We start from the raw sequence: 288,358 nt of genomic DNA on the forward strand, positions 1-288,358 counted from the left end.
AACTCGTTACAGCAGCTCTGGCGGCCCTGCCATTTTTTTTTTGGAGGGATTTAGTAACACAAAGTGTCACTGAGCAGAAAGGATCATTCTGGATTTTTTTCCCCAGCTTCCAAACATAAAAAATGTGAATGGATGGTCACGATGAATAATTTTGCCATAACTGGAGGTCACTGCAAATGTCTCTTTAATGGATCTGCTGCACTGAAGGTGTGGCCATGTTGCCGTTCACCCTGGTCACACATCCTCTCGCTGCTACCTTTGGGAAGAAGGGGTAGGAGCCTGAGGACCAGAACGTCTGGTCAGCGGCGTATTTACGCAAAATAGCGCAAACGGTGGGGCAGCCGATACATCGAAATAAATGGCGGCAAAGCCGTCTTGCCTCGGTGGCTGCCATGTTGTATTTGTCATTGTATGATGCTAGGACGAGGATGACTGTGCCGAGCGTGGAATAAACAGATGTGTGTTCCTTGTATGTCTGGGATAGCAGCTACGGCGGCGCTTGGGTGAGGGGAAGGAAGGCCTTCCTTCAAGTGGCGCCCCGGGCACGTGCCATGCCTGCCATACCCTAGATATGCCCTGTGTCTTGTTCAAAGAACAGAATTTTATTCCAAGACTAAAGGGCTCTTGAACCTCCTCATTAACCAATCCACAAGTTACTTCCAGCACCAGATAAAGCCTCATTTGCACGATTATGGTGCTCACTTTATCCTTGCATTATAATAACTATGAATATTTATTATCTATCTATCTTTTTTTGCTTATTATCTTCCTTAATTTATTGTGCTTTTCCTCATGAAATACCTGTTCAGCTGCAGCAAGTTTTAATGCATGTGTAGATTGTGGTCATTTATGCGACGATAAGCTCATTATCATTATTACCATTGTCGTTCCAGGCGTGGTCGTACGATGGACATTCCAGGCGTGGTCGTACGATGGACATTCCAGGCGTGGTCGTACGATGGACATTCCAGGCGTGGTCGTCTGGCTTGCAGTCTCCTCCACACCAAGAAGAATACCTCCATAAAGGGTGGCCCAGTCAGCGTCGTGGTTAGCGCAGCAGTAGTGCCCCATGTTTGAACACGGCGCCGTGGGTAAGGATCTTGTACGTTCTCCCTGTGTCTGTGTGGGTTTCCTCAGGTGCTCTGGTTTCCTCCCACATTCTAAAGTTGGACAGGGCTCACGTGGGTGTATTTGCAGGCTCATGGGCCAGAAGGGCCTGTTACCACACTGAATTCCTTGATTAAAAAGAAAATGTAGAAGGGAAAATTTTTACTGCATTTTAGTAATATCATGGTTGATCTGGTTGTAACCTCTTCTGCACACTTCCACTTACTTGCAGTAATCTTTCACCCCGTGGCTTGTAAAGAGTCGATCTAACCCTATCTTAAAAATATTCCAAAGCATTGTTTCCACTGCTCTTTTGAGGTGTTTGGATATCTCAGGTCTGCAGCATACATGCAGGGCAAACAGAACTTCATGTTAGTCTGTGCACTGCACTGATTCGACCCAAGTGTAGCCTAGGCCCCAGTTGACTCTTTCATTCTGGCACAGTTGAACATGTCATTAACAATGGGAAGACTAGTGCTATTTAAAGCATCATAAAGCTACTTTGGTAGATTAAGTGAGCGGGGAGAAAAAATATGATAATGTGTTAGAAAATTTGATTTTCTTTTCTATATTGACCATAAAAATAAATAGGGAGTTTGTAACCTAAATAGTGAGAAATTCTAATTTGCAAAAGATTAGTATGCAGGTAACTGGAAGTAGTTAGGACAGATAACATTATGTTATTGTTTATTGTTAGGCAAATTAAATAAAACAGCTAGGAGGTAATGCTTCAGTTAAATGGGACAATGGTGAGCCAACATTTAGAGCACTGTGTCTCATTTATGGACAGACTCATTGATTGCAATTGAGAGGGAGGTTCAGTAGATTAATATCTGTACTGGGGGGTGGGGGTGGGGGGGGGTGTTATCTTTTGAAGAAAAGATGGGTTGAATCCACTGGTGCTTAGATCCGGAAGGGTTTTCACTGGACTAGTGAGGAAAAGGATGATTTTGTTTATTGGAGGATCTAGAACAGCCTGGCCTCTGTTAAAAAAATACAGGATTGCACATTTGAGGCCAGGATGCAGATTTTTTTTTCTCTCTGTCAGGAAATATTGAAACTTTGAAATTTTTTTCTTCAGAGAAGGGGAAGCATAGCTTTGAATATTTTTAAGTCCAGGGCAAATAGATTTCTGATAAACAAGGTGGTGAAAGATGGGGTGGGTGGGGGGTGGGGGGTGGAATGTAGAGAGGAATTGAGAGTTATTTATTATCAGAACATTATTAAATGCAAGTGAAGGCCTGAGGAACTGAATAGATTCCTTCTGCTCTCGATTCATTTCTTTGTACAGCACACCTCCTTGGCACAGCGGTATTAGATGTAGTATATAATGCAATTTTCTGCAAAAAACTGACCAAATTATTCTATTTCTCAAAATTTTTGGTAGCCAGTTGTAAATTCTCTGAGGGTGATTTTCCATGACTCAAACTCTACCGTAATGTGAGAATACAGTGTATGTTGATCTCTGTTTCTTTTGGAGGGTGGGGAACGAGAGGTGCGGTCACAACTCAACATAATTTGTTCCATCTTTTCAATCAGGTCCAACACACCACCTTACTCCACTCTCAACCACCAGCCTCTCGCTGTGGTCCCAGCTACCTGCTCTCCACACCTGACTCTCGCTCACCATCGTCCCTCGGCTCACCGTGAACCTCCACCCGAAGACCAGGCCTCTCTCCTCAGTATCCAACTGTTTCCATCTCCAACCTTGGACTACAAGTGGCAGAATGTACCAAAGAATAGACCATTCCAGGTCTAAAGCCCGGTTAGCAGCTCCCAAAATCTTGACTGAGATTCCTTTTGATGATTGCCCAGCCACACCATAGCTGTTCATTGCATCTGCACAAATGCAATCATTATCCATCTTGTTCTCCACTGCCCATCCTGCTCAGTATTTTCCAGTACTTGCTGTCTTTTTGATCAAGCTTCTAAATCCACAACATGTGCACTTGACCAACACGGATAACACATGTATCAGTTCTTTTACATGCAAGGCAGCTGGGGAAATATAAATAGTTAGTTTTCAATCTGTATCAAATGGACTCTGAAAAGTGAAAATCACTCACTTAGTTGGACTCCAATTGACTTGACAAGTTGCAGTAGAAATGAAGCGCTCTGAGATTAATTTTGCTGGACACCTGGACCCAAATATCATTCTAAACAGAACATGTGTGGCTTCGAGCTATTAGCAAACTATACAATACACGTCCAAAATGCAGCCTTATTTCCGTTCCCCTGCATTCCAACCAGATTCAAAATCCCAGGTTTTACATAAAAATCCCCTGAAAGAGGTGGTTTGATTTTGTTCGGGTCGTGGGGGAGAGCTCCTCCAGACAGAAGCAGCTAGAATGGCCCATCTGGCTTAGTTCAACATGAAAGATTAAATTAATATACAATATGAAGGCTTTCCATTCAATTGCAAATGCCCAAAGAACTTAAGACTCCTTGGCCAAGGCTGTCAGTTATGATGAAGAGGTAATTATGAAGGTCCCTCATGGAAACAGATCCTGGGCCAAGTGACTGGCACATTCACCAACCACAACCAATTTACAAAGGAAGTATTATGCCAGGGGAGCAAAAGTGAGAAAATGGTTTTCTCTGCTAATCTGCAAAATCCTTTCTCTCCCCATAAGGCTCTTATTCAGCTGTGCATATCTTTATATCTGAAAACCTTTCAGCAGGAGTCAAGATCCAAAATATAATTTTGTCAACTGTTTACCAGCTTGAGAGAGAAAGGCAATGAACAATAAAATTATTGCTTGAAGAGTAAAATCAAAATCCAAATCTACCACGCGTGATACAAATTTATTCCAGAGAGCCTATGTGATTGGGGCTTCCCGCACAGATAACGAGGAATGTTTTCTTTGGAATTTTATTAAGATTGTCCTGTCTGACTGCATTGTTGTGAGGTATGGTAGCAGTAAAGCAGCAGAGCAGAAGTCAATATGGAAGACCATCTGAACAGCCGAGAAGATCGCCCTTTCCACACTACTGAGATAGGGTTCAGAGAATTATTGAGGAGCCTTTCCATCCAGCGCGCGGTATCTTTGACTCACTACCATCAAGAAGAGGCACAGGAGCATCAAAATCAGGACTGCCAGGCTGGGAAATTGCTTCTTCCCGCAGGTTGTGAGATTGATGAAGGTTTCCTGTAACCCAAAATATTTATCTACATTTATTTGAAATTATGTATACAGTAAAAACACAAAATTCTGGAGAAGCTCAGCAGGTCAAACGGTGACCTTTACGTAGCAAAGGTAAAAAACTACATAACCAACACTTCGGGCTTGAGCCCTTCATCAAGGTATGATACCTTGCTACACCTTGTTGAACACCTTGTTGAACTTCTCCAGCATTTTGTGTTTTTACTTCAGCCACGGTGTCTACAGATTTTCGTGATTTACTTCCTTCATGTGGTTATTATTAGGGCGGCATGGTTAGCGCAAGGCTGTTACAGCGCCAGCCTTCAGGACCGGGGTCCGAATCCTGTGCTGTCTGTAAGGAGTTTGTACGTTCTCCCCGTGTCTGCGTGGGTTTACTTCGTGGGCTCCAGCTTCCTCCCACTGTTCCAAACCTACCGGGGCTTGTAGGTTAATTGGGTGGCACGGGCTCATAAGCCTAAAGGCGCTGTTACTGTGATGTATGTATGTTTAAATGTCTAAATATATGTGCTGTGTATGTATGTGCACTGTGGCCTAGAAAAATGCTGTATCATCAGGTTGTATATGCACAGTCAGATGATATTCACCTTGAACTTGAATGGACAGCTGAGTGGTAAAGTGGGCAAAGGCCAGCTCCAAACTGACGGTGTTCCTTCAAAGCTGGCTGGCCACTATTATCTTTAGCAACTGCCAGCCTTTGAAGACCATTTAACGCTTCTGGTTTGCACTGTTGATGAATTTTTCTAATCAGCCCTTTTACATAATGTGAATTAAAGACCGATTAATGCAGAAATCCCGCTACTGTGGACGAGGAAGATGGGACCCAGGTTAAAGGTTTTTACCTTTTCCCCTCTTTCCCCCCCCCCCCCCCACCCCCACTACCCCTTCCTGCTCATTCCAGTCAGATCAAAGTCTTGCTTCAGCTCTAATTAACAAAACTAATGCAGATCACAGATCTGCTGGATCTGAACAGAACCTTTGAGGGTGCAGGCGGAAGATTTTGAAGATTTAAATAATTAATTTGACACTTTGGGCTTCGTCTGCTCAGAAGCAGGGAGGGGGACCTAACCTCAGTTTTTCGAACGGCAACCTGTCCAGGTTTAATATGATTTGCAGCAATGAGAGCGGGTGATGGAGGGAGACTTTTGAGAATTGCAGCATGTAGTGGAAAGGCAGTTTGCTGATTTTGTCCCTGCTTTTGTCATGGTAAGCGGACCCTTTCATCTAGATTCATTTCTTGCCACCAAGGCACCAGTTGGAGAGAGGGGAGGTGGAGAAAAATCTGCTTTGGGGAGTTGGAGGTTGGTCATTTAATGTTTTTTTAATCCTCTTAATCCACGTGACAATGGGGATTTATAAGCAAATAAAAGGGAAGAGAGACAAAAAAAAAATCCCTATTCCATATATCCTCACGATACCACAACAGGGCCTGTCGGATTTATGGAAACCATGACCCAGACATATATTTGTGATTATCCTGTGTTTCTGTGTTGTTTTTTTGGTCTTGTTTTTGTCCTACATCACATTTTTAAACAATTACATGCAATTTGTTGGCGCCAATTATTTCCAACCTAAATCTGTAAACAATTTGGCCTTTTTCTCCCCCTCCTCGGCCTACGTATGTAAATCTTCCTTCTGTTCAGCAGAGAACTATTGTCGCCCCAAGCTGTTTGCCACCATTAAATTGTTTTCTTGCTTCTAATCCCCTATTCAATCTGGCACTCTTTATACAAATTAATTCTACATTGTTAACATAATCACACCTAAGCCGCTCGATGCAGTTCATTATTAGTCCATAAAGGCTGTATTTTTGAATAATAATCATCAAGCAAAACAACGTTTCATGCACATCTTTTCAGTCCTATGTGGAGCAATCACAGATACTCAAGCTCTGATAACATTATACAGTAAAATCCCAGGTATTGGGAACTCAAGAAACCAGCAGCCTCAAGCAACCGGCAAAAAGTATTGAGGAAAATAAATAAATAAGGATAAAATAACAGGTAAAAAATAAGTAAGTTTAAAATTGTGAAAGTGAATGTTCTCTGAGTAACACATAAACCTTTGGTGAAAATGGGAGCAAATATTCAGCCAGTGGAGTACCTTGGCCGTGCTTTGCTCAAAGCAGCTGTTTGATTAAAGTTGTGTGAAACAGCTTTGGCGTCGCCAAGGATTGATGCTGCTTGCCTTTGGGGTGACTCTCGAAAAGTGTTTCCTTATTCCAGTTCAGTAAGAGTCAAAGACTTTATCTGTAAACTCGGGGAAGGTGGGGTTAATTATCCATAAAATGTTATTGTTCATCTTTCAGTGACTCCGTGGAGGGAGAGAAAACTGCAGATGCAGTGACGGTTAAATGTCTTTAAAGAATGTGACAGAAAATAAAATAAAATGCTTTAATGTTTATATATTCATGCAAATGAAGCTTGTTCAGTGTAAATACAGTATAGTATTTTTGTTTTTTAAACTGTTTATTCTTAATACAGGTGTATTAGTTAGGTGTTGTTAAAGTCATTCTCAAGCAACCGAAAAATACACTTATCCGGGTTCTACCAACCCCCAGAGGTGCTGGTTAGCAGGGGGTTTTACTGTATATCTTTCTCCGTCTCTTGTTTGGAATTAGGTCTGTGGAAGGAACCAAAGGGAAGCCAGCTGAAATAGACAGCAGATCCACAAGATCGGGAAGTAAGCATGGTTTTGTCAGAACTGGAATGTGTTTAAAAGGCAACCTCTGTTTTAGGGCCAGATGCAACAAATAAAGTTTGTTTGAAGGGATAGAGAAGATTCCTAAGAGCCAATTTTTATTAGTGACAGGGGGGGAGGTGGGGGGAGGGTGGAAAGGAAGGTATTAGGGTAGAGAAGGGGAAACGGGTTGTCAATGGTGAGTGAGAACTGGTCTTGTTGGCTTAAGTCTGAAGCTAAAGACATCGTAACTGGGATTGAAAGGAGATTACGGTGAGAAATAGTTTAAATTATGGGAATGGTTTGGACTAACGATCCAGGGACATGGTTTTAAATTGCACTGTTTTATCTGGGGGATTAAATTCATTTATTGAATAAAGATGGAATCCGATTGGGTATCAGTAACAGCAACAATGACAGAATTGGATTGTTGCCAAAACTACAATCACTTCAACTAATGTCTTTTGCATAAGGGAATGCATCACCCTAACAGTCGGGTCTGTATGCAACTCCACAACGTGAGGAATACCACTTCCTATTCCGCCTGGACAGCCTTAAACCTAATGGCATGAACACTGAGTTTTCTAATTTTAGGTAACCCCAACCCCCATGTGATTCCCCTGTTTCCATTCTCTTCTTTACCAACTTCTGCAGTGAAACGTGAAAGTCTGCTGACGTGGTGATTGTGGTAAAAACACAGAGATGCTGGAGGAACTCGGCCTGTCTCGCAGAGTCCATAGGAGGTAAGGATATATTTCAGATATATTAAAAATATATTTCTTTGTCTTCTGGGAAACTTTACATGTGTTGGTAGATCACTAAGTTCCAAATTAAATGCACAGAAATTACCTGATGTGTGGCCCGGAAATGTATAGCAGTAACATGGAAATCTGACTCCCAACCTCTCATTAATAGGTGGCCTTCAGAAATGAACAGCTGCATTCCACTTGAAAAGGTCACACACACAGTCTTAGGAAGGGATATAACACCTTCCTAAAAATCTGGCAGCCTTAATTAAACCATGTAGGCGCCATCATAGGGTTACGCTCGCTACTGACTAGACAGCAGATGTCTGTAAAGGTTTTAACATTGTGTTACCATCATGACTGTGTTTTTACTGTATTCACTGACGATGGGATATTTCTGTTTCTTTTTCTTTGTTTTTTACCTTTTTAATTGAATTTATACAGAGAGGAGGGGCTGGAGAGATGGGTTTTCTTTACATTTTGTATGGTTGTTAATTGTTAAATTTATTTAAAATGCTAAAAAAAATTACAAAATAAATATATTCCAGGCCTGAAGCTTCCCCAAGGTATGTGTAAAAAAGGGAGACAGGCATCTGATCTCAAAGGCTGAGGACAAAAGTAAAGAAAGTGATGGAGCAGAGTGCAGGACAACAGACAATAGGTGTCTCCTTCCCCTCCCATTCTTCCCTTTTACACCCCTGTGGTGGTACACCACTGGCCTACTGCAGGGGGCAATCTCTGTACCTGCAGAAGAGCATGGAGATAAAACAACACCTGGCCAGCTGTCGATCAGCCGACCTGAATGGATCAAGCCCCACCCAGTCGGGTGTCAATCATCCTCTGGGATACAAGCTTGAGCCGGCCCTTTCGAAGACACTCTCAGAGCTCACAGCTCCCGCCGGCCTCCCTTGCCCTGACAGCTCCCACCAGCTCCCCGCCGCCCTGTCGGCTACCCCCGGCTCCCGCTGCCCCACTGGTTCCCGTTGCCTGATGGCTCCCGCCTACCACCTCTGCCTTGAAGGGCTCATAGAGGGAGAGGGGTGAGTGGGAAGATGGGTCACGGGCTGACGGCGTCATCAGCCCGCCCCTAACCAGCCACTTGTAGCGGTTGTACATTGAGGTCAGATGGCGGAGCGCAGCACTCCACTGATTATCCTTCTCTGAGAAGGATTGGAATCAGTGCCTCGGAGCCGGCCACAGCACATTCAGAAACATACGTCTTTAGGCATAATGGCGAAGGACCTCCACCTTTACTGACAGGTGTTTTCCCTGCTTGAAAGTGCCTACTATTACAGCACCAGGAACTTGTTCAAATTGACGCTGTCTACAAGGAGTTTATGCATTTTGCCTGTGTCTGTGTGGACTTCCTCCAGGTGAAACAAAAAATGTACAAATTTAGTTCGTTAGTTGGGTGTAATTAGCTAGCACAGATTTCAATGGGCAGAAATGGCTTCTACCGTATTGTGCATAATTTAAAAAATTTAAACAGTTTGGAGCTTTTGACTTTTTCAATGAGAAGCTGAGTAGATGAGTAGTGTTAGCTCTAGTATGTCCCACTTTGTTGCTCATTGACTTATAATTGTTCAATTACTTAACACCTTCAACATGTTAAAAAAACCAAAATAAGAATATCATCAGTTTCAGATAACAAAGAAGAAAGTGAGTCAACGTTTAATTTAGACAAATGTGAGGTTTGCACTTTCAGAGGTCAAATGTATGGGAATGCACAGAGTTAATGGCAGGACTTTTAACAACATTGACGTCCAGTGGGATCTGGAGGTTCAAGTTCATTGCTACTCAAAAGTGGCTGTACAAGTAGAAAGGGTGGTTAAAAAAAAGCATATTGCCTTCTTCAATCAGGGAGTGTAAATGTCAGGAGGTCATGTTGCAGGTGTATCAAGCTTTGGTTTGGCCAGATTTGGAGTATTGTTTACAGATAGAGTCGTTGCATTACAGGATGGATGTGGAGGCTTTGGAGTAGACGCAAAAGAGGCTCTTGAGGATGTTGTCTGGATTCATGAGTATGAGCTGTCAGGAGAGATATGACCGAACTTCGACTGTTTTCTCTGGTGTGTCAGAGGCTGAGGGGGTAACCTGACAAAAGTTTATAAAATACCCACGATAAATGTCCACATACGTTCTGTGAGATTGAGCATTAAGCAATGTGGATGTTGTGCGCACACCATCTGACAGTATTTACTTAGCAAAACGATACAGGATACTGAACTTAACGATAAATTGTTTAATTTTGTTTTCACTTTTTAAAACATTTATGTAAACACTTCATTAGCCTATAATCACACACAGTTTAAGAAAGAGGATCAGGATCATCCACAATCACTGTTCTCAACTTCCTCATGGTTTTCCACTGGAAGAGTTTCAGGTTGGAAAACCTCCATTGATGAACTGTCATGTCTGAAGGACCGGACCTGGCTGAGGCCTTTCTTGGGAGGTGTTGTCTTCTTCAGGAACGTGTCCAGTCTTGCTTGCCTAGTTTGCTTTTTTTTTTCTTCATAAGTTTCTTTATATGCATGAGCCTTCCTCTCTATCAGTGAAAAATGTTCAGTGTTTGGGTCCATCTCTTCAGCAAGTTGTAAAGGTCTGCAAAGAATTTGGCTAACCCCTTGACAGTGAACCTCTTCTACCCTTGTTCTTCTTCTCCTTCTGCAGTTTACCCTTTCCCTTGCCTTTTCTTCAGTTCCGGTTACGTCCACTACGTCCCGTATTCGCGTTCTCCAATTGGGAATTCTGACTGAACTCCATTATCGGACCACGGTCAACGGACATATAGGCAGTAGGACTTTGCCTGATCGGACGTTAAGTGGAGCACACCTGCAATGAGAGGGACTGACAGGGTTAGACAGACAATTTTTTTTTCCTGGGTAAAAATATTAAATCCAAGAGGTCACGCATTGAAGGCAGGTGGTGGTGGGCAGAAGTTTGAAGGAAATATGCAGGACAAGTTTTTTATACAGTGAATGGTAGGTACCTGGAACAAGTTGCCAGGTGTAGTGATGGAAGCAAACACAATAGTAGCATTTAAGAAGCTAGTAGATACAAATACTTGGAAAAATGAGACTGATTTAAACATTCAACAGTGGCATATGTAAATGAGGTCTTGTATTCCGTAATAATTATCCCTTTTTTTGTCAAGGTGTGGAGCCTGTATGTAAAATATATGGGTTTAAATTTGTAGTGATTTTTTTCAGCTCCTGCCATTGGGGTTGCACCAATCATGGCAACACTGGATGAGGGTGGGGGAAATATTATGTATAATTGTATTTTACTTTTGATTGTATGCTTTATTTGATAAATAAAATTTTATTTAAAAAAAAAGAACTACTAAATAGACATATAAATTGCAAGGAACAGGAAGATATCATCTGCAAGCAGCAGAATTTAGGCCATGGTGTTTGTGGCAGACATTGTGGTCAGGAGAGGACCACTAAAGCTTGATCAGAGCTCACGTTCAAAGAGTAGGTCTCCTGCAAAATACCCATTCTTTAGCTTCATGCATCATAGAATATAGAACATTAAAACATAGCAGAGGCCCTTTGGCCCACAATGTTGTGCCAACCTATACATACCAACCCAAAAAAAGTGAAACCCTCCCTACCTCAGACTCTAATTTTCTTTCATCCATGTACCTGTCTAAGAGGACAGGCACTTGGTTGAAAAAATAGAACAAAGACGTGAAATGCACTGATATTTTGTACAATTGTAATATTTTGCAGTTACACTTGTAGTGATGTTGTGGCTGTTAGTTGAAAGTTCAGAAAATGCCCCCATAGATACTGGCTCAAATCTCACGATAGCTGCTGAGGAATTTACGTACAAGTAATTAAATAAATCTGGGATTTACAAAACCCAGCGTTACTAATCGTGATTATGAAACCACAGGAGGTGGCTTGGTTCATTGAACTTCTTTCAGGAAGGAAATCTGCTGGTTTGACTAATAGTAACAACAGACCCACCAATATGATTGACATTTCACTCTCTTCTGAAGTGGTTAAGGAAACCTTTTCATTCGAGAAATGGTCTTATTTCTTTCAAAAATATTTTTTATTGGTTTTAATAAAGAACTTGTAGAAATAAAAAAGGTACAATTCAATACAATAGGATGGACAGTGACATAAATTAAGTTAGCTACTGTGGTGGTGCACATAATTGATGGACAGGCGAACCGGGTCCGTGTGTCATGCGCGCATTAGCGGGGCAGCCGCATCAGGCATGGCGCCGCGCATTCATCTCATCCGGCGGTGGCGTCATACGAACTCAGCTATCGGCGTAGGGGTAGGACTTCCAGTGGCTTTAAAGCACAGCACTGCTGGTCTCTTTTGTTCTCTCCGCTACATTGGTGACCCCCAATGGGTCCAGACATCTTTGAGCCCCTCAGCGTGGATTCTGCAGCAGTTAGCACCGTGGCACTAAAGCTACCTACTTTCTGGACACTCCGCCTCCACACCTGGTTCGGACAGGCCGAGGCACAGTTCCAGATAAAGCAAATCACCTAAAACTCCACCAATTTCTATCATGTCATCAGCTCTTTGGATCAGGAGACTATGGCCAGAGTAGACGACCTCATACAGAACCCACCAGAGGAAAGTAAATACAATGGGCTGAAGTCACTGTTCATCAGCATACATGGGCTCTCCAGATACAAGGGCTCTCCAGGCTCATGCACCTTGACAGCCTGAGAGACAGCCCTCATGGATGAAATGCTCGTGTTGGCAGAAGGCCACAAACCATGCCTTATGGTCGAGCAGGCGACCAGCTGCCCAATGACATCTAGCTGCTGCTGGCCAATGCGGATTTTGACCCCAGAAAGGTCACTGACAAAGCAGACACACTTTGAAAGACCAAGCGAGAAACCGAGGCCACCGTCAGCCGGTTGACCCACTCACAAATGGAGCCGCAAAGCAAACCCCCCTGCCTCATGACAACAACATCCCCACAGACCACGTGAGGAAGCGGACACAAAATGGTGTTTCTACCACCAGAGGTGGGGGGCAGATGCCCGTAAATGTTGGCAGCCTTGCGCGTTTCCAGGAAACGCCCAGGCCAGCTGCCGCTGTTGGCTTCAGCGGCTGGCCATATAGACAGTCTCCTCCACGTTACGGACAAGTCCGCGAGCCATAGGTTTCTGGTTGACACAGACGTGGAAATCAGTTACATAAATCAGTCAGAAATCCACTGACAGTGCTCGAGATTTGCACAAGACCCCCACAGCCACACCCTGCGAGCAGCCAACAATACCACTATAAAGGCTTTCAACAAACGGTGAGTGGCAGACTGGCTAGGAGATGATACTTTCTGCTGGGATTTCACACTCACATCAGTAAAACATACCGGTCCTGAGTGCAGATATCCTGAGGCACACAGCCTGCTAGTCGACCTAAAGGCCAAATGACTGGTGCACGCACAAACTTTCCAGACCTTCCCACTCGAGGAAACAGTAACGCAATCCCCAGAACTTTCCTCGGTATCGAACCACACCAATAAGTACAGCTGCATTTTGGCCCCCAACAATCCTCAAGCCTCATTTCACATCTGCCATGCTGAAGCATGGCATTCAACACCACATCACCACCCAGGGACCGCCCATTCATGCACGCGCCCTCCAGACAAGCTGAAACTTGTGTAGGAAGAGTTCAAACGTATGGAGGGACTGGGCATCGTTCACAGGTCCGACAGCCCATGACCTCCCCATTACATATGGTCCCTAAGGCGACCAGCGGCTGGTGTCCATGCAAGGACAACAGACGCCTCAACAACGCTACCATCCCAGACTGCTACCCGATCCCTCACATTCAGGACTTCACAGCCAATTTGCATGGCACACAAATTTTTCTAAAGGTTGACCTAGTCTGCGGGTATCACCGATCCCCGTGCATTCCGATGACATCAAGAAGATGGCCATTATTACGCCTTTTGGCCTCTTCATTCCTGCACATGCCCTTTGGCCTCAAGGACATGGCACAGACATGCAGACTTAGCAGGGATTTGGATTTTGTCTTTATTTACCAATGATATCCTCATTGCCAGCAAAGACCAGGAGCAGCACGAATCCTACCTGCACCAGCTGTATTCCTGCCTCAGCGCTTTAGGCCTCACCATCAATCCGGTCAAGTGCCAGTTTGGACTCGAGTTCATCAATTTCCTGGGCCATAGGATTGCACCAGGGATGGTGCAACAGACCCACCAGCCAAAGTGGAAGCCATACACCATTTTCCCCAGGCTGATCACAGTGAAAGACTTGCAGGAATTCATGGGCAATTTTTACAACCGCTTCATTCCTGCCGCTGCTGAGATCATGTGACTACTCTTCGCCATGACGAAAAAAGACCTAGTGTGGGACAACGAAGCCTCAGAAGTGTTCCAACAAACAAAAGATGCCTGGCCAATGCCACATTACCCATCCACCTGAGGACAGACGTCCCTACTGCCATCACCGTCAACGCATCTGCCACCAAAATAGGCAGGGTTCTCGAACAGCTTGTGCATGGTGACTGGAAACCTCTAGCTTTCTTCAGCTGCCACTTGAGGCCACCAGAACTCAAATCAATGTTTTTGATAGGGAGCTGCTGGCACTTTACCTTGCAGTGCGCTACTTCAGATACTTCCTCGAGAGGAGGCCATTCACAGTACTCACTGACCACAAACCCTTAACGTTCACCGTTTCAGAGCCCTGGTCAGCCTGGCAGTAGTGCCACATGACTTACATCTCTGAATTCACCATGGACATCCGACACCTGTCCGTCAGAGAAAACATTGTGGTGGATGCCCTATCCAGGCCCACAGTTCAAATGTTAGCACCAGGTCGAGACTATACAGAACTCACACAAGCACAGGAAATAGATGCTGAGGCTCGTGCTCTGCACACCGCCATCACTGGCTTCCAGCTACGGGATGTCCAACTGGTGCAAAATGGAACAACACTACTCTGTGACGTGTCCATGGGCAATCCCCGCCCAGTCATTCCCGCTCCATGGAGGCGTAGGACTTTTGATTCAATTCATGGCCTATAATACCCCTCTATCAAGACAATGGTACGCCTGGTCACTGCTCATTTCGTCTGGCACGGCTTGTGCAAGCAGGTCAGCAAGTGGGCACAAACATGCGCGCACTGCCAGATCGCCAAGATCCACAGGACATTAAGGCGCCCATTCAGCAGTTCGAGTCACTGAGCCATAGGTTCGAACATATACATGTTGACATCGTGGGGCTCCTACCAGTCTCCAGGGGCTACCACTACCTCCTCACTGTTGTCAATTGCTTCACAAGATGGTGGAAGGCAGTCTCCATCAGCGAGACCACACAGACACCTGCACCAGAGCTCTGCTGTCCACATGAATATCCTGCTTCGGAATTCCCACACATTTGACTATGGACCAAGGTGCACAGTTCATTTCAGCCCTATGGACAGAGTTGGCCCGCCTGCTCAGCACTAAACTACCCCATATGACGGCCTACCACCCCCAATCCAATGGCCTGGTCAAACGTTTTCACAGACACTTAAAATCGGCCCTTATGACCCGGTTGACTGGCCCCAACTGGGTGGCTGAGCTATCTTGGCTCCTCCTCGGCATCTGCACAGCCCCAAAGGAGGACCTTCAGGTGCCATCAGCCAAGAAGGTGTACAGTTCTGCCCTCACACTCCCAGGTGAATTCCTACCAGCGACAGGCGACCAGGAGCCAGAGGCCACCACGGTTTACGACCAGCTCCGCAACAGTTTAGGCAAGCTTGCACCACCCCCACCTTCCTACCATGGTCAGAGTCCCTCCTCCATACCCAAAGACTTAAAACACTCTGACTTTGTGTTCGTCTGCAGTGGTGCTCACGTCCCACCCCCACAGCATTCTTATGAGGGGCCTTACAAGGTAATCCACAGTGACAGCTCGACATTGGACATCAGAGGTAGGGAAGAATTGACAGTTTGAAACTGGCCCACCTAGACTTAAGCCAACCGGTTTCATCCCCACCGGCCAAATGCAGGGGCAGGACCACCCACCTCCCCCCACAAAAAAAAATTAAGGGCCTTTCAAAGTACAGACACTGTCGCCGGTTCTGTGGGTGGGGGGCGGGGTGGGGTTGGGGTGAGGTGGTGCACATGATTGATGGACAGGCGAACCGGGTCCATGTTTCATCCACGCGTCAGCGGAGCAGCCACATCAAGTATGGCGGTGCGCGTTCATCTCCTCTGGTGGAGGCTCCGGACTGCGCGGTGGAATCACATGGGTGTAGTTTCTGGAGTAGCGGCAGGACTACCAGTGACCTTCAAGGGCAGCGCTCGAGAGTAACATAAACTTTCGAGAGAAGTCGAGCCCACCAACTGCTGGTCTCTTTTGTTCCCTCTGCTAGTGATCTCCTACAATATTCTGTATATAAAGTTGTAAATCATACCTATAATTCTTATTATAAATAGTATATATGCTTTTTAATTTAAAAAAAAACAAAAAAGAGAATTTTTGTGTGCCATTTCAGAAATGGCACTTTGGACAGAGCCATCTTCGATTGTTGTGATTGCGTTGTTTGAGATGGTACTGAACCCCCAAGGCTCCCGGATGAGTTTGAACAATTAAGAGCAGCAGGAATTGTGTGAATGTTGGTAAAGTTTAATGAAACGTAAAGAAAAGATTAATGAAACTTAAAAACAATACTTACTTTGGTTACCTCAGTTAGTTGCTATGAGTTACAGCCCTTTACAGCATTTATTTGATTTCTCTCTAGGGTTCAATTCTTAGATGAACCTCTAATTGTGTAGCAATTATTCCAACATTACAGCAAGCAGATATTTTTTTATTGCAATTTATTCTGAGAAATGCTTACAGATCGAGGAAATATTTGGTAATCTATTCTGTGTAATAAGCAATTGAAACAATTAGAACAATGCAATATTTATGATTTAACACATTCCCCTCAAAATTTAGCAAGCGTTGTGTTAACATATTTAAATTTAATCTGATTAATGTATGGTTTAGGCTGGGAGTCAGAAGAATTTAACACATTTGTTATAAAGAACAACTTAAAGAAAGGAAAATGATCTAGAATTGCTCCAATATGAATATTCCCACGGAGGACAATGTGAATTTGAAGCACATCCAATATAAGAAGCACATCAATTGCTTGTTCAACTCATGCCAGGAAGTGCCCATGGTAAATATATTTTCAATTAAGTAGTGCTGAAATAAACAGAGTTGCCGATTTAGGTTCGAGGCTTATGATCGTTTATTCTCTAATGGTACAGTGAATAACTACTTCTTTCTGAATCCGCACCATTTCCAATCCGGCTGTTCTTTAATTTAAACAGAAGTGACGTAAATCTGATGTTACAGACAGCGGTTAATCAGTCAGTCAGTCAATGCTTATTCAGCTCGCGAGAAGGCAGACTGATAGGTTTTGTTAGCTGTGGAAATATTGAACATGCTTACCAAACCGCAGCAATCTGTGCAACATGCTACCTCAAACTGCTGACAGTCTGAAGCAACCAAAACTTTCATTCCAGTAATGCCTTTAATAAGGCAAAATGTTCCGAGCAGTTTCGCCGGAGTGTTTTTAAGCAGCGTTTGATGCTAGGCTATACAAGGAGATATTAAGGCAGATAGTGAAAGCTTGGTCAAAAGCAATGATGTTACAGAATACTTTAAGGAGGAAAAAGGAGTAGAGGATGAAAAGATTTCAGAGCTTAGGGCTTTGGCGGTGAAAATTCCAAATAATTAATTTAACCACTGATGACCATTAAATCTTAATGGATGTACATAGGACCTAATATCAAACCTAGGACTCAGTACAGGCCCTTCAGCCCATGATATTATGCTGACCCATATAAATCTACAGCACATCAATCTAGCCCTTTGCATCCTGACAGCCCACACCCTTAATTTTTCTTACATCCCTGGGCTGAGTATTTTAAACATTCCTACTGTACCAGCCTCTGCCACCACCCTCAGAAATGCACTCAAGGCACCCACTTCTCTCTGTGTAAATAAAAACCTACCTCTGATGTCTCCCTAAACCTTCCTCTCCTCATCTTAAACAGATGGTATTTGGCCTTTGCTGCCCTGGGAAAAAGATGGTGGCTGTCCACTCTCACTATGCTTCTTTGCATCTAATATAGAAGGTGACTTCATACTCTCATTCTTCATCACTCCAAAGACAAAAGCCGAAGGTCTGTGGTGAGCTGTTAGCCAGAATCAGACATACACAAGGTAAAGACTGTACAACAGGCTTTAATCCACAAAGACTTCCACAGAGCCAGGCTGGCTGTGGCTGCAGCAACTCTGAGTGAGGCCTCGGGAGGCCGGCGCAGGCTTATATCCCGGGGAGGGTGATTGACACCCAACCGGGTGGAGCTTGATTCCTTCAGGCCGACTGATTGGCAGACGGCCAGGTGTTGTCCTGTCCACTTACACTCCTGCAGGTACAGGTGTTGCCCCCTGCAGTAGGCCGGTGGTGACCCACCACATGGTCAACTTTTCCTCATGAGACACTTTCTCCAGTCTAGGCAGAACCACTTGCAATCTGCAGATGGGAATCCATTCTACTTGCAGTATGCCTGGGCCCGAGCAAGTTGCCATCTCTCTCTTTTTTTAAATTTTTTTTATTTTTCACACCATAAATCACATTAACCATGGTACACACTTTTTCCTTTTCACACATCTCTTGACATTGAATCAATCTGCTTCTAGAATTGCTCCTTTTTAATCAAATCCAGTAACTGGTGCTTGACCTGAATTCTAAAGTTGGGTGATTTATGGTGAAAACAAATTGATTGGCCTTAATGGACGTTACCACCGAATGTTCCTGCCTCACATGAGGTGGAAGCAATAGGCAACACACAATAAAAAGAGAAAAGAACGCAAGCTGCTGAAGGAACTCAGCGGGTCGAGCTGTATCCGTGGGAGAAAAAAAGTGGAAACCTTCATCAAGTCTTGATGCTGCCCTGACCGTGCTGATTTCCTCTAGAAGGTTTTGCTTGAGATTCCAGGAAAGATTTAATTCGGTGAGAGGTTGGTGGGGAATATTTGTTTTTGGCTTTGTTAACGGAGACAGAGGGAAAAGGGAAGAAGGAGCTCGAGCGGAGGAGACCTAGGGAAAGATGGGGGCGAGGAGGCTAACAGGAGAGATTTGATTCGGGGAGGGTGTGGTGAGATGTAATTACACCACTAGGTCACCAGGGGTCATCCCGGTGACCTTGTATATAAAGCAGTCCAGGGCTACAGTCTAGACTTCCAGGTTCATCTTGCAGAGAGACAAGACCCCTTAGTGTACCTATTAGTTTATTAAAGCTGTCTTATACTCACACTGCTGTTGTGATTATTGTCAGTACAATTTAATAAACTAATATGATAGCTATTAGGATGGAGGCTGCTTCTGCTCCAACGTGCATTCCCGACCACCTGGAGACTCTTCCTGAGGAATGGAATCCGGGGATGACTAGCATGTATGTGCTTCTGAGGACAGAGCCGGTGAGGAACCACTGTACTGGAATCGTGGTGGAATGCAGGGAAGACCACAGAAGTACGATAGGGCAGGTAAGAAACGGCCAAGAGCCCTGCCTGCCCATGGGTTCGCCTGTACAGGTGCTGCCGACCCTCAACCCCGGACCGATCAGAAAAGGGCCACCACAAGTGTGGGTGGAAGGATCTCCACAAGTCCTGCTCCCGATTGCCACGTATGTGCAGAATTCCAAACCACTCCAGAGCCAGCAGCAGTTTCCCCAGTACCACGGACACCTGACGCTACTGCTGGGATCCCCCCTAAACACGCTGCAAATGTCCCAAAGCCAGAAACTCAGCCAACAGCCCCAAGCATCCAGGTTACACCTCCAGTAGACACAAGCACCACAGAGGCTCTACCAGCAGCTCCCAGTACCCCAGAGTCCATCCTTGCTACACCTAAGGGACCAGAGACTGCGGCTTAGCCATGTGCTGCGACCAGACGGGCTGGAGCTCAAGCCCAGAAATCCTGGAGCCAGCATGCACTTCGGCCGCTGGTAGAGATGAGTTCTGAATTACGTGGAGGGTGCTGAGGCATCGGATAAAGAGCTATTAATGTTGCTGTTAGCCCAGCTGGGAGACCACCCTTACTCCCTTATACAGGATGCCAGGTCCTACCAAGAGGCAATGAGCACTTTACAGAGGCATTACAGTGAGGGGCAAAGTGAACTCCACTCCCGGTACAGACTCATGACCAGGTCACAAAAAGTAGGGGAGTCTGCCAGAGACTTTATACTCTCTCTGAAAGACCTGGCGAGAGGCTGCAACTTTAAAGCAGTATCAGCTCAGGAGTATGCGGAGGACCTTATTAGGGACACAATTGTTGCGGGTATACGGTCCACTGAGATGAGACATCGATTGCTGGAGAAAGGAATGGTGGGGCTAGATGAGGCAGAGACGATTACAGAATCTTTAGAAAGCACCAGGAAAGAATTGGAGGAGTACTCACAGGACCCTGGGGCTGGGACAAACGTCATACTGCTGGACTCTCGAGCACCACGAAAAGAAAAATATGGTGCCTCACAGGAATTCACAGCAGCAGCGGTACACCTTGAGGGTCCCATTGGTTTTTCTGTGGACAAAGAAAGCTCCTCAGAGCCCTCTGCCCTGCCAGAGAAAATGTCTGTTCCAACTGTGGAAAACGTGGGCATTATGCAAAAGTCTGCAGAAGCCAAGGCCCATTCTCATGCTAATGAGAGGAGGAAAAGCTCTTCTTTCTCCACAGACAAACAGGAGAAGAAGAATGCCATGTGCAGCCGGCCATCTTGGACAAATGCTACAAAGCAGAGGACACAGTCTTCAGGAGATGAATATGACACCAAGTACTATCGGATGGAAGGACACAAAGGACATGCCAGACTTGCTTCCCTACACATGAATCAGGCGAGTCCACACAATTTATCTGATGCCACTGTGTGCATCAAAATTAATGATGTGAAGGTAATTGCTTAATAGAAGCACTGAAAGTTTTATTGACCAGGGGTTAGTCAACTGCCTTGCCCTCCCCACATGGCCGAGTGAGCATGAGATCCTGTCAGCAGCCAGCAGCCTTGTGGCTGAGGCAACCAGTTTTGCAGGGTTACTCGAGAAATCCAGGGCACAAGATACGGAGGGTTCAAAGTACTAGTACTCCCTCACCTCTGTGCCCCAGTACTATTGGGGTTAGATTTTCAGTGCCGGTTAGAAAGCATTACAATAGTGCACAACGGGCCTCACCCCCCACTACGCCTTACGAAGAAACAACACTGCAGCTGTCTGTCCTGAACATAGAAACCCCTCCGCTGTTCACACACCTGACCCCAGAATGCCCACCAATAGCCACAAAGAGCAGGAGGTACAGCCCGAGGGACAGAGCCTTCATTAGGACAGAGGTCCACAGGCTACTACAGAAGGTCATCACAGAGCAGAGCACCAGCCCCTGGAAAGCCCAGGTGGTTTTAGTAAAATCAGGAGAAAAACTGCATGGTAGTGGATTACAGCCAGTCAATCAACAAATTTACACAACTAGATGCCTACCCCCTGCCACGCATAGCAGACATAGTCAACAACATTGCACAGTATAAGGTGTTCTCCACCATAGACCTGAAGGCAGCATGCCACCAACTGCCCATTAGAAACAGCAATTGCATTTACATGGCATTTGAGGCAGACGGCAGGCTGTATCAATTTCTGTGACTTCCTTTCGGTGTCACCAATGGAGGGTCCCTGTTTCTGAGAGAAATGAACCGAATAGTAGATGAGTTCCAACTGAAAGCAGTGTTTCCCTACTTAGACAACGTGACAATCTGTGGCCACACTCAGAAGGATCATGACAACAAATTTAAAAAGCTTCTTCCAGGCAGCCGAGGAAAGGAACCTAACATACAACAGGGACAAATGCGTCTTTAACGCCCGTAAGTTGCCAATCCTGGTCTACATATTGCAGAATGGGGAAATCAGCCGAGACCCAGCCTGTATGCGCCCTCTCCTAGATCTCCCAGAGCCACACATGCTCAAAGCACTAAAAAGGTGTTTGGGGCTGTTCGCTTACTACGCCCAATGGGTCCCCAACTATGCCAAGAGGGCCCACCCACTTATAAAAGCCTCAGTTTTCCCACTGTGTCCAGCAACCACCAGAGCATTCAGGGACATTAGGGACCATATCGCTAAAGCTACCATGCGGTCCATAGATGAGTCAATCCCGTTTCAAGTAGAAATGGATGCATCCGATGTGGGTCTGACAGCCACCCTAAACCAAGATGGACGACCAGTGGCCTTTTTCTCGTGAACCCTACAGGGGTCAGAGGTAAGACACTTAGCAGTAGAGAAGGAGACCCTAGCCATTGTGGAAGCAGTAAGGCACTGGTGACGTTATCTGGCGTGCAAACACTTCACCCTTGTCACGGACCAACGTTCTGTGGCTTCTATGTTCGATAACCAGAGCAGGGGGAGAATTAAGAATGACAAAATCTTGCGCTGGCAGATAGAATTGTCTACATTTAACTACAACATTCTATACTGCCCCGGGAGACTCAACGAGCCCCCGGACGCGCTGTCCAGAGGCACTTGTGTCATCCTTGACCACAAGTCCCAGTTGCAGAACTTGTACAATGAACTGGGCCACCCGGGGGTCACTAGACTGTTTCACTTCATTAAAACAATTTTTTAAGGGGGGTGAATATGGTGATATGTAATTACAACACTAGGTTACCTGGGGTCATTCCATTGACCTTGTATATAAAGAAGACCAAAGCTACAGTCTAGCCTTCCAGGTTTGTCTTGAAGAGAGATAAGACCTCTTAGTGTACATATTAGTTTATTAAAGCAGTCTTATACTCTCACTGCTGGTGTGGTTATTGTCAGTACAGAGGGGTGGGTGGGAATATTTGTTTTTGGCTCTGTGAACAGAGGCAGAGGGAAAAGGGAAGAAGGAGCTCGAGCGGAGGAGACCTAGGGAAAGATGGGGGCGAGGAGGCTAACAGAAAACAGAGAAGTTGATGTCAATGCCATCTGGCTGAATGGTCCCCAAATGGAACATGAAGCATCGTTCACCTAATTTGTGGGTGGCCCCAGTCTGGCAGTACACGAGACCATGGACAGACATGTCTGGGCTGGAATCAAAATGGATCAACAACGCTGCAGTGGACAGAGCCAAGGTGTTCAACGAAGCAACGTCTCAGTCTGCTTCCAGCCTCTCTGATGTAAAGGAGACCACAACGGAAGCACCGGATGCAGCAGGTAACCCCTGCAGATTCAGAAGTGTTTAGTGTAAGAGGTAAAATGCTAATTGGAGATATGCAGATCAGTTTGCGTAACGGTTAGCGCAACTCCTTTACAACATCAGCAATCGGATTTGGGGTTTGGACCTGCTGTGTGCAAGGAGTTGGTACATTCTCCCCATGTCTGCAAGGGTTTTCTCTGAGTGTGTTCCGGTTTCCTCCCACTGTTCGAAACTTACCAGGAGAGTAAGTTAATTGGGTGTAAATTGGGCGGCACGGCCTTGTGAACCGAAATGGCCTGTTACCATGCTGTATGCTTAAATTTAATAAACTTTTACATGCAGAAGGATCCTTGAAACTGGAGTGCCTTGCCTGAGGAGGGTAGTGAAGCCAGAGAATCTCACAACACCCAAGAGGTTATGCAGATGAGAACTTGAATTCATACAAGTCCTGGGAAATGGGATTGAAATAAAAGGAACCTGAGAAAGGGCAACAAGAATAGGCCATATCACCCATTGAGCCTTCAGTTAGATCATGGCTAGTCTGGCCTTAAACTCAGCTCCATTTGCCTTCCAGTTCCTCATAATCCTTAATTATCCTGCAATTCAAATACCTATCTGTGTCTTACATTTAAAGAGGTAGCATTGCGGCAGGGAATTCCACTGATTCACTCCTCTCTGGGAGAGGCAGTTCATCCTTATCTCTGTCTTAAATCTATTCCCCTGAATCGAGTTCAACTCTCCCCAGCAAGTGGAAATGACCTGGTTATATCTAATCTATTCCTTTCATAATTTTTGGTTTCAAAAATATACCACCTTCTTAGCTCCAGTGAGTATACTAAATCTCTCCTCATTTGATAGAGGTATTTAAAATAAGGGAATAGATAGAGTAGATATGAATAGGCTTTTTCCCCTGAGGGTAAGGGAGATGGGAACAAGGGGTCATAAGTTAAGGGTTAGGGGGCAAAACTTTAGAAGTAATATAAGAGCACCAGAGAGCGGTGGCTGAATGGAATGATCTACCGGAAGGAGAAGTTTGCAGCAGGGTCGATTCTGTCATTTTTAGAGGAGGCTGGATGAGTACATGGATTATGGGCAGGGGAGTGGGTAGGTGGAACTAGTGGAGTTCACTTAAATTGATGCGGACTAGATGGGCCAATATGTCCTGTTAAAGTATTGTAAATTGTTATATGGTTATAACCTAACCCCCTCATTTCTGTTATAAACCTGATGAACCTCCTCTATCTACATTGCTGGTTTTGCTATTGTTTCTTTATGGTCAGCATAGATAAGGTGGACTGAAGGCCCTGTTTATTTGGCATTTGACTCTTCCCAGTTGTTTGATCTGAAACTTTAACTCTATTTCTTTTGGTATGGATGGCATCTGGCCTGCTGAGAGCTTCTGATTTAAATTTACACATACAGCACAGAAACAGGCTCTTTCTGCCTACAAGCCTGTGCTGTGCACTCACCTAACCAACAACCCTGTACATTTTTGAAGGGTAGAAGGAAATTAGAGCATACGGGGGAAATCCACGCAGACACTGGGAGAATGTACTGGTATGAGCCCAGAGGACCCATAAACCCAGCACCAATAGATATTCACCAAGACAAATGGTTTTACTTAAACAAAAGTTGCTTTTAATTACCTTTAAAAATGAAAATAGAATCAAACTTTAACTTACCACTATTAACTTACTTAACCTAACTTAACCCCCTTCTAATTCAAATAGCACATGTATGTAATGTGTGTGTAAATTCAGAAAAGTTATTTGGTTCACAGTCCAATCTCACTTCTAATTTCTCCAAGTTCACTGGTTGCAGGCAATTCTTATACTGTGCACAGGATTCAACATTTATAAAGTTCAGCAGGCTTTGGTGCTTGAAAGGTAAATAGTTACTGCTCAGGAAGGTTCTTGTCAGTTTTCAGAGAGAGATTTGTTGTTTCTTTTTAATCAGCCACTTCACTGTTTGCCGAAGAAACTTGCCCTATCAGGGATCTCCAGAAAATAACCTCTTTCTTTCAGGTCACCATAGAGTTCCTTTTCGTTTCCCTTATTCCAAGTGAAACATTAGATAGCCAGTCCTCTCTTCTTGCATGAACCACAGCAGATTTGACCAAGCTGTGTTCCAAAATATGGCATTCTACAAGCTTGTGAGCTTGTCCTGTTCCAGTCCCAGCTGCTGTCTGCTGGCTGTAATACTGTACAAGTGATCTCTCTCTCTGTGAGAGAAAGCCTGTTTGACGCTCTCTGCTCGCAAAACCACATGACCCTCTTAGAACAGCAAGTTCTCTTCCAGACAGCAGCAGCTCCAATATGCTCTTTCATCTGTTGCCTTTTGTAAGCAACAATCCATTAGTGAAGTCTCTTGAGCACTCTCCAAAGGTCTTGCAAAAGCTGTGAGGCCCCGATATGTTTAGCGTGGGCAGAGTTCCAGTATTTCAAATAAGATTTGTTTTAAAGTGTTTGTATGTGACCTACTCTAACAAATCTTTCCCAATTTATCTCCCAAAACCATATCTATATACGCTGTCACAGTACAAACTCCTTACAGTCACTGCAAGATTTGAACGCTGGTCACTGGCGCTGTAACAGTGTCGCGTTAACTGCTACGCTAATTGTGCCATCTCTTTTAATTCAGACTTTTCGCCTATGTCTTTTAAAAATTTTTGTTCACTCTAACGATGCACCGGTTCACTCGTTCATCTCCATCAACGTTCCCCTTCTCATGGCACTTTCTCAAGTCACTGCAGAAAGAGGAAAGCATCCTCCCTTCTTGTAATTCGAAAACCCAAACATTCCTTCCAGGTGAAGCAGTGTACTTTATCCAAATCAGTCCACTGTGTTTGTTGCTCACTGTTCAGTCTGGAGGAATAATAGATTGGACCATAATATGGAAGAATACTTCCTTTCAGTTTACAAAGGTGACCTAAGCTTCCAGCAGCCTATATCTATTTGACACCAAAATCCCATTCTGTCTTTGGCCTCCTGCACAGTTCCAGTGAAACTCAACTGATGTTTGTGGACGGATTCCTCATCTTCTGATTGGCATATTACGGCCTTTAGCACTCAATGCTGAGTTCAGTGATTTCAGATAATTAGCTATTCCAGCTTCTGCAACTGGTGTTACCTTCTCTCTTCACTTAGCAAGTAACTGCAGTTACTGCAGAAGTAAATTCACATCTGGAATTTCAGATTTATTTATCACCTCCGACTTACACTTCCTCGACATACACCATGGACAGAGGGCAAGCAGCTTCCTTGTGAAAAACAAGTCACTGGAATATGTCCGTGTGTGTGTGTTTGTTTGCACATGAGTGTGCATGCCTATGTATGTGGGTGGATGTGTGAGGCTGTTTGTGTGTGCATGTCACACAATCCACTTGTATATGTGTGGTGCGCTGTTAGCCAGAATCAGACATGCACAAGGTAAAGACTGCACAACAGGCTTTAATCCACAAAGACTTCCACAGAGCCAGGCTGGCTGTAGCTGCAGTAACTCTGAGTGAGCTTCGGGAGGCCGGCGCAGGCTTATATCCCAGAGGATGATTGACACCCGACTGGGTGGGGCTTCATCCCTTCAGGCTGACTGATTGACAGCTGGCCAGGAGCTGTCCTGTCTCCTTACACTCCTGCAGGTACAGGTGTTTCCCCCTGCAGTAGGCTGGTGGTGTACCACCACAGTATGTGTGTGGAGAGAATGTACAGAGAGTGTGTGTGTGTTACATTAATGTTAACGTATGTGTGTGTGGCAATGTTAATGTAAGTGTGTGTGTCGATGTTAATGTAGGCGTGTATGTGTGTGTGCACGTGTGCATGTTTTTGTGTGAGTAGGTAGATGTTAATGTATGTGTGTGTAGAGATGTTAATGTTTGTGTCTGTGTGTGATGTTAATGTATGTGTATGGGAATGTTAATGTACATGTGTGTGTCTGTGCCTATGCCTGCATGTGCATGTCTGTGTTTTTGTGTGTATGTGTGCAGGTCTGTGTTTGTATGTAAGTGGATGCATCTGAGTGTGGATCTGGATGTGCATGCATGGATCATCTGCTAAAGCACTCAATTAAAGAAGAAATGTATGAAATAATTATTAATTATATATCTCCCAATTTGTTAAAAGTGGTGTTTAAACAATGAGAAATGCTAACATTACTGGAAAGTAAATGGTTTGGGAGGGTTACTGGGCCCAGCATGGTAGAGAAGTCTTTAATTACCATGTACCTCTGATGTTGAAGTACCCTTAAGTTAATGACTTTATCATTAATGATATTTATTCATCACGCTTGGCAATTCATTCAAGTAGCACCATTAGGGCATTGAGTAAAATATCCAGTCCTTTACAGGAAATGGATAAAGAAGGGAAACATGAAGCATGTTAAAGAAGGAATAAGGTGTTAGGGAAATACTTTCTATCCCGGTAATTCCTCGCTGAACATTCAATAATATTTTCTTGAAATTTCTGATTTAATTATTGAGGCTTGATCCCGTCAGGCCGACTGATTGACAGCTGGCCAGGTGTTGTCCTGTCTCCTTACACTCCTGCAGGTACAGGTGTTGCCCCCTGCAGTGGGCTGGTGGTGTACTACCACAGTATGTGTGTGGAGAGAATGTGTGTGTGTGTGTGTGTGTGTGTGTGTGTGTGTGTGTGTGTGTGTGTGTGTGTGTGTGTGTGTGTGTGTGTGTGTGTGTGTGTGTGTGTGTGTGTGTTACATTAATGTTAATGTATGTGTGTGTGGGAATGTTAATCTAAGTGTGTGTGTCGATGTTAATGTAGGTGTGTATGTGTGTGTGCACGTGTGCATGTGTTTGTGTGAGTAGGTAGATGTTAATGTATGTGTGTGTAGAGAAGTTATTAATTGAATTCTGGATTCATGCCTTTTCTGCTTCATGCTGGTTACCTGTCAATATTGGTCTCTCTTCTACAATAAAGTCTGTTTTCAACCATATGGGATCCTGTCATCTCACCTCTTCATGAGCTTTGGGTGTTCTTCTGGTGTCACAGACAGTGAAGAGCTATGTGGCAATGAAGATCTGGGAGCCGATTAACATCAAATGATGTTTAAAATTAATAATTGAATGGTAGACAATTGAGGAGTGCAGAGCAACAAAGGGATTTAGGAGTTATGATAAATAGTACCCTCAAAGTTAATAGTCAGGTAGATAGGGTGGTGAAGAAGGCATTTGGAATGTTGGCCTTCATAAATCGGGGTATTGAATTCAAGAGTTGGGATGTTATGATGAAATTGTACAAAGCATTGGTGAGGCCAAATTTGGAGTATTGTGTACAGTTTTGGTCACCGAATTATAGGAAGGATATAAACAAAATAGAGAGAGTGCAGAGAAGGTTCACGAGAATGTTGACAGGATGTCAGGGTTTGAGTTACAGAGAAAGGTTGAGCAGCCTGCAGCTTTTTTCTTTGGAGCGTAGAAGATTGAGGGGGGATTTGATGGAGGTGTTCAAGATTTTAAAAGGGACAGGGAGAGTCAATGTGGATAGGCTTTTTCAATTAAGAGTGGGGGATATTCAAACCAGAGGCCATGGTTTGAGATTGCAGGGGTAAAATTATAAGGGGAACATGAAGGGAAATTTCTTCACGCAAAGGGTGGTTGGGATATGGAATAAGCTTCCGGCAGACATGGTTAAAGCAAGGACGTTATTTACATTTAAGGAAAGACTAGATAATTACATGGAGGGGAGAGGATTGGAGGGGTATGGACCAGATGCTGGTCAGCGGGACAGGAGGGTGGGGATTTGTTCCGGCATGGACTAGTAGGGCCAAACTGGCCTGTTCTGTGCTGTATATGGTTATATGGTTTAAGTCTAAGCTTAGCATTTTACCACTTCTGAACACCATTACTATCACCTACGGCTCCTAGAACGCTTCCACCAGTGTTGTCTCCGCTCCATCCTCAACATCCATTGGAGCGCTTTCATCCCTAACGTCGAATTACTCGAGATGGCAGAGGTCGACAGCATCGAGTCCACGCTGCTGAAGATCCAGCTGCGCTGGGTGGGTCACGTCTCCAGAATGGAGGACCATTGCCTTCCCAAGATCGTGTTATATGGCGAGCTCTGCACTGGCCACCGTGACAGAGGTGCACCAAAGAAAAGGTACAAGGACTGCCTAAAGAAATCTCTTGGTGCCTGCCACATTGACCACCGCCAGTGGGCTGATATCGCCTCAAACCGTGCATCTTGGCGCCTCACAGTTTGTGGGCAGCAACCTCCTTTGAAGAAGACCACAGAGCCCACCTCACTGACAAAAGGCAAAGGAGGAAAAACCCAACACCCAACCCCAACCAACCAATTTTCCCCTGCAGCCGCTGCAACTGTGTCTGCCTGTCCCGCATCGGACTTGTCAGTCACAAACGAGCCTGCAGCTGACGTGGACTTTTACCCCCTCCATAAATCTTCGTCCACGAAGCCAAGCCAAAGAGAAGAAACTATCTGAATGACGGGGTTTTCCATGTACCCACCTCTGAATTGGGAATGAAACAGGAAAGTCTGCAAACGGTGTCGTTGTAGTTTTAGGTCTGCTTTGTTCATGAATGAGTGAGCAGGCAGCTGAGAAAACTGGTGGTGGCAGGAAGGAAGAAGGGCCAAGGGGCGAAGCACAGGCAGGAACACAGTTGGGAAGCCAGCCAATTAACCTGTCTAAGTGTGTGAAAACCTATTTAAGCCAGGAATATATGCCCTGAAGCACATTGGCACATTGATCTATGGGTTATCTGTGAGATAACTGGTCATTGTTGGAGAGTGGATTCTTCATCCCCAATCACTTGATAAGGCTTCCCCCAACATGCACTGCAGTTACTTGCTAAGGTGAATCTGATAGCATCTCCCACCTTTGTGATGTTGAGGAGAGACCCCAGCATAATGAGGAAATGCCTCTTCCTGCACGTTGTTCTGACTTGGGAATGTATTGCCCTTCCCTCATCATGCTGGGACTCTCTCATGAAGCTCCCACCTTCTGCAGTTTGTGAAGATGGCTCACCACTAACATCTCAGAGCACACAAGGGCACAGGAAAATAGGAGCAGGAGTTGAGGTAAAGGTAAAAAAGTAAAAGTTCCATTATTGTCACGTAATACTACATTTAGAATGTAACATACATGAAATTCTTTAACTTTTGTCTACCAGAAGGCACACAGCTGCCACTTTGTCCAGCGGCACTCACAGAAACCTACAGCACCTGGTGTCCCCAGGCGGTCTCCCCTCCAAGTCCTGTGCCTGCTTAGTTTCTGAGATCAGACAATCTCAGGCATATTCAGGCTATTAGGTGCTGTTGAGAGTCTTCAAGCCAGTCCGACCATTCAATGTGATCATGGCCCCTCCACCCAGAACTCATTCCCACTGCCTGATCAGCATTTATTCCCGATCTTTCCAAACAATTTAATCAGTTTGACTGAACCAGCATCCAGGGCAGAGAATTCCATTTAAAAATAGTGAAGGGCAATAAATCTCACCTGGATAAATAATTGAAGGGAAAGAATCCATGGGTTTTACGCAGCACCAATGAGGGTTTGCTGACTTCTGTCTGAATTGGGATACTTGCAGCTTGGATGGAAACTGAGAACAGCTGAGATGTTAATGTGCCAGCTGCCCTTGTCTTTTCAAAGGGCTGCCAAAGAATCCTTGGCAAGTCACTGCAGCATATTTTGTAAACACCACATCCTAAAGCTACAAAACAGTGTGACAGCGGAACGGCCATGCTCTCCAATGTCATCACTTCACCCCGGAGAAGAGAACCCCTTCTTCCCTACAGCTGCCCGATTTCCCGATTCGCCCAAGGCTCCAGAGGAACCTGAGCTATAAAGTGTGTGCTTGTGAGGGAGCAGATTCATGCAGCACAGAACAGACCCCGACTCATCCAAGCTAATGAAGTTGGCATTCGGGCCTCGACCAATTGTCCGCATTTGGACAACATCTGTCAAAGTGTATCTTACGTGTCACAATTGTTCCCAGTTCCAGTTTATTAGCATCTGATTGCACAAGTACAACCCAACAAAATGGTGTTCTCCGGTCCTTGGTGCAAAATGTGCAGACACACAACCAGACGTAACACAGATACAGGCAAACAATGCATATGGAGGACAAATTATAAATATATATATATATATATATATATATAAATAAAATAAATAAATATCGTTTAGCAAAGATTAGAGTCTACCAAGGTTAGAGTGAGCAGTTTCTTTGGTCATTCAGCATTCTCACTGCCCGTGGGAAGAAACTGTTCCTCAGCCTGGTGGTGCTGGCTCTGATCCTCCTGTATCTCTCTGTTGTAAGATGTTGTGTGCAGGGTGGAAGGGAACCTAATTGATTTTGCGCGTCCTCTTTAGACAACAATCCTGGTAAATCTTATTGATGGGGGTGTGGGGTGGGGGGGGGGGGGGGAAGCAGGATGGTTAGAATAGCAGTTAGCGCAATGCAGTTACAGCAACAATTCAAAACCTGCGTGGTCAGTAAGGAGTTTGTACAATTTTCCTGTGACTGAGTGGGTTTTCCCCGGGAGCCCTGGTTTCCTCCCACCCTGAAAAATGTACCAGGGGTTGTAGGTCATTTGGGTCCACTACCAAGTTATTGATATGTAGAGGAGGGTGGTCATTCCTGGTCCTCCTGAAGCTCATGGATTATCTCCATTGTCTTGTCACGTCGAACAATTTGGGTTGTTATTCTTGTACCATATCAAAAGATTTTCCACCACTTCTCTGTAGTGTGACTCAGCTTCTATAGTTTCCTGCGGAAGCTTGTTCCAGATACAGACTACCCACTGAGTGAAAATGTTGGTCCTCAGGTCCCTCCTAACTCCCCTTCAATCTATGATCCTGGAATCATCTAACCTCTGAGCATTCACTTTATCCATGGCCCTCATAATTTTATTCACCTCTGAAAGATCACCCCTTGGCCTCTTCCACTATAAAGAGCCAGCCCATCCAAGTCTCCAGTTTCAGAAACGTCCTGATAAACATCTGCTGCACCCCTTCCAACTTATTGATATCCTTCTTCCAACTGGATGGCCAGATCTGCATGCAGACCTCAGGTTTTGTCTCCCCAACACCAACGACTGTATCAGGAAGCCTCAACTTTTGTACTCAGTGCACCTTCCCATGAAAGAAACCAAATGTCAATCTGGGCTGTACCCCTAGTTCCTTCTCTTCTTCACCCCTCTCCAGGGCACTGCCATTCACCACGTAAGAATCTGCCATGGTTTGACTTACCCAAGTGCAACACCTCACACTTGTCAGAGGTAAGTTCCATTTTCCACATCTCGGTTCACCTTCCCAATGGATTGCTGCAGTTCCCACCTGCTTCAAAAGGCCATCGATCATCCCAGTAGCCAAGAAGAACAGAGTGGGATGGCTCAAAATGACTATTTCCCAGTAGCACTCACTGTGACGAAATGCTTTGAGAGGTGGGTCATGGCCAGAATTAACTCGTACCAAAGTAAAGATCTGAACCCACTGCATTTCACCTTCCATCACAGTTACTCCACAGCAAATGTAATCCCTCCTGCTCTCCCCTCCTAAACAACAGCAGCACAGACATTAGACTGCTTTTCATCAGCTCAGGTTTCAACATCATCATACCGTCAGTACTGGAGAGTAGCTCCAAATCCGGTGTCTTGGCAACTGGATCATTGATATCTTGATCAGAAGACCATAATCAGTGTGAATTGGTAACAATAATTTTTCTTCACTGATAATCAACACAGGTACACCTGAAGGATGCGTGCTTAGTCCGCTGCTCTACCCTCTCCATGCCCATGACATTGTGTCTAGGCACAATTCAAACGCCATCTACAAATTGGCCAATGACACCGCAGTCGTCAGCTGAATCACAAATGGTAATGAGGAAGTGCCCAGAATGAGAAAGATCAGCTCATCAAGTGATGTCACAACAACAACCTTGCACTCAACATCAGCAAAACTAAGGCACTGATTGTGACCTTCAGGAAGTGGAAAGCAGGAGAACACAATCTGGGGACATTAGCAGTGGAGAAGGTAAAGAACTTCAAATTCCTGGGTGTCAACATCTCTGAAGATCTGTTCTGGGGCCATCATGTCAAATGCAATCATGAAGAAGGCTCGCCAGCGGCTGTACTTTGTTAGGAATTTGGGGAGATTTGGTATGTCACCAAAGACTCTTGCAAATTCCTACAGGTGTACCGTGGACAGCGTTTTGACTGGTTGCATCAGTCTTTGGTATGGAGGTGCCAAAGCGACAGGGAGTTCTGAACTTGGGCATCAGTCTTCACTCCATTAAGGGATTTTGCAAGACTGTTTCAAGAACTGCTGAAGGAAGCCATCTGTTTTTAAACCTAAACCATTAAGCCTCTTGAACAGGAGAAATGTAACTGACTGATATACTTAAGCCTTTGAAACAGAAGTGGGGTAACCTTTCGGAGTCATGACATCTACAAGCCAGAGGTATGAAGAATGCATGATTTCCAAGAAACTGTTTGTAACAGCTATTAAAGATTCCAGTAAATGGTCACATCATTTCAAAGAAATTAAGATTGATATCATTGGTGATGTAATTTCATATGTGTCAAAGGGTGTCAAAGGGGCATCTTGAAGTCCAGAAGAAGCAGAAACAAGAAGAAACCAGGAAGAAAAGAAGATTGTATTCTCTGGAGCAGGAGGAGGTGCTGTTCCAAGTGGCTTTAAAGTAAACCAGACCACTTTTGACTGTTTCTGTTATTAAAAGGCAGCGTCATTGTGGACCAGAGCTCCAGAACTCTTAAGAAGCTAAGAGGGAGTTGAAGAAAAACTAACATGAGAGTTTAAGAAGAAATCTCTTCCTGGGGAAATAATTCAACAAGATTGAGTTTGAATAGTCTAAGGACTAAGTCAGTGTGAACAAACACTTCATTATTGCTTATAGCAGCAATTTAAGAGGACACGATTTTTCGTAATCTCTTCGGAACTACAATTTAATAGATCTCCAAGTTCAACAAGACTTTAAAATACTGGGCCTTAAAAATAACTTTTCAGACTCAAGTTTAAACTGAAATAGTTTGGACTTTAATACACACACACACACATTTATACAATTACATTCATGCATAGTGGGGTTTAAACTTAGAGTTAAGTACATTTAGAGTTAAATGAGAATTTTTATACATAAGAACATCAGAAATAGGAGCAGGAGTTGGCCATCTGCCCCATCGACCCTGCTCCACCATTCAATAAGATCATGGCTGATCTGATCAATGACTCAACTCCGCCTACCTGTCTTTTCCCCACATCCTTTCATTCCTTTTTTTATGTAAAAATCTAGCTAACTGAACCTTAAATATGTTTAATAAAATAGCCTCAACTGCTTCCCTGGGTAGAGAATTCTACAAGTTTTCCTCATCTTCATCTTAAATCTACTTCCCTGAATCTTAAGGCCATGCCCCCAAGTTCTGGTCTCACCTACCAGTGAAAACAATTTTCCTTCCTCTGTCTTATCTATCTCTTTCATAGTTTTATGTTTCTATAAGATCTCCTCTCATTCTTCTGAATTCGAGTGAGTATAATCCCAGTCTCCCTTCCCCTTTCATCTCTGGGATCAACCTGGTGAACCTCCCCAGGACAGTCTCCAAGGCCAGTATAATCCTTCCTCAACTATGGAGACCAGAACTGCACATAGTACTCCAGGTGCAGCCACCCAGAACCTTGTACAGTTGCAACATAACCTCCCTGCTCTTGAATTCAATTCCTCTCGTGATGAAGGCCAACATTCCTTTAGCTTTCTTAATAACATGTTTGTACCTGCAACCCAACTTTTTGCGATTCATGCACAAGCACTCCCAAGTCCTTCTACACTACAACATGCTGCAGTTATTCACCATTTAAATAATAAACTGCTCTTCTATTTTTCTTACCAAAGTGGATGACCTTGCATTTACTAACATTTGCCAAACCTTTGCCCACCCACCTAACTTAACTATATTCTTCTGCAGCCTCTCCACATTCTCTGTGCAATTTGCTTTTCCTCTCAATTTAGTATCATTTGCAATAGTTTAATTAAAACTATTATTTTGAATTTACCACTGTCTGACAGATCTTCCATTGCTGTTCATGTGTTAGTACTAACTGGGGGGTGGGGGGTTGGTTAGTTCATAACACTACATTGTCATATAAATTGTTACTACAGATAACAAAGAATAATGGACCTGCACCAACCACTGTAGCATGATATTGAACACAGGTCTGAAATCAGAAGAGAAATCCTCCACCACTGCCCTCAAACTCCTTCCCCCAAGCCAGTTTGGAATTCAATTGGCCAGTTTACTTTGAATCCCACAAGATCCAACCTTCAAGACTCGCCTGGTTTGACAAAGTCTTGCTGGTCTATACATATGTTCAGCGTCCACTGCCCAGTCCTCATTAATCCTCTAGATTACCTTTCAAAAATCTCTATCAGATTTGTGAGACATGATCCCTCCTGCACAAAGTCAAACCAACTTCTTTTAACCAGTCTATGCAAAATGACTGTTGAACCTCTCAGAATGATCTCCAGCAATTGGACGGCATGTTTACTGTAGCAGTTAGCACAATGCTGTACAGTTCCAGCTACCAGGGTTCGAATTTGGCGCTGTTAGTAAGGAGTTTGTACATTCTCCCTGCATCTGTGTGGACTACCTCCAGGTGCTCTGGTTTCCTCCAACCCTTAAAAACATACGGGGGTTGGAATTCAATTGAGTGTAATTGGGTGGCACAGACTCAGAGGCCGGAAGGGCCTGTTACTGTGCTTTAGGTCGAAAAAAAAATTCTATGATTGCTGATGTCAAACTCACTGGCCAACAGTTGCCTGGCTTTCTCTTGCTGCCCATTTTCAAATAATGGTACATCAGCCATCCTCCAGTCTTCTGGCACTCAACTGAGGAGATGTTCTTACCAATAAAGAACACTGCACATTTGTCCGTGGATGTACTTCGCTTTGTCTGCTGCAAAAGTAAGGACGTCCCAGTGGTCAACCACTTCAATTCCTTACTCCATTGCCACACAGATGTGTCTGTCCATGGCCTCATCTACTGCCAAGTTGAGGAAACCCATAAGTCAGAGGGCCAGCACCTCATATTCCATCTCGGCAGTCTCTAACTGGACACCGTCAATGTCAACTTCGATTTCAATTAACCAGCTCCCCATCTCTCTCTTTCCCTCCTTCCTCTGCCTTCCAACTCCCCAACCTCCTCTCCTATCAGCTACTTCTCCTATCTCTGCCCTCCCCCATCACTTTTCAGTTCCTTTCTCTTCTTTCCCCATAACCTGTATCCACCAGCCACCTGCTAGCTCATGCTCAACCCCTTGCCCACATCCCCCTTGTTTATTCAGGCATCTGTCTGATTTTCAGTAGTTCTGATGAAGGGCTCAGGCCTAAAATGTTGACTGCCTTTTGCTGTTCATGATGGTTATTGACCCGCTACGTTTTCCTAGCACTTTTGTGCACTGTCTTTGCTGAGAATACACTTCAGATTTATTGACAGAGTACATCGATGACATCACATACAGTCCTGAGATTCTTTTTCCTGTGGGCAAGGCAGAATTACCACTTATTGGTAGCACAAAAAAAACTGTACACAATGTGCACATATCAAGAAATAAAGAAATGTAAGCAAACTGACTGTGCAATACAGAGAGGCCACACAATCAATAAAGTGCGAAAGCAAGAGTCCTTAAACAAATCCGTTTGAATTTATCGTTGAAGAGTCTGATGGTGGAGGGGTAGCTGGTGAACCTGGTGGTGCAACTCTTGTGGTACCTTTACCTCTTTCCTGATGGCAGTAGCGAGAATAGTGTGTGTGCTGGGTGGCGTGCATCCTTGAAGAATACTGCTGTTCTCTGATAGCAGCATTCCCTGTAGATGTTCTTGAAGGTAGGGTGGGTTTTGCCTGTGATGTCCTGGGCTGTGTCCATTAACAGGTGTTTACACTCAGGGGTATTGGTGTCCCCATTCCAATGTGATGCAGCCAGTCAGCACAATTTCCACCACACATCTGTAGAAATTTGGCAGGGTTTCTGAGGTCATGTCAAACCTCCACAAACTGCTGAGGAAGTAGAAGCGCAGACGTGCTTTTTTTTATGATGTCTTTGGTGCCTTGGGTCCAGGAAAGATCCTCTGAGATAGTGTCTCCCAGGATTTGCTCACCCTCTCCATCTCTGCTCCCCCATTAGCCTCTGGATCGTACATTTCTGGTATTCCCTTCCTGAAGTCAACAATCAGCTCCTTGGTTTTGGTGACATTGAGTGCAAAGTTGTGGTTAGTGCCCCATTCACCCAAGTTTTAAATCGCCTCTTTTTACACAACCCACTACCATAGTATCGTCAGCGAATTTGTAGATGGTGTTGCTTTCAAACCAAACCACATAATCGTAGGTTTATAGCAAGTAGAGCAGGGGCTAAGAACGTAGTGCTATGGTGCTCTGGTACCAATGACAATTGTGGAGGAGATGTTCTTACCAATAAAGAACGCTGCACAATTGTGTATTAAACCACAATCTCAGTGTCTGCAGGCTTTCTTGTTTAACTCCCTCAATGATGTAATCACTGCCTGAAAATCTGACATTCACCCCCTCACTGTGTGGGCACTCCCCACCCACCCGTACTCTGACTTCCATCCACATCCCAACACTGTTCAGCTGGGTTAATTGTCTGTTGCTTTCTTTTCTTTGGCTTGGCTTCGCGGACGAAGATTTATGGAGGGGTAAATGTCCACGTCACCTGCAGGCTCGTTTGTGGCTGACCAGTCCGATGCAGGACAGGCAGACACAGTTTAAGCGGTTGCAAGGGAAAATTGGTTGGTTGGGGTTGGGTGTTGGGTTTTTCCTCCTTTGTCTTTTGTCGGTGAGGTGGGCTCTGCGGTCTTCTTCAAAGGAGGGTGCTGCCCGCCGAACTGTGAGGCGCCAAGATGCACGGTTTGAGGCGATATCAGCCCACTGGTGGTGGTCAATGTGGCAGGCACCAAGAGATTTCTTTAGGCAGTCCTTGTACCTCTTCGTTAGTGCACCTCTGTCTCAGTGGCCAGTGGAGAACTTGCCATATAGCACGATCTTGGGAAGGCGATGGTCCTCCATTCTGGAGACGCGACCTACCCAGCGCAGTTGGATCTTCAGCAGCGTGGATTCGATTATGTCGGCCTCTGCCATCTCGAATACTTCGATGTTGGAGATGAAGTTGCTCCAATGAATGTTGAGGATGGAGCGGAGATAACGCTGGTGAAAGCGTTCTAGGAGCCGTAGGTGATGCCGGTAGAGGACTCATGATTCGGAGCCGAACAGGAGTGTGGGCATGACAACGGCTCTGTATACGCTAATCTTTGTGAGGTTTTTCAGTTGGTTGTTTTTCCAGACTCTTTTATGTAGTCTTCCAAAGGCGCTATTAGCCTTGGCGAGTCTGTTGTCTATCTCGTTGTCGATCCTTGCATCTGATGAAATGGTGCAGCCGAGATAGGTAAACTGGTTGACCGTTTTGAGTTCTGTGTGCCCGATGGAGATGTGGGGGGGGCTGGTAGTCATGATGGGGAGCTGGCTCATGGAGGACCTCAGTTTTCTTCAGGCTGACTTCCAGGCCAAACATTTTGGCAGTTTCCGCAAAACAGGACGTCAAGCGCTGAAGATCTGGCTCTGAATGTCCTGTTGCATGTTACTCTCCTTAATACACATCATGTAACTTAATCCTTAAGATTAATTAACAGCAAAAAAAATCGCAGGCGACTTGATGGTCTTGTGTGAGAGAGTATGGGTAAATAATTAGAAGAGGTATGTGATGAATGGCACTGCCTCTCTGGGAGCCAGCATCGATCCAGAGGGCTGTATGGTCCCCTCCTATGTCAGCATTGAATTCAGATGAAATTTAAAATGTATATGTCGGAAAGTGAACATCAGTGATACTGTTCAATGAAACAATAAATTCTGCGTGAAATTTGCCATGTTTAGATTTTATGTAAATTTCCATCAGCTACTGAATATTTAATTTCAATTGTGTTTGATCTGCTTGGGGTTTCAACTGAGTGTTGTCTTCAAATATATAATTTATCTGATAAATTTCAGGAATTGCAATGCACAGTTTTGGAATAATGAATTTCGTATCTTTTGTTGAGAATTTTTTAAAAATCCTTGCAGTTACTGGAACAGAACGTGACCCACGTACAGGAGTTCAACATCAACACTGCAATCATGTCCGCCACTGAGTTGGTTACCAAACAATGCAATGCTCAGCTCGACAATAAATGGAATTGAATTTTTTATTGTCATGCAAATCAAGATGCATTGAAAAATATTTTTTTGTGTGCTACCTAGGCAAATTGCTCCATACACTTGAGTACAGTAGGTAGCGCACAATAAAGCAAGAGTGCAGAGTATAGTTTTATAGAGAAAGCTTCAGTTAAAACAGCGCAAGAACAGCATCATTTTACTCATCAGAGGTCCTTTCAATTAATGACGGTGGGGAAGAAACTGTCCCTGTATTTGGTGGTAGGTGTTTTCAAACTCATGTCTGGAACTATGGAGTCATAGAACATTACAGCACCGAAACAGGCACGTTGACCCATCTAGTCTATGCCAAACTGTTATTCTGTTTTGTGCCATTGACCTGCAACCAGACTATACCCCTCCCATCCATGTATCCGTCCAAATTTTCCTTAAATGTTAAAAGTGAGCTGGATTCACCACTTCACCAATCTTGAATCATTTCAGCTGGCAGCTCCTTCCACACTCCCACCATTCCCTACGTGAAGAAGTTCTCCCAAGTGATCCCCTTAAACATTTCTCCTTTCACTCTTCGGCCATGTCTTCCAATTCTTGCCTTATCTAACCTCCATGGGGGGACAAAAGAAGCTGCTTGCATTTACTCCGAATTTTATATACCTCTGTCAAATCTTCACTCATTCTCCGATGATCCAAGGAATAATCCCCTGTAATTCAGTTCCTCAGGTTCTGGCAACTTCCTTCAGTGTTTGCTGATCATGTGGGATCTGGGGATGTGGGACCATTGGAGGATGTCACAGATTGTGGAAGCAGGCCCTTTGGTCCAACCTGCCCACGGCAACCAAAATGTCCCACCCTCTGTCGCCTCACCTGCCTGCACTTGCCTGGTATATTCCTCTGAACCCATCCTGTCTATTAAATGTACTCCTTCATTCAGTTAGATTATGGCTGAGGTATACCTTAACTCTCTTGAATCAATATGTCTCCCTCTGACAATTTATCTGACAGTTAAAAAAATATTAATTGATCTAGTTATGGATATGAGTGAATAAAGCCAGTTGAAATCTATATGCAATTGGAGTAATGGACAGGTACTCCCCAACTTGCGATCTATGCAACTTATGTCCATCCACACATACAACCGAATTTAAAAAAATGAGACCAGAGTGGATCCTAAGTGTGACCTAATACAAGCTGATCTAGACTCTCCATGTAGAGAACAAAAATCCTTGGCATCAACCCGACTAATCCCTCTCAATACTCAGTACTGTAATGTTCAAGTAGTTTGACAGCATCATTTTTATTCCTGTATTAAGGAACTAAAGTGAGACCATACTTAGAATATTATGGTCAGTTCTGGGCACCTCATTACAGGAAGGATGTGGAAGCTACGGAGAGGAAATGTTGCCTGGATTGGAAAATGTGTCTTATGAAGCAAAACTTTTCTCTTTGGAGTGAAGAAGAATGGGTCGTGACTTAAAAGAGGTCTGCAAAGATTATAAGAGGTAAATATAAGGTAGACAGCCAACATCTTTTTCCCCATGGTGGGAGTAGCAAACATTAGAGGACATCTGTACAAAGTGAAGGGAGGAAGTTTAGGGGCGATATCAGAGGTAATTTATTTTATATACAGAGTTGTGGGTGCCTGAAATGCATTGTCAGAGGTGGTGCTGGAACAATAAGGACATTTAAGAGACTCTTAGACAGGCACATGGATGAAAGAAAAATAGAGGTTTATGTGGCAGGGAGGAACAGCATTGTGGACCAAAAAGCCTGTACTGTACTGTAATGTTCGATGTTCTATAATTGTTCATTTAAATGATATGGGATTTGTAACATGTTGCGGGGAAATGTGATGTTACCCACATTGGAATAAAGACTGGAAAAGTTTCAATGGAGTGAAACTACAGAACACTGTAGAATGGAGAAATCCAGCAGTTCTGGTGAAGTTAGCAGGCAGATCCCCCAGCAAGAAATCAGGAACTGTCAATCGAAAATCTGGCCTTTATTGACAGAAGGATGGAGCGGGGGAAGTCTTGCAATGGTGAGTCCATTCCTAGGCATTCCATGGACATTTTGTTTTCTTACTTAAGAAGGAAACTCCTTGGATTGAGAAGGTTCACAAGTTTGATTCATGCAAAGAATCAATGTTAAACTATGATCGTTGGAGGTTTCAAGAATGTGAGGTCATCATATAATGTGTGAAATGGGAATGAGGGGCAGGGTGATGCCAACTCATCAAGCATCCTCAATCAGGGTGCAGTGCTGCTGGAGCTCACCGGAGTGCTGTTTCGGACCCTCTGTTAAAAAAAAGGCAAAATAAACAAGTGGGGAATTTAACAGCGGCCGCATATTAAAGACAGGGATTTTACGGAAGCGGGTGTTGGGGTGGGGGATGAGCCAGCTCTGGTTCAATTACCATTGGGAGAGGGGGAATCGATTAGGTGTTTCACTTGTTTGGCTTTGCCCAGATCGCTCAATCTTGGTGCAAATATGTTTCAAACAGCAGAATTCTAGCAGTAAGGTGAGAGACCTCCTTTAATGCAAGGCAGTATTTAATGATGTGTGGTCTCAAGGTAGCTTGTTGAATTGAACACAATGGGCATCAAAGGAGTTTCAGGACAAGTGTTCTCCAGGGAAGTATTCCTGGCCCAAATCCATTGAGCTGTTTCCTCAATAATACCCTTCAGTCAAAATGCGGAGATGGTATGGTTGCCGATGGTTGAGTAACGTTCAACTTTATTTACGTCTCCTCATCAGAGCTGGAGAATAAAAATGAAATACCATTGCAGTTGTGAATGCGAAATTGAATTATATTCATGGATTGTGGGTCTGTTACATGGGTGGAATATTGTTGACGAGCATAGGGGACGAGGACCATGACAAATTTAGAGACTACAGCCACTAATTTGTTCATGTAAAAATCTAACAATGTTCCTATTTGCCTCAAGGTCCTGTAGATGTGCATTGAAAGAGTTGATTTCAATGTGACAGTAGCAACACAGTGTTTGATGTATAATAGAAGATGGTGCAAAGGTAACAAAGAGCTGCTCATTCAAACGACTTGGAAACAAAAGGGTTGGGGTCATGATGAGGGGGTGATGAAGCATTGTTTCCCTGCTTCCTGTCAACCTGCCCCTCCCCTTACATGCGCACACCTCACAGCTGATGAACGAGGAGGTGAAGTGAGTTATGCCTGGTGTCATTCAGGGTGCTGTGTGACATGGGCATGTCACCATGGAAACTGGTGGGAGTGGGGGGTGATCACCAGGGCTAGTGATGGTATTTGCCTTGAGCTAGCTGAGAGACAAGTAGTTTCCAAACAGGAAGTGAAAAACTTTCTTATTGCTTAGCTTGAATACCATCCTTCCTTGATGGCGGTATCACGCTGTAATGTCAGTGACTTGGCTGGGGGGGGGGGGCATGGACCTGTGCGCGGTGGTGCGGGAACCCGGATTCGGGCATGTGTGTGCCAGTCAATGCCGAAGCTGGGCTGGGCTGCTGATGGGGTCAGGCAGTCGTGCACTCGGTAACAGGGCACTTCTCGGGCCACGGCTCCATTGATAAGGATGGACAGCCCACAGCTTCTCACTTCTTCTCTTCTCTCCTCTAACTCTTGCTCATTGCCTTCACCACGTTCACAAGCATAGTGGCATTTTATTCCAAAGTGAAAGATGCACTCTCTCCATGGGGAAAGGCTTCTCCATTTTGTTTACAGTTCCAAAGTTGACCGTTGGTGCCAATTGTAATTGTTGGAAACTAATGTACTTCTATTAAACCTTCATAAACTTCATTAAAGTCTCAAAATATTAGGTTATGTGTATCATTTTCATATTTAATTGCAAACAAATATACAAATAAAATTAGACCAATGAATCTATCTGTGATCAACCAGCCTTCAAGAACCAATGGCCACCCCACCATTGTCAACTATTTATATGGTTGTTGCGCTTGGAACACTGATCGTCTTCTTCCACCATGGAGCATAGCTCTTGGCAACATGGCATCCTTCTTAATATGGTCGTAGAAATATTGTAGTATATATTTCAGAAAATAACGGTCATTAATCTGTAGCCACAATATTGCATGTTAATGACAAGTTGCCTCCTTACACCAAAATTAATGAATGAATGGAATAATTTCAGTAAACACCAAAAGAAAATGACTTTAAACAGAGAAAGAATTGTAGATATTCATTCAGAAAATCAATAAAGAGAATTTTGTTGGGTAAAGCTATGAAACGCCAAAGGTGAGACTTGATAAGTTGTAGTGGTATTGTGGGTTATGATATAAAATCAAAAAAATTTGAAGATTCAACAAGGGTGAAGGATCATCTCAGAACACTTTCTTATTACACAATTAGATAAAAAAATAGTTCCCTCATTGGTTCCTCAACCTACCTGTTTTCAGAAACTCCATACGCTTGTCCTGCACACCTTCTTTAGTTTGCCTCTCCAAATGTAGGTGAAAGTGCCTCCTGATTATTATGTAATTATGGCTACAGTAATTTTAGCACTTAACAGATAATGTGCATAAATTGACTCAGGAGGTTACTTTGCTTTCACCACAGATGATTGTTTTCTTGAAACATTTGTATGGCATATAAAACAGAACCTGTACCATGAGCGACCAAAATCAGTTAGGGGAGAATAATCTGACATGTGCAGCCTTTTGCCAAATCATTATCCATTTTGGCCTTGCACTTTTCTATAATTCTGAGATATTCTGTTATTGGCCAGCATATCAAATGGGAAAATTTCTCTTCTCATCAATGAATCCGCAAGCCTGAGCATTCAGACTGCCCGAATACATTATTTGAAATGTGAAAGAGATAAGGAAGGTGATTCCCATTTTATGTTTGTAGATCTAATTGAGCTGCCTGATACAGAAAGCTGCAACTATTGCTAAGCATCTCAAAAACCACGGGCTTGATAACTCTTACTTGAAAGAGAACCTTGTAGCACTTACTATTGATGGGACAAGCATAATTCTTGCTGTCAAATCTTTCTCTTTAAAATATTTTTCTTGAGTTTAACGTAATCCTATATACATGTTCTACTAATATTACAAAGGAATATCATAACATATATACATATATCTATATATATATATAGATATATATATATCATCCTTGACATTCATTGGAGTGACTTCATCACCAACATTGAAGTACTCGAGCTGGCAGAGTCTGCAAGCATCGAATCCACGCTGCTGAAGACCCAACTGCGCTGGGTGGGTCATGTCTCCAGAATGGAGGACCATCGCCTTCCCAAGATTATGTTCTATGGCGAGCTCTCTACTGGCCACCAAGACAGAGGTGCACCAAAGAAGAGGTACAAGGACTGCCTAAAGAAATCTCTTGGTGCCTGCCACATTGACCACCGCCAGTGGGCTGATATCGCCTATAAACCGTGCATTTTGGCGCCTCACAGTTCGGCGGGCAGAAACCTCCTTTGAAGAAGAACGCAGAGCCCACCTCACTGACAAAAGACAAAGGAGGAAAAATCCAACACCCAACCCCAACCCACCAATTTTCCCTTGCAACCACTGCAACCGTGCCTGCCTGTCCCGCATCGGACTTGTCAGTCACCAACGAGCCTGTAGCAGACGTGGACATACCCCTCCATAAATCTTTGTCTGCGAAGCCAAGCCAAAGAAAGAAATTAACATAAATCCATTTTACAACAAATTTCATCCACAATTGTTAATTTGACATTATTTGTTAAAACAATTATGAATATAAACTATTTGACTTACATTATACCAACACTTGTCATACCTTGGTATAATATTGAAGTAATTATTATTATCTAGGACAATCCTATGTGTCACATTTGGTGTTGCTATAATTCCCAAGGAACATTACCATGATATGATAATTTGGCACTGTCTTAATCACCGATTAGAACTTGATACGGTGAGAGAAGTTATTGGACTTGATTATTTTCAATTGCTTATGGACAAATTGTACCCTGTTTACAGTAGATCACCTCTAAACCCAAAGGAACTGTCTGAATGTACCTCTCAACGAGAGCAACAAATTTGCTAGCTCGTTTTGAACAGTGCGGCAAAATTATGAAGTACTGGTGTTTTCATTTTGAAGAAGCAATGAAGGATAAAACGAGATCTGAGAGTGGCAGAAAAACCTTTGAAGGTCAGTTGAAAAGACTCTCTTCAGAACAGTTTCTATTGGACTCAGCTCTAATGCATGAACTTGGTTTACTGTCAGCGTGTTTACAGAAATGCACTACTATGATTTTTAATTCGACAAAATGATCCAAAGGAGCATAAGATCCATTGCATAGACTGAAAGATCAACCCGGGACCAAAACACCAGAAGCTCAAGAGGAAATTGAAAAGAGGATTGTTGGAGAAATTACCTTAACAAGCAACAACAAATTTGTATCCATTAATTATCTGCAGTTTCTTACTGGTCTTATAAACTATTTGCAGCACCGTTTGTTCACGACAACATTCTTGAAAGGTTCTCAAACTTCTGAACCTCAAAGTATGTAAAAATCCCTGCTAAATGAATTGTGTGTCCTTGATAAAGGCTACTGGCCTGATGAAATACTGCCTAATTATGGAGAAGCTGCAATATCATGTCTCCTTCTTTTGCAATATCATCTTTCTTCTTCCTCTGTCATAAATGCCTTCAGAGATTATGTGGAGGATCGTGGACACCACATCCCCCAAGATTTATGACCATTACTGAACTGTTCACAAGTTATTTCTGTTCGTTCTGCTGAGTGTGAGAGTGGATTCAGTCACATGAACTTGATAATAAGAACAACACACTCAAGAATTCTCATAAATCATTTATCAGCACGTGTTTGTTAAACTACACGGACTTTCTCTAGTTCAGTGGAATCCTGAGCCGTATGCCACATCGTGGCTGTGCTACCACAGATCAGCAGATAACACCAGGACAAGAGTTGCTTCGGACCCATGAATACATACTACATCTGACCCTTTGTCAAAATTATTGTGAAACTTCTCATTGGTGGCATTTGGTAAGTAGGTAATTAGTTTTAAATTGGTAAAATACATGATTGGCGTCTTTTTCTTTATTTCTTGATAATTATATTTTTTGATAATTCGTGAATGCAACCATTTAATACTTTGTCATATTATTAAATTAGGTATTATATGTTTTATTGTACAGTTATACATGAAATGTAGTGATAGGCTATAATCTTGTTAATGTCTAAACTATTGTTTCATCTTGTATTCATATGAGTGAGTTCCTAGACAACACATGGATGAAGGAAAAGGTCCTTTACTTTAAAGTTGATGTAAGCAGCACATGAGGCAGGCCATGAGGCTGCAAGTCACCATTACAGATCTGCCTACACTGTGTGTCAGCCCCCTGCTGGCAGCCAAGTCTAATCAAATAGTAAGGCATTGCTATGGCATCTCAACCACGATCACCATCATTACAGCTATTGCTGTATTTCTGTGGAGCTCTTGGTTTAATGCTTGACATTATAAAAAAGCCTTATTCAAATGTATATGTTGCACCCAATTTGTGTATCTGCTCATTTCATGCACTGGGCAACTTCTTTGCCCATTCATGTAATAAGCAGGTTCACAAATTGGATGTGACTTATATAGAGAGAGGATATTGGAAATGGCCAGCATTTTGTCAGATTCAGCACCTACAAAATAGCACTGCACCCCACTCATCACACTCTGGGGGTGTGCTATGCACATTTCACAAGTAGGTGCCAATTGAAATGATGTCATGAAATGAATGGATTGGAGCCAGGTTGTCAGTGTTGGATATTTTTGCAAAGATTTTGACCTCTCTGCAAAGTGCTCACTCAAAGGTAATTGAGAGGTTTGTTTACCTAAAACAACAGATGGGAGCAGAAGACTAACTCCTATTGCTTGCTGGAGAAAGGAGGGGGTTTTGCAAGTGAGAGAGAGAAGGACATGTGCTGGCAGTTTGAATCTCAGATGGAGACAGAGACCCAGCTGAAACAAGCAGGAGAAGCTTGTTGGAACTGAAACAGAAGCTCCAGTGTTGAATGGCTGGAAGTGCTATCTGTCTGATGTTTCTCTTGGAACAAGGGGAACTGAAAGGAACTCTGTGATAGCCTGAAAGAAAGAGGTTACCATCTGGAGAACCCTGATGGGGCAAGTTTCATCAGCGAGACATTGAGGTGACTAATGGTGGTACCTCAGTTGGGGAAATCCTGGAACAACAAATCTCTCTGCAAACCTACAAGAACCTTCCTGAGCGGTAAACATTTACCTTTCGAGCACCAAAGCCTGGTGAACTTTATAAATTTTCTGCACAGTATAAGAATTGCCTGCAACCAGAAAACTTGGAAGAATGAGAAGTGAGATTGAACAAATAACTTTTCTTAAATTTACATACACGTGCACTTAGAATTAGAAGTGGGTTAAGTTGGGTTAGTTAAGTTAATATTAATAAGTTAAAGTTTGATTTTGTGTTTAAAGATATTTAAAAACTACATTTGTTTAAGTAACCATTTGTCGTGGTGAATATCTGTTGCTGCTGGGTTTTGAGGTCCTTTGCGCTCGTAACACATTCCTTGAGGAAGGTCTCAGGCCTGAAATGTTGGTACAGGTACACAATCCTTTATCTGGACATCTAAAATCTGGAAAGTGGGGAGAGAGGTGGCAGCGCAAGTCGGGCTGTCGAAGGGGGGAGAAGGCTAGGAGACCAGTAGCACAAGTTGGGCAGGCAAGAGACCGGCAGTGCAAGTCAGGCAGATGAGAGACTGGCAGCATGAGTCAGGCGGCTGGGAGACCGGTAGAGTGAGTCGGGCAGCTGGGAGACCAGCAGCATGAGTAGAGCGGGTAAGAGACTGGCAGTGTGAGTCGGGCAGGCGAGAGACTGGCAGCGCAAGTTAGGCAGATGAGGGGGGAGACCGGCAGCACGAGTTGGGCGGCTGAGAGACCAGCAGTGCGAGTCAGGCAGGCGAGGGGGAAGACCAGCAGCGCGAGTTAGGCGGCTGAGAGACCAGCAGCGTGAGTCAGGTGAGTGAGTGGCGGGGGGGGGGGGGTGGGAAGAGAGACTGGCAGCGCAAGTTGGGCGGGTCAGGGGGGTGGGGGGAGACAGCAGGGCAACTGGAAGGGGGTGGGGGTGGATATGGCAGCACAATTTGGGTGGGCTTAAATATGGCTTTCTGAAATCCGGAAAAAATCCAAAATCTGGAACACACTGTCCCCCAAGGGTTCCGGATAAAGGATTGTGTACCTGTGATGTATCTTTATCTCCTATGGATGCTGTGATACCGACCAAGTTCCTCCAGTATTTTTGTGTTTTGACAGATTTTCATCCCATCTGTCTTGCTTAAATTCAGATCTCTATCCCAATGGTCTTGCGTCCACTTCCCCAAGCAGTCTTTGTTGGAGAGCATTCTAAAACGTGCATGGCAGTGGCAAGATGAACACCTTAAACAATCCAGACGCAGGTTCTCCATATAATCTGAATGATTGTAAAGGATTGTGAAAAATAGCTAATTGGTCTAATCCAATGAATGTGGAAGTGGGCCATGCAACCAGATAATTAGGGAAAAATATTCAAAATTTATGCGATAGACTGCCAGTCTTACACAAATCCCAGAGCAATAGATGAGGGTGGTTTCACTAAAAGAATCAAATAATTTGGAGAAAGATAGTGGGACATTTGCAATGTTTAATTCTATGTTTAACTAGGTTGCAGCCAATTAGATTGCGTGAAAACCTTAATTAAATAATATTAAATTATTCATCTAAATTCCATAATTCTGAGTTTGGTCTGAAGTTATATGGAAAGGAGGAGATTACAGTTTTGGCTCCTCCAGGCCAGATTTATGAAATTGCTTCACTCCACCTCTTAACATTGCCTCACGATGAAGTGGGGACTCACCTCCAGTCTATCACCAAGTAAGCAGTGCACTCGCTTTACATGCTGTTTATTTGGTGCAATGACAAGTTGAGAACAACTGTTGAAACATTTTTTTTAATTACTTCTCATTTTCAAATTTATGATCATCTGACTGTACATGAGGCTTCACTGGTCAGGCTGGTATCCCCATCCAGTCTCAGTGGACACATTACTCACTAATGCCAGACATTCCTACTGCTCTTGGATTTACAAGGGTGTTTCTGGGAATGAAAGGCTTATTGCATGAAGAATATTTAATGGCTTTTGGCCTGTACTCATAAGAGAATGAGGGGGGTATCTCATTGAAACATTTTGAATGTTGAAAGGCATGGACAGAGAAAAGTTATTTTCCATGGTGGGAGAGGCTAGGACAAGAGAGCACAGCTGCAGGTTTGAAGGGTGTCTGCTTAGAACAGAGAACTGGAGGAATTTCTTCAGCCAGTGGGTAGTAAATTTGTGGCCACAGGCAGGCGGGGAGACCAAGTAATTGGGTGTATTTAAGGCAGAGATTGATCAATTCTTGATTAGCCAGAGCGTCAAAGGTTGTGTGTGGGAAGAAGGTTGGATAGTGGGGCTGAGTAGGAAAATGGGTCAGCTCATTTTACTTAATGGCAGGGAAGACTCAATGGATTGAATAACCTAGTATTTGTGTATTATGGTTTTATGGATTGACTGTGTGTGGAGTGCATGGACTGCACCAAGAGTGGATTCACCAACCAGACCTCCTTACTTATCTCAGGTTGGCTGTGTAAGGAGTATCTCTGGAATGGACCCACCAATATAGACATGCCCATATATATGAAGTACCTTTGGAATGGACTCACTAATGCAAGACCTCCCTTTTTATAACAGATTGTCATTTTACAGAAGTGATTCTTCTGTTGGATACCACTTGTGGAGGTGCTCCCATTGTACTGTTGGGTAGTGAACTCCAGGACTTTAAGCCATTGTCAATGCATGAACAACAATGGTTCAGTAGATCAAGATGGGTGAGCTGCTTGGAGGGGAACTTGAAAGCATTGCCATGTACTTACTGTCTCTGTCTATCTAGTTAGTGAACATTGCATATTTGAAGGATGTTCTCAGAGGAACCTCGATACATTAGTAGAGTGTGTCAACAGTATAGTCCCAGTGTTGCAGTTTCGAATCCAATGCTGTCTGGAAGGAGCTTATATGTTCTCCACGTGTTTGTGTGGGTTTCCACCGGGTGCTTCTGTTTCCTCCCACCCTTCAAAACATGCTGGGGCTAATTGGGTGGCGTGGGCCTGTTACTGTGCTGTACATCCGAGTTTAAGTACAATTACCTTAATTTAAAATTTAAATGTAACAGCTACACAATCTCGAATGAGAGAGAGGCCTTTATAACACTTCAGAAGTTTGCACATAATCCAAATTTTTTTGATTAAAATTGTCAGAAAGCAAGTCCAACAAATCACTTGTAAATTGAAAAATGAAAAACTGCAGACGCTGGGAATGAGGTAAGAAAACAGAAAATTCTGGGATAATCAACAAATCAAGTTGAAGATAGAAATTAAATGTGGGGTTAATAATGATTCACAAGAGTTGGAAAGGTGAGAAAACAAATGTGTTTTTAAGTGCAGAGATGGGAATGAGGTGTGGCAAGAACAGATGGAGTTCGTGACTAACGTTGACGAGGTAACTGTGCTAATGAAGGGTATACAGGAGCAAATTTCTCCATAGCATTATTTCTCCACATAACTTCCACAAATAGCACAACATGATAACTAAATAATGTATATTTATTATGTTGTTTCGGTGATGGATATTATGCAAATAATATCCACAGCAAACTGTGGATAGGTCCTCAACTCTCCAGAATAAGGCCCTGAGAACTTGTGCATTCACTTCCAAAGGCAGGCAGACCTCAGGTGGCACCCAAAGGTAAAGGTTCCATTACTGTCACATAATACTACATTTAGAATGTAACATACATGAATTTTTCAAAAATCTTTTGTCTACTGTAAGGCAGACAGATAGTTGCCACTTTGCCCAGCGCCCCTCACAGAAGCTTACAGCACCTGGTGTTCCTCGGCAATTTCCCCACCCCAAGTACCTGGCAGGCCTGAGCCTGCTTAGCTTCTGAGATAAGACTAAAGCAACAGTCCCTTCGAACCATCCACCCATAATTTTTGCTGAGATTTTTATGTGACCCTCTGACCCACTCGACACAAAAATGAGGCACAGTTGAGATGTTCTCCATAGGTTTACTTTATTCATAATATATAAAAGTCAATACACATCTTTTCTGGCATATTTTTTATATCTTTTTATTTTTAATTTCATTATGTTCATAATATTTAAAGTCAATGCACATTTTTTGGCATATTGAAGCAATCTAATTCATAATAACTAACAGTGTATATTTATTCTTTTATATTTATTACAGGTATCTCCTTTCTGGTCTCATAACACATTGTGGTAATTTAATTGAAATTATTGCTATTGGTGTATCTTACAGATACAGCAGTATCAAAATCAGGACTGTCAGGTTGGGAAAAACCTTCCTGCAGGATGTGACAATGGTGAACAGTATCCTGCAACTGATTAAATCATCAATATATATTAATTTTCAATTATAACATTATTATGTGCTGTGTATCATGTACACACTGTAGCTCAGAGAAACACTGCTTTGACTGGATGCATATCTATGGTTGGATGATAATGAATCTCTGGCTGGGTACCAGGTATTGGAACAGATGTGAGATGGGGCTGAGGGCTTCCTGATCGTGTCAGCAGCTTGGATCTGGAGCTCGGGTTGCCGATGACTTGGACCGAAGGCCCGTGCGGCTGAGGAGGTCACGGGAGTGCTGGAGGCGAACCCATGGACACTCAGTGACTCTGGGGAGGACTCTCTTTTGCTGTCTTTCTCTAACTGTAAGGAGCACCGGGTAATCTCTGCTGATGGTGAATCTTTGTCTGCTTTACGGCAGACTAAAGGAAATTATGCGCACTATTACTTTTTCTTGTTTTTATTGCATGACGATAAAAGAATCTTGAATCTTTAATTTGGAAAACTTCAGCCCTACTAGTCCATGCCAGAACAAATTCCCACCCTCTTAGTCCCATTGACCAGCATCTGGTCCATACCCCTCCAATCCTCTCCCCTCCAAGTAATTATCCAGTCTTTCCTTAAATGTAAATAACGTTCCTGCTTCAACCACCTCCGCGCGAAGCTTATTCCACATCCTCAACCACCCTTTGAGTGAAGAAATTTCCCCTCACGTTCCCCTTATAATTTTCCCCCTTCAATCTCAAACCATGGCCTCTGGTTTGAAAATCCCCCACTTTTAATTGAAAAAGCCTATCCAGGTTGACTCTCTCTGTCTCTTTTAAAATCTTGAACCTCCATCAAATCCCCCCTCAATCTTCTACGCTCCAGAGAAAAAAGCCCCAGGATTCTCAACCTTTCTCTGTAACTCAAACCCTGACATCCTGTCAACATACTCGTGAACCTTCTCTGCACTCTCTCTATTTTGTTTATATCCTTCCTATAATTCGGTGACCAAAACTGTACACAATACTCCAAATTTGGCCTCACCAATGCTTTGTACAATTTCATCATAACATCCCAACTCTTGAATTCAATACTCCGATTTATGAAGGCCAACATTCCAAATGCCTTCTTCACCACTCTATCTACCTGAGTATCAACTTTGAGGGTACTGTTTAACATAACTCCTAAATCTCTTTGTTGCTCTGCACTCCTCATTTGACCTATTTAGATTTGCCTTTCCAAAATGCAACACTTCACACTTATCCATATTAAATTGCATCAGCCATTTCTCAGCCCACTCCTCTAGCTTTCCTAGATCTCTTTTTAAGCTACGGTAATCTTCCTCAATGTCCACAATACCACCAATCTTTGTATCATCTGCAAACTTACTTATCCAATTCACCACCCCTTCTTCCAGATCATTTATATATATATATGTATGTATATATATATATATATATATATATATATATCAAACAATAGTGAACCCAGGACCGATCCCGGAGAAACTCCACTAGCCACTGGCCTCCAATTTGACAAACTTTTCTACCACTACTCTCTGACACCTCCCATCCAACCATTGCTGAATCCATTTCATTACCTCCTTATTTATACCTAATGCCTCCACCTTTTTTCCTAAACTCTTGTGGAGAACTTTGTCAAAAGCTTTACTAAGTCTAAATAGACAACATCCACAGCCTTCCCTTAATCAATCTTTTTTGTAACCCCCCTTGAAAAACTCTATAAGGTTTGTTAAGCATGATCTACCCCTGACAAAACCATGCTGACTACTACCTATCAATCCCTGTTCCAAATATTTGTAAATGCCATCCCTCAGAATACTTTCCATCAACTTACCCACCACAGACATCAGACTCACAGGTCTATAATTTCCAGGCTTACATTTGGACCCTTTTTTAAACAGTGGAACAACATGAGCAACCCTCCAGTCCTCTGGCACTACCCCCGTGACCAGTGACATCCTAAATATCTCTGTTAATGGCCCCACTATCTGTACACTAGTCTCCCTGAGTGTCCTTGGGATTACTTTGTCCGGACCCGGAGATTTGTCCACCTTTATCTTTTTTAACACTGCCATCACTACCTCCTCGGTTATCCTTATATGATTCATGACCTCCCCACTATTTTTCTTTACTTCAACTGGTACAATATGTTTTTCCCTAGTGAATACAGAGGAAAAGCAATCATTTAAAATTTCCCCCATCTCCTCTGACTTCTCACACAGCCTACCCTCCCCATCTACAAGGGGTCCAATTCTATCCCTCACTAATCTTTTACTTTTAATGTACTTATAGAAACCCTTTGGATTTATTCTTACTCTGCCTGCCAAAGCCTCTTTGTGCCTCTTTTTGGCCTTTCTAATTTCTTTCTTAAGATTTTTTCTACACTCCTTGCAGTCCTCTTTCAACTTCTCAGCACCCTGCTGTTTATACCTCTTGTACACCTCCCTCTTTCTCCTAACCAAATTTCTAATATTCCTCAAAAGCCAAAGCTCCCTATGACTTCCAGCCTTTCCTTTGATCCTCACTGGGATCTTTGCACTTATGTATGTGACAATAATCTCTCATATACTTTATGTTCATTGTTCCATTAATACAATATACTTTCTTGCAAAGCATCAACATCCTTCATGTTTCAAATTTAACCAATGGATCCATGAACTGTTTGAAAATTCATTTGGTAAGACTGGTCATCGTTGATCCATAGCTCTAGGAAGAATTTCTTTGCCGAGCTGAAGAACAACCAGGTTTGGGATCTGGAGCTCCGGTTGCCGATGGTTTGAACTGAACTGGAGTTTTGTGCGGCTGCGGAGGTTGTGGGGGTGCTGGAGGCACTCAGTGACCCCGAGGGGTCTTTTATTTGCTTTTCTTTCTCTGACTGCAAGGAGTGCCAGGCAATGCTAGTGAGCAATCATTGTCTGCCTATGGCAGACTGAAGGCAATCCCATGTAATATTACATTTCTGTCTTATTATGTGACAATAAACAGTACCTGATCTGATAAATGAAACAGGGGGCTGAGTTTTCACCCGGCTGGAGGAGATAGTTAGGGTGGACGAGAAATGGCTATGAATGAGCAACGAAGGGAGTCATGGCCATTACGGATAAACCTGACAGTTTTCGACATGACAACAGTGGTTTTAAATGGAAAAAAAAGCCAGTTCTTGACAATTTGGGATGTCCTGAAAGCATCGTGAAAGGTGTCAGATTTGGTGCTACTAATGAGCTCCCATCTAAATCAGTTACTCTACCCAATCACACAAGAAGCACCAAGAATAAAACTGCATGAAATAACTGCAATAAAACAGTGAGCAATCCACCAAAAATAAATTCTGCGTAAAAATAGTACATTCCCATTTATCGTGTTACAGGCAATAAAATCTAAAGACACCTACTGACCGCAGTGTCATTAAGAGTTGGCACGGTGAAGGCAAACAGAGGAACGACCACAACAAAAACCTTGTGGTGCTTTCTGATAAATTGTTTGTCGGGTTTCATCGATAAGGTTCGTATGATTTCATGTCAGTAAGTTGAGAAAGCATCTTGATGTTCTTCTTTTTCCCCTAATTTCTGCTAAATTATATCCTGTGGCAGCGCCCTCTCTCATGGTGAACCGGCCCTGCGTGTAATGCCATGTAGCGGGGCAGCCATGGAAAGATGGCTCTGTCAGGGTTTTCTCCCTGCCTCAAGTCTCCTGCCCAACGCGTGCCTGGGGCAGTGATTATGATGTCACAATGCACGAGGTGACTGAGCTCGTGCCGCCCTTAAAAGGGGGGCCGCACTGAATTTGAATAAAAAAGTCATTAGCGACTTACAATGTGGAGGCTGAGTCTTTACTGGCTGTGTCCACCACTACATTGGTGACCCCGTTGAGCCCAGGCGCCTCTCTGGTCTCAAGAACATGGATCCGGCAGAGATCAATGCTGTTGCCATCAAACTGTCCCCCTTCTGGACCCATCACCTGTGTACGTTGTTCGGGCAGGCAGAGGTGCAGTTTCAACTGAGGAACATTTCTGCAGACATCACGATGTTCTACCACGTTGTGAGCGTGCTGGATGAAGAAACAGCAGCCAGGGTGGACGATCTAATACACAACCCACTGGCTGAGGGTAAGTATCCTGCCCTCAAGAACCTGCTCCTTGGCACTTTCGGGCTCTCCCCTCAGCAGCGTACCTCCAGGCTCCTGCACCTCGACGGGCTTGGGGACCGCACACCATCAGCCCTAATGGACAAGATTCTAGCACTGGCGAAGGATCACAAACCTTCTTTCCTATTCCATCAGATCTTCCTCAAGCAGATGCCTGGGGACATCCAACTGCTCCTGGCAGATGAGGAATTCATGGATCCATGCCGAGTCACAGCCAAAGCGGACCCCCTCTGGTGAACCAAGAAGGAGAATGAGCAACCTGGGCATCCCCTCTCCACATGGTCCCCAAATCCTCTGGGGGCTGGAGACCCTGTGGTGATTACCAGCGTTTGAATGATGTGACCATACCAGACAGGTTCCTGGTTCCCCACATTCAGGACTTCTCGGCCAATCTCCATGGCGCGCAAGTCTTCTCCGAGGTTGATATGGTGCAGGGGTAAGATTAGATCCCAATCCTCCCCGAGAACATCAGCAAGACGGCGATCATCACTCCCTTTGGCCTCTTTGAATTCCTGCGTATGCATTTTGGCCTCAAGAACACAGCCTAGACAATGGGTAGGGACTTGGACTTTGTGTTTGTTTATCTACCTGGACGATATCCTTATCGCCAGCCGCAACCACGAAGAGCATGAGGCCCACCTCGTTTCGTTTTCCCTACTGGCAGAGTTTGGCCTCATGGTCAACTTGGCCAAGTGCCAGTTCGGCAAGCAGACGCTGCAGTTCCTGGGGCACACCATCTTGGCAGCAGGTGCTGTCCCGGCACCAGAGAAGGTCGCAGCTGTCCAGCGGGTCCCCAAGCCAACCACCCTGAAGGGCCTTCAGGATTTCATGGGGATGGACAGAGACCGCTTTTGCCGCAGCAAAGGAGGCCCTCACCAACGCAAATCTATTGGTGGACCCATGCCCGGAGGCACACTCGGCACTCCCAGTGGATGCCTCAGCCATGGCGGTAGGTGGTGTACTCGAGCAGTGGCTCAATGGATGGTGGTGCCCGCTGGCCTTCTTTAGCAAACAACTGCACCCGCTGGAGCTCAAGTACAGCGCTTTCAACTGAGAGCACCTGGTGCTGTCCCTGTCCATCCGTCACTTTCGATACTTTCTGGAGGGCAGGCCCTTCACGATGTTCACGGACCACAAGCCCCTCACACAGGCACTCATGATGGCCAAAGACCTGTGATCGGCTCACCAGCAATACCACCTCTCCTACGTGTTGGACTTCACCTCCGACATCCGGCACAGGGCAGGCAAAGTCAACGTTGTTGTGGGTGCGTTCTCTCATCCAGTGATCAACACTCTCACCCCCGGCCTTGACTACACAGAGTGGTACAGGACCAGAAGCTGGACACAGAGATGCAGGCTCTCCGGACTGCCATCTCTGGCCTCAAGCTCCAGGACATTCAGTTGCCCAACAGCCTGGGCACGCTGCTCTGCGACATCTCTACCGGCTCGCCACACCCGGTAGTCCCACCGCAGTGGAGGATGAGGGTTTTCAGCTTAGTCCACAACCTAGCCCACCCCTCGGTGAAGACTTTGGTGCGAATGGTGGCAGAGTGATTTGTGTGGCACGGGCTTAAAATGGAGGTAGCTGAGATGGTGAGGAACTGTACCAGGTGCCAGGCCTCCAAGGTCCACCAGCATACGCAGGCCCCAATCCAGCAATTCGACCCAGCGGTGCAGAGATTTCAGCACATCTACGTTGACGTCATAGGCTCCCTGCTGGTGTCCAGAGAAGCACACTACCTTCTCACAGTAGTCAATTGTACCACGAGATGGCTGGAGGAAGTTCCCATCAAAGAGGCTTTTGCAGAGTCCCAGCACACATCACCAGTGACTGGTATGCTCAGTTCACCTCTGTGCTCTGGGCTCAGCTGGCAAACTTCCTGAGGGGTTAAACTCCACCACACCACAGCCTACCACCCGCAAGCAAATGTTTTGGTGGAGAGGTCTCATCGTCATATGAAATCCGCACTCATGGCTTGCCTCATCAGCCCAGGCTGGGCAGACGAACTGCCCTGCGTCCTCCTCGGCATCAGAACAGCATCCAATTAGGACATACAGGTGACTTCTGTGGAACTGGCCTACTGCACGCCGCTCTTGCTTTCCGATGAGTTCTTTGGCCCATAGCCCAATGTCACATCCAAGCACGCAAAACTTTTGGCAGATCTCCGCAAGAAACTATCCTCACTAGTCCCCCCACCTCCATCACATCATGGTGTTTAGCTGTCACATTGTCCCAAAGAGCTGGACTTGGAGGAATTCGTATTTGTTCAGCGCGGCCCACATATTGCACCTTTACAATGCCCGTGCTAAGGTCCATACAAGGTCCTCAAGCAAAGCGACATGACTTTCACTTTGGACATAGGGGGTTAAGACAAACTTTTCACTGTGGACTGTTTGAAGGCGGCGCACTTAGACCTATCACAGCCGGTGCAGATGGCCATGCCCAAACGTCGGGGCCACCCGTCCAAGCGGCGGGACGAATAGCCGGTTCTGGGTTGGGGGGTTGTGTGGCAGCGGACTCTCTCGTGGCAAACCGGCCCTGCACGTGGTGGGGCAGGCATGGAAAGATGGCGCTGTCAGAGTTTCTCCCCGCCTCAAGTCTCCTGCCCAGCGCGCGCCTGGGGCAGCGATTATGATGTAACAATGCACGAGGTGACTGAGCTCGTGCTGCCCTTAAAAGGGCGCGCGCTGAATTTGAATAAAAACAATCGTTAATGAATTTCAGTATGGTGGCTGAGTCTTTCTTGGCTGTGTCCAGCTCTACAACACATTATTTTTCATTAATTCCAGCATTTGCATAATCTCTTCAGTTACCACAGTTCTGTAAAGTAGTAAATTTGAAACAGAGGTCCATGGCCACAGTCATTTATAATGCATGTATCTTTTTCTTTCTCCTTTCTTCAGTCATTTTTACTTCAAGTAGACTTGGATTTACTGGAAACTAAATAACAACTGCTCTTGCCTAGAACTTGTTTGGTCATTTCACTAAGGTATTTTAGTATTGACTGATTGATTTCCCCTTGTACTAAACCAGGTCCTTGGTGCTTACAGATTTTCCCCACTCAACAGGTTCGGCGTTAGAACAAGTCTTAGCGAGGGGTATTAGGGAAACTGCGACTAAAACCCTGCTCAGTGGGGGAAGGGGGATGGTCGGAGACAACTATTCTAGCCCCATGAAGACCAGATTACCTTTCCAAAATGCATACATCCCCTTGTTCCTTCATTCGATCTTCTCCAGAACCCCTCACACAGGGAGGTAATGTCAATGTCCAACCTTTCGCCTTCTTAGCTAAAACAGCACTGACTGCGCTACCCACTGTTGGGGACATCCATGACGGATCTTACATTGATACACTGCCGTGGGGAGGGGTGGGGGGGAGGCAGGACTCAATTGTTCGGACAAAACCAATGGGAAAAGTTGTGAGTATCACAATGAGAGACCACCTGTCCTGTCTGCACCATCCCTGCTGCATCAACAACCTGGGCTCTGCGAGTATCACACCACTGAAAAGGTCTATGGTGTCAGCACCACCACTGTCTCTCCAATGACCCTGGCTCTTTCCCACCGGATTGCTCATTTGAAGCCCAATGGTTGGACCACAGCCGCGCGCTCAGTTGTAGATTAGTCTACTCACGGGAGCAGTTGTTGGCACTCAGTGTTTGAATTTAAACAGTTGACTCTCTCATTGGGGGATTGGGGTGATGTTTCTCATGGTCAGTGAGGTGATCAGGGAAGATGGTACCAATGCTAGTGCTGCGGATCTCCCCACCCCCCCTTGGCGCTGACCCAACTCTGCAGTTTGGGAGATGTTCCAGGCCAGTGGCACACTCTAAATATCAGACTGAGCTTGTTCCTACACTTTACTTCAGTTTTTTTCTCCTCTGCTTCTCCTCTGTCTTCAGAATGACAACGGACTGGGGCAAGAGGTAATGTGCCATTTGTCCTCTTAATTGTAATAAACTGGGCTTGGGTTTAGGAATATTTGGGAGATAAATTGGTAAAATTAGAGTAGATTACCTACATACACACACTTTAAAACATATCTTATTCGAAATATAGAAGAATTCATATTCAGTGACCTTTCAGAAACTATGTAGAATGCTATGCACAATTCACAAGTGGGTGCTAACTGAAATGATGTCATGAAATAAATAGGCCATTGTCTTGGAAGAACAACCAGAGTCAGGTCGTCTGTGTTGGACATTTTTGCAAGACTTTTGACCTCGCTGCAAAGTGCTCACTCAAAGGTCATTGAGAGGTTTGTTTACCTAAAACAACAGATGGGAGCAGAAGACTGACTCCTATTGCTTGCTGGAGAAAGAGGGGTTTTTGCATGTGAGAGAGAGAAGGACATGTGGCTGGCAGTTTGAATCTCAGATGGAGACAGAGACCCAGCTGAAACAAGCAGGAGAAGCTTGTTGGAACTGAAACAGAAGCTCCAAAGTGATAGGCTGGAAGTGCTATCTGTCTGATGTTTCTCTTGGAATAAGTGGAACAGAAAGGAACGTCTGTGATAGCCTGAAAGAAAGAGGTTATCATCTGGAGAACCGTTATGGGGCAAGTTTCATCAGTGAGACATTGAGGTGACTAATGGTGGTACCTCAGTTGTGGAAATCCTGGAACAACAAATCTCTCTCTGCAAACCTCCAAAGAACCTTCCTGAGCAGTAAACATTTATCTTTCAAGCACCAAAGTCTAGTGAACTTTATAAATGTTAAATTCTGTGCACAGTGTCAGAATTACCTGCAACCAGTGAACTTGGAAGAATGAGAAGTGAGATTGAACTGTGAACCAAAGAATTTTTCTTAAATTTACAAATATGTTACATACACATACACTTAGAATTAGAAGGGGGTTAAGTTGGGTTAGTTAAGTTATTAGAGATAAGCTAAAGTTTGATTCTGTTTTCATGTTTAAAGATAATTAAAAAACAACTTTTGTTTAAGTAACCATTTGTCATGGTGAAGGTCTAATTGCTGCTGGGGTTTTGGGTCCTTTGGGCTCGTAACAATGGTTACCAGCAGTTCAGGCCCTCAAGCACAATTATTTTCATTTTTGGTAAATTTGCGTTTGGATTGAATAGGATTGTTTATTGTCATACATTATACGTCTAATGCTCATTCCAAATACCTATCCCCCTCGGAGTGAAAAATTCACCCTCGTTCCTTTTCAAACCTTTCCCCTCTCACCATCAACTTATAGAGGGCAGTTTTATTGACTGGAGTCCTATGGGTCCACTATGTGTGTCACACATATTAAAGACTTGGCTGACAATGCAGTCAAGATGGTTAGCAAATTTGCTGATGTCAACAGAATTAGTGCTATAGTGGAAGTGTGTAATAATTTTAAGTTCCCTATCATAGAGAAAAAAAATACTTTGGGTATTTATTTTGCTCATGTTGCTTGTGAATTTATACACTTCTAGAAGGCCACCCCTCAGCCTCCCCTGCCCCATGGAGAAAAGTCCCAGGGTTGTCCCATCATTCAGTATCCTGCTAGAAACAGGCAACCTTCCACTCTCCCACTAATACTGTTGACATCAGCAAATGTGCTAATCACTTTAATTACATTGTCAACCAAGTTGTTAATATACATGACAAACAATAATGGAACCCTCAGACCTCCAGACAATAAAGCTGCCTTCTAAAACTACCACCTAATTTCTTCCAGCAAGCCAATTTTGAATCCAATTGACCAGCTACCCTGGATTCCATGTGAACTAATCTTTGAGACCAGTCTACCATGTGGGACTGTGTCAGTGCTCTTGCTAAGATCCACAAAGATAATGTCCACCATCCTGCCCGCATCAGTCCTCTTAGTCGTCTTTTTGAAAACTGCATTAAATTTGCGAGGAATGATTTCCTATGCACAGAACCATCCCGACTTCCCTAATCGGTCCTCGTCTATCCAAATGCAGGTAGATCCTCAGAGCATCCTTCAGTCACTCACTCATCGCAAATGTTAGGCTCGCTGACTTATAGTTTCCTGGCTTATGCTTGCAGCCTTTCTCAAATGAAAGTACAGCATTAGCCACCCTCCAGTCTTCCAGTACAATGGTCAACAATGTTGCAGATATTTCTAGGTTAGTGCACCTTCATCAGCACTGAAGAAGTAAGAAAACAAAACTGTTTTAAATTGCGCAAAGGGGAGGGATTGTCTGTGACTGGTTGGAAACTAAGGTTGTCCAGGTGATGCAGGAGAAGTCCAAAAATCCAGACTGCTTGGAAATTGGGTCAGTCTGGATTTTCCAGATTCTTGGGCAGGTCAATTTTGATAATTTGTTCATTAGCAAATACAGCTTCATTTATGGAAACAAGCAGTTTTAAAGAAAAATAAATTCTACCATCATGGCCGCTTGTGCATCTGCAAGCACACAAAAGCCCGCTAAATTTTAAATGTTTGAGTGTTTTTGAAAAATCCATATTTTCGGGTGTCCAGATTTCTGGCATCCAGCTTTTTTGACTTCTACTGAATCTTCTTTGGCTTGGTTTCGCGGACGAAGATTTATGGAGGGGGTAAAAGTCCACGTCAGCTGCAGGCTCGTTTGTGGCTGACAAGTCCGATGCGGGACAGGCAGACACGGTTGCAGCGGCTGCAGGGGAAAATTGGTTGGTTGGGGTTGGGTGTTGGGTTTTTCCTCCTTTGCCTTTTGTCAGTGAGGTGGGCTCTGCGGTCTTCTTCAAAGGAGGTTGCTGCCCGCCGAACTGTGAGGTGCCAAGATGCACGGTTTGAGGCGATATCAGCCCACTGGCGGTGGTCAATGTGGCAGGCACCAAGAGATTTCTTTAGGCAGTCCTTGTACCTTTTCTTTGGTGCACCTCTGTCACGGTGGCCAGTGGAGAGCTTGCCATATAACACGATCTTGGGAAGGCGATGGTCCTCCATTCTGGAGACGTGACCCATCCAGCGCAGCTGGATCTTCAGCAGCGTGGACGCGATGCTGTCGACCTCTGCCATCTCGAGTACTTCGACGTTAGGGATGAAAGCGCTCCAATGGATGTTGAGGATGGAGCGGAGACAACGCTGGTGGAAGCATTCTAAGAGCCGTAGGTGATGCCGGTAGAGGACCCATGATTCGGAGCCGAACAGGAGTGTGGGTATGACAACGGCTCTGTATACGCTTATCTTTGTGAGGTTTTTCAGTTGGTTGTTTTTCCAGACTCTTTTGTGTAGTCTTCCAAAGGCGCTATTTGCCTTGGCGAGTCTGTTGTCTATCTCATTGTCGATCCTTGCATCTGATGAAATGGTGCAGCCGAGATAGGTAAACTGGTTGACCGTTTTGAGTTTTGTGTGCCCGATGGAGATGTGGGGGGGCTGGTAGTCATGGTGGGGAGCTGGCTGATGGAGGACCTCAACATGATTATCCAACTGCACGAAAACCAACAAGGTCGGGTCAGATACAGCAATGAGCTCTCTGAACCCTTCTCCATTAACAATGGCGTGAAGCAAGGCTGTGTTCTCGCACCAACCCTCTTTTCAATCTTCTTCAGCATGATGCTGAACCAAGCCATGAAAGACCCCAACAATGAAGACGCTGTTTACATCCGGTACCGCACGGATGGCAGTCTCTTCAATCTGAGGCGCCTGCAAGATCACACCAAGACACAAGAGAAACTTGTCCGTGAACTACTCTTTGCAGATGATGCCGCTTTAGTTGCCCATTCAGAGCCAGCTCTTCAGCGCTTGACGTCCTGCTTTGTGGAAACTGCCAAAATGTTTGGCCTGGAAGTCAGCCTGAAGAAAACTTCTACTGTACAATACTCTCAAATGCATTTAGTTCATAGGTGAATGAGGATGTGGAGAGATAATAAAAGAAAATCAAAGACATGCAGGAACTATGAGAGCAGAAGGCAAGGGTTGATGGAATCTTGGAACGAATGAGAGTCCTGGAAATAAAAGGCAGATCAGTCGGTGCCTGTGGGGCAGGAGAAATTAAACTTGAGAGTAACTTCTCATTGGGGTTTTGACACAAACAAGGGATACTTGTTTTTTTTGGAAGTTTTTGAATTCAATTTTGAATTCCAAGGACTTGGAGCTTATGCTGGCTTTCATTGAAACAAGTAAAGGAGGCCACAGAGAGGGAGGTCAGAAGGTGATTTAAAACAACAGCAACTGGAAGTTCAGGGTCATCCTTGAGGACAGAGTGGAGGTTTTCTGCCAAGCAATGACTCAATCCTCATTTGGTTTCTCTGATGCAGAAGAGACCATATTGGACCAACGCAGAGCTAAGTTGTAAGAACAATGGGATTAGGAATGGGAGGTGATGCATAGAGAAACTTACTTGATCCCAGGGTGAGAGAGCTTCACAGGATACATGGTGAAAGGCAGGGAAGTCTGGATCATTGCCTCAGGTAAGACAGTCCCCTTTTAAGACAGAGATGAAGAGGAATCTCTTTTCTCACCTGGTTGTGATTCTTTGGAATACTTTACCAGAGAGAATTGTGGAAATTGAGTTAGGAACTATATTCTATGCTGAGAAGCAGAATTTATATTGAATGATTGTTCCCCTCAATAACAAGTATACCATTTTGGATAATGTTTTTGGGGAAATGACCTACCAGGGACAAGTCACGGTGATCAGGTCTCTGACATGGAGTCTGGTCTTGTGGCTCAGAGGGGAAGGGAGGAGAAGAGGTGATCTGTAGTGTTAGGGGATTCCATAGTTAGATAAGAGGTTCTGTGGAAGAGATTAAGAATCCTGGATGGCATGTTGCCTCCCTGGTACCAGGGTCCAAAATATTTCAGATTGTGTTCATGGCATTCTCAGGATTGAGGGTGAGGAAGAGTGATGAAGTCCTACAAAGAGAATTTGCGGAGCTAGGCACAAAGTTGAAGGTCAGGACCTCCAGGGTTGTGATCTCAGGATTGCCACCTGTACGATGTGCTAGTGTGGTTAGAACTTGGAAGATAATGCAGCTTAACACGTGGCTAAAGGTTGGCATAGCAGTTAGCACAATGCCTTTATAGCGCCAGCGATTGGGACCGGAATGAGGTTTGATTTCTGTGCTGTAAGGAGTTTGTACATTCTCTTGTGTCTGCAGGACATGGTGCAGGAGAGAGAGCTTCGGTTTTCTGGATCATTGCGCTCTCTTCTGGGGAAAGTGGGACATGTTTGATGGGATGGTTTGCATCTAAACTGGAGGGGACTAATATCCTTGCAGGAAGGTTTGCTGGTGTTGCTTCGGGGGGTGGGGGGGGTGGTTTAAGCTAAATATTCAGGGAAATAGGAACCACAGTGCCAGAGTAGATAAGGGAGCAGAGGAGGGAAAAGAAGATGTCAAAATTGCATGCAACATTAGAAGTCAATACTTTGCATCTAATTCAATGCAAAAGGTATTGTAGGAAAGGCATACGAGTTCAGAGCATGGATTGACACGTGGAATTATGACATTGTGGCCATTAATGAAACTTGGTTGAAGCAGGGGCTAGACTGGCAGCTCAATGTTCAGATGTGATGGGGGGGAAATGTGGGACATGGGGTGGTGGGGGGAGGTGGATGAAAAGCAGAGGAGTTGCATGACATGTCAGGGAAAATATCACAGCTGTGCTCAGGCAGGACAGACCAGAGAGCTCGTTAACTGAAAATATATGGGTGGAGCTGAGGAATGGGAAAGGTATGACCATAGGGTGCCCAATAGCCAACAAGAATTGGAGGAACAAATCTGTAGAGAAATAGCATTCAGCTTCAGGAAACATGAGGCTGTGATAGAGAGAGATTTTAACTTTGCACATATTGACTGGAACTCCCAAATTGTAAAATGGTTGATGGGTTGGTGTTTGTCAAAATATTTCAGAAAAGTTTTCTAAATCAGTATAGATAGGTACCAACTAGAGAGACTGCAATACTGGATCTCCTATTAGGGAATGAGGCTGGACTGGTGACCAGAGTATTGGTAGAGGAACATTTTGGGTCCAGTAATAATAATGCCATTAATTTTAAGTTAATTATGGTGAAGGATAAGTTTGGGCCTTGGGCTGAGTTTCTCAATTGGAGAAAGGCCGTTTGAAGAAATGAGAAAGATTTAGAATGTGTGGATTGGGATAAAATGTTTTCTGGCAATGAAGTGGAAGTCTTTTAAAGGTGAAATTTTGACAGTACAGAGTTTGTATGTTCTTGTCAGGATTAAATGCAAAGTTAACAGGCATAAGGAACCTTGGTTTTCATTGGAGATCTGGTTCAGAAAAAGAGAAAGGTATATAACTGGTATAGGCAGCATGGAGGAAATGAGGTAAAGAGTACAAAAAATGTAAGAACAAAACTCAAGGAAGAAATCAGAAAAGCTAAAAGAAGACAAGAGCAAAATGATAGCAAGGGACAAAATTGTTCCCCTTGAAGATCAGAGTGGATAGCAAAGAATGAAACCAAAAGAGATGGGATCTTAAACGTTTAATATTTTTTTACTCAGTATTCACTCAGGAAACTGACACAGAGTTGTGGGAAGGAAGGAAAACAAGCAATGAGGACATGAAACCAATACAGATTAAACAGGAGGAGGTGCCTGCTGTCATGAGGCAAATAAGGGTGTTATAAATTCTCAGAGCCTGACAAGATATTCTCTCTGACCTTGAAGGAAGCTTTGTAGAAATCGAAAGTGCTCTGGCAGAAATATTTAAAGTGTACTTAGTCACGGGTGTGGCGCTGGAGGATTGGCAGATAGCTTGTGTTGTTCTATTGTTTAAAAAGAGCCTCCAAATGTAACCCTGGAAATTATAGGCCAGTGAGCCTGATGGACAGTAGTACATAATCATTGGAATGTGTTCTAAGAGATTGGATATATAGTATTTGGATAGCCAAGGACTGATTAGGGATTGTTAACATGGGTTTGTGCATGGTAGGTCATGTTTAACCAATCTTCTAGAGTTTTTTGGGGAGGTTCTAAGAAAGTTGATGAAGGAAAGGCTGTGGATGCAGTCTACATGGTCTTTAGTAAGGTCTTTGACAAGGTCTCGCATGGGAGTTTAGTCAGAAAGGTTCAGACGCTTGGTATTCATGGTAAGGTATTAAACTGGATTTGACATTGGCTATGCTGGAGAAACCAGAGACGGTGGTGGATGACTGATTCTCAGACTGGAGTCATGTGACTAGTGATGTGCCTTAGGGATCAGCAGTAGGACTATTGTCGTTTATCATCTATATCAATGATCTGGATGATAATGTAAATTGGATCAGCAAGTTTACAATGACAGAAGGATTGAAGGTGTTCTGGACAGTGAGGAAGGTTTTCAAATCTTGCAGAGAGATCTGAATCAGATGGAGAAATGGGCTGAAATATGGCAGACAGAATTTAATGGAGACAAGTGTACGGTGTTGTATTTTTGAAGGACAAACCAAGAAAGGACATACACAGTAAATGGTAGTGCCTGAGGAGTATGGTGGAACAGAGGGACCTGGGAATACAGATACATAGTTTCCTGAAAGTGGTGTCACAGGTAGATGGGTTCGTACAGAGAGGTTTTGGCATACTGGCCTTCATAAATCAAAGTATCAAGTGTAGGAGTTGGGACGTTATGGTAAAGTTGTATAAGATATTGGTGAGGCCAAATTTGGAGTATTGGCTGCAGTTATGGACACCTAATTACAGGAAAGATATCAATAAGATTGAAAGAGTGCAGAGAAGATTTTGTAGGTTGTTGGCCAGACTACAGGAACCAAGTTACAGGGAAAGGTTAAATAGATTGGGACTTTATTCCCTGGAGCGTAGTAGAATGAGCGGAGATTTGATGGAAGTATTCAAAATTATGAGGGGTATAGACAGAGTAAATGTAGGTAGGCTTTTTCCACTGAGGGCGAGATACCAACTAGAGGACAGGGTTTAGGGTGAAAATAGAAAAGTTTAGGGGGAACTTCTTCACACAGAGAATGGTGGGGCTATGGAACAAACTATCAGCTGAAGTGGTGAATGTGGGCTCAATTTTAACATTTAAGAAAAATTTGGATAGGGACATGGATGGGAGGGGTTTTCAGGGTTATAGACTGGGTGCAGGTCAGTGGGACTAGGCCGAAAAATAGTTCAGCACAGTCTAGAGGGGCCGAAGGGGCTGCTTCTATGCTGTCATGTTCTATGGATCCAAGAATCAAGGATGAGGCAGTAGAGCAGTATTTTTTTCTAATGTTAATCCTATTTGTGATAGGCATAAATCAGAAGTGGCTTCTCAAATTCATATGTTTTGGTCATGCCCTATGTTGGAGAGGTATTGGATAGATATCATTAAAACGTTGTCAGCTATACTACAACCTAACAGCTCTTTTTGGAATTATAGTTTCAGAAGTGGGACGAGTTGTAGCCTTTTCTACACTGTGGCAAGAAGAGTGATCTTATTTAAATGGAAAGATTATAATCCACCTATTTTGACTCAATGGTTCTCTCAAATTATGTTATGTTTAAGTTTAGAAAATGTTAGGAGTCGCACACTTAATACTTCTGTTAAATTTGAAGAGACTTGGTGTCATTTTATAAATGATTTCCACATGACTTAGTATAATTATTTTCACTTCTGGACTATATTTAATTTTATTTCTTTTCTCTTTGTTGGTGAAGACCAGATGATCAATTTTTATTAATAAAATCTCAGGATAGGCTGCCCAGTCATTTTTTCAGTTTGTTTTAAAGATTTGGTGGGGTTTTATATCATAAAAAAATTCTTTTTTGAAGATTTCAATTTGAGGAAATGAGCATCTTGTGGTGGTAATTCAATATGTTATAGCGTATGATGTCATTGTGAATTTTTTCCTTCTTGATTACGTTTTCCTATTCTCCTCGTGTATTCTTTACCTATAATATGATTAATAAAAAGATTGAAAAAGAAAGAAGAGACAGCAGGGTGTTGAGGCCAAGATCAGATCAGCTATGATTTAATTGAATGACAGAACAAACCTTTGGGCCCACACGGCAAACACTTATTTTTGAGTCATTGAAAACACAAGGACTTCTCATCAGTATTTTACAGCGTAATTCATCCGCTGTATAAATAGTGCGGAGGATAAATTACAAGGCCAAAAATCCAGAGGCTTGGATTAATGATCCAGAATCTGGAGTTTGAATCTTACCTTGGCAGTTGTTGTACATAAATCAAGCCAATACTATAAATTCTGGAATAAAAATAGAATATGAGAATTGCAGGGAGGGAGCACCCAGATTGTTGTAAAACTAATTTGGTGTATAGGGTAGATAATCTGTTACCATTGCCCAGGCTAAGATATGCGAGTCCAGATCATTAGTTAGCTGATTGACCTTTAGTAGGTCATTCAATACAATGGCAATTGGAGATAAATGATAAAGATGTCCATGGCCGAATGAATGATTAAAAATTGCCTGATGGAAAGCTTCTTTTATCAAACTAGTTTACTCAGTGGATAAAATTAATTTGAAAATTATTGTTTGGAAAAGATAGGAAAGTAGAATAAAGATGGGGCAGAAGAATAAAGTAAATCAGCGGAAAGTGCATGTAATTTGTATTTAAGACGTAAAGATGCCAAGCCTAAGCTACATCCAGAAGATGGTGCAAAATGAAAATGGGGAGGGGTGGGGGGAGGGAGAGAGAGAGAGAGAGAGAGAGAGAGAGAGAGAGAGAGAGAGAGAGAGAGAGAGAGAGAGAGAGAGAGAGAGAGAGAATGTTTTCCTGTGGCATAAATCTGTACCTAGTTCTGAATGGATATGAGGCTTTAGTGGAGTTTTTTTGCAATATAGTTACCTCGAGGGTCAAAGGATCACGTGGTAAGCTTGAAGAGTCAAAAATTGAAGATTGAAAGATCATTGTTCCTGCATGCTCCCACCATTAATAACAGCCAGGTCATCCAGCAACCCATGGCGGGGAAGAGATTCACCATGAATTGCAAATTGACACAAGCTTCTGGGTGAAGTGTTCCACTCTGCTGCCAATTACTTAGATTCCATGTCTTGCCATTAACATCTGTCATTTCTCCGACGTGACTGCACGAAGGCATTCATTTGTCCTTGCATTAAACTCCCTACAAAATGTCCAGTAACAATCTTCATTGGTGCCCTGTTAAGATGATTATCAATCAAATTCATGAACTTAAAAAAAATGAACCAATACAAATGCATACAAGTAGTTTCATTCATTCATATTGTGATTTCTTAACAGATATTAGACATGTGAATTTAAAGAAAAATACTTGTTGTACCCTCATCAAGAATCCTATTTTCCCCTCACTTTCTTTTTCTGCGCCTGATTGAGAACAAATTAATTTACACTCTACATTTCTTTGGTTTATTATCCAATCATTTGATGCATTGCTAAGGAAAATGCATGGGTCAGAATTCATCCTTGCCCTTCTGTTGTAAAAATTAAAATAGGCCTGAGCTTTGCTTTCCACCTCCAAAGTTCAATCCCATTGTCCTCTGTGGAAGGTACCACACTGAAAGTGAGATAAACCAATTTTCACCCCAAAATACAAACAGAGAAAGGTCAGCCCGCGTCTACAGGAAGAGAAGCAGAGTTAATGTTTCATGTTGAACACCCTTCTTTAGAATTGGAAAGGAGAGCAAAGTTGAAGGGAAGGTAGGGGAGAGGGGTTTCTCTGATAGGGTAGCATCAGGAGATAAGATGTAAAGAAGCTGGTTCCTATCTCACCCCTCCTACCTTCCCCTCCTTATACCCGCTATCTTCCCTCTTCAAGGAAGCGTTTCAGGTTGATATATTCAGTTTCTTCTCTCACCCACTCCCCCAGCACTAGGGCTGCTCAATCTGCTGAACTATTCCAATCATTTTTTAAAAAATTTGCTCCAGGTTCCAGCATCCAGAGACTTTTATGTCTCCCGCATTCTTTGGCCCTTATTCTACCTCTCTTACTGATCCCATTCACCTATTGACCAGGAAACCTTGTCTACAGCCTATCCTTCTGGCCACTCTGTATTTATTCCATAAAGACACTTCCCTCCCTTTCTGCTCCTGCATCCTGAGGCAGTTTGACCTGAAATATCAACCGCTTCTTAAACGTTGCCTGACCTGCTGAGTATTTCCAGCATTCACTATTTTAATTTTAGATTCCCAACATGCAAATTTTTTTCTTCCACTTCTTTTCTCACCCATTCTGTTCTCTAATATTGGGCAGTTTGCTAATATTGCTAATATTGGGCAGTCAGTTCAACCATCCAGCCAATGGAGAAAGTACTTGAATGCTTCAACATCACAAATAATTCCAACTAATGGGGCACGACACAATGAAACCTGCCACACTGCGTTTAAAGAAACAGACGTCTGGAAAACATAATGAGGTAATATGTTAAACAAAGTAAAAGTTTGCCTGAGTTTTCCAAAGGCCACAAACTTGGCAATTTGAAGAGGACTGCTTGTGCTAAACACAAATGCTTGTCAGCAAATGACTCTCCCGTTGGGCACTCAAAATTATGGATATGCTACTGTGTTTTGTCCATCTGGATGGGAGGATGCAGATGTTCTTTTCTGATTATAGCACAGTAAGAGACTATTATGGCCCATGAGCCTGTGCTGTCTAAATACACCCATTTAACTTAGAACGCCCCATACGTTTTGAGGGGTGGGAGGAAACCCACGCAGACACGGGGAGAACGTAGAAATTCTTTACAGACAGCGCCAGATTTGAACCTGGGTCGCTGCCTTGCTACGCTAAACATGCCACCTCTTTTATTGCCATTTTTTAAGTGGTGAAGTCATTCTTTTTCATGGAAGGTATTGCAAAGAATCGGGAGTTGAGAATGTTCAACAGCAATTTATTTGCATCCAATGTATAGTTATTTATGCATTATTCTGGCTTAGTCTGTGTGAATGTGAGCTCTTTTGTGAATTTCCCTGTGTGTAAATAAAGACCACTATTTGTTAATAACATGTGTCCAGCCTTGATTCTGTTTGAACCTGTCAAACCTATTCTCAAGATATCAATTGGCCACTGTGAAGTGTCCCCCATGTGTACATGAGTTGGAAAGATTGGGGAGAATTGGAGGGAATATCATCAGGGTGGGATTAATGATATTGAGTGCTTGATTGATAGCATAGATACAGTGGGATGAAGGGCCCGATTCACTTCTGTTTATGACTCTCTGATCTTCACCAGCGAGGAGGGTGAAAGGAGTGGACCATGAATGGACAAACAAATAAGCTGTGTAAAAACTGTTCAGATACAGTAAAACCCCTGGCATCCAGCATTCAAGCAACCAGCAGCCTTAAGCAACCGGCAAAAAAAAAAAAATCAGGGAAAATAAATAGGTTAAAAAAAAACCTTCAGATTTTAAAATTGGCGCACCTCACCATTAGTTCGTCAATCCACATGAAACGCAACCTCAAGCAACTGGACAATGTACTTCTCCAGCATCTACCAATCTCCATAGGTGCCGGATACCAGGGGCTCCACTGTATTATGTAAGGTAAGCATTATGTCTTTATCTATCAACAATGTACTCAATGGCTGATCAAAGAACCAGGAAGCAGATAACCAAACATTTGGTCAGAATAATAGTTATAGAGCTGTATAGTCCTGGAACAGGCCATTTGGTTCAAGGTCCATGTTTTCTATCTCAGCTAGTTCATTTGCCTGTAATTGTGGGGCCCATATCTCCCTGAACCTTTTCAATCCAAGTACCTGTCTAAATGTCTGCTAAAAGTCACAATTCTACCCATCTCTAAAGCTTCCTCTTGCAACTCACTCAATGTGCTCATCACCCTCTTGTGGCCTGACCAGTAGTTTTCAAGCATTGTCCTGAAGGAGAAATGAAAACAGAAAGACTGAGATCTTTGAGGAGTCTCTTTGAGGAGTATCTTTGATATGAGTCTTGTGGCATCTATTCTCTTTCCTGATGGCAGAAGCAAGAACAGAGAATGTTCTAGGTCAGGGGTGTCAAACTCAAATTCACGGAGGGCCAAAATTAAAAACTTGGACTAAGTTGAGGGCCGAACTAAATATTTATTGAAAATTTTCAACAACATCTGCATGTTTTCTCTTCTTTCAACATATGTAATGTTAAACTTTAGGATATAACTTTAGGAGGATAATGTTACAGGTCAGGAGTAGGTAGCTCAAGTTCACCCTTTGCTTGACCTGAGGGAAACCTATTTGGTCCCTGTGGAGATGTAGTCAGCATTCACAGGCTGTGTCCATTTTGGCCTGCATCAGGACTCAGCATTTCCTGCTCATTCCTCAGGCTCTAGGCCTCTATTCACCCTCGACCCACCATCCCTCTACCTGACCAGTCCTTTACACAACCTCTACTCACCCCTCACTCCACTCACTCTGCCTCTACCCACCCCATCCTATACACACGCCCCTCTACTGCCTCTCCCCTCAACCTATTCCTCCCTCTACCCGTCTCTCACCCTCTAATCACCCCTCCCCTACTCGCCCTGCCCCTCCCCTTTTACCTCTTCCCTATCCACCCCTCCTTCTACTCATCCCTCCCTCTAACTGCCCCTCGCACCACCATAACTTCCCCTGCCCATTACTCCTCACCTACACCCTCTGCCCACCCCTGCTTACCCACCCACTCAGGCCCAGTGCGCTGCCGATCAGCCTTTGCGGACAGCCACCATCTCTCTCTTCACGTGCAGGGCCGAACCAGCCGTCCCTGGGGTCCGCGCGGGTGCAAGCGCTGAAGGCCGTGGCGACCGGGAGAAGTGCGCTCACGCTGTGGAAGGGCCATCCAGTGCCAGTCGCACGGGGCTCGCGCTGCCCGGGGGCCGTGCGCAGCCTGCCATGCCCGTCGCGCCGACAGGAAATCACAGGCGCTCGCCCATCCGCCGCACCGCTCGACAGGTGGGAGAAGTGACTGGTTGTGCGGGGAGCCTTCCAACTGGCTTGCCGGCTGATAACATCGACAGACTTCTCGTGTTACAATTTCTCGTGTTACAATGGGGAAGGATGTTCAATGAAGGGGGAGGATGGTGAGGGTGACATTACCAAAAAACAGCATCGGCTCTCGCTGCAGGGCGGGCCACCTCTAATACATTTTTGAAATGATCTTGCGGGCCAAATACAATGGCCCGCGGGCCAGAGTTTGACATGTGTGTTCTAGGTAGTATAGATCCGTGATGATTCCTGCTGCTCTCCAACGATAGCGTTCCACATTGATGCTTATGACGGTGTGAAGAGTCTTCTTGTCACATACTGGGTGTATCCATGAACTTTTGCAGGGCTTTCCACTCAGGGATACTGGTGCCCCCATACCAGGCCATGATGCAGCCACTTACACAACACTTTCATGACACATCTGTGGAGGTTTGCCGATCCTCTGCAAATTTGTAAAGGCGTTCATGTGCTTTTTTTTAAACTATGGCATTAGTCTGATGGGTCCAGGTAAGGTCCTCTGAGATAATGACTCCCACGGATTTAAATTTGCTTCCCCCTCTCCACCTCTGGTCCACCTCTGATCCCTGGATTGTATAGCTCTGGTTTTCCTTTCCAAAACTCATCAGGGAGTACAGTGGACTTGTGATTGCAACTCCAAACTATGGAGAGGTTCAAGGTATAAAGACTAATATGACAAATGAGAGTTTGCTGTCACATGGCCGAATACAATATATACATGCATCAAAATTCTTACTTGCTGCAGCCAAACAAGTGCCTGAGATGCATCACCTAAAATAGTTAATATTAAACTACAATAGGCTAAGATAGAAAAAAGAGATAATAAATCTGAAAGGATCATTAGATAAATATTCACAGTAGCAATGAATGGATGTTGGCCTTCATTACTAGAGGGATTTAATTTAGGAGCCGGGAGGTTACTCTGCCATTCTGTTAGGGCATATCTGTATAGTGCATACGGTTCTGGCCTTCTTATTTGAGGAAGGATGTACTGGCTTTGGAGGTGGTGAAGAGAAGGTTCATCAGGTTGATTTCGGAGATTGAGGTGTCTGAGACAGTACTCTCTGGAATTGGAAGGATCAAAGTAGAACATTCAGAAATGTATAAAATTATGAAAGGTATAGATAAGATAGAGATAGGTAAATTGCTCCCATTGTTGGGGGAGACTAGAAAGAGGGGACATGACCTCAAGATTCAAGGTAGTAGATTTAGGATGATGATGAGGAGGAACTGCTTTTCCCAGCAGGCGGTGAATCTGTGGAATTCACTGCCCATTGAAGTAGTGGAGACTACCTCAGCAAATATATTTAAGACAAGGTTGGATAGATATTTTTTTTTACCTTGTTTTGGAATTGAGGATTATGGGGAAAGGCAGTAGGTGGAGATGAGCCAACTATCAGATCAGCCATGATCTCATTTGAATAGCGGACCAGGCTTGCCGGGCTGGATGACCTCCTCCCGGATGACCTCCTCCCGGATGACCTCCTCCCAGATGACCTCCACCCGGATGACCTCCTCCCGGATGACCTCCTCCCAGATGACCTCCTCCCGAATGACCTCCTCCCGGATGACCTCCTCCTGCTCCTATTTCTTTTCTTATGATCTCACACATGAAGTCTATTCAAGGCTGAGATGGTTCTTGAATGAAAGGCAAAATGAGAGTCACAGCAGTTAGGCAGAGAATGGATGAGAAGATCAGATCAACACAATCTTTTGATTGGCGGTGCAGGCATGAGGGACCGATTAACCTACTCTTGATCCTATTTCTTATCATTTTCTGTGCTCCACTAAACTCATTAACATATGTTGTGATCATTGTTGCGTCTGGGAGCTTGTATTTTTTTCCATCACTATATTATATCCATGATTCAGTGGCTGTAAGATAGATCAGATGTGCCTAGGTCAATATAAAATCATTGAAGATATCCATGGTTGTGGATCAAAGTGATCTTTTTTTCTTACAGCTGGATTAAGACCAAATGGTAAAAAATCATCACCTTTTAAATTCATGTGTGCATATTACGCAGGGTGTATTTTTTCAAATTTTGATATCAAGTGTCTGGCTGCCCTCCTTGGCAAGTAAATAAATGATAAATCAGTTCGCTGGATTTTACCGCTTCCCCCACTTGGTTAAACGCATAACTGACCTTTAATTATTCATAACCATGTGGGACAAATTATGACTTGGCCACAAATATTAATGATATAATGCAATATTTAGGGAAGGAAAAATGGAATACAAGTTTGTTTAAATGCCTATGATATTACTGAGGGTTTGGCATTAACTCAATGAATGCTGAATAGTCTCAAAATGCATTTTTGCAGTTATTCTAGAAGCTCCTGGTTTAGAAACATAGAACACTGCAGCAGAAAAACAGATCATTTGGCCCATCTAGTACAAGCTGAACTATGTTTTCACTTAGTCCCTTGATCTGCACCTAGACCATAGTCCTACATACCGCTCCCATCCATGTACCTATCCAAATTTCTCTTAAATGTTGAAACTGAATCACATGCACCACTTCCGCTGCCAGCTCATTCCACAGTTTCACCACTCACTGAGTGAAGAGGTTCTCCCAAGTGTTCCCCTTAGACACTTCACCTTTAACCTGTGTTCACTTGTTTTTGTCTCACCCAATCTCAGTGGACAAGGTTTGCTTGCATTTGGTCAATCTATACCCCTCACAACTTGGTCTACCTCCATCAAATCTACCCCCATTCTCTGACGCTTCTTGGAATAAACCCCTAAAATATTCAACCTTTTCCAGTAAGTCAAGTCCTGGCAACATCCTATTCAATCTTCTCTGTCCTCTTGCATCTTTCCTGTAGTTAGGTGACCAGAACTGCACACAATTGTCCAAATTTGGCCTCACCAATGCCTTATAAAACAACATAATGCCCCAACTCCTGTACTCATTATCTTGATGTATGAATGCCATCTTGGGGGTGGGGGAGGAGGAGGGGTGGTGGTGCTGGTGGTGGCCTACCTGCTGGGCGGACGTAAACCTCCTCCGCCCCTTTGACGTAGCAGCTGAAAGCCTTGCTTTTATTGCGAGGAGAGTCACTAACATGCATCAAGCTGGATGCTAGTGACGCTTGATGCACGTTTGTGACGCAGGTTGGGGTGGGTCTGACATCAAGTGATGGCCATGAGCATATGAGGGCATAGCACCTCACAAGGGGGGGGGCATGCCCGCGAATGCCCCCTCTTGGCACCGACCGTGCTATATTCTAAGTCACACTGTGGGATATAGATATAGCTTTTTCTATGAAGTTGGTTGAAAGAGTAAGAGGTCATGGGTTAAGGGTGAAAGGTATTTAAGAGGCATATTGGGGGGAACTTCTTCATGGGGTGGTGAGAGTGAGGAACGAGCTATCAGTGGAGGTGAAGGACACTGGTTCGATTTCAGCATTGAAGAGAATATATAATAGTACCTGGAAGGGAGGGTTAATAAAGACTATGGTTTGTGTGTGGGTCATTGGAGCAGGGTGGAAAAATAGTGTGTCATGGACTAGATGGGCAGAAGGGCCTATTTCCATGCTGCGGTGTTCTATGGCTCCATGACCCTACACAGTGGGTGGTGAGTATGTAGAATCTGCCACATGCAGGAAGTGGTTGAGTGTATGTTGACATTTAAAGGCATTTGGACAGATAGATGGATAGGAAGGATATGGGGAAAATCCAGTCAATGGGACTCGCACAGAATGCCAACTTGGTCAGCTATAACTCAGGATGATGCGATGATTTGTGCAGCATTTAATGGTTAGACTAAAGTCTCTGTTTGTATTTTTCCAAGGCCACCAACTTTAAGACTGTGGACCATTCCTAACCCATGATTGGATTAGTCTTGCTTGTCTCCTTGGGCTGTTCATCATTTGTACCAATTCCTCACTGCCTATGGTTTTGGACTGCAGCAACTCTGTCCATTAGACCAGCTCCTGAAGTGCAGCAGGGCTGCCCAGCTAAAATTAGCAAGACTCAAAGGGTGAATTGCTCCTGTCAGCTGATTAAGCTGCAGTCAAAAACACCAAGGGTGCTTGGAATGGCAGTTTTCATACTCCAACCAAATATTACGGTAAATTTACAAAATAACTTGTAGCATGATCACAGACATGAAGTAAGCAGTCAAAGGCTTTATTAATCAGAAAAACCTGTGGCTCATGTCCAAGGTAGGTATAAGGGAGGAGACTAGGGCTCTCAGCTTTTATTAGGAATCTTATGGGGAGAAACTACAGGTACAGATGCTGTGTTACCTATATATTCCTACCAAGAAAAATCGAAACCCTCCCTATCCCATTACACTCTATTTTTCTTTCATTCATATGCCTAAGAGACTTTTAAATGCCCCTATTGTTTCAGCCACCATTACAGGCACCCATTTCACTCTGTGTGAAAAGCGTATCATAGAACACTACAGCATAGTACTGATTTCTTTTATGTAGTCAGGATAATGTGAACTATTTTGTAACCGTGTAAGAATGCACCCTTCTCACTGAGGTAAAGCAAACCACTGGGCAAAGATGTGCGAGTCTGATATCAAGAAAACAGTAATACCAGTGAAGAAAAAAAGACAAGAAGAAGATCTACCTCATAAAAGGAAACAACAATGAGGACTCCGACATCCAGATACTGGACATAGACTCCATACGCCTTCATGAGATGTTGGGTGAGATGAAAGAAGGAAGCGAGTTACACCCAAGGATCCAAATACAGAGGACAATCCAGATCAAGCCTATTTAACCTAAAGGTGAGGCTGGATACTGGATCACAAAGCAACATCCTTCCACTCAGACACTATCGCCAGATGTACCTAGAGAACATAATTAAAGGGTATCCAAAAGATGGAAACAGCAAATGTCACCTTAATGGTCTATGGTGGGCCCATGATCAAGCAGCTAGGGAAAGCTAAGGTCAATGGCTGCCATAAGATGAAAAAGCATCCTCTGTATGTAGTAGATGCAGATGGACCAGCAATTGTAGTTTGGATAGCTGCCGGGAGTTGCAGTTGATCTCTGTCATTTATGAGATCCAGATGAAGAAGATATCCAAAAGGATCAACAGAAACACACAACAAAAAGTAGAAATGATTTCCACAGAACTACCTGCCAGGCCATTGCACACAATAGGAGCAGCCTTGTTCATCGAGAATCACAAGTGGTATTTAATAGTAGCTTGTTACTTCTCTATGCTTCCATTTGTCAAAAGGGTGAGAGTGTCAACTATCACCTCAAAATTGAGAGCGCTCCTTGCTAAACAAGGAATATCCAAACAAGAAATATCTGTCAATGGAACACAGTTCACGTCACAAGAATTCAGAAAGGTGGCTGCAGAGTATGGATTTGTTATCACTACATCATCCCCATACTAACCCAAAGGTCATGGGTTCATTGAAAGACAAGTGCAAACTGTGAAACACACTAGTTAAGTGTCGCAAAACAAAGGAAGACCCATCCCTAGCTCTTCTCTTATTACGAGCAACACCTTTAAGGGCTGACATGAAGTCCCCGGCAGAACTTCTAAATGGCAGGAGATATAAAGCAACTCTGCCAAGCAAAATACACCCTCCAGAAGACCAGGAGGAAACCAGAAGAAGACTGGCTGACATGCAAGAAGAAGGACTCCAGCATTATAATGAACATGCACAAACATTGCCAGAACTCTTCAGGGGGCAGCATGTGCATATTCAAGAGTCGATGCTAAAAACATGGATCCCAGCAAAGGTCATCAGAGAAGCTGAGACACCAAGATCATACATTGTCGAGACAGACTCTGGCAATCAGCTGAGGAGGAACAAAATTCACATTTGGTTTACTCAAGATGCGATGAAGCAGAAAGGCTTAATACCAGCAAAGTTGGCAACACCAATATCAAATGAGGTATTAAGTGAAGAGACCACAACCACTAATACTGAAACATCAACACAGCAGTTGTCAGGTGAAGCACCACAAGCTCCATTACCTACACGTGGACCAGCAACACAGAGCCCAACGGTCACAGGCAAATCCACAAGATGGCGAAGCAATGTACTGCTCCCAGTGCGATATTGATAAGAACTATTTAAATATAGTTCTGTAAATAGTGTACAAGTTCAGTTACTTAAGTTGCACTGGAAAGAAAGTGATAAAGAACAGTATTTTTTTCTTTATTGTGAGAAGGAGGGATGTTATATAGTCAGGATACTGTGAACTATTTTGTAACTACTTAAGAATGCACCCTTCTCACTGTAGTAACTGTAGTGGACCACTGGGGGCGTGTGTATATGTAAATGTGTGTGTAAACAGTTTCCTGAGATGGGGAAGACATCAGTAAGTAAAACTATTTTCTGTTGTTTGAATCTTGCATCTCTAAATTATTTAAGAAGCCTCTCAAGTAACCCAGAGGCATAACACTTTCCAAAAAAAGTACTATACCCTTCCTGCTTCATTTTTCTTCCATGCATGTGCCTGTCTCAGAGTCTTTTAAATGTTTCAGTCTCCACCACCACTCCTGATGACTCCCCTGAACTTTCCTTCCTTCATTTTGTACAGATGTCCCCATGTGTTTCCTACTCCCACCCTGGGAAAAAAAGGTGCTGGCTGTTTACCTTATCTTTGCCCCGTAGAATATTGTAGACATCAATTCATTTACCTCTCAACATTCTTCACTCCAAAGAGAAATGTCCCAGCTCCGCTAACTTTGCTTCGTCAGACTTATTTTCCAATCAAGGCAACATCCTGTTAAATCTCCTCTGCACCCTTTCCATAGCTTCCACATCATGAGGTGAAGGGAATTGAACACAATATTCTAAGTGTGGTCTCAAATGAAAAAAATAAATCACCTGAAATTTTCTCTTTTGCTCAAACTCATTTTCCACCATTGAAATGAGTGGAGTAACAAGACTCAAATAAAAACAGAAAAAACTTAGCCGATCAGTTAGCACCCATTGGGAAAGAAAGGCAGAGATAATGTTTCAGGCTGATGACTGGAAAAGCAAGGGGAAGAAAGGATGAGGGCAAGAATGTTTAAGATGCAAAGAAAGGGAGGAGTGGAGAGATTGAAGGAAGTGTCTGTAAAGGGCGACAGTGAAGAACAGAACATTGCACATAGAAATCTACAGTACAGTCCCTTTGGCCCACAGTGTTGTGCCGACCTAATAACTTGCTCTAATAACTGCCTAGAATTTCTGTACTGCATATCCCTCCACTTTTTTCAGTTCCATGCACCTATTGAATAGTCTCTTAATAGTCTATCTGCCTCCACCACCATTGATGGCAGCACATTCCATGCACCCACCACTCTTGGTTTGACAAACTCTACTTACTACCAGGCACCTTAAAGCTGTGCTACCTCATGCCAGCCATTTCAGCCTTGGAATAAAGTCTCTGGCCCTCCACACAATTATTGCCTCTCATCTATCAGGTCTCAACTCATCCATCATCACTCCAAGGATAAAAGACCATGCACACTCAACCTATCCTCATAAGGAATGCTCTCCAATTCAAGCAGTATCCTTGTAAATCTCCTCTGCATCCTCTCTATAGCATTAATGTCCTTCTCATAGTGAGGTGGGCAATATTCCATGTGGGGTCTTATCTAAGGTCTTATTTTTGTGGCACATTGAAATTGCTCTTGTGATGTCTGAGAGGGGGGAATGAATGCCAGAGAAGGCAAACAGAGGAACATGAGCCACTGCAGATACCGGAATCTTTATATGCCTTCTGGAACTTCTGCTTGCTAGGCATTTGAAATCCTCCCACTTTCCCAACATTGTCTGGCCTCTGGCTGCTGCATTGCCATGGTGAGCCCAAACTCCAACTTGATACCCAATCTGGTTCCACTGTTTTCTATTCTAATATTTTTGCTCATTCTAGTACTTACTTTTCTATCATTACTGACGTCTACCACCCCTGCCCATGCTCTCCTCCCCTACCTGTCTCCCTCTCTACTATCTTAATTTATCCAGTAATCTATTCACTCCTGGGCCCTTCCCAGTCTTCCCCTACCCCCCGACTCCCTTTATATTCTTGCTATCTCTCCCCCTGACTCCCTTTTCATTCTTGCTATCTCTCCTTCCCATCTTAGTCTCAAAAAAGACTCCCAATTCAAAACATTGATTATCCATTTTTCTCCATGGATTCTGCCTGATCTAAAATGTTAAAAATTTAGATAACAGGCCATTTTGGCCCAGGAGTCCGTGCCGCCCAATTTAAACCCAATTAACCTACACCTCTGGTCCATCTTGAATGTAGGGAGGAAACCCACATGGGAGAATGTGCCAACTCCTTACAGACAGCACAGGATTCAAACCCCGGTCCTGATCGCTGGTGCTGTAAAGACGTTGCGCTGACCGCTGTTGTGTCTGCTCCAGCTTCTCTTTCTTTGCTCAAGGCAGACATGAATGAAGGAAGAAGAGCGGGGAGAAAAACAATTCTGACATGCAGAGAATAGCATTTAATGCCATGCCTCAACTCATTTATGCCCTTGGCTTCTCCCTGCCGCAGCAACTCATTAGTATCTGCGGTGGGTCTAACCTGGCATAGGTTCAGAGCCCAGTATCATAGCATGACTGGTAAGAAACCACAGGAAATTGGTCCTCCATCGTTGAAGCACACTTAGAATAATGACTGCAGGGACCCCTGAGAAGATCGGGACCTTTGCATTCGTGTAAGTGCCCTCTGAAGTGTTTTGCATTGTCAATCTGCCAAATTGTACATGTCTGATCTGTATAATATCCTCGAATGAGTCTTGTCATTGGTATTGTACAATCAATTTTGGCTACACTTCAGTTTGGAACCTGATCTGGAAAATGCTGCAATTATTTCAGTAATCAACGCAGACTCTCTAAGTACTTAATGGGCAGCTTTCTTCATTGTATTGATACTGTTACATACCCTGGGCCTGTGAATAATTTCTCCTCCATTGCTAAATACGTAACTCAAGACAGTACTGAATTTAATGGGCAGTATCAGTACACTAGAACGTAGTCCATATCGGGAAGGGACTGCCAGTAGGAACTGTGGAATCAGGTACAACATTCAAAAGTCACTTGGATAGATATATGGATAGGAAGGGAGTGAGAAGGATAGGGACCAAAGGCAGGAAAGCGGGACTATCCCTGTATGCCAACTTGGTCCGCATGAATGAGTTGGGCTGAAGGGTCCATTCTATGCTGTTTGACTGGATGACTCTAGTGGACGACCTGTTGCTTAAGCCTCCATCTTTCCTGTTATTAGCGGCAATACAATTTGTAAGAGGAGCCTGTCAATTCCCCCTCTTAGTCATTACAAGACCAATTTTATCACCATCACCTATTATAGACACTTTGTTTGTTCTCTCCCCTCCTCCCCTTCCTTACAAATTAGCCATGGAAACTGCTGGTTCTAGTGATGGGCCTGCTTTCTTGAATCTGATTACTATAATAGTAAAACCCCAGTTATCCGGAATTCAAGCAACCAGCAACCGGCAAAAAGAAAATCAGGGAAAATTAATAGATAAAAATATGGAAGTTTAAAGTTGGCACGCCTCGCCATTAGTTCACAATTTCAAGCAACCATAAAATTCACTTATCCGGCATCTAGCAATCTCCATAGGGGCCAGATACCAGGGGTTTTACTGTACTAGGTAAGGATGAAACTTTGTACATGTTGGCTGTGATTACTTCCTGGGTGATGGACTAAACCCTCTTGAATTGATTTTGAGTGCCACAGAGGAGGCAATTGTGTACTCCTAAGCGTGGCACAGTTATCTGGGTGACAGCTGTGCATTTTCTGGAGTTGCAAGCCCTATCTCCCAGCAGTTTATGAAGCTCTGTGCCATTTTCCGATGCTCTATCCAATGAGCTGTGCCAGGGTGGGCCCCTGTGGCTGGGCTGGTGTATGTGAGCTCATGGCCCCTCCACCACAGGATGATAAGGGAACCGGGGACAGGCAACCAATCAGCATCTCTCACCAATCAGACACAACGCTCATGGAAAATAAGAAGAGTTTGAACAGGCTTGGATTTTATTCCTTAGAGTAGGAACACAATGCTGGAGAAACTCAGCTGGTTAAACAGTGCACTTTATGTAGCAAAGATAAGGGAAATAATCAACATTTTGGGCTTGAGCCCTTCATCAAGGTATTCCTTGGAGTGCAGAAGGATGGGTGCTCTGATTGAGATGGACAAAATTATGCAAGGAATAGATCAGTTGTCTTTTGTCCAGAGGAGGTGAAGCGGTAACCAATGGATATGGGTTAAGGTGAAGTGGAAGAAATTTAACAGAAACCTTGAGGGTAACTTTTACACACATGGTGGTGGGTGTATGGAACAGACTGCCAGAGGAGGTGGTTGAGCAGGGTCTATTTAAATGGTTTAAAAGCATCTGGACAGGTACATGGATAGATTGGGTTTAAAGAGGCAAGGACCTAACGCAGGCTGGAGGGACTGGTGTGGGTGGGACACTTTAATTGCTGAGGGTAAGTTGGGCCAAAGGGCCTGTTTGCACACTGCATGACTCTATTAAATATGAGTACTGGATTAAACTAGAAACATGGGAATAGATAAGGCAAAGATGGAAACAGTGAAACTGGATTAAGGAAGTGTGGAAGGAGTTATCCAAAATTGGAAAATTCAATGTTCATGCCTTTGGGTTACTGTCCATCCAGAAGGAATATGTTATGCTGTTCTTCAAGTTAATGTTGGATCTCACCCTGGCCCTGCTCGAGGCCAAGGGCAGACAGGTCCATGTGATACCTTTCTCCCAGCAGTTTTGTTGTTTGGGGGCACAAGGTGAGGAGGGAGAGTGTGTGCATCTTCTTTCTTTCTTCTTTGGCTTAGCTTCGTGGATGAAGATTTATGGAGGGGTATGTCCACGTCTGCTGCAGGCTCGTTGGTGACTGACAAGTCCAATGTGGGACAGGCAGGCACGGTTCCAAGGGAAAATTGGTTGGTTGCGGTTGGGTTTTTCCTCCTTTGTCTTTTGTCAGTGAGGTGGGCTCTGCGGTCTTCTTCAAAGGAGGTTGCAGCCCGCCGAACTGTGAAGTGCCAAGATGCACGGTTTGAGGCGATATCAGCCCACTGGCGGTGGTCAATGTGGCAGGCACCAAGAGATGTGCATGTTAGTGCGCTGAAAATCACATCTTCCAACCACACTTTAAACTCTACCATGGGCCCAATGTTCTTGGATGCATCACCTGGCTGAAACTTTCAGCAAAGACCATGGGAAATAAGAGTTGAGCAAGCCATTTGACCCATCGATCATTTGGAGGTGATCTTCTACTTCAGCACGATTTTCCTGCATTACCCCAATATCTTTTAATTTGTTTCATGCCCAAAAAGCTAATGGAACAATTCACCTTCATTTAGAATGGACACAGTGAGGCTTTCAGGGTAGGAAACTCCGAAGATTCTTCAGCTTTGTGTGGAGAATTTTCTCCTTGTGTCTGTCCTAAGTGGCTTACTCCTTCAAGCCTGGATCTAGACCAGTGGGAAGGGAAGATTGAGAATCATTTACTCTAGCCCCAATTGTTACTGAAATATTTTGCTTGAGAAAAATTGTCATCGGCCCATTCCCTTTGGAGTTCTGAAACCCCTCATGATGAGTCAATGAGGTTCGATTAAAACAGTGGTTTTCAAACTTGTTCTCTCCACTCACATGCCACCTTAAGCAGTCCCTTTCTAATCACAGATCACTGATGGCATAGGGAATACTTAAAGTGGGATGTGAGTGGAAAGAAAAAGGTTGAGAACCACTGATCTACACTTTCAGCCAAGGGAGCATGTTCCCTGTATCCATCCTTTGTAGGCCTATAAAGATTTTGTGAGTTTCAATCAGATCTATCCTTTGTTTTTCTAAACCTTGTAAAATTTGTCCAGAGCAGGGGAATCAATAACCAGAGGAAATAGGTTTAAGGTTGGGGGTAGGGAGGGTGGAGTAGGAAATTTTACAAGAACCTGAAGGCCAACTCTTTTATACAGTGAGTGGTGGGTATACAGAATGGGCTGCAAGGAAATGGTTGAGACAGGCACTACTGCAATGTTTAAGAAAAAAATATTAGCTACGTTTAAAACCAGAGGTGAATGATCCAGTGATTATTGGAGGATCAGAGGTGGAGAGGATGAGCACATTTGAATTCCTGGGAGTCACTATCTTGGAAGATTTCTCCTGGAACCAACATATAACCATGAAGAAAGCATGTCCAGCATCTCTACTTCCTCAGGCGTTTGTGAAGGATTGGTATGTTTAAAAAAAGTTACTAGGAAGAATCCTGGGAATCATAGACCAGTGAGCCTTATGCCAATGGCGGGCGAACTATTGGAGAGGCTTCTTAGGGATAGGGTTTAAGACCATTTAGAGAACAGTCTTCCCAGGAATAAATAAAAACACAGAAATTCTGGAGGAACTCAGCAGGTTTCCCAGGTGGTAAAGATACGTTACTGACATTTTGATCCTGAACCCTTCCTCAAGGCATGAGCAAAAAGCAGCCATGGGACGTATGCACCAAGAAACCAAAGGATATTAATTGGATATGATGAGGTCAGGAGAAAGGAAAGGTGGGAATTGCTTGTGGGAGGTGGTCATTTTTGGCTATTTGAAAGGAGACAGAGGGAAAAGGGAAAAGAGGGAGAGGGCGAGAGGAAGAGGAAATGAGACATAGGGAAAGATGGGGGGAGGAGCTAATGGAAACCAGAGGCTGATGTTAATGCCATCTGGTTGGAGGGTGACCAGACGGAATATGAGGTGTTGTTCCTCCAATTTGTCAGTGGTCTCAGTCTGGAAGTGCATGAGACCATGGACAGACATATCGTCAAGGGAATGGGAATTGAAATGAGTTGCCACTGGGAGGCCCACACTGAGGACAAAGCAGAGGTGCTCAAAGAAACAATCTCCCAATCTGCGTCCAGCCTCTCCGATACAGCAGACACCACAATGGGATCACAGGATGTAGTAGACATAACCTTCAGATTCACAAGTGAAGTGTTGCTTCACCTGGAACGACTGTTCAAATGGTGATGAGGGAGGAGGTGTGGCCGTGTGCCTAGGGAGTGATACATATGAAGGGCGGAGTGGACAAAGGAGTCACGGAGGGAGTGCTCCTTGTAGAAGGAGGAGAGAGAGGGAGAAAAGATAATCAAAATCCATAGATCTCTCAAGGACACTGCGGAGATGGATCAGGTAGTTAAGAAGGCTTGTGGTATATAGGCCTTCATTAGTTGCGGGATTGAGTTCAATAGTCGTGAGATGATGTTGCAGTTCGATAAAACTGGTTAGACCAGACTTGGAAAATTGTGTTCAGTTCTGGTCACCTCATTACAGGAAGGATGTGGAAGCCATGGAAAAGGTGCAGAGGATATTTACCTGGATGTTGCCTGGATTAAAGAATGTGTTATGAGGCAAGATTCACAGGACTAGGGCTTTTCTATTTAGAGCAAAGAAGAATGAGAGGGGACTTAATAGAGGTCTACAAGATTCTGACTGACATTGATAGGATAGAGAGCCAGCACTTTTTTTCCCAGGGTGAGAGTTGCAAGGACCAGAGGACATCTGTTTAAGGTGAGTGGAGGAAAATTTAAAAGAGATGCCAGAGGGAATGCTTTTTAAATAGAGTGTGGTAGGTGCCTGCAATGCATTGCCAGGGGTAGTGGTGGAGTCCAGTACAATAGGGATATTTAAAAGACTCTTAGACAGGCACATGGATGCAGATAAGTAGAAGGTTATGGGTGTGAGGTAGGGAAGGTTTAGTTTGTTGAGTAGGTTTATATAGGCTGGCACAACATTGAGGGCTGAATGGCCTGTAGTATAATGTTCTATGACACTAGAAATCTTGAAAAACTTCCACAGATATGTAGGGGAAAGTATGCTGACTGGCTGCATCATGGCCTGGTATCTGGCCACCAATACCTCCGAGCTGAAAGCCCTGTGAAAGATGATGGACGCAGTCCAGTACATCACAGGCAAAATTCTCAACCATCAAGAAAATCTGTATGGAATGCTGCCGACGGAGAGCAGCAGCAATCGTCAAGGATCTACACCACCCAGGACATGCTCTGTTCTCACTGCTGCCATCAGGAGAGAGGTATAGATCCTACAAGACTCATAACACCAGGCACAGGAACAATTGCTTCCACTCCGCCATCAGACTCCAAAACCACAAACTCAATCAGAGACTCATTTAAAGGACTCTTATTTTGCACATTATTTTTATTGAATATTTTCTTTCTGTATTTGTGCAGACTGTTTGTTCGCATTTCTTTTTTTGTTTCATATTTCTCTATTTATCTGAATCTCGGGGCTATTTGTGATGTCGTTTATGTATTCTGACAATAAATTTGAAATCTATTCAATTTGATTTGGATAGGATGGGTTTGGAAGGTTATGTGCCAAATGTAGGCAGATGGGACTAGTGTGGGTGGAACATTTTGGTTGGTGAGGGCAAGTTAGACCAAAGGGCCAGTTTTCACTTCTATGATTAATATGGAGTGATTTTTTTTTTGCTGTATTCTCCCTCTTGCCAGAATATTCCTTTTTAGATAAGGATCCCAAGATTGTACACAATATTGTATAAAAAGATTAGGAGATCACTTAGATGACTCCCGTTACTGCCTTCTCCACTTTGAAGAGGCTTGGCGAAGACTGGGAGTTCACTTCGCTGACTCCCATTGTGACACTCTCTACATTAGATGCTAGACTGGGAGATTGCTTCACTCTGACTGCATCAATAACTGGGATCGCTAAATGGTCTACCATTTCAACTCTGCACCCACTCCCACACCAACACGTCTGTCCATGATCTCAAGTACTGTCAAAGCAACGTCACCCGTAAACTGGAGGAGCAACGTGCAATATTCCATCTGGTCACTCTCTAACCGGATGGCGTTAATATTGGCACCTCTGGTTTCTGCTGACCTACTCCCTGCTTTCTCTCTCTCTTCTCCATCCTTCTCTCTTCTTTCCTCCAGCTTTCCACCTCTCCCTTCTCCTTTCACAGAGTCACCCCCCTCCTCCTGTGTGCTGCTGTCCTTCCCTTATCCACCTATGACCTCCTGCTTGAGGGACCTTGCTCCTCCTGCTGCCCATTGCACTGGCCATTTTGTTCGAGCGCTTGCTGACATTTTGCTCATTCCTTGATGAAGGGCTCAAGCCCGAAACGTTGGTTGTGTATTTTTATCTTTGCTACATAAAGTACACTGTTTGACCTGCTGAGTTTCTCAAGCATGGTGTCAGCTGACTTTCACATTTTATTCCTTGTTCACAATATTTCAAGCGTACTCTCACCAATTGCATTGCAATAAGGTGACTCCATGAGCTTAAATACTCTTGAAATAAGAACAACCTGCCATTTTTCTGACCAATCACCTCCTGCAAATGAATGTTGGCTTTCTGTGAATTACCTTTATAGTTTTCAGAGTTTTACAACCCATTCTAAAGACTGGGCTGTTGGCTGGGTTGTGCAAGCATCCTGGAAAGTTGTATATAATGACTTGATTTTCATTCCAGAGGTGCCGAGCACAATTGGCTTCAACCTTCTACACATCTTTTTGTGTCCAATTGCTCTTAAATCACATGATTTCGAGGGCCATTTAGTTGCCAGTACTGGGTCAATTGCCCAATGCACTGCTCACCATATTACCACTCAGGTCTGGAGGGGTCCAGAGGCTCGGGGCTTATTCTTTGGTTGTATTATCAGATTAATTGGCTGGGCTTTCTAGAGAAGGAACAGTCAGAAATCCTAGCACTAGATGAGATCCTGAGGTCAAGATTGCATTCACAGACATGTACATCTAATAAATATTTTAGTTCTGTTGGGACTACCAGCTTTATTGGAAATTAAAGATTTAATCCCAAAATAGTCTGTGATGCCATCAAGGGTTGTGGGTGAATCAGTGACAACTGTGGAAACCTTAGTGGGCGCACATATACACACACACACCCACACACACACACCCACACACGCCCACACACGCCCACACTCACACTCACACTCACACAAACACACACGCGCACACACACACACAAACACACACACAAACACACACACAAACACACACGCAAACACACACACAAACACACACACTCACACACACACACTCACACACACACACTCACACACACACTCACACACCCACACACACACACACACGCACGCACACACACACACGCACACACACACACACATGCACGCAAACACACACAAACACATGCATGCACACATGCACGCACACAGACAAACACACGCACTCACACACAAACACACACACACAAACACACACACACACAAACACACACAAACACACACACATACAAACACACACAAACACAAACACACAAACACAAACACAAACACACACGCACACAAACACACACAAATGCGCATACAAACACACACAAACGCGCACACACAAGCATGCACACACACAAACACAAACACACACACAAGCGCACACACACACGCGCACACACACAAGCGCACACACAAGCGCACACAAGCGCGCACACACGCGCACACGCGCACACGCACACACGCACCCACACGCACCTGCACCAACACTCACACACATGCACACACAAACACACACACTCACACACACAAACACACACTCACATACACACACTCACACACACACTCACACACACAGTCTCACACTCACACACACACCCACACCCACTCACACACCCACACCCATTCACACTCACACACACACCCACACCCACTCACACACCCACACCCATTCACACCCTCACATACACACACTCACACACACACACTCACACACATGCACACACAAACACACACACTCACACACACAAACACACACTCACATACACACACTCACACACACAGTCTCACACTCACACACACACCCACACCCACTCACACACCCACACCCATTCACACTCACACACACACCCACTCACACACCCACACCCATTCACACACCCACACCCATTCACACCCTCACACACACACACTCACACACACAGACTCACACTCACACACATACACCCACAGTCACTTACACACACACACTCTCACACACACACTCACACACACACAGACTCACACACACACCCACACCCACTCACACTCACACACATACACACACATACACCCACACTCACTTACACACACACATGCACACACACTCACACACACACCCACACCCACTCACACACACACACCCACACCCACTCACACCCTCACACACACACACTCATACACACAGACTCACACTCACGCACATACACCCACACTCACTTACACACACACCCACAAACTCTCTCACACACACACACTCACACACACACACAGACTCACACTCACACACTCTCTCACACACACTCTCTCACACACACTCACACACACACTCACACACACACACACTCACACACACACACCCACACACTCTCTCACACACACACTCACACACACACACACAGACTTACACACACACACACACTCACACACACATACACTCACACACACACTCACACATACACTCACACACACACTCACACATACACATGCACACACATTCACACACACATCCCCACACACACCCACACACAAACACACACACCCACACCCACACACCCACATCTCAATGCACAAATTCATTCATGCATGTACACAACACATGCACACATCTCCCACAACACACAAATACACGCACACACACACACACTCCTCCCCAATGCACACACAAAACCCACCACCACACCCACATACACCCACCCATACACGCTTCCCACACCCACATACACCCACCCATACACACTTCCCACACACACATACACCCACCCATACACACTTCCCACACACACATACACCCACACCTACACACCTACACACTTATACACCCACATGTACACACACAACTTGTTTGTTTCCTGTCTGCTGAAATCAAATGAGAAGTTTGTCAAAGGTGCTTGGACATGGTAAACTGTGTTGAACCTGCAAAGAGATGTTTAATGGCTAATTATAGTCAATGCTGCAAGCCTCATGCTGGGCTATAATGCTTCACAGAAAACAGGAAATAGTTTCATTGTGTAATAGAGCTGGATGTTTTAGACTTCCAGACTGTCAAAACAAAATCATTAGGCATCAACATGAATTTTTTTGATTCTTGTCATGAAACTCTTGAGACTTGGGGTAATGTTATTAAGATGCATGCATCATGAATTTTTATTGGATTGTTAAGTGTATACAAGTGGGCAGAGGCTGGCCTGAGTGAGTGATTACTTTTTGTTTGTTTGTTTGCCTTGCCCTCACATTTTTATTCTCTTCTTTCCTATCCCCCTGACCCCAAAGTGCTTTATTTGCTAAAAAGAAACATTGATTTATAGAAGCTTGTTAAAATTCTCATTTTGGTTTTATAAGTTACCGTCTTTTTTAAAAAAAAAATAAAGTTTATGTCTTTTTTTTTGTGTGTTCCAATCCCTAGACATATTCCCATCTGGGACAAATTGGCAGGTGGGCCATTAAGTATGAGGCTGATAGATCCATCTGTCTTCCTTTAAGCAGGGCTTGTTTTATAAGTCAAATGTAGACTGTTATATGGACACTTGAATTTCACAATCTTCTCCCAGCCTAATCGGTGCAATTTATTGCCTTTTGTTTTTAGATGAAGAAGGGGGCACGTTTAAACAGTTTACCACACTTTTCGCTAAAAAATATGTACAGTTTTTCCACATCAATCTCCTCCTAACCTTGTGTAACCCTGACATTCCTTCCACTAAACTGTGTGATATTAAACCAGATTGCTTTCATGCCTACCTAAGTAATATCATATGCTTCGCATCGGCACATGCTCCTTCTAGCCTGGTTCCCAGTGTATTCCCATTCCCTCCCCTACATACTAATAGACTTCTTATCTTCAACAAGTGTGCCATCTAAAAACAGTTGCGTTTTCTCATAAAACCGAGTGGAGGGAAGAAAAGAATTGTTTAGGATAGAGATAGTCCAGTCCTACTGCAACAAGTTGCTCCACAGGCCACTGTGTCGTTCTCCTTACCGTGGGGTTTTTTCCCCTCTCAACTATGATTTTTCCAAGGAGACTTGAGCTGACAGCGAAAGATAGGGAATTGCACAGGAATCCACAGAAAGTCTTGTTCTTTTTTCATTTCAAAGACCATCTTTAAGAGGAAGAAATAAAACAAAATTCAGAGTTGTCAAGATAACCATGTGAAAGCACATGACTAGGCACAAGAATCATTAACCCCTTCTGAGTCTCATCAGTTGAGTGGTGTTTGCCTCCTTGCCAGCACATAATACAACATTTAAATGATGATCAATCATTTTAACCAACGAGGTAGCCAATTAATCTCTTGGTTAAAACATAACCGTCTGAGTGCTTGGGAAATTAATGAGTGCACTTCCCAATCCAGGAGGGGTCCAGACAACACAGCTGCAGTTTATGTGATTATCCCTATGCCTTGTAACTTGTGCTCCTCCCATCCAGATGTTCTTGATTAGAAGTTATAAAGGATAAGAAGGCACAAAATAATTTAGTCAACATCGCCCAGTGTCCGAAAAGGAAAGTGAAAGATTGGACAAGACTTGAAGCAATACATCAGTAGACTAAAGACTAAATTACAAATGAAGAAACAACAATTGAACAATTGCAGGGAAAGTGCCATGCAGGAAGAATGGCGATGTGGAATTAATTGGATAAAGGGTAGCACAGGCATGATGTGGACTCCTTACACCCAGTACAATTCTACAGCATCAAGGCAGGGACCCTTCTGACTAATTGCCTCCTTGGTACCTGTCCCTGTGACTTCAAAATGTGCTACACCTGCACTTACACCTCCTCCCTCACCTCTGCTACTCAGGACCCCAAGTGAAGCTTCACAAGTGAATCTTCAGCGGTCACCTACTGCATCTGATGCAGCTTCCTTTACAATGGGGAGGCTGGACGCAGACTGGGAGATTGTTTTGATGAGCACCCTTGCTCTGTCAGCTGCCAGTGACTAAGCACTTCAATTCCACACCCCATTGCCACACTGACCAGTCTGCCCATGGCCTCCTTTACTGCCAAATTGAGGCCACCCGCAAACTGCAGTTGCCAACCAGACGGCATCAATATCGATCTCCAATTTCCATTACTTCCCCACTCCTCCAATCTCTCTTTTTCCTTCAGCCCTCATTCCCTTCCTTTAGCTCCTCATGCCCTTCCCTTCCTTCCCCTATCATTGTGCTATTGTTATTTACCCCTCTGCCCTCTTCCCCTCTCATTTCTCAACTTCTTTATCTCCTGTCCCACTATATGTTCCGTCTACACTTACCTCTTACCTGTTGTGGCCTGTGCTCCTCCCCTTCCCCTCACATTTTTTATTCGGCCGTCCGCCTGATTTTTGACACTCAGGCCCTAAATGCCTGAGTGCCTTTTATAGCGTGACCTACTGAGTTTCTTCAGCACTTTGTGTAAAGCACGACCTATCTGTCCTGCTAAATATGTAGATACCGTTGTGATGTGATGCTGTATGGCACATGGTACATGTCAAGCATGGTGTCTGCAGCATTGAGGTGAGGCGAATGAGTTGGAGATGAGTTGCATCCTTCCACAAAGTTGGGCCACAAATTCAAGAAACAAAATAAAAATGGGATTAAAAAAATGGTGATTATCAAACCAGGGGATTTTTGTAAAACCATATTTTTCCCACTAAGGGTCTTCAGGGAAGGAAACCTATCTGACCACAGTGTCCCAAAATCAGAACTGTGTACATAATTATTACCTGATTCTTCAGGATGGGAAAATATATTTTTTGCTTTATTAATGAATCCCACATCCCAAATTGAAAAGAAAAAAAAAGCCTCCAGTCTGAATTATTAGATTTCATCTGGCTCAAGATTGGAAGAACACACATTTTTGAATCTGTACATTTTTGATAGATGGGAGCACCGAGAGGAAACCCATGCAGACAAGGGGAGAACATAAATGCTCCTTATAGACAGAGCCAGATCACTGGAGTACGACACTAACCATCTGTGCAGGAACCCTGAATGAACCCCAATTTAAAGTCAATGGGACCACTCTTTCTGATTCCTCGTTATGTCCTGGACGAAAAGACTGGTCAACGGCACTGTGAATAGCAAGATTATGAGTTCAAGTTCTCCAATGCACAGTCTTCAGCACAAAATCGACGTTCAAACCAGGGGATTTCTGCGGAGCAATTTTAAGGTGAGCCATTAAAGTAAAATGGAGGCATTCCTCGATTTATGAAAATCGTGCAGTCCTCAAAATAATTTTATTGTGGAATTTCATTCAGCAAAAACATTGGACCGCAATTATGGGTATTGTGGTTCAATATTGGAGTGTTAGGCACTGCTCTTTATTGTGAAAAACAGCTTCATAAGTCAAGGCCACATACCCTAATGAGTCAATGGTGTTGGAGTAAAAAATGTAAATTGAATGTTTACAATTTGAAGAATACCTGTGTTGTCTATCTCAGGGAAAAGGAAATGATCTCACTGAGTTATATTTCATTGGAGAGGACAGTTATCCAGGACAATATTTATCTTTTAATCAAATAGATTATCCAGTGTTGCACTTAAATGATATCTTATTGTATGCAGGTTGGCTATTGCATTTCCTCCATAACACTTTCAAAAGTAAGGCTGTATCGTGTTTCTGAAATGTCTTGATATCGTGAAAGGTGCTTTCTGAAAGTGTAAATACTGTTGGACCAATTCAAAGACATTTAATTCACTGAGGTGAAATCATGCCTTTTCCTTCTGCTCCACCTCTGACTGTCAACTGGAACGGAGTCTATGAAAATAAAGAAATATATTTGGTGCCCACAAGTGCAAGTGCAATCAAATACACCGTGCTCCAGAAAGGGATTGAATGGTACTGTGAATTCTATTCTCTGACCTCAGGCAAGCTGTGTTCGAACACAGCAAAGACATGTTGATTGAAAGTGGGCTTCTCTTCTTGGCCAGCTGTAAAGGGCAGAGGTGAAATTCTAGGTCAATCTCAACCCATTTACTTGTGGGCGAAAGGCCACAGCATGAGACCCCTGAATGTTCAGCATTAATTAGTCTCATACTCAGAAGGCCAATGTGTACAGCTGTGTGGGAAACAATAGCGTGAAGAGTGCTGGGGTGAGGGTTAAGCCAGTCGTTGAAGAGGCAGCTTTAACCTGCATCCTTCCTTGCCTCTCGGCACTTGCTGCAGGTACTGTCAACATTTTTAAAAAGCACTGGATCAACTTCATTAGCAGGAATTGAAATGCCCCTGTTTTCTTGGTCACACTTAAGAGCTTTAAAATGCAAACCTGCTTTAAGATGATAAATTAGTTGTTATTTTACACATCAAGCCATCGAAGGTGGTAAATCCAATGCTATTTTACAATCTAGCCATCTAGGTGAAGAGAGGAAAGATTATGCTATTTGACTCCTCTCCAATCTGGCACGGATAGCGTAGCGATTAGCGCAATGTTGTTACAGCACTGACAAATGGGTTTCAAATCCGACGCTGTCTGTAAGGAGTGTGTATGTTCTCCCCGTGTCTTCCTGGTATTTCCCTTGGGGCTCTGGTTTCCTCCCACCATTCGAAACATACCGGGGGGTGTAGGTTAATTGGGTGTAAATTGGGCGGCACGGGCTCGTGGGCCGAAATGGCCTGTTACCATGCTGTAAGTCTAAATCTAAAGGACGGCATGGTTGACATAGCAGTTTGTGCAATGCCTTTACAGCGCCAACGATTGGTACCGGGATTAAAATCCCGCGTTGCCTTTAAAGAGTTTGTACATTTCCCCTGGGTCTGCATGGGTTTCCTCCCACTGTTCAAAATATTCCGGGGGTGTAGGTTAATTGGGTGTAAAGTGGGCAGCACCGACTCGTGGGCCGAAATGGTCTGTTACCATGCTGTATGTCTAACTCTTTTTTAAAAATTAAGTTTAAATTTTTCAAATTGAATATCTCCATGGTTCTCCTTTAAAGAAGAGTTATGGAATCCTTAATATAGTAGAAGTCCAAAAATCCAGATGCCAGAAATCCAGATCACCTGAGATTCTGGATTTATTGAAAACTCTCAAACTTTTGTTAATATGGCGAACTTTTAAATGCGTGCATGCATACATATGCGCCACTGATGCACAGCGGCAACAAGCGACCAGTTTATTTTTCTTTAAAACGACTCATTTCGATAAATAAAGCATGCTGTATTTGCTAATGAACAGTCTATTAAATTTACCTGATCATCTCTTCTTTATTCCACCTTTAATTTGAATTTTAAAAGTACTGACTGAGAGAAAGGAAAACCCAAAAATTTCGTACCGACCCAATCCACGAGCAGTCTGGATATTCGGACTGTTACTGTAACCACTTAACAGCCTCTTAGGGGATCATTGCTTTTAGTGCAGTAGCCCCTCAATATTTACCAGAAATTCCTGCATTAAATTTTGTAATGGGACTTGAAACTGGAACATTTTGAGTCAATGAGGGACATCACAAGTTCAAATTTCAATGTCTGTGGTTGTGCGTGACATCACGTACTGCAGGAATCACTACCAGCTGAATCACACCTGACACTCAAATAGAGACGCCAGAGGGAAAAAAGAAACAACTTTCTTTCCTTTGTCATCAGTCCTTTACTGTCCACATGAACATCGACCTTGGGGAAGACCAAATCTGGGAATCTGCCTTGACTGCGATGTGGCGTAAAACTTCTCTTCAGAATGTGAATTTGAAATTTAGCTTGCCAAGTTAAAAGCTGCAGCAATAAAAATTGAGCTGGATTGATGTAAAGCAAAATCGTCACACAACAAAAAAAAGATTAAACAAGATTTTTTAATCTGTCGCATTCAAGCCATCCATTGTGCCTTTTTTTAATTAGAATTTTGTGGCCTGCCTTATTCTCAGCAATAAAAACATACTTTGGTCCCTCAGTCATACAGCTTCTATTTCATGTCTAGCAGTAAATTACGTTAAAATAAACTGTGTAATAGATATGGTGTTACATGAATTAACTAGGATGAAACAATCCAGAAGACAGCACTGTTATGAATTAGTAACTGCATGGCAACAGAAAAGCACTCAAGGGAGTTCCTGTGTTCTACTCCTTGCAGTGACAGCGTCCCACGTGCATTTTCAGAATCCTTGAAAATAACATGGAATGGACCATTCAGCCCATCATGACTGTGTTAGCTCTTAAATATATTTTATTTCTAAATTTATGTTTTTTTTTGACATTTAAAAAAATTTAAATGTAAATTTTCGATATGCAATGCACTAACAGGCCATTCCAGCCCATGAGTCAGTACTGCCCAATTTACTCCCAGAACGGTGAGAGGAAACTGGAGGAAAACCTACGCAGACATGGAAAGAACATACAAACTCCTTACAAACAGCATGGGATTCGAACCCCAGTCCCAATCACTGGTGCTGTAAAGGCTTTGCACTAACTGCTGCCCAACCTGCTCTTCCGAAGAGCCATCCAATTAATTCCATTTGCTGTTATTTTGCACATATCCCAAGAAACTTTATGTGAAGGAAATTTTGGGTGAAGGGCAAATAGTCCCAAATTAAATTTTATTTGATTGTTTATTGAGGAAAAATATGGATTACTTTTTCTAGCTGGAGTAATTTCCACAGTTTTGCAGCTGCTTTGTTAACACAGTAACAGCACCTTTTGCACCCCCCACCCCCCCGCCCCGGTCCATGCTGACCAGCAAGCACCCATTTATACTCATCTCATTCTATTCCCCACATACTTCCCTCAGATTCCCCCACTCACCCACACGACTAGTGATTTATCTGAGCCAATTAACTTTCCAAACCAACAGCCCTGGCAATGTAGTCCAGGTGACCACCACTCTGTGAAAAAAACACTTACCTCTGAAACCTCCCCTAAACTTTCCTCAGCTCATCTTAAACAGATGTCCTCTGCCATTGCCACCCTAGAGAAAAGGTACTGGGTATCCACTCTATCTATGCATTTCAGTTGCCTCTCGCCCTCCTAAAGGGAAAAGTCCTAGCTCGGTTAATCTTTCTACATGTGACAAACCAGACATCTCCTCTGCACCCGTTCAAAAGCTTTTGCATCTTCCCACAATGAGGTGACCAGAAATGAATGCAATGTTCCAAGTATGGGCTAAGCAGAATTTTATAGAGCTGCAACATTACCTCGTGGCTCTTCAACTCAATCCCCCGACTAATGAAGACCAGCACACCATATGCCTTTTTAACTACCTTATAAACTTGCCTAGTAACCTTGAGGGATCAATGGACTTTGACCCCAAGATTCCTCTGTCCATCTACACTGCCAAAAATTCTGCCATTACTAATTTACGTTGCTTGTCACGTTTGTTTAATTGGTAATTGATGCACCATCAATAATCACAAAGGACTGAAGTTGTGAAACTGATAGGCTTTTATTAACTATAGACTGCAACAACCATCAACCTCATTGGTTGATCAAGGCAGAGTGGAATGGGAAGCATGCAAAGGGCTATGGATAGGATCGGTCTTGGGCGGCGTGTCCAGCCTGCAGCAGCCAATCATAGCATAAGAGTGGTTTACCACAGTAATTAAAGAAAATGTTCCTACAATCATATAAATAGGTGTAGAAATAGGCCATTCTGCCCTTCAAGCCTGTACCATCATTCAATATTTTCATGGTTGATCATATGACTTTGGTTCCCTATTCCTGCTTTCTCCCCATTCTCCTTGATCCCTTTAACCAATAGGCCCACATCCAGCTCTCTTTTAAATATATCTAATGAACTAGCCTCAACAACCTTCTGTGGTGGGTGTTTCACAACTTCAGAACGATCTGAGTGAAAAGGTTTTGCCTCATCTTGGTCCTCTTATTCTTACACTGTGGCCCTTTATTCTGGGAACATCAGGAACATTCTTCCTGCATCCAACCTGTCTCGTCCTGTTAGAATTTTATATGTTTGAATGAGCTTCCCCCCTCACTCTTCCAAATTCCAATGACAATAATCATTTTATTACAGCCCTTTTCAGTTCTTAGATTTAGAAGTATATGATGGAATTTTACAACATGGAAGGAATCCAAAGGGTGTTTGTAAGTAAAATCCTGAAACCACAAGGTCTGTGCCCAAGATGGTGGTGCCTGTGCTCAGCAACAGGCACAAAAGTTGGCAGATTTTGGGGTGCAGCGCACTGGTACAGTGCACCAGAAACAGGGAAAACACCCCCCCCCCCCAAAACAATTGAGAAGCAGAAGAGGTGACTCAACAGGGAAGGTGATCACTGCAGTGGAACCTCCTCAGTGCTAAGAGACCCACACAGGCTACGGACTGATGGTGACTTACATTCGTCTATAGAAACACTGGAGGTAAATCCTTGGATACTAAGTATCTTCCTTTTGCTTCTCTTACTGTCAGAGACACCGGGCGACACTAAGGGTGACTCTTTGTCTGGCTTATGGCAGGCAGAAGGCAATATCACATGTTCTTTACAATTACATGACAATAAACGAATGTTGAATCTTGAAACCATTCTGCCCAGCACGTCCAACTTAACTGAAAAGAGTTCTTGAGATTAGAACCACATTCCAACTCTCAATCCCGTAGATTGGCAGGTGCAGCACATCAAGTAATCATTCGGGTAATTTTTTTATAATGTGTTGAAAATACCTGAATCAATTACCCATTCAGACAATGAGGGCTGGAAATCATCCTGTCTGTGCAAAGAAAGAATTTTCTCAACGTCCTTCTCATTATTCCAGCAATTATCTTCCTATCATGCCAACCTTGTGCTCTCCACTTAATGGCCTTTCTGTGAAAGAGAACTAAATCTTCCCTCTTCACAGCATCCTAACATGGAAATGCATTGCCATTCCTTCATTATCACTGGGTCTGAACCGAGAATTCCCTCCCCATCTGGATCCTGAAAGTACTCCACCAGAGACCAAACCCAATCTGCAGGAGGAACTCAGTAAGTCGAGCACCATTGGTCGAAGAAAAAGAATGGTCAACATTTTGTGCCAGGACCTTTTATTAAGACCGACCTGAAACGTCAACCATTCTTTTTCTGCCACTGATGCTGCCTGACCTGCTGAGCTCCTCCAGAATCTGCAGTCTCTCGAGGGTCTTGGATTTGCCAGAATAACTGGAGGTACAGCAAGATGTTCGCAACTGTCTTCTCAAAACCGTGAGTAATGGGGCAATGAACACTTGTCTCATCAGGACCCAAAAGACAATTATTTAAAAATCCCCAATTAACCATTAACATATAACCCTATAACCATTTATGGAGTGGAAACAGGCCATGTTGGCCTTTCGAGTCCGCAGCGGTTCACTGATTTTGCACGCCCTCTTCAGGCATTGGAAGGAAAGGCTGTGGATGTTGTCTACGTGGACTTTAGTAAGGCCTTTGACAAGGCCCTGCTTTAAGCCTTTCATAATTTAAGGAACATCAATCTAAACCTCCCGAAACCTCCACTGTTCCAAAGAAAGTTGCATGAGCAGGAGGAAATCTCTCCCTACCCAGCCACAATGATGCTCTCATTGATGCCCATGGTATAAATGGAATCTTGAACTCTCAGATGCATTGTGCTAACTCACTCTACAAGAACCTTAGCAAATATGAGAGAAACATCAAACCTAGCATATAAAAAAAATCCTTCAGGCACCTTCCTGTTGCAACAGATTGCTTGATAGCTCCCAAGAGTCACTCTATGGAGTCCTAATGCTCTCGAATCAATAAAAAGCTTTCCTAAGTTATCTCGGGATTCAAGTGGGAAGAATACCCAAGGGCATGGGAAGAATGTGCACATCGGCTTAAAATCCTTTTTTGCCTGGAAATTCTGTTACCTCAGTGGACATCAGTCAGGAAATTAGATAGAGATCATTGCAGATTTTACTACTTGTGTCAGTGAGCTGGTCTCTTAAAAATATTGTTCTACACTCCTTCAGCGAGGTATCAATTTGGCCTGCTCTCCTTAACTGGTGTTTGGGCTTGATTCCAAATCAAGTCAAGTCAAGTTTATGGTCATCTAATTGCACAAGTACAACCCAACCAAGCACTGCTCTGCGGTCCTCGGTGCAAAACGTGCAGACACGCAACCAGATATAGCACACCTACAGACAAAAAATACATATGCAGGACAAATATTCACATTTACAAACACTGTATATTTTGGCATATAAGTTGACCTTCAGATAAATTGGGTCCCCCTTTTCAGCCTCATTTTCATGGATTTTTCATAAATTGGGAGTAATAAGTCGACCCCCCCCCCCCCCCAATTTTAAGTCTGGGCCTCCCACAACAACCCAAACTGTATTATAACATCCCAAGTAACAAATCTGTAAATTAAGCAAGCAAATGACCACAATAACAATTAGAAAAAAACCCTTTGCTTCTGGCCAGGAAGAAGCCAAATGGAGGTGGGTCCAAGTCTTCAGCAACAACTGCAGCCAGAATCAGCATCGGCGACACCATTCTCAACATCAGGTGCGGTGCCATCGAAGAAGTCACCTCAGTGCCCAAGTGTGGTCGGTGCAGGAACCACGGCTATGTGTCTGTTCCCGGGCAGGAGTGGGGACCTCGTGCTCCTGAGCTGAGTGGGGACCTTGGCTTACCGGGCAGGAGAGGGGACCTCGGGCTCTACAATTGTGAGATCGTGCTCTATGGCGAGCTCTCCACTGGCCACCGTTTCAGAGGTGCACCAAAGAAGAGGTACAAGGACTACTTAAAGAAATCTCTTGATGCCTGCCACATTGACCACCGCCAGTGGGCTGATCTCGCCCATGCATCTTGGCGCCTCACAGTTCGGCGGGCAGCAACGTCCTTTGAAGAAGACCGCAGAGCCCACCTCACTGACAAAAGGTAAAGGAGAAAAAACCAAACACCCAACCCCAACCCACCAATTTTCCCCTGCAACCGCTGCAACCGTGTCTGCCTGTCCCGCATCGGACTTGTCAGCCACAAACGAACCTGCAGCTGACGTGGACATTACCCCTCCATAAATCTTCGTCCGCGAAGCCAAGCCAAAGAAAGAAAGAAAGAATTGGTTTTAACATATGCAAATTACATATGATAAAGTAAAATATCAAATTACAAATAGCAAATAACTAGAAACAAAGTATATATGAACCCAGGTAATTAAAATGGAAGAAGAGGAGAGAAAATAAACATATATTTCTAAACTAATAATCTAGCCTGCTGGCTAAATTAATGTCCACCCACTCACTCCAAAGATAGCGGAAAAAGGGCTAGGAATCAAGTTGATATCAAGAGCTAATGATGAGGTTCAAATTTAGCGAACTGATCTTTGGAAAAGTGGGCCCAATGGGCTAATTTAAATTGCATTCATGAACGTCTAGCATGTAGGGAAGATGAATGAACACGTTTCAAAATTGAATCCCATGTAGTTTCAGCAAATTGTTGTGAAAGTCTTGTTCCTGTATTTTCTTGATACTACCTGGGGATCTATCCTAAATATTAAAACTAATGCATAAAGGGCTGAAAGCAATCCTATATGAATAGGTGTAAAATTATTTACTTCCCAAATAAGATTAAGATCTAAGTCCTTCAATGTTAAAGAAACTAAGAAGCTCCTAATCTTTAAATAATTAAAAAAGTGATGTTTAGGTATTGAAAATTTAATGGACAATTTTTCAAAAGAAGCAAGATTTTGGTCAATATATAAATCTAAAAAAGACTGGATACCCAAGCTTGACCCATTCGGTATAACCAATATCTTGGACCAACAGTGAGAAAAAGGAATTACATAAAATAGGGCTAATCAATAAAAATCTATGGTACCCAAAATGTTTTTTAAATTGAAACCAAATTCTCAAAGTGTGTCTAATTACAAAATTATCAGTTAACTTGGAAGCCAAAAAAAGGCGGAGGGGCTCCAAGCGTCAAAAGGAGAGAATTCATTTTAGTAGATTTAATCTCTAAATCAATCTATCTTGAAGCACTTAGTATTCATTATGATGAATCCAAAGAGTGATGTATCTAATATTTGTTGCCCAGTAATAAAACCTAAAATTAGGAAACGCCAAACCCGCATTAAAAAAATATTTTGAAGGAATTTTTTGGGGCGGGGCACAGAGATGAGAGCATCTAGTGAATCAAAAGAGGAGTTGGATACAAAATCCAGTACAGCTTGAAAAATATATAAGAATTTCGGCAAGATATTTATTTTGATAATATTAGCATGTCCAATTAAGGTCATCAGAAGAAGGGACCACTGAGATAGGGACTTCTTAACATGATTCAGTAGGGTAAGGAAATTTTCCTTAAACAAGTCATTAAACCTTTTAGTAATAGAAATGCCTAGATAATTAAATTGATTTTTAACAATTTAAAAAGGGTTGGAGGAATCTAAGGAGCAGGAAGAATTCGAAATGAACATTTCACTCTTCTGCAGGTTTAATTTATAGCCTGAAAATTGACCAAATTAACTGAGAAGTAATAAATATGTGAAATCAAGCAGTCAGGATTGGAGATATATACAGAGCTGGCCTGTTTCCATGCCATAAACTGTTATATGTTTATATATATATATATATATATATATATATACACACACATAGCAGAAGATCATCAGCTTATGAATATTTATAGCTCTAGAGATTCCAGAAACCTCAACTGATTGCCAAAAATTCACCACAAGTGGTTGCAAAGCAAAATTAATAAAGAATGGATTTAGGGGACAACCCTGTCTTGTTCCACAATGCAGTCTAAAGGGTTTAAATTTAGCTAAATTAGAAAAAAATTAAGTTGTAAGAGATTAAATATATCAATCTAACCCAATTGATGAATCAAGAACCTAGGTTAAGTTTCTCTAATACACAAAATAGATATTCCCATTCCACTCCATCAAATGCTTTTTTGGCATTTAAAGAAATAATACATTCAGAGAAAAGACAAAGGAGGAAAAACCCGACACCCAACCCCAACCCACCAATTTTCCCTTGCAACCGCTGCAACCGTGTCTGCCTGTCCCACATCGGACTTGTCAGCCACAAACGAGCCTGCAGCTGACGTGGACATTACCCCTCCATAAATCTTCGTCCGCGAAGCCAAGCCAAAAACATTCAGAGAACAAAACTGTCGGGGAGCAAATAAGAGATGTTGAATATTAAATTGTGAATAATGTCCTTTAATAAATCCAGTTTGATCCTCAGAAATAATAAGAGTCTCGAACCTGGAAACCAGAATCTTAGATGGAATCTTAGCATCAAAATTTCAAAGAGAAATTGGTCTTTAAGAGAAACAGTCTAAAGGATTCTTATTATTTTTGAGAATAAGAGAGATAGAAACATAATAAAAAGTTTGGGCAACTTTCCACTAATTGAAGATTGAATGAAGACCGAGTCCAAATAAGGTATCAGTCAGAGACAAAACAATTTATAGAATTCCACTGGGAATCCATCTGGACCAGGATATTTTCCAGGCTGCAAAGTGTTAATAGCTGCCGCAAACTCCTGCTGTCCTGCTGAGAAATAGATTATTTCAGTTTAAATCTGTTCTCTGAAGAGACTGAAGGGATCATCAATTTATCTAAAAAGTTCCATATTGAAGTTTGACATTGAGTAGCATCAGAACTATATAGTTTAGAATAAAACTGAAAAAAGGTATAATTTTTTTCACCGTGATTGCTAGTGGGTTGACCGTCAGCTCTACAAATCTCGGCAATAAGCTGTTTAGATATCTGGTTTTTAATTTGCCTCATTAAAAAATTATCATGTATGTAAATTTTAGATTTAGATCTTAGGAGTTGGGTTTGTATAGGATAAGTAAGAACGAGATTATATTTAGTTCTGAGTTCAACCCTTCTAGAATGCTCTCCGGGGTTAGAGCATATTGCTGGCCAATAACCTTCAGTTGAGTAGCCAAATTGTCTCTCACAGAATTTTAACATTAGCCAGATATGAAATTATTTGACCTCTAATAAAGGCATTAAAAAGCATCGCAGACTATCAAGTCAGAAATATCTGCCCATACCTAAAAATCCTTGGGTTGAATATTTAATCTCTCAATCCATTCCGGTGTGATCTCTCAGTTTTCATAGCTAAATAGTTGAATGTTTTTTTAAAAAAAATGGTAGTCTCCTTTCTTCTTTCTTAGTGGGTAGAAGGGGGAGAAGGTTGGGTGTTAGTGGGGAGGGTGAGGGAGGTGGGAGCATTTATTTAATGGTATACTCTATGAATATATTATAATTGATTTTATATGATTTAAAATTATAAATGAAATATTTTTTTTAAGTCAGAAACATCTGAAGAGGAACTTTCACTGAAAATAAAGGTACTTTAATCTTTCATATATTTCAAAAACTCAGGGTCCGATAGCAAGAAAGAATAAAACCGCCACTGTCTGGTAGTTCTTGGTAAATCTAGAATGTTAAAAGACAAAATTACAAGAGAGTGGTCAGAAATTAATATACTTTCGTGGTGGCCCGCAACTGCGGAGATTGGGCTGGCACATCGCATGGCAGCAGACGCAGACAGAGATTGCTAGAGCAACTCCCAGGACAACGAACCAGCGGGGGTAGAAGCTGGGGCAGCATCTGACCAACAGCCCTAAAATGGCATTGGTCAAGTTACCCAGCTAACTCAGCAGAAACAGGCTGGGGAAGAAGGGCATTCATATGGCATGGATGTTCTCGCCTGCCATTGTTATTCATATGGATGACTCAGTCAATCAGCAAAAAACGGCAGGAACTTGAACAGTATAAAAGCAACCTTTCCAGCCCTAATAAAGGAGTGAGCTTAACCTGCCACACTGTGTGTATGTTTCTTGGTAGCGATTTGCTACACTTTCATAGGTAGAAAAATCAACAGCGGGAAATTAATTGTTTGTCAATAAGAGAGTAATCAATGCATGAATATGCACGTTGAACCTTAGAATAAAAAGGTAATTCTTTATCATCAGGATTTATGAATCTTCATACGTTGATAATACCAGACGGAAACATAAAAGAATTTATAAGTAGAGATGACTTATTCAAATTAGCAGTTTTGTGAGATGAATGGTTGAGTGTCAGATCAAGCCAACAATTTAAATCACCAGCTATAGCCAAAGAGCAAGTATTTAAATCTGATAAAGATGAAAAAAGAGCATTCAGAAAATTATGGATCATCAGTATTAGGACCATAAATGTTAACAAAAACATATTGCTTATTGTATAATTTACCAGATAAAATTTAAAAAATACCATTGGCATTGCTAATAGGCTCATGTTTAATAAATGGCAATGATTTATCAATCAAAATTGAAACTCCCCTAGATTTTACCATAAACGCTGAGTGGTAATGCTGTCCATTCCAAAACCTTAAGTGATGTGAAGTATCAGTTATACAAAGGTGAGCTTCTTGTAAGAGGTGATCTGTGGTTGAAACTTTTTAACATGTGAAAAGACCTTGCGATCTTTGACCGGATGATTCAACCCTGAAACATTCTATGACAATAACTTTTAAATCTCTAGCCATCCAGAGACTTAAAAACTGTAACATTTGGAGAGATGGGAAGTCCCTTAATAAAAACCAGCAGAACCGCTCAAAAGCCCAAGCTAACTTAAGTCCCCCCTCCCCTGACCTGAAGAAAATCCTCCCAACTGACAGTTATAACCATATAACAATTACAGTGTGGAAAGAGGCCATCTCGGCCCCTCTAGTTCGCACTGATTTAAGTGAACTCCACTAGTCCCATCTACCTGCTCCCTGTCCAAAACCCTCCAACCCCCTCACATCCATGCACTCATCCAGCCTTCTCTCAAATGACAAAATTGACCCTGCTGGTCATTCCACTCAGCCACCACTCTCTGGGAGAAAAAGTTTCCCCTCGTGTTATTTCTAAACTTTTGCCCCTTAACCCTTAACTTATGAGCCCTCATTCCAATCTCTCATACCCTCAATAGGAAGAGCCTCTTCACATCCTCTCTGTCTATCCCCCTCATCATTTTATATATACCTCTATCAAATTCCCCCCTCAACCTTCTACGCTTCAATGAATAAAGAACCAGTCTGCTCAATCTTTCTAGATACTGCATTCCAGGCAACATTTTTGTGAATCTCCTCTGCACCCTCACTACCTTATTGATATCCTTCTTATAATTATCCCAGAATCAAAGTTTGAAGAAAAAAATCTCCCATATACAAACTAATTATGACTAAATAGGTAAAAATAATCAGGATTCGCATGCCAACATACACTAATTTAGAAGAAAAAAAAGCAGGGATAATTGCTCCATACAAAGAAAAAATAACGTTGATAGACAGGTAAACCTCTCTTTTCAAATAACAAGTGATTAGAATTTAAAGGATAATTGGAAAAGAAAAAAAAAATACACCATATTATACCAAAGAGATATAATTCCTTACAAAGTCGAGAAACTCCAGGTTCTATAAACTCTCAGTTAAAATCTTCTTCACTGGAAGCAAAATACAAACCAGTGTTCAAACACGGGAAGAAAAGAAAAACAGCAGAGAAAAAGAAAATTCAGTAAATAAAGTTTCGCTGAGCAGAAGGAACAGTGAAACTGATGTGTTTTCATTCAAGAGCTGAGTCGCAGATTCTGCAGAATGAAGCCGCCCCTTGGGGTGCTTGGCAAAGTAACTCTCGGTTTGGCTGGGAAACGTAGCAATGGTAGAAAGCCGGCACTGAAAATCTGAGACTTAACTTCCCTGTAGGCAGATTGCACTTTCACGACTTCTGGAGGATAGTCATCCACAATCCTGATAGTCTGAGATTAAGGTCCTTCTGCGCCGAGATTCTCTTCAAAATAAGTATTTAATCTAGAAGCAGTGCAAACAAAGGATAATAGATTGGGACTTCATGCCGGGAGCAGGTTTAGGAATGAGCAAACTATGTGCCCTGTCAATTTCGGGGAGAGTTGGCAGCAGGTTTTTTTTCCAAAAACCTCACAGAGAACCTCTGCAAAGAATTTGGAGAGTTGTCCTGACTCCGACCCTTCATCTAAACCAATAGCTCTCAATTTATTCCTCCTGCTTCTTGCTTCTAGGCCTGCAACTTTTTTCGACAACAGAAATTAGATTTCTTCAGCTCGAAATTGTCCCTTTGAAGATCGTCCAGTACAAAATAATGAACATCAATTACTTTTTCCATTTCCTGAATTTTGGAGACATGTTCCTGATGAGGGTTTGTAGTTCCTTCATAGATCCAGCAACTTTGAGTAAGAATGGTTTTCATGTCTTTAGCGTCTTTTTTGAAATCCTTTCTCAAGTCTTTATTATTTCTCATCAAGGATGAAAAGTCTTCTTCAGTAGAGGCTTCCTCCTCCTTTTTCCTAGCTTTTACACCTCAAGTAGAAATTCAAAGCCAGCTCTCCAGCGCATGATGTCCTGTTTTGTGGAAACTGCCAAAATGTTTGGCCTGGAAGTCAGCCTGAAGAAAATTGAGGTCCTCCATCAGCCAGCTCCCCACCTTGACCACCAGCCCTGCCACATCTCCATCGGGCACACTGAACTCAAAATGGTCAACCAGTTTACCTACCTCGGCTGCACCATTTCATCTGATGCAAGGATCTACAAAGAGATAGACAACAAACTCGCCAAGGGAAATAACGCCTTTGGAAGACTACACAAAAGAGTTTGGAAAAGCAACCACCTGAAGAAACACACAAAGATCAGCGTGTACAGAGCCGTTGTCATACCCACGCTCCTGTTCGGCTCCAAATCATGGGTCCTCTACCGGCATCACCTACGGCTCCTAGAACGCTTCCATCAGCGCTGTCTCCACTCCATCCTCAACATTCATTGGAATGACTTCATCACCAACGTCGAAGTACTCGAGCTGGCAGAGTCCGCAAGCATCGAATCCATGCTACTGAAGACCCAATTGCGCTGGGTGGGTCACGTCTCCAGAATGGAGGACCATCACCTTCCCAAGATCGTGTTCTATGGCGAGCTCTCCACTGGCCACCAAGACAGAGGTGCACCAAAGAAGAGGTACAATGACTGCTTAAAGAAATCTCTTGGTGCCTGCCACATTGACCACCGCCAGTGGGCTGATATCGCCTCCAACCGTGCATCTTGGTGCCTCACAGTTCGGTGGGCAGCATCCTCCTTTGAAGAAGACCGCAGAGCCCACCTTACTGACAAAAGACAAAGGAGGAAAAACCCAACACCCAACCACAACCAACCAATTTTCCCTTGCAACCGCTGCAACCGTGCCTGCCTGTCCCACATCGGACTTGTCAGTCACCAATGAGCCTGCAGCGGACATGGACATACCCCTCCATAAATCTTCGTTCGCGAAACCAAGCCAAAGAAGAAAAAGACTGTAGACATCGTGAATAAATGCAAAGCAAGTTAGGGGAAAAGGAGGAACTAAAATTAAAAACGAACTCCAAATTAAGGACAAAGTAGTTTGAAAAGTAAAGCATGGGAGCTGAAAAGGCTAGGAGCAACTAATAAACCATGTTACTCCATCCATCACCATCAGGGCTTGAAGGGCTCTACAATTGTAAAATGTCAGGGTGGGTTAAGGCAGCGCCTGGTGGTGGGGAGATGATGGAGAGCGGCGGTGCCAGCAGTGGGGAGGTGTTTCCAGGGTTGTCTTATATGCCAAATCTTTGTCGAGCTGAATTTAAGTTATTTTTGAAGGTCGACTTGTTTGCCAAAATATACAGTAAATAAATAAATAAGCAAACAAATATTGCTTCATGAATATGAGAGTCTCAGCTGGTGCGTGCGAGTGGTTCCTTTGGTGGTTCAGCATTCTCACTGCCTGTGGGAAGAAGCTGTTCTGCAGCCTGGTGGTGCTGGCTCTGATCCTCCCGTATCTCTCTCCTGACTCAGGTGTGAGATTTTATGGAGGTTTATAAAATCATGAAGGATTCTGCCCCTTCCCACAGCATAGGTGAGTCTAAAACTTGAGGGCATTGATTGAAGGTGAGAGGGAAAAGATTTAAAGGGAACCAGAGAGATAGGTTTTTCATACAAGAGGTGATGACGACATGGAATGAGAGAAGGTGTTAGAGGTAGGTACAATTAGAATGCATAAAAGACATTTAAAATGGTTCGTGGATGTGAAATGTGTTGAGGGATTATGGGTCAAATATTGGGAGATGTGACTACCTGCATCAGGTGTTATATAGTCAGAGTTACACTGTGGTATTTAACTGTGATTTTTATGAATCAAACAGCATCTCTCCCCTCCCTAAATAGGTCCAACTTCATTTCTTCTCAACAGGACCCCCTCAAGAAATAACTGATTTAAATATACAACCCCTGGGGTAAGTAACCAGAAAAAAATGTCTTTTCAATGGAATTCATTAACTCGGTTATTTCTCAATTCAGAATAAAACTGCCTGTTAAGGAGTAATGTCTTATGCAGCAGGCTGACAAGGTATTCTGTATTAAAAGTATGAGGTATTCAGACTTTATTTTGTGATCAAAGAGCATTCCTTGGGGCTCCTTGCTCGAGGCAGAGCGTGGTTCCTATTTTGTGCACTTAATAATTGGAAAGCTATTATTTGAGGAACTGCTTATTGTTTGCCAATTATATTATCAGAGCTGAATCAGATTGTGCCTGCAAATATGCACAGGGATTATCAGATGCCATTGACCTAACTTTGTTGATTGTGATTCAAGAAGGACAACAATTCAACTAATATTGGTAGTGGACACCAACTGCCAAAGTCCAACTGGAATGCTTTAAACAGGGATGGCCAACCTTTTAATTTTTAATTTAGACACATAACACCGTAACAGGCTAAATTAAAAGTTAAAAGATTGACCACCCCTGGCTTAAAGCTTCCCTGAACCCCTTAAAGAAGAGGCACATTGTGGCTGTAGTAGATACCAAAGAATACACAACAGGAACAGACTCTTTGGCCCAAAATTTCAGCCCTGATCATATTGCCCAAATCAATCTAAAACTTTTACCTATGATAGACATTCTTTCATCCCCTGCACATAAACATTTAAGATGTGGAGATCACGCAGGCTGCTGGCGACTGTGGTCAAGTGACTCACACCAGGCAATGGACTACTGGAGACTGGCTCGAGACTGGCTGAAGTGGGTGTCAGAACTGCTACGCGCGACGTGCCGAAGGCGCTGGAGGCCTCCTGATCATGGCGGAGGCTTGGATCTGGTGTTTGGGTTGCTGATGGTTTGGACCGGAGGCTGCAGAGGCTGAGGGAGCGCTGGAGGTGAATGTTTCTGGGGGACTTTCGTTAGTTTCTCTGACCGTAACGAGTGCCGGGTAATTTCTGCTGATGGAGAATCTTAGTCAATTTGATGAAATATTACACCTGTTTTATTGCATGACAAATAAGGAATATTGCATCTTAGGAAGTACATTGAACTTACTTTTCTAAAGTTCAATTGGCTAAATTTTACTCTAAAATATCCTTGAAATGTGACAGGTAAGACTGAAGAAGGTACTTTGTAACATATATTTTGGTTTTTGGAATCTTCACTAATAGCCTTGTAAAGATGGAAAGTAGTGGAGATGTGGAGATGGGGGGGGGGGAATGAGAGAAGGTACCCATCGTGGTTGATCCTCCAAAGAGACCTCACGTGAGTTCAAGTTCAACTTTATTTGTCATCCGATTGTACCAGTACGACCCGATGGAACAGTGTTCTCTGGTCCATGGTGCAGAACAGAGCAAAACGTATGCACAGACTTAACAAAATACAGACAAACATGGTGCATATTTGCATCTAAGATGGAGGATCATTGCCTGCCCAAGATCGTGCCCTATGGCAAACTCTCCACTGGCCACTGTGACAGAAAAAGAAGTAAAAGGACTCTCTGAAGAAATCGCTTGGCACCTGTCACATTGACCATCGCCTGTGGTCTGCTCTAGCCTCCGATCGCGTGGGCTGGCGACACACCATTCACCAGTCTGTCTCCTCCTTCGAGAACAAACATAACGTCGGCCTTGAGGACAAAAGGAGATAGAGGAAGAACCGTGAAGCAGCAGGACCAAACCCAAAACAGAATTTCCCTTGCAGCTGCTGCTGCCCGTCATGTCTGTCCTTCATTGTCCCTGTCAGCCACCAGCAGTCTGCAGCAGACATGAACAGCTGCCCTCCTAAATCTTCATTCACAAAGCCAAGCCATGATATACATGTTGTATATACTCAATGTCATTTTTAATGTTAAATTTATGGAATCGACTATTACATAGATACTACTTTTGAGGGGCTGAAATTCACACTAGAATCCAAAATACCATATCAGTCCAAATGATCTCAATGGTGATACAACTACAGCACTGGGCCATGTGCCCACCAGCCTACTTCAGGGGGTGACCTCTGTACCTGCAGGAAGACCACCTGGGAGGCTGACTCCCCTGGCCAACTGTCAATCACCGTCCTATATATAGACTTGAACTGGCCCCTCCTGGGCCAGTCACACGTGGAGCCATCGAGACCACTACTGGTGTACAACAGAGTTTTAAGTGGATTAAAGTCTGTAGTACCGTCTTTTCTGTGTTTGGTGTCGGCTTGCTGCACCACAGCGCACCACAATCTCTAAATGAATAAAAAACAAAATCATAATTAATTAAAGTAATAATACAGAATCTTCACATCCTACGCACGTCCTACTACGTAACAAAAACCATAAGAGTAAAACATGAAAGTCTTCAGACACTGTGAATGAAGTAATGACATAAAGGGTTGGAGGGGGTGGGAAGGGGAGCTCAAAGGTTGAATAGGGAGAGGTGTGAGGGGATAAGGTGTGAGGGGGTAAGGAGTGGGGGTGGGGTGGATCTGAGCCTGTGGGATCCAGCAGAGGAGCCAGACTTGTGGAGGCTGTGGTTGGTGAGCTCTGGCCTGAGGGTGGCCAGCGGCTGAGGTGAGAGCTGAGGGTCGACTTTTGCATGAGATCAACTTTTACACAAGAATATACGGTATATTAAAATAAATATTATTAATAAATTATAAAGTCATGGAGAGTTGTTTTTCAGTCATTCAGTAGTCCCACTGCCCATGGGAACCTCCTTCTCCTTCATGACTAATTCCACGTGGCCTTTGCTCATCATTCTTGTCAAGTCTATTCCAACAGAGAAGCCTATGAATGCATCTCAGTCTGAAATCAAATAATATCATTCAGAAACCTTGATTCTATATATAAAAAAGCCTTCAGCTGCTATATGACCAACCTTAATAAGCTTGAGCAACCTGATCAAGAGATAGAGAGCGCCAAACTCTTGCAGCATGGTAGCATTTGCTGGTTGAAATTGTCCTTTTACTAACCAATAAATAATGAATGGGCCCTAAAATAGCACTGAAGTGTTGTGACACTTTGTGAGATGTTTCCAGCAAATCTTCTCCTTTCGCACTTGACAAAAGCTCTTCTCTCTTGCCACTTATTCTAACAGTTCCACTCTTCAGGTAAACAAGAAAATCTACAGGATTCTGGGGTCTAGTGCAGTGCACAAATATTCTGGAGAAACATAGCAGGTCAAGTAGAATCCTTGGGAAACAAAGGGCGAGTTGACAATTCAGGTGTTTTACTCTGGGCTCCTCCATTGAGTCTGTGTATGAGACAACTAGCTGAACTGCTTGCAAATCAAACTTTATCACTGCATCTTGGTACATCTGTAAATCAATATGAACTAGAAATATCCACTGTGTGTTCAGCCATGAAAATTTAACACTGCCTGGGGCATAGACCTCCATAATGGGACTTCTGGTGTCAAATGGCCTTACCTGCTAACTGGTACCATAATCCACCTGCTGTAGATATGATTGGAAGTTCGTTATTGTGCACGTTATAAGGTCCTCAACAGCATAGTACTTGGCTGAATTCACCCATAGTTTTGCATGGTTGCACTCGATAATATTTTCAAGCTGCAAGGACATTTTGAGTTCACATTCTGAGAGCTAATTGGTCCAATTTCTCTTCAGTTACATGTACATGGATTTGCTGGGATCTCATCTCTGGAAATAAGTAACTACTCTTATGGCTGTTGTCCATTGAGAACGATTTGTTGCTTGTTCCTAGATTTCCACAGCGATCCTTTAGAACACCAATAAATACTCGAATAATCAGTCTTTCCTTTATTCCATTTGGTGCAATATTTGACTCTACAATTTGAAAGCCAGTTCAGGTTTTGTCAATGCACCACAATGAACTTGCCATATGTTTCCAGGCTGATCTTGAGATGCAACTCCTATGTAATTGAGTGGACTTTTATTTATTGTTCCGCTGCTTTTTTTAAAGGGATGTGAGATTTGGCAATGGGCTTTGTTGATATTCTACCCTCAACAATGACTGGTTCATCTCAGAGGAAATCTGTATTAATCCCTTGATAGATATAGTAAAAAAAAACCCAGCAACATCAATCATGTAAGGAAGTGGTTCTTAACCTTTTTCTGAAGGTTATGCCTCTAAGGCATAACAAACCTAAGTAACCGTTTGCACACCCACTCGGGTTTCTCGGACTTTCCCCAAAACAATCAAAGGATAGAAAAGGTAATACCTGGGAATAGGCATTTTTGCTGGCCAGGCATTTCACTTGATGGGTCGGAGGTCAATCCACAGGACTGGAACAGTGGCAGGGAGGATCACTGAAGTCTTTCTCCACCTAGTCGGCGTGATCTACTGGGATCATTGTGTGAAGAGGGGACGCAAAATTAATAAGGACCTCTTCCGCTCCATACACAGCATCTTTCAGCTGTTTCCATCAGGAAAATATATCAGAACCAGCGCCACCAAGGTGAGGAACAACTTTTTCCCACAGGCAGTGAAAATGCCAAATGACAAAAGGAACAGCTGACACTAATCCGAAACTCTCATATTTATTAAAAAATATTTATTTTTTTGTATAGATCAATACTTGTCCTGAATATGGATTGTTTGTCTGGATGTGTGTTATGTCTGGTTGTGAGTCTGCGTGTTTTGCACCAAATACTGCAGAACGCTGTTTCATCGGGTTATACTTGTGCAATCAGATGGCAATAAACTTGACTTGACTCTTGATTCCGATGAAAGCTCCACTTTTTGATGAGGGGAAACTAACTTTCATAATGGTAAGTCCCCAAAGTTTTTACTGCTCCTTCCCCAAAATTCTCCATTCTTATCAACTCAATTTTTGTGGTTTTATTTCGTTGGCCACCTAGCCATAACTGTGTTGAACGATGTTTGCAGCCCAAGGCTACAAGGTTTATTTTCTCTTTTTACTTTATCACCCTTGTGCCGGCCTTTGTTTTGACCCTGAGTCTGACCATTTCAATCTCTGGTTTCAAGTTCAAGTGGTGGAAAGTGTGCTGCAGAAGCACTGCAGATGTGTGGTGGAAAGTGCACTGACCACCTTCATCACGGTCTGGTATGGGAGACACCAATAACCCAGAGTGTAAAATTCTGCAAAATGTAGTGGACACAGCTCAGAACATCACAGGCAAAACCCTTCCCACCATCAATAACATCTTTGGGGAACGTTGCCATTGGCGAGTAGCAGCAATCGTCGAGGATCCTCACCTCCCAGCACAAGCTCTATTCTTGTTGTCTCCTTCAGGAAAGATGTATAGGTGCTACAAGACTCGCACCACCAGGTTCAGGAACAGCTGCTCCCCCTCCACCTTCAGACTCCTCAACAACAAACTCAATGATGACAGGCCCTTCCAGCCCATGTACTTTACTGCCCAAATAAACCAAAGAGCCATCAAACCCTGTACGCTTTTTTTGAGGGTGGGAGGAAGCTGGAACACCCAGAGGAAATTCTCGCAGACACAGGAAGAATGCACAAACAGATGATGCTGGATTCAAACCCAAGTCACTGGTGCTGTAATAGTGTTGCACTAACCATGCTACCCTTCCAGAATTCTTTCTGTGTGCTTCCTCCCTATATCCCAAAGCCATGGTGGTAAATTGAATGATTGAATTATGAGGCAGACTCGATGGGCTGAATAGCCTTTTTCTGCTTCTATAGCTTGATTGGTCCTGTCAAATACCCCTGCATGTTGTTTAATGTTATAAAGAACTCAAGGATCTGATGGGTGTGTGAGAGAATGAGTTGCAGGGATGAAGGCAATGAAGAAGAGGTGAAATGGGAGTAAAGGGATTCCTCTCTGGGAGCTGGAATGAACCCAATGGGCTGAAAGGCCTCCTGATGCTGTTATATTGTAAAACTTTTCACAAGCCAATGACTTGCAATTCACTGCAGGTCAGTGATTTAACAGAAGGTTCAAAGTGATAACTATCATGGAACTATAGACCCGAGTAGATCACTCTTGAGGACATTGGAATCCGCCACGTAAAGAGTTTCTATGTTCTCCCCGTGACTGTGTGGGCTTCCTTGGGGTGCTCTGATTTCCTCTCTAGTTCCAAAAAAGTGTAGGTTAGTAGCTTAATTTGCCATATGCGTGCATTTTAATTTTAATTTACACTACAGTAACAGGTCATTTTGTCCCACTTGTCCGTGCCACCCAAATTACACCCAATTAACCTACATCCCTGGTACATTTCAAAATGTGAAAGGAAACCTGAGCCCATGGGAAAAACCCACACAGACACTGGGAGAGCATACCAGCTACTTACAGACAGCCTGGGATTCAAACGCCCATCCCAATGGCTAGCGCTGTCAAGGCATTGTGCTAACCACTACATCAACTGTGTCGCTCTAATGTCTTATGAAAAAGAGAATGTGTAAATGCCTGCACTTACTTAAAGCTATTCGTCTATTCTTTTCCATTTTCTTATATGTTACATTCTTTTCAAGTAGTTGCTCTATGTCCTTTGAAGGTTACTGTTTAATCTGCTTCCACTAACTTTTCAGGTTGTCCATTCCAGATCAAAGCAACTCCTTTCAAAAAAAAGTTGTCGCCCCCTGCTGAGTTTTTGCCAATTATCTTGGACCTGTATCATTTGGTTATTCACTCACCTGTCAGTGGCAGCTGTTTTAGGAAAATTCTTCATAATTATTGAAGTAGAAATAGCTATACCTTTTCAAGTAAAGTCCGAGTTTATATAAACAAAAACACAGCAATTGCCAATATTTTGCCATTAATTACATTATAACTGATGTGTGCACTTGTCAAATAAAGGAAAACTTGACTGGCCAGAAGCCATTTACTAAACCCTGTTTCCTGAAAGTATTTGAGAGAGTGCCATGATGTTCCATGTTAAGATATTTGAATGTTCCAACAAGTTCCAATTCAACCATATCCATCACTTAACTCTAATAGCTGAACAAACTCTCCAGAAGCCATCAAACAGACAGAACACAAGAAATAGCAACAGTAAAGTACTCCCATTTTGGCCAATGTACTAACCAGGATAACAAAAGTAATCTTCCCGCTGGATCTAATGTTACAACTGCTGGGGAACCTTCTGGACATAAGCTACAAATTAACCAAATTCAAAATTCAATATTTATTCATTGCTTTGTCCATAAGCAAAAAAAATGTATAGCGATTACCTGGAAACCGACTTCCCTCTTCTTATCAGTAAGTAGACTACCGAGATAAACAGCTGTATTCCCATCTTAGAAACCCAACAGAGCACCTTCATTAGAATATGGCAGCCATAGCTGATGCATACGGGAGCATAATTGTAGTCGTACCCTGACAAAAATTACCAATAGATGGATTAACAAAAGAAATTATATAAGGGGATGGCTCCATGGTCTCCGTGGGCACTCATCAGAATTGTTGACCCCCACACCCAGCCTCTTCCTTTTTCTAAACATGTGGAGAAACTCCACATGTATGTAGATTGTTGGGGGACATCTGTGTATATTTTGTAGCAGTCTGTAATGTTATCTCCTTGTTTATTGATGGAAAACAAAAAAAATACAGTATTTTTAAAAAGAAATAGCAACAGGAGAAGGCCATTCGGCCAATCAAGCCTGCTCTGCCATTTGACGTGATCATGGCTGATCTGATGATAGGCTATTCTCCACCTACCTGCCTTTCCCCATATCCCTTAATGCCATGCCTATGTAAAATTCTATCAAGCTTTGTCTTAAATATACTTACTGAGGTCATCTCCGCTGCCTCAATGGGCAGCATTTCCACAGATTCACCACCTTCTGGGAAAAGTAGTTCCTCCCCATCTCCGTCCTAAATCTACTACCCTAAATCTTTATTTTTAAATTTTCAATCAACCTGAAGTTACAAAACAAACAACATCAAAGAAAGATCACAGATTTCTATAACAAAATACTAAAACCAAACTACTTGTTGATAGACAGAGAAAGAAGAATCAACACATTATCACAATTATCAAATCTGCACTATTGTTTATAAATACAAAATTACACACTGTACTGATCCTAAAAAGGTATGAAGAAAAAGAGAAAGACCCCCGTCCCCAAAAGAAAAGGAAAAGAAGGGATAATTCTCCCACATGATGTGACCAAATCATTTGTTTCCCAAAAGCTTTAATTACATACAGATAAAATATTACGTGATTCATCCAGAGCTTACTTCCTCCCTTAAGAGATAAATATTTTGACATAGACATCGCTAGGGATATTGGAGATAATTGTATTGAAGACCAGAGGGGAGGCATCATCAAAGATTAATCCCCATATATCTTAAACGTGGGTTGCATATTCTTAAAAATATGTTGTAACAATTTCTGAACTTGCAAGTAATCTTCTCCAGGGGAACACACTATACATTTCTGACTTACAGCAAGTCAGACTCCATTGGGAATCAGATTTCCAAGTTATAGCTATACATCTCCTTGCCACCACTGAAATGAGTTTAACAAATTTCAATTGATATTTCAACAGCCTCATTTTATGTCTTATATCTGCTAAATTCCCCAATAAAATCAATTCTGGCTCCTGAGGGTATTGAATTCTGGTAATTTGTTCCAGAAGATTTCGCAACTCTTCCCAGAAGGATCTGACCTGAGGGCATGATCAGGTCAAATGCAAAAAAGGTCCTTATACTTGACTGCATCAAAAACATAAATTGGATACCATATATTTCAGAGTATAAGTTGACCCGTGAAGCCCTAAAAAAAATTCTCAAAAAGGAGGGGTCGATTTCTACGCCAGATATACCTTTGTGACCTTAAATTCAATGAAAAAAAAATAGATTGACATCAATTCAGCAGATAAATTGATGCTGGAAGAACCTCCCCACTGCCGGCGCTGCCACTCCTCGACACCTCCCCACTGTTGGGCGCAGCCTGGGACCCTGCTCCTACCTGGGAACCTGAGGTCGCCATCGCCGCTCCTGCCTGGTAGCACGATATCACCTGCTCCAGCTCCATTGGCCATCATCGTTGCTGCCTGGTAGGCTGAGATTTTATTTAACTTACTTCATTTGCAGCTTTGTTACTTGTGATTGAGATGGTTTAAAAAAAAATTAGGTTGCTCCTGGGAGGCCTAGGCAGCCCAAAAAATGGGGGTTGACTTATATACCAAAACTACCATAAAAATTAGGCTGAAAAATGGGGGTCAACATATGCCAGTTGACTTATATGCCAAAATATATGGTAATTCCGATTTCAATTTATTTAATTTTTTTGCGGAGTAAGATACAGGTGATGCAAAAAATTATATTGCACTAGTTTATACCTTACATTAATTTTATTGCTCATGCTGTCCTGACATAGGTCAGACAATCAAAATGGATACATTTCTGTCCCGATACTCGTCTCTCTCTTAATTTATCTAGCCCTTGTTTAGGGGCTTCCACCTTTAGTTTTTTTGTTTTTGGTGATCCCCTTTTGAACCTGTCTCTATTTCAATGTGGTAAGATCAGTGGGCTGGACCTAATTTATCCCTTAAATAAGATCTTAACTGAAGATAGCAGAAAAAGGATGTATTTAAAACTCCAAATTTATTCCTGATTTGTTCAGATGTCATAAATTGTCTCTGCTCAAAACAATCTTCGATATATTAGATCTCACTCCAAGACCAAGTTTTTACGATTTTATTATCAATTGTTAATTTGTCTCACCCAAAACACCCCTAGCTCAAAATATTGCCCTAAATCTTGAGGCTATGTCCCCTGGTTCTAGTCTCCCTCACCAATGAAAACAACTTTCCTATCTTTATCTTTTCTATGCTTTTCATAATTTTATATTTTTCTAAAAGATTTTTCTAAATTCCAGTAACTACCGCCCCAGATGATTCAATCTCTCCTCGTAGACAAGCCCCTTCATCTCTGGAATCAACTTGATGAACCTCCTCTGAACTACCTCCAAAGCCAGTACATCCTTCCTCTAAGGAGACCAGAACTGCACACAGTATTTCAAATGCAATCTCACCAGTACCTTGTACAGTTGCAGCATAATCTCCCTGCTCTTAAATTCACCTCTCCTGCTCTCTCCGTGGGGACTGCTTGCTTTGTGGTTCCCTTGTCCACCTCTCCCTCCCCACCAATCATCCCCTTGCTTCCTACCCCTGTGACCGCACAGATGCTTGCTTGTACCCACACCTCCTCCCTCACTGCCATTCGAGGACGCAAACAATCCTTTGAAGTGAAGCAACATTTCACTTGTGAATCCACAGGATTCATCTACTGCATCTGCTGCTCCCATCGTGGTCTCCTCTACATCAGAGAGACTGGGTGCAAACTGGGAGATTGCTTTGTGGTGCACCTCAGTTCTGTCTGTCGCAATAGCGTGGATCTCCTAGTGGCCACCCATTTTAATTCCCTGTCCCATTCCCTTCCTGACATGTCTGTCCATGGTCTCATGTATTGCCAGACTGAGATCACCAGCAATTGGAGGAACAACAGCTCATCTTCCATCTAGTCACTCTCTAACCGGATGATGTTAATATCGACTTCCCTAGTTTTAGTCAAACCCCCCCTTACTTCTTTCCCCAACACCTCCCCAGCTCTGTCTCCTTTCGCACAGACATAATAAATTCCATTCCCTTATCATATCCAATTAAGTCCTTTTGTTGGTCTGCATTCCTCACCCAGCCAGCACTATCTGAATTCTGAGATTTCCTCTTCTTTTCTCATTCTGCTATTCCTTGAAGACTCGTTGGTTCCGCCAGCATTTCATTGTGCTTTTTCTACATTCACAGTGTCTGCAGACTTTTGTGTTTCACTCTTAAATTCAATCCCTCTAGCAGTGAAGGCCATAATTGCATTTGCCTTCTTGTTAGCCTGCTGCACCTGCAAACCAAACGTTCGTGATTCATGTATAAGCACTCCCAAGTCCTTCTGCAAGCTATCACACTGCAATGGCTTGCCATTTAAGTAATTTTCTGACCTTCCATTTTGTACATACTGATTTAATTTTCCATGAAGTTTGGGGGGGGGGGTGGATGCTGAAATTGGGGTGGGAACAGAAATCGGAGGAAAGAGAGAGGAGATTGTTGTGGGGGAGGGGGAATGTTTTGAGTTGAGATGATAACACTTTGTCTTCTCTCTGTTCTTCCTGATGAGGCTGTCACTTCAGTCGAGTAGGTTGAATTTTTTAATGCTTGCTAATCTGACAGTTCGAAGCATCAGACACAAAATACAATTAGATCAAAGCCCAGGCTAAAGAAAACCCCCACGGCGCAAGGTTCAGAAATAGTTTCTGATCCCATATATATCCATCTCAGAAACAAACCTTTCACATCAGTTAAAGTTTAAAACAAGAGGTCCCTGCTGTCACTGAGAAACGTGAATGACACAGAGAAGCATAACCTTTATGTATCAATTTTGGGAATGACATTTGTGATTCAATCACACAAGACTCTGGGAAGAAATTTCTATTTTTACAGTCCTCTTTGTGGTGGTAACATGAAAAAATTGGCAAGAGGTCTGCAGAAGTGTTGACTTTTCATTCATTGAAAGGATGTGAGTATTGGCGAGGCCATCCTTTACGAAGATGGTGGTAAAGAGCTTCCATCAAACACTGCCTTAAAACATTGTGGTCCACCTTAAGTTGGCATGGCTGATAAGTTATGGGTAGTTAATAAAGTTCTGTGCATGTTCAACCCAAGTGCAGCATCTTTGCTCAAGGTCTTTCTCTCCAACACAAAAATTGTTACCAAAAGACTGGAGCGTAGTACATCGAGGTCGACCAGTCCAGATTGACCTGGATCTGGTTTGGTGCAGCACCATATGACCTGGCCAGTAGATGTGGCTATGGCTCTCAGCCAATCATTAGTATTATATACAAATATATACAGAGGTGATAGGATCGCATACTATCAGTGTACAATTATATATTAGCTGGATATTGAAATTATGTAGAAGCAAGACAAAAGTCTACTAGGCACAACAGATTATTGAAAGTGCTGACCAACAAATTTCCTCAACAAATAGTGAAAAGGGTTAAGAACCTCACATTCCTGAGTGTGATCATCTCTGAAGATCGATCCTGAGGCCTTCACCTTGAGCCCTTTTTCAACTATTGGCATCCCAATTAGTTGGACATGCAGTGTCCTGGGATAGGAAGCTGTTTGTGCTGTTTCCACTGGGCCACATTTAATTGGGACACTGACTGCTTTTCCACTGAACACAACTCATCCCTGGGGATGGGAGAGTCTACATTCAACTGGAAACGGGTGACTTTCTGCTGTCCTACGTGGGTCCCAGGTAGGAGCAGGGTCCCAGGCTGCGCCCAACAGTGGGGAGGTGTCGGGGAGTGGCAGCGGCGGCAGTGGGGAGGTTCTTCCAGCGTCAACTTATCTGCCGAATTGACGTCAATCTGTTTTTTTCATTGAATTTAAGGTCACAAAAGTATATCTGGTGAAGAAATCGACCCCTCCTTTTTGAGAATAATTTTTAGGGCTTCATGGCTCGACTTATACACTGAAATATATGGCATCCAATTTATGTTTTTGATGCAGTCAAGTATAAGGACCTTTTTGCATTTGACCTGGTCATGCCCTAAGGTCAGATCCTTCTGGGAAGGACAGCAGAAAGTCAGCTGACGCCGGGGATATGAATAAGGGAAAAGGCCATCAATCCCCATTGTGAAATGACATAATTTGACGCCGGTGCACTGACTTGTTTTCTTTTTCCACTGGACCCTGTCCAAGTTAATTCTCCGTTAATTCCTGGGACAATCTGCCAATGGAAAAGGGGCTATGATGAAGAAGTTTCGCCAGCGGCTATACTTTGTTAGGAGTTCGAGAAGATTTGGTGTGTCACCAAAGGCTCTTGGAGTGTAGACCATTCTGACTGGTTGCATCACCTGGTATGGGCATGCCACTAATTAATTTACTTTTAAAAATATAATCTATAGCAAGTTTTTTGCACCTTTAAAGCTGCCGCAAAACAATGAATTTCATGATGTAATGACAATAAATTTTGATTCAGATTCAGGGTAGATGGTCAACTAGTTTGATTCAGATTCAGGGCAGATGGTCAACTAGTCTGATTCAGATTCAGGGTAGATGGTCAAATAGTTTGATTCAGATTCAGGGTAGATGGTCAACTAGTCTGATTCAGATTCAGAGTAGATGGTCAACTAGTCTGATTCAGATTCAGGGTAGATGGTCAACTAGTCTGATTCAGATTCAGGGTAGATGGTCAACTAGTCTGATTCAGATTCAGGGTAGATGGTCAACTAGTCTGATTCAGATTCAGGGTAGATGGTCAACTAGTCTGATTCAGATTCAGAGTAGATGGTCAACTAGTCTGATTCAGATTCAGGGTAGATGGTCAACTAGTCTGATTCAGATTCAGGGTAGATGGTCAAGTAGTCTGATTCAGATTCAGGGTAGATGGTCAACTAGTCTGATTCAGATTCAGGGTAGATGGTCAACTAGTTTGATTCAGATTCAGGGTAGATGGTCAACTAGTTTGATTCAGATTCAGGGTAGATGGTCAACTAGTTTGATTCAGATTCAGGGTAGATGGTCAACTAGTCTGATTCAGATTCAGGGTAGATGGTCAACTAGTCTGATTCAGATTCAGGGTAGATGGCCAACTAGTTGACCAGTGGAAATCATAAAAAATAATCTCTTTAAAATGACAACCAAACTCTAAGGCAAGTCTCACACCTTCATTGACACCTACTACCCATACCATACTAAAGAGTTAATGAAAGCTCATGAAGTTGAATGCAGACAAAGTGCATTTCCAATTCTCATGATAAGTCACCAGCTAGAAATGCTAATTCTGTTTCTCTGTCCACAATTTCTGCTTAAACTGCTCGATATGTTCGGCTTTATCCTGGGTATAGATTTTTGAAGTATGTCTATGAGAGATCATAAATGAATACAGTACTTCTCTTTATTTAATATTGTTGGAGATTTGGGTGAAGGGGAGGTGGGGGGGGGGGTGTTAGTGAAATTTCATAGCATTTTGTTCTTAAAAGGGGAGAATTATTAGATGTCACAGCAGGCTTAATGATGGATAAATCCCCAGGAAATGATGAGATGTATTTCAAGCTTTTATATACAGAGGGATCATGAGGTGCAAGTCCATAGTTCTCCACAAGTGACAACACAAGAGGAGAGTATGGAAAAGCAGGCTGCTAAGATTTTTAAATCTTTGTTTGCTACAAGTGAGGCGCTGGAGGGCAACAAATGTAATTAGCTTTTTCAAAAGAACAACAGGGATAAGCCAGGACCTTGAGTCGAATGTCAGTTTTGGGGAAGTTTTTGCAGAGAAATTTGACTGGTCAGGATTAATCTATATTTGGACTGGCTTGTATAAATCAAGTTCAATCAGCATGGTCTTTTTAGGACATAGAATATAGAACATAGAACAGTTCAGCACAGGTATAGGTCCTTCAACCCACAACGACTGTGCCAACCATCAGGGTTGAGATGCCGGAGCTCACCAAAAATGGCAACAAGGGGGTGCAGAAGCTGCCCCATTAGGTGCCGGGGGGGGGGGGGGGCGCTCCGGTGAGCTCCAGGAGCATTAGCACTAACTTCCATGCACCCCCCCCACACTCTGGGTCCACATAAAATTGACTCTCCAATGTCCGATAGTTTTTCCCCTTCTCACCTTAAACCTATGCCCTCGAGCATGTCACATTTCCAAAAGATTGACTGTCTACCTTATCTGTGCGTCTTATCATTTTATATACTTCTTTCGCTTTGCCCCTCCACCTTCAATGCTTGAGAGAAACAATCCAATTTTTGCCATATCTGTCCATATAACCATATAGCAATTTACAGTATGGAAACAGGCCATATCGGCCCTTCTAATCCACTCTAATTTGCATGCAACTCCACTAGTTCCACCTACCCATTCCTTTGCCCATAACCCTCCAACCCCCTCACATCCATTTACTCATCTAACCTCCTCTTAAATGATAGAATTGACCTTGCTGCAACTACCTCTTCCGGAAGATCATTCCAATCAGCCACCACTCTCTGAGTGAAGAAGCATCCTCTTATATTACTCCTAAAGTTTTGCCCCCTAACCCTTAACTTATGACCCCTTGTACCAATCTCCCCTATCCACAGGGGAAAGAACCTATTCACATCTACTCTATCTATTCCCTTCATAATTTTAAATACCTCTATCAAATCCCCTCTCAACCTTCTACGCCCCAATGAATAAAGTCCCAGTCTACTCAATTTTTCTTGATCCTTGTAGCTAATACTCTAAAATCCAGATGACAATCTGGTGAACCTCTTTTTCACCCTTTCCAACGCCTCCACATCCTTCCTGTAACAAATTTGGCCGAACCAACATGACTTCCTGACTTTTATACTCAGCAGCATTTAATTAGCACGATGCTAATGCAGTGCCACCGATCCAGGTTTGAATCCAGCAGTGTCTAATGAGTTTTTACGCTCTCCTCATGTCAGTGTGTGTTTTCTCCAGGTGCTCCTGTTTCCTCCCATGTTCCAAAGACCTATGGGATGAGTAGGTTAATGCTCACACAGGCCGTGAGGGTCTGTTCCCGTGCTGCATTTCCAAACAAAACTAAACCCTCACTTGTGAAGGCATGCCTGCTGCATGCCTTCTCACCCTCTCCATTTGTGTTGCCACCCACAGGGAACTATGGAATTGCACACTATCACCCCTCAGTATATCAATGCTCCTATATATTGTATAAGTAAAATTTTGGGTGTGTATATTCGGGACAGATACTGTCAGATTGAATTTTACAAAGAGCTAATGTATTGATGAAAATAGGGCATGTGACGTAGTTTACTTGGACTTCAGTAAGGATTTTAATAAGGGCCCACAAGGGAACCTGGTCCAAAATGCTTGAACCTATAGGATGGAGAACAAGTTGGAAAATTGGTTGCAAAGTTGGTGTAGGACAGGGAGCAGAGAATAATTGTGAAGGATTATTTTGGTGATTGGAAGTCTGTGACTGGTGATGTACCACAGGCGTTGCTTCTGTGATCCTTGCTGTTTAGTATAAACCTTTTGGATGTGAATGTATAGGAAGTATGATGAGTAAGTTATGGAGTCATGGAAGTGTATAGTGTGGAATAGGCCCTTTGACCATTCTCATTCAGGCTGACCAAATTATGGGCTTGTCCCATGTGCTTGGATTTGGTCCATATCCTTCTGAACCCTTCCTAACCATATATCCATCCAATGCCTTTTTATCATCAAAGTTGCGCCTGCTTCTATTGTTCCTCGGGCAGCTTGTTCCAGGTTCTGGCTACGTACCGTGTGAAAAAGTTGCCCTCCAATTCCCTCCTAAAATGTTCCCCTCTCACCTTAAATCTCTGCCCTTCAGCTCTAGAATCGCCTACACTGGGGAAAAAAAGATTGTGAGCATTCACCTTATCCAGGCCCTCAGCCTTCGTTGCTGCAGTGAATAAGATCCAGTCTGTCCAGAATCTCTCTCTGCATGAAGCTCTGCAGTTCGGGTAGAAGGCTAATGAATCTCTTCCGCACTCTTTTCATAGAACCATAGAACACTTCGGCGTAGAAATGGGCCATTGGCCCATCTAGCCCATGCCAAAATATCTCTTCGGCCTGGTCACAACCCAGATCATAACCCTCCATATCCCTCACATCCATGTAACTTTCCAATCTTCTCTTAAATATCAAAATCAAACCCACTTCTATCATCTTTGCTGACTGCTCATTTTACACTCAAACCACTCTCTCTTTGTCTATGTGAAGGAGTTCTCCCTAATGTTCCCTTTAAACATTTCACCTTTTACCCTTAACCCACATCCTCTATTTCTTGACTCGTCCAACCTCAGTGGAAAAAGCTTGTTTACATCAACCCTATCTATACCCTACACAATTTTGTGCACCTCTTTCAAATCTCCCATAATTCTCCAACGCTCCAAGGAATAAAGTCCGAACCTAGTCAACCTCTCTCTATTTCTCAGTTCCTCAAGTCTCAGGAAAACCTTGGCAAATTTTCTCTGAACTCTTCTGATATTATTCTTACCTTTCCTGTACATAGGTGACAAAACCTGCACACAATACTCCAAGTGTGGTCTCATCAATGTCTTGTACAACAATATTATGGTAGAAGATAGAACATATCTGCAGAGGAATAGGCCTTTTGACCACATCTCTGCTAAATCTCTGCTATTTGTGCATACTCTCTATTTTCTACACATTCATGTGTTTATTCAGAGCCTCTTAAACATTGTAGAAGGTTGAGAGGGGATTTGATAGAAGTATTTAAGATTATGAAAGGGATAGACAGAGTGGATGTGGATATACTATTTCTGTTAAGAGGAGGAAAGATTAAAACAAGAGGACATGAGTTAAGAATTAAGGGGCAGAGGTTTAGAGGTAACATGAGGGGGAACTTCTTGACTCAGAGAGTGGTAGACGTGTGGAATGAGCTTCCGGGAGAAATAGTGCGGCGGAGTCAATTGTATTATTTAAGAAAAGGTTGGACAGGTATATGGATGAGAAGAAGATGGAGGGTTATGGGCATTGTGCAGGGAGGTGGGACTAGAAAGGGGTGTTTGGTTCGGTGCGGACTAGAAGGGCCTAATGGCCTGCTTCCGTGCTGTAATTGTTATGTTATGTTATATATGTTAAGTCATTGCACTCTGGAGACGTTACTTGAGAATTAAATTCCCATAATTAATTATTACATTATGTTATGTTATTACTATTGTATCTGCTTCCATTGCGATCTCTGGCACCATGATCCAGCTACCCACTATTCACTTTGTAAATAATCTTGTCCCGCATATCTCCCTTAAATCCCTGCTCCTCCCACCTCCTATAGTATGAGACATTTTTGTGCTAGGAAACAGATTCCACTGACTACCCAATCTATGCTTCTCATAATCAGCTGTCAGGCCTCCCCTCAGTCTCTGACACTCCAGAGGAAGCAATCCAAGTTGGTCCAACCTCGCTCCCTTTCATTATTTTTTTTTAATTTAGAGATTCACTATGGAAACAGGCCTTCTGGCCCAAGGTTCTGTGTCACCAAAATACACCCATGTGACCAATCAACCTTCTAGCCCCATATCTCTTTGGAATAATCCAGGAAACATCCTGGTAGCTTTCTTCTATTCAGTACGCAGAAGTGTTGGAGAAACTAAACAAGTCATGCAGCATCCATAGGAAGTAAAAAGTAACCAACGTTTTGGGCCTGGGCCCATTGTTAAGAATCAGGAAACACTGGTAGACACCTGGAAAAAAAAGGATGAGCAGGGATGGGGGGGATGGAGGGTGGAAGAAGAGAGAAGGGAGAAAGGGGAAGGAGAAGCAGCATTGGTTAACAGGAAAGAGGTGGATACAAGTGAGACGTAGAAGAGAAATAAGATGAGGAGTGATGAGGAGAGGGCAGAAGGCGAAGAAGTGTAGCTCTCTGATGGGAGAAGGAAGGGTGGGTAAGGAGTGGTTCACTTGTAAGAAAGCACTGGATAGGCTGTGTAGGTTTTTGTGGGAGTGGAGGAAGCTGAGGGAGGACGTGGCTGAGATTTACAAAGTTTGGACAGATACTCTAACCAGAGGACATAGATTTGATATGAGGAGTATGCAATTCAGAGGGAATCTGAGGAAGGATTTTTCTATCCAGAGGGTGGTTGGAATCAGGAGAGGACTAAATGAGGTGATAATGGAGAAAGAGACTCTCACAACAATTTAGAAGCATTTAGAAGAGCTCTCAAACCCTTTTCCTGGTAACCTGCCTCGGCAAGAACAATCGTGTTTAAAACCTCTAGTGTATCTGATTTGCTGTTGAGTCCAATGGCTTGCAGATATAGCATGAATCAATGTTTGAACAACCACCACCCATGGACAACATTCCCAGTCCAATTCACAGCATCAGACGGCTTCACACTTTCCATGTCTCCTGCTGATACCCACTGATAGCCTTCAGAAACCCCACTTCTAGTACCATGTGATGTTACTTCTATTGTGATAAAGAATCTTTGGTTTACTTATATTTTATTATCATCTCATGGAATACATCCATTTTGTGCATTTAACCTGAGGTGAGACCGTCCGACTCTGACATCCTCTCATGCTCAGGAGGAACACCTACTCCCAATCACCGTGACTTGACTGCAGGTGCCCATAACTGGAGACAAAATATTTATGCAAGCAAAAATATTAAAATATTGAAGAGAAATGTATTTACATAAAACTACAGAACTACCACTTCAGCATGGAATAGGCCAGGGATTTCAGCCCATAATGTTGTGCCGACCCAAGTAAGAAGGAAATTAGAAGAGCTAAAATGAGATATGAAGCTGCTTTGGCAGGAAAAGTAAAAATAAATCCAAAAGGTTTCCATAGGTGCATTAAAAGAATAGTGAGGATAAAATTAGACTCCTTGAAGATGAGGGGGGTAGGCTCCATGAGAAGCAAGAGGAGATGGGAGAAATTTTAAACATTTTTTTTTCTTCAGTATTCACTAAGGAAAAGAATATTGAGCCTGATAAAGTGGTTATATGGAATATTGTATTACCATGTAATGCTGTTAGATTTAACATCTTAAGGAAAGGGTATGTGGTGATTGGGATTTGTTGATCCTCCTGACCACTAGAGGGTGGTGTCAGAAATGTAAGGCCCCACCACGGGTTAGGTCTCAAAATTGATATGTCCCATATGTAATATAGAAGAACCCAAGTTTTTTTTATCACTATAGAAGAAATGTCACAATGTTGATGAGGGGAACAGGCACAATACGTCAGTTATACAGTATGTCTTGACCTGGTATGGACACTGGGAGACCTGTTGAGTTCCACCAGCATTTCTGTGTTTTTATCCTCAATCATAGAGTCTGCAGACATTTGTGTTTTACTCAGGGTTTACACAATTCCAACTCCTCAAAAGGATTATCTTTTTTATTGCTGTCACTTTTTTTGCATTAAGATAACATTTACTATCTTTTGTTTTGCATTATTGTCTCTTTTTAATTCTATCGTATGTTATTGCCGATGTTTTGTAGTTGTTTTTTTCTTACAAAATACCCATTCAGTTGCTACAAGTAAGAATTTTGGTGCACATGTACATTGCACAATGAACATGACAATAAACTCATGATTATGATTTGCATTATGAAGTCAATTAATTCAAAATGTGAATGACTAAAATTACATTTCTGCTTCACACCTAGTCCTCTCCACTAAATGTGTGGACCTTCTGAAGTGGGTGCAGCTTCAGTGGACTGATTATCCAGCTGGAAAACTGTAAAAGGGAGAAGCTATGAGGAGCTCAACACTAGGGCATAGTTGATAAATTGCTCAAGATCCCCTCTCAGGAAATTTCGCCTACACTTAAGTGGGAGCCATAAATGTCTCAACAGATATGGAAGGTTATGTCAATCAAGCCAACATCTCCAGGCACAAACTTCTGGAATTGTCTCCCTGCATTCTCACGGTGTTGGAAAGATGGATTAGCATTCTTTTAAAGAAAATATTTCTTTCGCGTTTAAGAAATGGCATAGTTGATGTAGCGGTTAGCACAATGCCTTTACAGCGCCAGTGATTGGGATCAAGGTTTGAAACCTGCGCTGCCTGTAAAAGTTTGTACATTCATGTGGGTTTTCCCCGGCGGCTCCAGTTTACTCCCTCCGATTAAAAGGGTGCAAATTGGGCGGTAGGTCTACATTTTCATAATTGCATTTGTCTATTAAATTAATGTTGTTGGTTTAAATTATGGCTGTGAGCATAAACGACACAAATAATTTCCAAATGCAGCAAGCATGATTTTTATACTTACCCTATTTCAAGATTTATAATTTTAGAAAATGTGGTAACCTTGTTGAAGTGAACAGAATGTTAAGAAAATAAACTATTTGTAATATCTTTCACTTTCACAAGTACAAAGAGTATTCCATTCTTGTGTGCCAATATAATTTTCTAAAAGAAAAGAGATTGATTTTGATGCAAAGTGCCTGCATATTGAAGCAGTGCCATGGATGAGGGAAATCTGTTCTTTCCACACTGTTATAAATAATGTCATGGACAGAGAGAGAAAGATTGAAAGAAAAAAAGAGAGACAAAGACAGTCCCAAAATTACTAAGAGCCAATGGAAAACTTTGGATTGTACTTACTGTTAGAGAAAACACGGCAGCTACTTATGCATAGAAAGCTCCCACAAACAGCAATACATTTATGACCACACCCTTGCCTCGATATTCTGCTATGTTTTTATGGCTATTTTTATTTCTTAATGAGACTTGATTTCCCTGCTTTATTTGCAACATTCTGGAAACTTAACTGGAAACATGATGATGTCAAATGCATTTGTGCAGTTGATTGTTTTCTCAGTGAATGTGGGCATATTGATGTCATAGCTGGGGCTCTTTTGGAAAGGAGGTGATGATTCAAAGAGTTAGGGATTCATAACCCAGCCAGGACTTTATTCCGTGCACTGTGGTTGCAGACCTTAAACAGACCTCCCAGAGGAGCTTCCAATCTTGAGAAATTGACTTATGTGGCTCTGTTTTGTGTTATTTACCATTCAGTGTCACCAAAAATAGTGACACCATATCCCTACCCTTGTATATCCTTGGATATACAAGGATATTTATCTAAGGAAATGTAGCATCTACAAAATGCATTGCAGTTATTTACCTAGGTTAGTGAAAGTTGAAAAATTTCAAAAGTCAATGTTCCTTTTATTGTCATGTAATAATCTCATTCGCCTCAGATTGAAGAGACTGCCATCCGTGCGGTACCGGATGTAAACAGCGTCTTCATTGTTGGGGTCTTTCATGGCTTAGTTCAGCATCATGCTGAAGAAGATTGAAAAGAGGATTGGTGCGAGAACACAGCCTTGCTTCACGCCATTGTTAATGGAGAAGGGTTCAGAGAGCTCATTGCTGTATCTGACCCGACCTTGTTGGTTTTCGTGCAGTTGGATAATCATGTTGAGGAACTTTGGGGGACATCCGATGCGCTCTAGTATTTGCCAAAGCCCACACCAAGACACAAGAGAAACTTGTCCGTGAACTACTCTTTGCAGACGATGCCGCTTTAGTTGCCCATTCAGAGCCAGCTCTTCAGCGCTTGACGTCCTGCTTTGCGGAAACTGCCAAAATGTTTGGCCTGGAAGTCAGCCTGAAGAAAACTGAGGTCCTCCATCAGCCAGCTCCCCACCATGACTACCAGCCCCCCCACATCTCCATCGGGCACACAAAACTCAAAACGGTCAACCAGTTTACCTATCTCGGCTGCACCATTTCATCAGATGCAAGGATTGACAATGAGATAGACAACAGACTCGCCAAGGCAAATAGCGCCTTTGGAAGACTACACAAAAGAGTCTGGAAAAACAACCAACTGAAAAACCTCACAAAGATAAGCGTATACAGAGCCGTTGTCATACCCACACTCCTGTTCGGCTCCGAATCATGGGTCCTCTACCGGCACCACCTACGGCTCCTAGAACGCTTCCACCAGCGTTGTCTCTGCTCCATCCTCAACATCCATTGGAGCGCTTACATCCCTAACGTCGAAGTACTCGAGATGGCAGAGGTCGACAGCATCGAGTCCACGCTGCTGAAGATCCAGCTGCGCTGGATGGGTCACGTCTCCAGAACGGAGGACCATCGCCTTCCCAAGATCGTGTTCTATGGCGAGCTCTCCACTGGCCACCGTGACAGAGGTGCACCAAAGAAAAGGTACAAGGACTGCCTAAAGAAATCTCTTGGTGCCTGCCCCATTGACCACCGCCAGTGGGCTGATCTCGCCTCAAACCGTGCATCTTGGCGCCTCACAGTTCGGCGGGCAGCAACCTCCTTTGAAGAAGACCGCAGAGCCCACCTCACTGACAAAAGACAAAGGACACCCAACCCCAACCAGCCAATTTTCCCCTGCATCCGCTGCAACCGTGTCTGCCTGTCCCGCATCGGACTTGTCAGCCACAAACGAGCCTGCAGCTGACGTGGACTTTTTACCCCCTCCATAAATCTTCGTCCGCGAAGCCAAGCCAAAGAAAAAAAAAGAATAATCTCATTCACCAATGATCCAATCCATTCCACTCCATCACTGATCAACTGCCAACACCATTCGTACTATTCTCCCCTATCGCCTCCTATCTCACCAACACCTCATCCAAGCCTCAAAGAGGTCTGATTGACAGGACACCTCTGATGGAGCCTCTTCCTCATTATCTCCTGCTCTCACCTACCCTTGGGTTGCTCTCAGCCATGATCCCTCTGAACCCAACCCTGGCTCTTGGTTCAGCCTGTGAGGGAAAGGCCTTTCCCAGCAATAGGAATGCGCATGTGGACCCTGAATGTCTCTGATGCAAGCACAGGATCTGCTGCCAAGTGATGTTTGGGTGCATCATGAAGCAAAAGATGAATTCAGCTTTGCAGAGACCGATCCCCTCTGTTTTTGTCATGCTGACTGAAGGATAAATACTCACCAGAATTTTAGAACCAAGTATCCCTCTCGTTTGGAGCCCTGTCTGCCATCATGGAGGCCAATTCCTCCTTCACAATGGGTACAAAATATAGCATCTACAAAACACACGCAGTTATTTACTTAGGTTAGTCAAAGTTTCAAAGTTTTGAAAGGTCATAAAGTTTTTATGGTCACATAACAATACATTAGAAATGTATTATTTTCAACTTTCATCTGCTGAGTGGCAAACAAAGAGTCATCTTGAGCATTGCCCAGTGCCCCGTACAATAGGAGAACAAGAAACAAATGGAGTCACTGAATGTCCATGGATTCGCCTTCAGCCACTTCAAAACTTAAAAAAAAGGAACTTCAAGTTCCTGGGTGTCAACATCTTCGAGGATCTGTCTTGGAGCCTCCATGTTGATGAAATCATGAAGAAGGCTCACCAATGGCTATACTTTGTGAGGTGTCTGAGGAGGTTCAATATGTCACCAGAGACTCTCAAAAACGTCTACAGGTGTTCCACGGGGTGCATTCTGGCTGGTTGGAGGCGCCAACTCTCAGGACAAGAAAAAACTCCAGAGGGTCGTAAACTCGGCCTGTGACATCACAGGCACCAGACTTCATTTCATCGAGGACATCTACATGAGGCAGTGTCTTAAGAAAGAAGCTCTGTCCTCAAAGACCCCACCACCGGGCCATGCCCTCTTCACTCTGCTACCATTGGGAAGGAGCCTAAAGGCGAGCACTCAACAGCACAGCTTCTTCCCGACTGCCATCAGATTCCTGGATGATCAATGAACCAAAGTCACTGCCTTACTTTTTGTGCACAATTTTTGTTATTTTTTTGAATTAAGATGGGTTATAATATGAAAGTTTGTACTGTGATGTTGCCACAAAATTTCGTCATTTTTTAAATGAGACTAAATTCTGATTCTAAATCTGATTCTGATCACAACCTCTGCAGCTACACAGGCTCTCGTTCAAACCATCTGCAACCTGAGTTCCAGATCAGAAAGCCTTCTGCACCCGAGTCTCTTCAGTAGCTCCTTCTGCTCTCAGCATCCTCTCGAACCCTGGTTCTGATACAGGGTTGCCATGAGCCAGTCTCCAGCAGCCTTCAGTCTTTGTGGGTCCCTCAACTGTGTCATTAGAATCTCTCAGCCTGTGTAGGCTTTTCAGCCACTGAGCTCCTCCCTGGTACATGCCATGGTCACAATCCAGTAGGGTCGTCTCCCATATTTCTGCTTCTCATTGGAGGGGAGGGTGGTTCTTCTCATTTTTAGTGCCCTGCATCAGTCTGCTGCTCCTCCAGAGTCTGGAACCCCTGGTGGCAAGCTGCCCAACACAGGGGCCACCAAATTGGTCACAGTCACTGTGGTTACAGTATTTACCATTGTCTCCTTTAACCACCCATTGAAAGCCTGTACGGAACTGTTGGCATCAGGATTGAGCAGTGGGGAGGAGTCAGATGATGGAGTAGTGGCTGTTAGGGGAATACCAGCCCTCTCCAGAAAAGAAGAAATAAAGTGAAGAAAATACAAAGTTCAAGAAAAACAAAACACAACAAATAAAAGATAAAGTTGTGGAGAAAAGAAATAAAATGACACTCAAGAAGGAAAAAGTAAAAACAATGGGAAAAAAAAAGAAAAGACACCAGAAGAGAAAGGAGAAGGCCTTACCTGCATGAACAAACAGGGAGCCATCATGGAGAAAAGAGCCCACTCCCCAAGGCTGGTGATGACCCCGCAGAGTCGTGACCTCCCGACTGCTGGACTGCAAAAATGGCTCTCTGAGCCAAACAGAAGCACGCAACTGCGCATGCACGAGGAGTCGCGCATGAGCAATGCGCATACTAAGGAAAAAGAAAACACTGACGGGAGGGGGACCCAGCTGAGGAGCGAACTAACACAGCGCGACCAGCTGAGAGATGCCCGACATCAAGGCTCTCAGCTGGAAGAAGAGGAAAGTGACAGGAAAGGGAGTGATAGGAAAGAAGAACAGCAACAGGAGGCCCAACAGATGAGTAGCCCAGAAGAAGAGGACCAACAGCAAGAAGCCATGCAAGAAGAAGCCCAGCAAAGTGAGACAAGCAACTCAACAAGAAAGTCAGAAGAGACACAGATACAAGGAAGAGAAGTAGAAGACGCAAACACAGGTGCAGACACAGAAGAAGACCAAGCTCTGCACAGAGGAATAGAAGGTAAAATAGATGGACAGTATATAGATGAAAAAAAAATTCAAGCATTAAAAGAATGGTTGACATTAGAATTAAGTGAAATGAAAAGAAAAATGAAAAGTACAGAAGAAAAAGTGAATAGAATAGAGCTGGTCATGACAGAAATAGGGAAAAGATTAGAAAATGTGGAAGAATGAGAAACGGCTGTAGAAATGGAAGTGAGTGACAAGAATAAAATTGGAAGAAAGTGACAAAAAAGTTAAAGAGTCACAGGAGTTCTTAGCTCAGAAGATGGATATAATGGAAAACTATAGTAGTCAAAACAATATGAAGATAGTGGGCCTAAAGGAAGATGAAAAAGGCGCAAATATGAAAGAATTTATAAAAGAATGGATCTCAAAGGTCCCGGGAATGCCAGAAATACAGGAAGGAATGGAAATAGAAAGGACACACAGAACACTAGCTCCGAAAACACAGACTCAACAAAAACCAAGATCCATTTTAGTAAAATTTCTGAGATACACGAGAAGAGAAAATATACTGGAGAGGGCAAGGAATAAAATTAGAGAAGACAAAAAAACATTGGAATACAAGGGTCAAAAAATATTTTTTTACCTAGACATAAGTTTTGAACTCCTAAAGAAGAGGAAGGAGTTTAACACAGAAAAATCGATCCTATGGAAAAAAGGCTATAAATTTATGTTAAGATATCCAGCTGTACTTAAAATATTTATCCCAGGTTAGCAAGATAGACTGTTCTCGGATCCGGAGAAAGCATGAGAATTTGCAGAACACCAGCAGGACAGAGGGAGAGATGAAGAGATGTAACAAGAACGAAGAACGATGACAAACTACATATAAAGTTGTATATGTATAAGTCAGAACTAAAGAAGGGAAAGAAAAGGGAAGAAAGGAAACAAGGGGGAAAGAGGGTGAGCTTTGTTATATGTGAAGATAAAAGTATTTTCTGGAGAGGGTTGGGTGGGAGAGAAAAACCGTGACTGCAAAATCAGTTGACGCTTGCGAGTGGGTTCGCAATCTAAATGGAGAGGGGAGTTATGGTTGCCCAGCAAGGGACAAGGGGAAACTCAGAGAGGGGGGACATTTGGGGTTAAGGGAATTTTCAATGTGGGAGTTGTTGAAGTATTTTATGTTTTAAAAGTGTTGTCATACATTGAGTTCAAAAAGGGAAAACTGAGAGATGAAAATGGGGAAAAGGGGGAAAATGGTGGTGAGGAAGCGGAAATGAGATGTAAACAGAATATGAGATGGACATGTTGAACTATATGACTATAAATATTAATGGAATACATAACCAAATTAAATGAAAAAGGCTATTAAATTTCCTGAAAAAAGAAAGAAAAATAGATATAGCATTTGTGCAGGAAATGCATCTAACTGAAGTGGAACATAATAAATTAAGGAGAGACTGGGTAGGACACGTAGTGGCAGCATCATATAATTCGAATGCCAGAGGTGTAGCCATATTAATCAATAAAAATGTACCAATCAAAATAGAGGAGGAAATAATAGATCCGGCAGGGAGGTATGTACTGATAAAGTGTCAGATATATTCAGAATTCTCGAATTTGATCAATATATATGCACCTAATGAAGAGGATCAAGTGTTTATGCAAGATATTTTTTTGAAGATTGTCGATACGCAAGGGAATATATTGATAGGAGGGGATTTTAACCTTAATTTGGGCCCATTGTTGAATAAAACTGGACAAAAGACTAGCAAAAAGAATAAAATGGCTAAATTTATGGTTAAATCAATGCAAGAAATGCAACTTTTGGATATATGGAGGAGGCAGCACCCAAGGGAGAAGGAATACTCATATTATTCGAGTAGGCGTAATACATACTCAAGGATTGATATGTTTTTGTTGTCGGCCCATACTCAAGGGAAAGTTAGGAAAACTGAATATAAAGCTAGATTGCTATCTGATCACTCACCCCTGTTAATAGCAATAGAACTGGAGGACATCCCACCAAGAACATAGAGATGGAGATTAAACTCCATGCTACTTAAAAGACAGGAATTTAGAGAATTTATTGAACGCCAAATTAAAATGTACTTTGAAATAAATACAGAATCAGTGAAAGACAAATTTATATTATGGGATGCAATGAAAGCCTTCATCAGAGGGCAGATAATAAGTTATGTAACTAAGATGAAAAAGGACTACAATCAGGAAATAGAACAGTTGGAACAGAAGGTCGTAAGTACAGAAAAAGAATGAGCAACAAGGGAAGATACAACAAAAAAAAGAGAATTGGCAGACAAAAAAAAAATATGAAACATTACAAACGTACAAGGTTGAGAAGAACATAATGAAAATAAAGCATAAGTATTATGAACTACAGAAAAAACACACAAAATATTAACCTGGCAACTTAAAACAGAACAAGCTAAAAGAACTGTATTGGCATCAAGGAAAAAGGACAAACAAATTACATATAATTCAATGGAGATTAATGAGAACTTTAAAGAATTTTATGAACAATTACACCAAACTGAGAACGAGGGGAAAGATGATAAAATAGAAGAGTTTTTAGCTAAAATTGCACTGCTGAAATTGCAAGAAGAGGAACAAAACAAACTGATAAAACCATATGAAATAGAGGAAATACAGGATATATTATCAAAGCTGCTGAACAATAAAACACCTGGAGAGGATGGATTCCCAATAGAATTCTAATCGTGCAAAAAATGAACAGTGTCAAACAGGATAATGAACTGTGCCATTGCATACAAATAGAATAAATATTTCTTTCAATCTGGACACAAAGGCAAGGTAAATTTGGTCTGTGAGTGTGACATCAGGGCAATGAAGATAAAGCCATACATCCATGCAAATCCTGTTCTTTTCAAGCATCGACAGAAAAAGTACATATAAACTCAAGTTAAAGATAAAGAGCACAACCTCAGGTTCACAGTAATCCCAGATGGACATTATTCACTGCTTGGCAAAAATTTGTCAAGAGGGTGTACCACACTAACAGTAACAATGCACAGAACAGCATAGAGGAAATACTAGATCAATTTCCTGACATCTTCAAGGGGTTCAGAGTTCTACCATTCACTTATAAGAGGATGCAGAGCCAGTAGTGGATCCCCCGAGTTGGGTTCCAGAGTCACTAAAAGAAAAGCTCAAGCAGGAACTTGACCAAATGATGGGACTAGAGGTCATAAAGAGAGTGGAGGAGCCCACAGAATGGGTGAATTCAATGGCATGTGTCAAAAAGAATGGTGAACTATGCATTTGCGTGGACCCAAAAGACCTGAATGACAATATAAAGAGAGAACATTATCAGATCTCAACCAAGTGAGATGGCTGATGTGAAGTTTTTCATTAAATTGGATGCATCCTAGGGCTTCCAGAAATTGCATGTTGATAGGACATTTAATACACAGTTTGGCTGATACTCTTTTCTGAGGATGCTTTTTGTAATTTCCTCAGCTCTGGAAGTGTTCGTCAGGCCAATGGAGAACATCATAGAAGGCACAAATGGGGTTTGTGTGTACATGGATGACATGATCCTATGGGGATTCGCACAAAGGCAACGCAATGAGAGGTTTATGAAAGTGCTACAGTGCGTCCAGAAGTATGGCTTAAAGTTAAACAGAGAAAAATGCCTGTTTGGTGTGAAGGAAATCACCTTTCTGGGACTTAAACTGTCAGAGGCAGGAGTCGAGCCAGACAAGAGCAAGGTGAAAGCAATTTTAGAGATACCCAGTCCCACTGACAAAAATGGCAGATTGAGAGTAATCAATTTCATTGGTAAATTATTACCAAACCTGTCTTCCAAAACAACGTCCCTAAGGATGTTGTTACAGGACAAATGTGAATTCAAGTGGACAGCCAACCACGAGGAAGAATGGGGACGACTGAAGACTACTCTGACTACAGAACCAGTACTTTTGATGTTCTTTGATGCATCCAAAAAGATCTACGAACACTTCAAAAGATGGAATAGGTGCTGTACTACTTCAGGCTATAGATTGGAGGCCAGTAGAATACGTATCCAGGACGATGACAACATCTGAATGACGATATGCACAGATCAAGAAAGAGTGCCGATGTCTGGTCTATGGAAGAGAAATTTCACAGTTATGTGTATGGTCTACCAACATTCATGGCAGAGACAGACCACAAGCCATTAATAGAGATAATCAAGAATAAATCTCAGTAAACTGTCACCAATAATCCAAAGACTGATGATGAAGCCACAAAGTTATGACTTTGAATTGGTGTACACACCAGAGAAACTTATTGTGTTAGCTGATACGTTATCCAGGGCCACGACATAGACTGAAGCACACAATGAGAGCTCCACAGAGTCAGATGTGAATTTCCATGTGAAGCTGATCACTGATTTTCTTTTCATATCTGACATGAAATCCAAGCAGATCACAGCGGAAACAGGAAAAGATACAGTTCTACAGAAGGTCATCAAGAATCTGAATGAAGGATGGCCAAGAGGTAAATGTCAGCCATACTACAACATCAGAGCTGAACTGAGTGTTGACAATGGGCTTCTACTTGTGCAGAGCAGAATTATCATTCCTCAACCACTCTTTCAAGAGATGCTGAAAAGGGTACATGAGGGGTACCTTGGAATGGAAAAATGCAAGAGGAGTGCCAAGACTGCTGTTTATTGGCCAGGAATAAACACTGACATTGACAGGATGTTTTCCAGCTGTGAGACCTGTTTGAAGAACTGTTCACTTAAAAGTTTGCATCACTGATGTTTTTGTTACATTTGAGTTGAACTATAAATTGAAGGAATATTGTATTAACATGTTATGTTAGATTAAATGAGAGTGAGAGTGTAGTGATAGAGTGCTACCACCAGGATGAGTCAGAAATGGAGTTTGTGGCATCTGGGGAATGTTGCATCTTGGGTAGATTCAAGATGGATGCCTCCACATGAGGACCTCCCTGTGTGTGTTCTGTTCTTAGTACTGTTGCTTTAGTTAATAAATCTAGTTGTTCAAGAAGAACCCAACTTTCTTTATTATAATAAAAGAAACATCACACATGTGTCATTTGCAATTTATTTACCGTGACTAGAGGAAGTTGTACTATGCTCTTAGAGTAAATGTCTGCCCTGCTGAGTCACTCTTTCCCTGCTTAAAATTACAGAGATTTTCGGGAAATTTTTAATGAAGCTTTCCTTTCGTGGAGGCTGTAGTGGGTGATGTGTAGAGAGAGTATGCATAAATTAGATGAAGAAATTTGTCAAACCCTGCAAATCAATTAATTCTGTCACTACATCAATGTTGTAGCGGAAATGAAAGAGGAAGAGAATAAACACCCGGCAGCTATATGCCTATGGATACGGCTTGGGATCTGTCGTAGTATGCCAAAATAGAAGATCGCCATGAACATTGAACATGGGTCCTGTCGTAATTAGTTGAGGTGCCTTTCGTAAAACCACTTAAGTCATAGGGTGGCATTCCCAAAGAAAATTCCACCTGGTCCCTGTGAATTAACGAAGCACCGTCCTTCCCCCTGCTTTAGTTACTGCACTTTTAGTGACCTTCATCGAATTTGATACAAACACAATTCATTTGGTGATAGTGACGGCCATAACTACGGGATCCTGTAAACTTTAAACAGTGAATCTTCACCGCTCCGTTTACTCGTGCCCAGAGGATGCGAATATTTCAATTCAAAAATTAAACAATGCTGACACAATCCTTTGAATTCTAAAATACAATGTATTTTTGTCTTTTCAATTCTATGTTCTTGTCTCCAATGTACACTTTGATTAGGAATGCATTTTAACAATCTGTTCACTCACAAGATGACCCGTGCCTGTGCGTGCGATGCTTAACCATGTGAAAATACATTTTCAAAATTAGTTTTGCGCAAGAAGATTACTTGGTGTTATAAAAAAGATTTTTTTATAGCAACAGGTAGTCTATACTTATGTAAAGCAATTTTTGAAATATATTTTCACACAGTTAAGTATTGCACACACAGGCACTGGTTTATATGTCTTAAATTTTTTTTCAATTTAGGGCCCCTTTATAACATATGCTACGGGCTCTGCACTAATTTAATCCGATCCTGAGCATACCTCCAGGTTTAAAGGCAAAGCTGGAGAAATTCTGCGGGTCAAACAGTGTCCTTTATATATCAAAGATATTTCGGGCTATCAAGGTATGGAAAAATTTCAACAGGCGTCCGAATAAAAGGAAAAAGGGGGAGGGAGTGTGGTTGCAAAGGCAGGAGGTGGAGAGGGAGGGAAGGCACAGCAGCAAGGAAGAGAATGAGGGATGGCTGGGTGATTAGAGAGGGAAATGGGTGGAGAGCTGACAGGGGGAAGGGAAAGGAGGGAGAAAGGAGAGCAGGTTAGCAGAGACTGGAGAAGTCGATGTTAATGCTATCCAGCTGGAGAGTGCCCAGATAGAAAATTAGGTGTTTTCCCTCCAATTTGTTGGAGGAATACATGAAGACATGGTCAGACACGTGAGTGTGGGAGTGGGATGCAGAACTGAAATGGTTGACCACTGGGAGGTCTCTGTCACTGGTGCGGACAGAGCGAAGGTGCCAGTCTGTGCCCAGTCTCTCCGACGTAAAGAAGGTTGCAATAGGATTCAGTAAAACAATCCTGCGAGATACATTAGTGAAGTGCTGTTTCTCTAGAAAGGTCTGTTTGGGGTTCTGGACTGTGGTGACGGAGAAGGTGTGGGCATAAGTGTAGCACCTCTTGTGGCCATAGGGGAAGGTTCTGGGAGGGATTTATGGGGAGGAATGAATGCACAAGGGAGTCATTGAGGGAGCCATCCCCATGGAAGGCAGAAAGGGGAGGAAACGACAAGATGTGTCTGTGATACTGTTGGATAATAAAATATTATCCGCTGGAATTTCTGGCACTTCCAACCCTATTCATTTCAGCCTGGAATATATGGTAATGTATCACAGACACATCTTGTCGTTTCCTCCCCTTTCTGCCTTCCATAAGGACTGCTCCTTCTGTGACTCCCTCATGCACTCATCCCTCCCCACCAATTGCCCCCATAGGAACTTCCCCTGAAGTCGCAGGAGGCTCACATCTCCTTCCTCACCACAGTCCAGGACCCCAAACAGGCTTTTCAAATGAAGCAACACTTCACTTGTGTAACCGCAGGACTGATTCACTGCATCCAGTGCTCCCTTTGTGACCTTCTCTACATCGAAGAGATTGTATCTTTGCACTGTCTGCACCAATGACGGAGACCTCTCAGAGGCCAACTATTTCATTTCTGCGTCACACTCCCATACATTCATGTCTGTCTGTAGTCTCATGTACTATCCCACCAAGACCACACATAAATTGAAGGAACAACATCCGATTTTCAGTCTGGGCACTCTCCAGCCAAATGGCATTAATGTTGACTTTTCTGGTTTCTTCCCTTCCCCCTGTCATCTCTCCAACCTCTTCTCTCTTTATTCACCTAGCCATCCCTCATCGCCTTGCTTGGTGCTGTGCCCTCCCTTCTTTCTCCACTTATTACCTCCTCCCTTTGTAACCACCCCTCCCCCCTCCATTTTATTTGAGCGCCTGCCTACACTTTTCCATGCCTTGATGATGGGCTCAGAAACATCGGTTATGTATTTTTTATCTTTGCTGTTTGACCTGCTGAGTTTCTCCAGCATTGTGTTTTTACTTCAAACACGGTGTCTGCAGACTTTCTTACACCTCCCAGCTTTACATACCCTCACCACCAGCAGTGGGAGTTCCAACCCCATTGACTATGAGAGATTTGGGAAATACCCTGTATCCGGTTCCCAATGAACTATGAACGATTGATAACAGTGGACAACAAAGATTTTTCTTCCTGAACACTTTTGAGATTATTTATGGATTTTTGGGTTGCTGATCACCAAAATCACCTTAAACATTTCCTATTATATACCGTTTTTATGTTTAACTTATTTTTGCAATATATTTCCATGAAGTGTAAAATGTAATTGAAAATTAATTTTCTGCATTGACACTTGGACTTCTTCCCTGCTGATCTTGGTGAAGTAGTGAAAGGTTTCACCAGGACTTTGCAGCCACAGAAAAGCAGTATCAGGGCAATGCTGGCCGACTATCGTTGGTCACTGACACGAGAGGCATCAGATGCTGAGTACAAACAAAAATTAGCGACAAAACATTTTTAGGTCAGTTGAACTAACGCAAAGTGTCAGCATCATTATGCAATTAAACAGGCTAAATTCAATAAAAGTTAATTTAATGTTTCTCCAACTTCCTACGTGATACAGAAAATCTGAAATTATCTTTGTGTTCAGCTTGAAGTTGTCTATCATAATCCCCATTTTTCCCCCCAGGAAGCAAACCTTTTGGAAAAAAAAATGATAACAAGTGTAATGGATAGACTGAAAAGGGGAAAAAATCTTGTGGAGAGCAAAAGAACACAAGTGAATGGTGCAGGAGTAAACCACATATCTCTAGAACTCTACTCCATGGTTCAGTAAGATCACCGATGACCTGATCACAGCCTCATTTCCACTTTTCTAAAGACTCTTGGCAAATGCCACTATCCAAAACCCTATTCATTTCAGCCTGGAATATATGGTAATTGAACACTCAGGTACATCATGTTCCACTAGTAACTGCGTAAAATACTTTTCATCATAAAAATGTTCATCAAGTACCTGTCAAAGTGCCAGTGTAGTATTTAATGGCAACCCATCAGATCACATCTTCTCCTCATCACTGGCCAACCCATGAATTAGTCCTGAAATTGATTGCAATGAGATCAGAGCCTCAGGGCCGGCCAGTACTTGGCTCTATCTGACCCAAAGGAAGTTGGTCTGTCACCAGTGGCATTCAGCCTCACCCAGTAAATTACTTGCTTGCATTTGCAGGCCTGATTTCAGCTGCGGAAAGAGTGGTACTTGTCAGTCTGCAAGCAAGTAGCTTCCCATGATCAAGAACGCTGCTGTTTAAACGGTGAAGATTTCCTTTTGCTGAAGTTCATTTGTGCATCATGGCACACCCTTGCATCTCCAGCAGGCCAAGGTCACTCTGGTGACGCCTGCGTGAAGTTTCCATGTACTCTCGGTGAATGCGCGGGTTTCACCAGGATGGTCCACTTTCCTTCCACAAGCCTTGGTAAGCAAATTGATGGGTGGATAAGTAGGCGAGTCGGTCACTGGAAAATTCTCCCAAGCATGGATAGTTAGTGCAATTGATTGGAGTGTGGGGAGAATCTGTCACAAGGAAAATCTTTCAAAAAATGGGTTGTTTTGACCTGACGGAGACTCATTGGACTGGATGAACTCCTTCTACGTGGTAAGGAAATGTGATGGAGGAGTAATTTTTTAAAAAATTGCTCTCCCAGATAAGCAATTATCAGCTTAGTGAATCTGTGCACTTGTGCATTTCTCTGCTATTATCCTGTAAAAGGCCCTGTCTTCAGTCACTTCATTCTGTAATCCTTCCAGCTATTCCTTGCGACAGTTAATTTATGCTGAAAAATTAATAGCCACAGATACCTAGAGGTGATATCGTCTGCGTTTGACTCACCTGCCACATTTGTCGAACTGCTGTAAATTCCACTGCTATTAACAGCATTCAAGCTGGAAATAATTCACACTGGGAATGAAAAAAATGGCCTTGAAATCAAGCACAACCAAGAAAATGAATCATCTGGATCCCGTTCATGAGATTAAACAATTCCAAAAGTGCTGCTTTAAAATAAAACAGATCCTTTGCATTGTACTTTATTGTTTATCTTTTATTGCGTACACAATGGTTCTTTCATTTTTAGGAAGAATGAATATTTTCAAGGAATTGTGACTACTTCCCTGTAATCGATAATCTTGTAGGAACATGGTCAGCACCAGTAATCCATCATTCGATGCAATCGCGGGTTAGTGTTGTGGTGGATGTGGGATTGGCGGTGACTATCATGAGACTGTAGACTGTCCATAGCCATCCTTGTATAGTGATTAGAGTTAAACAGGAAAGACTGCAGACACTGGGATTGTAATATAGTAGAGTTTGAGGGCTACAAGGATTGTAGAGGAGGAACAGTAGAGAGTCTCACGGAACTTCACTAGAAGCAACCCCTTTAGGGTTGGAATTCACACCCAATATCCTGTGTGGGTACTCTCCAAACAGACAGTGTTAACATAGACCTCCAGTTTCTGTTAAACCTCTTTCCACATCCGTCTATCTCATATCTTCCAGCTCCCTCTGCAGAGAGCACCCCCTCCCACTAGCACCTCAGTTTTGTTCTCTCTACCCATCTATATCCACTTATCGCCTGCAACTTGTTAGCCTGTGCTCCTCCCGTTGCCCCTCCCTCCTCTCAATCCCCTCTCCCCACCTTTGTTATTCAGCTCATACGTTGACCCGGGGTTCAAGCCCAAATCGTTGGTTACCCTTTAGATGCTGCGTGACCTGCTGAGTTCCTCCAGCGCTCCTGTGTATTACCCGTACACTGATTGCTTCTCTTTCTTCTTCTCAGGTAGACCCAATAGTAACACAGATGACTGCTTCCACTCTATTGGTGTGGGCTCTGAGGTGTTAATGTGGTCAGAGTGCAGACTCTTCCACAACTGAGGCAGGCGGTAGCCAAAGAGTAGCTGGGTGGGCAGTTTGTGAAGGAGTAAGTTTCTTCCACTGGTAACACAGAGCTTCTATGTGGTTCCTAAATCAGGACCTTGAAGTTCCCAATACAAATAGACCCTGACTTATGATATTTTGAAGTTATAATGATCAGAATCAATTTTGAATAAAGATAAGTCAGGGACTACCTGTATCAAGCTTTGTTGGACTGAACGCTGTTTTTTTTTTAAAAAAAGGTGATTTGCGACACATTTGCAGATTGCCATTGCTGGGAAGGAGAGAGAGATTGATGGCAATCTGTGCATGTGTTCCAAATTACAACGTAGATTGCGAGGTGACGCCACTGCCCCTAGTTATCCAGTGCCATCTCAGGTTCCCTGCAGGAGCAGGGACATCAGGCTCCCGCCAGCAGGAGTGGGGACATCGGCCTCGTGTGGACAGCAGCGGGGACATCAGCCTTCCGGCAGGGAAAAAAGCTTGATGCTACCAGTACAGGTAGACCCCAACTTACGATAATTTCATTTTATGATGCGAGTCCCAGAACAGATCCCCATCGTAAGTCGGGGTCTACCTGTAACATCCTCAGTGCTCCATTTGCACTGAAAGCGGTCATGGGCATTAGTGGTCCAGGAATTAGTGCCTGGATTGGCGAGCTTGCCTTATGAGAATAGGTTGTGTGAAATTGTTATTTTCTCCTTGAACAAAAGGTAACCTGATAGAGGTGTACAAGATGATGAAGTGTGGATGGCCAGACGCTATTTCCCCTGAAATGATTAACTCATGGGAGTAAGTACAGGGAAGTTTTTTTCACACAGAGACTACATTGTAAGATGCAAACCACAAGTTAGCCACAGATGGACAATTGTCCAAGAAGTATTTAAAAGAGCCTGCAAAATTCTGGAAAAAAACATCTTGTGGACAGATGAGACCAAGATGAATCTGTATCAGAGTGATGGCAAGAGCAAAGTGTGGAGGTGTAATGGAACTTCTCTAGATCCAAAAGTTACCATGGTTTGCATCTTCCAGTGTAGCCTTTGAATTTCTGTTCATGAAGTCTTCTGCAGACAGTAGTCATTGTCTTCTGAAGAATGTTTCTGATCTGACGGACAGGCATTTGGGGATTTTTCTTCATTATGATGAGAATTCTTCTGTGATCAGCATTTGAGGCCTTCCTTGGAATATCAGTCCCTTTGCAATGACTGATCTCACCACCACACTCGTTCTTCTTGAAGATGCTCCAAACTGTTGATTTTGGTCATCCTAAGGTTTGGGTGACACCTCTTACTGTTCTGTTCTTGTTTTACAGCATCACATTGCCACAACTCTGGTCCTCATGTTGAAAAATGGCAACTAAATGGCTCCAAAGGCGATCATAGCTTTGAAGCAAGATTAGCTCTCCTAGAACTGCGTCAATGAAGCAACTAAGCATACCTGACTACTCACCGATACCTGTGAAAGCAAATGACCCAAACATTATGGTGCCCTGAAATGAGGGGAATATGTATAAAAATTGCTGTAATTTCTACATGGTCAAACCAAAATGTATACAAATAGCCTTGAATAAAATTTGGAATGTGCATTTTAATTACTTGTGATTTGTTTGATTACAAATTTAAAACTGTAAAGTACAGGGGCAAATAAAGCAAAAAAGTCTATTTTTCCCAAACATTATGGAAGGAAAAAGGATAGGGGCATGGTGTCAGTACTTTTGGGGACACTTAAAATGAGCCAGTGATAAATAGCTTATAAGAGAACCACCTAAGTCATTTTCTCAAGACTGGAACCTCCTCTGGAAGGTCTGTTTAAGTCCTGCAGTCACAGTGCACAGAATAAAGTCCTGGCTGGGTTATGAATCCCCAACTCTTTGAATCAACACCTCCTTTCCAAAAGAGCCCCAGCTATGATGTCAATATGCCCACGTTCATTGAGAAAACAATCAACTGCACAAATGCAATTCATAACAGGGCGTTTCTCGTTACATTTCCAGAGTGCAGCAATGAAACCAGGGAATCCAAGTCTCATTAAAGAATAAAAATAGCCATAAAAACATTGCAGAATATCGAGGCAAGGGTGTGATCATAAATGTATTGCTGTTTGTGGGAGCTTTCTGAGCATAAGTAGCTGCAGCGTTTGCTGTAACAGTAAGTACAATCCAAAGTTCTCCATTGGCTGTTAGTCATTTTGAGACGGGGCGAGGTTCTGAAAGGTGTTGAATAAATCTTACTCTCACTTCTGTCTTTGTCTTTGCCTCTCTCTATTTCAATCTTTCTCTCTCTGTCCATGACATTATTTATAACAGTGTGGAAAGAACAGATTTCCCTCATCCAAGGCACTGCTCCAATATGCAGGCACTTTGCATCAAAATCAATCTGGTTTCTTTTAGAAAATTATATTGGCACACATGGAATATTCTTTGTTCCTGTGAAAGTGAAAAATATAGTTTATTTTCTTAAAATTCTGTTCACTTTAACAAGCCTACCACATTTTTTTTAATTTTAAAATCTTGAAGAAAAAAAGCAACCGCAAAAATATACAATAAAATTAAAAAGAAACAATAAATGCAAAGATATAAGGAGACCATAACTATTCATAGTTATCCCAGTGCAATAATTGTGACATCAATAGTGCAGCCAATCCTCCTGAGCAGACCCTGATTTGTATAACGTGTGGAGGTTCTTCGAGCTCCTGGAAAGAAACTGCTCTTGAACTATGAAGTGCTAGTCTTCAGGTTTCTCCACCTTCAGTCCGAAGGTGGGAGTGAGAAAAGGTTGTGACAAAGGTGAGATGGGTCCTTTATGATGCCGGCTGCCTTTTGTTTTGAGCCAGCACCTCACCTAAATGCCTTCGGTGGGTGGGAGATCAGAGCCCATGATGGACTTTCTGCAGCCGCGTCCATTCCTGGGTACTCGAACGATCGAACCAGAACTTGTTGTGAGCAGTCAGTATACTTTCCAAGGTAGACCTGGAAAAGTTTGATGGAATATTTGGTCCAAATCTCCTCAGATGTTTTGGAAAGTAGAGGTGTTGGTTTACATTCTTTTTTTTTAAATATGTATTTAATTGTTTGCATCATTACAGGTAAAAAAATGAATAAAACATTACTCAAATATCCATTAGTCAATGATACAAAAAAACTTTTATATTTTTCTCCCCATCCCCCCCTCCCATGCAAAAGTAAGAAAAGGAAAGTTAAAAAAAAAGAAACACCTACCATTTAATCTACAATAATATTAGCATATACAATCATTAATTGTTATTAAAAATTACTAATTAAGAGGAGTGGTAAGATAGAATAGGTGGACGGAAAATTATCCATAAAATCCATATATGGTTTCCAAATACTCTAAAAATTTTCAACTCGATTCCTTAAACTATACGTAATTTTTTCCAAAGGTATACAATTTCGTATCTCATTATACCATCTACTTAATAACATTTCTCTATCACCTTTCCATGATATCGCTACACATTCCCTTGCAGTTGCTATTGCAATACTTACAATTTTTCTTGGTATTTGTCCAATTTCAATTTTATATCCTTTTCATAAATATCTCCAAGTACAAATATTCTTGGATCCTTTGATATCTTTATCTTCATAATTTGGCCTGATAATAAACTCAGTTCATTCCAAAACCTTTCCACTTTTTCACAAGACCTTGGTTTACATTCTACACAGTTGCTTCAATATGCTGACTCCAGGAGAAATAATCCAATATGTGAACTCCCAGGAACTTCTCCTCTCTACTATTGCCCCAACAATGAAGATAGCCATGTGGTCCCTTGACCTCCCCTCCCTAAAAATTGCACAAGAAGCTGCTTAGTCTTGCCAATGTTGAGATTGTAGTTCTGGCATTACAGATTTTCGATCTTCATCATATTTTCTTCATTTTCCATTATTTGGCCAACAACATTGATATCGTCAATGAATTTATAGATAGTGTTGGTCCAGAATTTAACAATGCCATCATGAATATTTGGAAACAGAGCAAGAGTCAAACCATGCAGCCTTGAGATGCCCCTGTGCTGATGGTTCAATTTTGTTTGTGGTTTATGCTCCATTTGTACAGGATCAGGTCCTCCAGCTCACCATGTCGGTGCAAACATGATATAAAATTGAACAACATCTCTGCTGCTTGCACATCCATCCAATCAATTAATATTTAAAGGAACATGGATATTCAAGACATTTCATCCTGGCAGCCAGTAACCCCATATCTTTCTCACCTTGGCCATATTAGAATCAGGTTCACTCCCCAACTTGCCTCTGCAAAGACCTGCTTCAGTTAAGTGAAGTTGTAAAGAAAAGGAAAAGGTTCCATTATTGTCACATAATATTACATTTAGAGTGTAACGTACATGATATTCTTTAACTTTGTCTACTGAAAAGAAGACAGAGAGTCACCTCATTGTCCAGCATCACTCACAGAAATGAGGCCCCCCGCAAGGAATGAACTCATGACCGCTGGTTTCCAAGACCAGTGCTCTAACCACTGAGCTATTGAAACCTAGTTGGAGAAACACCAGCCTGGGATGGAAGATATTTCCAACCATTGGCTGAAGTTCCATTGACCTTCAGTTGCTTTCTCCAGGTTGGCAGTGATGTAGCTCACCATCCTGTTCCACCAGGGGGGGTTTGTCCATGAACAGTGACTTCACTTCACTACAGGTGTCCATAACTCAGACTGTCACCAGGGCGACCAATGTACTGCTCAGGAGGCTTTGTCCTCTCTTTCTAAATATCTGTTCAGATACAAAATGTTTAAGTAAGCAAAAATATTAATATTACTGAAAATAAATTAATTTGCATAAAACTGCAGGACTACCACTTGGCAGCTCGGACATAGAACATAGAGCATTACGGCATGGAACAGCCCTTTGGCCCACAATTTTGTGCTGGCCCACGTAAACCTACTTCACAATGTGCATGCACATAACCCTCAATCCACCATAATCCTGCTACAAGGGGTTGGTAATGGCTCACATTAACTCCAGCCTCCCAGCCAATCTCAAGCTACTTCAATTTGCCAACTGCCATAGCAGATGCCTTCACCCTGGTCGAACACTCAGCCCTGGAACATTTAGATAACAAGGACAGTTATGTCAGATTACTATCTATGATTGACAGTTCTGCCTTCAACATGATAGCCTCAAATAAACTCTATCTCCAAAATCTTGGCCTCACCATCCCCCTCTGCAACTGGATCTGATCTGGTACGCTTGGCCAGAAAAGATGACAAATAACAAGTACTCACTGAAGGTAAATTTGAGAACATCCTGAGAACACCACAGATGTGGGATGTATAAAAAAAGGCAATGAGTCAGCATAGAGGAGGAAGACTGGAAACTTGGCTGAACGGTGCACCAACAACAACAACCTCACACTTAATGTCACCAAATCCAAGAAGCTGATTGTTGAATTCAGGAAGGCGAAACCAGAAGAATAAAATTGAATGATCACTGGGGAATCAGAGGGGAAGAGGGTGAGCTCATTTAAGTTCTTGGGAGTCACTATCTCGGAGGATCTTTCCTGGATCCAGCACACAAATGGCATCGTGAAGAAAGCACGTCAGCACTTCTACTTCCTCAGGAGTTTGTGGAGGTTTGACATGATATTGGAAACCCTGGCAAATGGGGCACCAATGCCCCTGAGTGTAAAGCCCTGCAAAAGGTACTGGACACAGCCCAGGATATTATGGGTAAAATCCTCCCTACTATCAAGAGCATCTACAAGGAACACTGTTGATGGAGAGCAGCAGAAATCATCAAGGATCCACACTACCCAGCACACGCTCTGTTCTCGCTGCTACCATCAGGAATTTGGTCCACCAAGTTCAGGAACAGCTGCTACCCCTCTACTATCAGAGTCCTCAACAACAACCTCAATCAGGAACAGATTTCAGATTAATTGTCAGAGTACATACATGACATCACTTTGATGTAAGTGTCCCAACTCTCCTAACCTTCCCTCAAGACTAATTTTCCAATCCAGGCAACATCAGGTAAATCTCCTCTGCACCTACTCCATAGCCTCGACACATACAAGGTGATGGGAAAAATTTTAAAGGGACAATTTTTTCACATAAATACTTGTGGATATATAGAATATGCTGCTAGAAGCCATGGTAGCTGTGGGAACAATTGCAATACTTAAAAGGCCTTGACAGGTATGTGGAGAAGAAAGTATATGGCCAAGCGCAGGCAATGAGATCAGCTCAGATGGACAACTTGGTCATCATGCTTGAGTCAAGCCAAAGGGCCTTTTCTGTGCTCTATGAATTACTTGTTGACTGGCGAGAGGAAAAATGTCTCTGAGAACTGACAGCCTCATGAAGTACTGTGATTAAAATGGAATCGGTGAACCATCTAAACCAATAACACTAGACACCAAAGATTTTTCTTCCTGAACTCTTTTGGGTGTATTTTATGGATTTTCTGCTGCCTGATCAGGAAAATCACCTTAAAATGTTCCGATTACGTACCTTTTTTACATATAATCTATTTTTGTGATTTCTTGCCATATTTTAAATCTACTTCAAACATACAAAACCATGAAGCACAACATGTCTGTGAAAATTCATTTTCTGCGTTCGCACTTGGACGTCTTCCCTGCTGATCTTGGTGCAGTCGGTGATGAAGATGGCCAAAGGTTTCACCTGGACATTATGATCATGGGAAACCTGTATCAGGGCAACTGTAATCCATCAATTTTGGCCAATTTTTGTTGGACACTGACATGAGAGGTATCAAATGCTGAGTACAAATGGAAATTAGTTGCCAAACATTGTTAAGTCAGCTGAACTAACGCAATGTGTCGGCATCACTATGTGTTTAAACATGCTAAATTCAATAAATGTTTTCCAACTTCCTACGTGATACAGAAAATATGAAATTACCTTTGTGTTCATCTTGAACTTGTCTGTTATAATCCCGAATTGTCTTTCAGGAAGCAAACCTTTTGAAAAAAAATTGACAGTGTAATCTCACAGATGATACTTAATCAAAATAACCACATCGAATAGATTATTGGGCAGGATTAAATGCTGTGGTTTCTTGCTTTGCAAAAAGATAAACATATTACCAAAGACCACAGAATCTTTTGGCAGATGTTATCATCAAGAATTACTTGTGTTCCTGTTTGGTGGAAGCTGATTGAAGATTCAACGGCTTGCTTCAACGCTGACTTAAGTGTCCCCTACTACAGCAATGTGATCTACTTCACATGTAACAGGCTTTCTGACTGGAGTTACCAAATTAGGAGGAGTTTCAAGTTCAGCCTTTTCAAGACTGACAATTGCATTAAAAATAAACCATGGATTGAAACTGTAGAAGTGAGTTGCCTCAAATGGAAGGAAAATTAAGGAATTCAAAGAAGGGGAACTCAGAATGGTGGTGGTGGTGGTGGTGGGGTGGGGGAGGGGGGGAAAATCTCATAGAATCATTTTGAATGTTGAAAGGCCTGGGCAGAGTAAATGTGGTAAAGTTGCTTCCCATGGTAGGGGAGTCTTGGACAAGAGGGCATAACTTCAGGATTGATGGATACCCATTAAAAACAGAGGATTTTTTTTAGCCAGAGAATGGTGAACATCTGGAATTTGCTATGACGGGCATTTGTGGAGGCCAGGTCGTTGTGTGTATTTAAGGCAGAGAATAATAGATATATGAATAGTCAGGGAATCAGAGGTTATGGGGAGAAGGCAGAGGAGTGGGGCTGAGTGGGAAAACGGATTAGCTCATGATGGAATGGCAGAAAGGACTCAATGGGCAAAATGGCCTACTTCTGCTGCTATATCTTATGGTCTTATAAAGAACTGAAGATAAATAAATAAAGGACCAAACAAGCTAGATCTTTGCAGAGATAAATTTAATTAGTATAGGTAATGGCACTGACTTTGCAGGATGGCACTCGGGATTCTGAAAATAGTAAACCCCATTCAAAAATTGAGTTAGAAACATAGAAGATAGGAGCAGGAGTAGGTCATTTGACCCTTCGAGCCTGCTCCGCCATTCAACGAGATCTTAAAGTTCAGTACCCTGTCCCCGCCTTCTCTCCGTAACCTTTAATCGGTTGTGATCAGATATGAAGTTCAGAAACTTTAGACCAATGTCTGGGCTGATACTGCCTGGTGCATTTCAACTACCTTCCTCTTCCTTCTCCTCTGGGACTTTCATTTATGACGGTACATGATGAGGCTAACATGGGAATCATGGACACCGCAACAGAGGAGGCAGACCTGGTGGATGGGGTGGGTTGGTTGATGGACTGTGAAGTGGAGTATATCTACCACCATTTCTGTTTGGTTTTTAATTCCGTGAAAGTTCCATTACAATCTCAAATACCCTTCCTCCATTTTGAGTGGTCATGGGCCAGGGGATTCCTGGAGATTTTGGGGATACTGTATTTTTCCCCCAAACAAGCATTGAGAAATCATTGCATCTTAAACCTCTTTCTTCAGACATAAAAAGATGTAGGTCCTGTTTCCAGGCTTTTTAAATTTTAAAGGGAGCCTCTCTTATTCTCGAGAACATATCATAAATGTTAGATACTAAACAATTCTAGAAAGGTTGTGAGTTAAAAATTACATCAATTAAATTCTTATTAGTTCTTTTAGGAAATGTATGTAGTTGAGATCATAAAAAATCTCTAATCTGTAGATAATGAAAAAATGAATATTTGGTAGACCATATTTAACTGAAAGTTGTTCAAAGGAAGCGAGACTCCCCTTGACAAATAAATGATTAAAACATTTAATGCCCAATCTATACCATTCTTTAAATGTTACATCAATCTTGGAAGGTTAAAGAAATAATGAGAAAAAAAAGAACGAGAGAGAGAAAATTCCATTAAACCAAAATGTTTTCTAAATTGCATTCATATCCTCAAAGCATGTTTAAATAGAATGTAATTTATTTTGAATGCAATTTTCAAATTGGTTAATACCTCTTTTTTACGTGCCCACCACCCTCTCCTACAATTTAAGGTAGTCCATAGGGCTCACGTGTCCAAAGTCAAACTCTCTCGTTTTTATGCAGATGTACCTCCTTGTTATGATTAATGCAACAATGGAGATTATTCATCATTCATATATGCTGGACATGCCAAAGGCTTGAGAAATACTGGAACAAAATATTTCAAAATTTCTCTGCAGTTTTTAAAGTTAATTTTAAACCTAATCCCTTAACTGCTTTATTTGGTATTGTTGGAGAGAGTGACATAACTTTAATGGCACCTGAGCTGCACGCATTAGCTTTTGTTTCTCTTATGTCTAGGAGGCAGCGTTGCTCAGATGGAGGGACGTTACCCTGCCTAATCCTGCTCAATAGTTACATGACGTCATGTTTAAACTTAGCGATCAGAAGCTCAATTTATGATTTGAATTCAAATTTTCAAACACAGTGGGGATCATTTTTGAATTACTTCTATAATCTTTGATTTGTTATGAAGGTAGGAATGTTGACTAATGCCCTCATCACTTTGATAAGAATTCTTTCTTCCTTTTTTTAGACCAAACAGTTTCCTTCTTGGTAGTGGGTTTATATTTTCCTTTCTATAATAAAATAATAATTTTTTATTAAATATTATTAAAATAATAATATTTATAATACAATATAATCTGATTAAAATATGGGGTACCTCAGATGAAATTATATGATTAAAGTGTAATATATCTTTTTGACTTTTAACATGTATCCATATGTTCTCTATTTTTGGTTGTGAAATTTCAATGTTAATAATGAAAAAGAAAAAAAATTAAAAACCTCTATCTTGCATTGAAACATAGAACATTACAACACAGAAACAGAGCCTTTGGCCCATCTATTTTGTGCTGAACTAGTTTTCTACCTAGTTCCACTGACTTGCATCCAGTCCCTAGCGCTCCATACCTCTCCCATCCATGTACCTGTCCAAAATTTTCTTAAATGTGAAATGTGAGCCCGCATTCACCACTTCAGCTGGCAGATAGTTCCACTTTTCCACCACTCACTCTGTGCAGAAGTTTTCTCCTAATGTTCTTCCTAAACGTTTCCCCTTTCGCCCTTAATCCATGGCCTCCGGTTTTCATCTACCTACCCTCAGTGGAAAAAGGCTACCTACATTTACTCTGTCTGTCCCCCTCATAATTTTAAATATCTCTATCAGATCTCCCCTTATTCTTCTACACTTCAGGGAATAAAGTCCTAACCTGTTTAACCTTTCCCTTTAACTCAGTTCCTGAAGTCTGGGCAACATCCTAGTAAATCTTCTTTCCTCTTCCTATCTTATTGATATCTTTCCCATAGTTAGGTGACCAAAACTACACACAATATTCCAAATTTGGCCTCACCAATGTCTTATACAGCTTTACCACAACATCTCAGCTCCTAATACTTTGATTTATAAATGTCAATATGCCAAAAGCTCTCTCCAGGTAATCTCTTCTCAAGTCAGTGTTTAGACCAACCGAAGTCCAGATGAAGAGGTTTAACCTGAAATGTTGGCCATTCATTTCACTCCACAGATGCTGCCTTATCAGGTAAGTTCTTGTGACTGCTCCAGATTTCAATCTCTTCCGTGTTTTCAACAATGTCTGTTTGTTTCTGGAGAATGGTGACAAGGACTGGCCAGAATGTAAAACAGGGAGGTTGACCTTGGAGAGGGCACCGATATTGACTTGAGTGAAACACGGAAGTACCTGGAAGAAGGGATCAGGTAATATAGCTTTACTTCCTATGAACACTAAGTTTGGCTGAGTTCCTCCAGCATTTAACTATGTGCTTTTACTGATATTGACTCATTTATTTTGCCAGTGGATTTGGAAGATTTTGTGCAGACAGTGTCAATATCTCTTCAGTGCTCTGAGTTGCTTGATGTAAGTAGTCCAAGTCTTAAGGCATGCAGGAGGACCAGGGATTACTCAGTACACTGACAGCTCTACACTATTTTGAAGTACATTTAAAAAAAAATTAGACATAAACCAGCGTCCCGTATTTCCTCACGCACATAAAAATTCCTGTGACTTTGAGCAATCTTTTCCCCTACTGAACATATAGGTAAAATAGTGTATTAAAATGCTAAATTAAGAAGTGATTTGGACGCAAATTGTACATTGATGTAAATTGAATTAAAATAGAGCGATGTTTCATAAACAGTCAAACTGATCGTAGCTAGCTTTCAGGATCTCCCCAAAGTCAAAATGAGCCCCTTTGCTTGCCTATTAACTCTGAAGACAATTTTGTGACCAAAATTAGCTGGCATGTTTCAAATCATTATTTAATCAGTTAAGGTATTTGGAACATCCTTAAATTGTCAAAGACACTGAAGAAACACGATGAATGAAGACTTTTGTGCACTTGTAGAATAAAGAAAACTAAAGATTTTTGTTCAGATGCACAATAAGATACACCACAGGAGCAAAATGAAGAGATAAGTTGATAATTGCAATGAAGAAGAAACAATTATGGTCTCGGTGCAGCTGTCATGCTAAATAAAAAAATTAACCCTTAAAATGTAATTTTGGATTTGATCTGGACAAAGCAAAATTCCAAACAATTAATTTACATTATTAGACTCTTAATTCAATCATAATAAATGGCATGAAAATAAAGCATAATCATTCATTTAAAAAATATTTGGAATAATTTCAAATCATAAACTTTGCTATAATTCACAACTTCACATTGTGAAAGCAGAAGAGCCAATGTTCATCCCAGCTGAAACCCATGCTCTGTTACATTAACAAAACAAAAACCTGAAAATGATTCCAGTGCAGTCGTGTACTGGAACAGACATGCAGTTTCTACTTCAATATTTGTTGCTGCTTCGATATGTAATGATAATTGTAGGCGCCAAAGGAAAAGAAATGCGAGAAATTATATAAAACTGGTTGGGAACAAGGTGAGCACCAATGCAGGGATAACAAGAATTTCACCTGATACTTAATCATTAACATTGCTTTCTATAATCAGCGCATAGATCGGTAAAAAAAAATTACATTTGCACCAAGCAAAGAGTTATGTTAATGAGAATTTATAAGGAAATTCAGTTAGAATTGGATAATTGATATTTTAAAATAATCAACACATGCTCAGGTTTTGTGTTCCCCATGTCCCTTTTCCAACCTAAAAACCACGACTGAAGCTCCATCAGATAGTACAACTGAGTAGAATTGATTAATGGGAATTACATAAAAACAGAACGAAAGAGAATTGGGTGGATTACATCTACCTACAGCAACCAAGCAGCACGGGAAGAGAGAGAACAGGAATGCAGATTGGGTTGGGGAAAATCAGAATGTGGTTCTGTGCTCTTCCCTTGCGCCACCTGAAGTAAAATGCTATGTCATAATGTGATCATATATGCCTTCAGGGGCTGCCACTGGACCTGCCAGGCTGCCAAACACATCCGCGAGAAGTGATGACTGAATTTTTACAATAATGTTGAGACGAGACTAGCTCTGGATTTAAAAAGGGCCGACAATTTGGCAGCTCTTGATTGTTGACATTTGGGGAGAAATTCCCCTTTGTTTCCCCTCTCAAATAAAAACCAAGAAAGTATAATTACCGTTTGGAGCTAAACAATATTTTAAAATGAACTCTGTCCTAAACACATCAATGGAACTTAAAAATTAAAGGAATGTGGAGAGGGATGGTGAAAGAAGAGAAAATTATGTTGATTTTAAGCAACAATCCCCCACAGCATACTTGCCAATCATTCAGACTAAATACGGACATGTTGCTTCAGAGGTTTTTGTCCATGGTCTAAATTGGACCGATGGATGTCAAGAAATTTAAAAAAAAGTATGTAGACTTTTTTGGGTGCCGTGAGGAGAAATAATAGTGTCTGTAAAGAAATTCAAAAAATATTCAGCACTTATCAAGCATTTAATGACAAATATTTCAACGTTGTAGTGTTAATTTCTTAACAATGAACTCTCCAACCTGCATAAATAAATCTCCGTCGGGCATTGACATTTTTCTCGGATCTCAATCTATTCTTTCATTATAAACTACGATCATACGCACGTCTTCCATCTGCGTTTAAAAAAGCACAGGTACTTTATCCTGGCTATAAGAGGTAAGGAATTATTGTTCGCTTACATTTATTGGGAAATGCACACAATCTTAATTCAAATCTAGAATGATTTTGGGCTTTCACATGATTTCACTGATTTTAATTGACATTAAATGTGGAGGTAGATGCAACCCACCCATATGGATGCACCTACTTTGGACATTCTGCCCTGAGAATGGTTCGAATTTGAAGATATTCTGACTACAAGAATTATTATTCCTCTCAGCCAGGTGTATTTTCTTCATTCGAAAACCAGTACTTAATTAAGAATAGATTGATGAAAAGACGGTTCAATTCATGAAACAACTTTAAACAATTATTACAAACCTTACAGAAAACACCAATTTAAAAGCATTCAAAGTTACCATTGTAATAACCTATATTCAATCTCAGGAATATAGACATCTGTTGCAACAAAATGTTTTACCTTTTATCGGGTTAGAATCCAAATTTGTGTCAACATGACCTCCAGACAAAAGCATGCCAAAATCAATTCTCACCATTCCCCTTATTGCATCCAATTGATACCTTTTGGCTATTAGGTCTGGAGTCCTCCCCCTCCCATTCTTCCCCCTTAATCTCTAGTCTTTAATTAAGATGCCTGTCTGCTTTTTGCTTATACTTTGAAGGAAGGCTTAGGCCCGAGACATCAGTTATATATCTTTACAGGTATATACACCTCCTTTTACAAAAACTCGCTTTACAAAAATTTGCTCTTTCAAAGAAACCTTTGTTGGCATTTATGAAAGGATTTGAATGGGTTTTGAATGTTTTTTTTGCTTATATGAAAATAGCCTTCAATAGTAGTGAATGGGTCTTTGCTTTACGCCATTTTGGCTTACGAAAGGCTTCATAGGAACACTTGAGTTTCATAAAGCGGGGTATACCTGCACTTTCTATTGACTTTGCTGAGTTCCTCCAGAATTTTTGAGTTTTAGTTACACCCTAAGCAGGCTTGAAGGACCAAAATGGCCCTCTCCAACTTTTATATTCTCAGTGTAATAAGGGCCACATTTGATTTTCCTCCAACATTGAGAAAAGCTTCATGAATCACTTATATAAATTATTTACCTCCTTGGGAACATCGTTAAAAAAAAAGTGAGGCATACATTTTCCAACCAGTACTGGAATATTGATTCTTGACCTTGTGCTGCAGTTTATGCAGGAAAATGAACAGCATGTCAACATTTTTGAACTCACAAGCATCATTCATTGGAAAAACAAGAGAGTCGAAGATTTTGCTATAACCATAACCATAACCATAATCAATTATCACACATTTTAGAATGAAAAATAAATTCCAAGAACTTTTCCATAAGTTCAATTCATGGTGTTGATGCATTCACTAAGAAGGTTCATCATCGGCTATACTTTGAGGAGTTTGAGAAGATTTGGTACGTCACCGAAGACTCTCGAAAACTTCTACAGGTGTATCATGGAGACCATTCTGGCTGGTTGTGTCACTGACTGGAATGGAGAAACCAATGCTCTGGACACGAAAAAAAAACTCTAGAGGATGTTAACTCGGCCTGCGACATCACGGGCATCGGACTTCACTTCATCAAGGACAACTACAAGATGTCTTAAGAATGCAGCCTCTATCCTCAACCTAGGCTATACCCTGCTACCATCGGGAAAAAGATACTCGAGTCTGAAGATGGGCATTCAGCGGCAGAAGGACAGCTTCTTCCCCACTGCTGTCAGATTCCTGAATGAACAATGAACCGCAGACACCACCTTAATTCGACTTTTTCTTGCATTATATTTGTATTAATTTTGTAAGATGGTTTATATAAATGTTTGCACTATGAAACTGCCACAAAACAATGAATTTCATGACATGTTCATGACACTAAGTTCTGATTCTGATTAGTATTGTGTTTGTTTGTTGTTGGGCTGTTGTTGGCCTGGGATTGTACAGAAGAATTCTTTGTGCATGGGTGATGACACTAGAATTCTCTACCTCGGAGGGAGTGGAGCTTCAATCTAGTAAATACCTTTTATAAAGATCAGGAAATTGGGGGCTATGGGAAACTGGTAAAAACACACGGAAAGGTTAGAAGAACTCAGCCGGTCTTACAGCGTCCATAAGAGGTAAAGATATATTACTGACGTTTTGAGTCCACCTCTTCTTCAAGGCAATACCAGCCTGAAAACACCTGATCTCTGTCTGATCCTGGAAGCTAAGCAGGCTCAGGCCTGGTCAGTACTTAGATGGGAGACCGCCTGGGTGTGCTGCAGGAGGTGGCATGTTTGGTGTAGCAGTTAGTACAATGCCAGCTGTAAGAAGTTTGTAAGATCTCTCCGCGTCTCCTTGGATTTTCTTGGGGGGGGGGGCTCTAGTTTCCTCCCACCATTTGAAATGTACTGGGACTGTGGGTTAATTAAATGTAAATTGGGCAGCATGGACTCATGGGCCAAAGTGGCTTGTTACCATGCTGTATGTCTACATTTAAATTTAAAAAATTAGAAAGTATAAGCAAAACAAAAAAAAAACAGGAAGGCATCTGAATAAAGATTGGAGAGAAAGGGGAAAAATGGGAGGTGTAGGAGTTATATGTTAATGAGATATGATAAGAGGAAAGTTGTGAATTGATTTTGGCTCTGCGAAAAGAGACAGAATGAAAATGGAGAAGAGAGAGAGAGAGAGAGAGACAGAGAGAGAAAGAGAGAGAGAGAGAGAGAGCACTGAGGGAAAGGCAACAAGAGGGGAAGGGTTTAATGGAAACCAGAGGTCAATGTTCATCCCATCCAGTTGGAGGGTGCCCAGATAGAATATGATGTGCTTTTCCTTCAATTTTCAGGTGGTCTTAATCTCACAGTGCATGAGACCATAGACCGACAGGTCAACAGAGGAATGTGGTGGGGAAGTGAAATGGGTGGCCACTGGGAGATCCACGTAATTGCAGCATCTGCAATTAGCGGGTGGGCTATGGGGAAACCGGCACAGGAGAAAGGGCCGATCAAAATCATGATCATATTGAATGGCGGGGCCCACTTGAGGAATGGAGTGTCCTTCCACTGCTCCTGGTCTATTATGTTCTATGTGAGATGGTGGGAATTTGTGAGAAACCATGCGAATGACTGAAAGGAAAGGAGGGGAGGATCTTGGAGGAAGAAGAGATGGCACATGCATAAAATGCAATAAGCTGAGATGCAACAAGAGGAAGACGATGGAATAAAGAGTATAGTTTCATTGTTTTTACATTACTTTAGTCATCCAGGTTTTCCAGATCCAATGCAGAATGATGAATTCACCAACCAATCAGCATCAGTGGGAGAAAAAAAAATGGTAAGTGCTTGAGCTGAAATAAAGAGTTTTTGATTGGAAATGTCCACTATTTCTTTTTCTCCCACTGATGCTGTTTGACTGGCTGAGCTCCTCCAGCAGATGATTTGGCATCAGATTGCATCAGCTGCAGTCTCCTGTGTGTCTCCAATGCCAAAAGACTGCTCATTAGATCTGTTGCTAAAGGAAGCACAAAATTCTGCTCATGAAGGAGGTATGATGAAACACTCAGACACTTTAAGTATTCCCTCTGCTCTGTTATCAGTAAGGGATTGCTTAAGGTGGTATGTGGATGGGAAGAAAAAGGTTGAGAACCACTGTTTTAATCATACCTCATTGACTTGTCATGTGCATGGTTTCAGAACTCCAAAGGAAATGGGCCAATGACAATTTTTCTCAAGCCAAATATTTCAGTAATAATTGGGTCTGGAGCAGTGATTCTCAACCTTCCCTTTCCACCCACATCCCACCTTAAGCACCCCCTTACTAATCACCAAGCACTGACGGCATTGGGAATTGCTTAAGGTGGTACATGAGTGGAAAGAAAAAGGTTGAGAACCACTGTTTTAATCGTACCTCATTGACTTGTCATGTGCATAGTTTCAGAACTCCAAAGGAAATGGGCCAATGACAATTTTTCTCAAGCCAAATATTTCAGTAACAATTGGGTCTGGAGCAGTGATTCTCAACCTTCCCTTTCCACCCACATCCCACCTTAAGCACCCCCTTACTAATCACCAAGCACTGACGGCATTGGGAATTGCTTAAGGTGGTACATGAGTGGAAAGAAAAAGGTTGAGAACCACTGAGTCAACCAAAACTCCTTAAAAGGTCCCCCTCCTCCTCGAAGATGGTACCACGTCCATCGCCACATCACCTCGTGGCTCCATGTCGATTACTCTTCGATAACCACACCTGCAAAGCCTCTGGGACATCTGATACATTCCAGTTGCCCTCGTGGAGTTTGGTCATTCCCATCAGCCCGCTGCCCCACACGATTAATGTCAAAGCATGCTACCTCCCCTTTCTGAATGCTACCGTCCCAAAGGACTGGTGACCCTTTGGCGAGCAGCGGCTGCTGGTTCAGGGAGCGACCTTTCAGTGAGATGGAGGTGGATAGGGGCCAGAAGTCTTGAACAAGAAGCACCTCAAGAAAGTAGAGGTGACATCTCTCCAACTGGGTTTTTTAAATCTTCTTCGTTGGAGAAAATGTGCTCTGCAGGTCCTCCAATCGTCTGTCCATAAACTAGTGGTGTCACTTTTGATTAAAGCCAACTCAGCCTACAGGAACTGATAATGCTTTCCACATAATGCTATTAAAATGAAAGTGCCTTGTTTATTTAATGAGCAGAATGTCACAACATATTCCTACCCTGATGTGTGAATCAGTGGCAGGTGTTGGAGGCAGATTTGCAGGAATAAGGTTGCAGAATTAACAAATTTAATTTGCATAATATCCACGACAAAACCCTTTTGGAAAAAAAATTGCAGCTTCATTCGGAGCTTTTTTTTAAAAAAAAAGAGCTTCATTTTTGTTTCGTTTCGATGTTTCATTCTGAAGGCAGTTCACAGAGAGGAACAGGGAGGGACATGGTATCAAAAGGATTCAAGGGGATGTTCACCAGAGATGCTCACCTGCAGCCTCACTACACTATTGTACGGACGGAAATCCATCCCTGAGCAACCCCTTCCCGCGTGCATTTATCTAGAGGACAGGAGTTTTAACCCCTTCACAATAGATGTGCTACAGTTAATTAAATCCATCCACATCTGCAATCAATTAGAGGTGACCCACGTCGAGTCGATTCCTTACCCCTACTACCCGCTACTAAAAAAATATTATGCAAATTGCGATCTGTGGAAGAGAGTTATCAAAACATATTTCGTCGAAAAGCAAAGTCAATAGCGAATGCAACTTTGATTGCTCGCAACCAACGGTTCGAAACCACACGTTGCACTCTCTTAAAGATCCTGATTTCGTAGCACTGATCTTAAACATTTCAAAGGGAATATATCCAACTGTATCTCTGCTCCCCCACCTCACTCCTCCCCACCCTCTCCCCTCCCTCCTCACCCTCCACTCCCTCTCCTCCCCACTCCTCCGCGCCCTCCTCTCCATCCTCTCCCTCTCTTCCCCATGTCTCCCCTCCCTCTCCTCCCCACGTCTCCCCTCCCTCTCCTCCCCACTCCTCTTCTTCTCCTCCGTCACTCTTCCCCTCCCTCTCCTCCCCCTCCCTCCCCTTCTCCATTCCTCTCCAGCTCCACACCGTCCCCTCCTTTCCCACTCCTCCCCTCCGCCTCCTCCCCCACATCTCCCTTCCCTCTCCTCCCCACATCTCCCTCCCTCTCCTCCCCTTTCCTCTCCTTCCTCCTCCCTTTCCACCTCCTCCCCTCCTCCTCTTCTCCCCTTCACCTCTACACCCTTCTTCTCCTCCTGCCCCGTCTTCCACCTCCCCCTCCTGCTCTCTCCACTACCTCCACCCTCCTCCTCCTCCACCACCATCATCTTCACCTTTCCCTCCTCTACTTCCTCCTCTCCCCTCCCTTCCTCCCGCTCTTCCTCCTCCTCTTTCCCACTCCTCCTGCTCTTCTCCCTTTCTCCTCCTCCTCTCCCCTTGGCCTCCTCCACTCCTCTCCTCCTCCTTCTGCCTTATTGCCATTTCTCCACCCTCCTCCTCCTCTCTGCCCACTTCCCCTCCTCCTGCTCCCCTCAACTCTCCCCTTCACCTCCTCCTCCCCTCCTCCACCTCACCCCCTCCTCCTCCCCCTCTCCTCCCCTCCTACCACTCCTTCTCCTCCTCCCCTCCCCTTCTCCCCTCCACCTCCTCCTTCACTTCCTTATCCTCCTCTCTCTTCCACTGCCACCTCCTCCTCTCTCCTTCTCCTTTCCCCTCCCACTCCTCCTCCTCTCCTTCTCTTCCTCTCCCTTCTTCCTCCTGTCCCCTCCTCCTCCTCCTCGTCCTCTCGTCCTCTCCCCTCTTCCTCATCCCCCTCCCCTCTCCCTCCTCCTCCTGTCCCCTCCTCTCTCTCACCTTCTTTTCTCCTCTCCCCTCTTCTCTCTCCCCCCCTCTCTCCCACTCACCCTCTTCCTCAACTCATAGCAACGTGTATCTTCCCTAATAGTAAAATAACCCGTTTGGCAGAAACAGCGAGATGCCAGAAAAGGGGTGGTGGGGTGGGGAGGGGAGGGTGCGGGGTGTGAGTGGTGTCGGGGGAAGTAAATAGAATGCGTAAAGATAGCTGGAAAGTAGGTTGCGACTAGAGCCCCTGATTACAAGAATGGCCGGTAATTAAAAATAATTGGGAAGCAGTTATGCCACTAAATCTTCTAAGTGAGCCAGTTATGATATAATGATTCTCATTAGGTATGCTGAAAGCTGTGAGCTCTGTATGACAGCGGCAATTAAGTGGATCATAGGAAAGCATTATAAATATCGATGCTAAGACGTGCTTTCACTTAATGGCCACTTCATTAGCTAATTGATTTCTTATTAGTTACAGGCAAAGTCTGGTTAGGGCTCCACCGCAGCTAATTAACATCGTATAAACACTTAATAGTCCAATGCTCATTTGTGTGTGTGTGTGTGTGTGTGTGTAGCAAAACAACTTAGTATTCAATTATATCTGATGCTGTGGGCGTTTGTTCTAGTTTTGATAATATCACACAAACCGTATTTTGCATCTCTTTACCTTAAAAGTCTTAATTTGGGGGCAAAATATCGACGAGGTAGCGCGGCGTTGAGAGCCCACGACATCCTCTCTTGCCCGACCCCTCATATCACCAGGACACCCCGCCGTCCCCTTCTTCTCATTACCCCGCACCCTCAACTGAGAAGAGAATTCGATCGAGAACTTCCCGCAAAGTTATTTATTGAAACAATATGTACAGTGTTTAATCGGTGCCAGGGGCCCGAGCAATCAACATTAATAAGGCCGTGCGAAATATTATTCCAAACGCTTCACTGAAATTAGGAATTTTCTATTTACAGATTGGGATTAACCCGCTCCTTGCTCGTATTTCACCATTCGGTTTCCCCGTTAATTGTAGACATGGACTTTCTTTATATTTGCCGGTGACATAGATAGACTGCAACGCTAATATTAGAAAGATATTGGCCCAAGCGACTACAAAATACAATTTGCAACTTCTCGATAATGGCATACAATCTAATAGAAGATTGTTAATGACTTCCAAAAAGTGGTGGGGGTGGAGTGGGGGGGGGTGGGGGGGGGGGGGGGGAACTAATTTAAAGATTGTCCATTCAACGAAGTATTCCTGTCTCAAGATAGAGCGAGGATGCCGGCCTGGCTATTTAACAAGCGCACCTTTGTTTCAACGATACTTACATCCCTCTTGAAGGTTGATTTCAGACTCGGAACACGCCGCGTCCATTAAGCGGATCTGGACCTGGCTTTTTTTCATCCCCTACCACTTACTCCCCGGCATTTTAATCCTCATTAATTTAATCGAACAGCGAATCGTTAAAGCTCGTCTGCAAATGGTTCCCCACATCTCAGAGAGAGAGAGAGAGAGAGAGAGAGAGGGAGAGAGAGAGAGAGAGAGAGAGATCTCAGCCGCCCCAACACCGATCGGTTCTACCTTTCCTTCCACTGGTCAGCGCGCCGATTAATTTTAATCGCTCCCGTCAAAATATTCAAGGTAGATTACAAATGGCAATCCAGAACAAAATTATGAACCCGCATTCTGTTCTTTCCTTGTTTGTGCCAGGAAATGAAAACCAGCAATGAATTCTACAACTAAAAATTGACAATATCCGTGGCCTTTTAAACGTCTGATTCTAAATAGTTCTCGTAACGTACTTCGCGGTGATTGCTAAGTTCTTGCCAGAAATGGTGACTTATTTGTTTTCTGGATACTTATTGTGTTACCTGCTTCAACTCGTCTCATTTGAAACAAGTGGTGATAACTAATCCCGCAAGACACATGAACATGAGTGATTGTACAGTGCTGTGGCAATAGGAAGGTTGCCTTTCGATCCAAGAATCATAATTATTTAAAATCAAATGCATTTACAATCCAAGGCTGCGTGTTTGGCGCAGTGAAGGGTTGTATGTAAATGGATCCTCGTTAGGTGAAGAAACATCAAGGTTTTAAACACTGGAGCAAATGAAAACATATTTTCACGTAAATTAAATCAAAGCATCCCGTGAACAAGCCAGTCTTTTTGAATCTGCTCAGAATCTGCTCAGAAATTATTATTTCTATATGTAGATACATATCTATATAGATAGAGAGATAGATAGATAGATAGAGAGATAGAGAGATAGAGAGATAGATAGATAGATAGATAGATAGATAGATAGATAGATAGATAGATAGATAGATAGATAGATAGATAGATAGATAGATTTTAAAAATCAATCACTTCCACACGAAGAAGATAGGGAGAAGTTGTTTCTCCATAAAGGATCATAAAATATCATCGGTGCTTGAAAATCGATTCAGAACAACACCGAAGGGAATTCGTACATGAAAGAAGTGTTTTTATGAACAGATTTCCTCAGCCTATAAATACTGGAGAATATCAAAGAAAATAGAAATCGTACTAAATTTTAACTCTATTAAATAAATCAAAGAGGGAATATAAATTTTGGGACTTTGTGGTTATAAAGATATCAATATATTTTTAAATCCCCCAGAAGAGTAAGTTTGGATATCTGTTTAATACAGTTGAAAAATGAAATCGCTGTTAATAAAGATCTATTAGCTTTGATTCCTGTGTGTTTCAGCCAATTACCGCTGTAAAAGGAAACCTAAGCACATTCGTGACTCGTACTAAGAATATACTAGAACTTGTAATGGAATTGTGTATCAAGCATGCGAACATTTATTAGATATATTTGTTCATCCTGCAGACTCGAACGTCACCACTGCACTTGTTAGTCTTTTTTTCCGTCTGTCAAACAGTTATTTTATATGGACATTTAATAGAACGCTATCAATATTCATTAACGTGTAAGACGAGGAGAACATAATCATCTTAGCAGTCGCAACAGACTAATGGTCGGAGGTGCTTCTTGTTCTCCAACAGGGTCACCCTTCGCATCTCAGTCACTGAGACGTTAAAACGCTAATTGACAGATTAATCTCTGGTGAACTGTATAATGCGACTTGTGAAATTATAGCGCGGCCCTTTATTTACTCGAGGCGCACGTCTTCCGGTACATTATCGTGACATGATTGCGTTGGCCCTTGGAGAACAATAAATCGTGATTAATATTTCACCGAGAATTTAAGACCTATCCCTGCCTTCCTTTCTGTCCTTGGCACGATCTGCGTCCTTTTTTTTTAAACCAGTTTCATCTCTCAGTGTAATTGAGCCATCACCGAGAGTACTCCCTTGACCAGCCATGTATTGTACTTGAGCGATGGCCTGTTGGAAGGATTTCTGAGATTTGCAGTAAAACTGTGCCTGGGTCCCATTTGAACATTGTATCTTCCTACATTGCTTACCCTGGGGGTGTTGTTAGATTGGGAGCCACATGTGTAATCCGTGTCAATGGTTCAACATAAGTAATTTTAAAAGATTTATGGGGACGACTTTGAAGTCTGGCAATTATTTAAGTGCATCTCAATCAAGCATTGCTGCGGACGTTGGAAGAGTTAATTAAAATTCCACTGCGTTTCGTAATGTTATCCAATTTGTCGAACCATGGGATCGATGAAACGATTCAAGATTTTGCGGCGTGTTTCTGCGTGTGCGCGCACACACACACACACACACACACACACAAAACAAGCAATCAGGGAGATGAAGGGCAGGTTTTATTTGATGTAAGTTTACAAAAGTCTCCTTTACAAGCGCAAAGCGGCTGGTAAAAACAAAAGTTTTTATGACTCGTGTCAGAACAGATTTAAACGGAACGTTGATTTGAGTTTCCATTCACTTGTTTCACATTTGTCACATAGCCTCATGACGTCCCTGCTCCACCGTGACAAGGCAAATTCAGCCACACCGTTCATGAGCAAGGAATGTTACATCTACGGTAGGGCAATCAATGAACAGGCCGAGAAAAGGCAACTCAGTATTAGCCACAAGCAGTCCAACTTTAATAACGCACAACAGTCTTTTTGAATCTGCTCAGAATCTGCTCAGAAATTATTATTTCTATATGTAGATACATATCTATATAGATAGAGAGATAGAGAGATAGATAGATAGAAAGAGAGATAGATAGATAGATAGATAGATAGATAGATAGATAGATAGAGAGAGAGAGAGAGAGAGAGATAGATAGATAGATAGATAGATAGATAGATAGATAGATAGATAGATAGATAGCTAGATAGATAGATAGATAGACTGTGACTCCAACGATGAGGTTTAAGTAGAAGCTGGAACATGGATGTTGAAAACTGCACTCTCTGCGGACTTGGGGCGTGGGATGAGGCAGGGAGGTGGAACGCCTAGAAGAGGCTCCTCGAGAGATATCAGACGGGCAGGCAGCTTTGCAATCCAGCCGAAGCATACCAAAAAAATCGACTTCACACCTCTTGTACAAACATTGAACGTGCGTGAGCGCGCTGACCGGAGGGGTTCTTGCAAAGGCTTGAAGAACTCCTCAGAAGGTGGACAAAGCAGAAGAGGACGGACTCACCAAACATCAACATTACAAAGTTTAACGCGGCGTTTTTAAATCGCCGTGGGGACGAGTTTTGGAGTTAAACTCATTCGCCTTAATTTGATGAAGTTCTCGCTCCCCACGGTCAGGGAAGGGAGTGGGGGTTGGGATGTTGGAAAGTTGCATTTTTTTTAACTGTGTTTTCGCCAACAAAGTTTTAAACGTGTCTAAAAGCGAAGGTTGGCGGCCAATTACCATTGAGGAGAAATCTGAAATGGGCTTTCCTTATTCCAACGGCATGCACTGACATACTTACCTGTTTGGATCTAGGACACTTGCCGCTAACCCGGGTGCAAGGTGTCCCCGTGAAGTCAGAAAAAGTTCTGAGAAATGCACCCCGCCCTCTCTCGTCGCTCCGGAATCCTGCGTCTCGACTGAAACTCGAGTCCCCAAATTTGAGCACCTCGCACCGATTTCTGCCCTCGATTCGCGCACCCCATCCTCCAGAAGGAGTTAACGTGTTCATGCCAATCATGGAAAGGAACGCCGCTCGAACCGACGCCGTGGACTTGTGAGAACGAGCGCGCTTCGGGGCGTTGCAATACATGGCTCGAAGGCCACGGAGTTCCACTGCATTTTGCAAAAAGACGCGTGTTCTTTTTTGCGAAGAGGAGTGCATGGACATCGAAACCGTGGAAGATTTTCATTTACATGTCAGTGCACTGCCGACAAAGATTAAAATTTGCATGCGTCTGACCTAATTTGCAAAGTGACGGAATGGAGGATGGGTAGTCGTTAAGCGCCCACTACTTCCAAATTACATAAATTAAGTTAGAAGATTTTTTTAAAGGCGATCTTCGCTTTTTAATAGAATTTATTGATTTGGGGGTTGCAAACTCCAATATGCTTCAATGCAATTTCAGGCCAACTTCCTGATAATAGCAGGGGCAGGAATTGAGTTGAGTTTGAGGCTTGAACGATTTGGGAACTTTTGGGGGGAGTTGACATAAATAAAGAGATTTTATTGAAAATAAACGAGTCCCTTCTGTGCTTCCAAATTTGACGATTTGGACAGTTTGTGGGGTTTTTTGGCAGTGACATTTCAATGACTGGAGATAATCATTGCTTCTCTCTAAAAGGACGAACTCTGAGGATTATTTGTTCATTTGCGGGCATATTAAATTAAGGACTCCATTGCATGTCACTTGTAAAAAGAAATCTATATCGGAGGTGACATATAGATGAAACAATACAATAAATGTCACGATCACTAATTGTAAAAGACGCCAATTATACAGTTTCCCCACTTGTATAAATAATAGCCAAAATTCATACTGCAACATTTTGGCAAAATTGAGAGCGGGTTTTAATTCTTAAAAGAAACTCCTTTAGTCCAAACAATGTTTTCTTTCATCATACGCCAACCCCCTAAATAAATAATTGTTAGTGTTCGGCGTTTAATTTTATTTTAAAAAATGATAAATTGCCAACCTCAAACACACGCAGATCGGCTGGAATCCACTTGCTGTAATCTTACTGATTAAAAAAAAGTTCACGAAACTCACCTGAACATTTTCAAATTATTATTATTTTTTTAATCTTGAGGTTCCTGACGCACATACATTTAAAAAAAAATATATTGGTGAGTTTCAGTCGTCCGGAATGACTTGGCAAATCAAATATTAGAAGATGATTTGCAGTTAAAGTGTCAAACCGCTTGTGCACAAACACAACAACGCGCATTTTGCGCGCGCCCACACATACACCCTCATGCACGCTCTCTCTCTCTCTCACACACACACACACCCTCATACACACTTCCACTCATGTTCTGTCGGTCTGTCTCTCTCTCTCTCTCACACACACACACCTTCACACACACTTACACTCATGTTCTGTCGGTCTGTCTCTCTCTCTCACACACACACACTTACAGTCATGTTCTGTTGGTCTGTCTCTCTCTCTCTCACACACACACACACACACACACTTACTTTCATGTTCTGTCGGTCTGTCTCTCTCTCTCACACACACTTACACTCATGTTCTGTCGGTCTGTCTGTCTGTCTGTCTGTCTGTCTGTCTCTCTGTCTCTCTCTCTCTCACACATACACACACACAGAGGCACAAATGTAAACACAAATAGTTATTTTATTTTCTCCATAATAGTGCAAACCAATTTCACGTTTAAATAAGACGTGCGCAGCAGTTTTTGGACATCTGCATATGTTAGCTGTTCAATTAGATGCAAGCATTCTACAAACTTTTTTAGTCCATTAAAATTTGCGTAATTGTTCCCACCAGCATTCGCTGTAATTGTGATGTTGTGAGCAAGCCTCACACCCACTGAACTCGGCACTTTCAGTGATTTCCAATGTAAATAGTTGCCATACGTCTGGGGTGTTTATCCAAGTAATGGGAGCGCAATAATAGGGTTGTAATTAAATTAAAAGAATCCTATTCGGTTCCTGGAATATTGGAAGAGGGAAGGGGGCGGGGAGAGGGAGGAGGTGGCGGTGAGATGTACAGGTTGCAAGATCCACGCGTCTGAGACGTACCCGGCTGAATAATTGCTGAGGAGATGGAGGGAGCGAGAGAGGAAGGGGGGGGGGGGGTGGGCTTTGATCGCCAAGTATAAATACTCTGATCTCAAATAGTAACACATAACACCAGGGCCAGTCTCCCTTCGCAACACCCGTTCCAATATCATCGAACAAGGTGCTCAGTAAAATAACAAGTCATCATTATAAAACCATCGGAGGTGGAGGGGGGGAGGAGGATATTTTGCGCCTGGCTCGGAGCCTGGTCGTGGAGAGAAGCGAGCGAGCTAGCCATGGAAGAGCTGACCGCCTTCGTCTCCAAATCCTTCGACCAGAAAAACAAAGATAAGAAAGAGGCGATCACATATCGGGAAGTTTTGGAGAGCGGGTTAGCTCGTTCCAGGGAACTGAGCGGCTCCGATTCCAGTTGCCAGGACATCACAGACACCACTCAATGCCCGACGCACATTTACAAGGATATAGAGAGTGAGAACGAGAAGGTGAAAGAATTAAATTCGGCACGAACTTCTGAAGGTAAGCACCTTTGTGTTTGGTCTGTCTGTGCGTGTGCGCGCGTCCGGGTGTGCGGTGTGGCAAGTTGATAGAAATGTCTATACGCCACCCGATTTCACTCCGAGTAAGTTACAGTCTTGAAGAGACAGGAAGCATTCCTCTCGGCCTATTCCAAGGCTTTATATAGATTGCGCACCGACTACGGTCCCTGCACAGAAAAGTTCGCTGCAATGATCCGGGAAACGGAGATTACTTGCGGTGGGGCTTGTGATGGATGAAAGTATTTGTACAGACCATTGGAATGGCGTAGATTACGTGGTTCCCCCCCCCCCACCTCACTCCCCCCCCCCCACCCCATCCATCCATCCCATCGCATGTCTCAAGGATATTAACAGTTCAAAAGTGCATGAATTCGACGGACTGCTGAACGTCTCAGACATTGTTGCCGCCTAGCTCGTCCACAGCGAGTGGTTGGCAAAAAATAATCGCTCTTCATGCGACCCCCTCTCTTCCCAATTGCTCTTTTATACTCACCCAACAAACGACCGGGCAAATCACCGAACTATCAGCTAAAGGGATCTAATCGGAGACAATCATTTCCCATCGTTTCAATTGAGAAAGTAACCGTTGCTGTCCCCCCCTTTAATATTTTAATTCACTATAAAAGTGAAGAATAAAAACAATGGAGTGAGAGTGCGTGTGTGTGTGTGGAAAGTGAGAGAGGGGGAGGGGGAGAGAGAGAGGGAGAAATAGGGAGAAGGTGGGGGATATTTTTTTATTTTTAAAATCAGATGTGAAGTCAAATGCGCTCACGGTTCAATTGTCTACCGAAATTGCACATGGATGTTTACTACAAAGATCGTTCACTGTTGGGTGATGGGATTCATGTGACGCCTACACCCCCCCCCCCCCCCCCCCCACACACACACACACAGCGTTGCAGTATCTAATATATATATATATTTACAAAGTCTGGCAACTACTTAAAATGTCCTCAATTGGAATGCGAAATGCGCAGAAATTAAAGAAACTCTATAGAAAACAGCGATTGTGTTATAAGGTTGAGGCCTTCAGTGCTAAAGAGAGCATTTGTGAAGTGCTGTATTGTATACCACATTCATTATGTCCAATCTATATTAATATTTCAGTTTTATTCAATTGAAGGTAATAACACATTGTTCGGCCGCTCTTTATTGCCATTCATATCTGTGCAGAATCCAGCCAGTGACTTGAAAGAAATCATGGCATCGTCTTCTTCTAATGTAATTACCCCAGATGATCGAATGAACTGCAAATCTCAGAGAGATTTTAAACAAGGAGGGCAATCTCCATTGGTGTAAAGAGGATAGTTTATTATGAATCATATAGTTCAGGGGAGACTTGGCGAAGATTCATTTATAATAGTCTCGGATTTCATTCTCCTGTAACGTTATTATGGAAAACCTGGGGTTAAACAAACACCGAGACTTGGCAAGACAGGATATTGAAAGATCAAAGCATTTCTTGTGACAGATTCTACTTCTCTTGATTCTCACCTTCAAGCTACACTGAAATACAAAAAAAATCCATTTGAGTTTCAGCGTGAAACATAATTATATGAACATTAAATGTGCTTTTCTTCGCCTTTCATTCTCATGTATGTACTGATCTAAAACGCCGTCTCGCTGGTAAATAAATACGAAATATTCAAATACGTTCTGAATTATAAGTATTTTCTGACACTCGATAAATTGTGTTCAACAAATACACTCGCGTTCTTATCAGAACCAAGATCTGACACCAGCAGTGAAAGGACTGCGATAACACGTGCATTAATCCCGACCAGGACAAATAAGCCAGAATTGTACGGCACAATCCAGGGATTTATGGTTCAAACGGCCGAGAGGGACAAAGCCGAACATTAATTTATTAACGTTCATTCCTTCACTTTATTTTGGCGAAAGTATTTGGAAATGCAGGGCTCGGCTACGGTAAAGTGAAGAACAGGAGCAGAAATAAACTGGCGTTATTTTTATGGTGAACGTGTACATCATGGAGTTGCACAGCACGATTTTTTAAACATCTTAAATTCGGAAAGGAGACGGGCATACCGATGAATGTTTCCCTGACGGCGTGAATCCTCCGCAAATATTAAAGTAGGGCGCCTGGAAAGGTAGTGTCCCCCCCGCCCCGCCAACCCGCCCCTCAATTCGGCCACCGAGAGAATAAGTCCCGCAATAATGGGCGAGCCAGCCCTTCATCGATCCCTACGGCATGACGGTGCGGATAAGAAATTCAATGCTTAATAAACCAGATGACCAAAACGGGGGACAACGAAAAAGAAAGTTTGCAATTTGTACAGATGGCCGGCTAGTGGATTCTAGTAATCGTATATTTAGGGTGGCCCGGCGAATTGTACAGGCCATGCTTCAGAACATAATGGAGACGTGTTATAAAACAAACAGGGGAAGGTGGAAATTCTGCTATCTTCGATTATAGGATTCAGCCGTCTGACAGTGTTTGGCAGTTGGAAGCTTTCGTGTTGTGGTGTAGACTGAAATACAAATGCTGTTTGGCACTCACCGTGATCAAAGAGTGTGTTGTGCGGGTAATGACAAGAGAGAGAGGGAAACAAAACACAGCAAAACCCGCACGCGTGTTTAGGCTCCTTAATTGGAACATAGAGTTTACTTGTCTGTGCCGCTTTGTTCTTGAAGGAATAAAATGTCAGTGAGACATTTTAAAGGTGCGACTTTTCTCCCATCCGCGCCAATTACCCTGAAAGATTTTTTTTTGGGGGGGGGGGAGGCCGCGTCCCTTTTACAGGCCTCTGTCGTGAGACTCAGATCGAGAGAATACTAAACAGAACAAGTAGATCAGACAGATCCGGGTATGGGTGCAGCTGCGGAGAATTCGGAAAGAAAAGTTAACTCCTGCTCAGAACTAGCACCGACTCATCCCACTACTTTGTCAAAAGACAAGCTGGGAGGGGAATGGGGTTGTGCATTAAAAGAGGGGGAAACTTCCAAAGAAAAGAGAGGGGAAATTTGTTTTGTAAGTTATAGTGATGGTTAATTCCCCTCATCCTCACCACCGCCTTCGATTATAGTCGATCCATCAGATTTATTCAGTTTGCGGCTGCAATAGTTAATACAGAAGTTATATTTATGTGCCAGCTTGTGGGTGTAGTGTATGTACACTATGTGTGTGTACTTGTGTGTGCATATGTGGAGTGTGTGTGTACTTGTGTGCGTGCGCGCGCGTGTCTCTCTCTCTCTGTGTGTGTGAGAGAGAGAGAGAGATCCCTTCCCCCACCTTCTGCAGTCTTGGGTCACCAGACAAATTCATCTGTTTCAGGTATTTATGAATGTAAAGAGAAGAGAGAGGACGTGAAATCGGAGGACGAGGACGGGCAGACAAAGTTGAAGCAGAGACGTAGCCGGACCAACTTCACACTGGAACAGTTGAATGAACTGGAGAGGCTCTTCGATGAGACTCATTATCCGGACGCCTTCATGAGGGAAGAACTGAGTCAGAGACTAGGGTTGTCCGAAGCTAGGGTCCAGGTGAGCTGGGTTCAATGGGAAGACTTAACAACACCCTAGAGGGAGACTTGTTTATGGACCCACGCGGTTTATCGACCATCATTAATGATCGTCTTTAAACAATAAATAGTCCTAAAATAAAATTGCATTTAACACTGCAAAGCGAAGTTGGAATTCAGGTAAAAGACCAACAAAGGGAGATTTTTGTCTTGGAAGTAGAGCGTTTTCACGTCACTTCATCCTAGTGGCGGCTTACTTGTGTTGGTAGCCCTGCATTATTCAAAACAGAAGGATTTCAAAGTCTAATCACAAATCACAGTTATGTCTGTTCGCAACGAATTGGACTTAACCTAAGATTTTAGGATTATGTCTGAGACTAAATCCCAGATGATGATATTATTGTTTAAAAAAAAACGAATATTTTTTAAAAAAGGAAAATATAATCATTTCGGCTCGTACACGGCTAGAATGTTCAAGCACTCGTCCCCAGCTCGTATTCATCGAACTAGTGTTAAACGAGCAAAGGAGCAGACAAGAGAGAAATAAGCACCTTGGATCACATTTCGGGAAACACACACTACATTTAATGTGATGACTTGAACGTTAGGGTTGATTAAAAGCAGGAAATAGCAACTTAACTGACTAAGTAAGTATACGCTTTGCATTGGAAATGATGAATTGCTTCTCTATGGAAAGTGTGCATTATCTAAAATACTGGGGGGCGCATTATCTACCAGCCAAATTGCGTTTTAAATTGAAATCTCTGGGGAGGTGTCCAAGCCAGACAAATAGACAAACAAGTAGACGGAGATGGAGAGATAGACAGAGGATAGATTGGAGCGGGGAGACACCTACCCCGGTTAATAGCGTAAGCGCCGATTAGTAACGCGACATCCATTCTCACGGTAAATGGGGTCAGCGCGCCCTGACTTGATATAATTTCGGCAGAATTAAAGCCTTTCGCGAGATCAAATATAAAATTGTCTCTCGTCGACTCGGCGTAATTGAATCCGTTCGTCAGTGAATGAGAGGGACCATTGTCATTCACTGTGGCATGGTGAATTGTCATAGGGAGAAACTGCCCACAATTTATCTCGCAGAAAAGGCAGGGATGGGTCTAACTCTCCGGGAGTAAAACTGGGAAATATAAATAGTCGGTCGCAGGGAGTACTAGACAGATATAACTTTTCGGATACCACGACAAATAGCACTCTCCGGATAAAAGGGGAAAAATATAACTCTCGACCCAGAAGGAGACCATTCTCCGGTTAAAGGACTGTAACTCTCCCGGATAACGGGAGAATAGAATACATCAGCTGCGGATTAGTGAGGATAAGTCGGCAACAAAATCCATTTTAACGAAATCCGGGCGACTGCGGATAACATAGGTGTTATTAACCTGCAGCTTTCGGTGTCCTCCAAAGACTCACCAAGCATCTGTCATTGCGTAATTTAAACTTATGAGAGCAGTGAGGGCCAGCCGGTAATTCAATTACACATAATATATTTTCGTTTATGGCGCAGGTCTAAATTAAATGTCATTATTCACTGTCGCTAATGGAAATCAAAAAGAAATCATATTACCGCCGTTTCCAAAACGCAGCATTTAGTGGTGCTTTAATAAAGCATTGATTGTGTAAAACGGGCTGAAACAATGTAGTTGTTTTAACTTAACATATTTGAAATCGACATTCGGCCTCTAATTGTAATTGATCTGTGTATCTCACGAGATTTAACCCAATGGGTTCGACCAACCGTTCCGTCTCCCTATTCTCCTCTGTAAATACATTATTACTGCATTTACGCTCATGTGGATATCTTTCGGCTTCCAACCAATTAAATGTGTTAATGGATTGGTGTGTTTCTGTTTAAGGGCCACCGTTACCGCCCATAATTTTGACTAAAACTTTCTCTCTCTCTCTCTCTCTCCCACACCCCCTCTCTATCTCTGTGTGGGAGAGAGGAGGTGAGGTGGGGGTCCGGGGGTGGGATGGGATGGGAGGTAATAACTTTGGCCTTATTTTCTAAACTCGTAAACCTCTTAACTTCCCATCCCTGATGACAAAACAATAACTGAACCGTAATTATTTTAATTAAAAAATGTTTCCTGACGCGGCTTGGTAAATTTAAAGCTATCACCCCGTCGATTTCAGATGTCACACGTTACACGAGTCCAAATCAACCAAGTTCACGTTGTTTTGTAAGTCCAGTGGCTACTCCGTGGCAGAGCTGAATCACCTCAATAAATATATATACTTTAAAATAAAATATGTTAAGTTGTAGCAGTTGAATCCATCGGTGAATGAAATCCAGTTGATTTATTGTATATTTAAAGGGATGAGGGGAGAAGGAATATTTATTAGATTTAATACCGCATTTTCAACATTTGGGTAAGGCTGAGATATTCAAATGCATCGGGTAGAGCGACGCAGGAAAGACATTGAGGAGTTGCCATGATGTAGCTTCCATATTTACATTGGCGATTGTGACCTAATCCTTACTTTAAACAGTAAATCCGCTTCATTGAGCCCAGAACACACTACAGAGCATTACGAAGGTATCTTGGGTAATTAAACAATGCTGTTTGAAGTTTTTGTATTCACTAATTATACGATTTCAAATGACCATTATTAAAGCAATTAAAGGGAGCTTCGAGGTATATTTGATCTAGGAAATGCAATTAATATTAATTAACCGCGTGATCATTTGGCAAATGTTGCAGAGATCAAAGGATGGATTTATATTTTTTTACATGCTTGTGATGTCTGCAGGGTTGGTCAGATTGAAGCGTCCAAGCTTTCGTTTCGCCGTCCACAAACCAAAAAAAAATCCCAAAAAGATTCGCTGCTGTCAAGCAGAGCAACTTTCCACTGCGTTACACTCTGTCAAATATACAAACAAAACTGTTTATTTACTCGATCTGTGTCAGAAGAATAAGTTAATTTATGCCTGTCATTTTCTGAGGGCGGTTTATTGAAAGGCCACAAAGATATCGCAGCGGTTTCTGTGATTAGATTATTTACCTTACTGTTTCACATTAGTGACATGGTGGTATAGAAATCAGTCTTCGTCAGTTGACAAAGTGAATCAAAGCAATGTTTATCGATTAATCTTCGGGACCGATTTTAATGCATCTTCCCCCTCCCACCCCTCCTCAGGTTTGGTTCCAGAATAGACGAGCCAAATGTCGGAAGCAAGAAAATCAAATGCATAAAGGTATTGTTTGTCGTGAACTTGCAATATCCCAATCAACCTAACCCTCCCCCAAACCCGCGGCTGACTAATTTCGGGTAGATACACAATGTAGGAGAAACTCGGCAGGATGAAAGGGGCTCAAGCCCGAAACATTGGTTATGTATCGTTATCTTTGCTCCGTAACGTGCGCTCAGCTGGTCAGCTGAGTTTCTCCAGAATCCCGTTTTTACTTCGACCACGGTGTCTGCAGACTTTCGTGCTTCGTTTCGGGTTCGGTTTCATGAAGCGAAAACGGAGAGCTTTCTATTTCAAACCGAAACAACAACCCCCTCCCATCCCCGAATCAGAAAAATATAACTGCATTTAAAAGGGATACGCGGCTGGGGTGTGCCAGAGTTAAATGTGCTTTTCATTTGCTTCCAGAAGCTGTGTTAAAAAAAAATTCTGAGTAGAATTCCCTCCAGACAAAGCAAGACCAGATAATAAGACACGTTGGTCTGTTTTCCCGGGAATCCCACCCCCCCCCCCCCCCCCCCCTTAACAGAGGACACTCCCTCGAAATTATTCCCAAGGCCTTTCCCAATTCGAATTCTTGTTACATTTTAATTTTTTTATTTGTGGGAAATAATGAGTCTCTGTAAACTTTGGCGTCTGAATGCCATTGAATGTGCAGGTGTGATTCTTAAACATGGATTCAGACATGGATCTGAGGTTTGACATGAACCAAGCCCTTTCCCTGTAAGATCCCTTTGCATTAATGCGAGGAACCGAGCAGTCATTCCTGCTATCTGGGACAATATTTATCCCGGACACTAAAAGACCCTCAAACAACAGAGGGGCAAGGTACCAGTGCAGTTAGAGAACAACTAGGGCATGAAAATAAAACGTTTTTCTTTAATAAATTATTTATTGTGAATAACTTTTTTGGGGAGGGGGGTGGAGGAGTGGCCTGGTCTTGCCCACATCGCTTTTGATACGACCTTGCAATGATTGCAGGACTTCAGTTCAAAAGTTTCCTAATGTCTGAAACAAACTCTGGGAGCGAGGAGAGTGGTCATGCAGGATGTTTTTGTAAACGTAAATTGGCAAGAAGGTGTTCTGTGGAAACTGAAAAGCAAGATCACCCTTTATGATTTCACGCCGAAGAAATCCCCTCTCCCCCAGTTTGCAAACATTAACAACGGACTTTGCATTGACAATGTCATTCCTTTCTCACTCCCGTTTGCCAGGAGTAATATTGGGAACGGGAAACCATTTAGACGCCTGCCGCGTTGCTCCGTACGTCAACATGGGAGCGTTAAGGATGCCCTTCCAACAGGTACCTGTTTTAACTCTACTCTCTTTGTCCAGCGTGTAGCAGACCAGTTTAGTAATTGATTATGAATTGGCTCTTGCGACGTTCCCAGCGGCCACTCGAATCTCCTGTGAATCAGTGACGCTCACACAGTTGACAACGACTTTAAATTTTGGAACTCACTTTTGAATGTAATATTGTCAGTCGCGCCTGGTTGGGATAAACGGACCATGTTTCAGTGCTGCAATTCTCCCAAATGCATCGCTCGAAAGATTTGATGATTTAGTCCGTTTTATCAAAGGGTAATGTGGCCAGCGCTAAACCGCGTCGAACATGCCTATATCCTTTGGTTCGCAGTGAACGAATTGAACCCTTCTCGCTTACCCGCAAAACATGAGTGTCACCCGCTCCTTCCTCGAGTACTTCTCAACCTTCTCCTTTCCACTCACCTACCACCTTCTTTTCTTTATCAATTTTTTAATTGAAATTGAAAAATACAGAGTGTATAAGAATACATATTAAAAGTAAAAAAAATAAATGACACATAAATCATACCAGTTCATCCAAGGTGCTCCGCATTCTCAATTAAAGAAATGATCTTACAGTAATATTTCATTGTGAAGAAAAGATCTAAGCCCACTACAACAACGAAGCTGTTTGGCAAGGAGAGGAAAAAAACCCCAATCAAAATAATAAATTACCTTATTAGTCAATTATATTAGCATTTCTGCATTCATATTAAATCAGAGATTCGGAAAATAATTCATAAAAGGTCCTCACAGTGTTTGAAAATTTAAATTCAAATCAGAAATACCACCTTAAGTAATCCCTTACTAACCACAGAGCACCTATGGCATAGGTGGTATGTGAGTTGGGGGCGGGAAGGTTGAGAACCCCTGCCTAGCTCATCATGGGACTCTCCCCACTTCCCCCCACCCCCCCAACAGCAATATAATGCCAAAATTGTAAAGACTGGCAAAAAGAATCGTGCTAGCAATTAATTTCTTGCGCAGCTTAATGAAGGCAATTTGATAAGTAGTTTGGCAGCGAGAAGAAGAAGGATACATCTTGCACAAAGAACACATTTTGCTTGGGTCAGGATTATGATCAGATCCAGACTTCCGTGTAATTGGACGGAATGAAAACGGCGCATGCAATTGGACCAGGAATGTCTTTCTCCGGGCTGCCTTTACAAATATTTTGTAACATTCTGAATGGAATTTACATTGCACGGTAGAGTTTACATTATAGACTGCTTGGGGCACGTCAACCTGCCAAAAGGTGTCACTCACTTTTCTTTCCGGAAAATTTCATTCTTCCCTTCTCTTTAACTGATATTATTTCAGACAGACATAAGGTACATCAACAAATGCCATCTGAACAAAAAGAACCCAATGCAAGAGAACATTATCATTCATATTTTTGCTTCAGTCATGTTTCTCTTCCTTACTATTGAGCTCAGTTGTCCTATATTCTCCAATATCATAGTTATCTACCAAGGCATAGCATGAGTGTACAATAGGAGATATGGATACGAGGCTCCACTGTATGATTCCGGCTCCATCTGACTCCCCCCCCCCCACCCCCACACTCTCCCTGTTTATCTCTATCACTCTCCGTTTTTCCACATTACCTCTTAGATCATTCATGCCTGTCTGTCTGTGCCTGTCTCTCACATCTTAAGTAATCCCTTACTAACCACAGAGCACCTATAGCTCAGGGAGAAAAAAGGTTGAGAACCCGGGCTCCAGCAAAATAATGGGTTGGGCAACCCTCATTCCATCTGTATTATTATGGCCTGCATCCCTCTCCCCCTTTCCTCGCAAGCTTCTTCCAAACATCTTTTAAACATCCTAATTTCATGAGCCTCTTCCACATTGTCTAGCAGCACATTTCAAATATGCTCCGATATGAAAAACAGAACTGAAGAACTCCTTTACATTCCCCCTCTCCTTAAGCCCCGATCCTTTCTTTCTAGATTCCCCTTACCCCAGAAAAAAAACTATTCCATCTATTCTCTTCATGCTGACATAATTATATAAAACCCCATAAGGAAACCGCTGGTGAAGTGCCAGTGAAAATATATCTAGTTTATATTGAGAAAGTAGAACTTAGAATATAATAAAAAAATGTAAGCTTTAAAATGTTGATTGGAAGGGGGAAAAAGGGGGGGGGGGAGAGTTTGAATTTGTTGGCTGCATTCATTTCTTGTCATCAGTTTGGGAGCTGATAAGAAGCTCTTTATTTGGTAGGGTAGTGTGAGACTAACGTTTTCATCTAGTTTGAATGTTCCAGAAAACTAGACATTGGGAAGTGTAAATAAGGTGATATTGTAAGTCGGGAGTCAGTCTCCTTTATAGTTAGTGGGCTGCTATTGGCAGTGCTTCTTGCTGTAACAGAGTGTTCACGCTTTGCAAAGTGATTTCAAGGTTATTTTTTGCACCTGTGCTTGCTTCCAAGAAACCTCGAGTCCACTTTAACAATACAGCTCTCCTCATCACCGCAGTCCTCCATCGCGCTGTTTATATCTCTTTTTTCTCTCTCACCGTATTACATATCTATCACCATCTTTTCTAGCTTCATTCACCTAGCTAGATGCTTCTGGTACAAGAGCGACAGTGAGATATTTCACGATGAAGTTATCTTCTTAAATCGATTGTGATATAATTCTAGAAGTTTAATTCAATCCGAACCAGAAGAATTAAAAAATTGCTTTGGTAATTCGAAAGTCTAAGTCTATGATGCAGTGATGGGGTTTGTTTTGCGAGCAGTCCAGCTAGACATCTCAAGCATCTTTCAACAAGGCACAAGAGAGCAGAGCCGAGTTACAGAGAAAGTTTTTTTTTAATCAGATGGAGTGGAGTTTGCTTTTCAAGGGTCCGATAACAGCAGGCCAGAAGCCGTCCTTGATCTCAGGTAGATCAAGGGGTGCAAAGCCCACAGCCCCTGCGGGATCAGCATTTTAAAATATTACACCTTTGGAAAGGGAGGGGTGAAAAGGTAAAGGTCCCATAATTATCACGTAAAACGACATTTAGAATGTAACATACATCAACTTCTTTAACTTTTCTCTACCATAAGCCACCGTGTCCAGCGCCTCTTGGGTTAGATAGGATTGGGGGGGGGGGGGGGGGGGAATAAAATAAAACGAAGTCAAATGAAAATTTCTCTGACTTGCTGTCAGATATTTCTTTTAAAAAGGTACCGAGAGATGATCTGTTTGTGCATAATTAGCTTGACTATGAATCCCCCCAACTGCAAAACCAAAGTCAACCCCAACTTTTTTTCCACTTCTCTCTTCAACTCCAGGTTCAGGCGCAACTCCAATTGGACGGAGTGGCGCATGCGCACTCGCACCTCCATCACCACCTGGCGGCGCATGCTCCCTACCTGATGTTCCCCCCACCGCCGTTCGGGCTGCAGATCGCTTCCATCGCGGAGTCCGCCTCGGCGGCTGCAGCCGCGGCCGCCGCCGCGGCCGCCGTCAAGACCAGCAGCAAGAACTCGAGCATCGCCGACCTGAGGCTGAAAGCCAGAAAGCATGCCGAGGCCCTGGGGCTCTGACAATCAGCCGAATCGGGCTGCCACCGTCTGCACCCACCCCACCCCCATCACTCCCAGTGCCCGACTGGCGACCAGTGTCAAACTTGTCACTTTCAGAAACTCCTCTGCTACTATCAACAGTTGCACTACAAGATGCAAATGCAAGGTCCCAACACGGGAGGCAACTCCATGCCCGGATCTCAAGAGCACTTCTGAAAACCAGTCTAAGCCAAGCTCTCACAATCTCAAACACAAAGCACCCATTTTTCATCCAGACAGGCACAGACAAGGGCGAAGCCCGCTCTGCCCGAGGGGCAAACGGGCAGGGGGCTGGTCTGGGGCAGAGAGACCGCACCTCATTGCTGTCAAGGCTCCGATCTCAGTTGCAAGGTCGGAGCACGACAAATAAACGTTTTGCTTTCCTTTCAATTGGGGCTCGGCCACTGGTCCAATCTGTGTCGATGCACTCGCGTTTATATGTCCATGAACAGTTTGTATCAACACCCAGTCCGAATTTAGACCTGAGCGAAATTGCCGACACTTCAGGGCGAGATGCTGGGGAAAGATAGAGGAGGGAAGCCTGGTTCGGAGTATTCTAACCATTTCATCTCGCATTTTTGAGTTTACCCGCTCTCACGGTGACACCGAACTGAAGGAGGAACTCTGTCAAGATGACCTGGCTGGGGCTGGTCTCCACTTGAAAATAAAGAAAAATAATCAAGAGCGCTTTCTCTCTTCGATATAAATAAATAGGGACTGAATGCAGATGTAACTGTTTCTCCAAGGTGCCCCCCCCCCCCCCCCCAGTGCTCAAGGACCGTTCACTGCACGTAACAATACCCCATTAAATATATATTTCTATAGAAGCACTGTTGGATTTCGATGAAGTCACGGAAGAAAGATGCCGGAAAATCCCAGGACGGGTTGGTTCTTGAACGAACCGAGACATCTTCTTGCAGGAAGCAGCAATAATTTCTCTCTCTCTCTCTCTCTTTCCTCATATGAACTCGACGTTTCTCGAGGAGGTCCCTGGCAGTATTTTGACGCGACGACTGGCTTTAGTTTCCAGTTAGAACTCCAGCAGCGACTTTTGAACTAAGACCTGGACGTGGTTGGGAGGGGGGGGGGGGGGGGGAAGAAACTCGAATGTTTCCTGATTTTTCTTCTTTCAATCGATTTATAAATTGTTTACAATAAAATAAAGAGAAAGCGCAGAAGAAGAAAAAAAAAAATCATAGCATGGTGGATAGAATGAGTTGTTGAACAAAATTGAAAACAAATCTCTTTGAAGTAACGGGTACAGTGTAGATTAAACGGTACTGATATCGGTGGTAGCCTGGAGTATTTAATGTGGCAAATGAGCTTTTCATGAATTTTTTTTTACGGTGGAACGCAATTAAAATGCAGTCAAGTGCAATACTGTAAATATCAGAAGTAGTGCGGTGAGCGTAGAAGTTCGCGCAACGTTGTTACAGAGCCAGCGACGCGGGTTCGAACCCGGGCATGCCTGTAAGGAGTTTGTACCTTCTCCCCGTGACCTGCGTGGGTTTCCTCCGGGTGCTCCGGTCTCCTCCCCCCCTCACCTTCCAAAAATGAAACGTACGGGGTTTGTAGGTTAATTTGATCCATTTGGGTGACCCTACATCAAAAAAAAAGTGAGTTGTCTCGTCGAAATTAGAGAGAGAGAGAGAGAGAGAGAGAGAGCAATCACTTGTCGGAACAAGAAGCTGGTGAATTGCTACGATCACCAACATCGTATCTCTAAATTCGTATCTCTACAGGGCAATTACTGAATGGTATCTTTAAGATAAATCATCGGAACTGTTTTTTGGGGGGTGGGTGGGGGGGTGGGTGGGGGGGTGGGAGGGAAGGGTCAATCATGTGCCATAATTCTTGGAGCTAAGCTCGATTAAGTGTGTAAAACACGGCTCTTACAGGTCAGTTTTTAAAATGCAGAATTACGATTAATAAAGTTCCAGAAACATAATTTTACACCGAGAGCAAGAAGTCAGTGCTTAAGTTTAATGTCAGACACCTACAGCCGTAAACCCGCCGCACTGTTATAACCCCAGCACATGAACGTTTTTTTTATTTATTTCTTGTATTTTAAAATTTTTATAAATGTGATATATTTTATTATGTCGTGTGTAAATGTCACTTGCTTTGCCTTTATTTTTATATTTTCAATCTTGCTTTGCAAATTTCTGAATGAGACAGGTGTAATTACTTTGCATTGTTTGTAATGTACAGCAAGTTGGAGTTTACAAATATTAATAAAAAAATTCATTTCAGGGATGCAGATAATTAATAAATAATTATGAAGCCTAGCGCCAGATCGACAAACTCATTGCAAGATTAGACAGTGACCCAGCGGGACGGAGACTGAAGAAATGCATTCGTTTTGTGAATTTCTGCAAGCATGCCTACACATTCTGATTTACCACACAGTTCTATAACTTCGAGTCCAGAGTGTATTTTGTTGGATCATGCATATTATGAATGTACAACTTGTACATGTGAAGTTGCAAATAAAATTTAAAATATTTGTATAATGCGTAATATTCATTGAACACGTTTCGATGTGCTCCTTTAAGTTTGGAATAGCATTTTATTTTCTTTCATCGCTGTCTTCCATTTCTTGGAGGATCTCATCGAACACACCTTCACAATTCAAGCTGTCAGTTTCGGTCAGGAATTAACCCAAATCTTTTCACTTAAAAAAAAACCCCTTAATCCCACGATTCCACAGGGACTGAAGAATATTCCGTCTGGAGAAGCAATTTTGTTTTAAATGTTTTGGGCTTTTGTGTTTGACAACTCGAGGATACCGACGTTCATGAGGGCCAGATTACCCGGTCTACCCAGGTTAGCAAAGGACAGGGACATTTGCATCATTTCTGAATACATTGCTTGCAAAAATTCAAATATTTCCATGACACATCATTATCCTTCGGATAAAGTTTCGCCTGTGTTATTAAAACGAATGAAATGGGTTAATAGATCGCTTGCACAGTAAAGAAATGGACAAACGCCAGTCCAAAGCAAGAGTAATGACGTTGTATCCTTTCCAAAAATCCCATGTGACTAAAAGAAACCTGGTTTCCAAAGCAATGATTTCCAATTGCCCTGACTGCTGCTATGTGTCAGGAACAAATCTTCCATCTTGCAGTCAAAGTAACATAAAGTGAACGCAACTGATCGTTGGAAGCAATGTCCCAATAAACCAGCGGCTTCAGTTGCTCCTTGGTCCATCTTACCTAAAAGGTCCACTTGATTTTTCGAACTTGAATGCATCTCGGGTGACTCAAGGCTGGGGTTTAGCACGCGATTAATGTCACAACCCTGAGATAATTCTTCGAGCTATTTTTTCCCCCCTCTCTAACCCAATTTTATTTCATTCCTGAGATTTGGCCAGCAAGACCTTGAATGTGACTGCAGACTCCCTCAAAACTTGTGAAGGAACCTATTCTACAAGAGGGGAAGTACATCTCAGCAGTATGTCCTTAACACAAGACATGTAGGATTCTACACTTGTGCCCAAATTGCATGTTAGTTCAATCTATAAGTTGTGAGTAAATCATCAGTTTAGAGCAGGATATTGAGTCCGTTATTGTTATTTAAGGGTAAATGCATTACTGCAACTCATTCTCCAGGCAAGCAAATAAAAATGAAAGTTCATGTCTGAGTGAATTATCAGTCTGCAACGTCAAGCATTATACAACAGCTGAAAAAATAATCACGAGATTAACACTTACTGTAAAGAAGTCATAGAAGTGTAAATATGCCAATCGCATAACAACGTCAAGGCAAAGGCCTCTCCAAAGTTAAACACAAAAATCAGTATTCTTTAGTCTTTAGATTTGTGTGATTTTACTGTTTACTTCAGGAAAGTATGGTCTGGTGTACTGTTCACCTGAACTGTTCAGTGTCTCTGCCTGTGAGGTAGATGCAAATTAAACTCAGCATAGAAAGTTATGTCCGATCCATTTTAGTTCAACTACTCTTTCAATGTCCTAAGTTATTGGCAAGCAACTCTTTTGGCACTGCAAGTTACTTTTCACAAGTACAGAGTTTCATTCCTTCAGTTTTTAGTTGTTGGAAAGGTAATAAAATTCTTCAACTTTTTTTTCCTGTCTCTCTCAATCCAATTTCTCTTTCATTCTTTTTATTTCATTTTCTGTAACTGATTTGACATTTAATTCACCGGAATCGTAGATTCATGCAGCATGGAACAGGCCCTTTGTCCCAACTTATCCATTGCCAACCAAGTTAGCATTCTGGGCCCATTGAGGTCCACCTTTGGTTGCCTTCTTGCGCATTTATTTGTCCAAATGAGTTTTTTGAATATCATAATTGTACCCATTTCGATCACTTCCTCTGGCAGCTCATTCTAGATATGGACCATTGTATGCACCTTGGTTTAGACCAATGGTACTCAACCTTTTTCTTTTCACTCACATGCCACTTTAAGTATTCCCTATGTCTTATCTGATCTGTGGTTAGTAAGGGATATGAGTGGAAAGAAAAAGATTGAAAATCACTATGTTAATTGTACCTCATTGACTCGTTATGTGCACGGTTTCCTAACTCCAAAGGAAATGGGCCAATTACAATTTTTCTCAAGCCAAATATTTCAGTAACAATTGGGTCTCGAGCAGTGATTCTCAACCTTCCCTTCCCACCCACATCCCACCTTAAGCAATCTCTTACTAATCACAGAGCACTAATGGCATAGGGATTACTTAAAGTGGGATGTGAGTGGAAAGAAAAAGGTTGAGAACCACTGGTTTAGACTGAAGGTTTGGAAACAAAAAGAGCAATCTTCAGTTTGATTGGTGGAAGTGGTGCAAAGTTCCATGTGCCCTGTAAAGGGTCACTGCACAGTCTCACAAACCTATTTATAGTAGATTGTTGTTGAAGAGCGTGGAACAGATACAGTAAGGGCAAGTTTAATTAATGGTGAGTCATTGCCATTGTAACTTCTGACCTATTACGTTTAATGCTACCGACAAGATTTGGTGCCATGTTGGAAATCCATTGAAGGCACGGTCAGTGAGATCCAGACTTTTATTTTTAACAGAAGTTACATGAGACTAATTTGATTGTAATTTATGACTCAACAATATATTGATATCTGTAGAATGTTGGAAAAAATCAAAATGCTAAGGAATAATATGAAAGCAAACTATTCATCACTCAATACAAAAGTGTTTATTATGTCAAATGACCAGTTTGGATTTAACCATGCTTCGACTGTTCCTGGTTTGCAGGCTACCAGACAACATGGGTTGAAAGTCAGGAACAAAGTTGGATATCATTCTTACCTGACTCAGTGGATTTTAACCCCTACTATTTTCATAGAATTACAATATTTTTGACACAGATAAAGGCCATTCAGCCTATTGTGTGGGTGCCAGTTAAAAAAAAAAATTGTTCCAGAAAAAAGTAGAGTCTCAGCATTGTTCTGCTGGGTCCTACTGTCTGGTCCTGATGCCAATGGCTAAGTACAGACTTTAAATAGCCCGTTAAAGGAGTCAATGGTATTTAAAAAAGAACATCCTGCAACATAGAGGCCTGTGTCCAAGATGATGGTGCTAGGCAGTGTACCATGAGATGTTGCAGACTTTGGGGGAGCAGATGTGGGGAGAACATCTCGCAAAAGAATAGGAGATGAACCTACAGGATGATACCAACAAGTGGATCAGCGGCTTAAGGACTCAGACAGCCTGTGGTCTGTTGACTTGTGTTAAAGGACTCACAACAGGCTGTGGGGTACTGAAGACTGACTCATTGTTACCAGGTATTTGAACTGGGATTTGAGAAGGTGCTGAGAGCAAGAGGCTTCCTGAGGGGCCTCGGACACTGAAGGTTTCCTGATCGCATCGGAAACTTGGATCTAGAGTTCAGGTTGCTGATAGTTTGAACTGGAGCCTGTGCATCTTCAGAGGCTGTGGGAGTTCTGGAGGCAAATCCATATACCCTCACTGTCTCTGAAGGAACTCTCTTGCTTCCCTTTCTTCTATAGTTAGGGGCACTGGCTGGTGCTCATGGTGTCTCTTGGTCTTACGGCAGACAAAAGTTGAAGTATATAATTTTTAATGCATTATTATGTGACAATAAATGAAACCTTTGAAAAGAGCCAACTAGCTCCCAGAAGGAAGATTATATCTGCAGGTCACAATCTTGAAATACACATCCAAGTAGTTTATTTAAAATACATGCATAGTGATTTACCATCTGTTTAAGCACTGAATTCTAGACCTTTACTATTCTCTGGGTGAGAAAAGATTTCTTCATCACCATCTCATCCTTCTACTAATTTGTTAAATCGGTTTTCGACCTCTCTGCTAAGGAAAATGTATCCTTTCATATTGAATCAGTCCAGGCTGGTTGTAATTCCATATAAACCTCAATTGCCTCCACATCGAAACCTTAGACACATTAAGAAGCCGTCAGTGCTCTTGGCACCCTCTTGCATCTTGGTTCCACTACCTGGTATCCCTTCAGGCAGTCTCCAGCCAGTCTCCAGCAGTCCACAGCCTGGTGTGGGTTTCTTGCATCTTGCCACTAACAGCTCGCTGCTTGCTTCAGAGCTCCTCGCTGTTCCGCCACCATGGTCACTATCCTGTGATATGGTCCCTATTTGGCACTCACATAATTGTGCTAGGCATGGATAATAAAGCAGGTAGGTGTGTTTCTCCAGATACTATGATAGGCCAATTGTAAGCAGAATGCATCAGCTGTGCAAGGAACTGTGGATGGGGAGAGTCCAAGTACAGACATAACTAGGTCTGTGACCAACAAAGTAAAGGCTAATCAAATGTTGGTTTCATCACTCAAGAGAGCAGAAATGAAAGTTGCAGCTGTGTTCAATTCTGGTTGAAAACCATTTGGAACATTATGCTTGGTTATAAGCACATTGGGAGGAAAGATTTGAATTTGGAGAGAAGGTAGCCCCAATTTACCATTGCATGGTGGGTGCAAAGTAATAAGCTATATGGACATATGGATTAAAGCACTTGTTCCTGTTTTACAATGAGTTTGGAAGACCAAGAGCTCATCTGCTTGAAATATATAAGATGAGAAAGTGGGAGTCGGTGAACTAATTCACCACTTTCAAGAAAATGCTGTCACTGAGAAAGTTGGGGCTAAATTTTCAAGAGCGTAAATGGCTTTTTAACAATGGAACCTACATGTCTTCAAATTGATTCCATGTCCTTGGCACTGAAATGAAACCTTTAAAAAGTGGAATCTCAGCAAATTCTTGTAAAATTGATGTTTTTCTTACTCTTCATTCTCTTTCTTTCCAATCCAATCTTTCTTACCTTCTCTTTCTGTGTCGAATTTGACATTTTGTTCATTGTCCTTCGTTGCTCTTCAACTCCCTGTTTCCTTTTAGAACCCTAAATCTCACTGATTAAGGAGATAAGCTGTAAATCCTGCCATTATCAACTTGAACGATGAACAATGGTGTATGTCTAACGACCCAGGAGTACTGTGGTACGTCAGCAAGTTCTGATCCATTACGCTTCTCAAACACTTTTTATTTTTGATTGGATATAAATAGAAGTAAAGGCAGAATGATACTTATATCTTTGTTCCACAACGTTTGTGTATACTTTCAAAGTGGATGTATTCCCATATCATAGGGTTTGACGGTTCCCACTGGGTGTATCCTCTGGGTTTTGAAATAGCAACAGACCTTTAATTTATATCTTAATATGTTCCTTCTGGGGTTTACTGTAAGACTCAGCAGGAGGGGATTTAAAATATATAATAGGTTATGATCTTTTAAGAAACTAAAAATAAACCAAATGGCAGAGATATTCACCACTTTGGAGCCACGAGGTCTAAACGCACAAAACCTGAGTCCACGGAGGAGTTCTTGAATAGATACACAATATGTGTTAAATTAATGGCAAATATTTACCTTGACTGCTTTCCTATAATGCGTAGACATAACAAACACTTGCCAAATCAAATAACTACACAGTATTACAATTAATTTTAAACTTTTATCATTTCACTTACTGCTCGTTTTTCTTGATTTCACCATTACTTTAATAATGGCTGGCTAAAATGCTTTTTCCATGAACTGTGTGGCAGCATTTATTATGTTCCATAGATAAGGGAGTTAAATGAATGTCCTGAGAGATGCAATGATCATTTTCTGTAGAGACTTTGTCTGATCATTTTTGTTAAGTTTTGTGTCTTGTGCCCTGTTACAAAGCTGGACTCATTGGATGGTTACTGATTAAATGGCATAAAACAACCCCAATGAAAATGAATGAATTAGTTTATTGATAAGCACATATGTGCAAGTATAGATTCAAGTTTTGATGCAGCTTCCCAGTTATGTAAAACACACTAACAGCAACTTAAGTATAATTAACACACAAGATTCCACAGAGAGGAAGAATGATAACTATAAAAGGATATAAAAAAATATTCACAGTAGGCTGGTAATATAAAACAATGTTCTCTCTGTAATGCAGTCAGATCTTTGGTGGCATTGCAGTGGTCTTGGTGTCTTAGTTCAGGCGATAACAGGAAGGTTTGAGGACCCAATAAGCTGTTGGAAAAAAAAATCTGCTCTTGAACCTAGAGGATCTAGATTTCAAGCTTCTCTACTGCCTGCTGAAGGTAATGATGGAATAGGACATTGGGCATCACTTCTGCTGTTGGGAGCTTCTTGAGGTCATGTCTCCAATGGATATCTTCAATGGGAGGGAAGAGTTGGATTGCGTTGGACTTGGCTGTGCCTTTCACCTTTGGCAGGCTTTGACATTCCTGGCCATTTGAGTTTTCAAACCAGGCTGTGATGCAACCAGTCAGTATACTCTCCACAGTAGACTTGTCGAATTTTTACCATATGCCAAATATTCTCAAACAACTTGGAAAGTAGAGGCACTGGCGGTCCTTTTCCATGGTGGTCATGATGTGTTGGCCCCAAGAAAAGTCCCCTGCTTTGTGGATGCCAAGGAACTTGAAGCTATTAACCCTCTCTGCAGCTGTGTTGTGAATGAAGATGCATGATCCCTCAGCTTCCTTTTCTTGAAGTCCATGATCAGGTCTATCCATGGTGTTGGAGCCAAATGTGGGCATGCAGTCATGGGTATAGCGGGAACAGAGCAGGGGCTAAGCGTGCAACCTTTAGCCTCCTCTCTGTTGATGGAGGTGAGGAGGTGATGTTGAATATATGCACTGTCCTGGGTAAACTTGTACCTCTCACTTTGTTCGTTTTAGATTGGTCACAGTGTTCGAGCTATCGAAATAAAATAGACACCCACACCGAGAGCAGTTCAGTTTATACAAATGTTTATTACAAATTCGAAAGGTGATTTCAAACTACAATATGCAAGCCCTTCCCAATTATACTTATCAACGCCTGGATTGGTCCCAACTGCCGAAGCGAGGCAATGACCGCACACTTGTAGTAGGTTGTCGGGGCGCCGGTAGCAGCTTCTCCACCTCCCCCGACTGGGACTTTAGCTGGACTCTTGAAGTTCTTCTTCTTGCTGAGAGATGTTTCCACCCCTCAGAGAGTCTCCACTTCAACAGTGGGACAATGGATTATATTCCCCAAAAACTTGTTTACTCATAGCTTATCTCTTTGAATAAATGATTTAATTATCTTCCAGGTCTCCTGACAGTCTGCGACCAACAAAAGACAACTGCATTTCTGGGCCTCATGGTGGAATTTAGATTATGTCTTCTGATGTAACTGCATCCCTTCTTGCATAAGCTGGTCTAAATCCTCCATTACATGCATCAAGTGGTGTTTGCCATTGAGGAAGTCAAGGATCCAGTTGCAAAGCAAGGAAGAGACCACTAGATCAGTTTGGTTTACAGGAGGATCATTGTGGGTGGGACGGTGGCTGCAAAACATCAGACCAGAAGTCAATACAGAGGATCATCAAAATGGTTGAGAGAATCACTGGGATCTCCCTTGAATCAATTGATGACATTCACTAGGAGTATTGTTTAAATAGGGCTTAAATAATTATAGAGGATTGCTACCATCCATCACACCATATCTTTGACCTGCTACCATCAAGAAGGAAGTACAGGAGCATCAAATCAGAAATGTCAGGATGGGAAATAACTCATCCCATGGGCTGTGAGATTGATGAACAGTATCCTGTAACCAAGTAAATTATTCCAATATATATTTATTTTATATCTATATTACAGTAAACCCCTGGCATCCGGCTCCTTTGGGGATTGGTAGATGCCGGATAAGTGAATTTTCTGGTTGCTTGAGATTGCATGTTGCGTGATCGATGAACTAACGGTGAGGCACGCCAATTTTACACTTCTGTATTTTTTTTACCTATTTATTTTTCCGCGATTTATTTGAATTCCGGATAATAAGGATTTTGCGGTGTATATGTGATTATTATGTCTTGTGTATTGTGTGCATCACAGTCTGGAGAAACGCTATCAAAATACAGTCAAATGATAATGAGCTTGAGTTTGGATGGTATGATGGTGTTAAACACTGACCTGAATTCAATGAACAGCAGTCTTATTTCCAGGAAGTCCCACTCAGAGTCGAGGCCATTGTGATGGCATCCGCAATTGATCAGTTGTGGTGAATTAAAGTGGGTCTTGTCCTTTCTGAGGCAGGATTTGATCGAACGATAAGAAAATAAATGCAAATAAGTGAAAAATAATCTGTGGAGCTATTACTGAATCTCCCCCTTTTAAACTGAACAGAATGTATAAAAAGCTGGAGCAGAGTTTGTTTTCAAGATAATGGCGTGGCATATCCAGATAAAATAGAATAACTTCAGGCCAGATAGAAGCAAATATCCACAAGCTTTTGCTAAGTTATGCCCCTCCACTCTTGTCGTTACAGAAAGGACATCTTGCTGTAATAGCTCTTCATGAAAATGGATTGAATTGCTTAAACTTGCTCAGTTGATGTGAATTAAACTGGCCACAGACAGTTGGGCATTACTCATTTCAGTTTAAACACCCATTTACTGACCATTTCTGCCAATCAACCTCTCTGGCAACTGACAAATAACTGATGCAAGAATGAAAATTCAATCGTCAAGACATAAAGTGTTTTGGAGAGTTTTGAAAAAAAGATGATTTAAAAAAAAAATTCCTATTGCAATCCTCTTGCAGTATTTTTTTGTGGGTTAAACATTGAAGACATCCATCCAAAATTCTGGTTTTTCCTCTGCCCTCGTTAAGCTTGCAAACTTTTTGCCTGATTTGTGAAGGAGATAGGCAGCCACCCTTCTTGTTCACTGAGGCGCCACATGCCAGTTTCCATAATCAACTTACTAATTCAGCTACTTATCACATAATAAGTGAAACATCGCATTGGCAAGAGAAATTATTGGCTAATATTGTAGGGTTTCACCTTTAGCTATTTGCTGCATATGGATGAGAAGGCTGTGGTCATTTGGGGAGAAAAAAATAGAACAGAGAACATTACAGCACAAGCCCTTCGTTCCAGATGTTGTGCTAACCAAATAAACCTACTCCATATTGCAAACTTCCCTACTTCACACCCCTAATCTTCTACTTTTCTTGCATTCATGTGACTGTCTAAGAGTATTTTACATGTCCTAATTGTACCAGTCTACCACCACCCTGGCAATGCATTCCAGGCAGCCATTACTCTCTGTGTATAATATCCTATCCCTGATGTCTCCCTAAGCCTTCCTTCCCTCACTTATGAAGATGTCCTCTAATATTTGCGATTGCCACATGCTAACTGACCACTAAATTAATGCCTCTCATAATCTTGTAGACCTCTATTAAGTCACCTCTCGTCCATCTTTTCTTAGCTCTGTTAACTTTGCCTCATAAGGCACACTGTCCAATCCAGGCCACATCCTGGTAAATCTCCTCTGCGCGTTCTTCATAAGCTTCCACATCCTTCCTGTAATGAGGCAACCAGAACTTAACACTTTATTTTGAGTTGCAAGATTACCTCATGACTCTTGAATTCAATCCCCTAACTAATGAGACCAAGCATACCATGAACCTTACATACCCTATTATTCTGCATGGCAATCTCAAGAAATTTATAGATTTGGACCCCACGCTGTTAAGGATCGTGCCATTAACCAGGTATTCTGCCCATCAAATTCAGCCTTCCAATGTATCCAGATCAAACTCCATCTGCCACTTCTCTGCCCCACTTTTCAACCTGCTGTCACCTAGGATAACCTTCTACACTATCCTCAAGTCCACCAACCTTGGTGTCATCTTTAAACCTATTGACCCATCCTTCCACTTCTTCATTGAGGTCATTTATAAAAATCACAAAGAGCAGATCCATGCGGAACTTCACTGGTCACTTACCTCCAGGTGGAATATGTTCCATCTTTTTGCAGGAAAGCCAATTGTGAATCCACAAACTTTCCATTTATATCATGCCTCATGACTTTCTGAATGAGTCTACCATGGGTGATCTTCTTAACTGTCTTACTATAGTCTATATATACCACATCTACTGCCCTACCTTCATCAATTTTTTTTGCCACTTCCTAAAAAACTCCATTAGGCTTGTGAAGCATGACCTATCGCTTATAAAGACATGCTAACTATCTCAGAGGAGACTATACATCTCCAAATGCTCATAAACATGTCACTAAGAATCCTCTCCAATAGTTTTCCCACCACTGACATAAGACACATTGGTCTATAGTTCCCAAGATTTTCCCCATTAACTTTATTAAGCAAGGGGACTAAATTTACCAGTCTCTTTTCCTCAGTTATTTCCTCTGTGGAGAGGGATGATACAAGGATCATTGACAATGCCCCAGGAATCTCTTCCCTCACTTCATGTAGTAATCTGGGGTATATTGCGCCTGGAACGAACTGCCATCTGATGTGGTAAATGTGGGCTCATTCTTAAGTTTTAAGAATAAATTGGATAGATACATGGATGGTAGAGGTCTGGAGGTTTATGTTCTGGGTACAGGTCAATTGGACTACTTGAATAATGTTTTGGCACAGACTAAAAGGGTTGAATGGACTGTTTTCTGTCCTGTAGTGTTCTATAGTTCTATGGTCCTTGGACTTATCAATCTGATTATTTCCAAGATTATCCAGCCCTTCCTCTTTCTTAACATCAACATGCTCCACTACATAAGCCTGTTCTATACTGATGTCACATTGACCAGGGTCCCTCTCTCTGGTGAACACTGAAGTATAATTTTGGATCTCTACTACCTCCTTTGCTTCCAGGCACTGTCTTTAATTGGCCCTACCTTCACTCTAGTCATCCTTCTATTTTTCACATCTGCATAGATCAATTGGGTAATTTCCCTCATCAGTCAAACTAGGCGACTTCACTAAATTAAAAATAGAACACTGAAAATATTAATAGAACAAGGAAATGTACAGCACAGTGCAGGTCTTTGGCCCACGGTGTTGTGCGGACCAAACAACTCTAACTGCCTAGAATATCCCCACTACATAACCCTCTATTTTTCTTAGTTCTATGTACCTGTCTAATAGTCTCTGAAAATTCCTATTGTACTTGCCTCTATCACATTGCCATCAGTGCATTCTATGCACCCATAACTCCCTGTGAGAAAAATGTACCTCTTCATTTCCCCCCTCCCCCACTCCCGTACTTATTCCCTTATGTTAGCCATTCCAGCCCTGGGGAAAAGCCTCCAGCCATCCAAATGATCAATGCCTCTCCTTTATCAGTTCACCCCTCATCTATCACTCCAGGGAGAAAAGGCCAAGTTCACTCAACTTATCCGCAAAAGGCATGCTCTCCAATCCAAGAAACATCCTTGTAAATCTTCTCAGAACCCTCTCTGGTAGCATCCAAGGGCCAGCCTACAGGAAGAGCAGCAGAATTAACATTTTGTCAGAACTACTGCTAAACAAGGACATCTGTAGATGGTGGGGCTGAGTGCAACAGACAAACATGCTGGAGAAATTCAGCAGGCCTCGCACAGGAAGTAAAGGGCAACCAATATTTCAGGGCTGAGCCCTTCGTCAGATATAAAGTGCATACCTTGACGAGGGGAGTAAACCACGCGAGTCTGCAGACACCGTGATTGAAGTAAAAACACAAATGCAGGGGAAACTCATCAGGTCAAACAGTGTCCTTTATGTAGCAAAGATGGATAATCAATGTTTCAGGCTTAATGAAGGGCTCACATCTAAAACATTGGATACCCTTTACCTTCTATGGATTCTGCATGACCTCCTGTGTTTTTCCAGCACATTTCTGTATTACATTTGGTGACTCATGTTCTGAGAGACTGGGGATTGACCAAACGTACATATTTTCATGTGCGATCTAACATAAAGTGCCCCATCTTTACTGTCGCTTCAGCTGGCTTTGTTTATATGAACTTTCACTGTGACTTTGCCTGCTGCTTTGAGGCACATGCCCTGACTGTCAAACTATTGGCCGACACAACACTGGCATACTTTGGATATTTTAATATTGTTGGCACAGCCATTCTCAAAGATTGCTGTCTGCAGGAGTTTCTTGAAATTTCATTGGTTGGTCCTGGATTAGGAGAATAGGAAGACATGCTGATTTCCAATACGACTTCAAGACTGAAACCATCAGGGAGCAAAATCTCTTAAATCATATTTATTTTCTTTAGATTTGGATCATTTTGCCGGCTGAAACTCTATAAAAGGAAAGGCAGATTATCGAAAGAGTGAACTTATATTAAAACTGAAGACATTAACGCTTGTATAAATATTTGAAAATGTTTGAACTTCCACAAAATACAACAGTGGCCAGCAAAGAATAAAGAAGAATTTATTTTTCGTCTATCATGTAAGTGACTAAATCTGAAACAGATTCTCAGGCCATAATTTTTTCATCTATCGCAGTCTAAGCAATGCCTCTAGTTTCTCCTAATTCAGTTCAAGTCATCAGAACAAATTTTTCGGATGGTAAAGTTGCTGTGGGGTGGGATGTCTATTCAAATGATTTTGGTTTGTCTGTTTTGGAGAAGAGAACTTCCCGGCATGGTGCCTGTGACATCGCTGCCTTTTCCCAAACGTCAACCTTTCTATTTCCAGACGTTAACCAAGCCACAAGAGTTGTTTTTTTAAAATCATTTTGCTATTATATTTCAAATGGCTTTGTACTTTGATACTTTAGTACTCACAAGCTGTTGGGTGCAGCCCGGGAACTTTTGTTGTGTCAGGAAAGAGAAAGGTAAAATTTTGAGCTACATTGATTTTAAGATATTTAACGGTCCTGAACTGCTCACAGCCTGCAAATTTTTCTCATTTGTATGTCTGTAGTTAACGCAGTGAATGCTTGCTGCATGCAATCAGAGTGAATCGGGACAGGAAGAAGTTATTAGTTTCCTGGAATCCATTCCACTATTTTTGACTGATCTTCCATCCCTGCATGCCATAGAGTTAAGTAGTAGGGAAACAGGCCATTCGGTCCATCTTGCCCATGCCTACCAGTGGGCACCCTTCTGTCTCAATCCCATGTTCCAGCACGTGGCCCATTGCCTATGTCGCTTGAGTGCTCCTCTGGAAAATTCTTAAAACATTGGCAACTCTGCTTTCGCCACTCTCCCTGGCAGTTTATTCCAAGTACTCTCTGGGTGAAAATGTTCCTCCTCAGAGTTCCTCTAAATCCTTTACCCCTTACCCTACCTAAATCAATGCTTGTTGATTTAGTCAACATCAACATGGAGAAACGGTTCCTCCTGTCTATTTTATCGATATCAATTATAATTTTATATACCTTAATTATAGGGTGCCATGGTTAATATAACAATGTTTATGTTGTGTACAGTTTACTTTAGACACGCCTACTGGAAAAAGGAATCTCTGGGGTGTAAGTGGTCTCATGTATGTTCTCTGACAACAAATCTGAAATTAGCACAACATAATTACAGCACCAGATACTTGGGCTCGAGTCCTCTCCTACCTGCAAGGAGTTTGTATGTTCTCACTGTGACTTGCAGTTTCCTCCCATGTCCCAAAGATGGTAGGTTAATTAGTCCTAAGTGTGTAATTGGGTGGTGTGGGCTCATGGATTAGAAGGGCTTATAACACTGTTGAATCTTTGATCCAGGGAAAACAGACCTAGCCTCTTCAATTGGTCATCGTAACTTAAATGCTCCTCTAAGCAGATGAATTTGTTCGACAATGTAACGCTCCACTCAGTGTTGTAATAATTAATTCAGGGTGCAGATAGATTGGAGAAATAATGACTCAGCCACATTTCATTTTTTTTTAAAACCTTTTCATAAAAATAGATGTAATATTCATCAGTCACATGTATTTAGAAATACTTAAAATTCTAAATAGCTGGCAAAATTCGGGACAGGGCTTTGCTGATTGTCAAAGGTTTCCAGAGATGGTTTGAGAGTGGGCCTCTGCATTGCATCGCTGGAAGTTCTCCTTTGTCAGGAGCTCGTGGTTTGATCTCGTCAGTAGATTTGGATGAGGGGGTGGTTGCAAGTGGCATGCCAGTCTCTATGAAATCCAAGCAGATTAATGTTCAAAGTTCAGATTTATTACCAGAGTACATGCATGTCATCATGTACAACCCTGCGATTCTTATTCTTGAAGGCGAGGCAGACTTACACTTAATGTTAGTCCAAATAACTGTACTCAGGAAGATAGATACACATGTAAATGAATAAAGAAATATAAACAAACTAACAATGCGAAACCAAGAGAAAAAAAATCAATAAAGTGCATAAGTAAGTGTCATTAAATGTGTCTCTGATTGAATTTGTTTTTGAGGAGTCTGATGATGGAGGGATAGCAGTTGTTCCTGAATCTGGTGGTGCGAGTCTAAATCTATTTCCTAATGGTAGCTGTGAGAACAGAGCATGTGCTGGGTGATGTGAAACCTTGATTGTTGGTACTTTCAGATAGAAGTGTTCCCTGTAGATGTTCTCAATAGTGTGGTGGTTTTTGCCTATAATATCTTGGGCTGGGTCCACTGCCTCTTGCAGGGGTAGTGATGTCCCCATTCCAGTCCGTGATGCAATCAGTCAGCACTCTTTCCACCACACACCCTGTAATGATCGTGATCATGTTTGCATGGCCACTAGCAAGGCCTTGATTTTATTTCCTGTTTGATTAGACTTGGCTTCCAGCAGGGGGGTGACACAGAGCAAGAGACAGTATGTAAGATCTGTAATGGAGGCTTTCAGCCTCATCGTAAACCCTCGTGGTGCTGTTTACAACTTTAAAGAACCTTTTCCTTCATCCATGTTTTATCTAAGAACTTACACACACAAATACAAAATGAAACATGATGTCAGAAGTGGGATGAAGGATATTAGAAGGAAATACTTTGAAAGGAAAATCCAAAGTCAGCAACTGAGTAGTGAAGAGAAGCTAACAAAGTGAAAAATGGAAGGATTACACCCATCAACGATACTTCAGTTGACAGGTAATGTGGCTGAAAATTGGAACAGATTTAAACAATGTTTTGGATTGTATTTAGTGGCAGCCAGAGCTGACAAGAAAAGTAATAACGTGAAAGCATCAGTATTCTTACATGTCATGAGTGATGAAGCCCTGGAGGTATATAATAACTTCACATTTGCTGCTGAAGGAGACAAAATGAAACTCAAAAAAATAATGGAAATGTTTGAGGCATACTGCATACCTAAATGTAACATGATGTTTAAGAGGCACAGATTTTTCACATGTGTTCAGAAAATGGAAGAAAGTATTGATCAGTGTGTGACTGAATTGAGAAACAGATGCAAAATGTGTGAATTTGGTGGACTGACCGACTCGCTGATAAACAACAGACATGTATGTGTTATTCCCGATAATAGTCTAAGGGAAAGACCGCTAAGAGAGCAAAATCTAGATCTCAAAAAAGCCATAGCACTCTGTAGAGCTACAGAAACTGTAAAAACACAGGAAAACGAGCTGTTCAGTGAAACTAGCTGCAATGTGGATCCAGTGAGCAAGAACAGACATCAACTGTTTAACAAAAAAAATGCCAAAAGGGGAAGAGAGGCATTGCCAATGAACAAAACTGAAGCACAAATTAATCTAATATCAGAGACTGATTTTAGGAAGATTAGACCCAGACCAAAGATGTATGGAACAAAAGTGAATGTGACAGGATAGTTAGAAACCGATATACTAGTGCAAGGAGAATGCATGGTCAAAGTGAAACACAAGGACAAAGAGCACATGCTAACATTCATTGTGGTACCAAAAGATGTAAAGGCCGTACTAGGTTTCAGCCTGACTGACCTATTAGAATTTTTTGAAGAAATCTCAGGTAGGATAGACAAAGGGGAGGCTGTGGATGTTATATATTTGGATTTTCAAAAGGCTTTTAATAAGGTGTCACATGTTAGGCAGATAAATAAGATGAAGGTCCATGGAATTAGAGGAATGCAATTAGAATAGTTAGAAAATTGGCTGATAGGCAGAAAGCAAAGTGTTGAAATGAAGGGATCCCGTTCAGGTTGTCTGCTTGTAACAATCGGTGTTCCCGTGGGGCCACTGCTGTCTATAATTTATATTAATGATTTGGATTGTGGAATGAATGGTTTAGGAACATAGGAACATAGGAAGTAGGAACAGGAGTAGGCCAAAAATGGCCCATCGAGCCTGCTCCGCCATTCAATACGATCATGGCTGATCTAATTTATGACCTAACTCCACCTACCTGCCTTCTCCCCATATCCTCGAATTCCTCTATCATGTAGAAATTTATCTAACCAAATTTTAAATATGTTTAATGAGGCAGCCTCAACCACTTCCCTGGTTAGAGAATTCTAAACATTCACTACTCTCTGGGAAAAACTATTTTTCCTCATCTCTGTCCTAAATCTACTTCCCCGAATCTTGAGACTGTGTCCTCTCATTTTAGTTTCCCCGGCCAGCTCAAAAAACCTTCCTACATCTATCCTATCCATACCCTTCATAATCCTATATGTTTCTATAAGATCTCCTCTCATTCTTCTGAACTCAAGCGAATACAATCCGAATTTCTGGCCAAATTTGCAGATGACGCTAAGATAGGTGGCAGAGCAGGAAATGTTGAAGAAACTGTAAAATTGCTGAAGGACATAGACAGATTGGGAAACTGGTCAAAAATATGGAGTGTAATGTTAAGAAGTGTTTGGTTCTACATTTTGGCAGTGGAAATAAACAGTGAAAGAACTATTTGGACAGGGAGAAAATTCAATCCTTGGAGGTGCAAAGAGACCTGGGTGTCCTTGTGAAGAGTAATCTAAAAGTTAATGCCCTGGTGGGATTGATACTGAAGAAGGTGACTTCATTTCAAAGGGTATAGTGTATAAGAGTAGAGAGGTGTTAATGAGACTCTATGGGGCACTGGTGAGACCCCATCTGTGTACAGATTTGGACCCCCTATCTTAGAAAAGATGTGATGTTGCTGGAGAGGGTGCAGAGGAGATTTACTAGGATGATTCCTGGAATGCAGTGGCTGGTGTATAGGGAGCTCTTGGGTTGTATTCGTTGGAGTATAGGAGAATGTCTCCTAGAGACATTTCAAATATTGAAAGGTTTTGACAGAATGAATGCAGATAAGATGTTTCCCTTGATGGGTGAATTGAGGACAAGGGATCATAGTCTTAAAATTAGAAGTTATCCAATTAAAACAGAGAGGAGGAAGAACTTCTTCAGTTAGAGGGTCGTGGATCTGTGGAACTCACTGCCACACAAAGGAGTGGAGGCCAGATCACTGGGGGTATTTAAACAGGAAATGGATAGGTATCTTATTAGTAAGGATATCAAGGGATATGGGGAAACGGCTGGAAATTGGAACTAGGTGTGAGCATAATTCAGCTTAGTGTAGAGTCACAGAACAGACTCAATGGGCCTAATGGCCTGCTTCTGCTCCTTTAACTTGTGAACCTGGTAAAAGGAGCCCTCGTTGTGGAAGGAAAAGGAGAGACAGTCTATGATGAACTCATGAAAGAGTACAATGACCTATTTCAGGGTCTAGGCTGCCTGGCGAGAACACACGATCAGAGTAGATAAACGTGTGCTACCGATAATTCATCCATGCAGAAAAGTTCCATTTATGCTTCAAAAGCAACTAAAGGTAGAGTTGGACAGGATGCAAAGCCTGAATGTGATCAGAAGATAGATGAGCCAATGGAGTGGGTGAGTTTTCTTGTTGTGGATAAAAATGGAAACCTTAGAATTTGCTTGGATCCAAGAGATCTAAACAGAGCAATAAAGAGAGAACACTTTGAGCTTTCAACGTGTGAAGAAATTATGTCACAGTTTGCAAATGCCAAGTTTTTCAGTAAGTTAGATGCATCATCAGGATCTTGGCAGTTAAAATTGGGTGAAGCAAGTTCAAGACTGTGCAGATACAGATTCCTAAGGTTACCATTCGGAATTGCTTCAGCTCGGTGATTCCCAATAACTTAAATTTGCTCACCCTCTCCACCTCTGATCCCCCCAATGGATCATAGACCTCTGGTTTTCCCTTCCTAAAGTCAATAAACAGCTCCTTGGTTTGGGAGACATTGAGTACAAACTTGTTTGCTGGTGCATCATTCAGCCAAGTTTTCAATCTCCCTCCTGTGTACTGACTCATCCCGCCCCATCCACCTCCCCCCAGCAATAAGTTAGCACTTGCCCCTGGCAGATGTGACAAAGTGGCAAGCATCTTCACTGGTAGGCTTATCTGAACAAGTCTCATTTTGCAGAACTTTGAGCTCTAAAATCTAGGCGATCACCCAGAGCAGTTCTGAGGTGATGCTATATTATTGACAATGCCATTGTATAAGTAAGATTTTGAATTATTGGTGCCTTCTTACCCTCTCAGATGGATGCATCAGGTCCACAATACCAGTGGACTAGACAAAAGCAGAAGCATTATCCCAGGTATTCTGCCCAGTGACTATGTTTCAGCCTAAACCACTATCATAAATCATCTAACTATGATTGCTTCACTAATTGTGGCAGCTTGCAGTGTAGCAATTGCCTACTGTATCTTTTCCTATATCAGGCTACTACGTCCGGTTCCGCACGGATGGCAGTCTCTTCAATCTGAGGCGCCTGCAAGCTCACACCAAGACACAAGAGAAACTTGTCCGTGAACTACTCTTTGCAGACGATGCCGCTTTAGTTGCCCATTCAGAGCCAGCTCTTCAGCGCTTGACGTCCTGTTTTGCGGAAACTGCCAAAATGTTTGGCCTGGAAGTCAGCCTGAAGAAAACTGAGGTCCTCCATCAGCCAGCTCCCCACCATGACTACCAGCCCCCCCACATCTCCATTGGGCACACAAAACTCAAAACGGTCAACCAGTTTACCTATCTCGGCTGCACCATTTCATCAGATGCAAGGATCGACAATGAGATAGACAACAGACTCGCCAAGGCAAATAGCGCCTTTGGAAGACAACACAAAAGAGTCTGGAAAAACAACCAACTGAAAAACCTCACAAAGATAAGCGTATACAGAGCCGTTGTCATACCCACACTCCTGTTCGGCTCCGAATCATGGGTCTTCTACCGGCATCACCTACGGCTCCTAGAACGCTTCCACCAGCGTTGTCTCCGCTCCATCCTCAACATTCATTGGAGCGCTTTCATCCCTAACGTCGAAGTACTCGAGATGGCAGAGGTCGACAGCATCGAGTCCACGCTGCTGAAGATCCAGCTGCGCTGGGTGGGTCACGTCTCCAGAATGGAGGGCCATTGCCTTCCCAAGATCGTGTTATATGGCGAGCTCTCCACTGGCCACCGTGACAGAGGTGCACCAAAGAAAAGGTACAAGGACTGCCTAAAGAAATTTCTTGGTGCCTGCCACATTGACCACCGCCAGTGGGATGATATCGCCTCAAACCGTGCATCTTGGCGCCTCAAAGTTTGGCGGGCAGCAACCTCCTTTGAAGAAGACCGCAGAGCCCACCTCACTGACAAAAGGCAAAGGAGGAAAAACCCAACACCCAACCCCAACCAACCAATTTTCCCCTGCAACCGCTGCAACCGTGTCTGCCTGTCCCGCATCGGTCTTGTCAGCCACAAACGAGCCTGCAGCTGACGTGGACATTTACCCCCTCCATAAATCTTCATCTGCGAAGCCAAGCCAAAGAAGAAGGTTGCAAAATTGCACAACTTAAAGTTGATCGACTGGGATCATTGTTTGAAGAGGGGGCACAAAATCACGGAGGACTTCTTCCGCTCCGCAAACATCTTTCAGCTGCTCCCATTGAGAAATTGATCCAGGAGGATCAGAGCCAGCGCCGCCAGGCTGAGGAACAGCTTCTTGCCACAGACAATGAGAGTGCTGAACGACCAAAGGGACTGCTCAGACTAACCCTTCGAGATTTTCATATCTACGAAACAATATTCATTTGGTATATATGAATGCTTGTCCTGCATATGCAATATTTGTCTGTATGTGTGTTATATCGGGCTGCATTTTGCGTGCTTTGAATCGAGGATTGGGAATACTGTTTTGTCGGGTTGTACTTGTGCAATCAGATGGCAATAAATTTGACTTGACTTAACAAAATGCCACATCATTCTTTAAAGTAAAATCCTTGCCATCATGCAGTTTAAGATGGAGATCACATCTCTTGTTTTAAATTTCTTTATTGGTTACATCTATTATGAATTCATTTTCCAGTGGATCCAAGCCTTGATTTTTCATATTGGTCTTTCTCTTTTGCAATACTCTTCAAATATGCTGGTGGGCGAATGAATCAAGTGATTGTTAACACCAACTGAGTCACTACCAATTATTTAATTCAAGTCAATTAGAAATGTTAATAGAACATTAAATTATTGAGCCAACAGGAATGAGCAGAGTACAATACCCTACATGTGTTTCACCTGATTATTCACATCTGGTCTCCAGATCATTGCAAGATTACAAAATGCCGGAACCTATTTTTATCTTGCACTTTATTAAGTAGATAATGAACTTGCTTCCTGGGTGAATAAAAAGAAATGTGCATGAGCCGTGATTTGGGTCAATAGAAGCCACTCACAAAGCTGTAATTCTACTCTTGATCTAGCTGGGCACTATTGCATCAATCAGTGGAGGGTTGCATTGTCAAAAGAATTAGTCTGTTTTATTCCAATCTGTGAGGCAGCAGGTAGCAAAAAGGGTTATTGTCACGAGCGGAGGAAACCATAGCCATTGTCTAAATCTTCCTTTCTTTGAGACAATCTCAACTGCAGTGCCGTACTTAAAGTGTGACTGAAGGCATGGAGAAGGTCATAAAGATGCTTCATTCAGTTTGCATTTGGTCCCTAATTTAAGATTAGCAAGGTTCTGCAGACAACAACAAAATAAGTTTCATGGCCAATACCTAATCAGGTTAGATGTAATGCAGACCAGTTTCTAGCCTTATATGCAACGCTTCACTTGTGAATCTGCAGGGGTCATCTATTGCTTCTGATGCTCCAGATGTGGTCTCCTCTGGATCGGAGAGGCTGGGCTCAGACTGGGAGATCACATCCTTGAGCACCTCAGCCCTGTCCACCACAATAGTGTGTGTAGCACGTTGAATGACTCAAAGACTTGTTGACTCAAACCAAGATTTTATTAACAAAAGGCTGGAACGTAGTACATCAAGGTTGACCAGTCCAGACTGACCTGGGTCTGGTGAGGAGCAGTCCTTTATGACCTGCCAGTGGGCGTGGCTACAGCTCTCAGCCAATCACTACAACTATATGTAAATATATACATTGGTGATAGTATCCCATACTATCACCAGTGTGGATCTCCCAGTGGTCATCCATTTCAATTCTCCGTCCCATTCCCTTCCTGACATGTCTTTCCATGGTCTCATGCACTGTCAGACTGAGACCATCTGCAAATTGGAGGAACACCTCATCTTCTCTCTGAACATCAACGTCTCTAGGTCTATTTAAAATACCCCCCCCCCATTTCATCCCCACCTCCTTTCCTCTAGTTCTCTCTCTCTCTCGCCCACTTTTCCTCTGTCTCCTTTCACAGAACCAAAGTAATTTCTGACCTTTCCTCTTATCACATCCAATTAACACCTTTTGTTTGTTGGCCTGGACCCCTCCCATTCTTCCACCTTTCTCTCCCCAGTATTCTCATGGCTTCCTGCTTTTTGCTTATACCTCAAAGAAGGATTCAGGTCCAAAATGTCAGTAGTATACTGTTACCTCCTATGGAGAGTGGCTGAGTTGCTCCAGCATTTACTCTGCATTTTTTTCCAGAATTATATAGCATTGTGTCCAAGTGTCTTTACAGTGTCACCCATTCCCTATGCTATAGTGTAACCAGGCAGCCAGTCAGGTACCTTATTGTTATGCTAGAGGGGCACACAAAACCTGCTTTCAATTTTAATTTGAACTTTACAGATGGTCATGCTGATAGATCTTTCATGGTAATGTAGTAAATGTATTATCCAACAGGTTAACTTGAAAGTAAAAGCACTGGGTAGCCCACTTCAGATTAAATTTCAATCCATGACATAACATTGTGCAATGCTCAGACAAACACCTGCAATGCCTTGAAGTCCATTAACTCTTTGGCACATTTTCAGATAATTATTGCTTTTTTTTAGCCCCCCCCCCCCCCACCCAGATTCTTGGGACTTTGTACAAAAAATTGGAGTGGCTATTTTCATCAGGGAGGGAGGAAAAGCTTTTGGAGTGTAATCAGCTTGGTTTAATGGTGGCAATATCTGCTCAATGTTGGAACAATCATCCTCAATCTTTTCTTCCATTTCAGTGATGCATGGAGCAGGTGCAACTCTTTTGGAATCACCATTATCATAGATGCTAAAACTGAAATCCCCGCCTCCCTACAATTTGACGTACAGTAGTTGAAGTTTACCCTGGTATCACACTCATTGTGTGTTATTCATTGTGTTGGCATCAGGTAAAAATCTGTTTTGTCGTTTATCAAGTTCCTATTTGTGGAATCGTGCTGTGTACCGTATCTGACTACATCGCTTGTCATTCACTGTGAATTAGCATCCAATGTCATTGAAGTACGAAATGTTTGACGATAGGACATTTTTGTTCTGACTTTCTCATCAACAGTTAATTTGAGATTTAATAGTGAAATTAATTCCAGCTTTAAATGAAATTTAATTTTTAAAATTGAACTTTAACAGGCTCTTCTGAGCCCAGGCCTCCCAAATACCCCAATTTTCCTACAACCCCTGTACATTTTGGAGGGTGGGAGGAAACCAGGGTGAAAATATACAAACTCCTTCCAGGCAGTGCCAGATTCAAACCTGGGCCGCTGGAGCTGGAATAATATTGAAGACTTTGCCAAACCTCTGCAGATGTGCAGTGGAAAGTGTGCTGATCGGTGACATCATGACCTGTTATTGGGGCACCGATACCTCTGTGTGTGGTAGAATTTGAGGGGAATTGATGGAATGTGGCCGGGGTAGAATGGGATTAGCTTGGTATGAATGAATATAAGGCAACAGTTCATCACAGGCAAAACTCTCCCCACCAACAGAAACCTCTAAAATGGAATGATGCCATCCAAGAGTAGCAGGAACCATCAAGGATCCACAATTCCCAGGACATGCTCTGTCCTCACTGCTGCCATTAGGAAAGAGGTATAGGTGCCACAAGATTCTCACCACCAGGTTCAGGAACAGTTGCTACCCCTCCACCATCAGACTCCCCCAAAACAAACTCAATCAGAGATTCAGATCAGGACTCCTACATTATTATAATTGAATATTTATTTTCTGTACGGCACAGTCAATTTCTTTACATTTCATTCTTTGTTTACATTTCTCTCTTTTGTTTACATATCTCTTCTTGGTTACAGTTTTTTTGTACTACTAACCAGTAGAAATTCTGCCTGTCCCATGGGGAAAAAAGGATCTCAGGTTGTATGTGATGTAATTTCTGTACTCTGACAATAAATTTGAACTTTGAACCATTAGTCTAAGTGTATTTGCTCATTGTTAAGAGTAAGATAAAAGAACTCATGAACAGAGAGGCAACCATTTGTTTCCTAAAGTCATAGCTTCATTTTGAACATAGAGGTAACTCAAATTGAAACCCCACAAAGGGATCTGTTACCTTCATTCTCTTTAATAACCTTGCAAGGATCTGAGGAAACCAATGAATATTCCAATTGCTATGTGTGAGCTGTGAACAATCATGTCAGGATCCTATTCTATCAGGTAGCCATTATAAAAATGTCAGCACTGCTGTGCGAATAATTCTGACGACAAGTCCACAGACTGTACAACAGGCTTTAATTAGCTTAAATTTGTACATACCAGTCTCAGTATTTTGCTGGCTCCACGTGTCTGACTGTCCCCTGAAGGGGTTGGCTCGAGACGTTATACGGACTGGTGATTGACAGCCGGCAGGTGGGGCCAGCCTCCCCAGGTTGCCTACCTGCAGGCACAGTGGTTTCCCCCAGTGTAATGGTTGTATCACCACAATTACCCGTTTCTTAAAATGAGTCCTTGGTGTGGGGGGGGGGGGGGGGGGCGGGTGGAGGTGGTGTTCTCGGTACCAAGTAGTATCTACAAATTCAGGTGGTTTGGTGGTCATCTGTGCCTCTGGGACCATCGCAGGACAGGCATCTGGTCAATATTTGGTCAGGGTAGGGCCACATGAGGGTCGGATAGATCTGGGGTGGCCGGGGTGGCTGGCGGTGTGGGCTGGATAGTGTCTGGCAGAGAGGGGGTATAGATGTGGAATGGGTCCATGGGGAATGTAACCCTCTGGCAGAGAGAGGGTGTCAGCTCCCAGGGGTGCCCGGGGTGAGAGGGCTGGGTCCCTGCTGGTGCCACCTCCCTGGCTGAGATGGTGTCCTCGCATCCATTGGGGTACCTGATGAAGGCATAATTTAGGTTTGAATGGAGGAAGTGCACCTTCTCGACTGGTGGGGGGGGTGTTGGGGGGGGTTTGATTTTGGGTCCTTGTGTTTGTGGAAGAGTACTGGTCCCAGAGATGCCAGTCACTTATTTCCTAGGAAAGGAGAAAAGGTGCTCTGAGGGATCTGATTTGTAGCCGTGCAGAAGAGTGGCTGTCTGGTGTGGAGTGCTGCGGGGAGGGCCTCTTGCCAATAGTTGATGGACCAGCCTTTCAACCTCAGGGCCAGGGGGTCTGCTGTTCAGATTACCCCCATTTTCATGTTCCACCTGCCCATTACCCCTGTGGTTGTAGCTAGTCATGCGACTAGACATGAGGCCTCACACCATCAGGTACTGGTGCAGCCCCTCACACATGAAGCTGGAACTCTGGTCACTGTGGATGAATGCTGGGTATCCGAACATGGTTGAAGATCTACACCAGTGCCTTGATAACGGAGGCGGTGGAGATGTCAGGTTAAGCGATGGTGAAGTGAAAATGGGTGCATTTATCTATGACCGAATAGACATTCTTATTTGTGGAAGGCGGTGGTCCATTGAAGTCGACACTTAGTCGCTCGAAGGTTTGAGTGGCCTTCACTACATGGGCCTGTGGAGGGTGTAAGAAGTGTGGCTTGCACTCTGCACAGACCCAGGCGGACTCAAGTCATGGTCTGGACTTCCTGGACAGTGAAGGGGAGATTCTGGGACTTAATGAAGTGGTACAGGTGTGTGACACCCAGGTGGTAAAGGGTGTCATGCAGTGCCTGAAGCTGTTCAGACTGTGCACTGGCTCAGGTCTGGGACAGGACGTTAGGGAGTTATTAAGCTTCCCCGGCCTATACTGGATATCATAGCTGAACGTGACCAGCTCGACTCTCCAGCGCAAGATTTTGTCGTTTTTGATCTTGCCTCTGTGGGAGATGCTGAACATGAACGCCACTGTGCGCTGATCTGTGAGGAGGGTGAACCTCCTGCCAGCCAGGTAGTGGCACAGCTTCCACGATCACCTGGGCCTCCTTTTCAATGGCAGAGAGTCCGAGCTCTGAACCGTGGAGTGTCCAGGAGAAAAAGGCCACGGGTCTGCCCCTTGTTTGAGGGAGACAGTGAGGGAAACATCAGAAGCATCGCACTCCACCTGGAAAGGGGTGGTCTCATCCACGGCATGCACTGTGGCTTTGGCGATGTCCTCTGTCTGATGTGGGCGAAAGCAGCTTTCGCTTCGGCGGGGAGGGGAATGGTGGTAGCTTAGGCCAGACACACACACACACACGCACACGCACACACACACACACACACACACACACACACACACACACACATTTATATATATGCATTAAAGTCTAGAGTTAAGTAAAATTTTATATTATTAATAGTTACTAATAAAAATTATTGTCTTGGTGAATTTCTATTGCTGTTGGTCCAGGTCATAACACCCAGGAGAAACTGATGCAATCACAGGGATCTTGCAAACGCTCCACAGGCAGCACGTTTAGGTTTGAACCAAGTCACTGAAACTGTAAGACAGCAGCTGTGGAATCAGTGGTGTCTGTTCTAGCTCACCAGTGTTACTCTGTGAGAAGGCTCCTGACTCATGACCCACTCCAAGGAACTTTGCCACACATTTTGTCCTTTCTATCTCGTGCAGGATGGAGGGAATTCTACCTTTCTGTTACACATAGGCGCTGCGCTGTTGGCAACTTGTGGCTGCTAATGTGACTGGCTCATGAGAACCAGGTAATGGTTCCATTACCAGGATCTGAGAGGATGTTGAAGGTAAGAAAGGCTGCCGAAGAGTCATGGGCACTGAAGGCTTCCTCATCATGTCAGAGCTCAGGTTGCTGATGGTTTGAACTGAATTGGAGTTTTGTGGGATTGCAGAGGCTGTGGGTGTGATGGACAGTCGGCGACAATGAGGAATGTATGTTTTAAAGTAGTAACCAAAGTAATATAGCAGAGAACTATTCATGAACCATTCATGTTATGGTTCGATTATTCTGCAAGGTTAAAGAAGAAGAACAACTCCATATTTGGCTAAGAACATAAAAGATTGCCGACTATCGGGTAAGGGGCATGACCCGGCTAATAAAACCCATGAAAATTCTAATAAATATGCACTTACATGAAGAATGTTCTAGAAAACTGGAGGTTCTATCTATATGGTTTGTAAGCTGCGAATCAGCCTTATTTGTGGTCAGATCAGCTGTAGGTGGAAGTGTCTCTTGCTGTAACGGAGTTCTCATGCTTTTTAAAGCAAAAATAAAATACTTGGCAGCTGTATTTGTCTTCATTTGTCCAGTGTTTGCAGGTCCACTTTAACAACTCTGAGGGGAGGGGACTCTCTTTTGCTTCTCTTACTTTAACTGTAAGGGGCATTGGCCAATGTTAATGCTAAATGGCGAACCTTTGCCTGCCTAATGGCAGGTTAAAGGCAATTTTGTGTAATATTACATTTCTGTTTTATGTTTCTATTGTCAGGTGGCCATGAAAGTTGTTTTGCTTTGAGGAGGAAGAGAAGGTATTTTGTACAAAGTAATCATCTCTCAACAAGCACTTAATAGGGCATTATTGGGGCCTTGTTTGTTTTAATTTGTTGGAGTCCGCTGCATCAGTCTCTGCAGTGAGTTATATTTTTTACACGGATGCTGCATTCCAGAAAATTGTTCCCCAAACTCCAGAATGCACTCTGTGTAAAAGGTCCTGGAAGTAAAATATCATTCCAATATTTAACCTCCTGGACCCTTAGAGAATTTCACAGAACGCCTGCAGACTAAATACAACTGCAGGCATTCGGCAGCAAAGGGCTAATGAAATGGTTATTGATGATGTTGTTTGTCACACGCAGGCTATACGTCACGGTCGATCGAAAATACTGCAGCTCAGGTATTTAGTGTAAACGCGTGGTGAGATCCGAATCTTTGGCATTCTGGTCGTTCCAGTGTGAACAGCCACTCCGGAAGGTAGGTGCGTTAATTGTGGATGGATAAAACGGTCATTTATATGTAAAAATAAGTGACTTGAAACTGTGACTTTGCTTCAGTAATGACTCAATGAGCAGCAAACCATGTTGGAATGTGATAGTAAACATTGATATGCATGCATGCTTTTTTTTCTAATTGATGTCTAACCTGTCCATGTATTTTTTGATTGTTTTCTCTATAATGTTTTGTACATCATTAAATGGGCTGTATTCTTGTAATGGCAAATTTTACAGCAATTATGAACAAAGTGAATGGTGTGTGCAGTATGCCATTCAAATCAGTGCTCATCCCCAATGGTACCATGACAACTTAAAAAGAAGTCAGGCAGCACATTTTTCTTGGGTGGGGGTTGGTGGGGGGAAGGGGGGGGTGGAGGGGACTAGAAAACACCAGAGAACATCTGTACAAGGTGAGGGGAGGACAATTTAGGGGAGATGGCAGGAGTGAGTTTTTTACACAGAGAGTAGTGGGCACTTGGAATGCATTGCCAGGGGTGGTAGTGGAGGCTGACATTTAAAAAAAACTATTAGACAGGCACATGGATGCAAGAAAATTGGAGGGTTCTGGGTGTGAGGTAGGGAAGGTTTAGATTGTTGAGTAGGTTTATATCGATCTGCACGACATTGCGAGCCTAATAACCTGTACTGTGCTATAAAGTTCTATGTTCTATCATGTACATAATCTGTCTCTGAACTTGATATTCAACATTATGATGCCAGTTCAGTTCAGTTAAATGAATTTGCGTCTGTGTTGTCAGCCAAGCGATTTAGGGTTAAGACAGCCTTAAAGCACAGCCTCTGAACTCTGAATAAAATGACTGTGACTATCAACACCCTTGGGACAATAACTGAGCAGCTAGATTGATATTAAAGTGAACACTGCACTATATGGGGGAGGCAGGGGTAGAGGTGGTGTCTTTTCAAAGAGAAGATTGAACCTATGCCTGCTGTGGCTCTCCAATGAAGCATGAAATGGCATTGTTTAAAGCGTCATCTCACCTTTGGTCCACGTGCATTATCAAAACAGGGGAAATTACCACTTGCCCTGTGTATCAGTGATGAGTGGATTTCCTCAGGGATCTGTTCTGGGACCCCTGCTCTTGGTGATTATTATACATGTCCTAAATGAAGAGGTAGAAGGATGGGTCAGTAGGTCTGTGGATGACACGAAGGTTGGAGGAGTTGTGGATGGAACTGAGGGTTGTCGAAGGTTACAAAAGGATATAGAAAGGATGTGGAATTGGGCGGAAAAGTGGCAGATGGAGTTCAATTCAGATAAGTGTGAGGTGATGCATTTTGGAAGGACAAACCAGAAGGCTGAGTACAGGGTTAATGGTCAGTTACTTAAGAGTGTGGATGAACAGAGGGACCTAGGGGTTCAAATCCATGCATCCCTTAAGGTGGCCGCACAGGTTGATGGGATGGTTTAAGAAGGCATATGGGATGCTGGGCTTCATTAATAGGAGGATTGATTTTAGGAGTAGAGAGGCCATGTTGCAACTCTAGAAATCTCCGGTGAGACCACACTTTGAGAATTGTGTTCAGTTCTGGTCACCTCATTATAGGAAGCTCTAAAGAAGGTGCAGAGGAGATTTATCAGGATGTTGCCTGGATTGGAAAATAAGTCTGATGAGGCAAGGTTAGCCGGGCTTTTCTCTTGATTGAAGAAGGATGAGCAATGGCGTAATAGAGGTCTACAAGATTCTGAGAAACATAGATAAGATAGACTGCCTGCACCCTTTACCCAGGGTGGGAGTATTAAACATCAGAAGACATGTATACAAAGTGAAGGGAGGAAAGATCAGGGGTAAGTTTTTTAACACAGACAGTTGTGGGTGCTTGGAATGCCTTGTCAGGGATGGTGGTGGAGGCTAAAACCTGACAGGCATCTAGACTGGCACATGGATGAAAAACAGACGGACTGTTGCAAAGTAGGGAGGGTTTAGCACTTTTTAAATTGGAATATATAGAGCTGATTCGACCAACCAATGATAACGAAAGTGGTGACCAATTTGATAGCATCCCTTTCATGTGTTTGATTAAGGTGAGAGAATTTTCTCTGAATAAGTTTTTATGGTTTTTAGTCAATCTTTCCCCTAAATATGTAAATTGATTTCTTGCAATTTCAAAAGGAAGGTTAGTATTTATCGATGCCAAATTATTCAAAGGAAATTGTTCACTCTTATGAAGATTTAACCTGATAATTGACTGAAATGAGGCTCTATTAAAATGAATATATTACCTACATTGGTATACCTTTTCCAGGCTTTGTTTGTTTTTATTCCTGTCTCTTTTTGATTCCCTTGACTCAATATTATCTTACAGATGGAAGAATAAACATCTCGCCTAAACAAAGTCCATTTACAAAAACTTAAAAAGAATGGAGGTTTAACCTTACCAAACTTTAGGTTTTATTATTGGGCAGTCAATATATGAAATCTTACGTTCTTGTTATATAATATTAATTGTGAAGACTGTCCAATAGGGGTCTCTTGGAATCTAATTCTGTTGCAAAATTTTCTCTCATTTCTCTTCTTGGATCCTCACTTCCTACATCTTTAAATAAATTAACTAATAATCCAATGGTTAAACCTATGTTGAGGATATGGATACACTTTAGAAAACATTTTGATTTAATGAGATTTTCTCTCCCTAACCCTATTTTATGTAATTATTTCTTTAAACCCATGATTGATGTAACTTTTAAAGAATGGTATAGATTGGGCATTAAATGTTTTAAAGGTTTATTTGGTGATGTTAGTCTCATTTCCTTTGAACGACTTTCAGTTAAATATGGTCTACCAAATACTCATTTTTTCATTATCTACAAATTAGAGATTTTTTAACGATCTCAATTACATATATTTCCTTAGAGGACTGATAAGAATTTATTTGATGTAATTTTTAATGGTTCAATATCTAACATTTATGATACGTTGTCGGGAATAAGAGAGGCTCCCTCAGATAAAATTTAAAAAGCCTGCGAACAGGACCTACAGCTTTTAATTTCTTAAGAAACTTCTAATGTAATTTTCAAATTGGTTAACACCTGTTCTTTTTGTGCTCACCACTCTCTCCTACTATTTAAAGTAACCCATAGGGCTCATATGTCCAAAGTCAAACTAGCTAATTTTTATGTGGATGTATCTCCTTGTTGTGATTAATGCAACAATGGAGATGCTTCATTAATTCATATATTCTGGGCATGTCAGAGGCTTGAGAAATATAGGAACAAAGTCTTTCAAACTTTCTCTGCATCTTTTAAAGTTGATTTTAAACCTAATCCCTGAACTGCTTTATTTGGCATTGTTGGAGAGAGCAACATAACTTTAACAGCATCTAAGTTGCATAATACTAACTTTTGTTTCTCTTATGTCTAGGAGGATGGTGTTGCTCAGATGGAGGGACGTTATCCTGCCTAATCATTCTCAATGACTACCTGATGTCAGGTCATGTTTAAACTTACAGAAGATTAGATGCTCAATTTCCAATTTAAATTTCAAATTTCAAACACAGTGGGGACCTTTTGTGAATTACTTTTATAATCTTTGATTTGTTATAAAGGTAGAACTGTTGATTAATGAGATAATTTATCACTCAGAAATGAATTTGGTCTTTTTTTTGGCCAAACAGCTTCTTTGAGTTTAGGTTTTTCTTTGAATAATAAAATATCAATACAATATAATCTGTTTGATCAAAATGTGCGGAACCTTGGATGAAATGATATGATTTAAATGTAATATATCTTTTTGATTTTTATCATACAGTATATCTATATGTACTCTATATTTTTGGGTATGAAATTTCAATGTTAATAAAAATATGGAAAAAGGAATATAGAACCATAGAATGCAACAGCACAGAAAACAGGCCATTTGGCCACTCTAGTCAGTGCCGGCCATCATCTCCCACTGACCTGGTCTCATACCATGATCCTCCAGTCCTCTCACATCCTATCCAATTTACTTTTAAAACACACGATTTAGCCTACATTCACCACATTAAATGGCAGCTCATTCCTCACCCCCCAGTCTCTGAGTGAAAACTCCCCCCTAGTGTTCCCCCTAAACTTCTCCCCCTTCAGCTTGAAGCTGTGACCTCTTGTATTTATCTCCCCCAATCTAAGTGGAAAAAGCCTATTCACATCCATTCTGTCTATACCTCTCATAATCTTGTAAACCTCGATCAAATCTCCCCTCATTTTTCTTTGCTCCAAGAATTGGAATGTCCAATCGTTCCCTGTAACTCAACCCCTGAACACTTGGCAACATTCTAGTAAATCTTCTCTGGACTCTTTCTATCTTATTGATATCCTTCCCAGAACTACGCAGAATATCCCAAATTTGGCATCACCAATGTCTTAAACAGCTTCAACATACCTCATGTCTTCTTTTTTTCCTTCCTGAGGATTTTCTTGCTTATTTCTGTTCTCTTCAAGTACTTCATAAGCTTCTTGTTGCCTATACTTGCTATACATCTCCCTATTTTTCTTAACCAAATCACCAATATCCCTTGAAAACCTGGGTTCCCTATGGCTAGCAACTTTGCCTTTAATCCTAACAGGAACTTGCAAACTCTGCACTCAAATTTTTTCCCTCGATTGCCATCCACTTTCCTAACGCACTATATACTGTAGGTCAGCACAACATCAAGGGCTGAAGGCCCTGTACTGCAGTATTCTATATCTTGTGGGACTATGTAGACCAGCGGTACTGTGTAAGGCCAATGGACAGAACTCCTGTGATGAAATCAACATGGTCATTTTACCCTATTTATTATTTCATTGAACGATGATATTGCTGGGAATGGGCAGCACTAATTGTTCATCTCTAACTGCCTTAAACTAAGAATGCAGTTAAGAATCAACAATATTCATGGGACTGGAATCACACAGCCCTGAGATTCTTTTTCCTGTGGGCATGGCAGAATGACCACTTATTGGTGGTAATTGACTCAACATACACCTGTAAACAAATAAAGAATGTAAACCAACTGACTGCTATACAGATAGAAAAAAAGTCAATAAAGTGAAAAGTAAGAATCCCGTTTGAGTTTGTCGTCGAGGAGTCTGATAGTGGAGGGTTATCAACTGTTCTTTAACCTGGTTGTGCGAGTCTTGTGGCATCTACAAGTCTTTCCTGGTGCTGGCAGTGAGAACGGAGCGTGTGATGGGTGGTGTGGATCCTTGATGATTCCTCTCCGACGGCAACATTGCCTGTAGATGTTCTTGATGGTGGGGAAGGTTATACCTGCGACGTCTTGGGCAACCATTTTGGGGAACCAGATGGATCTTTATGACAATCTACTACATTTAGAGTTACCAGTTAACTTCCAGATGTATTTAATTCCCCAAAGTAGAATTTGAAGAGGAGGGGATTATCCCAGTAGCCACCCATTTCAATTTCCTGCCTTATTCTCTCTCGGATTTATCTATCCATAGTCTCATGCCAGCTGAGGCCGCACCACCACTCCCCCCACCCCCACCCCCTCATGTCTCCTTTCCTGCAGCTCCATCCCTATCTCTTCCCTTTTCCCTCTTGTCTTCTTTACCTCAGCTCTGCATTCACAGAAAGCTCTCCCCCCCCCCCCCCCCCCATCAATTCTCACCTTGCCTCTCTCCTGGCCTCTTCTCCACATCCAAATGTCATCTTTTGTCTGTTTGTCTGCACTCCTCCCGCACTAATCCTTTTATTCAGACATTGCCTGCTTTTTTGATACCTTGAAAAGGGCTCAGGCCCAAAATACTATATCTACCTCCTATGGATACAGTGAAACCGGATTTTCTGTGATTTTATTAGAATTTGAAGTCTTGTTTGTATCCAAAACTCTGGCTATGAGTCCAGCTACATCATTATGAATCTTGGGCAAGAATCAATGACCATGAATTCTAACTACTGGAAGCTAATTTTCTGATGCCAAGTTAATTTACTAAACATTCCTTTAAGGGACCCTGTATTGATTATGCTGAGTTGTATTGCACCTTTTTAGAGTCTTCTTCAGTCTCTTGAAGTGCCTCTTCTGGTCCACCAATTTCTCCTCCTCACTGATTATCCACATAGGCACACCCCAGGGCTGCTCTACTCATTATACACCCATGACTGTGTGGCCAGGCACCATTCCAATGCCTACAAGTTTACCAATGACATCACAGTTGTCGGTAGAATCACAAACGGCAATGAGGAAGTGAACAGGAGGGAGATCGATCGGCTCGTTGAATGGTGTAACAACAATAACCTTGAGCTCAACTTCTGAAAAACCTAGGAGATGATTGTGGACTCCAGGAGGAAGTCAGGGGAACATGACCCAGGTCTCATCGAGGGCTCAGTAGTGGAGAGGGTCAAGAACTTCAAATTCCTGGGTATCAACATCTCCAAGGATCTGTCCTGAAGCCTCCATGTTGATATAATCACAAAGAAGGCTCACCAGTGTATATACTTTGTGAGATGTCTGAGGAGATTCAGTATGTTACCGAAGACTCTTGTAAGCTTCTACAGATGCATCGTGGAGAGCATTCTGGCTGGTTTTACCGCTGCCTGGTATGGAGGCACCAACTCTCAGGACAAAAATAAACTCCAGAGGGTTGTTAAGTCAGTCTGCAAAATCACAGGCACCAGATTTCACTCCATCAAGGACATCTACACGAGGAAGTGTCTTAAAAAAGCAGCCTCTGACCTCAAAGACCCCCAGCACCCAGGCTATGCCCTCTTCACTCTGCTGCCATCAGGGAAAAGATACAGGAGCCTAAAGACGAGCACTTAGCGGCACAAGGACAGCTTCTTCCCCAATGCCATCAGATACCTGAATAATCAATGAACCAAGTCATGCACTATAATTTTTAATTAATAGTAGCGCTGTAAGGTGGTTATAATATGAATGTTTACACTATGAAGATGCTATAAACACTGAATTTCATGACTTGTTCACGACAATAAATCCTGATTCTGAACTGTTGGATTCAACCCTGTTTAAACCACAGTGCCTTTTCTCCATCTTATGCTGCTTCCTTCCTCAAAGCGATCTGCAAGTCCCTTTCTATTTATGTAAATTGTGAATTTTGCTATTTTACTCTTTTGACGGCTGATAATTGTTTTATAACCTTGCCAGAAAAATGAAATCCCTTTGAGTTGGATCTGGTTCATCTGTGTTTCATTCCCAGAACGTCTCACAAATCAAAACAGTCAAGGTAGCTGAATAGGCAAATTACAGATTAATGCCATCTGGAGCTGTGTACATAAAACCCCACGCCCTTCAGTCTGGGAGCAGCAGAAGGGTTAACTAAAGCAGCAGACTACCCTTAACTTGCTGGCTTCTGGTGGAAAGCAATCACTTCTGTCGCGAAAATGAAATTTGATGCAGTTCAGGGAAGCAAGGAACATCACCCTCTCTCCATTGTCATGGTTTTGCCTTTCTCAGATACTTTTTATTTCAATTAAAATCCAATTCCTTCCACTTCCAGAATAAATGCTGGAAGCTCGATGAAAGGAAGGCAATTGTGTGCATTTTTTTAAAATAAAAAAACATGAATTGAAAATTTGAAGTGATGGTTAATTGACAGTTCTTGTACATTCTCGGTTTTAAAATGTTCTCACCCGAGTCTTTAATTGCTCTCCGAATCTTCCAGGGGACTCTCTTTTCCTCCCCTTGTTTGTTTTAATAATGGTGCTGAATTACTTGCAGACTTTTTGTTTACCTTTATAGGATAAATAAAGGGAAGATTTTGGTGTATCTTGTGTGCATGACAATAAATTCAACTTTGAAAAAGTGCAGCATTAGGACGTGGCCACAGATGCAGTTCAAATTGCTTTTTGTTTACATATAGTACACTGACTGGTAGCATTGCCAGGGAGTTGGAGATTGTTTGGGGCTCACGATTTACAGTATCAAGGCCGTTGTACACTAAGTACCTTCCTTTATTCAAAGAACTTGGGAATGATCAACTGCAGCAAATTTGTGCAGTACGAACCAGGGCTACTTCTCTGCAAAAATGGCAAATATCCATGTTTTAATTATGTGAAGAAAAATCTACCTCATTCACTCATCAGGCAATTTGGCCGTCAAGTCTGATTGATGGAGATTTAATCCAATCAGTTCCTCTGCCTGACTATAGATATGTCACTGTATGCAACCTTGTTATAAACTTAATGTAGTTTTCACTGGGCACGATCACTGCACAGCAGTGCATTCCTCTCAAACACTTGCATTTCACTTAAAGCAACCAGCACTAAATGGAAAACAACAAAAAATAAAACAGATCCAAGGGAAGAGAATGGGGGAGTGAGGATGAGGGTCTAGAGGGATTACTCTTGCATGAAACCAGCGTGGATCGAACGGGCTGAATGACTTCTTTTTGTATCATTACCTTATAATGACTCTAAGATCTCTGTGAGGTGAACAGGAATCAGTTAGATTTTGAATTATATCCAACACCTCAACAATAGCTGTCAAATGCTTGTACATGTAATAACATTGCAAAGAGGATCTGAATCATCCTGTGTACCCTTTATTGCGAGTGGATCAGTCTGATCAAATAAGGTGGGCAGTATGATCCCATTATGATGTGCACATCCCTTCTGCCATTATTCACACGATGTCGATATCGGAAGGGGCATGAAATAATGGGATGTCCAGGGCGAGGCATTAATAACATTACAGGCAGGAGTTCTTAAGATCTCTCAAGATCACAAGATATAGGAGCAGAAGTAGACCAATCCGTCCATCGAGTCTGTTCTGCCATTCTCTTACGAGCTGATCCATCCTTCCTACTCAGCCTAACTCCCCGATACGCGATTAAGTATTTAGCAGGCATCTTGTTCATGCATATTTGTTGAAAGTTCTAGCTTTGCAACTTTCAATTGCTTAGCCAATACATATGTCTTCCCATTTCACTTTTTTTTTAATGTTAGCCACTTCAAACTGTACACATGGTACATTGGCTGTTTTAGCTGTAAAATAGGCATGACGTACCCTAGGGTTATACTCACACTTCCTGAAGTGTGAGTGTTCAGGAAAAGGACAAATTAGGTCATTCTTTTAAAAAACAAACTTACATCAGTGAAAACATTCACATCAAGCAAAGCTCTGTGGATATAGGCTCAGTTTTTCCATCTTGTTTAAGGGCCTGACATTTAAAATTTCAACAGACCGTTGTAAGAAGGATTATTATGGATGACATAAAGTGCCCAATGTGCCACTATAATTAAACGTATTCCACGTGAGATGTTTTGCCTTCTTCTCTCCCCAATTTTCTCCTTCCTCAAATGCATTGATCGCTGACTGAAGCAAACCTACCTGGAAATGGATGGCAGTTATCCACATTTGACTCGTTATTCAAGCCACTAGACAACTATTGGTCAACGTGGATGCACACAGCCAAGCTTCTTCTGGGCAGAAATGGGGAATGAGAATTCCATCAGATATTCATCCCAGAACCGGGACCAGGATAATAACTTTAACCAGAATTAAAACACAAAAGTCTGTAGACACCATGGTTGAAGTAAAAACACAATGCTGGAGAAACTCAGCTGGTCAAACAGTGTATTTTATACAGCAAAGATAAAGATACATAACCGATGTTTAGGGCTTGAGCCTTTCGTCAAGGTATAGAAAAATGTCGGCAGGTGTCCGAACAAAATGGTGTGGGAGTGGAGGGGTAGGAGGAGAGCATGGTCTCAAAAGCAGGAGGTAATAGGCGGATAAGGGATGGAGGACACAGCAGGAAGCAAGGGGAGGAGGGATGGCTCAGTGAACAGAGAGGGATTGGGGTGGAGAGTTAAGGGAAAGAAAACAAGGGGAAAGGGTGAAAGGCAAATAGGTTAGCAGAAACTGGAGAGGTCAATGTTAATGCCATCCGGTTGAAGTGCCCAGACAGAAAATCAAGTGTTGTTCCTCCAAATGATGGGTGGTCTTGGTGGGATAGTACTTAAGGCCAGGGAAAGACATGCGAGTATGGGAGTCAGACACAGAACTGAAATGGTGGCCACTGGGAAGGTTTCTGTCTCTGGTGCGGACAGAGCGAAGGAGCTCAGCGAAGTCATCTTCCAGTCTTCCCGATGCAGAGAAAGCCTTTAACTTTAGCCAAGGCTTTTAACTTCATACTTTCTGAAGCCAACAATGCTCATCTGATGAATGTCTCTTCACTACATAAAGTATATACTGATTGACCTGCTGAGTTTCTCCTGCATTGTGTTTTTAACTACAGACGTAGCATCTGCAGACTTTCATGTTCCAATCCAATGCTTCAATCCAACTAATGATTGAAATAAGATAAAAGGTCAATGAGGATAATCTGACACAAAATTGAATCGATTGAAGTTTATTGTCACGAGTGCTGAGATACAGTGAAGAACTTTGTTCTCCAGGGGTCTCCAGGCAACCCATCCTATACACGATGGTACAGCAGATAATGCAAGTCTAAAAATGAAAGTACAGAGAATAGTTACAATAAAACAATAGTATTAAAGAGGAAAATGTGCAATACAAAAACGTGCTGGAGAAACTCAGCAAGTCCCGCAGCATTCATAGGTGGTCCCAGGCTGTCCGTAATGAGTTTGTACGTTCTCCCTGTGTCCACATGGGTTTCCACCAGGTGCTCCGATTTCCTCCCACCCTTCAAACCATACAGGGGTTGTAGGTTAATTGGTGTATTTGGTTGGCGTGGACCAGAAGTGCCTGTTAACCATGCTACATGTCTGAATTTAAATGTAACAACACGGTAGAAGCCGGTTCCAGGCACTGAGACCTGTGCCACCCAATTACACACAATTAACCTATACCTGTATGGTTTGGAGGGTGGGAGGTAACTGGAGCACCCGGGAAAAACTCTACACAGGACAAAGTAAATATGCAAACTCCTTACAGACAAAGCCAGATGTGAATCCAGGTTTCTGGCCCTGCAATCACGTTGTGTTAGCCTCAACACTAACTGTATCACCCTTTTGGTTACTCTTTACTTCCCATGGATGCTGCATGACCTGCTGAGATCCCCCAGTACATTTGTGTATTGCACTCCACCTTCTTGTTTAACTCTATCAAAAAGAAAGGTACAGTCAAACAATGTAATGCATCATCTCTTACTAATAGAAAGTTCATTCCTAAATTTGGTATCAACAAAATACTGTCCTTGAATCTGGAGATGGATGCTTTCAAACTTGTGTATCTTCTGCCTAATGGGAGGGAGAGAAGAAAGTGCGACTAGGGTGGGATACATCATTTAACATGTTAATTTAATTTAATTTTTAATGTAGACAGTAACAGGCCTTTTTGGCTCACAAGCCCAAGCTGCTCAAATTCCCCAAATAACCTACTAGCCCCATACATTTTGAAGGGTGGGAGGGGGAACCACAGCACCCAAAGGGAACCCACGCACATGTAGGGAGAATGTACAAATTCCTTACAGGCAGCACCGGATTAGAACCCGGGTCATTGGCCCGGTCATAGTGTCGCGCTAACTGCTAAACTAACTGTGTCACCCAATGTATTAGCATGCCTGTTAAGGACCCTGACAATATTGAATTCACACCCTTAACTCTCATGCATGTACCGACCAAACTCCAATACGCGAATCCACCGTGCATGCTCCAACCAAAAACTCGCACATGCACACAAAAATCAAGATGGCCGCTCCCACCCTATGGACTCCAACTAACAAAGTAAGTATGCATATTTTGGCTCTTACATGCCCTGTATCTCTGTTATAGTTTGTAAAATACAACATAAACCATGTAAATTTTATATTTTTTCATATATATATATATATATATATATATATATATATAAATATAAATATATATCTTTCTTCTTTGGCTTGGCTTCGCGGACGAAGATTTATGGAGGGGGTAAAAAGTCCACGTCAGCTGCAGGCTCGTTTGTGGCTGACCAGTCCGATGCGGGACAGGCAGACACGATTGCAGCGGTTGCAAGGGAAAATTGGTTGGTTGGGGTTGGGTGTTGGGTTTTTCCTCCTTTGCCTTTTGTCAGTGAGGTGGGCTCTGCGGTCTTCTTCAAAGGAGGCTGCTGCCCGCCAAACTGTGAGGCGCCAAGATGCACGGTTTGAGGCGTTATCAGCCCACTGGCGGTGGTCAATGTGGCAGGCACCAAGAGATTTCTTTAGGCAGTCCTTGTACCTTTTCTTTGGTGCACCTCTGTCACGGTGGCCAGTGGAGAGCTCGCCATATAATACGATCTTGGGAAGGCGATGGTCCTCCATTCTGGAGACGTGACCCATCCAGCGCAGCTGGATCTTCAGCAGCGTGGACTCGATGCTGTCGACCTCTGCCATCTCGAGTACCTCGACGTTAGGGGTGTGAGCGCTCCAATGGATGTTGAGGATGGAGCGGAGACAACGCTGGTGGAAGCGTTCTAGGAGCCGTAGGTGGTGCCGGTAGAGGACCCATGATTCGGAGCCGAACAGGAGTGTGGGTATGACAACGGCTCTGTATACGCTTATCTTTGTGAGGTTTTTCAGTTGGTTGTTTTTCCAGACTCTTTTGTCTAGTCTTCCAAAGGCGCTATTTGCCTTGGCGAGTCTGTTGTCTATCTCATTGTCGATCCTTGCATCTGATGAAATGGTGCAGCCGAGATAGGTAAACTGGTTGACCGTTGAAATCAGATATATGTGCGGCTGGACGCAAGTCTCATAGGCTGCAATTTGGGGAGTACCTGTATCTCTTCTGTGGGCATCAGGTGGTGAAGGGACATTTGATGAAGGGTAAGGGGTTTGCATGATGGGATGATCACAACTCTGCAGTCTTGGGCCTCTGGATACTTTCCGTGGTATGTCTTTGAAAATTGGTAAAGGACATTGGGGACATGCTAAATTTCCCCTTGACATCAAATTGACACAAAACCCCATGCACTTGCACTTTAATCCTTTTTCTCATCACTGAATTTCTACCCTAATGCATACAAGATCTTGGAAGTTAGATTGAGTTTGCATGCCACTATGGTTAGGGTTAAGCTGGGCAGCAGACATGAAGGAAGAAGTCCCATGTTTGTGCGATGCAGCCTTACCTGCTGAGTATTTCCAGCATTTTCTGCTTTTATTTCAGCTTTCCAGCATGCACAATTTTTTTTTTCCAATTTCCAAAGTCTAAACTGATTGGCTGGCCACCAGAATTGACAAGGGTTTTTTTTGTTTCTCTTTATTCTATTTGTTTTTCTTTTTCTCCTGTGAACTGCCTAGAAGTGTAGTGGAAGCAGATTTAAAGACACATTTTTAAAAGGGGATTGGAAGAATACTTAGCTGGAAAAAACCTTGCAGGGCAATGATGACAAGGAAGTGGATTGGAATGGTTTTCCAAAGAACTAGCACAGGAATGAACTGTGGAATTCTCTACCCAAGGAAGCGGTAGGTGTTACCTCATTAGCTACATTTAAGACACAGTTGGATAGATTTTTGCACAGAATCGGAATTAAGGGGTGTGAATAAAAGCCTGGTAGGTCCATAACCATATCAACCAGGATCTTATAATATTGCTAGAGGAGGCTCGACGGGCCAAATGGTCAATCCCTTCTGTTTTATGTTATCTGACTGTGTGTCATCTCTTTCTTTTAACCTCTTCCATAATTTCTCAGGTGATTAGAAGTCTTGATGCAATTCAACATTTAACCTGGAACCTTTCATTTTCATGCAATTGAAGGTATTTTTGAAAGCTGTTTTTTTTTTAAATTATTTTTCTCGGGTACACGAAGATCTTTTAGTGGAACAATGCAAAATTCCTTACACATAAACAACTAAACTTAAAACTAAGCCAAGTATTTAGTTATTATTTTCAGAGAGGAATTTTCTACTCATCTATTATGATACATGTTTTAAATAAATCACAGCTGTTGATTAACATGCAAATTCTGCTTTATTTTCCTCTTTGAGAAGTCAGACAATAACTTTAAGATAAAACATGTGTAGATTAATGGTCTGAAAACACTCAATGCAAAAATGGTCACAAATGTACAGTGAGTTTTGCAAGAAGTAACCTGAATCCGAAATTCTCCACCAGCTCGGCGCTTCTTGTATTCAGATCTTCTCTTTCCGTATGGACACTGGAGAAAAATGGTCACAAAAGAGTGCTGGACTATTTTCTTTGACCCAGTATAGTTCTTGTGCAGCGATTCCCAGTCATATCCTAAGTCTTAAGTCTTCAAGGTGAGCAGAGCTTGAGCATTTATTTTTGGAGCGATGAAGGATGGCAGGAGACTTAATGGAGGTCTACAAGATTATGAGGGCATAGATAAGGTGGACAGCCAGCAACTATTTTCCCAAGGTGGGAGTAGAAAACGCTAGAGGACATCTATACAAAGTGAAGGGAGGAAGGTTTAGGGAAGACCTCAGGGGTAGATTTAAAAAAAAGAGTTACGGGTGCCTGGAATGCTTTGTCTGGGGTGGTGATGGAGGCTGAAACATGAGGGACATTTCTTAGAAAGGAGAATGGATGAAAGAAAAATAGAAGGTTAGTTTTATTTATTTTGGTAGGAATATATAGGTTGGCACAACATTGAGGGTCGAAGGGCCTGTATTAGGCTGTCGTGTCTGGGTTCAATGTTTTATATCAGTTCAAAGACATAATTTATCTTCTTGATGGCCCAATTGCAGTCAGAAAGCTACTGGCAATTTTATCCTTACCTATTTCCCCAGTAGACTGGGAAGGGCAGCAGAAACGGGGAGAACATCCCATCTTCCGAGTTGGAGAATTATAGGAGATGACCCAACAGGACAGTGACCGCAGCAGCACACCAGCGAGGGGCTCAGGGACTGAAAGACCTGCAACAGGCTGTGGGCGACCTGCGGTCGAAGGACTCGCAGTAGACTGCATGCTGCCAGAAACTGGCTCAGCGAACCAGATATCGGAACTGGATCCAATAGGGTGCTGAGGGCAAGAAGGCCCTCGCGGGCTGAAGGCTTCTTGATCATAGTTCAGATCTGGAGTTTGGGTTACCAATGGTTTGAACTGAGAGTATGGCTGCAGAAGCACTGGAGGCGAACGGATGGGCACTCAGTTTCTCTGAAGGAACTCTTTTTTTTTTGCTTCCATTTCTCCTATTGTTAGGGACACCAGGCAATGCTCATGGCGACTCTTATGGCAGACAAAAGTTGAAGTACATTATGTATTACATTTTTAATGCATCATATTGCAATAAAAAATAAATCTACATTCTCCTGTTTGTTGACATCCAGAAAATACAGCATCAATTCCTGGTTACGTTTAGTTCTGTTTCATACAATCTTTACCCTTTCCCCATTTGTAAGCTGCCTCAATGGATAAGTAGAGATGGTCTCAAAGAAAAATACAGGGCAACACTGAAACTATCCTCCTTGATCCATTTCAAGGGTGTATAGTGTCTAGGAAGGGTTAGCACCTCTGGTGAAGGGGGGGGGGGTGAAAGGGGGGGATTGCCATGCTCTTTCTGGGCAGCTTGTCCACCTTTGGCCCCCACCCGTTGCTCGGCTCTCACCTGTGGCTCCAGTAAGCTACAGCAGGTGCAGCGGCCACACCCTAGTAAACTGTCTCAGCAGATGGGTTGAACCAGGTGAGGGTAGTCGACAGGGGTCTCCAACCCCCTCGGTGAGGTAGGGGACCTGCCTATCCCACTGTGTGAAGTCCAACCCTGGCGATTGAGCGGAAGAGACCGATTAATGGTCCAACGACCAAGAAGGCAGGCCCAGCAGGCGCTGTGGAGAACTAAGAGCCTGACAGGACACTTAGACAACCTGGTCATCCACCGAAGCAAGAGAGATCTCCAGCCGTAACAGTTGTCTGTGCCATTGGATCAAGGTCTCTTCTGCCGAGAGAATGGGATTGCCCCTGCAACGGCTGTTCCACTTAAAACTCCATACACAGGGTTTTTTTTTAGTGTCTTCTTTGAACCGAAGGAAGACCAATAATAATATCCACTTTAAAAAATTCTCATCAAGTTCATTAATTCCTTCACTTTGTCAGCCTTCTGAAACAGAACCAGGTGTTACACCTGGGGAGAAATGGTCACAAGAGTGATCAGGTGATGTTTCCTCAATGGGAGCGTTTACTCGAACCAATGATCAAATATATTCACAATTTCCAAACAACATATCAGCTCGATTACAGTGCGATACATACCCTCTGTATTTCCCTGAGACATTATTCTCATCTTCTCTACTGCTAAATATTATGCAACTATGGCCCAGTAAACACTCACAAAACTTGAAAAAGTTCCTAAATATATAATATACCAACAACTTTCAAATACATTTACTTATGTGAACATTTGACTTAACCACATGGTGGAATCACACAGCACAGCGACGAGTTGGGCTCTGCTAACACGCAGGGGCTTTGCTCACACACACACACACCTGGTCATACTCGACAAAACTGTACTTTAACTTGCTCAAAGTGTTACATCAACATTCTCTTGACACTGGAAACGTCTTAGTGATTTATCACAATCACTCTCCCAGTGTGGACGACCCACAACATTACTGAAAATAGGGAGAAATAGTTACAAGACTGACCGAGTTGATGTTTCCTTAGTGGGAGTGAGGGACATAGCGCACTTCCCCACGTGTAATGTGGGTAGAGACATGATAATACGATTATGGTTCCATTCTTACCAATAAAGAATGAAATAAACAATGAATGAATTAAAAACATTTTGGCATTTTAACCCTTTTATGAGTTTCTACTGTTTTAGGCACCTTTTGAAAACATCTTATGAACACCTTTTAGGTACATTCCTTTCAAACACATTTTTACCCTTACTCACCTCATTACAGACCACGAATTTACTGTCTTTTAGACGTCACACAGGCTGCTTCCAAACTCTGTGTCGCGATAATTTTTGCACTAATCTGGGCATCTGACAAACTGCTTTTCGCCTCCTGATGGACATTCCTCGACTCAACTGATCCATTGTTCCACTGGACAGCCCCTTGCCTTTGACTTTGCACAATGGCACACTGATCTAGAAGATCTTTGCTGAGAGTCTAACTTCACCCTTCATCTTTTCATTCACAATTTAACTCTCCAAAAATTCATCCACGGATGTGGATTTCACTGGCAGGGCTGAATTTTATTGTCCATCTCTGATTAATGCTAAAATGAGGTGTAATTACAACCAGAGAACAATGCAGAACAGAACACGCCCTTTGATTCATGATGTTGTGCCAACTTACTGCATATACGTGTGGTGAAATACATTTGCATAGATGTATGGACTGCCCAATCTGAATTCCCTAACCTTCCCTAACTCCTCCCTTGGCTCCTCCCCGAGTTCCCAATAAAGGCTGCCGTGACTGGACTTGACCCCTCTTGCTTCTGAACCTGGAACCTGGCCAAGTCGTGTATCTGTAATGCTCAGGTTTTTGGTAATTAAAGCCGTTTAATCATTCCATCATGTTGAGGTGATTATTGTGCACTCCACAATACCGAAAGCCTCCTTGACAACCTAATCTTTCCCTACCTCACACCAATAACCCTTTATTTTTCTTACATTTATGTGCCTGACTAAAAGGCTTTTAAATGTCCCTATTATACCAGCCTCCACCACCATCCTCGACAATACATTCCAGGCACCCCTACCCTTGGTGTAAAAAAAAATCTTACACCTGAAGTATCCCCTAAACATTCCTCCCCTCACTTTAAACAGATGTCCTCTGGTACTTTCTTTTGTTGCCCTGAAAAATTGTATTGGCTGTCCAAAAAGTTATTGGCTGTCCAAAAAACTAGATTTAAAATGATTGACAGATTTCCTTCTTTTTGGACATTAGTGAACCATGACTGTCCCTTTGGACTCCGTGTCCCAGTTTTCAGGGACTACCATCAAGCGCATGTATTCCGTGTCCCCATATTCCAGGACTGGTTTTATACCAGCTGGTTTGGACTGGTGATAGTTTACCCATTGATCCAGTCTGAAGTATATATTAAAAATGTCTGGAGTCAAAATGGGTATTGTTAGTGATATTATTTTTTTCAAGCTTAGTTTTATTTAAATGATGGAATTTAACTTCCCCAGTTTCCATGGTAATATTTGAACTTATGACTCTAGAGCGAGGGGTGGCCAACCTTTTAATTTTTAATTTAGACCTATAGCATGGTAACAGGCCATTTTGGCCCATGAGTATGTACTGGGGGTGTAGGTTAATTGAGCGGCATGGACTCATGGGCCGAAATGGCCTGTTACCGTGCTGTTGGTCTAAATTAAAAATGAAAAGGTTAGCTATCCCTGAGTCTAGATAAATGTTCAAGGTCCTTGAAAGCTGGTTTGATAACTAAACCAGAATGCTTGGAACTACCTCCCAGCTCTTTGGGAGAACTGTCTTGACCACAATCTTTAGTGATCTACAAAAATGATTCACTGGAGAATTGTGAATAGCTTTGGGCCTGCATCAACTAAGAAAGGATTTCCTGGTGTTGAAAAGGGTCCAGAGGATGTTTATTAGAATAATCCCAGGAATGAGAGGTGTAGTGATAAATTTTCTCTTTGTATATTATTCCCTACCTGTGCTGTGTAAATATAAAGCTGGCCCACCCACTAGTGACTCATCTCCTATGTCTCCACCCCTTATGATCTGGCCATAAAGGTCAACCTTCCTCCTCCCTCTGGCATTCCTGTACCTGGGTCTGGGCCAGCCAAAGTCTCGTGTTTATTAAAGCCCATCATTCCCCAGCTCTCGACTTTGTGGTTATCGATATAGCCTTTCAAGGGGGTTAATGTACAAGGAGCATTGGACCTGTGCTCACTGGGGTTTCAAAGGATGACTGGAGATTTCTTTGAAACCTATTGAATAATGAAAGGGCTAGATAGAGTGGTGGAGAAGATGTTTCCGGTAGTGGGAAAGTCGAGGACCAGAGGGCACAGCCTCAGAATAAAAGGATGTTCACTTAGAATGGAGAAGAGGAGAAATTTCTTCAGCCAGAGGGTTGTATATCTATGGAATTACTTGCTGTAGACATCTGTGGAGGCTGAGTCAATGGCTGTATTTAAAGTGAAGGCTGATAGTTTCTTGATTGGTAAGGGTGTCAAGGGTTATGAGGAGAAGGCAAGATAATGGGTTGGAGAGAAAAATACAGGAACCATGATTTGAATGTTGGAGCAGACTCAATGGGCCGAATGGCTGTTTTGTGGTCATGTGGTCTTCATCATCAATAAATAGTGGAGGCCAGGAAGAATATAGGGAACAAAATAAATTTGCTAATTGGTCTTACCAGCTTGCTTCTCCATTTAGTAAGATCAGGTCTTGTGCCCTCTAATTTCCCCATCTGATCCCTATATTCTTTGAGCCCAATCATCTCAACTTTGTACACTCTCAATGACTGAGTATCCACAGCCTCAGAGATGGAGAATTATAAAGATTCATAATTCTTCTCAAAGATACTTCCTCTCATCTCATTTTCAAATGGCTTGCTCTTTAACCTTCTAATCTGGACTCTCCAGTTAGCAGAAACAGTCCTGCTAAATGTGGTATTGCTTGTGTCTCAAGAACATATATTTAAATTATAGTAAAACACATATCATCCAGAATTCAAGCAACTGGCAGCCTCAAGCGAACAGCAAAAATAAAAATTATGGAAAATAAATAGGTAATAAATATGGGAGTTTAAAATTGGCACATTCACTGTTAGTTCGCCAATCCACACAGCACGCAACCTCTAGCAAATGGAAAATTCACTTATCCAGCATCTACCAAATCCCAGAGGTGCCAGTTACAAGGGGTTTTACTGTCATATGATTTAAGGTTTTGAATTTTAAGTGACCACATATATATTTGATAAAGTGTCTTTAAATGTATTGATAAATTATGGAAAGTTCTCAGCGTTCTCAGCCCAGCCGCAATCCCTTCACCCTCCTCCTGTGGTGAACGAGATTCAAGAGTGTGAACGCTCACACACAACCAGATTCAAGGACAACCTTTTCCGGGCTAATATCAGACTACTAACCATATAATAATTACAGTACCGAAACAGGCCATCTCGGCCCCTCTAGTCCGTACTGATTTAAGGGATCTCCTCTAGTTCCCACTTACCTGCACCCTTCCCATAACCCTCCAATCCCCTAACATCCATACGCCTATCCAACTTTCTCTTAAATGACAAAATGACCTTGCTGCAACCACCTCCAAGCAAAAAAACTGTGCTCTTTCTGTAGTTCTGCACTTCTTCACAGTATCTTGTTTGCACTTTACATGAGATGTCTTGATTAACTGCTCACAAAATTATCTTTATCACTGCATCTAGGTACGCAAGACCATAAAACCATAATACACAAGAGCAGAAATAGACTTTTCAGCCCATAGAGTCTGCCCCACCATTTAATCATGAGCTGATCCATTTTTCTATTCAGCCCAACTGCTGGCCTTCTCCCCATCTCTGTTCTAAGTGATGCCCTGCAATCCTGAAGTTGTGCCATCTTGTCCTAACTCTCACAGCATGGGAAACAATAAACATGCAACGTAACAAAACGTGCAACTTGAACTTAAATCACTTGAGCAAATTCAAAGGAAAGAGCACAGACTGTTTGGGTTGGCATTAGAATGCTGAGCATTGGACCATTGGCACACCTCAGGGCTGTGGGCTCAGCCCATTCCTGTTCATGCTACTTTCCCACGACTGCATCACCAGATCCAGCTCCAACAATGTCACCAAGTTTGCAGAGGGCACGACTGTAGTTTGGCTTCATCAGCCTCATTGATGAGCTGCACGACAGGGAAGAGGTGGAACATTTCATGATATTATGGTGTGTGAATAACATGGACAAGATGAAGGAGATGATTGTGGGCTTCAGGACCAGGAATGACCACGCTCCACTACACATCAATAACTCTTCAGTGGAGAGAATGGAGAACACCAAGTTCCTTAGAATTCACTTAACTAGTGACCCATCATGAACCCTCAAGAACTCCTCACTAGACAGGAAGGCACAACAGCAACTGCACTTCCTTAGAAGGCTGAGGTGGGCAAGGCTACCTGTCACCATCCTGTCTACGGGAAGTCTATCGAGAGCGTCCTGGCCGGCTACATCACAGTGTTCTATGGTTGCTGTGGAGCATCAGATCAGAGGTCAATCCACAGACCATAAAAGTAGCAGAAAGGATGATTAGGGTTCCCCCCCCCCCCCAATCAATGAGATTTACTGGGATTATTGCTTAATGAGGGATTGCAAAATTGTTGAGGACCCCTAGCATCCCGTACAGGGCATCCTCTAGTTATTCTCATCCGAGAAGAGATACAGAAGTATCAGTGGCAGATCCCCAAGGTTGAGAAACAGCTTCATGCCATGGGCAGTGAGATTGCTTAATAACTGTTGAACTGTTAATACAACTCTCCAAGACTCCACTATTTAATAATAATATTTATTTTAATATGTGCTTATATGAACTTTGCACGTGTCTTATATCTCTATGTGTGTTGGCAGTGTCTTGCGCTGTTTCATCAGGTTATACTGGTTCATTCAAATGACAAATAAACTTTAACTAACCAACAAAGTTTTATCCTGAATGCATCTTTACCGAGGTCACATAACAAGGCCAGGCAATGACTCAAAGGTACCTAGGATTTCCTAACTGGGGCTATCATAAGGAAGGAGAGGGGGTCGACAACATTGAGAACATAGTGTACATTTTGCCTCGTCTATTTTCAGTTCATAGTCAAATAAGATTAAGGACACATAACTGGAAAGGTGCTGAAATCTGTAAGACAGAAACCATCTATTGGCTTGTCACAATTGGCACTTGGTAATTTTTCTGATACACCTGATGCTGTGTCATAAGCCCTTTCACCCTGGCACCTTGTCCCAGGAATTAACAGAGAATTAACTGGGACAGGGTCCAGAGGAAAAGGAAAAAAAAAATCAGCATGCCTCAACCCCTACTCATGTCCCCAGCATCAGCTGATGCCAGCGTTCTGATTGAATCAGTGGAAAAAGGACAACCTCCATCCGTTCCATTCAAAGCTGGACTCTCTGATCCCTGGGGTTGAGTTGTGTTCAGTGGGAAAGCAGTCAGTGTCCTGGTTAAAGGCAGCCCAGTGGAGACAGCACAAACGGTTTCTTATCCTGGGACACTGCATGGCCAATTAACGGGGATGCCAGAGGATAAAAAGGCTACAGATAGACTTCAACCAAGAGAGATTAAACTGCTTTGTTTCACTGTAATGGAGTCAATAATTCATTTTGCTTCAAACTATGAAAATCTCTTTCTTACATGCAGTGAGTTGTAAATTTAAAGCATCATTCATTTGGCTGTTTTGTGAAATTAATCCCTTTACCTTCAAATTGTAGAAGAGCACTGAAACATTACAAAAACACAAAGGATAAGTATCTATGAGAGCAACCAAGCTCAGCCAACTTCCCAGAGGAATGCTTTTATATTTTAGTTGGACCAGAACCTGTACAAAGTTTGTACTTGTCTAATGGCCACGGAGACCAAATAATTTGAAAAGTAAATTGAGTGTCCAATCCAAACACAATTCCCTTCAAAGATGGGAAGGCCAGCCTTTGCATTCTTTGAACTGAACAGAAAAAGGAACCATATTTTTAACACCTTCATTATTTACAAAAAAATAAATCTCTCTGGCACAGAAATAAAGAAAAAAGTTGGCATTTATATAATACCTGATTAACTCAAAGGGATATATCAAAGGATGTTCTATATTAAGAGCTGCTCTGAGGTGCCATGATTTCAAAGTCCACTAAGCTATCGAGTTGAGGCAATAAACAATCATCTGGAGGATCTCAGAGCAAGCATCTAAGGGAGAGCAAGAATGGTGGTCATTTTGGGCCAGCATCTGCAGCCTCCTGTATGTCTCGAGATATCCTGCTTGCTTGCATTTTTTTGCCTCAGGCATTCGGTGTCGTTATTCAAATAGAGTTCAACCGATGGAAGGCATGCATTCTGTCACCTTTGAAGATTCCTGGAAGGTTTTATATGTTCACACAGCTATCAGTTTGGGCTCAAATGCTGGTTGAAATACGAGGCGGGTTTCTCATCATTTCCCCCACTGGAGGTGAGGATCAGAAAGGTTAGCTCTGTTTCTCTCCAGCTGCCAGAGCTGCTGAGTGCTTCCTCCAGCAGTTTCGGTTTTGTTTCAGACTTGAAACCTTTCTCAACCTTTATTTTCAGCTATGACCAGGACTCTGCTCAAAGGTTATGAGCCCCTTCTCTGTGAATCAGTCAAGTTTTGGTTTCTTCTTTACTTCTCTCCAAGCCACTGCATAAAAATATAAAAAAAAATATTTATGTTACATGAGGAGCAAAGAGAACAAGACTTTTAGTTCAATATGCCGTGGCCCCTGGTGGGGGGAGGTAGGGCCCCCTTCGAAAATGCCATAGATGTGGCATAACGATATAACAGTCCAGTTTGGCCCTACTAGCCCATGCCAAACATCTTCTCCCACCTGATCCTACTGACGCGCATTTGGTCCATAACCCTCTACACCTCTCCCATCCATATACCTATCCAACCTTTCCTTGAATATTAACATTGATCTCGCTTCTACCACCACTTCTGGAAGTTCATTCCATGCCCCCACCACCCTCTGCATGAAGTAATTCCCCCTCATGTTTCCCTTAAACTTTTCCCATTTTACTCTCAATCCATGTCCTCTTTTTTTGAATCTCCCCCACATTGACTCTGTTCTCTTATAATTTTGAATACTTCTATCAAATCACCCTTCAACCTTCTCCTCTTCAGGGAATAAATTCCCAGCCTGCTCACCCTTTCCCTGGTACTCAAACCCTGAAACCCTGGCACCATTCTCGTAAACCTCCTCTGTACTCTCTCTATTCTGTTCATATCCTTCCTGCAATTCGGCAACCAAAACTGCACACAATATTCCAAATTTGGCCTCACCAATGCCCTATTCATTTTCAACAGAACATCCCAATTCCTGTGTTTTATACTCTGATTTATGAAAGCTAACATACCAAATGCCTTCTTCACCACCCTATCCACATGTGAATCAACTTTCAGAGAATTATGGACCATGACTCCTAAATCCCTTTGTTTCACTGCACTCAATTGTCAACCATTTATTATGCTTGTCCTGTTTTGATTAGTCCTACCAATATGTAGCACCTCACATTTATCAGTATTAAACTCCATCTGCCATCTTTCAGCCCACTCTTCTAACTGTCCTATATCACCCTATAAGCTTTGATAATCTTCCTCACAGTCCACAACACCACCAACCTTTGTATCATCTGCAGATTTACTAATCCAATTGGCCACCCTATCATCCAGATCGTTAATATATATGACAAACAGCAGTGGACCCAGGACCGATCCCTGAGGTACTCCACTCATCACCGGTCTCCAATTTGACAAACAATTTTCCACTACTACTCTCTGGCATCTCCCATCCAAACATTGTTTAATCCATTTCACTAATTCATCATTAATACCCAATGCTTTCACCTTTCTTACTAACCTCATGGGGAAACTTATCAAAATCCTTACTAAGGTCCAAATAGACAACATCCACCACCTTCCCCTCATCAACCTTTTTAGTAACCTCCTCCAAAACTCTACAAGATTTGTTGGACATGATCTACCACATACAAAACCATGTTGACTACTCCAAATCAATCCCTGTCTTTCCAAATAGCTGTATATACCATCTCTAAAAATACTTTCATTAATTTACCCACGAATAACATTAGACTTAAAGGCCAATAATTACCAGATTTACTTTTGGTTCCTTTTTTTGAATGGTGGAACAACATGAGCCACCCTCCAGTCCTCCGGCACTTCCCCCATGGGCAATGACATTTTAAATATTTCCGTCAATGCCCCCACTAACCTCCCTCAGGGTCTAGGGAATATTTTGTCAGGACCTGGAGATTTATCCACCTTGATCTTTTTTAATATAGCCAACACTATCTCCTCATTAATTCTTATATTATCCACAAAATCCCTACCATATTTCTTCATTTCATCTGGCTCAATATTCTTTTCCTTAGTGAATACTGAAGAAAATATATAGTCTAAAATTTCACCAATCTCCTCTGACTTCTCATGGGGCCTACCCCCCTCATTTTCAAGGGGTCCAATTTTATCTCTCACTATTCTTTTACTTTTAATGTACCTATAGAAAATGTTTGTATTTATCTTTACTTTTCCTGCCAAATCAGCTTCATATTTTCTTTTAGTCATTCCAATTACTTGCTGTTTTTTTTAAAATGTACTTCTTATATTCCTCAAGCAGTTCATTCATTCCCTGCTGTTTTTACCTGTTGTTCACATCCTTTTTCGTCTGAACCAAGTTCCCAATATCTTTTGAAAACCAATGCTCCCTTCAGTTTCTAACCTTTCCTTTAATCTTCATGGTGACATACCAGCTCTGCACTCTCAGAACTTCTCCTTTGAATATCCTTCATTTATCAGCTACATTCTTCCCTGAAAATATCTTATCCCAATCCACATCCTCCAAATCTTTCCTCATCCCCTTGAAATTTGCTTTCTTCCTATCAAGAATCTCAACCTCTGGCCTACCTCTATTCTTTTCCATTACTGGCCTAAAACTAATAGTATTGTGATCATTGGACCCAAAGTGTTCCCCAACACAAACCTCTGTCACCTGACCTACCTCATTCCCTAATAGGAGATCCAATACTGTCCCTTTTCGAGTTGGTTCTTCTATGTATTGATTAAGAAAACTTTCCTGAACACACTTAACAAGCTCTACCCCATCTGCCCTCTTACTGTATGTGCATCCCAGTTAATGTTCAGAAAGTTGAAATTTCCCATAACTACCCCCTTGTGTTTATTACACATGTATGCAATCTCCTTACAAATTTGCTCCTTTAATTCCTTCAGCGCATTCGGTGGTCTACAATACACTCCCATTAATGTATTCATGCCTCTGCCATTCCTCAATTCCACCCAAATAGCCTTGCTGGATGATCCCACCAAACCATACTGCCACAGCACGGCTGTAATGCTCTCTCTAATAAGTAATGCAACTCCTCCACCTTTTACCTTCCCTCCTCCTCCCTCCCCCATTCTATCACGCCTAAAACAATGGAATCCTGGAATATTTAACTGCCAAACATACCCATCCTGCAACCAAGTTTCACTGATGGCCACAATATCGTATTTCCATGTGGCCATCCATGTCTTAAGCTCATCCTACTTATTTATTATGCTCCTTGCATTAAAATAAATTTACTAGTGAGACTGTCCTCCACATATACCCCTTTTATTACCATCTACCTTTACCGTCCTTCCTCCTTCATTTATTTAATATTTTTTGTTCTATTCCCTCCAATCGAGATGTTCTTCCTCCGTACTCTCTGTACTGTCATTCTGATTCCCACCCCCCCCCCACCCCCACCAAACAGCCAAACTAGTTTAAACCCCACAGCTCTAGCAAACCTGCCCACCAGGATACTGGTCCCCCTCCATTTCAAGTGCAGTCTATCTCTTTTGTACAGGTCTGACTTGCCCCAGAAGAGATCCCAATGATCCAGAAATCTAAACCACTGCCCCAGCTCCTGAGTCACGCATTCATCCTCCAAAACTTTCTATTTCTACCCTCACTAGTGCGTGGCCCAGGCAGCAATCCCGAGATGGCCACCCTTGAAGTCCTGCTTTTCAACTTCTTCCCTAATTCTATGTAATCCCTTTTCAGGACCTCATCCCCACTTCTAACTATGACATTAGTCCCGACGTGGACCACAACTTCTGGCTGCTCATCCTTCCCTCCAGAATGCTGTGGACTCAAATCAGAGACATCCCTGACCCTGGCACCTGGGAGGCAACATACCAATCAGGATCCCCAATTTCATCCAGCAAATCTCCTATCTGCTCCCCAACTGCAAGAGTCCTATTCTTTTCCCCCCTTCCCTTCTGAGCCAAGAGTCCAGCCCCTATGCTAGAGATGCTAACTCTATGTCTTGTCCCCTGCAGATCGTCACCCACCGCCCCAACAGTATCCAAAGCAGTATACTTGTTGATGAGGGGAACAGCCACAAGGGTACTCTGCACTGCCTGTCTTCCCCCTTTTCCTTTCCTCACAATCACCCATTTCCCTGACTCTTGAATGTTGGGGGTGACTGCCTCCCCATAACTCCTATCTATCACTACCTCTGCCTCCCTTGTTCATCCAGCTGCAACTCCATTTCTCTAACTTGGTCTTCCATGAGTTGTAGCTCACCTTTTGCTGGTGCAGTCAACAGGACCATCTGTGCTGTCCCTGACCTCCCACATCCTGCAATCGGAGCACTCAACTGCCTCCATCATCGGGCCTCCAATTTAAATTAGAGTAATTTAGATAAACTTCAAAAAAAAGACTTACCAAACTTTCCCTCAAGGGGAGCTCAGCCCCTTGAGCCAAAGTCTTGAAGTCCCACTCCATCACTAGGCCGCTCCTTTAGTAAGCCCTCCTTTTTATTGGTTCCTGTTAATTTTCTTAATTCCCCAATTAATCCCTCCCACAATAATCAATGATCAGCAGTCACCAGACTCTCGTGGCTGAAGGCTCCTTACAAAGTGAACAGCAAGGTAAGCTGTCCTTCCCTTTTTAAATTCTCCTGCCTGACCAATGTCACATGCCTGCGCACTGGGCCCCCACTCAACTTCCAAAATCAACCCAGAAAAATCAAACAAATAAATAAATAAATAGATCACTTGACCCTTAGAATTAAATAAATAAGCAAACACCAATTTGTTGCGAAGTAGTCTGGGACATCCTGAACCCGCAAAGGGCGATATGTAAATAGAAAGATGTCTTAGTCTATGCAATTAAATGCTTCATAAATACATATGTTCCCAAGTTTGAACTTGAATCAAGCAGAGCAACATCAAATGGCTTCCTTAAAATGCCACTGGTTTAGATGGTTATGACCTTTGATCTCAATCAGAAATGTCATAATGGTGCTTTTATTTGGAATATTATTACAGAGTTGAAGAAGACCCTCTGTGTCCTTTCACAGAGCCACAATTAATTCACATCTTTCTTCTTATCATAGCCAATGGACTCTTTTTGTCTTTTGTTTGTTGGTCTGGACTCTTCCTCCTCCCAGTTGTCCTCCAAAGGCTCTCAAGGGCCTTTTATAAAACAAAAAATCTGGACGTAAAGGCGTAGATTCATAAATGGTCCACGAGTGGCTGCAAAGCAGTGACTCTGATCCCTCTCCCAGGTAGTGCTCGAGGTGGAGCGCATTGCTCCACCTCGCTCCATGAAGGTACATCCGCTGTGAGTGGCTGGCTAGGGACGAGCTGATGACATCATGATGATGCCGTCAGCCTGTGACCCAATTCACTTCTGTCTCTCCCACTCACTCACGCCTCTCCCTCCATCACCCCCTCAGGGCATGGGCGGGGGCCGTCAAGGGCAGCCAGACCAGAGGGGGCCATCAGGAGGTGGGGGCCGGGATGGGTTGTGACAGGCTTGCCAGCCGCTCTGGCCTCTGGATCCTCACCGGGCCGCTCGTCAGTGCCAGCGGTTCAATAAGTGGCAGAGCAATGGCCGTCTACCCTACCCATAATCCCCCACACAGCTCGAACTGTTCTGGGAAATGCATGGCGCTCCAGCTGCTTGGGGGATTATGGGTAGGGAGGACGGCCATTGCTCTGCCGCATATTTATGACAGGTGGCGCAATGGCAACACGCCCCCACCTATAATGGATCCGTATGACGCACTGACCCTCCACTCCACGTAAAACAGCGCTGGAGCAGCCTTTTAGGGCTGATCCATAAACAGGTAAGTTTAAAATTTTATCCATGTTTGAAGCTGACTTGAAACGGTGGCCAGGTTTAAAAACACCTGTAGTCTACATTCAGATGCCTGCCTGCTTTTTGCTTATATCTTTAAGAAGGGCTCAGGCCCAAAATGTAAGTAACATATTTTTACCTCCTTTGGACGCTACAGGACCGGCTGAGTTCCTCCAGCATTTTGGTGGGTTTTTAACCACAATCACAGCGTCTGCAGACTTCTCTGTTTCACTCTAATTGTATCCTCGTTTCTCACTTTTACAAAGTTAGCAAGGGTGGAGAGATCTTCAGAACACATAGCAAACTGAAAGGATTCCAAATCCCACACAGTCTTCCAGGATGCTATTCAAAGGAACTGAATTGTTTTTTGTTTGCTTTGGGTTTGGCCTTTTTTTTATTGGTCACAGTTGTGGCAGCTCACAGCCAGGCGGGGGCTTCACGCCTTGTGTCTCCAACAGCCTACTACCTGTGCGTTTCTTCAATCGAAGAACCCCTCCCTGGTCTGCTGCTGTGGTCACTGTCCCATGCATCATATACTCTTCTTCTCCTTCTCAGATTGGGCAGGTAGGGAGGGGGTTGTTCTCCCTGTTTTCTGGTGCCCTGCACCAGTCCTCCACTTCCCTGGAGTCTGCAACCCCTCCTGGTTGCCGCCAATCATAGACACTGCCATTTTGGGTGCAGATGCCATGGTCATGGTATTTTTTTAAATAAGACCACCTCCGGCTTGATTTATAGGCCATTTAAAGCCTGTACATAGCTGATCATAGTCGGACTGTGAGGATGGACCCCATAGGAGTGCTGTATCTTCTCTCCCCACTTTCCACCAGTCTGCACCAGAGACAGTACTGGTGTTACACCAGCTCCGGGAATGCTGCCATCTTGAACCCTTCCTTTTAATCTACTTTTAACTCTCCATTTTCACTAGATTTGTGACTATCTCAGGTATTTTGCACAATTAATCACGTCATTCCTGAAAAATATTTCCAAATGAGCCAATTGAGGGTGATTTTTGCAGCCGCTGTCCATTTCTATGGATTATTCCCATCAAGAATAGCTTGTCTAAAAATACAAGAACACGAGAAAATAGGAGCAGGAATAGGTCACCAGTCCCCGCATGCATGCGTCCGAGGTTCAATACGATTTGTGCTCACCTCATCTTAGCCCCTGTGCCAGTTCTACATAATCCTCAATTCTTTGATAGTACAGACATCGCAGCGAAGTGTGGACCCTTCAGCCCACAATGATGTGCCAACCCATATATACCTACCAAAAATAATGAAACCCTCCCTATCTCATAACCCTCTATTTTTGGTTCATCGTGTGCCTGTCAAAGTGCTTCTTAAAGTTCCAGCCTCCACCACCACCCCTCGCAAAGCTTTCCAGGCACCCATAATTCTCTGTGCAAAAAACTTTCCCCCCTTCACTTTGTACAGATGTCCTCTGATGTTCGCTACTCCTGCCCGAGGTAAAAATGGTGCTGCTGACTGTCTACTTTTATTAAGTCCCCTCTCATCCTTCTTCGCTCCAAAGACAAAAAGTCCTAGTGTGCAGAGTCTGTGCTGTTGTGTGATTTTCCATCTCTAGCCAAGGTTCAGCAATCTCTTGCTAGGTTTCCACAATTAATCATTGTATTGATATGTTTTCTCCTTGTACATTATTCCCTACCTGTGTTGTTTTACGTATGAGGCTGGCCCGCCCACTAGTGACTCATTTCCTATGTCTCTGTCCCTTATGACCTGGCCATAAAGGTCGACCTCCCTCCTCTCTTCCTGGATCAGGGCCAGCCAAAGATTAAGGCCTATCATTCCCCAACTCTCGACTTTGTGGTTATTGGTAGAGCCTATCAATCATGCAATGAAACTCATCTGAGTGAGGATAAAGTCACCCACCCCAATATTCTCTTTGCCTTAGGCTTAAATGTTTGTCAAATGATGAAGTACCTTTGGGAACTGCACTGTGCCTGAGAAATGCAAATTACTGTTGCAATTCTAGATCTAGTAAAATCAGGACAATTTAATGTTAAACTTAGTGTGAATAAGTAAATGTTTGTTTTCTGAATTTCTCGAGATTGATCATCTGCCACGATTGGAGGCAGAACCCGTGCATTATGTGAAAGATTTGCACTTAGATGCCATCTATTCAAGCCCAGGTTGTTGTTGACAGAGGGGATCCATTTCAAGATGTCCCCATTATTTTGTCAATGAACCAAATATAAAAACATGTTCCAGAGGGTCAATTCCCAGCAGGAAATACAACCACAATGTTGTCTTCACCAAATAGTTCAGGTTCTGGGAGTTGATTGCCTGGTGCTCCTGTTGTGTGCTCTGGGCAGAAACTGGGAGATCGCTTTGCTGAACACCTCGGCTCTGTCTTGTGCAAGACCGTGGATCTCCCAGTTGCCGCCCATTTCAATTCCCTGCCCCATTCCCTTGCTGATATGACTGTCCATGATCTCATGTACTGCTGGTCTGAGACCAGCCGTGACTTGGAGAAACAGCACCTCATCTTCCGTCTGGGCACTCTCCAAGTGGATGGCATTAACATCGACTTCTCCAGTTTCAGTTAAAAGCCTCCACCCCTTTTTCATCCCCCATCGCCTTTCCCCCAGCTCTATCTTGATCTCACTCTTTCCCCTCTGTCTCCTTTCACAGAGCCTCAATCAATTCTCACCTTTCCTCTTACCATATCCAATTAACACCTTTTATTTGGTCTGGTCTCCTCCCCCAGCCATTCTTTAATCCTTATTCTGACACCTTCCTGTTCATTGCTTATATCTTGATGAAGGGCTCAGGCCCGAAACATCGGTAACATATTTTTACCTCTTATGGACGCTTCGAGACTGGCTGAGTTCCTCCAGCATTTTCTGTGCTTTTGCCCAAAAATATGAACAGTTTTGAGAAATGCTTTTTATTTACATTTCTGTTGAAATACCCCTACCTTGTCCCAAGTGCAAACACTGCTTCAAACCAATGCAGCTGCTTGATGTTGCCTTGACATTCATCCCTGGTTGGGAGCACTGAGTGTGCTGGGTAATCCAGTCAGCACTTTGCTGCCTCTGGAAGTCAGTTCCACTGAAGACAATGAGCTAATCCATCCTGTGGGAAACCCTTTATTAAAATAACTGATAGTTTAGCATAACATGTTATGCTAAACTACCTGTTATTTGTTTATAATAGAAAGCTTTCAGTAGATTAAAGTAATTTTTCATGGAGTCAGAAAATGATACAGAACGGAAACAGGCCTTGACCTCAGACCATCGAGTCCCCATCAACCATCCACTGACACTTTTCCTCCATTGATTCTCCCCACAAATCCACCTTCCCATAGATTCTACCACTCACCCTCACACGAGGGGCAACTTAGTGTGGCTGAAAGCCCACCAACCTCTCTTGTTTTGGGACGAAGGAGAAGACTTGAGTGCCTAAAGGTGACAGGGATAAGATGAAAACTGCAAAGATTAAGGTTGAATCCAGCTCTCTGATACTGGGAGATATCACCAGCTGCATCACTGTACCACCCTTCAAAGGTTTTTAAAACATGCTCACACATTAGTAAGAGCCCATCACACTCACTTGCCAGTTTCAGTTTAAAAAAACATGGTGGTGTTTGCCAGAACTGCTGCAACGGCATGGCATGCCATAGGCACTGTGTGGTTAGTAAGAGATTACTGAAGGTGGTATGTGAGTGGGCCAGTGGCCAGTGGATAAGTGGGGGAAAAAAAAGGTTGAGAACCACTGATTTAGGGGAATAGACAAAGATCTCTGTCACAGAGATATGGTATCCTGAAGCCTTTGTTGCCTGTCTGTTGAATGGATTTGGGATATCTTATCTGACCTGCAGTGGGAGGGGAAAGATCCAATTGTCATGGTCCATGTGGGCACCGTGTCATAGAAAGGACGAGGAAAGAGGTCATGCTAAGGAGATTTGAGGAGCTAGGGACCAAATAAAAAAGCAGAACTGAAAAGGTGGTAATCTCTGGATTGCTACCTGAGCCTCACGCAAATTGGCACGGGGTCCAGAAGACGAGAGAGTTAAATGCATAGCTCAAGGACCAGTTGGGAGAAGTGGCTTCCAAATCATGGGATTTTGGCACCAGTATTGGGAAAGGAAGGAACTGTTCAAAGGAGACCGGTTCCTTCTGAACCATAAAGGGACCTGGATCCTAGTGAATCGCATATCTAAGTCTGTACACAGGGCTTTAAACTAAATAGTAGGGGGGTGGGTTCCACAGATTGGAGAGGGATGGATAAAGTAAAAGAAAAGAGTGTGGATAAAGTAAAAGCAAATGTTTTAAGAAAAGTAAGAGCAGAGGATCAAGTGCAAAAGAGGCAACGATTACCATATTTTAGAAGTACAGTGGGTATAAGGAGATTTTATCTGAAGGCCTGTAGTATTTGAAACAAGGTCAGTGAATTTGTGGCACAAATCAGTGCAAGGGAGTACGAGTTAGTGGCCATTGTGGAAACTTGATTGCAGGGTGGAGAGGATTGGTAATTAAATAGCCAATTAAATAACCATAAGGAAGGACTGGCAGGAAGGTAAGGTAGGTGGGGCAGTGCTCTTAGTTAATAGTGAGAGATGATGTAAGATCTAAGGGGAAAAATCTTGAGTCCATTTGGATGGAGATTGGGAATAGAAAATGGAAAAAATCTAGATAAGATTAAATTTATTGTCATTGTAATAAAACAGCGTCATATTACATGAAATTGCTTTTGCCTGCTGTAAGGCAGATTTGCCATTGGGAAAAATTGCCTGAAGCGCCTCTTACAGTCAGAGAAAGAGAAGCAAAAGAGAGTCTCCCCAGAGTCACCGAGTCCATAGATTTGCCTCCAGCATTTCTGCCGCTTCGTCAGCCACTCAAAGTCCAGTCCAAACCATCGTCAGCCCGAGCACCAGATCCAAACCTCTAACACGGACAGGAACCCTTCAGTGCTGTTGGCACCCTCTTGTATCCCAGATCAAGTAGCAGTCTCCAGTAGTTTGCCGCCCAGTGTGAGTCCCTTGACCGCAGTCTCCAGCAGGCCACAGCCTCTGTCACTATTCACTAAAGAATGAGGCAAAAGGCAGGGAGCTATAGGCCAGCTAGTTTAACATCTGTAGTTGGGAAAATATTTGAAGCTATAATTAAAGAATAAATAATGAGGCATCCATCAGGAAGATGCAACATGGATTCAGAAAAGGTGGGTCCTGTTTCACAACTTTACTGGAGTTCTTTGAGGATATAACAAGTACAGTGGATCAGTGGTTCTCAACCATTTTCTTTCCACTCACCTACCACTTGAAGTAATCCCTATGTCATCGGTGCTCTGTGATTAATAAGGGATTGCTTCAGGTGGTAGGTGAGTGGGAAGGGAAGGTTGAGAACCACTGCTCTAGACCCAATTGTTACTGAAATAATTTGCTTGAGAACAATTGTCATTGGCCCATTTCTATTGGAGTTAGGAAACTGTTCTCATGATGAATCGATTAGATACGATTAAAACAGTGGTTTTCAAACTTTTTCTTTCCACCCACATCCCACCTTAAGAAATCCCTTACTAATCACAGAGCACCTATGGCATAGGAAATACTTAGAGTGGTACATGAGTGGAAGGAAAAGGGTTGAGAACCACTACAGTAGATAGAGGGGAGCATGAGGACATTGTTTACCTGGATTTCCAGAAGGCGTTTGATAAGGTTCAACATAAAAGACTTGTATAGAAAATAAGGATGCATGGAGTTGGGTGTGATATATTAACATGGGTAGAGGATTGGGTAGCCAATGGACAGTAAAGAATTGGGAATCAAGGTTGCTTTAACTAGTTGCAATTAGTGGTGAGCGGGGTGTCACGTGGGTTGGTACTGGGCCCGCAAATGTTCACGATATACATAAATGATCTCAAAGAGGAGACAATGCATAGTGTATCTAAATTTGGTGATGACACTGAATTGTGCGGAGAATACGAAGAGTCTGCAGAGAGATATGGTTAGGTTAGGGTTTGTGCAGATGGAGTACAATGTCGGCAAATGTCAGGTTTTTCCACTTTGGAAGAAAAGATGGAAGATCAGAATATTGTTAAAGTGATGGCAGCAGGCTGCCATGTAAAAGGACTTAGAAATGTTTGTTGTGCATTAATTGCAAAAGGCTGGTCTGTAGGTGCAGCAGGCTAAAAAGAAGGCCAGCGGAATGTTGGCCTTCATTGCTAGAAGGATCGAATTTAAGAGGAGGGAGGTTGTGCCACAACTGTTCAAGTTATTGGTGAGTACTGTGACAGGCTCAGAGGATCCCAAAGCAGGTTCACTTATCTGCGTTTATCTTCAGTGAGGTTGCCTGCCCAACACTTGGCCGTCTTCTGGAATACATTCACCTTCCCAACCCCCCTAGGACCTGAAAGCTCCTCTCATTGATGCCCCAGGTTGCAAATGCATCAGTTAGTTACAGAGACCAGAGCATTTGAAAACTTGTTTTCCTTTCTGCCTAACTTTCAGAATTAATTGTCATAGGTTTTGTGGTCTATGCATTGTGGAAGTGATTGATTGCACCTCATCTTCACAAGGCACTGTGCAACTAACTTAAACGTATGATTAAGAATGGAATGAGGCCCAGGTCAGTAATCAAATCACGTATTGCAGCTGTCTAATTTAGATGAGATGGCAGTACAGAGCAATGGTTTCTATGGGCTGCGTGTGTGTGTTTCCGTTGACATTTGTATCAATAACGGGAGCCTGTGCAAATTAGACTAAATGGACATTAACTGGAACTCCATGGCTCTGGGATAAACAAAGCCTTCCATAATTAGGCTCAACAGAGGTATGTCCATTTTACTCAGAGGCTAATTAGCCATTTGGCACCTTTCCCAGCAACAGGGAAACAAAACTAACTCTAATATTTTCCAGCCGGTCAGGAAAAACAAACACAGCCAAAACAAAGAGGCTCAATTCACCAGGGCGAAAGGAAGAACATGCGGTGGGCATTGTGTGTCTGAGAGGGGTGTGCAAGCCACTCCAGGAGCTCGTTGGAGAGATTAGTGCAAGGCCATCGTTTTTAGCAGGAGGGTGGGTGGATTGATGGCGTCATTCTCGAAAGCGCCAGTACACACCTGGGCATCCGAGTGAGCAAATGACAATGGAGCCATAATGCTGCTGAATGGGGAAATTGCAGACTTTCCTTGTCTGGGAGTTGGATCCACCTCCACCTTCTCCGAGAATCGTAGGAGTGTTGCAGGGTGCGGAAGGAGCTAATTCAGCCTTTCTTGGGGGCCAGTAGATGTGCAACGGGGTTTGCATGTGTAATGGCAACAAGGTTAGGGAAAGGAAAGATGGAATTGGATTTATACAAAACTCTTCATGCTCTGAAGACCAAACCACTTCACAGACCATCAGCTACATCTGTGAAAGTGGACCTGAGATTACTTAACAAACTAACACAGACAGATTTACAAATTCACCGCACAATATAGTTGCTTTGAAAAGCACGAGAACTCTGATACAGCAAGAATCACTGCCACATACAACTAATCTACCACAAAAGACTTTGCTGTGTGGTTCACAAATTGCATATTTTTACCAACAAACTTCCAGCTTTCAGATTTCAGATTTATTGTCAGAATACATACATGACTCTACATACAACCCTGAGATTATTTTTTTCCTGTGGGCAAGGCAGAATTATCACTAAATGGTAGTACAAAAAACTGTACACACCGTACACAAGTAAACAAATAAAAAACTCTGTACAGATAATGAAAGTAAACAAATTGACTGCAATAGAGGGAGAATTAAAAAATCAATAAAGAGGAAATGTAAGAGGTCCTTAAATGTGTGCTTGATTGAGTTTGTTGTTCAGGATTCTGAAGCTGGAGGGGTAGCAGGTGTTCCTGAACCTGGTGGTGTGTGTCTTGTGGTACCTATACCTCTTTCCTGATGGTTGCAGTAAAAACAGAGCATGTGCTGGGTGGTGTGGGTCCATGATGATTGCTGGTGCTCTCCGACTGCAGCGTTCCCCTGTGGATGTTCTCTATGGTGGGGAGACTTTTACCCGGTATGTCCTGGGCTGTGCCCACTGCCTTTTGCAGAGTTTTACACTCAGGAGGTATTGGTGTCCTCTCACCAGACCGCGATGCAGCTGGTCAGCACACTTTCCACCACACACCTGTGGAAATTTGTCAGGCTTTCCGATGTCATACCAAACCTCCGCAACTCTTGAGGAAGTAGAGGCACTGATGTGCTTTCTTCATGATGTCTGGCTTGCATTTATACAAAACCCTTCATGGTCTGAGGACCAAGCCACTTCATGGATCACCAGGAACATCTGTGAAAGTGGAGCTGTTTAATTGACATGCCAAAGCAAATAAGGTTACAAATTTCATTGTACCTTATTGTTGCTTTGAAAAGCACGAGAACTCTGTTACAGCAAGAAGCACTGCCATATGCAGCTAGTCTCACCACAAAGGAGTCTGCCGCATGGCTCACAAGTTGCATATTTATACAGACAAACTTCCAGCCTTTCAGAACATTTGAACAATCCTTTGCATATAAGTACATGTAACTTAGGATTCGTTACACCGGGTGGCATCCCTACCTAATGGTTAATAGTCTTTTACCGTCTTTGCCAAATAAGGAGTTGTTGTTGTTCTTCGCAATTGGCTTTAGCCTTGCTGTGTCATCAACATGCGCAATGGAATGCTCTCTGCCTCTTTACTTTTGTCACCATTTAAGACTCACCTTCTCACATCGAAAGTGCAGCCACTGATGTAAAGTAAGAAACTCAGCACCCTATTTACAAATAGTCAGATCACAGAGCCATAGAGTTACAGAGCTTTACAACAGGCTCTTCGGCCCAATGTGTCCATATTGCCCAAACTGGTTGGATTTGCCTGCAATTGGCCTCTATCCCTTTGAGCCTTCCCTATCCCTGTGACAATTCAGACATGACAATTGTCACTGCCTCTGCCACTTCCGCTGACAGCTTGTTCCATTTCCCCCCCCCCCCACCCCACCCTCTCTGTGTGAAGAAGGTGCCCATCCGAACCCTTTCAGTCCTTTTTCTTTTCTCACTATTGACCCCCTCACCTTATTCAAGATTGGAGTCCCCTCAGTCACTGAGAGTCTGTGGTTAAGAATTTTTTGAAATCTTTTCCTTGGTTATCCAAGAGCCAGTATTGGTCAACGAGTATGTGCGGTAGTCTTCAAGTGGACTCGTTCTTGGCCTAACATCTAACCTGAGGAGTAGTGGCTGTATGAGTGGAAGATCTCTCAGATTGTCTGCCTGGATTTTCAAGTTCATTTTCTGGACCTGGATTCAACACACACATATATATATATATACACTGAGGTGTATAGAATCAGAAAGCTCCAGAACCTTTGGATCATCTTGATATGAGTCAGATTTGTCTGCAGTGAGACAGGTCAATGAATTTCAAATGTGGGAGACTCAAGAATGGGAATCTCAAAGAATGATGGTAAATGACAAGCAAGTTTCTTTTCAAATGAAAATAAAAACAAGATTAATAAGCTTCCTATAAGTGATGATGAGTGAAATGTTTACTGTGGAGCTCATTATGCTAAGCAGATAGGTGGAAACATGTGGTTGTGATCAACGCTGTATCTATTACATCCGAGGCAGTAATCTAAACCCATGTCAACAAAACATAGACTCAGACTAAAACCTACAGCAGGCATGGGAATGAAAATCAGCAGGCTCATCCATTAAAACAAGACCCTGGTCTAAATTTGTCATTGTAGATGAAAGGTGGTTTATTTTGTTATCAACAGGCTGGCCGAGTTTGACACCTTTTTTGCCTGGCCCAGACCAACTCACTGGGAACATTATTCATCTGAGGACAACAAATGAGTCTTTTGTGCATAATGGTGGTGGATGCGGAGGTTGGGCAATCTAATCCATTAATAGGAAAACCTTTCTGTGGGGAGCTGAGGTCGTAGCAAGCAAGCACAAAACTCAAAAGATTGTGCCATGGGCTTCATTCCTGTTTAAGCCTTGGTGGCTCCTCGTGTGACTGGCTCAAGAGGGGCCAGCTCAGGTTTATATTCAGGTCGGCCGATTGACAGCAGGATTCAGCCCCTTTGGTGGTCGATTCAGGCTGGCTGATGGACAGGCAACACTTAACCAACACTTAACTGTCCCCTGAAGTGTGATGTCTCTATGGACTTTAAGGATCCTCTTTCTGACACCAGTGCCCACATACTATGAATGAATAGACGTGTTACACTGGAATACATCTGTACGGTCTGAGGTTTCTGAACGTTGCCTGAGTTGTAATGGTTTGCTGATGGCTCCATTTTCACAAGAATGTTATCAGAACTGGTGAGGTTGAATTATAAGGAGACATGCCACTTTCAGTATTTCCTATGCTATAGGAGCTCTGTGATTAATAAGGGATTGCTTATGGTGGTATCTGGGTGGAAAGAAAAAGTTTGAAAACCACTGCTTTAATCGTACCTAATTGACTCGTTATGTGCACGGTTTCAGAACTCCAAAGGAAATGGGCCAATGACAATTTTTCTCAAGCAAAATATTTCAGTAACAATTGGGTCTAGAAAAGTGGTTCTTTAATCTTCCCTTAACTAATCCCTTACTCATCACAGAGCAATGATGGCATATTCAGAGCCAGCTCTTCAGCGCTTGACGTCCTGTTTTGCGGAAACTGCCAAAATGTTTGGCCTGGAAGTCAGCCTGAAGAAAACTGAGGTCCTCCATCAGCTAGCTCCCCACCATGACTACCAGCTCCCCCACATCTCCATCGGACACACAAAACTCAAAATGGTCAACCAGTTTACCCATCTCGGCTGCATCATTTCATCAGATGCAAGGATCGACAACGAGATAGACAACAGACTTGCCAAGGCAAATAGCGCCTTTGGAAGACTACACAAAGAGTCTGGAAAAACAACCAACTGAAAAACCTCACAAAGATAAGCGTATACAGAGCCGTTGTCATACCCACACTCCTGTTCGGCTCCGAATCATGGATCCTCTACCGGCATCACCTACGGCTCCTAGAACGCTTTCACCAGCGTTGTCTCCGCTCCATCCTCAACTTTCATTGGAGAGACTTCATCCCTAACATCGAAGTACTCGAGATGGCAGAGGCCCACAGCATCGAAACCACGCTGCTGAAGATCCAACTGCGCTGGGTAGGTCACATCTCCAGAATGGAGGACCATCGCCTTCCCAAGATCGTGTTATATGGCAAGCTCTCCACTGGCTACCGTGACAGAGGTGCACCAAAGAAGAGGTACAAGGACTGCCTAAAGAAATCTCTTGGTGCCTGCCACATTGACCACTGCCAGTGGGCTGATATCACCTCCAACCGTGCATCTTGGCGCCTCACAGTTCGGCGGGCAGCAACCTCCTTTGAAGAAGACCGCAGAGCCTACCTCACTGACAAAAGACAAAGGAGGAAAAACCCAACACCCAACCCCAACCAACCAATTTTCCCCTGCAACCGCTGCAACCGTGTCTGCCTGTCCCTCATCGGACTTGTCAGCCACAAACGAGCCTGCAGCTGACGTGGACATTTACCCCCCTCCATAAATCTTCGTCCACGAAGCCAAGCCAAAGAATGTGAGTGGAAAGAAAAAGGTTGAGAAGCACTGCTGTACAGGCTGGGACTTTTCTGACTGGAGCACTGGGGGCAGAGGGAGGGTTTGTAAAATTATGAACTGCTTATATCAGGTAAAGTCAGAATCTATTTCCCAGTGACAGGGTATCAAAAACTAGAAGGCACATTTCAAAAATGAGAGGGGAAAGATTTAACAGGGACCTCTTTGCACAGGAGATGGGGCTGTGCAGAATGAGATGCCTGAGGAAATGGTAGAAGCGGGTATAATTGTAACATTCAAAAGACATTTAGCAAAGTACATGGAAAGGATATGTTTTGAGGGATATGAGGTGAACACAGGCATACGAGACAAGATTGTTGAAACAGTGTGGTCAGAATGGACAGGTTGGGCAGAGCAGCCTGTTTCTGTGCTGTAAAAGGCTGCAACTCAATGGAATAGTCTCTGTAAAAGTGATTTTCAGCCTTTTTAATTCACCATTTCCCATGAAACAATCGAGTCTCTGTCTCACATCTCCAGCGACCGTTGGTGTTGTCTGCCTGAAGTTTGAATGTTCTCCCAGAAATTGTGTGGGCTTTCCCTGGGCATTTTTTTTTAACCTATAGATCAAAAGAAAGGTAGGCTGATAGGTTAATTGTCCATGATTAACAGTCCCGGAGAGTGGTGGAATCTGGGCAAGAGTTGATGGGAATGTGCAGAAGATGAAAGAATGGGATTTATTCAAATTCAAGTTCGAGCTTATTAACATCTAACTGAACACATGCAACCAGACGAGAAATGTATAACATAAACATTCTGGGGGCATTCTGTATCTTCTGTCAAGATGGAAACATTATAATTGTTTAATTTCTCTGCCATTTCCTTACTCTCCGATATACTTCCTTCTGTTTTGGAGACCAAAAACCCACATTGTCTTTTACAAATTCTTTCCCTTTTGTGTACCTAGAGAATGTTTAATGATCTCTTGCCGTATGTGTTTCTCTCCAATTCTTTACATTTTCCTTATCAATGCCTGGGTTTTACAAAATTGCTGGTTTTTGACAATATTATAAGCCCTTTCCTTTACCTATCTTTAATACCACGGCTGGATTACTTTCCCCATTAGTTTTTTTTTGCCTTAAAGAGATGCCTATAAACTATGTATAATCTTTCAGAAGATTATATATATTTAATGTATATTATATGTAATATATAAGTAAATAAATGTTTTGCGTGTTTTGCGTATGTTAGTCAAATGATTGTTGTCTGTAATTAGTGGGCCAAAGGATCTGAGTTTTGTTTTATGATGACGAAACCTCCCCCCACACTCCAGCTCCTGAAAAATGCAAGTATTTGAAAAATAATTCCGCACACATTTTGAACGGGTTCTGACCTGGTACAAGGTGTAGGGTTACAGACAAGGGGAGGTTGGGGGGGTGGGGGGAAGGTTTTCCATAAAGTTCAGGATTAATGTTTCAGTTTGAGCCCGTGTGTACATTGCATGTCACATTCACATATGTTACACATTTCACAGCTTATTCCAAAGATGTTGGTCCACCCTGCCTGCAAGAATAATTTCAGTCGACTACAGTTCTGAGTCAAAAACTTCCGCCTCTGGATTCAAAAGCTGACCCATTGTGCAGAAGAAGATTTGAACCAGACATTCAAAAAAAGGAATAAACATATAAAAATAAGTACGAACACAGGCTAGTCATTCCCTTGAGGCTGTTCCACTATCCAGAACTCAATTCTCCCTCTTAATACATTCTGCAAATATATCTAATTATTTTCAATTTTGAGCATTTTTTTAATGATTGCTATAGTTTTAAAGCAATTCTGACAGATATTCCACCTTCACCACTCTCTAATTTTAGGCCATCTGGGTCTCTTTTGTAATGTCAAGTGCTTCTTGCTGGCTCTTGGATGGCCATTCCTTGCCTCAACTCTGCAAACTGTGGCAGCTCTCCTGGATAGTTCCAACCTTCAGAATTTGGCCTCTAACTCATCCCTGAAGTCAATTGCTCTCTCAGCGGCAATCTCAGAGTTCAGATGCATCGTCAGAATACGTACATGCCATTAGATACAATCCTGAAATTCTTTGTCCTGAAGGCTAGGCAGAATTACCACTGATTGGGAGTGGAACAAAAATAAACAACTCAATGTTCACATGTAAACAGGATAAAGAAACAAATCAAGAAACAAACAGAGAAAGAGAGAAAAAAAAATCCTTAAATACATCCCTGATTGAGTTTGTTGCTATGGAGTCTAATGGTGGAGGGGTAGCAGCTGTTCCTGAACCTGGTGGTGTGAGTCTTGTGGCACCTAGGCATCTTTTCCTGGTGGTAGTGGTGAGAACAGAGTGTGTGCTGGGTGGTTTGGATCCTTGATGTTTGGTGCTGCTGTCTGACAGGAGCATCAGATGACTTTCCGATCTTCAGACGACAAGTTGTGGAGATCACTCTCGAAGCACTTTGACCACTTTTAAGTTCTTTGACCAAGCTTGTGATCACCTTGCTCTATCATTTCCTTATATTCATCTCTATTAATTCCACTCAAAATCATGTTTGCTGTTCATTTTCTAACAGGCCACCATCAAGGTGGTATAAACAAGGTGATTTGCAGTCCATAGTGTTCCTCACGCCTGATCTCAGAAGAGCAGTCCTTCACACATATCAATGATATATTCATCAGGAATTATTTTCAAAAGACTCGGCTATCCATGAAACCTGGTCTTCCTTTGGGTGGGTCTCTTGGCATGGATTTCCTTTGGGAAGTCAGCTTCCACCTGATCGGTGAGATTCTGAGCATTTCCGCGTCCTTCTGATTGCAAATGCCACAGAACTGCATGGTGGAGCTATGAGGCAGGCTATGAATGGTATAATTTAACCTTAAAACAAGTCCAAGTCGAATGAAAAAAAACCTGACCACACCTAAAACACAAATCTGAGGAACTAAGTTCAAATCTTTTTAATAACAACTTGAGTTTTGTGAATATCACAATTTGTTAAAATACACTAAAAAGTCATTTAAAAATGCGAAAGAAATTGTATTTCTTCTGGCAATTCAAAAAACAGACTTACACCTTAAAATTTACCTTTCTTCATCCTAGCTATTCTTCTCCATTGAGTCAAAGTGTTGCTGTACCTGCATCATTTTATAACTTGCACAGGCCCAGACAGCAGAATTTCCAAACTGGATGCTACTGGTTTATATATCCAAAACCCTCCATGGCTATTGGTGGAAGGACTACAGCTGCTAGCACAACTCAGATCTTGTCAGATGCATGACACATTGCAGCCGATATCCTACCTAATTTCCTGGAATAATTAACACGAGAAAGTAATAGTTTTTGGATATTTAGCCCATCATGCCTGGTCTGCCATTGGCTGAGCCTTTACTCCATCATCAATTTGACTCTACTTCAAAAAAATAATTTATCTTTTCCTTCAATAGACTTGGACGTCACAGCTAGCGCAAACCTGTTACAGTCTCAGCAACTTGGGTTCAAATCCGGTGCCATCTGTAAGGAGTTTGCACGTTCTCCCAGTCTCTTCATGGGTTTCCTCAGGGTTCTCTGGTTTTCTGCCACCCTTCAACATCATATGAAGGTTGTAGGTTAATTGGTGTATTTAAGCACCATGGGCTCATGGGCCAGAAGGGTCTGTTGCTGAGCTGTATGTCTACATTAAAAAAAATACCTAGTGATGACAACTCCACACCTTCTTAGGAAGAGAGTCTGAGAGATTTGCATGATTGAATTCTTCCTCATTTCAATCCCTTATTTTGGAACTCTGATCCCTGGTTCTGGACACCCAATCAGGGAAACACCAATGATCCCCCTGAAAGCCTGGGATGGAGGTCATCCGCTCCTAGGACTTGTTTTTTCAGACCCATTAATTCCAGCCATGAGCATTTTTACTAATGCTAATTAATTTGAGCTCCTCATTCACTCTGGATGTGTGGGACTCTACTGTTTCTGGGAAGGTCAAAGGTTTGGGGTTAGGGTTAGGGTTTCTGTATCTTCTTCTGTGAAGACAGAAACATCACAATTGTTTAATTTCCCTGCCATTTTCTTCCTCTCCCATTTTACCTTATGCTAATCTTTTCCCTTTTGCATTTATAATCTCTTGCTGTGCTTATTTCTTCACATTTTCCTTGTCAATTCCTGGGTTTTGCAATGCTGGTTTCTGACATTTTCCCATTGGTCAGGCCAACTGCTCTTTTTCGACAATGTTATAAGCCTTTACGTTTGGTGTAATGCCTCCACTATCTTCTCTTGATTACCATGGCCTAATTACTTTCCCCATTTGTTCTTTTTTACCTCAAAAGAGATGCCCATAAACTCTGTACCAATCTTTCAAAAGTTAGCCTTTAGTTGTTTACTATCTCATGCTTTCATAGATTATTTTATTCAGGTTAGGACCCTTTCAATCTTCATATCAAATTATATTGTGTTATAATCACTGTTCTCAAAATGCCCCTTAGATTTTGGGTCATTGTTAACTTTTCCTGATGATACAGTGCAAGAAATTAAGCTGCCTGTGCATCATTAGTTCCTCACCCTTGAAAATTCAAGCCCTGAATTCATCCCCCACACTATTAATTTGGCTATGGCTCTCCCTAGGATTCTGCTCAAAGTTTACAGGCCCCTTTCTCCATGAAGTAATTAAGTTTTGGTATCTTCCATACTTTTCTCCTACCAACTGCATGGAAAACATAAAATAATATTTGTATTACAGGAGGTGAAAAGAAACCAAGGCTTTTACTTCAGTGTGTTGTGGCTCTCGAGGGGTGGGGGTGGTGGGGGGGGGGGTGCAGGGGTGTGGATCGGGCATTGAGAATGGCTGCTCTGCATTACCATTACTGTTTGGAGCTTTGTAGGGCACTACCAGTAACCACAGAGACAAGCTGAGGGAACGATAGGCTTTAATACACCTTGCTGGCCCGGTTCCCAGGACAGGAATGGCGGCAATGGAAAGGTGGCTTGACCTTTATGGCCCAGGACTACGGGGGAGGAGTCATAGGGTATGAGTCATCCGTGGGTGGGCCAGCTCCATACATAAAACCGACAATGATAACTAGATACAATGGAGGAAACAGATCACCACAAGCTTAAAGATGACTCCATCCTGCTTTTAATTCTTCTCACTGTTTCACAGCTCAATGCCAACTAATAATATTTTCTGCATGTTCCATTTTGCCTGTGTCTTCAAAAGTTAGCCACTCTGGAATACTGAATTCCCAGGCCTGGTTATTTTGCAATCACACCTCTGTTAGCTCATACATACTTTCTATTTTTGTGCCATTAATTGACTTGCTTTGTTACTTATAAAGAGACTGTACTTTCAAAATGTTCCATTTTCCTGTTCTGACTCTAACTGGAGATATAACCTTAGGGTTCGAGGCATTGTTCCATCCTTTTAGACTCTGCCTTAATGATAGTGAAAATAAAATAATTGCAGATGCATGAAGATTGAACGACTGGGGAAAAAGAACTTATCAGATCAGGCAGCATCTGTAAAAAGGGAAGCTGTGAACGTTCAGGTTGAAAACCCTTGTCAGATCTGGGAAAGATCTAACTAGTTGCAGAGAAGGGTGCAGGAATGTTATATTCATGGCGTCACATGCAACTCGAAGCTTCTTTTTCCTGCGGGCCAGGCAGAATTTCTAAGTGACTTGTAATTGTAAATTGAACTCAAGAGGAAAGAAATGCATACAAAAGAAAGAAATGTAAACAAACTGACTATGCAAATACAGAATTATAAATATTCAGTAATAAATGATGAGCAAAGTAAGAGTCCTTGAATGAGGCTCTGAACTGTACCGTGTACAGTTTTGGTCACCAAATTATAGGAAAGATATAAACAAAATAGAGAGAGTGCAGAGAAGGTTGACAGGATTTCAAGGTTTGAGTTACAGGGAAAGGTTGTGCAGATTGGGGCTTTTTTCTCTGGAGCGTAGAAGATTGAGAGGGGACTTGATAGAGGTGTTTAAGATTTTAAAAGGGACAGACAGAGTAAACGAGGATAGGCTTTTTCAATTAAGAGTGGGGGGAGATTCAAACTAGAGGGCATGGTTTAAGATTGAAGGGGGAAATTTATAAGGGGAACATGAGGGGAAATTTCTTTACTCAAAGGGTGGTGGGGATTTGGAATGAGCTTCCGGCAGACATGGTCGAGGCTGGGTCATTGGTTACATTTAAGGAAAGACTGGATAGTTACATGGAGAGGAGGGGACTGGCGGGGTATGGACCGGGTGCTGGTCAGTGGGACTAGGAGGGTGGGGATTTGTTACGGCATGGACTAGTAGGGCCGAACTGGCCTGTTCTGTGCTGTAAGTGGTTATATGGTTATATGGTTATAAGTTTGATGTTTAGGAGTCTGATGGTGGAAGGATAGCAACTATTTCTGAACCTGGAGGTACAAGTCCTTTGGCACCTGTACTGTTTGCCTGATGTCAGCAGTGGGGACAGAGCCTATCCTGGGTGGTGAGGATCCTTGATGAGTGCTGCTTCTCTTCAGCAGCAGCGTTTCATGTAGATGTTCTCAATGGTGGGGGGAGTTTTGCCTGTGATGCGAGTTCTGGCCTGCGTCCACTACCTTTGGCAGGGCTTCCCACTCAGAGTTATCGGTGCCCTCATACCAGGCTGCGATGCAACCGGTCAGCACGCTTTCCACTGTCCATCTGTGTAAATTTGGGTGGAACAAAGCAAGGTGATAGGGTGAAATACCGAAGTTTCCTTGTCTATATGATGAGGTACTGGTGTTGCAGAATCTGTCCAATGTAGTGTAGCCTGACAGGGATGGCAGGCAAATGTGGCTGCTTCTTGTACAATCAGATGGGAAGAACCTGTTACCTAAACTCAGGGAATCTGATATTGAGACTGGAAAATAGGATGCTGTTCCTTGAGCTTGAGTTTGGCCTTGTGAGATTGCAGTAGGCCACAAACACTGAAGTCAGAGTGGGAGTGGGATTGTTATCATTATCCAGGCTGCACTATCACCTTGCTTTTTCTCTTTAGCATTGTGAGGAGAACCCATTAACAGCTACTTAGCCTGACTGTTTATCGACAAGCAGTAGTTAGCTGATTTGTTCGGACGCTGGTCCTCACCCACTGGGGCCAATTTCCTCTTTTCCCAATACTGTTGCGGGGGCCCAGTGAAATGAAGCATATTTCAGCCATTCCAATGGGATTAAAAACAATGCAAATGCACCAGTCCAAAATATATACAGGTGCTTGTACATTTTTTAAAAAGTAGCTTCTCAACTTCAGAAGTTCAACATTTGGTTTCATAAGTTATTTCTCCCTCTGACTCCTTGTTTGCATTACCCCGTTCTGCTACTGAATGAGGAACCTAACGTGAACATATTGTTTTGATCCATTTTGTGCCTGTTAATGTTCCCAAATTAAAGTGCCCCCCTGTCTCGTTGCACTGTACAAATGAAAGTTGTCTTCCCTTATTGCCATTCATGGCTGCAAATAACTCTAGCCAAACAACTAATTAACTTTTATTGCCGTTAGATAGATGTGCTGTAAATCTGACAACAGTTCTCTTCATTTGTTTTTGCAGCTTTCAAAGCTTGTCACAAACACCAATGGTCAGCTGATATTTTACTCACCTTTTCAACACTCTTCTGCCTTACATCTCAGCACTCCCACTCTCGTCTGAGACCACTGCAGTCTATATGAATAGATCCCAGTCATTGATTATTATGAGATTTCTTTATCCCTGCATCTTTGACAGGTCAATTTATTTTGGCTATGAACAAAAGACAACTTTCTGCAGGAACACAATTGACTATCCTGTCTGGTTGCATCATTGCCTTGTTTGGTAACTGCAAAGCTTCGGTCTGAGAGTCGTTCTTTTTCAAATATTTTTATTGATTTTAATAAAGAACTTATGCAAACAAAAAAGGTACAATTCAATAAGGTGATATGGACAGTTACACAAACTAAGTAAGACATTCCGTACAACACTAACATACATAAATTGTAAATCACATCCATAATTTATATTCTAAACAGTATATACTTTTTTTTAGAAAAAAATCTCTAATAATGCAATAAAAAAGAAAGCGGAAAATAGTAAAGCAGAAAAACCCAAACCCCTTACCTAACTGCATTGCCAGATGCTATACCTGTATATGAATGGTATTAAAAGAAAAACAAAAGTTAAAAAGAATAGAGAATGTGGAAAAGATACAAGTCAGACAATTTAATTACATTGGATTAAAATTATAAAGATAGAGAGTCATAACTGATCCCCACGACGTTTAGAATCTTGTACCTGAATTATTAATTGAATAACGAATTTTTTCCTTATTCAAGCAAGAAATGATGTCTCGCAACCCCTGGTCATGAGTTGGGGCGGGGGGAGGAATATCCTTCCAATGCCTCGCCAAAAGAGAGGCAAAATAAATGGTATGGCCCTGACCCAGAGATAAAGAAGAATCATTCCCTCCTGTTGTACCGAAGAGGGCCACCAAAAGATTCGGTGTTAAATCTATATTGAAAATTTTTGATAAAGAATGGAAAACCTCTCTCCAGTCTAGGACAAGTCCAGAACATATGAATTAATGACTCTTCTCCGCTCTTACACCTGTCACACCAGGGAGTGATTTCAAAATAAAAGGGAGACCGAATTGTCTTGCTTTTATTTGGACTAGATGGCAATACAGAGCTTCATCAAAACAGCAGAAAAGATCTCCCTTCCCTCCATTGATGACATTCACTGGAATAGGGCTCAAAGAATTATAGAAGACCCTATCCATCCAACTCAGTATCTTTGACCCACTACCATCAAGGAGGAGGTACAGGAGCCAGGCTGCCTGGCTGGAAATAGTTTCTTACCGCAGGCTATGAGATTGATGAACAGTATCCTGCAATGAAGAAATCATCCCAAAATATTTATATGTATTTATATTAGATTGTATCTTTATGTATTCCTTTACGCGGTGCTGTTTTTAAGGAATTTGTGCGTTCTCCCCATGACTGCATGGGTTTTCCCTGGGGGCTCTGGTTTCATCCCACCTTTGAAAATATACCAGGGGTGCAGGTTAATTGGGTATAAATTGGGAGGGATGGACTCGTGGACTGAAATGGCCTGTTACCACGCTGTAGTTCTAAATTTAAATTTAAATTTTACAAAATTCTAAAAATTGTGTGTGTGTGTGTGTGTGTGTGTGTGTGTGTGTGTGTGTGTGTGTGTGTGTTTACATGGTGGTCTGGAGAAATACTGTTTTATTGGGTTGTATATGTACAGTCAGATGATAATGAACTTGAAGAAATAGCAACAGAAGAAGGCTAAATGACCTCGAGCTATTCCTCTATTCAAAAGGAACATGACTGATCTGATATTCTAAAAAGTTAATCCCCCCCTTTAAATAAGGAGAGTAAAAAATGTTCACTGTACTCCCAGTCTGTTCTTATTCAGGTTCTTCCTCTTCGACTGTCCCTCAAGATCGAGGATGACGACCATTTTCCGTTTTTCTGGATCCTGAGGCTAAAGTGGGAACCCCGGACCCTTCCACAGATTAGGCAGGTGTCTGGGTGCCTGGTGATCTCCTTCCATCGCTTACTTCTGAAGCATGGCTTCAAGGTTCTCAGTGCCATCCTGGTGGCTCCTTCCCTGCTTTGAGTCGTCATCGGCCACAGCTTTCCCAGGCGTCGTATTGGGGGGGGTGGATTACATTCCTTCAAGGAGGCTTTGAGCATCATTCTTTGACCACCTGGAAGTCTTTGCCTATGATAGAGCTCGGAATCAGACGTGTCACCAAAGCGGCACATTTGGTGTAAGATTTCATTACTTTTGTACTCTATTCCCTCTTGAAATAACCACAGCATTCCATTTACCTTCCCGTTGATACAAAGTACTGGTTATTTTATCCGTAAATGGCAATCTTGATCCTGAGTAGAATTCCAAAATGTTTGCAATCAGATGCAGTCTGGTGCCTTCGTGGATCTCGGTCAATTCTGTCACTTGGTTTCTCCTCCATCCATCACTCAGCTAGGGGAACTGAATCCATGCCTGTACTACCCAGCAAACTCTTCCTTGTTCTTCTCATTGTGGCTAATCGCTATCACATTTTCCATCTAGCCAAGGGAAGGGATTACATAGTTGCACCTTGAATGCACGTCTTGAGTTATAATGATCAAGAGCAATCAGTTGCCAAGAAACACAGACCACTAAGGCATCCAAAATCAGAAAGGTTGATTTTCTTGTTAAATGGGGAAATTATGTGAGCTGAAGAGATTTGTGTTCGAACCATGGAATGAAAGAAAGCACAGAAGTAGGCATTTGTGTCATCAGCACCGCACGTTTACCACCTCCACCCCACCCTGCACCACCGCTGACCTGTTGGTCTGGAATTATTTTGGAGCTGCATGTACTTTTCTAAGGTTTCTGATGGGATGTTGCTGCTCAGTGAAGTGGGAACAATTCTGAGATAAATCAGGGTGTTAATCATTTTATTAAAAAAAGGGCACATTGAATGAAATCATTTCTGGCTATCATTCAACCCTTAACCAATTATCTGCGTGTATTTTGTTGGTATTTCCTGGACGTAAATGTGAAAAAAGGCATATGAGGTATGCATTGTGTCTTGTGTCTGCTGCACCACTCAATAAGACTATACACAAATAAATATGTTAACTTTTTCCCTCAGTCTGCCAATTTCTTTATACATCTGACAAAGCTGATAATTATTGCCTCCCTCCTAAATGCCCACAAGAAAGTGATGGTGAGCTACTTTTATGAAGACATTCCACCCTCAGGAATTAAAAGTAATTTGATGTCTTGCAGAGCTCCAGAGTGGGAAAATACTGTCCCGATTCCCCCCCCACCCCCACTTCATGGAGGAGAAGCCTGGGAGAGGACCTGACAGGGCAGGGAAGCAGTGAGGAACTCACTGGCTGAAGAACCCACATGGGTTGGGGGCTGCTGGAGACCGGCTCATGGGAACCAGGTATTAGGACCGGCATTCATGAGGGTGCCGGTACTGAGGAGGACCTCAGGGGCTGACAGACACCCCTGGTACTAGCGGTTCAGAAGCAAGGAACGGGGAAGCATGACTTGGATGCTTGGAGCTCAGAACGGAAGGGAGGCTGTGCGGGGCTACAGGAGTTAAGGAAGAGCAGGTGGACGAAGCAGCGGAGGAGGTGGTGTGGAAGTAAATCATGAAAATGTCTAGTCCCTGTAGTTGAAGTAAACACACAAGATGCTCGAGAAGCTCAGCAGGTCGAACAGGGTCCTTCATGTAGCAAAGGTAGAAATACATATCCGATGTTTCGGGTTTGAGCCCTTCATCAAGGTATGAGGGAATGTCTGCAGGTGTCCGGTGGTGGGGAGGGGAGGGATGGTGGGTGGCAAAGGCAGGAGATGATAGGTGGAGAGAGGAGGCAAGGAACAGCAGCAATGAGGGGGAGGAGGAACGGCTGGGTGGCTAAAGGGGAAGGGAGGGTAGAATTGGAAAGACTGGATAGGGGGAGGGGAAGGAAAATGCAAGTGAGTGATGCACCATCAGTAACTCCAAAAAACTAGAAGTTATGTAAAACTGATAGGCACATCCATGCTGGTCGACTGTCCTGAACTGGGGAGGGGGCTGTGGGACGGCCACCTTTATTCAGGAGACTGTGAGAGGAGCCACAGATACGATCGACCAAGGGGTGAAGTGAATTAGGTTTTATTACAAAGTAAGATATTCAGGCAGTCTGGTCTGCCGCTGTGCCTGTTGAAGTACCGGCTGTGTCTGAGGTGCAGCTATTGAGTCCTGGACAGTCTGGGACGCCTGTATGTAGTCGTCGGGGTCAGCTTGGTGGACGCGGGGCTGGAGTAACACGCCATGGCCCTGGTGCATCATGGGTAACGATAGATGAAGGGGTGCAGGGTGATCAGTAATGGTCTCAAGAACCCCTGAGGGTGCCAAGTCCTTAACAGAGACTGTGTCCTCGTGTCCTCAAGGTATGCCACATAGGCATATCAGGGGTTGGCATGGACGAGATGGACCCTTTTGAGAAGTGGGTCATACTTGTGGTTCCTCAGATGATTTTGGAGTAGGATTGGCCCTGGAGACATCAGCCAGGCTGAAGTGGACTTCTTAGGGAAGGAAAACATTCCTTCATTTGGAGTAGCATTGGTGGTTGTACATGGAGAGGAGTGTCTTTGGGAGGGAGGACATCTCGACCACAGGGCAAGGAGGGTGGCCTTCCAGACAGTAGCATTCTCCTTTCCCACCTGTCGAGCAGGTACTGACGCAGTTTGACCCTTATAAAAGAGGACCCCCAGGTCGCCATGGTACCCAAACAGGGTAAAAAGCTTGAATGGGGCCATGCTGACTGCGGCAGTTGTCGTGTCCGAGCAGGGGATGGCAAATGGGGAACGTGGGTATAAGGCTGTGAGGGAAAGGGGAGTTCCAAAAGTGGACGCCTGCGGTCTGGGTCAGGGCCAATGACTCCGTTCTCCATGACAAAACCAAGGATATCAAGGTAGGTTGTGCAAAATACGCATTTAGCTTTATTGTGTGTGTGAGGTTAAGGAGCTTGACGATCTGGAAGAATCTTTGGGGGGTTGGCTACGTGGTCGCTAATGGTGATGTCATCCAGATACAGGAATGTGGCCTGCAGCTCATACGGTCTATTTCCCACTGGAACACCGAGACCCCATTGGTGACAGCAAAGGGAACCCTTAGGAAATGGTAGAGGCAGCTATCTGCCTCAAAGGCAGTGTACTGGTGATCCTCCAGGCAGATAGGGAGCATATCCTATCTGCCCGGAATAGTGGAAAAATACCTGATATTGAGCAATTTGATTTACCATGTCGGATATGCATGGAAGAGGGTACACGTCCAACTACGTATATCTATTAATGATCTGACTGTTGTCGATGACCATTCTGTGTTTTGCCCCATTCTTTACTATCACCACTTGGGCTCTCGAGGGACTGGTGCTGGCTTCAGTGATCCCCTCATTCAGTAGCCACTGTACCTCTGACCTAATAATGGCCCTGACCCCCAGCGCTATATTGCCTAATTTTGGTGGCAAAGGGTCTATGGTCGGGAGTGAGGTTAGTGAACAGTGGTGGAGGGGTGATCTTGAGGTCGTGCAGGGTGGGCAAACTGCAGGTTGGTGGCTAGAAACAATGGGAGGAGAGGTCAAGGGGAAGGGTGGGGGTTTCTGAGGGTGAAACACAGTGGGTGGTTTAAAAACTGCTGGTTACAGACAGTAAGGGGGGGGATGGGGCCCATCGTGACACTCTTAAGGTGGCACCGAAAGTCGAGCCCCAGCAGTACAGCAGAGCAAAGTTGTGTCATCACGAGGAGTTTAAAGTCTCTGAAGTCTGTGCCCCTTACAGTCAGAGTCACCACACAGAGGCTGCGGACATCTGCTATATGCAACTTCGAGGCCAAAGAGACTTTATGGTTCATTGGCCTTACCACAAGGGAGTAACGCTGCACCATGTTGGGGTTGGGGTGGATGAAGCTCTCTGTGCTTCCACTATCGAACAGGCAGCTCATCTCATGGCCATTTACCTGGGTGTCCATCATTGATCTTGCAAATTGGTGAGGGTTACCTTGATCAAGTGTGATGGAGGTCAGTATTGGATCGCTGACTATAGATGGGGTGGAATGTTCGGGTGTTCAGTCCCAAGATGACAGCATCTAAGATGGTGTCAAAGATGGCTGCCTCCATGGCTCGCACGTGGCGCTGCTGGATTTCAAAGATGGCATCATCCAAGATGGCGGACATCATGGTCTTGGCGCTGCTGAATTGGTGTGACTTGGGCTTACACATCTTTGAGTAATGTCCTTTCTTCCCATAATAAGAGCAAGCTATGTCTTTTGCCGGGTAGCATTTCATTGAGTGCTTTTTCAGGCTGCAGAAGTAGCACACTTCAGGTGCTCGCAGAGTACAGCGGCCGTGATCGAATTGCTGGTGGGACGTGGTGGTGGTAGCATTCTACAGGGTTGCAGCTCTCTCATGTCCCAAGGTGGCAGTGCACGCAACAACCATGCGGCAGTCGCGTTGTCATCCGAGTAGGCCTCTATATTCTGGAAGGCCACCTTTAGCAGTTCGATTGCCCTCTGCAAGTTGAGGTCACCTTGCTCCAACAGTGTCTTCCAGATGTAGTTGGACCTGCAGCCCGTGACATGCATTTCTCTAATCAGGATCTCTGTATTCACCTTGGCTGTCATGGCCTTGCAGTCGCAGGGCCATCTGAGAGTTCACAGGATCCGGAGGTACTCAGAGCTCGATTCCCCAGGTTGCTGTTTTTGGTTACCCAGGAGGGAGTAAGGTGCTGGAACATCATTGGTGACAATGGTGGCCAGGAGTGGAGAGTGGTCAGCGCAGGCTCAGGGACCCCTAAGGTAGTAGTGGAGGGGAGGAGTGTCTGTTGGTGGTCAGTGGTGGTCAGGGAAGCGCTCGATGGTACCAGATCCCAGATCGAGACTGTGTCCTCATGCCTTCAGGGAAGACAACGTAGGCATACTGGGGGTTAGTGTGGAGGAAGCGGACCCTCTCGACCAGTGTGTCAGTCTTAGATTGAAGACTTCTGAAGGAGTACCAGACAAGGGTTGGTAAGCCAGGCAGACAGTGTAGTCCCTAATGCTGACTTCCTTGGGAAAGCAAATATCCGTTCATGAGGCTGTACATAAAAGTGACCAGATGGAGTAGACCTGAGTGCCAGGAGGATGGTTTTCTTGACCATGGCATTCTCTCTTTCCACTTGGCCATTTCTCTCTAGGGTTGTAGCTGGTGATCCTGCTGGTGGCGATGCCTCTGGCCTGCAGGTACTGCTGCAGCCCATCCCTCATGAATAAGGTCCCCCAGTCGCTGTGGATGAAGCTGGGGTACTGACGGAACATGAAGATATTGTGGAGGGCTTTGATAACTGTGGCCGTGGTCATGTCCAGGCATGGGATGGTGAAAGGGAAACGTAAGTATTCGTTGATGATTGTAAGGAAGTAGACATTCTGTTTGGAGGAAGGAGGGGCCCCTTGAAATCAATGCTTAGGTGCTTGAAGGGGTGGGTAGCTTTGATCACATGCATTTTGACCGGTCGGTTGAATTGTGGTTTGCATTCGGCACAGGACTGGCAATTTTTAGTCATTGTCCGGACTTCCTCAATGGAGTATAGTAGGTTCCAAGCTTTGATAAAATGGAAAAACCTAGTTACTCCAGTGTGATATGGAGGGTATGCAGTCTGTCCATTTGGACACTGGCACAGGTCCCATGGGATAGAGCATCCGGGAGCTCGTTAAGCTTGCCAGTCCTGGAGAGGATTTTGTGGTTGTAAGTGGACAGTTCGATTCTCCACCTGAGGATCTTATCGTTCTTGACTTTTCCCCTTTGCTTATTATTATGAATGCAACTGCTCGCTGATCTGTGAGGAGAGTGAATCTTTTTCCAGTGAGGTAGTGCGTCCAGTGGTGTACTGCCTCCACAATGACCTGGGCCTCCTTCTCGACAGAGGAGTGGTGAATTTCAGGGCCCTGGAGGGTGCATGAGAAAAAGGCGACAGGCTTGCCCACTTGGTTGAATGTGGCAGCCAGGGGAAAGTTGGACCCATCACTCTCCAATTGGAATTGTGTGGACTTGCCTATGGCATGCATGGTTGCCTTGGTGATGTTGTCTTTGATACGGTTGAAATCAGCTTGGGCCACTGTTGGCAGGGGAAACGTGGTGGCTTTAACCAATGGGCAAATCTTGTGCACATAGTTGGAGACTCATTTAGCATAGTATGAGAAGAACCCATGGCATCTCTTCAGTGCTTTGAGGGTATGTGGGAGATATAGCTCCAGCCAAGTCCTTAACAGAGACCCTTGTGCCCATCAAGGTATGCCACATAGGCGTAAAGTCCCTTCATCCTGCACCTAGCGCATACCGCATCCTTGGCAGGGCAGTGTTTCCTCGGGTGCTTACCCTGCCCACGGAAGTAGCATTTTGGGAGATCACCCTCAACGGCGGCTGAAGTCATGTCACTAGAGGAATGGGATGGTGTGGGCAACCAGTTGCTCATGGTACGGGAAATATCCCCCATCCCAAGAGAGTGGCGCCCGTGCCGACCAAGTGGCGGCCAAGTAATCATTCAAATTTTGGAGGGCCACCTCTAATGTCTCTGTCAGCTCAACTGCCCTTTGTAGATCAAGTACCTTTTGTTGCAGGAGTCTCTGTCTTAATACCCAGAGTGGAATCCGGCCTCATAAGTGTCCCAGATGAGGTAACCAGCATTCTGGGTGGTCATCACCACCTTATAGTTGTACCCTCTGCATAGGCTCCTGAAGGCCAGCAGGTACTCTGTGCTTGATTTCTCGGGTCGCTGCGTTCTGGTGGCCAGGAAGTTCCTGGCATAGATCTCAATTACTTTCTTAAGATACAGGGCCTTTAGAATCTCCATAGCCACTGGTGTGACGAGCTGGCGTTGCTGATCATTGGGACTACTTGGGGCCCGACTCTCAAGAAGAGTAATCTCAGTTGGTTAGCATCTATAGTAATAATGATTGCGGCCACCTCCAGGAAGTCTTAAAAACAATGTAGCCAGTGTTCAGTGCACCGGTGATCAAGGGTCGATGGTGAGCTTCTCAGATTTCATACGCTTCTACTGAATAATATAGGTAATAAAATTGATGCACCATCAATCATCAGAAAAGACCGGAGTTGTGAAACTATCAGGCTTTTATGAACTACAGACTGGAACAGCCATCAACTTCACTGACTGATCAAGGCAGAGTGGAATAGGGAGCATGTAAGGGATTATGGGTAGGATCGGTCCTGGGAGGCGGGTCCAGCTGGGAGCAGCCAATCATATCATAACAGTGGTTTACCTCCAATCTGTGGGTGGTCAGGGTGGGATAGTACATAAAGCCATGGACAGAATTGTGAGCTTGGGAGTGTGACTCAGAATTGAAATGGTTGGCGACTGGGAGGTCGCTGTTACTGTGGACGGGGAAGAGGTGCTGAGCGAAGCGAACTCCCCATCTGTGTCCAGACTCTCCGATGTAGTAAGGAAGCTCTGGATGCAGTAAATCAACCCTGTGGATACACGTGAAGTGTTGCTTCACTTGAAAAAGGCCTGTTTGGGGCCCCGGACCGTGGTGAGGGAGGAGGTGTGGGCACAAGTGTTGCACCTCCTGCGGGCACAGGGGAAAGTGCCCGGGGTTGGGGGGGGTGAGCAGAAGTTGGGAGGGAAGGTGCTGGGGGTGTGCAATAGGTGGAGGAGCTGGTGTGATTCATGGATGTCTCTGAAGCGAACTTTTGCTTCACATTCTCTTCTCTACTGAATTATTGTCGTTTCTTTGTATCCTTTTAAAGGGTAAATAAGTGTAAACAAATTTTGTGTGTCTATGGACATGACAATAAAATCAAGTCAAGTCAAATTTATTGTCATCTGATGGTACAAGTACCATCCAATTAAACAGCGTTGTCCAGTCACTGGTGCAAAACATGCATAAACACAACCAGACATAACGCGCATGCAGATAATCAATACATAATGCAGACTAGTATTCATGCAGACAGATAAATAAATAAATATTGCTTTGTGTATATGTGAGTCTTGGATGGTTAGTGCGAGCAGTTCCTTTGGTCATCCAGCATTCTGGCTCTGATACTCCTGTATCTCTTTCCTGATGGGAGGAGCTGAATGATACTGTGTGCGAGGTGGAAGGGATGCTCAATGATCATAGATTCACAATGCTGTGAACTGGAGATACACACGAGGGTAAGGATAACACACCTCCAAAGCCGAAAGCTATGTACATAAGAGACAAGGATGTGGTCTGGGTGCAGGTCAGTGAGACTAAGCAAAATAATCGTTCAACACTGACTAGAAGATCCACAAAAGGCTATTTCTATCCTGTAATGTTCTATGGTTCCATAGCCTGTAACTTGGGGTCCTCGTCTCAGAACAAGTGGCAGCCCATTTACGACAGAGATGAGGGAAAGTCTCTACACAATGAGAAAGAAAATCTTTGGTTTCATGGATAGAAGTACGTGAAGTAAGCAACAATGGAACACTCTGAGAAGAATAACAGGATTGAGCAGAGTCAGTATGGTTTATGAAAGTTAAATCAAGTTTGGCTAATCTTCTGAAGTTCTTTAAGGATTTGACTATTTCGGTAGATCAGGGAAACCAGTGGATCTGTTGTTCATGCAATTTCAGAAGGGGTTTGAGAAGGTCCTGCACAGAGATGGATTAACAAAGTCAGAGCACATGGAATTGGGGTACTGTAATGCCATGGACTGTGATTTGGTTAACAGATGGAAAGCAAAGCGTGGAGAAAATGGATCTTTCTCAGGCAAGTGAGTTGAAACTATTAAGGTGTTGCAGGAATCAATCCATGGGCCGTAGGAATTCACAATCGATCAATAACTTGAGTGAGAAACCAATGATTAATTTTCTAAGATTGCTCATGGTACAAAACAAAGTGAGTTGGGTGGAGGATGGCAACTGGGTTTGAATGGATATAACAAGCAAAGAAGAGGACAGATGTTGTGGGGGGGTACAAAGTGAAGTTGTCCAAAATAGAGAACAAAATAGACAAGTGGAGAGTCTTTAAATGTAAGGGGGGCAATGCTCAAAAGAACCTTGGTGTTCTTGTACTCTGGTCGCTGAAAGCTAACTTGCAGCAAGTAATTAAGAAAATGCTCGACATGTTGGCATTTATGCAGAATGAAACGAAGGGTCATGGGTTAAGGGTGAAAGGGGATGCTTAGAGGGAACATTAGGGGGAATTTCTTCACACAGAGCGTGGAGGGAGTGTGGAATGAGCTGCTGGCTCAATTGCAACATATCAGAAACATTCGGACAAGTACATGAATGGGAAGGGTATGGAGGGATATGGACTGGGCGCAGGTCAATGGGTTTAGGCAGAATAACACACTCAAAGGGCTGAAGGGTTTTCTGCCCTATAATATTCTATGGTTCATTTGAAATAAGAAGAAATAGATCCCTCACTGAAATTATGTAGGTTGTTGGTGAGACTGCACCTTGAGTATTCTATACTGTTTTGGCACTGTTCTGTATAGGACATTCACCAGGTTGATTTAGGAAATGAAGGGGGGGGGGGGTGATCTTCTGTGGAGAGATTGAGTACCCAGGTATTTTTTCTCATTGGTGTTTGGCTGTAGGAAGATCTTTATAAAATGTATAAAATTGTGAGAGGGGTGGATAAGATAATATCGGGAGTTTGGGATAGAAGCGTTAGCAGGTGAGACTAGAACTGGGGGACATAGACTCGATTTGTGGGAGTAGGTTTAGGATGGAGATGAGGAGGAGCTGACTGCTTCTCTCAGAGAGAAGTGTAGCTGTGAAATTCTCTACCCAAGGAAGCAGCGGAGGCTGCCTCTAAATGTATTTAAGACACGGATTAATTTGAAAAATAAGGGAATTAGAGTTATGTGCAACAGGGGGGGTAAGTGGAGCTGAGTTCATGACCAGATCAGCCATGATCTCATTAAATGGCAGAACCTGCTCGACAGGCCAGATGGCCGACTCCTTTTCATATTTCATGTGTCCTTATGTAATCATCATCCTAAAAGATGATACACTTGACATGGAAAAGTTCACAGTGAAAATTCTCTAGGCAATTTCAAGATTTTGCCATGTGAGGAGAGATTGGGTTGGCGAAGATCTGAACCAGTAATCTCATTGAAACAAATAAAAATCTGACTGCGCGCAACAGGTCAGCGCAAGGTAAATGCTTTTCCTCGATGATTAAAGTTGTATAAGACATTGGTGAGGCCAAATTTGGAGTGTTGTGCGCAGTTTTGATAATCTAACTACAGGAAAGATATCAATAAGATTGAAAGAGTGCAGAGGAGATTTAATAGATGTTGCCCAGACTTCAGGAACTGAGTTACAGGGAAAGGTAAAGTAGGTTAGGACTTTATTCCCTGGTGCGTAGAAAAATGAGGGGAGATTTGACAGAGGTATTTTCAATTATGAGGGTATAGACTAAGTAAAATTAAAGGTAAAGATTCCATTATTGTCACATAATACCACAGTTAGAATGTAACATACCTGAATATCCCTAAATAGTAAATGTAGATAGGCTTTATCCACTGATGGCAGGTGAGGTACAAACCAGAGGACATGGGTTAAGAGTGAAAGTGGAAAAGTTTAGGGGGAACATTAGGCAGAACTTCTTCACTCCGAGAGTGGTGGGAGTGCGGAATGAGCTTCCAGCTGAAATGGTGAATGTGGGCTCATTTTTAACAATTAAGAAGAATTTGGTACGTGGATGGGAGAGGTATGGAAGGATGTGGTCTGGGTGCAGGTCAGTGAGACTAAGCAAAATAATCGTTCAACACCGACTAGAAGATCCACAAAAGGCTATTTCTATCCTGTAATGTTCTATGGTTCCATAGCCTGTAACTTGGGGTCCTCGTCTCAGAACAAGTGGCAGCCCATTTACGACAGAGATGAGGGAAAGTCTCTACACAATGAGAAAGAAAATCTTTGGAGTTGTCTACCCTGGGTTGCTGCAGACACTTAGTTATTGACTTTATTAAATAAAAAAGAGATCAATGGATTGCTTTATATGAAAAAATGAGGAATAGTTCAGGGAAATGTCATGGAGGTAGGAGATTTGCGAAGCCCTTGAAGAATCACAGAGTAGTGTTAAAGGGCCAAAGGATTTGCACCTGCTTCTATGCCTCACAGTTTTATGACAGCTTCGTCTTTTATAAAAGGGTAAATCACACTCCAGCAGCTGTAAAGAATTAAACAAGAAAGTCTACAGATGCTATAGACTGACAGGAGGAGATCTTCCCTCAAAGGCCAAGCCTGAAGAGGTTCTTCTCCTGTCTGCGAATCCCACTCAAGCAACTGTGTGGATGCATACACAGCACAACCGGAATTGTTTCCTGTGGGTTTACTAGGCCAATAATATCGCCAAAACTTCACCTTATAACTTGCGATACTCAGTCTTAGCCATAGTTATAGAGTGTCCATGAGCCTCCAGACTATGCAATTCTCAATATATTATCCTCTGGGAGAAACTCTTTGGGAGACATGGTGGGAGGTTACAAAGGACCTTGGTTTGATCATAAGACTTAGAAACAGAAAGGAGCTATTCTGCCCAATGGGCCTGCCCCACCATTCAATCATGAGCTGATCCCTTTTCCTACTCATCCCCGCTCCTCAGTTTGCAGAAATTGTCTGTGAGGTTTCCAGTGGATGATGTAATAAAATTGGCAATATTGCAAAAAGAACTTCATTGGTTGTAAAAGCTTGGGATGTCCTTGAACCTTTGAAGTCTGAATGGATCCTCACAGTAGCTCAAGATAGCCATCTGGTCTGCTCTACCCTTATGGCTGTCCAAAAACTGAACCATCAACTCATGGGAGTTATTTTTAGCAAGACCATTAACACAAATACCTCATTTTCCATCGGTATTATTTTTGGACAAAGGTTAGTCTGTTAAAACAAATGTATTTCTGTCTGCAATAAAATAGGCATTTAAAAACTATACTGGGATGTTAATGGATATTTTAAACAGAGAACATAGAAGGAATTAAAGTTCAAACCATGCAACATACAGACTGTAGCTCTTGATGAAAAACTAATTGGCTCTTTTATGGAAGGAACAATTTGTTTGAGTCTGTACTGACAAAGTCATAAAGTAATAAGAGTTTTAAATATTCTAAAACACTAATCCAATATGGAGTCCTTCCTCCCCATGTTAATGACAAGGAGATGATTGTAGACTTCAGGAGAAAATCATGAGAACATGTACCAGTCATTATCGAGGGCTCAGCAGTGGAGAGGGTCAAGAATTTCAAATACCTGGGTGTCAACAATTCTGAGGATCCGTTCTAGAGCCTCCAAGTCAATGCAATCATGAAGAAGGCTCACCAGTGGCTATACTTTGTGAGGAGTTTGAGGACATGTACATGAGGTGCTGCCTTAAGAAGGCGGCCTCTATCCTCAAAGACCCCCCACCAACCCCCCCAACCCCCGCCCAGGCCATGCCCTCTTCACTCTGCTACCATCAGGAAAAAAGATACAGGAGCCTAAAGACGAGCACTCAGCGGCACAAGGACAGCTTCTTCCCCGCTGCCATCAGATTCCTGAATGAATAATGAACTATCGACACTAGCTCACTTTTTCTTTTTCTTTCACTATTTTGATTTATTTTAAGGCGACACTGTGATGCTGGTGCAAAACAACAAATTTGGTGACCTGTTCATGAAAATAAATTCTGATTCTGACAATCTTCAACCAAGGAAACATACCAACAACCCTCCTTCCTCAGAAGCTGAAGGAAATTGGGCATGTCCCAGTGAAACTTACCAATTTTTTGCAGAAACACCACAGAAAATACCCTTTCAAGACACATCCACAGGTTGGTGCAGGAATTTCTTTGCCCAGGACAGCAAGAAACTGGAGAGCGTTGTGAATGCAGCGCATGCCTCACTTGACTCCCTCTCTCAACCTCTCATTGCCATGGGAAAAGCTCCCAACATATTAAAGGACCCATCTCCATCAGTCGCTCTTCTCCCCCCCCTTCCATCCAGCAGAATATTCATTAGCTTGAAACCACAAACTTTCAGATTTAAGGATTGTTTATTTCCTGATGTTTAACCAACTCTTAAAGGGCAAAATATAATTCCCCTGCATTGATTTAACTGTATTTCTGTACTTCTATGTCCTGTACCTTGTCTTTACTCCCTGTACTCTTTGACTTACTGTAACAATACCCCCTGCATTTCTGTATTATTGCTGTACTACCTGCTGTACTTAAGTATGAGTTAATTTGCCTGGATAGAACCTAAAGCCAGTACTTATGACAATAAACAATGGAACAGAATCTTTCAATGTGCTTTACAACTGATAGCCACACAAAAAGCAAAAGGATAATGAAGTAATCCATGCCAGTTCTGCAGCCAGATAGAGCTTCCACACAGACACAGCTAAACAATATTTGAGCGCTATAAGTGCGAGCATTAATTACCTGCAATGAAAGATATTAACTTCCTCCTCCTGGCATCCAATGATGCCACCAGACAATAAGATCTGTGGATCACACAAGACAGGATTTACCTGCATCACCCAGGTCGCCGCAGATACAGTTGAAAGCTGGAATTCCTTTGAAGAGTGACTCGCCTGTTGACTGCCCAGAAATTTGTCACCACGGGGCAGCAAGGTCAGTGCTGTGGTAAGCACAATGCCTTTATAGCACCAGCAATTGGGACTGGGTTTTGAACCCTGCACTGGCTGTAAGGAGTTTGTACATTCTCTCCAAATGTGTCTGCATGAGTTTTTGCCAGGGGCTTCAGTTTCTTCCCACTGTTCAAAACGAACTGGGGGTGTGGGTTAATTGGGTGTAAATTCGGTGGCATGGACTCGTGGGCCAAAATGGCCTGTTACCGTGCTGTATCTCAACATTTAAATTTAAATTGAAAAAAATTAAAATTATAAAGTTTAAGTCTGGGGTGAGATGACATTCTCTTCACTGCAGGTCTAACAACATTCAAGGAGCACTACTTAATTCAAAATAAAGCTGTTGTTGGCCATTTCCCCTTTCATTGCCTGCCACTTAGGCATGCTCCGTAGAGCTGGTCTGCTTTTCCACATACTGCTCTCTACACAGTACTTGGCCTGATGCCCTTCTCGCTTGCAGACCTTGCAGATGGCTGCATTGCATTGGGCCGCCACATCCTGAGGTGTTCAATATAGACCAGGTACCTATGATTCCCTCCAATGGCGAATACCAAAGGGGAGCAGTAGATGATGGCCCCTTTGCTGCCCACTCTCAGTTTCACTTTCACTTGCCTCTTTGTCATCTACACATGTCCCTGTTCTCTTGATGTAACAGCCCAGGAAGGTAAGCATGTCTATGACTGGCACATGCAGGTTGAATATGGGTACTGTTATCACTTATTCCTTCTGCGTTGGAAGGGTGAAGAGTACCTTGATTAGTGACAGCGGAGCCATGTTCCCCTTCTCCTGCAAGTTGCGGATCCCATCATGGTTATGAAGTTCACATCAAAATAACTTATCTATAATATCCTGGAGGCTGTAAATGTCCTTCCCTTCAAATTTGTAGCAGTCCATCACCACCTTCTAGATGAAGAGTTCCTGAGAGAATGTGGTCCCTTTGTCCATGTCCTTCAGTACCACCCTGACATCGTTACAGATCCTTTGTCCTCCTGAAGAATACATTGTTGTAGCCATGCTGATGAGACTGGTAGAGGAGGGCTTACTGCTGGAAAGGGTGTTAGATTGGTCCTCCAATCAGCATGGATTTGCCCCTGCATCAGCAGTCATCTCTCACCAGATGATCTCTTCCACTCCAACGGTCTTCCCAGGTATCTTCCTCCTTTCCTCTTTTTTCTTGACGCTAGAGTGTATCACGGATCCTATTGATCACCACGCTATGAACTACTCTTGATCTTAGCCCAAAGGCAGAAAACAATACTGACATTTCAGATCAGCTGGACTTTGCCACACTACCAGTCCTTTGCAGAAAAGTTTTTCCAGGCAAACACCTCTGAGCATAAGTCCATTGGACTGTTGTCCAGCATACACTGAGAGACAAGGACTTGATGGATACTGTGGAAGGCTCCCTGAGCAGACCATCCATGCCATCTGGCGGAATGCCTCAGTGCCAGTGCTCACTAATGAGCACCAGGACTTAACCTGGTTGGTGGTGAGAGGAGCCTTCCCGGTCAGATCTTTCCTCTATGTCAGAAATATGACACTGCACAGTGCCCCTGAGATGTCTGTGGTGGGGTGGAGATAGTCGCCTGCCAAGAATGTGTGGAGAAAGATGCAAGGGTCCTTATCATGTTTCATCCCCAGCTGCAGCCTGACTGAAGACTCCATGGTACGGGCGACTCTTGGGGATACATGCAGAGATGCTGCTTGTAGATTATCAACTTGGTCTTTAGTCTTTAGGTTTCCGGAAACTTGCTGGAGATGCCAGTGAAGGTATGGTGCTGATTGGCACATTCCAGGCTGTAAGAGAATTTGCTGAGGAATGCACTGAGGTTTGGCTTACAGTTTAGACTCCCAGTGAGACTGAAGGAAAGGCCCTCAAACAACAGAGGAGGGAGTATAACAAGGCACCACGGGGTCTACTCAATCATCTGCGCTCGCCACCTGCGGAGGGCTAGCCATATTGTCCGCATGGAGGACAGCCGATCGCCCAAAGATGTCCTCTGTGGTGGGCTTCCCGTCCTGTTGGCCACCCACGTTTTCACTACAAAGGCGTAATCAAGCGCGATCTCCAGTCATTCCATGTCAACCAATCCGACTGGGAGGATCTCGCAAAAAATCGCACCGAGTGGCACAATGTGCCAACAACTATAAAACGTTCTGTGAGGGCAGAAGGGCTACAACGTGTTCATCTTCGCTCGCGAAGGGATGGGCCACGATGATGATGGCAATGGTGCTAAATAGAGAACAAATTTAACAATATACAGAGCTGGAAATGTATGGATATGAGATGAAGGATGTGAAAAGACTTTGAACGGTTTTCTTTTTTTGCGAATAATTTATCGTGAATAGAATATATTCTTGAAAAAAAAATTTGCTAATTAATTGCCTCCCCATTCACAGCTGTTCCATGTTCCAGGCATATACCATCAACAGAATGTCTTGCAGTAACTTGCAGTTTCTTTGTCCACATGGACAAGGGGAATGTGTGCAGGGGTGTATACTGCCTGGAAGTTCCACTCCAAGGCACATGGATGCCTGACTTATATCATTATTCAGTCACAGTAATTGGTAATCTTGGTATTCCCTGCCTAATTCTAATGTGGGTGTTGCCTTAGAATAACAACAGCAGGAGTTCAAGAAAACTGCCTATTACCAATGCGTAATCAGGTTTGGTCATTAAATGCTGTGTTTTCAGTGTTGACTGCACACTGCGTCAAATCAAATAAAGAGGTACCAGAATGATGCAGGAGTATTTTAAAGGAGGAAAAATAGTAGATTGAAATGAGCTTGCGGAACAATACATCATCTTCTGTCTGGGCACATTGCCGCCTTTCTGACTCAGTATTGAATGCTCCAAGATTAGGTAATTCACTCCTTCATTCTGATTGTCTCAGAACTAGCTATTTATGCCTGTCATCATTTTGGCCCAGTTTCCTGCTTCTCTTTGTATAGTTTGATCTTCTGGGCATGTCCCGTAGCCTAACCCATAGTCAAAGACGCATAATCTGCTAATTAACCGCCTTTTGAAGTGATTTTGAAGTGATATTCCTTTCATGCTACCTCCTGCAACCATGTCTCACTAATCGCTACCACATCATACTTCCAAGTATCAATCCACACCTTCAGCTCATCCACCTTTTTTACAATACTCCTGGCATTAAAATACCTATCCATTCCTCCCCTTCATTGAGACTAAAACCGGACTATTTTGCCCTCTTTTCCATTTCCGATAAAAGAGTAAAACACCAAAGTCTGCGGACACCGCGATTGAAGTACAAATACAATGCTGGAGAAACTCAGCAGGTCATACAGTGCCCTTTATATAAATATGTCATGTATCTTTACCATTGCTAATTTGACCTGTTGAATTTCTCCAGCATTATGTTTCATTGACATATTAACTGTTTTCCCTTGCTCAGATGCTACTCGACTAACTAAACGTTTGCAGTTTTTTTCTGTTTTCTGACTTCATGTTTCCAGGATTTGTTTAGGAAGAGAATTCCAAAGCTCAACACTTGGGTTTGCTGGCACATGATATACAGTAGATTGATTAAAATTGGGCACAAGCAAGAAGTTCTGTCATCCGATGGGTTTGAAAATTTGGAGTGGGTTCCAGAGTCAAAGAGAACTGAACCTATGGATAACTTTGAGAATGCAGATCCGAAAATAAAATAGGCTGTGATTAATGAGGAATCAATGAGGGGCTCAGCAACTGAGGGGCCAGCACCAGCTGTGGGCGACTTGCAGTCGGGGGAGGGATTAAACTAATTGGGAAGGGGGATGGGAACCAGAGTGTTAGGACTGAAGAAGGAAGAAGGGGCTGGGGGAAACAGCAGTCAATTGAAGATAGTGTGCAGCAAGGATGACAGGCAGACTATGAGTCAAGATTGTAGCCAGAGGGATGAGAAATAGATGGTTCATTCAAAAACTTGACTTCACACACCATAAGGATGTAGGAGCAGAATTTGGCCATAATGCCCATTGCATCTGCTCTGCCATTCGAACCATGGTTAATGTATTTTTCTTCTTCAACCTCAGTGTCCTGCCTTCTCCCTGAACCCTTGACTATTCAAGCACTTAGCAATTTCTACTTTAAATCTACCCAATGACTTGGCCTCCACAGCGGTCTGTGGCAATGAATTCCATAGATTCACTACCTTCTGGCTGAAGACATTTCTCTTCATCTCTGTTCCAAAGGGATGCTATCTGGTCCTAGACTGTCCCACTATTGCAAACATCTTCTCCACCTCCACTCTATGTCATTCAGGAGCCTCACCATTTGGCGTGGGCGATCACGTCTTTCCATCATGATCATGATCAATGATCCTCCGAATTGTAGTTGTTGCCTCCCCTGTTCTCCTTCGGTGAAGGCTCCATCTTTGAGCAGAGACTGTAGTCGATGTTGAATTCATGATTATACAAGGGCAAAATACTGAAGTGGTTTCCCGTTGCCTTCTTCAGTTGCACTGTCCGTTCTGGACAGTAACCCTGGCCATTGATTAGCAGATTCATCTGCCCAGCTTTTTTAGTTTTCCAACCATAAATTCCAATTTGTAGAATCTGCTCATAAAAACCATCCACCATCTGCTATCCGTGGCTTCACGTGACCCTGAATAGTAGGCTAAGCAGGTGCTACACCTTGTCCAAGGGTGACCTGTAGGCTATCAGGCAGCCTACACCTCCTTTAGCTGAACATTTGTCCAGCACTGACACCGACCACTCTATGTAGTCCTTTCAATATCCTGTAGGTTTCAATGTGAACTATTCAACTGTCTAAACTCCAGTAAGTATAGACCCAGAGACATCAAAGGTTCCTTGTATATTAACCCTTTCATCCCTGGGATTGTTAACTTCTTCTGGAGCCTCTCCAATGCCAGAATATCCTTCCTTAGGTATGGGGCCCAAAACGGTTAGCCATCTTTCAGATTTGGCCTGACCAACCCCTTATAAAGCCTCAGCATCACATCACATCCTTGTCTTCATAGTTTTCTTTAAAAGAACATTGCATTTGTCTTCTTTCCTACTGACTCCACCTACAAGTTAACCTTCAGGGAATCCTGCACTAGGACTCCCAGGTCCCTGTGAATCTCCGCTCTCTGAATTTTCTTTCCCCCCGTTTGTAAAATCATTCCCTCTACCAAAGAGCATGGCTATACACTTCTCTGCATTGTATTCCATCTTCCACTTCTTTGGCCAATCTCTCACTGTGTCCAAGTCCCTCTGCAGACTCATTGCTTCCTGCACAGGCTGCTGTCAGAGAGTGCCCAGGGACCGGGAGACATTACCAGAAGGCATCAAGAAGTACTAGACACTCTATTTTAGTTCTGCGGTTACTTTAAGCTGAATGCCTGAATGAATGATGAATTAAATGGTGCTGTAAAGGCTTTAAATAGTGTAACCTTATCTTCAGTTAGCTGAAGTCTGGATCCAGAGCCAAGCCCAGCATTTCTTGGCATTAGACATTCGTCAGGGCCACTATTCAGTGCAAACTCGGAGCTCTCCTTTTCACACTGGGACTTGTGGCCTAGTCAACAATTGATCAAAGAAATGTGGATTAAACCTCCCAGCCTGAAGGTTATATCTGTTGACAGCCAATTTAGAAACTAGCAAAAAATGACGTACAACTTCAAACATTTGAGCCTCCTTCATAACCAGACAACCCCACAAAATGTACTGGAGGTCCTTGCCACAGCCCATATGTGTGACTTCATCAATGACAAGGGCAGCAGGTGCATAAGAACTTCATCATTCTGACTTGGAATTATATTTCTGCTCCTTCTTCATCCTGAAACCGTCGGCACAACAGCACTTCATGAGATGCACTGCAGCAGCTCACGGATGCTGTTCACCGTCCCCGTCTCCGAGGCAATTTTGGCTGGGCTTTTCCAACATTTCCCACTTCCTGTGAATGTAATGAATGAAAGGATAAAACACTCAAAACTACCTTGAACATATTCCTCCTTGAATTATGGCAGGAAATCCTATTCCACCACCACCGACTTCTCCATCCCCCACCTTCACCTTCATCAAGGCCCTTCCCTCAATTAGGGATAGCCATACTCCACCCTGATGGAGTTTCTGCTACAACCTGCAAATGCAAGTCCATGTTCATGGCAACCTCAGTGAGGGATTTCAGCTCTAGCTGGTGACAAAATATATCACAATTTAATGCAGAAAGCATGACTGCTTACTTCAGTTGGAAATTCCCTGCCCATTTCTGTCCCTATGAGTCCAGAGCAGCTTTTACAAAGCTATTTGGAGGTAGAATCGAGCCACGATTTATCATACAGCTGTGTACTGAGTCTGAAATCCCTGCTTTAAATTTAAATGTGTTTTTTTTGCTTTTAAATTTAGACATACAGCATGGTAACAGGCCGATTCGTCCCACATTTGGCCTAATACTTTTCCCAAACTTGCTTGACACAATGTTTCACCTCATCACCAACAAGCTGGATCTACTTGTCAGAGTTCATGGGAAACTGTTTAACTTACGACGACTGCAGTCTAGAACTAAGGTCACCCAAACCAGCGGAGATGACTCCAGTGTTTGTGTTCAGAGTCTCCAAGGCAAAATTGACTCATGCGCCAAAGCATTGGAGAAAATGAGCTTCATCCCCAACATCCATAGGACTACGATTCTCAAAGAAATTGCCCCATTTGGACAGCACATTTGGCATAGTGATTAGTGCCATGCCTTTACAGTGCCAGCGATTGGGACTGGGGTTTGAATCCTACACCGTAAGCAAGGAGTTATTAGGTTCTCCCCATGTCTGTGTGGGTTTTTCCCAAGGGCTCCAGTTTCCTCCCACTGTTCAAAATGTACCAAGGGTATAGGTTAATTGGCACGGAGTCGTGGGCTGAAATGGCTTGTTACCATGCTGTATGTCTAAATTAAAAAAAAAAAATTTAAAGAATTATGCCACTCTACTCTCTGGCTATAAAGGTCATGATAAAGCCCTACAAAGTGTTTACATTACTCACCATTGGGAGTCACTTTCATGGGAAAAAGATGAATAACAATGATTAATATTCCTTGCACTGACCTTTGATCGATCAGGAAAATAATATTTCAAGATCAAAACCGTAGAGCCAGCCCATGGCCAAACACCGTGAATGAAGCACAAATCAGTCTCTTCAAAAGCCTCCAAGTTCCTTGACCCATTGTCAGCATCCTATCCCAGAACAACATCCCAGCAGCACCCAATTAGCCTACAGCCCTGGTATGTTTTGAAGGGTGGTAGGAAACCGGAGCAACAGGAGAAAACCCACACATGCACGGGGAGAAGGTACAAACTCCTCACACACCGTGCCAGATTAGAACCTGGATCGCTGGCGCTGCAACTGCACTGTGCTAACCGTGCCGCTCAATAAAAGCCTACAGTTCCTGGTATTCCCAGGCAAAATCCCATCAAAGTAGTGGCCAGGCCTGAGCCTGCTTAGCTTCCAAGATCAGATGAGAGCGGGCATTTTCAGGCAAGTATAGCTGTTAATTTCAATATGAACACAACCTTAAAAAGCGAAGACACAGAATGCATAGCTTGAATGGCACAAGTGTTTTCAGAAGGTGGAGTGAATATCAATGAGATCCTTGCAGCGGAAATTTAACCCATGAAATCTTAATGACTAAATTCAATTCACATTTTGATTACAGTAGAAGACCTCCATTGTGAGAGTTTAGGTTAAAATTAGAAAGTGCCTCCCTCTCATATTTCCCTCATCTGTGAGCCTGTGATGTAAGCACCGCCTTTGATTAGCAACCAGTCCTCCATCATTCAATGTGCTGTCCAACTATAGCAGCCAAACATTTACTCAGGACTTTGCCAGAGGCGTTAGAAGGAATGTTAATCACTATTGCACCTAAACATCGTCTCCCTTGTACTTTATCCTCGAAATGTGCTCAGAAGGGCTATTCTCCTTCTAAACCCTTGGCCTTTTTTGCATGCAATACTGCAAAAACTGGTTTGGAAGCTATTTGTCTTGGAGTGACAGCACATCTTCAAACTGGATAGAGCTTCCTTAGCAGGTTCTTATTTGGCACAGGTTCTTACGCAAATTATTGACTGCCGCAAGAGAGCGAGTAACTTTTGCAATAACGGGGGAATGAATAGTCCATGAATGAAACCAAAGGTCCGGCTCTATGACATTTTCCTGGATTAAGATGGTCTTAACTCTGTCAGGTTTGGCATTTTATCATGGAGCTAACTGACTTGATTTTCAAGAATATCTCTGATATCGTCTTGGAAAAATGCCATGCCAAGATTAATGCCACATCCTATAAACGATATTAAGAAGTTTGGACAAGAAAGATGTTGCATTATGGTGGCCTAGGCATTTGACAGAGCCAAAAGCCTAGCCAAGAAATTTAAATTCCTGGGAGTCATTATCTTGGAGGACTTTTCCTGGACCCAATATATTTACTCAGGAGTTTGCAGAGGTTTGGTATGACATTGGAAACTTTCTACGGATGTGTAATAGAAAGTGTGTTGACCACTGTTTCATGGCCTAGCATGGGGACACCAATAGCTCTGAGTGAAAAGCCCTGCAAAAGGTAGAGGACACAGCCCAGTGCACCACAGGCAAAACTCTCCCCACTGTTGAGATAATTTATGTGGAACGCTGCAGTCAGAGAGCAGTAGCAATCCTCCGGGATCCACACCATCCAGCACACACAGTTCTCGCTGCTGCCATCAGGAAAAAGGTATAGGTGCCACAAGACTTGTACCACCAGGGTCAGGAACAGTTGCTACCCCTCCACCAAATAACAGACTTAATCAGAGACTCATTTGCACATTATTTATTACTGAATAATTACTTTTTTATGTATTTGCAGTCAGTTTATTTACATTTCTTCTTTGTTTCCATTTTTCTCTTTTGTAAACGTATATTTTTCTTGAGTACCATTTATGGTAAGCTGAAGTTTTGCCTGGGCCACAGGAGAATGAATCTCAGGGTTATATGTAATATCATGTTCACTCTCTAACAACAAATCTGAACTTGAACTTGAAAGGGATGTGAGCTTTGCAGCCGAGGAATTTAAATCCAAGCAAGCAAATAAGTCTAGAATGATAAATTTGTAATTGCAATGGAAAATCTTGGGTGAAGGTATGAGAATATCAACCTGAGTCTCAATCTGGACAAGATGAAGGAGATAATCTTGGACTTCAAGATGACCACCCTCCACTACACATCAATATCTTGGTAGTGGAGAGAGTGGAGAGGACCATGTTCCTTGGAGTCCACTTAACAAGTGACCTATCGTGGACACACATCTCCTCACTCGTCTGGAAGCTGCAACAGCAACGGCATTTCCTGAGAAAACTGAAGGGGGGGGAAGGTTTCCGGCCACCACAGGAGCTCTATCGAGAGTGACCTTTCAGTTGCTGTTGAAAATTGGATAGGAAGTCATTGCACAGGACCGTAAGAGATGCAGAGAGGATCACTGGCATCTCCGTCCTCCCCTCATTGACGTGATTTACCAGGATTGTTGTCTGGGAGATGGCACGCAAAATCATTGAGGACCCCTTCCACCTTGCACGTGGCATCTTTCAGGTGCTCCCATCAGGAAAGAGATATAGGAGTATCAGAGCCAGAACCACCAGGCTGAATGACCAAAGGAACTGTTCACACAAATCCTCTGAGACTCTAATATTTCTGAAACAAAGTTATTTACATATTTTTATTCATGTATATTTGCTCCGTTTGTCTCTAGGTGTGTTATGTCTGGTTGTGTGTCTGCATGTTTTGCACTGAGGAACTTGAACTTGACAGTGAATTACCAGGTTGTAGCAGTTTGACTTGTTTACTTGCTCTGCTACCCGATCTGATTCATGTATAACCCCAGCCCATTAATGTCATTGAGACTCAGCTCAAGTCCCCACCACCATGTGTCAATCCGAAGTTCAGAACAATGGGTGGCGATCTCTTTCAAACAGTTAAATTCCAGAGCACCATTGGCATGGTAGATGCTAAGAGGATGATTCC

General features: G+C 42.9%; 1 protein-coding gene across 2 annotated transcripts; it reads left to right on the plus strand.

The window, feature by feature from the left end:
* Positions 1-173,322: 173,322 nt before the first annotated feature.
* shox (shox homeobox) lies at positions 173,323-187,768 on the plus strand. Of its 2 annotated transcripts, none has more exons than XM_069892545.1 (5): positions 173,323-173,712; positions 177,028-177,236; positions 180,374-180,431; positions 181,640-181,728; positions 187,540-187,768. In XM_069892545.1, exons 1-5 carry the CDS (start codon positions 173,472-173,474, stop codon positions 187,549-187,551), a joined length of 609 nt encoding a protein of 202 aa, XP_069748646.1. In that variant the 5' UTR covers positions 173,323-173,471; the 3' UTR covers positions 187,552-187,768. The 2 variants fall into 2 exon arrangements, with proteins under 2 accessions (XP_069748646.1, XP_069748645.1); XM_069892544.1 differs by lacking the exon at positions 187,540-187,768 and adding an exon at positions 185,014-185,370.
* The last annotated feature ends 100,590 nt before the right edge of the window (positions 187,769-288,358 follow it).

The sequence above is a fragment of the Narcine bancroftii genome, chromosome 7 (genome assembly GCF_036971445.1).
Source record: "Narcine bancroftii isolate sNarBan1 chromosome 7, sNarBan1.hap1, whole genome shotgun sequence".
Classification (NCBI taxonomy): domain Eukaryota; kingdom Metazoa; phylum Chordata; class Chondrichthyes; order Torpediniformes; family Narcinidae; genus Narcine; species Narcine bancroftii.

What these genes read in the sequence shown, in the direction of transcription:
- shox (XM_069892544.1), top strand. Translation starts at nt 173,472, where the DNA reads ATGGAAGAGCTGACCGCCTTCGTCTCCAAATCCTTCGACCAGAAAAAC. An exon ending in TTCGGCACGAACTTCTGAAG is followed by an intron (nt 173,713 to 177,027) that starts GTAAGCACCTTT and finishes CATCTGTTTCAG; the next exon opens with GTATTTATGAATGTAAAGAG. An exon ending in TGTCCGAAGCTAGGGTCCAG is followed by an intron (nt 177,237 to 180,373) that starts GTGAGCTGGGTT and finishes ACCCCTCCTCAG; the next exon opens with GTTTGGTTCCAGAATAGACG.